Source organism: Narcine bancroftii, chromosome 4 (assembly GCF_036971445.1).
Source record: "Narcine bancroftii isolate sNarBan1 chromosome 4, sNarBan1.hap1, whole genome shotgun sequence".
Lineage (NCBI taxonomy): Eukaryota > Metazoa > Chordata > Chondrichthyes > Torpediniformes > Narcinidae > Narcine > Narcine bancroftii.
Genome location: NC_091472.1, coordinates 210,113,831 through 210,402,188, shown reverse-complemented (window position 1 = coordinate 210,402,188; position 288,358 = coordinate 210,113,831). Strand labels below are relative to the sequence as shown.

General features: G+C 44.5%; 2 protein-coding genes and 1 pseudogene across 5 annotated transcripts; 2 read left to right on the top strand and 1 right to left on the bottom strand.

Annotated features, from left to right (window-relative positions):
- The first annotated feature begins 82,216 nt into the window (after positions 1 to 82,216).
- Positions 82,217 to 94,808, top strand: LOC138761547 (zinc finger protein 436-like). 4 transcript variants are annotated; one of them, XM_069933863.1, is made up of 3 exons: positions 82,217 to 82,393; positions 89,913 to 90,543; positions 94,253 to 94,808. In XM_069933863.1, the coding sequence occupies exons 1-3, from the start codon at positions 82,385 to 82,387 to the stop codon at positions 94,360 to 94,362; spliced, it is 750 nt and encodes a 249-aa protein (XP_069789964.1). In that variant the 5' UTR covers positions 82,217 to 82,384; the 3' UTR covers positions 94,363 to 94,808. The 4 variants fall into 4 exon arrangements, with proteins under 4 accessions (XP_069789964.1, XP_069789962.1, XP_069789960.1 ...); XM_069933861.1 differs by having other exon boundaries at positions 82,217 to 82,336; positions 89,913 to 94,346; XM_069933859.1 differs by having other exon boundaries at positions 89,913 to 94,346.
- Positions 94,809 to 100,338: 5,530 nt separating this feature from the next.
- Positions 100,339 to 263,268, bottom strand: LOC138761562 (zinc finger protein 420-like; annotated as a pseudogene).
- LOC138761534 (zinc finger protein 229-like) lies at positions 199,868 to 214,604 on the top strand. The gene is made up of 2 exons (XM_069933825.1): positions 199,868 to 200,018; positions 212,761 to 214,604. The coding sequence occupies exon 2, from the start codon at positions 212,898 to 212,900 to the stop codon at positions 214,389 to 214,391; it is 1,494 nt and encodes a 497-aa protein (XP_069789926.1). The 5' UTR covers positions 199,868 to 200,018; positions 212,761 to 212,897; the 3' UTR covers positions 214,392 to 214,604.
- Positions 263,269 to 288,358: the final 25,090 nt, after the last annotated feature.

Genomic DNA, 288,358 nt, shown 5'->3' with positions numbered 1-288,358 from the left:
CAGACACGTGGGGTGAAGGGTTGATATTTCAGAGGCCACAGGTTGAAGGATCGTTGTGTCGATGGGGATTTTCCTTGTAGCCTGAGCTCCTCCCTGTTTCTCTGCCCACTATTATTTGGACTTCTGCCCTCTCTCTGCAGGGTTCAGGGTTTCTGCCGTCTATTACCTTCCGTAGATGCTGTGTGACCTTCTGAGTTGCCCCAGCATTTTGTGGCTGTTGAGATGACCGGTGGCTTTTGTGACATGATCATAAACCAGCCAGGTAAATGACGTAAATAAGTACTCTCCCGTTTTCAGAGAAGTCCTACAAAGCTACAGTCGTTGAAGGCAAAAAATATGACAGCATCTTGAGAGTGGAAGCAATTGATGTTGACTCTTCACCTCAGTATAGTCAAATCTGCAGCTATGAAATTGTTACTCCCAATGTGCCATTCACTATTGATAAAGATGGGTTTATTAAGAACACAGAAAGTGAACTACAGCAAAGATCGATAGTACAAGCTTGCAGTGACTGCATATGATTGTGGGAAGAAATGTTCAACAAGATGATCTTGTTGAGGTCAACATTAAACCTACATGTAAACCTGCTGGCAAGATTGGAGTAAGAGAATTGAATACGAGCCTGCTACTGGAGGCTCAGCACTATTTCCAAGCATGCATTTAGAGACGTGTGAAGAGCCTGTCACTTTCATTCAAGCAACAATTGAATTAGAAACAAGCCATATTGGCAATGGATGCATCATGGACCTCAAGTGTTTGAGTGGAGAAGGAAACCATCCTTTGTAATTCTGACAAGAGAAACGAATCGTCATCACGATTCCTTTATGTGCAAAACTACCGCTTGGTTTTCCTCTTCCGTCAGAATCCTTCAGAGAATGAGAAATTCAGGCCTGGAGAGTTCCATTGGAAGACGCCCTAGTCAAAGGAGAGGACTAGCTGTCCGGTGTTTTCCTTGGAATAGGAGAAACAGAAAGGAACTCTGTGGTGACCTGAAACAAGAAAAACTCTCCGAAAACTTATAACAACCCTCCTGAGTGGTAGCCATTTGTCTGTTAAGCACCAAATCCTGGTGAACTTTATTAATGCTAACTCTGTGCTCAGTACAAGAATTGCCTGCAACCAGTGAGATTGGACTGTGAACCAAAGAACTTTGCTGAACAAACGCAGACATTACACACACCTGCACTTAGAATTAGAAGGGGGTTAAGTAAGTCAATAGAGATAAGGTTTGATTCTATTTTCATATTCAAAGTTAATTAAAAGCAACATTTGTTTAAGTAACCCTTTGTTGTGGTGCATATCTATTGCTGCTGGGGTCCTCTGGACTTGTAACATTTTATGGGGGATCGTCTGGGATATGAATCTGGGACCTTGCACCCTATGCGAGATTCATAACCCTAGAGGGTTCTTGTTGGTTTTCAGAGAGAGAGTTTTCTCGTTCCAGGACAGCCACTCCAGTGTCTTGCTGACGAAACTTGCCCCCTTCAGGGTTTTCCAGATGATAACAAACCTCTTTCAGATCACCACGGAGTTCTTTTCTGTTTCCCCTGTTTCAAGGGAAACACCAGACAGCCAGTCCTCTCCTTTGACCAGGCCGTCTTCCAGACCTTGATAGCTTGTCCCTCTGGGACTGAAGTCTCTGTCTCTCCTCTCTCTCACTCCCTCCCACTCTGAGAGCAAAGCTGTTCTGCCCATGCCTGCAAAGATCACATCCTCTTCCAGACAGTAAACTGTTTTTCAGACAAAGCTGCTGCTGTATGTTGCTACATTGTTGCCCTTTGCAAATAGCACTCCATCACGAGTCTGTGTGAACAGCTCTAATAAATCTTTCCCAATTTATCTCCAAAACACCTCTATATACTCTGTCATACCTTCCCCCGTTAAAGGAATTTTAACCCTTGAGTTAAAATACAGTTATAACTAAACTGTCTTAAAAAGAACTAAAGAGATAACAATTTGTGAGAAACAGAAGTACCTTCACAGAATTTGCTCGAGACAAAAATTGAGAACAAAGAACTTTTATTATACTATTACAACAATGCAAAGTTGGGTGCTTCCCCTTACCCTGGGAATACTCACAGATACTGGGGCTGACCCAACTTTTATACATTTCATTTCAGTACAGAGATACCTTCCCCCCAACATTCTTCTGCCTCCTGGATTGGTTTAGCATTAGGTAATTCTGCCCACGTGGATTCTAACTTATCAGTTTATGTGTCTTCCTGCAAACTTGTTAGCCAGAGAAGTATCATGTCTTTGTTCTTCACTCATTAATCAATCCCTAAGACTTGCTAAAGCTATCTACTTGTTATCCTGTTTTGAAGATCCTTAGTTTATTACACTTTTACAACCCTTCCTCTCATTCCAGCATCCCTTCACCCTGATTTCACCCATAATACTTCATCTCTAATGAGCACTTGCTTGACTCCTCACATTCCAGTATCCCTTCACCTTAAGTTAACCCATAATACTTTATTCTTAATTGGCACTTGCTTCCAGTATCTCTGGACTCCTAACATTCCAGTATCCCTCACACAATACATAATATATAACATGTTACAATACAGTAACCCAATTTTTATCTATTGTACGGATTTTTTCTGTCCTACACTTTTACTTTCCCCTTTTCTACCTTTTGCTTCTGTCTCTATTTTACTTCAGTCATCCTGCAGATAAGGCCACTCTCCTGCCATAGTCGTCTTACGCTCCCCAACAGCACTGGCGAACAATCCCCCCCCCCCCCCCCCCCCGCGTCATTGATCCCAGTCCTGCCCAGGTGTCAACAATCTGGATGAGCTGGTGGAACAGACGGACACATGGAGGTGAATGCAGAGAGAGGCTGCCTGAGGAGCCCTGGCAAGGGGTTGGTGGAATGTATTTGCGCCCACTTCCCTGATCAGCATGTTACATGCTGATGGACAAGAGAGACCCGAGAGGGAGTGGAAGAAAACAAAGGTTGTGAGCTTTATGAAGAGGAACAGATCACAGCAGCAAAGGAGTCAGGATAAATGTTCCGAAGGCCGTGGTTTTACACTGGGAGTCAGTTTCGGGAACACTGTCCTGAAACATTGTGGGCCTCTCTGTTAGTGCAGCCCTCGTTCAGAGGCAACAAACCAGAATAAATCTGGCACTGTCTGTAAGCTGGGTGCTCTGGATTCCTCTCCCTCTCCAAAATGGACCGGTTCATTTGGATCTAATTGGGCAGCATATGTTGAAATGGCTGGAATCAGCACGTAGGAATTTCGATGCCTTCTGTGCCTGACAATAAGCTCTCACCGTCATCATGCAATGTGTGTGTGTGTGTGTGTGTGTGTGTGTGTGGGGAATGGGGGGTGGGTGGGGGTTGGGGACAGAGCCTGGTTGTTGGAACAGGTTTTGGACCTGGGAAAGATCCAGTATTGGGAGGTGGCTGATGTGTCCCATGTATTGTATGTGTGTGGGATGAGTTGTTGGAGGGGTTTGGGGGATGCTGGGGCCTTTTTGAAGGGGAGGCTGTGTTTCTATGGGCTGGGGGACAGTGACTGAATGTGGCTGGCTGTACCTATCTGTAGTGCCTGGGTCTGGAGAAATATTTCTAATTAAATATTTGCCACCCCACCCTTCCTCTCTTCAGAAGAAGTGTGACCTCATGCACCACTAGACCCAAGGACAGTTCATTTCCGCCCCCCCCCCCCCATCACCCTCCCGAACAAACCCCCACATTATGTTGCTGAATCAGTGGATCCTTTTGTAACCCAGCATTTTGCACACGGTTTCAGATTTATTGTCAGCGGACATACATGACGTTGAACAATACAGTACAGAACAGGCCCTTTGGCCCTCAATGTTGTGCTGAGCCATAGATGCCAATAAGGTGGTTCCTTTGGTAGGTGTATCCAGGACAACGGCATAGTGTTGGAATAAGAAACTACCCATTTAAAACAGAGAGTAGTAGAATTTTCTTAAGCCAGAGGATTGTGGATTTGTGGCAATTGTTGTCATGTGCAGCTGTGAAAACCAGATCATTGGGGGAGTTTAAAGAGGAGATTGACAGGTATCTAGTTAGGGTATCAAGGGATATGGGGAAAAGGCTGGATCCTGGAACTAAATGGGAGAACAGTTTAGCTCAGGGTGGATTTGGGGAGAAGACTTGATGGGCTGAATAGCCTACTTTTGTTCTATTTTTCTTGTGATAGATTCCTTTCTTAAAAAAAGTACTAAACCCTCCCTAACCGATAACCCTCTATTTTCCTTTCATCCACATGTCTGTCTAAGAGTCTCTTAAATGACCCCAATGTTTCAGCCTTCACCACCATCCCCAGCAAGACATTCCAGGCACCCACAAATTACCACTGCTGTCTCCCCTAAATGTTTCTCCCTTCACTTTGTAGATATGTCTCTGGTGTTTGCTGATCATGCCCTGGGAAACAGGTGCTGACTGTCCACCCTATCTATGCCTCTCATAATCTTGTTCTTTCTTTCTTCTTCTTTGGCTTGGCTTCGCGGACGAAGATTTATGGAGGGGGTAAAAAGTCCACGTCAGCTGCAGGCTCGTTTGTGGCTGACCAGTCCGATGAGGGACAGGCAGACACGATTGCAGCGGTTGCAAGGGAAAATTGGTTGGTTGGGGTTGGGTGTTGGGTTTTTCCTCCTTTGCCTTTTGTCAGTGAGGTGGGCTCTGCGGTCTTCTTCAAAGGAGGCTGCTGCCCGCCAAACTGTGAGGCGCCAAGATGCACGGTTTGAGGCGTTATCAGCCCACTGGCGGTGGTCAATGTGGCAGGCACCAAGAGATTTCTTTAGGCAGTCCTTGTACCTTTTCTTTGGTGCACCTCTGTCACGGTGGCCAGTGGAGAGCTCGCCATATAATACGATCTTGGGAAGGCGATGGTCCTCCATTCTGGAGACGTGACCCATCCAGCGCAGCTGGATCTTCAGCAGCGTGGACTCGATGCTGTCGACCTCTGCCATCTCGAGTACCTCGACGTTAGGGGTGTGAGCGCTCCAATGGATGTTGAGGATGGAGCGGAGACAACGCTGGTGGAAGCGTTCTAGGAGCCGTAGGTGGTGCCGGTAGAGGACCCATGATTCGGAGCCGAACAGGAGTGTGGGTATGACAACGGCTCTGTATACGCTTATCTTTGTGAGGTTTTTCAGTTGGTTGTTTTTCCAGACTCTTTTGTGTAGTCTTCCAAAGGCGCTATTTGCCTTGGCGAGTCTGTTGTCTATCTTATTGTCGATCCTTGCATCTGATGAAATGGTGCAGCCGAGATAGGTAAACTGGTTGACCGTTTTGAGTTTTGTGTGCCCGATGGAGATGTGGGGGGGCTGGTAGTCATGGTGGGGAGCTGGCTGATGGAGGACCTCAGTTTTCTTCAGGCTGACTTCCAGGCCAAACATTTTGGCAGTTTCCGCAAAGCAGGACGTCAAGCGCTGAAGAGCTGGCTCTGAATGGGCAACTAAAGCGGCATCATCTGCAAAGAGTAGTTCACGGACAAGTTTCTCTTGTGTCTTGGTGTGAGCTTGCAGGCGCCTCAGATTGAAGAGACTGCCATCCGTGCGGTACCGGATGTAAACAGCGTCTTCATTGTTGGGGTCTTTCATGGCTTGTCAAGTCACCTCTCATCCTTCTACGCTCCACAGTGAAAAGTCCCAGCTCTGCTAACCTTGCCTCATAAGAGTCGTTTCCCAATCCAGGCAACATCCTGGTAAATCTCTTCTGCCCCCTCTCCACAACCTCCACATTCTTCCTATAATGAGGGGTCTCTGTGGTCTTACCAGAGATTTGTAGAGTTGCAACAGAACCTCTCCATTCCTAAACTCCATACCCCATTAATGAAGCCCAGCATCTCATAGGCCTTCTTATCTATCCCATCAATCTGCGCGGTGACCTTGAGGGATGTATGGATTTGAACGCCAAGATCCCTCTGTTCATCCACACTCTTAAGTAACCGACCATTAACCCTGTCGTCAGCCTCCTGGTTTGTCCATCACGTCACACTTATCCAGAATGAAATCCATCTGCCATTTTCTGTCCAACTTTGCATCCTGTCCATATCCTCTTGGAACCTTCAATAACCTTCAGCTCCATCCACAAATTTACCAACCCATCCTTCTGCCTCTTCATCCAGTCATTTATTTTGAAAAAAATCACAAAGAGCAGGGGTCCCAGAACAGATCCACTAGTCACCAACCTCCAGGCAGATACTTTCCTTCCACTACTCTCTGCTTTCTTCCTACACAGTGAAGGGTCTACTGATCCAGTTCCTCATGACTTTCTGGATAAGTCTCTCATGGGGGACCTTATCGAATGCCTTGCTAAAATCCATGTTGACCACAGTTACCACCCTATACTCATCAATTTCTTTTGTTACCTCCTCAAATACTCAACTTGACTCACGAGGCAAGACCTTCCCTTCACAAAGTCATGCTGACTGTCCTCGAGTAGACTGTATTTCTCAAAATGCTCATCAATCATATCCTTAAGAATCCTCTCCATCACTTTGCCCCCCACAGATGTAGACTCACCGTCCATAATTCCCAGGATTCTCCACAGCACCTTTTTTAAACAGGGGACTTAATTTACTGTTCTCCAATCCTCTGGCACCTCCTCTGCGGCCAAAGGGGATTCAAAGACCACAGCTACTGCCCCAGCTATCTCTCTTCTCATTTCCCACAGCAGCCTGGGGTAAATCGTGTCTGGTCCCGGGGACTTACCAATCTTAAGAAGATCCAACAATTCTTCCTGTTGCCATTAGATCCCTGAATAACCAATAATTTTATGAGCCAATGACAGTGTCTCACTTCCTGCATGCTATTATTATTTTCTTACAGTGACGTTGTGAGATGGTACAAAATGAAGGTACAACTATGATCCTTCCACAAAACATTGAATTTCATGACTTGTTCATACCAATAAATGCTAATTCTGGTTCCCACTTCCCTAATCCCATGTTGTCCAGCGCACAGGCCTGTTTCATTTCACCACCGTGAATACTGATGCAAAGTGTTCATTTGGCACCTCCCCAACTTCCTCTGCCTCCAGGCGCATGTTGCCTCCTTTATCCTTTAGTAGCCCCATCTTCATTCTTGTCATCCTTCTGTTCTTCACATATGCATAGAACATCTTGGGGTTCTCCTTAATCCTACATGTCCAAGGGCTTCTCATGCCCCCTGCAAGCTCTCCCAACTCCTTTTATAAGCTCCTTCTTGGGTACCATATACCTCTTATGAGCCCGTCCTGTTTCCTACATCTATTGTTTGCTTCCTTCTTCCTCTTGACTTTTGCCTTTTTCATCAGCCACGGTTCCCTTTTCCTGACCATTTTTTCCTTGACCCAGTTGGACAAACTCATCAAGTACCCTGCACAATTGGTCCCTTAACTTCCTCCACATGACTTCTGTGGTTTCACCCATAAACAACTGTTTTCAATTTATTCTTGCCAGTTCCTGCCTCATCCCTTCATAATTATCCATTCCCCAGTTCAGCACTTTCCTAGTTTCACTGTTTTCATCCTTTTCCATAACTATGTTGAAGCTAAGGGAGTTGTGGTCACTCTCACCAAAGTGCTCCCCACCGTGATGTCTGCCCCCTGATCAGGTTCATCCCCTGAACCAGATCCAGTCTGGCCTCTCCTCTAGTCGGCTGGTCCACAGACTGTGTCCGGAATCCTTCTTGTACACACCTGACAAATTCAGCCCCATCTATCCCTCTTCCAGTCAGTAGGTGCCAGTTAGGGAAGTTGAAATCACCCATAACTACAACCCTGTATTTCCAGCTCCATTCCAAAATCTGCCTTCTTATCTGCTCCTCAGTGTCCTGAAGGCTGTTTGTGGGTGTATAGACCACTCCCAGCACAGTGACAGCCCCCTTCCTATTTCTGACTTCCACCCACACCAACTCAGTGGACACTCTGCAGCTTCCTCCCCTTCTCTCGCCATGATACTATCCCTGAACAGTAACGCTACTCCCCCCATTGCTATTTTTAACACACCTAAACCCCGGTCCATCCCGTGTAGCAGAGGCAATGATCCAGCGAACACCACCCTTGAGGTCTTGCTTTTTAAACATTTTTCTAACTCCCTATCTTCCCTCTTCAGGACTTCACCCCTACTCCTCTCTATGTCAATGAACAACATCCAGCCCCTTGCCCTCCCCCACCAGAAGGCTCTGTATTTTATTTGGGGCTCCGACCTGACTCTTATACTCACCGCGTTCCTACCGTATCCCTGTTTTACTGATGTCATGACCTGCATAACAAAAGTGGGTTTCCCATATGTGGGTACCTTCTTGGAAAACAATCCCCTCTTCCCCCCTCGCTGTCCCTGACTGTTGGCTGTGCAGCAATGCCAGTGCCATTTTGGAGTCATTGGCCTTTAAGCAGTCCTAGCCGTCCACCCAGCAGTTTGCTTGTTGGGGCCAGTGCCGCTGCTCGGGCTACTGGCCGTTAGATGCGCTCGCTGCCCAGAGCGCAGGCTCAATCACCATGGTGGTGTGCCGCCTCATGAACGTCCCCCAGAACTGGCAGTGGTACCTGGAGGCAGAGTCTCTGCAGGCTTCGGTGGCCTACCTCTCCGGCATGGTGCTGTTCTGACGAGGGAGTGCCAGGTCCAGGTATGTCAGCTTTAGCTTGTCTTTGGTGAAGACCTCCACCTTACCTCTGACCTCCAGGTCGAACATGGCTCCATTGTTACGGATGACCCGGAACGGACTCTCGATGTGGACCCCTGCAAATGAAAGCATACTCACGTTCCTGCAGGTCTTTGGGTCGATGGTACTCAGAGACTTGTGAGGAGCACAAACGCGCATTTATTAGCTTACAACTATCGACCAGTATTTATAGGGATCTTCAGGTCATTCTGGCGGGAAAACAGGGTTTATATCAGAGCTGATGGGGGTGGAGCCAAGAGGAGGGGTCGGCCATCTACAACACAGACAATGAATTCCACTTCACTGCATTCACCCCTTCAGAAAGAAGCCTGTAGGTGAAAACAGACCACATTCAAAAAATATTTTGTACGATTATTTGCAGGTTGAGTCTGTCAGCGGGCCTGGTTAATATGGTCGAGCGCCTTAGCATTGGTGGGCTTTACTCTTCCAGAACTTATTGTGCCTCCTGTGATTCTTGAATAGTGGGACTCGAAGTGGGACTTTGGAGTTCTGGTTGGGGTCCTGGGTCTGGTGGTAGCTCCATTGGAACCATGTCATCTGGAACCCTGCATGGGGTGTTTGGAGGTTCTAGGCCCACTGTGGGCATTGGACCTCAGTTCCTGAGGGTGCCAGGTCTCTGATTGAGACTGTCCTCCCTGAAATCCGGGTATACATTGGGTTTGCACTCTCTTGGCCAGAGGATTCATTTTGCTTCTCCTCATGTGCTTCTTTAGCAAGAACGGTCCTAGTGTCATTAGCCATGCTGGAAGAATGATCCCCGACATAGATTTCCTTATAGGTCCTCACGTGCCTGCGGAGTTGGATGGGCCCGGGGAATGTCAGCCAGGTAAGTAAGGTGGTTCCCAACGCTGATCTCCTGCGGAATGTAAACAGACTCTCATGAGGTGTCTCGCTGGAGGGACCGGATAGCGTGGAGCGCCCCTGGGAGGACCTCTTGTTAGTGGGAGATGGGGAGGCCCTTGGACCTTAAGGCCAGTAGTACTGCCTTCCAAACCGTGCCATTCTTCCGCTCTACCTGGCCGTTTCCTTTGTGGTTATAGCTGGTGGTCCGGCTAGAGGTGATACCCATGGAAAGAGAAGTTTAATATACCAAATAGTACACTTTTTGCTATTATCAAGTAGGAATCTTTTTAATTAGGTCATAATTTAACTTTACCTGGACAAAATGAATGGCAAATATTAAAAACATAATGGAGGTATTAAGTTTATTTAAGAAATGTATAGAATACTTCAGAAAAATGTTCTAAACTTGGGAATTCATATATCAAGACTAAAGTGGGCATCTAATTTGAATGTTAAAATAGATGAAAGTTATTGGAAACCAAGTATGACTAAAATTATCAATGTTAGGTATCGGTTAGTACAATGTAATTTTATACATCAATTATACTTAACACTGGAGAAGTTAAAGAAATTTAATTCAACATGATCACATTTATGTTTTAGATGTAATAAAAAAGTAGGTTCTTTTATGCACACGACTTGGTTCTGAAAGTTTAAAAATTTTGAATAAAGTATCTGGAGTTACACCCCCAATTATATTTTTGTTGGGAGATATTAAAAGTATTTGTATTACATTGTATTTCTATGTATCAAATAGAATTGTTACAAATTGCTTTAGCTGTTTCAGCTTTAGCTGAATTGCTTTAGCTGTTTCTAGTGTAGATTTAGGGTTAGAGAGAAGATGCGCAGAACTGCGTTCATGAATTCCACTTGAAAAAAGTACTTCCACTTTACACAATAAGTATCATTTTTTTTAAAATATGGAGTCCATATATAGAAAGAGTTGGTTTAAAAATGTAAAGTTCCTTCAATGTCTGGTCTGATGTGTGAACCTCTGCTCCACAATTTAGATCAATTTCTATTTGGATTATATTTTTAGATTCTCCTATACAGGTAAATGATCCTTTATCTGGACATATAAAATCCAGAAATCTCCAAAATCCATCAAGTGGGGAGAGAGGCGGCAGCACGAGTCAGGCAGGAGACTGGCAGCACGGGTCAGGAGGCCAAGTGTAGAGCGAATCGGGCAGCTGAGACAGGAAACGCAAGTAAGGCAAGCGAGGGGGAGACCGGGAGTGTGAGTCAGGTAGGCGAAAGACTGGCAGCGTGAATCGGGCGGTCGGGTGACCGGCAGCATGAGTCAGGCGGGTGGGGACCGGGAGTGCGAGTTGGGCGGGCGGGGAGGGGGAGACCGGCAGCACGAGTCCAGCGGACGAGGGAGCGACAGCATGAGTCAGGCAGGTGAGGGGGTGGAGACGGCAGGGCGACTGGAAGGGGGTGGGGTGGATACTGCAGCACAATTCGGGTGGACTTAAATCTGCTTTCCGAAATCTGGAAAAATCCAAAATTCGGAACACTCTGTCCCTCAAGGGTTCCGTATAAGGGATCGTGCACCTGTATTAGCCACACTCACACACACATTCTTTCCTTATCGATCCTTTATCTTTATTATTAGTAGGTTCTTCATTTAATCTAAAATGGTTCCACTGTGTCCCACAAAGCTGTTAGCTGACGTCACATGCACAACAGTTGGGGGCTGGTATGGAGCAGAAACATGGAAAGGAGGGGAGATACCAGGATATTCCCAATGTGGCCCCAGCTGGACTGAATGGCCGTGTCTTTGTATCTACATTGAGTGTATTACAGAGATACAAAGGGATGAGACACAGTTTTCAAACACAGCTGCTTTATTTGTGAAAAAAATCCAAGACATGAAATTCAATTCCTGTAATTGGGTGGCACAGTTAGTGAAATGTTATTATAGCACCAATGTCCCAGGTTCGAATCCAGTCCTGCCTGAAAGGGATCTGCACGATCCCCCCGTGATTGGGGGTTAATTGGGCAGGATGGGGTTCATGGCCTGGAGAACCTTCAACCGTGCTGTAATGTTAATGTTTAAAAATATATAATCAGATTCACTAACATTGAGGGAGAGAATCCATTTCCACTTCCACCTCCCACTGCCTTGGAAAAACAACTAACATATTAAAAGACTCCCCCCTCCCCAGACCCACTCCCTTTCCCCTCCTCCCCATGGAGAACGTTCACCAGTGTGGATCACCCTCCACCAGATTTAAGGACGGTTCCTTCCCCTGTTATCAGACTCCTGAATGATCCTCGTACCTGCTGCTTTTACCTTGTACCAACTAATTTGTCCCTGTAACTACACTCCTGCACTCTGACTTATTTGCTGGACTATGTACAGGATACCTAGCTGGACTGCTCCAAAACAAACTTTCTCACTGCACCTTTGTACATGTGACAATAAACTTGAACCTGAAAACAAATTGAAAATTGACCACAAGACCAAGACCTGTTTGGATTTGTTGCCTCAATAACCACAAGACTCCTTTCACCCTTGCCCTGTTTGGGAGCCTGTCTGCCCCTCCCTCCTTTCCCCTAGCAGCCTGGGTTCCAATCCAGTGCTGTCTGTAAGGAGTTTGTATGTTTTCCCTGGGACCTGGGTGGGTTCCTCCCAGCCTCCACAAAAAAATCCTCACGGGGTTTGTCCGTTAATTGGTGTATTTGTGTGGTACGGGCTCATGGGCTGGAAGGGTCTGTTATCGTGCTAGATCTCTAAAATTAAACATAAAAATAAGTTTTGTTTCAGGTTAGATTGTTGTGTCCAAGTCTCCGACTAGCACAAAAATTCAAAACTTATGACTTAACATTAACAAAGTAATGCACTGAAATCAACAGACAAAGTGGAAATACTGTCACTAACAGGATGGGTCATTTCAAAGGTCTGCTGCGCCTGCTGGAAGGAATCTCAGGGTTCTACGTATGTATCTGAAAATAAATCTAAATCTGAGTCAGCGTCAGAAGAGGTTAATCAGGGGGCATTAAGGGAACGTGGTGGTGGGGGTGGGGAAATGGGTACAATCCCTGATGGGGACCACACTCTTCCCCCTTGTCTTTGCCCCCATCAGTGTGACTGCTGCCCCCACCCATCTGTGCAGCTGGGGGGGGGGCAGGGGCTGCAGACGGACACACTCGCTGCCCACAGCGTTGTCAGGGACCCTTCTCCCTGATCCCTCCCCGTATGACTGGAGGCACGTTTTCTGCCCTCACCCCCTCCCCACCCCTTCGCTTCCCCCACTGGTGTAACTGGCGGGAAGAGGCCCCGGACAGACCCCACCCAGCTGGTGCCATTTTCCCCCTGTAGAGTGCTTCAAAAGTACAAAGATTTGTTGATCCAAACCAAGACTTTTATTAACTAAAAGACTAGAGCATATCACAAGTAGGTCGACCAGTCCAGAATGACCTGGTCTGTCTAGGAGCAATCCTTTAAGACCTGCCAGTAGCTCAGCCAATCACAGTCATCCTACACTACCATCTGTATATACACATTAGTGATAGAATCTGTACTATCACATTCATCCCTTCTTTGAGAACTGACCCCAGGGTGGATGGAGGTTAGGGGCTGTATCGGTCAGGGGGCCTGACCATCCAGCATGGCGCTGGGATTGGGGTTGCTGGAGTCATGTCACCGGCAGGCCCATGGGGTGCGGCCACTGCTTCGGTCAATTCCTCAACGGCGTTGTTGACAGTCTGGCCTGAGCTGTTGGGGTGGTGCTGGTCCCTCTGTTCAAGCAAATGACCTGGGGAAGAAGGAATAGGGGAAAGTTGGGTTAAAGCCTAGGTCCCTTACTGAGACTGTGTCCTCCCATCTGTCCGGGTACTCAAAGTAGGCATAATGCGGGCTTGCATGGAGCAGAGTCACTCGGTCAACCAAGGGGTCATTCTTTGAGTACTGGACATGGTGTCGTAAGAGGACCGGACCGGGAACCGTGAGCCATGCCGGTATGGTTGTTCCCGATTCGGATTTCATTGGGAAAGAGAACATCCTTTCATGGGGAGTGGCATTGGTTGCGGTGCATAGGAGGGAGCTGATGGAGTGTAGGGCACTAGTGAGCACATCCTGCCAGTGAGAGGTGGGGAGACCTTTGGACCGGAGGGCAAGCATAACCGCTTTTGTAGCCACATCTACTGGCAGGTCTTAAAGGATTGCTCCTAGCCAGACCAGGTCATTCTGGAGTGGTTGACCTACTTGTGATATGCTCCAGTCTTTTAGTTAATAAAAGCCTTGGTTTGGATCAACAAGTCTTTGGTTCTTTCAACGCGCCCTACAATTTTATTAACTAAAAGACTGGAGCATATCACAAGTAGGTCGACCAGTCCAGAATGACCTCGTCTGGCTAGGAGCAATCCTTTAAGACTTGCCAGTAGGTGTGGCTACACTCTCAGCCAATCACAGTCATCCTACACTACAATATACACATTGGTGATGGAATCTGTACTATCACACCCCCCTCCCCAAGGCTGCACTCACCCCCCTGGCCATCCTTATTTTTCATCTGGAACATTGACTTCACCACTTTCCACTAAACCTGGTGGCCTTTTCTTTCACCTTCCCCTTTGTCTTTCCAATTCTCTCCTCCTCCCCCCCACCCCGCTGCCATTGCTGCTGTCCCCACCCTCCCTTTTCCACCTATCATCTGCCTCTGCCAGCCACCCCCTCCACTTTTGTACAGCTGCCTGCCAACATTCTCTCATGCCTTGGTGAAGGGCTCATGCCTGAAATGTCGGTTCTATATCTTTACCTTTGCGACATGAAAGGCCCTGTTTCACCTGCTGGGTTTCTCCAGCTATGTGTGTCTTCACTTCAACCCCTGATGTTTGGGGGAGGAGTCACGTGATTGAGTAGTGGCTGGTCGGGGAACTCCAGCCCTCTCCGGAAAAGTTTAAAAAAAACACAGAAAACACAAAGGCACAAACACAAAAATTAAAATAAAGTGAAAGTAAAGGTGGGAATAAAATGGCAGCGAAGAAAGAAAAGTCGAAAGCAACGGGAAGAAGAGAAGAAGAAAAGACATCGGAAGAAGAAGGTGAAGGCCTTACCTGTCCGAGAAGGCCCACCGCGGAGAGAGAAGCCCGCTCCTTCAGGTCAGTCGAAGTCCCGAGCTTGGGACTACAAAAATGGCTCGCGGAGCCAAGCAAAAGTGCGCAACCACGCATGCGCGATGCGCAAGACAAAAAACACTGACGGAAGGGGGGACCAGCTGAGGAGTCGATCTCCACAGCTGAGAATGACAGCTACAACAACAACAAGAAGAGAACATAGAAAACAATGTGAACAAGAGAGTAAAAAGAAATCAAGGAAACAACAGATGACCAACCCAGAGGAAGAAGAAGAAGAAGAACATAGAGAAATGGAAGAAGAAGGGAAGGGCAAGACAATGGATATTTTTTTTTAAAGAATATATGGAATCAGTAAAAGAATGGCAATCACAAGAATTTAGTGAAATAAAAAGAAGAATTAAAAGTACAGAAGAAAAAATGAATAGATTAGAGATGGTCATGTCAGATATAGGAAAAAGAGTGGACAAGGTGGAAGAACGAGAAACAGCCGTAGAAATGGAAGTAGATGACTTAAAAAAGAAATTAGAAGAATCTAATAAAAAAGTTAAAGAGACACAAGAGCTGTTAGCTCAGAAGATAGATATAATGGAAAATTATAATAGAAGAAATAATATAAAGATAGTGGGCCTTAAGGAAGATGAAGAAGGCAAGAATATGAAAGAATTTATAAAAGATTGGATCCCCAGGGTCCTAGGAAGACCAGAATTACAGGAAGAAATGGAAATAGAAAGGGCACATAGAACATTAGCCCTTAAACCACAGCCACAACAAAAACCAAGATCCATTTTAGTAAAATTCCTAAGATATACAACAAGAGAAAATATATTGGAGAAAGCAATGAAGAAAATAAGAGAAGACAAAAAGCCACTGAATACAAAGGTCAAAAAATTTTTTTCTATCCAGACATAAGTTTTGAACTCCCGAAGAAGAGAAAGGAGTTTAATACAGCAAAAGCAATCCTATGGAAAAAAGGATATAAATTTATGCTAAAGTACCCAGCGGTACTTAAAATAGTTATTCCAGGGCAGCAAAACAGAGTATTCTCGGATCTGGAGGAAGCACGAAAATTTGCAGAACAACTACAAAACAGACAGAGAGATGAAGACATGTAACGAGAGCAAAAATGACCACAAACTATATGTATGTGTGTATATGGGTATATATATTATGTGTGTGTGTATATATATATATATATATATATAGATGTGTATGTATATATGTGTGTACATGAGTGTATGCGTATTTAGGGGAAAATGTGTATGTATATATGTGTGTTCATGAGTGTATGCGTATTTAGAGGAAAATGTGTATGTATATATGTGTGTACATGAGTGTATGCATATTTCAAGGAAAATATATAGAGTATAGATAAGAATTAATAAGGGAAAGAAAGGGAAGAGAGGAAGTAAGGACGGAATTAAGAGAGTGACCTTTGTTATATATGAAAATTAAAATCTTTTCTGGGGGGCTGGGTGGGGAGGAGTTACAGTCACTGCGAAATCAGTTGACGCTTGCGAGTGAATTCGCAAATCCAAATGGAGAGAGGAGATGTGGTTGCCCGACAAGGGATAAAGGGCAACTCAGGAAGGGGAGGGGATAGTGGGGTTAAAGAAATTTTAGATAGGAGAATAAGGGAAATGTTTGATGTTTAAGAAATGTTGTCTTATAAAGTGTTCAAAACAAGAAAGCAGAAATGGATAAGAGGAAAGGTGATGATGAGGAAATGGAAAGGAAAGATAAACAAAGTATGAAATGGCTATGTTGAACTATATGACTTTAAATATTAATGGAATACATAACCAAATCAAAAGGAAGAAACTGCTAAATTTACTGAAAAAAGAAAAAAATGATATAGCATTCGTGCAAGAAACACATTTAACTGAAATGGAGCACAAGAAATTAAAGAGAGATTGGATAGGACATGTAACAGCAGCGTCATATAATTCAAAAGCTAGAGGAGTAGCTATATTAATCAGTAAAAATGTACCAATTAAAATAGAAGAGGAAATAATAGATCCAACAGGGAGATATATAATGATAAAATGTCAGATATATTCGGAGATTTGGAATTTACTCAATGTATATTCACCTAACGAAGAAGATCAAAAATTTATGCAAGATATTTTTTTGAAGATAGCAGACACGCAAGGGAACATACTAATAGGAGGGGATTTCAACCTTAATTTGGATTCAAACATGGATAAAACTGGGAAAAAAATTAACAGAAAGAATAAAGTAACCAAATTTATAATTAAATCGATGCAAGAAATGCAACTTTTGGATATATGGAGGAAACGACACCCAAAGGAAAAGGAGTATTCATATTTTTCGGGTAGACATAAAACATACTCAAGAATTGACCTATTCCTGTTATCAGCTCGCATGCAAGACAGAGTAAGAAAAACAGAATATAAAGCTAGAATATTATCGGACCACTCACCCCTGATATTGACAATAGAGTTAGAGGACATCCCTCCAAGAATGTATAGATGGAGATTAAACTCCATGCTACTTAAAAGGCAGGATTTTAGAGAATTAATTGAAAGACAAATTAAAATGTACTTTGAAATAAATGCGGAATCAGTGAAAGATAAGTTTATACTATGGGGCGCAATGAAAGCGTTCATCAGAGGGCAAATAATAAGTTATGTAACCAAGATGAAGAAGGACTACAATCAGGAAACAGAGCAGTTGGAAAGGGAAATAGCAAATATAGAAAAAGAATTAGTAATGAAGGAAGACACAACTAAAAGAAGAGAATTGGCAGATAAAAAAATAAAATATGAAACACTACAAACATATAAGGTGGAGAAGAACATAATGAAGACAAAACAGAAATATTATGAACTAGGAGAAAAAACGCACAAAATTCTAGCATGGCAGCTTAAGACAGAACAAACTAAGAGAATGGTATTGGCATCAAGGAAAAAAGACAAACAAATCACATATAATCCAATGGAGATTTCTGAAAGCTTCAGAGAATTCTACGAACAATTATACCAAACTGAGAACGAAGGGAAAGAAGACAAAATAGATGAATTTTTAACTAAAATTGAACTACCATCATTCCAAATAGAGGAACAAAATAAATTAACAGAACCATTTGAAATAGTAGAAATACAAGAGATAATAAAAAACTACCAAATAATAAGACACCAGGAGAGGATGGATTCCCAATAGAATTCTATAAAACATTTAAAGATTTATTAATTCCTCCCCTCCTGGAAGTAATCAACCAGATTGATAAAACACAAAGCTTACCAGATTCATGCAAAACAGCAATAATTACAGTAATACCAAAGACAGGGAAAGATCCACTCGCACCAGCGTCATATAGACCAATATCTTTACTTAACACAGATTATAAGATAATAGCTAAACTATTAGCAAACAGATTAGCCGACTATGTACCAAAAATAGTAAATCTAGACCAAACTGGATTTATTAAAAACAGACGAACAACAGACAATATTTGTAAATTTATTAACTTAATTCATGCAGTAGAAGGAAATAAAGGAAATAAAGCGGTTGCTTTGGACGCAGAGAAGGCCTTTGACAGAGTAGAATGGAATTATTTATTCAAAGTACTACAAAAATTCAGCTTACCAGAGAAATATATTAATTGGATTAAAGCATTATATAAGGGGCCATTGGCGAAAGTGACAGTAAATGGATATATATCAAAACAATTTAACTTAAGCAGATCAACAAGGCAGGGATGCCCACTATCGCCCCTATTCTTCACGTTAGCCATAGAACCACTAGCAGAACTGATAAGAACAGAAAATAAAATAAAAGACAAGGAATATAAAATCAGTTTATTTGCAGATGACATTATAGTATACTTAACAGAACCAGAAATATCAATAAAAGAATTACATAAGAAATTGAAGGAATATGGAGAAGTGTCTGGATACAAGATTAACGCAAATAAAAGTGAAGCAATGCCAATGAATAATGTGGATTTCTCAAAATTTAAGAAAGAATCACCATTCAGATGGCAAATGCAAGCAATACGATACCTAGGTATACAAATAAATAAAAACCTCGGCCATCTATATAAACTCAATTATTATCCACTAATGAAAAAAATTACAGGACGACTTAGAGCATTGGAAAGACTTACCACTAACACTAATAGGAAGGATAAACTGTATTAAAATGAACATTTTCCCAATGATACAATACCTATTTCAGGCATTGCCAATATGCTTGACGGAGAAATTCTTCAAGGAGTTAAAGAAAATAATAAGGAAATTTTTATGGAAATGGGGAAACCGAGGATAGCACTAGATAAATTAACAGAATGGTATAAACAAGGAGGCTTACAACTGCCAAACTTTAAAAATTATTATAGAGCCGCACAATTAAGTTACCTATCAGATTTTTATCAAACAAGGGAAAAGCCAGATTGGACTAGATTAGAACTAGATAAAATAGGGGAGAAGATACCTGAACATATAATCAGCTAATCCCTTTTACAATAGATAACCTTTCCTTTAGAGAATGGGAGAAAAAAGGGATCAAAAGAATAGAAAATTGCTTTTCAGGAAATAAACTATTATCCTTTGAACAAATGAAGGATAAATATAATATAACTCACGATACAGTGTTGGCATACTACCAACTGAAATCCTAGTTGAAGGACAAATTGGGAAGCAGTCTGAGGTTACCAGAGGGAAGTAATTTTTAATATGTGATTACAGACATAATGATAATCAAAAAATTTATAACAAACATGTATATTAAACTGCAAGAAAAGGAGAATGAGGAAACAAATGGTAAAACTAAACAAAAATGGGAACAAGATCTAAACAAAGATAAAGAAGGAAATATGGGAGAAGTTATGCTCAGGAACTATGAGAAATACAATAAATACGAGGTTACGTATGATACAATATAACTGGATACACAGGCTATATATTACACCTCAAAAGTTAAATAAATGGGACCCAACAGTATCTGACAGATGTTTTTGCTGTAAAAAGGAAATGGGAACAACAATTCATGCAATCTGGACATGTGAGAAAGTGAAAAAAATTTGGGAAGATCTAAACCAGATATTACCAGATATTAAATAAAATCACAAAAAGCCATATACCAAAAAACCCAGAGATCTTCCTCCTAAGTAACCTAAAAAACAAAAAATTTGGAATTGATTTGGATGATGCACAAAAAAGATTGGTTAGGATAGCTCTAGCTGTAGCAAAAAAATGTATTATGTCAGCCTGGAAATTAGAAGATAACTTGAGAATACAACAATGGTATATAGAAATGAATAAATGTATTCCATTAGAAAAAATAACATACAATTTAAGAAATAATATTACAATATTTGAACAAATATGGGAGCCATACATGAAACACAATAGAGAAAACCTACCGAGGACATCTACCACCTAAAATGACAGAAGGAGAAGGGCATGAAAAGAATTGACTCAGTGGAATTTCTTGTTTATTTTTATTGAGTGACAACATTGTTTGAAGGGTTTAATGTATCTTAGATTCTGAACTTTAAATGAATGGGAGGGGAGGTAGGGAGGGTGGGATGGGAAGTGGGGGGGGGGGAGAAAATGACACTTTATATATTTGAAAAGGAAAATGTATGTAGCTTGATCAATGTGGTTTATAGTGTGAAAAATAAAAAATTATAATAATTATTTACAAAAAAATCCCCTAATGTTTGCAGATTTTCATAATTTATGCCTGAGCCAGGGTCAGCCATCCTGTGACAGGGCGGAGGGAACTGTCCATTAGAGGAGCGGCCCCACCCATGGAATATACCCCTGGGGGAATTAAGTGTTTCATTGGGGCTGGGAACAAGGGGGAATAAAGCAGCGAAGGTGGGGGGGGGGGAGGAATAAAGAAGGGAAATGGGAGTAGGGGGTAAAACTGGCTTGAAATGGAGGAAATAGATAGGCAGAGTTAATATTGGGGTTTTTAAAGGGGAAACTGTGCAGAAAGGGAGCAGGGAAGCTGCACTCTGTGAGGGGAGGGCGAGAGCAAGGGGTGATTGGGTGGGGGTGGCGTCTCCGGGTTCAGTGATGGACAATAAGGAGAGAGCAGATTGAGAGCTGGGTTCCCCATCATCCTGGTCCAAGGTTGGGTCGGACCCAGCTGGAGGGAGGAGTGTGCAAGACCCAGCCCGCTATAGAAAGGACATAGCTGCAGGGGACAGGGTGCAGGGGGGGGGGGGTTACCAGGAGGTTACCAGGAATGGAGCCTTGGAGGCTGGAAAGGGGGTCATTGTCTTCCTTGGAATGGAGGAGGCTGAGGTGGATGTGTCTATGAGGGTCGGCAGTGAGGAAGTTTCCCCCAGTCGGGGCAGGTGAATGGCCTCTCGCCGGAGTGGACCCGCTGGTGCCTCCTCAACTTGTGAGACTCACTGAACCTCTCACCACATTCAAAGCAGGCGAAGGACATCTACGTGCATCCGCCGGGGTATCTCAAGACTAGACACCCTCTAAGAAATGTATAGCACTTACTTGGAAAGATAGAAATATACTAACCTTAGATAAATGGTATTTAGAGATGAAGTCTTGTTTAATTATGGAAAAGATATCTTTTTCAATTCGAGATAAGATGTCTTTTTATAAGCTGAAGTGGACTCCATTTGTTAAGTACTTGCAATTAAGTTTGATTTAAATATGTTTTATGTGTGATATTTTAGATTTTCTAACTTTTTTTATTAATATTTTTACTTGTTTTTTTTTGTTTGTGAGTGTTTTTTTATATATAATATTACTAACTTTATTAATTCTTCACTCTTTATTGGGGGGAAGGGTGTTTTTTTTTTCATATATATAGATTTTTTTTAGTGGCCGTATATATGGGGGGGGGGGGTTAGATTGACTTAAGTTAGGTTATTAATGTTGTGTGGCAATAATTACTTTATTTTTAATTTTCTTTAAATGTAATTTCTTTGTTTTATTCATGTAATAAAATCTTTAAATAAAGTTTCAAAAAAAAAAAAGACGAGACACCCTGGTGAAGGCCTTCTTGCCCTCGGGACAGACGAATGGCTTTTCCCCGGTGTGGACCCTCTAGTGGTCATCAGGATGGAGGTCTAGGTGAAGTCCTTGCCACATTCAGGGCTTGTGAAGGGCCTCTCCTGGTGTGGAACTGCTGGAGCGTTGTTAACTCACTCGACCTTTTAAAGTCCTTCCCACAGTCGGAGCACTGAAACAGATTCATAACTCTGGGGTCAAGAGCCTCGATCAGGGGATTAATTAATGCAGTCCTGCCCAGGTGCGCATGCTCGTGGTCAACCCAATGGAGGCTCCCAGAGAGCTGGGCAGCAAGTTAAATCAACACTGATGGCCAGGACTCATGTGAAGTATCCTCTAGCTGGGTGTTGCAGGCCCCGTAACCATAGGAGCATTCTGTTCCAGGATCCGGTGCTGCGCTCTGCTCCTGGTGCCCGGTACTGATTCTCTTTCAGTCCCTGACAAGCGCCTTACTCAGGATGCATTGCCAACTCCCCCTAGAAGGCACATAAACCATGCTCAGAATGGTGTCTGCAGAGCCCTTTGCATAGTGAAGAGCATTGTGGTCAGAGAAGCCCCCATTACTAGGCATTTTGAGGGCAGCGAGCAAACCCCCACCCTGGAAATGCAGGTGGGGAGAATGATGGCTGGGTGCTAGGAGCTGGTTCCCTCTGACACACAGGGGCTGATTTAAAATCCAAGTGAGGAAGCCTCTCCCGATGCTGCAAAGTTCACGCACACGATGTCTGTTGCTGACTGTAATACAAGAAGATCAAAAGTGGGTTTGGTCATTTGGCTCATTGAATGCATCCTGCCATTCCATCATGCTAATTTACTATCCTTTTCAACCCCATTCTCCTGCCTTTTCTCCCAACCCTTGATTCCCTTCGTACCGCCACCTTAAATATCCCCAATGAATTGGCCTCCACAGTTGCTCGCAGTAACAAATTCCACAAATTCACCACCGTCTGCATAAAGAAATCCCTCCTCTCTGTTCTAAACGGGATGTTTTGTATTCCGAGGCTATGCCCTCTGGTCAGACTCCCCCACCACAGGAAAAGTCCTCTCCACATCCACTATATCCAAGTCTTTCAGTGTTCCATGGGTTTCAATGTGACCCTGCCCTCATTCTTCTAAACCCCATCGAGTACAATCCCAGAGTCTTTGAATTCTCCTTATATAAACATCTGTCACTCCGGGGATCATCCTTGGAAACCTCCTCTCGGCCCCTCTCCAATGGAACACACCCTTCATTTGATATGGAGGCCAAAGCAGAGCTCTCACCAATGCTTCATAAAGCCTCATCACATCCCTGCTTTTACTTAGATGTACAGCACGGTAACAGGCCCTTTCATCCCATGAACCAGTGCCGCACAATCAACCTACAAATCCTGGTAAATTTCAGATGGCGGAAGGAAACAAGAGCATCCAGAGGAAAACCCATGCAGACATGGGGAGAACATGCAAACTCCTTACAGACAGCACAGGATTCAAAGCCATTCCCTATTGCTGGCGCTGTAAGAGCATTGCACTAACCACTACGCCAACTGTGCCAACCCAATATTCTCTATATTATACTGTACAGAATATTGGGGCTGGATTATATTCTGTTGAGGGATTATATTCCATCCCTCTTGAAATAAATGCTAGCATCCATTTGCCTTGATAGGAGGAAGAAGGGGGTCAGGTGACCCAAGGAGCTCCAGTGAGAAGTTAAAAAGGGTGAGGCAGCAGCAAGAAGCTGATTGGAGGAAGAAGCCAAGTATCCCTATAAAAGTTAGGGACTGTGTCGTGGAGCAGTCATTGTCGGAGTGGACTGAGTCAGAGGGGTAAGGGTTTGGCTCAACAGGCTTCAGCGAAAACAGGTGAGAAACAAGGGATAGTAGGATTCAGCAGGTGGACACAGGTAAGGGCAGGTTTTAGATATATATTTTCTTTTTCTTGTCATAAACAGTGGGAATGGCAGCCCAGACAGGGGAAAGCTCCTCTGACAGAATGTGGGCCATCAGGGAAGCTAGCCATATCCCAGACAACTTCATCTGTGAGAAGTACATCCAGCTGCAGCTCCTGACAAACCAAGTTAAGGAATTGGAGCTGGAGGTGGATGAACTCTGGATCATTTTGGAGGCAGAGGGTGTGAAAGACATTGGAGGTATAGGGATTCTATTACACCTAGAGGCAGGAAGAGGGTAGATGGGTAGAAGTTCACACTGTGTGTAGTTCATTTTTGCACTATCAATTAGTGGTAATTCTGTCTCGCCCGCAGGAAAAAGGAATTGGATGTGATGTCATGTATGTCCTCTGACAATAAATCTGAAAAATCTCATTGGTGGCAGTCAGGAAAGGGAAAGGGAAAAGGCAGGCAGTGCAGCTGTTCCACTCAATGACAAAATGACCATTTTGGATACTGTTGGGGGGGGGTACCTACCAGGGACAAGCCAGGTTGATCAGGTCTCTGGCATGGTGTATGGTCCTGAGGCTAAGAAGGAAAGGCAGGAGAAGAGGTGAGCTGTAGAGATAGGGAATTCCATATTTCAGGCCACAGATAAGAGGTTCTGTGGAAAAGATGTAATATCCCAGGTGGAATGTTACCTCCATGGTGCCAGGATCAACGATACCTCAGATCAAGTTCACGACATTCTTGGGAGGGTGAGCAGTCCATGTTAGGACCATTGACATGGATAGGAAGGGTGAGGAGGTCCTACAAGAAGAGTTCAGAGAGTTAGGCACGAGGTTGAGGGACAGGACTTCATGGGTAGAGATCGCAGGATTGCTACCCATGTCATGTGGTGGTGAGGTCAGAAATAGGAGGAAAATGCAGCTTAACTCATGGCTAAAGACATGGTGCAGGAGGGAGGGCTTCAGGTTTCTGGATCATTGGGCTCTCTCCCAGGGAAGATGGGACCTGTTCCGACGGGACAGTTTACATCTGAACTGGAAGGGGACTAAAATCCTTATAGGAAGGTTTGCTAGTGCTGCTCTGGTGGGTTTAAACCAGATTTGCAGGGGGAGGGGAACCAACTTCGGATGGGAAAAGATTATGTTAAAATGGGTTGAACATGGTGGGAATGTTCTCAGGTCCATCTATTTCAATGCAAGGAATATTGTAGGAAAGGCAGATGAGCTTATAGTGTAGATTATGACATTGTGGCCATCAGTGAAATTTGATTACAAGAGGGGCAGGAGTAGCAGATCAATATTCCGGGCTTCAGATGCGATAGAAGGGTGGGGGGGGGGGGTGGTAAAGGGGATGAAATAGGGAGGACTGGCATTGCTCATCAGGTAAATTATTGCAACTGTGCTCAGGCAGGACAGATCAGGGGACTCGTCTATTGAGGCTATATGGATGGAGTTGAGGAACAGGAAAGATATGACACAATTGTCAATGAGAATTGGAGGGGCAAATCTGTAGACAGATAGCAGATGGCTGCAGGAAACATGAGGTTGTGATAGTGGGAGAGTTTAACTTTCCACATATTGACTGGGACTCCCATACTGTAAAAGGGCTGGATGGTTTGAAGTTTGTCAAATGTGTTCAGGAAAGTTTTCTAAATCAATATATAGAGGGTGCAATGCTGGATCTCTTATTGGGGAATGAAACAGGGCAGGTGACAGATGTACGTGTAGGGGAACATTTTGGATTCAGTGATCATAACGCCATTAGTTTCAAGTTAATTATGGAAGGACAGGTCTGGGCCTCAGGTTAATTCTATATTGGAGAAAGGCCAATTCTGATTAAATTATTTTAAAATTTAGATATATAGCACGGTAACAGGCCATTTTGGTCCACGAGTCCCTGCCGCCCAATTTACAGCCAATTAACCTGCAACCCCAGTTTGTTTTGAATGGTGGGAGAAAAATGGAGCCCCAGGGAAAACCCATGCAAACACGGGGAGAACGTACAAAGAGAGTGTGGGATTTGAATCCCGATCACTGGCACTTAACAGGGTCGCGATAACCGTGTCGCCCAATCCAGTGGGGAAATCATGAGAGACTTCTTCCCTGAGAGAGTGGTAAGGCTCACTCTCACAGAAAGTACTCATTCTGGGTTTGGGTCCGTGCCAAGGTGAACCATGTTGATTCCTGTGGGGTGGGGGGGGGGGGGTGTGTTGATTGAGTGACCTCAGCCTGTACTCACTGGAGTTTCCAAGGATGAGGAGGGATCATAGGGGGTCAATATGAAAGGAATTTATTTCTTCCAAAAATATACTATATTCACAATGTTTACAATACAAGAAACTGTTCCAGACTTTTTACATTCATAATGTCAATCATGTCGATACATTTTACATCCTTCCCTCCATACCCTGTTACCACCACTGGGCACCTTGTCATTATTCCTCCCTTTGTTAGTTGAGGGGCTTCCCTTCATTCTCAGGCCCAGTGTACTGTAATGGGAGGATTCTAGACTGTGGTCCTTCCCCACATAGGCGACACCAAGCCTCAGTGCATCCCTCAGCACCTACTCCTGCAGCCTGGATTAGCCAGTCAGGCAGCGTTCCCTCACCAACATCTCCATGTGCTGAAAGACCAACAGGTTTTGGGCCGACCACAGAACCATCTTTCACCAAGTTGAGGTCCTCCATAAGTTCTTACCGTCAGACAATGTGTGTCCCCAGGAAGAGCCTGTAGATCACAGCCCTTTGTCATGGATGAACCGTGACATAGACCCTCACATACTTTTCCACACACTCTTAGCAAATCTGCATTCAGCAAAGAGGTGGGCGACGGTCTCCCCTCCACCGCAGCCTTGTGCTAGAAGCTGTTGTTCTGGAAAAACTTCTCTTTGAAAGGAATAGATAAGATAGAAGCAGGGAGGTTGTTTCCACTGACAACTGGTACCAGAACTGTGGACAGAGCCTCAAGACACAGGGGAGTAGATTTAAGGGCAGGGATAATGAGGACAATGTCCATGGAAAGTGATCGGCTGTTAACATTCTGGGCCTGAGCCCTTCTTAATTATGTCAAAAATCAGGCAAACATGCAAATAAGGTGAGGGTGGGTGGAGGGGCACAGGTCAGTAAATGGATGCAGGGGGAAGGAGGAGCCAAGAGGTGATGGGGGAGAGATCAGAGGCTGGAAAAATATGCTCTCTGATAGGGGAAAGGAATAGGGGAGGGAGCTGGAGGAAGGAAGTCAGAGGGAGAGAGAATGACGGGGGAAGGGTGGGGGGGCGCTGTTACCGAAAATTGGAGATTGATATTGACACCATCTGCCTGGAGTTAAACATCTGCAGATCCGGGATCGAGTGTGAAACACAAACTTCCTGGAGAAACTCAGCAGGTCCCGCAGCCTCCGTAGGAAATAAAGGACCATCCGAGGCCCAAAACCTTGGTTCCCCTTTACTTCCTCCGAGGCGCGATGACCTGCTGAGCTTCTCCAACATGTTGGTGTCTCACCATCTGGGTGGGAGTGGAAATTGGCTTCTCACAGAGGGTGAATCCGTGGAATTCTCACCTAATTCAGCAGAATCAGAATTTGTTGCCATGAAATTAATTGTTTTGCAGCAGCTTCATAGTGAAAACATTCGTATAAACCACCTGACAACAATGAGTAAAAATACTGCATGAAATGTAAGGCAGCACCTATAATACATCAGGAATCTGATGGCGGAGGGGAAGAAGCTGTCCTTGTGCTGCTGAGTACTCATCTTTAGGCTCCTGTACCTTTTTCCCAATGGTAGCAGAGTGAACTGAGCATGGCCTGGGTGGTGGGGGTCCTTGAGGATAGAGGCTGCTTTTTTAAGACACCATCTCGTGTAAATGTCCTTGATGGAGTGAAGTCTGGTGTCTGTGATGTTGCAGGCCAAGTTAACACCCTCTGGAGTTTATTCTTGCCCTGAGCATTGGCATCTCTGTACCAGACAGTGATGGAACCACCCAGAATGTTTTCCACGGTTCACCTGTAGAAGTATTCAAGAGTCTTCGATGACATACCGAATCTCCTCAAACACCTCACAAAGTATAGCCACTGGTGAGCCTTCATCATGATGGCATTGACGTGGAGGATCCAGGTCAAATCCTCGGAGATGTTGACACCTCAGAATTTTAAATTCTTGACCCTTACCTCTACTGAGCCCTCGATGAGGACTGGATCATGTGGAGCAGGTGAGGGTGCTTTGTTGAGTGTTTAAGACAAAGGTGGATAGATTTTTACTGGATTGTGGAATTAATGGTTGTACGGAACATGTGGGTAGAACCATAGAATTCTACAGCACAGAAAACAGGCCATCTGTCCCTTTTATTCTGTACCAACCATCATCTCCCTCATCCCACTGACCTGCTCCCATTCCATAACCCTCCAGGCCTTTCCCATCATGTACCTACAAATTTACTCTTAAAATACACCATTCACCACATCAGATGGCAGCTCATTCCACACTCCCACCACTGAGTGAAAATGTTCTCCCTAAACCTTTCCCCTTTCACCTTAAAACTGATCTCTCGTATTTATCTCCCCCAATCTAAGTGGACAAAGCCAACTCACATCCATTCTGTCTATACCTCTCATAATATTTTTAACCTCTATCAAATCTCCCCTCATTCTTCTTTGCTCTGAGGAATAATATCCTAACCTGTTTAATCTTCCCCTGTAATTCAACCCCTTAAGACCCAGCAACATCCTAGTAAATCTTCTCTACACTCTTTCAATCTTACTGATCTCCTTCCTGTAGTTTGGCAACCAGAAGTGCACACAATATTCCAAATATAGCCTCACCAATGTCTTATATAACCTCACCATAACATTCCAACTCCTGTACTCAATACTTTGATTTATGAAGGCCAAGATGCCCAAAGCTTTCTTTACAACCCTATTCACTGGCAACACCACTTTCAGGGAACAATGTGTTTGTATTCCCAGATCTCTCTGCTCCTCTGCACTCCTCCGTTCCCTACTATTTACTGTGCATCTCCTACCTTGGTTTGCTTTTCCAAAATTCATTACTTCACACTTGTCTGCATTAAACTCCGTCTGTCATTTTTTTTGGCCTATTCTCCCAGTTGGTCTGGATCCCTCTGCAAGCTTTGAAAATCTTCCTCCCTGTCCACAATGCTTCCTAGCTTTGTGTCATCAGCAGTCTTGCTGATCCAATTCACCACATTTTCATCCAGATCATTGATATATACAACAAACATCAATGGTCCCAGCACCGATCCCTGAGGCACACCACTCATTACAGGCCTCCAGTCTGAGAAGCAACCATCCACAACCACCCTTTGTCTTCTCCCACACAGCCAATTTCTAACCCAGTTTACCACCTCTCTATGGACACCTAGTGTCTGAACCTTCTGAAGTAGCCTCCCGTGTGGGTCCTTGTCAAAGTCTTTACTAAAGTCCATGTAGACAACATTCACAGCCTTTCCTTCATCCACTTGCTTAGTAACCTCCTCAAAAAACCCTACAAGATTCGTTAAACATGACCTACCACACACAAAGCCATGCTGACTGTCCTTAATCAACCCATGACTGTCCAAATTCTTATATATCCTGTCTCTATGAACTCCTTCCAAATAACTTGCCCACTGCTGACGTTTATTTTTGAAGCCTTTTTTAAGCAACGGGACTGCATGAGCTACCTTCCAATCCTCTGGCACCTCACCCATGGTCAAGGACATTTTGAATACATCAGCTAGGACCCCTGTAATTTAAAGGTCCGAGGGAATATCATATCCAGCCCCCTTAACTTCCATCTGTTCCATGGCCCTTCTGTTTGTTTCTCTTTCTTCCTTATGCACTACGTCAGTTTTCTGAGTAAATACTGATGGGGAAAAAACACTATTTAAGATAGCCCATGGCCAGATCAGCCACGATCTTATTGACTGGCAGAGAAGGCTCGAGGGGCCGGATGGCCGGCTCCTGCTCCTGTTTCTTACCTTGAGATGAACAGTGCAGCTATTGAGAAGTGGCAGCTCAGTGAATACAGAGAGGAGAAAGAAACTGAAGAGTATTCCAACAGCGTGAGGTGGTTGGGGGTTGGTATGGAGCAGTAACACAGACAGGAGGGGAGATAGCAGGATGCTCCCAATGTGGCCCCAGCTGGACTGAATGGCCTTGTCTTTGTATCTACATTGAGTGTATTACAGGGATACAAGGGGATGAGACACCGTTGATTTGGCAAAGATCCAGGACATGAAATTCAATTCCTGTAATTGGTGACATGGTTAGTGAAACATTATTGTATCACCAATGACCCAGGATTGAATCTGGTCCTGTCTGTAAGGAGTCTGCATGATCCCCCTGTGTTTGGGAGGTTAATTGGGCAGCACAGGGTTCATGGGCTGGAGAACCTTCAACCGCGTTGTATTGTTAATTTAAAAAAAATTAATTGGAATCACTAGCTGGGTGACTGTCAGGAGAGAGAAGGGGAAGATACAGACAGTGGGCGTTCCCATCAACAAAAGGTATATAATTTTGGATATACACTGGGGGTGACCACCTACCAGGGACAAGTTGAGGTGTCATATCTCCGGCACAGAGGCTGCCACCCACCACCCCCCACCCCACCTCCGGCTCAGAAGGGCAGTGCAGTGGAGAACGATCATGATTGGGAACTCGCTGGTTAGACAAATGGATAGAGGTTTCTATGAACGAGATCGAGGCTTCTGGCTGGTATGTTGCCTCCCAGGTGCCAGGGTCAAGGATATCTCTAATTGAGTTCATAGCATTCTGGAAGGGGAGAGTGAACACCCTGATGTTGGGGTCCACATGGGGACCAATGACCTAGAGAGGAGTAGGGATGAGGTCTTGAAGAGGGAGTTCAGAGAGTTGGGAAGGAAGTTAAAAAAGCAAGGGTGGTGATCTCAGGATTGGTGCTTGCACCACGTGCCAGAGCAGGTGGGAACAGGAAGTTATGGTAGATGAATGTGTGGCTGAAGGCTTGGTGCAGGGGCAGGGGTTCAGATTTCTGGGTCATTGGGATATCTTCTGGGGAAGGTCTGACCACTACAAAAAGGATGGGCTGCACCTGAACTGGAGGGGGACCAATATCCCGGTGGGGAGATTTACTAGAGTTCCTGGGGAGAGTTTAAACTACTTTGGCAGTGGGGTGGGAATCAGAATGTGAGTGAAGAGATTAGGGCAAAAGGGAACCAGGATGTTAGGGTGAAGAAAGGAAAATAGAAAAAAGTCAAAAATAATGTGCAGCAAAGACAAAAAGGCCAGGCAGGTGGAAAGACGGGTTAATTTGCTGTCCAATAGAAAGTCAGAGAAATCGGTAACAGATACTGGTCTAAGGGACGGTATTTAAATGCATGGAGCAGTGGGAATAATGTTGTACAGCTACAGATTAAAGATATGATGTTGTGGCCATCACCGAGACATGGCTTAATGATGGATGTGATTGGGAGCTGACTGTTCAAGTGTACACTGCTTCCCATCAGGGCCACCCCATCCCCTCTACCTACCTGCCTATCTTTCCTATATACTGTGTACCCTTGGATATTAAATCACTAGAAAGAAGGGACATAGGGTAGAGTGGTCGAATCCTTATGGGTTGAGTTAAGAAATAATGAGGGTAAAAGGACCTTATTTGCAGTTGTTTACAGGCCTACAAACAGCAGACGGGGAGTGGACTACGAGTTACAGCTGGAGATAGTAAAAGCGGGTCAGAAGAAGAAGGTCAAATGATTACGGGGATCATGAAAGAGGATTGGGAAAGTAGGAAGGAACTGGATCTCAGGAGAGAGGGTTTGTAGAATGCCTCTACATTTCCCCTGGTGGCTTTTTGGAGCAGCTTGTTGATAAGCCCACCAGGGGATTGGCAGGTTTAGACTGGGTGATGTGTAATGAACCTGAGGAGATTAGGGAACTAAAGGTCATGGAACCCTTGGGGAGTAGTGATCATAACACGATAGAGTTCAGTTTCAAATTTGAAAAGGGGAAGCTGATATCAGGTGTGTCAATATTTCTGTGGAACAAAGGAAATTGCAGTGGGATGAAAGAGGAACTGCCCCAAGTTGACTGGAAAAGTAAGTTTGATGGGGAACGACAGAAGAGAATTGGGATGATATTTCTACAGGATAAAAATATTCCAAGAAAAAAGAAAATTCTGATAGGAAAAAAAGGCACAAATATGGCTATCAAGGGAGGTTAAGGCTAAAATAAAAGCAAAAAGGAGGACAAACAAGGAATTAAAAATTAATGGGAAAACAGAGGACTGGAAAACTTTAAAAAAACTTACAGAAAGAGACAAGAAAAGTCATTAGGAAAGAATAGGCTAATTATGAAAGGAAGTTGGCAAATAACATAGAAAATGATAACTAAGAGGTTTTTTTAAATATATAAAGAGTAAAAAAGACGGGTAGATATAGGACTGATTGAAAATCATACTGGAGAAATTATAATGGGTAACAGAGAGATGGCAGAGGAGTTAAATTAATATTTTGTGTCAGTCTTCACTGAGGAAGACCACAGCAATATACTTGATAGTCAGAGGTCTCAGGGGATAGAATTAAACACAGTCAGGATTACTAGAGAGATATTGGTTACTAACCTGAATGAACTGAAGATAGATAAGTCTCCTGGGCCAGATGAGGTGCATCTATGGATTCTGAAGGATGTGGCTAAGGAGATTATGGAGCCATTGGAAATGATTTTCCAGAAATCAATAGACTCTGGCATGGTTCCCGAGGACTGGAAGGTCAAAAATGTGGTTCTGCTGTTTAAGAAAGGAGGGAGGCAGAAGAAAGGAAATTATAGACCTATTAGTCTGATGTCAGTAGTTGGAACGTTATTGGAGTCAATCGTCAAGGACAAGGTTATCAAAAACACATAAAGGTCCAAGTCAGCATGGTTTCGGGAAGAGAAGATCCAGCCTGACCAACCTATTGGCATTTTTGAGGAACTCTCAAGTAGGGTGGACAAGGGAGAGGCTGTGGATGTTGTGCTTTTGGATTTTCCAAAGGCCTTCGATAAGGTGCCACATAAGAGGCTGCTAAATAAGATGAGAGCCCATGGAATTACAGGAAAAGGCAGGTAGCAAAGGGTGGGAATAAAGGGATCCTGTTCTGGTTGGTTCCTGGTTACTAAAGGTGTTCTGCAGGGGTCGGTGTTGAGACCGCTTCTTTTTACAACAAATATCGATGGTTTAGATTATGGATTGAGTGGTTTTGCGGCCAAGTTGCAGATGACACCAAGATAGGTGGTGAAGTTGGAAGTGTTGAAGAAACTGAAAGGTTGCAGAGAGACTTGGACAGTTTAGGAGAGTGAGTGAAGAAATGGCAGATGAGATCCAATGTTGAGAAATGTACAGTTGTACATTTTGAAAGAGGCAGATAATGGGGTGGGGGGGGGGGGGGGCATGCCACATGATTACATGGGGTTAGACTCTAAATTGCTACTCTCCTCGATAACATTGAAAAAAAGTGACGAAAAGGTTATGAAAGTTACATAAAATAGAAGAAAGAAGTGTTTAAATGTATACAGAACAGATCAACATGTCACCAAATAAGGATAAATCTGCTACAGTCACACAAGAAATTGAACATGACAAAGAGCAAGATAAGGAAGAGAGGCCTACCTTGAGGAAGGATCCTGGAGCCATCCAGAGGTAACATCCAAGGGAGATAGGCCAGAAGCAGGGAAGACCTTGGACACTGCTGCGCAGGGTCTCCTCTGACAAAGGCCAACTACATCGGGAGAAGTGTCTCTGCACATGCACAAGGAATTGCACATGCGCAGGACACAAAAAAATGGAGGTAATTTAAAAAAAATTTCTGAAGTCTCCAGCTCCAGTGATCAAGAAAAATGTTCAGAACAAGGAATTATGAAGAAGAGGAGGAAAATTACAGATATTTCTATGTATGCAGCGGAAATAAAAAAGTATATGGACACTTTTCAGCAGTCTATGATGACATTAGCAGATGAAGTTTAAAAAAAAAATTGAAATACAGGTGCATGATCCTTTATCCAGAACCCTTGGGAGACAGTGTATTCTGAATTTTGGATTTTTCCGGATTTCAGAAAGCACATTTAAGTCCACCCAAATTGTGCTGCAGTATCCACCCCACCCCCTTCCAGTCACCCTGCCGTCTCCCCTTCCCGCCTGCCCGACACGCTGTTGGTCCCTCGCCCGCTGGACTCGCGCTGCCAGTCTCCCCCTCCTCGCCCGCCCGACTCGCGCTGCTGGTTTCCCGGCACACAAGTCGCACAGCTGGTCTCTCACCCACCTGATTCATGCTGCCGGTCTCCCCATCCTTGCCCGCCCGATTCGCGCTGCCGGTCACCCGACCGCCCAACTCGCGCTGCCGGTCACCCGACCGCCCGACTCGCGCTGCCGGTCACCCGACCGCCCGACTCATGCTGCTGGTTTTCCCCTCGTCTGCCCGACACGCTGTTGGTCCCTCACCCGCTGGACTCGCGCTGCCAGTCTCCCCCTCCTCGCCTGCCCGACTCGCGCTGCTGGTTTCCCGGCACACAAGTCGCACAGCTGGTCTCTCACCCACCCGATTCATGCTGCCGGTCTCCCCATCCTCGCCCGCCCGACTCACGCTGCCGGTCACCCAACCGCCCGACTCGCGCTGCCGGTCACCCGACCGCCCGACTCGCGCTGCCGGTCACCCGTCCGCCTGACTCATGCTGCTGGTCTTCCCCTCGTCTGCCCGACTCACGCTGCCGGTCTATCGGCCACCCGATTCACTCAGCTGCCCGAATCACGCTGCTGGTCTCCCGCCCGACTCGTGCTGCTGCCCCTCTCCCCACTTGCCAGATTTTGGAGCTTTGCGGATTTTAGATGTCCGGATAAACAATCGTGTACCTGTAATAATGCAGCAGGTGGATTCGAGATTTGAAGTGGTCGATGGAAAAATGAGAGGGAACGAGTTTGAGATTCAAGGCTTTAAAGAACAGATGAAGAAAGTACAAGCTGAAGCTGCTGCAAAAAAGTGATCAATTAATGCAAAAAATAGACATTTTGGAAAACTTTAGTGGAAGGAAATAACATCAAAATTGTTGGACTTAAAGAAGATGATGAAGGTAATAATAGATCCAGCAGGGAGATATGTAATGATAAAATGTCAGATATATTCGGAGTTTTGGAATCTACTCAATGTATATTCACCAAACGAAGAAGATCAAAAGTTTATGCAAGATATCTTTTTGAAGATAGCAGATACACAAGGGAACATATTAATAGGAGGGGATTTCAACCTGAATTTGGATTCAAATATGGACAAAACTGGGAAAAAAATTAACAGAAAGAACAAAGTAACCAAATTTATAATTAAATTGATGGAAGAAATGCAACTTTTGGATATATGGAGGAAACAACACCCAAAGGAAAAGGAATATTCATATTACTCGGCTAGACATAAAACATACTCAAGAATAGACCTATTTTTGTTATCAGCTCGTATGCAAGATAGAGTAAAAAAAAACAGAATATAAAGCTAGAATACTATTGGACCATTCACCCTTAATATTGACAGTAAAGTTAGAGGACATCCCTCCAAGAATGTATAGATGGAGATTAAACCCCATGTTACTTAAAAGGCAGGATTTTAGAGAATTTATTGAAAAACAAATTAAAATGTATTTTGAAATAAATATGGAATCAGTGGAAGATAAGTTTATACTATGGGATGCAATGAAAGCATTCATTAGAGGGCAAATAATAAGTTATGTAACCAAGATGAAGAAGGACTATAATCAGGAAACAGAGCAGTTGGAAAGGGAAATAGTAAATATAGAAAAAGAATTAGTAATGAAGGAAGATATTACTAAAAGAAGAGAATTGGTGGATAAAAAAATAAAATATGAAACACTACAAACATATAAGGTGGAGAAAAATATAATGAAGACAAAACAGAAATATTATGAACTAGGTGAAAAAACGCACAAAATCCTAGCATGGCAGCTTAAGACAGAACAAGCTAAGAAAATGGTATTGGCATCAAGGAAAAAAGACAAACAAATTACATATAATCCAAAAGAAATTAAGGAAAACTTTAGAGAATTCTATGAACAATTATACCGAATTGAAAACGAAGGGAAAGAAGGGAAAATAGATGAATTTCTAACTAAAATTGAACTACCAAAACTACAAATAGAGGAACAAAATAAATTAACAGAGCCATTTGGAATAGTAGAAATACAAGAGATAATAAAAAATTTACCAAATAATAAGACACCAGGAGAGGATGGATTCCCAATAGAATTCTATAAAACATTTAAAGACTTATTAATTCTGCCCCTCCTGGAAGTAATCAACCAGATTGATAAAACGCAAAGCTTACCAGATTCATGTAAAACAGCAATAATTACAGTAATACTAAAGCAAGGGAAAGATCCACTCACACCAGCGTCATATAGACCAATATCTTTACTTAACACAGATTATAAGATAATAGCTAAATTATTAGCAAACAGATTAGCAGAGTATGTACCGAAAATGGTAAATCTAGACCAAACTGGATTTATCAAAAAAAGACGCACAACAGACAATATTTGTAAATTTATTAACTTAATTCATGCAGTAGAAGGGAATAAAGCACCGACAGTAGAAGTTGCTTTAGACGCAGAGAAGGCCTTTGACAGAGTAGAATGGAATTATTTGTTCAAAGTATTGCAAAAATTCAGTTTACCGGAGAAGTATATTAATTGGATTAAAGCATTATATAAGGGACCATTAGCGAAAGTGACAGTAAATGGACATGTATCAAAACAATTTAACTTAAGCAGGTCAACACGACAGGGATGCCCACTATCACCTTTATTGTTTGCGTTAGCTATAGAACCACTAGCAGAATTGATAAGAACAGATAATAATATAAAAGGAATAAAAATAAAAGACAAGGAATATAAAATCAGTTTATTTGTGGATGATGTTATAGTGTACTTAACAGAACCAGAACTATCAATAAAAGAATTATATAAGAAATTGAAGGAATATGGAGAAGTGTTGGGTTACAAGATAAACGTAAATAAAAGTGAAGCAATGCCTATGAATAATGCGGATTTCTCAAAACTTAAGAAGGAATCACCATTTAAATGGCAAATGCAAGCAATAAGATACCTAGGTGTACAAATAAACAAAAATCTCGGCCAACTATATAAACTTAATTATTATCCACTAATGAAAAAATTACAGGACGATTTAGAGCATTGGAAAGATTTACCACTAACACTAATAGGAAGGATAAACTGTATTAAAATGAACATTTTTCCAAGGATATTATACTTATTTCAGGCATTGCCAATACAACTGACAGAGAAATTCTTCAAGGAGTTAAAGAAAATAATAAGGAAATTTTTATGGAGGGGGGGAAACCGAGGATAGCACTAGATAAATTAACAGAATGGTATAAACAAGGAGGCTTACAACTGCCAAACTTTAAAAATTATTATAGAGCCGCACAATTAAGATACCTATCAGATTTTTATCAAACAAGGGAAAAGCCAGATTGGACGAGATTAGAATTAGATAAAATAGGGGAAAAGATACCTGAACACATATTATATAAATGGGATGAAAAATTGGTACAACATAGAAGTTCTCCAGTATTACATCATCCCCTCAATATTTGGAAGAAGATTCATGCAGAAAGAAATAAAACAAATTATCAATTACCAAAACTAATATTGACGCAAAAAAAGTTACTCCCTTTTACAATAGATAACCTTTCCTTTAGAGAATGGGGAAAAAAAAGGGATTAAAAGAATAGAAAATTGTTTTTCAGGAAATAGATTCTTATCCTTTGAACAAATGAAAGATAAGTACAATATAACTCGAGATACAGCGCTGGCATATTACCAATTGAGATCCTACTTGAAGGATAAATTAGGAAGCAGTTTAAGTTTGCCAGAGGGAAGTAACCTTGAATATGTGATTACAGATACAATGTTAATCAAAAGATTTATAACAAATATGTATATTAAACTGCAAGGAAAGGAGAATGAGGAAACAAATGGTAAAACTAAACAAAAATGGGAACAAGATTTAAATATAAAGATAAAAAAGGAAACATGGGAGAAGTTATGCTCCGGAACGATGATAAATACAATAAATACGAGGTTACGTATGATACAATATAACTGGATACACAGGCTATACATTACACCTCAAAAGTTAAATAAATGGGACCCAGCAGTATCTGATAGATGTTTTCGATGTAAAAGAGAAATGGGAACAACAATTCATGCAATCTGGACATGTGAGAAAGTAAAAAAATTTTGGGAAGATCTAAATCAGATATTAAATAAAATAACAGAAAACAATATACCAAAGAATCCAGAGATCTTCCTCCTAAGTAACATAAAAAATAAAGAATTTGGAATTGATTTGGAGGATGCACAAAAAAGATTTGTTAAGATAGTTCTAGCCATAGCAAAAAAATGTATTATGTCAATCTGGAAATTGGAAGATAATTTGAAAATACAACAATGGTATATAGAAATGAATAAATGTATTCCATTAGAAAAAATAACATATAGTTTAAGAAATAATATTGAAATATTCGAACAAATATGGGAGCCTTACATTAAATACAATAGCGAAAACCTACCGGGGACAATCATTACCTAAGTTAACGGAAGGAAAAGGAAATGAAAAGAATGGACTCAGTAGAATTTCTGGTGTATTTTTATTGAATGACAACATTGTGTGACTGGTTAAATGTATCCTAGATTGTATACCTTAAATGGACGGGAGGGGGGAGGTAGGAAGAGTGGGATGGGAGGAGTGGGGGGATAAAATGGCACTGTATATGTGTGAAAAGGAAAAAGTGTGTACCATGGTTAATGTGATTTATGGTGTGAAAAATAAATAAATTAATTTAAAAAAAAGATGATGAAGGTCAAGACAATAAAAGATTTTTGCAATGTTGGATACCGGAATCTTTGGGACAGGCTGAATTTCAAGGAGTCCTGGAGACTGAGAGAGCCCATCGAGCACTGAGACCAAAGCCACAGCCTGATCAAAGGTCTCTTCCAATAGTTGTTAAACTCTTTTGGTATGAAGTGAGAGAGAAGATACTTGAACTGGCAGCAGAGCAAGCGAAAGAAAGACACTACAGGAGATTTACAATGGAAGTAAGATTTTCTTTGATCCAGCCATAAGTTTTGAATTACAGTACTTGAGCTGTTTTGAAAGTTTTTGTCCCAGATGGGAGAAATAGATTTTTTACGGAACCCAATGAGGCAAAAGTGTATGCCAATTCATTGCCTGAAAGAGAAAGACAAGGAACAGAAGGAATTTTCTTGTAACTGAAAAAAAGTGTTTTGAGAGAGTTTAAATAGGGAGGGGGATTTAACTTATGTGATCTATAGAAATTGAACATTGAAATTGAACATAAAAGATCTATGACAGAATCAGAATCGGCAATAAGAATATAACAAGTGATTGAATGAGTTAGAGGGGAATACAAAGCTAACCAGCAATGTCATGTGCAAGAGTTTGATTTTGATCACATCTCAAATAGATCAGGGAAATAGAGACGATATAACATCATGTGCCTCGGGGGGTGGTGGGGGGGTTTATTTCTTAGTTCTTCTTTCTATCTTTTCTTTTACTATTTTAAGCTTGAATTGATTAGGGACATTGTAATATATGTTGTTAATATAATGGGTGTGAGAGGAGTGGGAGAGGGATGATGGACAGAGGTTTTAACATTGGTACTTAATGGGAGGAAAACTGAATTTTATTAGTATTAATATTAATGAAATTCAGAATCAAAATAAAACAAAAACAATTCCTAAGTTATATGGTAAAAAACTAAAAGTGGAAATAGCTTTTTTTGTAGGAAACTCATTTGACTGAAATTGAACATGGGAGGTTAAAAAGCAATTGGGTTGGAATGGTATTGTCTTCATTTAATTCTAAGGCCAGAGGAGTAGCAACATTAATAAATAAAAATTTCCCAATTAAAATATTAGATACAACTATAGATAAAGCAGGAAGACATATAATGATGAATTAACCATGTAACCATTTATGGAGCAGAAACAGGCCATGTCGGCCTCTCGAGTCCACTAGAACAATTCCATTAGCTCGAACCCGCTCTCCGCCAATAACCCTCCAACTCTCTCACCTTCATGTACACATCCAACCTTCTCTTAAATGACAGAAAGGACCCTGACCCAACCATCTTATTTGGAAATTCATTCCATTCTGCCACCACTCACTGAGTGAAAAAGCCATCTCTAATATCTCTCCTAAAATGTTTCCCCCTTACCCTTAACTCATGGCCTCTTGTTCCAACCTCCCCTGCCCTCAGGAGAAAGAGTCTGTTTATGTCTAGACTATCTATTCATAACATAACATATAACATAACAATTATAGCACGGAAACAGGCCATTAAGCCCTTCTAGTCCACACCGAACCAAACACCCCTTTCTAATCCCACCTCCCTGCACAATGCCCATAACCCTCCATCTTCTTCTCATCCATATACCTGTCCAACCTTTTCTTAAATAATACAATTGACTCCGCCGCCACTATTTCTCCCGGAAGATCATTCCACACAGCTACCACTCTCTGAGTAAAGAAGTTCCCCCTCATGTTACCTCTAAACCTCTGCCCCTTAATTCTTAACTCATGTCCTCTTGTTTTAAACTTTCCTCCTCTTAACGGAAATAGTCTATCCATATCCATTCTGTCTATCCCTTTCATAATCTTAAATACTTCTATCATATCCCCTCTCAATCTTCTACGCTCCAAAGAATAAAGACCCAATCTGTCCAATCTCTCCCCATACTCCAGATGCTTAAACCCAGGCAACATTCTGGTAAACCTTCTCTGCACTCTCTCCACTCTGTTTATATCCTTCCTATAATTAGGCGACCAGAACTGCACACAGAACTCCAAATTAGGCCGCACCAACGTCTTATACAATCTCAACATCACCTCCCAACTCCTATATTCCATGCAATGATTGATAAAGGCCAGCATACTAAAAGCCTTCTTCACCACCCTATTCACGTGAGTTTCTACCTTCAGGGAACGATGTACCGTCACTCCTAAATCTTTCTGCTCTTCTGTATTCCTCAATGCTCTCCCATTTACCACATATGTCCTATTCTGATTCTTCTTACCAAAATGAAGCACCTCACACTTATCAGCATTAAATTCCATCTGCCATTTTTCAGCCCACTTTTCTAAGCAGCCCAAATCCCTCTGCAATCCTTGAAAACCTTCTTCATTATCCACTATTCCACCTATCTTAGTATCGTCTGCATATTTACTAATCCAATTCACCACCCCATCGTCTAGATCATTAATGTATATAACGAACAACAATGGGCCCAATACAGATCCTTGAGGCACACCACTGGTCACCGGCCTCCAACCTGACAGACAATTATCCACTACCACTCTCTGTCCTCTCCCTTTCAGCCAATGTTCAATCCATTTGACTATCTCAAAATTTATACCTAAAGACTGCACCTTCCTAACTAACCTTCCATGTGGTACCTTATCGAAGGCCTTACTGAAGTCCATATAGACAACATCCACTGCGCTACCCTCATCCACATTCCTAGTCACCTCTTCAAAAAATTCAATCAGATTGGTCAAACATGACCTTCCTCCCACAAATCCATGTTGAGTGCTCCTGATCAGACCCTGTCTATCCAGATGTTTATAAGTACTATCTCTAAGAATTTTCTCCATTAATTTACCTACCACAGATGTCAAACTTACAGGCCGATAGTTGCCAGGCTTCCTCCTTGAACCCTTTTTAAATAACGGAACCACATGCGCAATGCGCCAATCCTCCGGCACTATCCCCATATCTAATGACATTTGAAAAATTACCGCCAGAGCCTCTGCTATTTCCTCCTTCACTTCTCTCAATGTCCTGGGGAAGATCCCGTCTGGTCCCGGAGACTTCTCCACCTTTATATTCTTCAAAAGCCTTAAAACTACACCTTTTGTAATCTCTATATTCCCCATATTTACCCAATTTGCTTTTTTTATCCCACATCTCCCAATATCCTTCTCCTTAGTGAATACCGAAGAAAAGAAACTGTTCAATATCTCCCCCATTTCTCTAGGTTCCACACACAGTTTTCCACTCTGATTTTCTAAGGGACCAATTTTGTCTCTAGCTTTCCTCTTACCATTAACATATTTGTAGAACTCTTTTGGATTAGTTTTCACCCTGCTTGCCATAGTTTTCTCGTACCTTCTTTTAGCTTTCCTAATTCCTCTCTTAAGATTCCTCTTACATTCAATGTATCTTTCAAACATCTCCTTAACTCCATGCTTCTTATATCTAATGTACGCCTCCCTTTTTCTTCGAACCAAGTTTCCAATATTCCTTGAAAACCACGGCTCTCTCAAACCTTTTGCCCCTCCTTTTAACCTAACAGGAACATAAAGCTTTTGCACTCTCAAAATTTGATCTTTAAAAGACTTCCATCTCTCTACTACATCCTGCCCATAAAACAAATTGTCCCAATGCACACCCTGCAAGTCCTTTCGCATCTCCTCAAATCTAGCTTTTCCCCAATCAAAAACCTCAATCCTTGGCCCTGATTTCTCTCTTTCCATAATGACATTGAAGCTGATGGCATTATGATCACTGGACCCGAAGTCCTTTCATAATTTTAAATACCTCTATCAAGTCACCTCTCAGTTGTTTACATTCCAATGAATAAAATCCCAGTCTCCTTAATCTCTCCCTATAATCCAGATCCTGTAAACCAGGCAACATCCTTGTAAACCTCTCTGCACCCTCTCCATCTTATCTATATCTTTTCTATTATTTGGAGACCAGAACTGAGCACAGTTCTCCAAACCTGGCCTCACCAATGCCTTAAACAGCTGCAGCATCACCTCCCAGCTCCTATACTCGATACTATGATTTATAAAGGCCAGCATACCATATGCCTTCTTAACCACCCTGTCTATATGGGAATCTACCTTTAGTGAACTCTGTACCATAACCCCCAGGTCCCTCTGCTCCTCTGCGTGCCTCAATGCCTTCCCCTTAACTGTATATGTCCTATTCTGGTTATTTTTACCAAAATGCAACACCTCACACTTGTCTACATTGAATTCCGCCATCTTTCAGCCCACTCTTCCAAACAAACCAAATCCTTCTGTATCCAAGAAAATCTACCTCACTATCCACCATTCCCCCTATTTTCGTATCATCTGCATATTTGCTTACCCAGTTAACCACACCCTCCTCTAAATCATTAATATAAATGATAAACAAGGGAGCCAGCAGCACTGATCTTTGAGGTTCCCTGCTTGTCACAGGCTTTCAACCTGACATACAGTTGTCCACTATTGTAAAATTTATTCAGAATATTGGACATTAATGAATATATATGCACCAAATATAAATGATGGGAAATTTATACAAGATATTTTTATGCAATTAGCAAATGAACAGGGAAAAATAATAATGGGTGGAGATTTTAATTTTACTTTTGATTCGAAACTAGACAGATCCGCTATTGTTAAAAATAAAACAGTTAAAGCTGTGACAACTTTTATGAAGGTGAGACTCATTGATAGTTGGAGGAAGATGCATCCTTACGATAGGGATTATTCATTTTATTCTTTTAGACACAAGACACATTCATGTAAGGATATGTTTTTAGTCTCTACACAATTACAAGCCAGAATTCAAAGTATTGAATATCAAGCAAGAATATTATCAGACCATTCATCTTTAGTTATGTCAATTATATTGAGGGAAGAACAAAATGTAGGTTATAGATGGAGATTTAATATGACGCTTTTAAAGAGGAAAGATTTTTGTGACTTTATAAGACAACATATAAAGATTTTTTAGACACTAATGAACATTGAGTGACAAATAAATTTATTATATGGGACTCTATGAAGGTGTGGCTGCGCACATCTCTATGAGCGAACCGGCCCAGTTTGTACTGACATGCTGGCAGGGCAGCTGCAGAAGATGGCGCCGTCAGGGCTTGTGCTTGCCTCGTGACTTAGGCCACAGCTCATGCCCTGAGCAACGTGATGACGTCACCGTCGCACGGGGCGGAACTCCCGTTGGACTTAAAGGGGCGCACGCGAGATTCAAATAAACAGTTCTACTGGAAACTCCACCATGTTAATGGTATGTTTCTGTGTTGTAGCAGCTGCTATATAAGCTTTTTTTTTACCTTTGACAGACCATGTGAAGCGATCCCTCTCCATACGGTCCCCATTATCATTATCATTAGTAGGTCACATTAATGCAACCAAGATGATGATTTTACCAACAGTTATGTATTTATTTCAACCAATTCAAATTTTTATTCCAAAATCATATTTTGATATTATTGATTCCAAGATATCTTCAGATATTTGGCAGAATAAAAATGCAAGGTTAAATAAAGCTCAATTACAGAAAAGTTGAAAAGGGATGGGTACTTGGCTCTACCCAACCTCAGATTTTACAATTGGGGAAATAGGTAGATCATATTCTGCATTTTTTTTATTCTGATAAACTTGAAAGTCCGTCATGGATAAATCAGGAATTGAAATTGGTTGAGAAATGTTCAATAATTTCTCTATTGGGAGCTAGTGTTCCTTTTGCACTTTCCAAGGTTAGTAAACTGATAACTAATCCTATACCCAAGCACACATTATGAATACAGTTTGGGTTCCAGAGGTTCTTTGATTTTTTTAAAAATGACTCTATCTGAGATTTTGTTCTATCTAATTTTTTTTTCAACCATCTGTGAATGACCGAGCTTTTTCTTTTTGGAAGGCTGAGGGTATTCTTTGTTTTCAGGATTTGTTCATGGAAGAAGATCTTATGTCCTTTGAGCAGCATTCAAAGCTGTCTAGAAGTGGAAGCTCAGAGAACCCAGAGAGGAGAAAGTAACTGAAGAGTATTCCAGCAGGGTGAGGGTTTTGGGGGCTGGTCTGTCTCATTCGCATCTGTTTAGATATTTTCAAATTAGACATTTTTTAATGCTATATTACCTACTATATCAGTCAGATATGGCTATCTCAGAAGGGTTTAATAGCAATTATATATGTTATTAAAATTGTGACCAATCTTTCATTTTCCTTTAAAAATATTTTTATGGAGTTTAACATAATCATCCTACATTGATAGTCTATTAATATTACAAAGAAATGTCATGTCATGTATGTGTCATAAAATTAATATAAATGTAATTCTAACAAAATTCACCCATATCTGTTAATTTTATATTAGCTGTTAATTATAAACCAATTGGGTTACATTATACTAACATTTGCCACAACTCGGCATAATATCTAACTCAATGATATACTCCAGAACAATCATAATTAAAGCATATATAATCAGTTAATCAAGAAAAAAGGAAACAATCCTAAAACTAGCTCTAATCTAACCCCTTCCTCCACTTGAGAAAAGAAACAGGTACAGAAGTGGATCAAGTAACGACCCTTCAGGGACCATCGACGGAACATCAAAATGACCTCAAACTGCCAATCGTGGTAGTGTTTTATGAAATGAAATTTTCTATCAATATTATACTTAATTTTCTCTGACATTTCATTACATTACATAATGAAGCCACTTTCAGTGAAAATTCATCTTTCCACTTAATTAAAACTGCCCGTCTGGGTATCAACGTACTAAAAGCTAAAACTTTCTCTTGAGATGCCAACAAAAGTATATTTGGTTCATGAGAAAATCCAAACAAGGCAATTAAAGGGCATGAATATATTTTAATCTTAAAAATCATTCATAAAGATTGAAAAATGCTCTCCCAAAATTGAATCAATGTGGCTTCAAACATGTTGCACTGGATCAACATCTGCATAGAAATGAGATCATTTAAGTTTAGACATATGTCTTCTAAGTACCACCTTAAATTGAATGCCTTGCACAAAATGAGGAATAATTAATCCAACTAAGAGTGAATCTGTGGAATTCTCACCCAAATTCAGCAGTGGAGGCTGCCTTGTTGAAAGTATTTAATACACGTATGGGTAGATTTTTAATGGATTGGGGAATTAAGGGTTGTAGGGAAGTGGGTGGGTAAGTGGAGCTGAGTCCACGGCAAGATTAGCCACGATCTTATTGACTGGCAGAGCAGGCTCGAGGGGCTGGATGGCTGACTCCTGCTCCTGTTTCTTACTTTGAGGTGAACAGTGCAGCTGTCTAGAAGTGGAAGCTCAGTGAAATCAGAGAGGAGAAAGAAACTGAAGAGTATTCCAGCAGGGTGAGGGGTTTGGGGGCTGGTCTGGAGCAGAAACACGGACAGGAGGGGAGATACCAGGATGCTCCCAGTGTGGCCCCAGCTGGACTGAATGGCCTTGTCTTTGTACAAGGGGATGAGACACTGTTTTCAAACACAGCTGCTTTATTTGGAACCACAACTCCCTTGGCTTCAACATAACAATGGAAATGATTAAAAAAAAACAGTCAAACTGCAAAAGTACTGAACTGGGGAAGGGCTCAATATGAAGGGATGAGGCAGGAACTTGTGAGAGTAAATTAGGGGTGAAACCACAGACGTCATGTGGAAGGAGTTTAGGGACCACTTGTGCAGGGTTCAGCATAGGTTTGTTCGACTGGGACAAGGAAAGGATGGGCGGGAAAGGGCTGATGAAACAGATCAGGCAACAAGTCATGAGGAAGAAGGAAGCAGACATTAGTTGTAGGAAGCAGGAAGGGCTCATGTGAAGTATATGGTCGCTGAAAAGGAGTTGGGAGATCTGGAAGTGGGCAGAGAAGGCCTTGGACATGTAGGATTAAGGAGAACCTCAATATGATGAAAATGAAGGAGGGACCACTAAAGGATAAAGGAGGCAACATGTGGTTGGGGAGGAGGAGGTTGGGGAGATATATTATATATATCTTTAAGAGATAGATCGTGGAGATTCAGTGTAGGTCACTTCACAGAGTAATATAACATGTCTCATTTAAAATGCAAGAGCTTTGCTGAAGCTGGACATTCAGGCCCCAGTGATTTTTGCAAAGACAATGGAACTGCTTTGGAAAGAATTTCAACAGCAGGTGCAAATGGAAAATCCAGGTCAAGTGCTGAAAAATATCTTTCAAGGATGGGGTTTGGAGCCTTGGGAGGAGGTTTGGTTTCGAGCTGGCAGCTTGTTGAAACCCCATTTTGAAGACGAGTTGTGAGCTCTGAGTACAGCCTGTTGTAAACCCTTGTGGTCCTTACAAGAGGAAAGAGCCAGCTAGTCTGTTTCTCCTGAAATAAGGGAAACAAGAGGAACTCTGTGGTGACCTGGAAGAACAGGTGATCATTTGGAAAACCCTGATGGGGAATGTTTTTTCGGCAAGACACTGAAGTGACTGATCAGAGGAAATCAGTGTTTGTGTATCCAACGAGCAAGAAATCATTTACCCGTAAGCACCAGAGCCTGGTGAAAATTCATTAATGTTGAATTCTGTGCACAGTATAAGAGTTGCCTGATACCGGTGAATTTGGAGAAGTGAGAAGTGAATGATTGGACTATTAAAGCAAAGAACTTTCCTGAACATATACACAATACATACATGTGCGCTTAGAATTAGAAGGGGGGGGGGGAGTTAAGTTAGTAGTAATAAGTTAAAGTTTGATTCTGTTTTCATGATTAAAGATAATTCAAAGCAACTTTTGATTAAGTAATCATTTGTCTTGGTGAATTTCTATTGCTGCAGGGTTTTGGGGTCCTCTGGGCTCGTAACAATATTTTGCATCAATATTCACAAAAGTACTTTGATCAGGATGAGGTTGAAATTGAACAGGCCCATGTGCTGGGCAATGTGGAAATTGAAGAAGTGGAAAAGTAGGATCTTCTTAAAAACCTCATGATTGATAAATCCCCAGGGCCGGACATGAATTCCCCAGGGACGTGAGAAAAGAGATAGCTGGGGCAGTAGCTTTGAATCCTCTTTGGCCATAGGGGAGGTGCTAGAGGATTGAAGGATGGCAAATGTAGTTCTCTGGTTTTTAAAAAGGGTAATGGGGAGAATCCTGGGAATTATAGATGGCAAGTTTTATGTCAGTGGTGGGTAAACTAATGGATCTAAGAGCATTTGGAGAAGTCCAGTCTAATCAAGGTTAGGCTGCATGGCTTTGTGAAGGGAAGATCATGCCTCACAAGTCAGAATGAGGTTTTTGAGGAGGTAGCAAAAGTAATTGATGAGGGGGAGAGTGGTAGATGTGGTCGACATGATTGTAGCAAGGCATTTGACAAGGTACCCCATGAGAGACAAATCCAGAAAGTCATGAGGCACGGGATCGGTGGACCCTTGACTGTGTGGATAAAAAATTGTCTGGTAGGTAGAAAGCAGAGAGTAGTAGTGGATGGAAAGTATCTGCCTGGAGGTCGATGACTAGAGGAGGGGCCGCAAGGATCTGTTCTGGGATCCCTGCTCTTTGTGATGTTTATAAATGGATGAAGAGGCGGAAGGGTGGGTCAGTAAGTTTGCAGATGACAGGAAGGTTGGAGGAGCTGTGGATGGTGCTGAAGGTTGTTGGAGGTTATGAGGATATGGACAGAATACAGAGTTGAGCAGAAAAGTTGCAGGTGGAGTTCACTCTGGATAAGTGTGAGGTAATGGACAAACCAGGAGGCTGACGACAGGGTTAATGGTCGGTTACTTAAGAGTGTGGATGAACAGAGGGATCTTGGGGTTCAAATCCATACATCCCTCAAGGTCACCACACAGATTGATGGGATAAATAAGAAGCCTATGGGATGCTGGGCTTCATTAATGGGATATGGAGTTTAGGAGTAGAGAGGTTTTGTTGCAACTCTACAAATCTCTGGTAAGACCACAGAGTATTGAGTTCAGTTCTGGTCACCTCATTATAGGAAGGATGTGGAGGCTGTGGAGAGGGGGCAGAGGAGATTTACCAGGATGTTGCCTGGATTGGGAAACGACTCTTATGAGGCAAGGTTAGCAGAGCTGGGACTTTTCACTGTGGAGCGTAGAAGGATGAGAGGTGACTTGATAAAGTTCTACAAGATTATGAGAGCCATAGATAGGGTGGACAGTCAGCACCTGTTTCCCAGGGCAGGATCAGCAAATGCCAGAGACAAGTCTAAAAAATGAAGGGAGAAATGTTTAGGGGAGAGTGGATCCCTGGAATGTCTTGCCGGAAGATGGTGGTGGAGACACGTGGATGAAAGGAAAATAGGTTATGGGTTAGGGAGGATTTAGTACTTTTTTTAAGAAATGAATCTATCAGCCCATCAAATCTTCACCACAAATCCATCCTGAGCTAAACTGTTCTCACATCTAATTCCAGTATCTGGCCTTTTCCCCATATCCCTTGATACCCTAATTAAGATACCTGTCAATCTCCTCTTTAAACTCCAATGATCTGGGTTCCACAGCTGTACATGGCAACAAATTCCACAAATCCACAACCCTCGAGCTTAAGAAAATTTCTTCTCCTCTCTGTTTTAAACAGATACCTTTTGTTATGAGTTCAATGAACCCCATATACCAGCAGCAATAGAAATGTGCCAAAGCAATGTTTCCTTAAACAAAATTAGTATAGACAAAGTTGTTGCCCTTTGACGGTATGTGAAAGGCATCCAAAGAGCTGGGTCTCTGACTCAGAAGCTGGGGAGACTGGCTAACGAAACAGCTAAGAGGCTCCAAACAGCTGGGAAGGTGGTGCAGTAGAGACAGTTGTCCTTCATACAGTGACAATCCAAAACCAAATCGACCCTGATTATTCTGGCAGGTCGTGGGGAGACCTGTATGTCAAGGCTACTGTATGAACAGCCCTGACAACATGACTAAGTGGGTGAACTACATGTAAAAAGAGAGACTCATGAGAAATTGATACAAAATCCCTTTATACAATGCTTTGCTACTGGATGGATCCAGTGGCTGGAGAAAAAAAGTTTATGCTCCTATCTTCACTTGTAGATTTATTGTTTCTATACTATCCAAGTCCACGTCAGCTGCAGGCTCGTTTGTGGCTGACAAGTCCGATGCGGGACAGGCAGACACGATTGTAGCGGTTGCAAGGGAAAATTTGTTGGTTGGGGTTGGGTGTTGGGTTTTTCCTCCTTTGCCTTTTGTCAGTGAGGTGGACTCTGCGGTCTTCTTCAAAGGAGGTTGCTGCCCGCCAAACTGTGAGGCGCCAAGATGCACGGTTTGAGGCGTTATCAGCCCACTGGCGGTGGTCAATGTGGCAGGCACCAAGAGAGCCTTGGTGCAACGAGCCTGCAGCTGACGTGGACTTTTTACCCCCTCCATAAATCTTCGTCCGCGAAGCCAAGCCAAAGACTATCCAAGTATCGCCCACAGTCCTTTTAGTAGTTATCGTGAAATGATAAAAGGAAGGAATGAAATAATAATGAATAAAACCCTTTGAATATTAAAACTTTAGAAGCTTGTTGGAATTCAGTGTCCAGGGAAGAGGTGAAAGGTTAAAAGTAATATCATTTCAGTGTCTCTCACAGACTGGTACTGACTGCAACAACCTTGGGGTGCCTCAGGAGAGAGTCAAAGCAGAGAGTGCAGTATCCTTATTCTTATATATCCTAATTTCCAAGTACCATCTTCCAAAGCATGAGCTGCCATATCTCAATTTAGATCTCTTTAATCCAACAAATCAAACTGTGGCTGATGCTTTATGTAGTTTTAATTTGTTGATAGAAGGGGTAAACATTTTGCATAGCTTCACATTAAGACTTTAAAAATGATGAATAACAAAGCATTTACTGTATTATATATAGATATACCAAAGGTATATAAAGGTACAAAATTTTAAATAGACACAAAAATTCAAAGAAAAATTTCTCATGCTCACGTTTCCTTTACATCTTGTAGAATGAAGATGCAAGCACTTATCCTGGGCAGAAATTACGACATATTACATCAGTCACTATGGTAACATTACAAACAATAGTTCTCTGAAAAAGACAGGCACAATGTTTACTAAGAATTACAAAAAAACACATGGGCTTACCTTTACATTCCGGCCCTTAATTATTATAATAGACATCAATGACTAATATATAATAATTACTATTACAGATGCACAAAATAATACAAGTATAAGATTAGAAATCAAAACTTTCAGCATCCTGTAAAAGAGAGATTTTAGTAATAGATCTATTTAAATAACCAGTCTTGGTTTTAATCTGCACTTGCCAAACAAATCCTTTCTTGTCTAGACCTATATATACAATTTTCTCCAGCATCCAAGAATGTCTTGGTGAAGAATCGTCCATGATAATTACAATATCTCTACATAGAAAATTGTGTTGCATAAGACCATTTTAATTGTTCTTGTAATAATGAAAGATAGTCTTTAATCCATCTTTTTCAAAATAAATCTACAATAATTTGCACTTGTTTTTCCATCTGTGTCTTGCATAAATATCTTCTTTTTGAAACTGACCTGTTTTCTCATGTATATGTCATGCAACCAAATCAGAAACATGAAATTCCTTAGCTAATATAATTGGATGTTTCACTTCTTCTGGCATTATTGCTTTTTCCAATCTTCCTCCTATTCTCAATACATCATTTACAAGAATAGGATTCAGCTTGTAAATGCGACTTGTTTTTGTAACATTCAGATTCTTCAATTTCATCTCGTTATCAAACGCATTTTTCTGACAGAAACTAATTATCCTCAATTCAGCATTCACCAACTCATCAACTGTTAAGTAACAGCTCTCTCAAGTCTTCAGATACTCTTTCTTGATAGGTTAAAAACTATGTTTTTACATCGTAAGGATCCTTGCTACTGCCTTTTTCAAATGAAGCCATGAAGAATGATAGCAAATTAATTGAGTGATTGCATCATTTTCATTAGATATTTGAATAGCATTTACATTAGTGTTTTGGATTCCATGATCCTTCAATGAAATTTCTTTTCATACTTCCGGATTTTGAGGCCACTCTTCTTGAGGTCACAAAAGAAATTGTGGACTGGACACCCATGATTTGGCTCCAAAATTTTCTAACATTTAAAGACTCTCAATCTAATATATCCAATTTTGTGTGATGGATTCTGGTACAGTTTCATCCCATCCAAATTTTCTTCTGCACAATTCTTGCAGAATTTTCTTGGCTATTAATACTACTGGAGCCAACATTCTGAAAGGATCGTATATTGAACGTACGATCGAAAGAATACCTCTTCTTGTTTAAGGCTGTTCTTTCAAAAAAATTATGAATTTGAAAACATCAGATTGAACACACCATTGCACACCTAAGATTCTTTCAACAGGTAGAACGTCACAATCAAAGTCAAGATGTTTTATCTCCTTTGCTCTTTCTGCCTCAGGAATAACAGCCAACACATCTCGACTGTTGCTAATCCAATTCATAAGGAAGAAACCTCCTTTATTACAGATCTCCTTTAACTCTTGATAAAGATCTATTGCTTCTTTTTCTGAAATAACTGAAGCATGACAATCATAGAAATTATTAGCAATGATTTCTGAAATTTGGTTGACATTCACGTTCAATGTCTAATGATCACTAATTCATTTTCCCTCCTAAAGGTCCATTAATTGTCCATCCCAGCAATGTTCTCACAGCATAAGGCCCTTCATTTTGAATCATTATTACTTCTACAAGTTTAAGGGCTTTTGGTACCTCTAATCCAATTAACATCTCAACCTTGGCATCAATCTTAGGTAAGCAAACATCTTTTAGATGAGCCCACCGGCAGATATCATCCTTATATGAAATATTCTCTTTATTTACAGGCATAGTCTTCTGAGTATATACACTTGGAAGATCTCAAAATTCATTGCTATTCAATCCAGCAATTTCTAAACCTGAAACTATATTAGTTTCAATGTTCTTTTCATCATTTATTGTCTTCAACAAAACCTATGATCTTTTGCCCTGAAGATTAACTTTATTAATTAATTCAATAGTACAAAATGATGCAATACTTCCTGGATCGAGAAATGCGAAGGTCTTCAGTACGAAACTCCCCTTTTTTGCTTCAACCTGCACAGGAACTATTGATAGGGCTCTGTCACCAGCCCCAGTAAGACTGTTTGTCTGAACTGAAGCTAAAGCATCCTCTCTGACTGTCTTGTTAGTCTTGGATTCAGATTGTTTGACTTCCTTCTCAACTTTACTTTGTTGAGTATGCCGTAACTTGGGATGCTTTAAACTGCATATATCACAACTTGAGTCCCTTATTACAAGTTTTGCTGATGTGTCCTTTACACAAGCAACCAAAACAGATTCCATTCTTCTTTAAAAAAGTTAATTTCTCATCATATGACTTTTTCTCTAATCGTGAACATCTTTCTAAAGCATGCTTACCTTTGCAATACAAACAGCTTTTCTCAACAGTCTGATCTTCCTTCACCTTGGTTTCCTTATTCTTTCCTGTGCTTGTATCTGACACAGCAATAAAAAAGGTATTTCCCTTTGGTTTCTGTTGAGACAATGCCTTCTTTACTTCTTTAGGAACTATTGAAGTATCCTTAATATTTCCAAATACTTGTAGTGTTAACAGCCACATGCCAATAAAAAAATTGTACAAAATCCTCAAAAGTGGTGGCCCTCTAGGAAGCATCTTAAACTTTGCAATTTTGTTCTCCATAAAGAATCTGTTTGCTCGAGGTTTTTACCCAATTAGACTCCTTTTTATCCATCTTTGGTTCTTCACACTGCAACCTGCCTTCTGCCCTTGCTTCTCCTAGTTCCTGGGAACTGTAAACAAATTTTGTATCTTACTTGGTCCCTTTAAGAGAGTTGCTGCTGGCAGAATTGTCTGTGTGCTTTCGCAAACAAACTTTCTTATCACAATGCTTATGTTTACAATAGCATCTTCTAGGCTTCCTGCCAATTCTGGTACCAGAGCTGTGGCTTATCTTTTTCAAGGACGCAAGTGTCAGGCTAGTCCTTTGGCTCGATTTCAAACTGTGCAACTCAAAGAAAGGTTCCCACAAATTTCTAGAATTTTTTATCATTACAGTGTGGATGTCTTTTGCTCTAAATCAAGTTGTTAATTCTTTTAGACAAATTTTACCAGGAAGACCAGGAAGTACCAAGGGGAAGTGACCCAAGAGATCTGATGCAGTTTAGATGAAAACTCCCAATGTACAGATGCAGTGGGTTGACTGGGGATTATACAAACACACAGAGAGCTGGAACCGCAAAGAAATCCCCATTGGGATAACAAGCTGGACCTCAATCGTCGATGCCACCTGCAAACTGGAGGGGCAACACCTTGTATTCCATCTCCGGAGTATCCAAATGACGGCATGAACATTGATTTCCAATTTCCGTTAACACAAGAAATATGAGCAGGAGTAGGCCATCCGGCCCGTCGAGCATGCTCTGCCAATGAATGTGAACATCGCTGACCTAATAATAGGCTCATCTCCACCTACCTGCCTTTTCCCCACATCCCTCAATTCCCTTACTATGCAGAAATCTATCCAACCTTATCTTAAATATATCCACTGGGGTCACCTCCATTGCTTCAATGGGCAGTGAATTCAAAAGGTTCTCCACCCTCTAGGAAAAGCAGTTCCTCCTCATCTCTGTCCTAAATCTACTACCCTGAATCTTGAGGCAATGTCCCCTAGTTCTGGTCTCCCCCATCAATGGAAACAACTTGGGGATCTCATTCTTATATCTGCCTTTCATAATTTTTGTGAGATCCCCACTCATTCTTCTAAGTACAAGCAAACAATTCACTCTCTCCTCAGTGGCCAACCCCTTCACCCCTGGAATCAATGTGGTGAAACTCCTCTGCACTGCCTCAAAGCTAGGATATCCTTCCTCAAGGAAGGAACCCAGAACTGCACTCAGTGCACCAGATACAGTTTCACCAGTACCCTGTACAATTGGAAGAGAACCTCCCTGTTCATAAATTAATCCCTCCAGCAATGAAGCCCAACATCCCATTTGCCTTCGCAATATCCTGCTGCACCTGCAAATCAGCCATTTGTGATTCATGCACAAGCTCTCCTAAGGCCTTCTACACGTCAGCATGTTGCAATCGCTTACCATTTACTGGTAAATAATACTCTGATCTTCCGTTCGTCCTTCCAAAGAGGAGAACCTCATATTTGGTAACATTGTCTGCTGGAGATAACGTCTGCCAGAGCCTTTCCCCGCCTCATTTTACTCTCTCTGCATAAGTTCCGTATCCTCTCCTTGATTTGCTTCTCCACTCAATTTAGTGTCATCAGCAAACTTAGATACACTACACCGTGCATCTTCCAGATGGTTCATGTGAACAGTTGCAGACCCAGCACAGATCTCTGCAGCACCCCACTCACCACTGATTTCCAACTAGAGAAACACTCCTGCACCCCAACTCTCTGCTTTCTATTGATTAACCAATCCTCAATCCACACTGATACATCTCTCCCAACTCTGTGCATCATTATCTTCTGTAAAAGACTTTTATGCAGCACCTTACTGAACACATTCCGAAAACCCAGGTAAACAACGTCCATCTGCTCCCCTGTATCAACCGCGCTCGTTAGATCCTCAAAGAACTCCAGTAAATTTGTTAAACAGGACCTGCCTTTGCTGAGTCCATGCTGCTTCTGCCTGATGGATCCATTTCCCTCCAGATACCTTGATATTTCTTCAGCATTTTCCCCAACTACAGATGTTGAACGAACTGGCCTAGAATTGCCTGCCTTTTTTGAACAGTGGCATTACATTCGCCATCTTCCAATCCACTGGGACCTGCTCAGAATCCAGAGAACTTTGGAGTATTATCTCCAAAGCCTCAACTGTAACTTCTGCCATTTCTTTCAGTGCCCTTCACTGTTCCTAATCTCTACCCAAACGAACTCAACATTTTGCTCCTCAGATCTTACATCATCTCTCACTACGACCCTGATCTCATCCTTAACTAAGAGCGCTGCTCAACCTCCCTTACCTTTCTGCACATCCTTCCTTATTACCTGATATCCTCAGATATTTAATTCCCAATCCTGTTAACCCCTTCCCTCATTCCTGTCTCCTATCCTGCACAGCCCCACCCCCCTCCCTGCCTTCTCCAGTCAGAGGGAAACCCTCTGCCATCTCCCTGTCACTTCTCAGCTTCTTTCTCTTCTCCCCTCCCACCTGTATTCACCTGGGACCTCTTACCAGTTAGGCTGTGCCCCTGCCCCACCTGCAGCTCCAGCTCTCTGCGTATTTATCTAATCCTGGTCGGCCACCTGATCTTCGGATTTTTCAACTAAACCCTCAAATCTCCCGGGTCACTTCCCCTTTGTTTGGACAGACCTTGACTGACCTGTACCTTGGTGGATATTGAATAAAAATGGCTGGGATCGGAAGATTTTGGCCTCATTCTGAAGCACCTTCTGTGTGACATTATCTCCAGACCCAACAGCATGTTGCTGCCCGAATGTCCTTTAAAATGCCTCGACCTCTGCCTCTGCCTGTGCCACTGTCATGCGAGTTTTGTTGAAAGTGGACCTGATGTTGCTCCAAAACCAATATAGCTGCATAAACAAACTTTCAATGGTTTTGTAAAGGGGCATTGTGAGTTCGTGTACCTATTCTTAGCCAGTTTGACAGGGAGCGATACTGTTTTTCTTTTTAAATTATTTTAATAATAAGCATCCAAACAAAAAAGGTATAGTTCAAGATGATATGGACAGTTACACAAACTAAATAAGACATTCTGTTTAACACTAACATACATAAATTGTAAATCATATCCATAATTCATATTCTAAATAGTTTATACCTTTGTTAGGAAAAATACTCTAATAGCAAATAAGAAAGAAGAGTAGAGGTGAAAAGCTCAAAACCCCTGACCGAACCAGATGCGATGGTAAATAATATAAAGAATATGGAAAAGATACAAATCAGACAATTTAATTACATTGAGTTAAATTATTAAGTAAGATAGTGAGTCATAACTGACCTCCATAACTTCTATTAGCTGCAGAGCTTTTAACAGATTTTGACAAAAGGGACGTTATTAATAGGAGAATCAGTATAAATGTCAACAGAATATCTTGTACTTAAAATGCATGCAAGGGTGAGTGCAAAAAGTTCCACTTTTTGAGCAGATCATGGTGAAGAGAAAAAGCACTTTCAGGACATTCAGAATCAGAAACAACAGCACAGACAAAGCACCACTGACCAGCATCACCAATAAAAGCGCTGCCATCCACATAGAGGGTGAAATCAGTCACACAGGGGGAAGCAGATGGAGGAAGGTTCTCTTTCCCCCTCTGTGAAGGAACAGGGGAAACTGAAGAGGAACCAAGAGATGTAGAAGCTGCCACTGCAGGGAAAGCAGCAGATATAAGGCAGGAAAAACCACGAGGACATTGTGGAGATCGGGCAATTCAATCATCACCAGTTTATTCCAAATCCCTTCCCTCAAACAACAACGGTAAGCCAGCACAGACCGGTTCTTCCTTTCTTGCACTTTTTTCCCGAGCCCAGTTAGTCAGCGCTGCACTTAATCTTATCTCTGTGTCTTTGTACCCTCGTCATACATTTTCTCTGGATTCTCCTGCCTGCATCATCAACTTTCTCCGAACCTGGATCTGTACCTTCTCCTCTTTAATCTAATAACTGCACCACACCAAACATTATCAACTCACTGGACTATCATCCCCACTCTGAATAGACAGTCCTCAGTCCAATTCTCCCAAAAGACTGAGTCTTGACTCACTGTCCAATTTCCCCCCTCCCCCATAGACTAAATCCCCTGACTCACTGTCTAATTCCCCACCCACCAATAGACCGAGTCCCCTGACTTGCTGGCCAATTCTCCACCCCCCAATAGATTGAATCCCCTAACTCATTGTTCAATTCCCTACCCCTCAATAGACTGAATCCCCTGACTCGCTCTCCAATCCCCCACCTTCCAATAAACAGAGTCCCTTGACTCGCTGTCCAATCCTTCCCACTGACACATCCATAGATGGATGATCCATTCATAGATGGAGTCAAGCAGCTCACTGTCCATTTATCAAATAGAATGAGTTCAATTCAACTGAATATCCAAACATGCTGCCCAATTAAAACATACTAACCTCATGCGATCAGTATTCTTTCCTGCAGGTCCTTATGTGGATCCTGTCAAGGTATTCCAGTCAACATCAGAGCAAGAGGGTAGAAAATGAACCACCAGGGCATCGATGGCGGGAGATCAAGGTAAATTTGCCTCTGGTGTCCAATCTCCCTCCAACACTGGCTCAGCCATGACCTTGATCCGTGATTCCTTCTTGGTGTGAAAGATGAGTAAAACTAATATGAAAATATGAGAAATGAATAAAGCCAGTATGAATAGGATAAGGATAGATATTAGAATGTAGGAAGTAAAGTTAGTCTGAATAAGATAAGGGTCTTCTAGCCTTAGACAGAATTAGCAAGTTCTGCATATAAGAAGTTAGTAGCCCTGAGAATCGGGAAGGTGTGAACAAGAACAAAGGCAGGTTTGTGAATAAGGACAATAAGGACAATGGCATGATGGGACACCGACAGGATACCCCCTGGTCCTCCAAGTTCACAGAAACAGCACGTAGGCAGACAGGATTGCCTAATGCCAAACTCATCCAGGAGGCAGAAGAATGTAAGGGGGAGGGTACTTCTATACTGAAATAAACTGTATAAAAGTTGGGTGAGCCCTAGTGTGTGTGTGTATTCCCAGGGTATGGGGAAAGCACCCAACTTTGCATTGTTGTATAATAAATGTTCTTTGTTCTCAATTTTTGTCTCAAGCAATTTCTGTGAAGGTACTTCTGTTTCTCACAAATGGGGGCTCGTCTGCGATCCCACTCCCTCCACTGACAGAGTGCCCGACGACGAGGGTAGGTGCACCCCGGCTGATTCAGCTGGACTCACGGACGACGGGTGACTTGTCAGTGGATGAAGCGAGTGATATCCGAGAAGAGGCATTGAGAACAAACGACGAGAGGACGTTAAGAAAGTGCGCTAGGAATAGCTACTGGATCCCGGTAAGAGGAATTTTACTTACCTGTTAGTATGGGAGGTGTGAGTAGCAAGGGAAATAGTCCTAAGGAAGGACGGACGATCAGATAACTAAGCAAAGTCCATTAGGATTAATGCGATCTGATTGGGGTGCAGGGAGAACCCGCGGGAAAGACAAACAGACCATGGTCAGGTATTGCTGTCTGGAATGGGTTAAAAAAAAACCCGATAAAAGGGAATTCGGTATATTGGCCAAAGTTTGGATCCGATGAGGACTGGATGTGTCAGGCATTGAACATCTGGCTCTATCAAAATCAAAGAGATAATATTGAGAGCAGAGAATATGCAGCCTGCTGGCTCAGTGGATCGGTTAATCAACTGGTTTTGAATGAAAAGGAATGAAAGGACAAGAAGGATGAGGAACCTTTTGTCCCTGAAACACAAGGATGGGATGTGTTACATTCCCTTCCTACACCTTATGCTGCTCCTATGCCAGCTCCTATCTTTCCCCTCTCTCCTATGCTCTACCCTTCTTCACCTTTCCCTCCTCCCCCACAGCTAAAGAAAGGAGAAGAAAGTAGGGGTGGTATGATGACCCATTCACAAAGTACTAGATTACCACTCAATTGACAAGAGAGGGAGGAGACTTTGATTCAGAACAGTGTGAGACCCTCCGGGAGGGAAGGGTAGAACCCTTTGATTCATTTCCCGGAGAGCAGGAATCTGGACATTATAAAGGAAAGGATAAGCCAGAAATTAACTGGATGAGACCTTTACGGGAAGTTTCCGTGGGAGGGGGTGTCTCGGTTTCGTAAATGTGCCCCTGACTAGTACGGAGGTGCGTAACTTTAAGAGAGAAATGACCTCCCTGATAGAGGATCCTCAGGGATGTGCCGAACAATTAGATCAATTTTTGGTACCAAATATATATACATGGGTATTAATGGGCTTCGTTACTAATTCAGCCCCAGACATCAGGAGAAAATTGCAGAAGACTGAGAATTGGCATGACACAGCTTTTACAGATTGCACAAAGGGCATACATCCAGAGTCTGAAGATAAACAGAAAGGAAAGGCTAAGATTTTGATGCAGGCAGTCAAGGAAGTTGTGGAGGAACAGCAGGGAAAAGTTAGAGGCTGTGTGGCAGCTCCTGGACGATGGGAGAAGTGCCGGGAGTGGGAGAGTAGAGACCAGAGATAATTTCATAAATCACGACTTCTCACTTCAGTCACTGACCAATATTAATTAAAATTCATGCTAAAATGTAAATGTCATAAATGATCGTTTATCAATACTGTAGAATGAGCGAATTTAACTACCAGTTAATTTCATTTTATGAAATAAATTGTATTCAAATGTGATTTTGCACAGGGAGTACGTGAGAGTTGAGCAATGGAGAGTTGAGCAGGGAGAAATGTTTGCGCAAATAGGGTGAGTTCTATACGTCTTATTTTTTTAAGTGTATATAAGATAAAGAAAGGATCTGATGTGTAAAGTGGCTGGATCAGCCAGTTGAAGGGGGAGTGTGCATGCCCCTTTAAGCGCGTTGTGGCACTAATGAATTGTATTCTGTTCACTTGAAACTGAGGCTCCAGGCTCCTGTCTTGCAGTTAGCGGAATGGAGCCCTCTCAATAGATTTAGTATATTTGTTCTACACATTGAGCAGTCAAGGTCCGTGAGCTTAAAGATGGCCCACCTCTGGAGAATAAAGAAACCTCTGGGGAATCCAATAAGTTTAATGATTGATTTCTCTGGTGCATTTTCCTCCGGAGTGAAACTCATGCCTCAGCACAATTTCTCTGTATTGCCGCTGTAATTTAGTTCATGATAACTTCCCCCATTCGTCAGGTTTATATTTAAATCCAGTCGTGCGGAAGTTACATTGTAAATGAGCGACTGGATTTAGCTTAATGGAGAAATAAACCTGCGAACAGGTCTATGGTGGTGTGTGAGTACTGCAATAGCTGGAATATGATTTAAATTAGTGGCATAGTTCAGAACAATTGGGTGCATAGGCATAACAATATCATTAATAGCTCACAGATCTTGTACCAGATGCTATTCAGTACGTCTCGGCTTAAGGACTGGAAAAATTGGCATGTTACAGAGAGATTGGCATGGCACCAATATTTCTTGATTCAGTAATGACTCCACAAGCTCCAGGATTCATGCAGCAGAACTTTAAGTGGAATATAATAGAAACTAGCCTGTACTTAAATGATTGTGTGTGCAATCTTCATAAGAACATATTTTAAATGTTTTTCGGTGCCGGTTTTACAGATTGCTTTAAATAAGGCCAGCTCCTGTGGGCTGTGGCGCAAGGCATTTAATGTTTAAATTACAATAGCGACATTAAATAATCGTCAAATTCGTTGACATGTCTTATTCCCACTCGGCTATTTTTAAAATAAATTCATTTTAGAATACAGTTAATATCACTTGCTGAATCATTATGGCTAATTGTGTACTTAAGGCAGAACTAAAGGTTGAATATGTTTCAAGTTCTCTTGCAGGGGCAATGTCTGTTATGTTTGGCCTGGAAGTCAGCCTGAAGAAAACTGAGGTCCTCCATCAGCCAGCTCCCCACCATGACTACCAGCCCCCCCACATCTCCATCGGGCACACAAAACTCAAAACGGTCAACCAGTTTACCTATCTCGGCTGCACCATTTCATCAGATGCAAGGATCGACAATGAGATAGACAACAGACTCGCCAAGGCAAATAGCGCCTTTGGAAGACTACACAAAAGAGTCTGGAAAAACAACCAACTGAAAAACCTCACAAAGATAAGCGTATACAGAGCCGTTGTCATACCCACACTCCTGTTCGGCTCCGAATCATGGGTCCTCTACCGGCACCACCTACGGCTCCTAGAACGCTTCCACCAGCGTTGTCTCCGCTCCATCCTCAACATCCATTGGAGCGCTCACACCCCTAACGTCGAGGTACTCGAGATGGCAGAGGTCGACAGCATCGAGTCCACGCTGCTGAAGATCCAGCTGCGCTGGATGGGTCACGTCTCCAGAATGGAGGACCATCGCCTTCCCAAGATCGTATTATATGGCGAGCTCTCCACTGGCCACCGTGACAGAGGTGCACCAAAGAAAAGGTACAAGGACTGCCTAAAGAAATCTCTTGGTGCCTGCCACATTGACCACCGCCAGTGGGCTGATAACGCCTCAAACCGTGCATCTTGGCGCCTCACAGTTTGGCGGGCAGCAGCCTCCTTTGAAGAAGACCGCAGAGCCCACCTCACTGACAAAAGGCAAAGGAGGAAAAACCCAACACCCAACCCCAACCAACCAATTTTCCCTTGCAACCGCTGCAATCGTGTCTGCCTGTCCCGCATCGGACTGGTCAGCCACAAACGAGCCTGCAGCTGACGTGGACTTTTTACCCCCTCCATAAATCTTCGTCCGCGAAGCCAAGCCAAAGAAAAAAAAAACTCACTCTAACAAATTGCAGGTTGGTTGCCCCATACAGACAAGCAGCTTCAACTGCGTTTTAATAAGGTCAAAACCCATGGAAATATGGTTTGTGTTTCTTTTTACAATAATTCTAAATATAACATTTACACTAACACAAAGAAAAGTCAGATTGTTATGGTAAACGGTGTCTTGCCCCACAACGATTTTGGAAACTATTGTAAAAACAGAAAAGGCATTAAATTGCAGCTATTCACTTTTAATTAGCATTTTACCAAGTAAACAGGATCGTGAACTAATAAATCCTGGGAATACATTGGCAGTTAATTAAGACAGAAGGGTTTATTAGTTCAAGACCCACCCCTGGAGCATCCTATTCATTTTATTAAATCTGGTGATTGGGTATATGTAAAAGTATGGCAAGATCACCAACTAAAACCTGTATGGGACTGCCCCTATTGTGTACTTTTGATTACAAACACTGCAGTGCGAACGAAAGAAAAGGGGTGGAATTAAACAAGCTGCTGATCCACGAACTAAAGACATTGATAATCTACCCTCCACCTGGCGTGCAGTCCTTCATCCTTCTGATCTGAAAGTTACACTACGCCGGGAAAAAGTGCTGTAATGTTGTTTTTACCATTTGCTCTTTTGTTTACTTGTTGGTTCCCAATTTTTTGGAAATCACCAAATTGCTCACAATGTATTAAGTCCTCCTGGAACAGGGGCAGCAGAGGTGACAATTATTTACCTTTAGAATGTAGACAGGGCGCAGGTATAGAGTATAGTCATAGTGGGGTATGGGTTAATATAGGATATGGGTTAATATAGGATCCCAACATGGACCAGGGGAACAGAACGGCCCTAAGGGAGTAGATTTGATTTGTATTTTGGCCTCATTGAAAAGAGGAGTTTTTAAAGGGATAGCACAAAGAAGATGGTGGGACAATGACAGACAGAATGTACATGTAGCAGAGATAGAGTGAATACAGATGCTAATGTTCACAGACAGGCTGCAACTCACGGGTTCAGTGATACTTATGCTAAGTTCGCAGACAAGCTGCAACTCACGGGTTAAGTGACAAGAAACCCACCCTCCCTAACTTGGTCTCCTGAGCACAAAATTCAAAGTTGTCTTCTTGCGTTGCTTGCAGAGAGAAGAACAACTGGCTTGGTCCAGATCTTTGTGACTGCCTTTGGAATGTTCATCCTTTTTGAAATCCCAATATTCTAAACTGTCTTCCAGACAATGACTCATGTTTTTGGGCCTTTTCCCACTTCACAGCACGCCAGTGGTGGTTTATCATCTAAGTCCAGAAATTTTTCGATAATTTTCTGCACATGGTCAGTCCATCTCCTGCAGTCCACCTTCACCTTGGCTCTCTAAGGCAAACTGTCACTTTTCAACACAAAACCACACAACATAGAACTCTGTAACACCTCCCCTGCTAAAAAATAATTGGTCCACAAGAACAAATTTTAACAATTAATGGAAGTATTACATAAATAAAATAAAATAAGCACTCAATTTTTTACAGTAACTATGTAATTAGATTCATATCTACCCAGATTAACATCTTGACAAACAATCTGCTATTACATTATCCATCCTCTTTATGTGTGTAATAATTAAATCATGCTCTTGTAACATTAAGTTCCAGTTCAATAACCATCTGTTCTTATTTTTCATTTTAGACAGAAAAACTAATGGATTTTGATCAGTTTATATTATTAACGGTTTTAAAGTAGTACAAATATACACATCAAAATGTTGCAATGCTAAAACAAGCATTAATAACTCCTTCTCAATGGTTCAATAATTTCATTGATGGTTGTTAAACTTTTTCGAGAAGTATGAAAGAGGATGTTCTACTCCATCACTATCCTTCTGTAACAGTACGGAACCAATCGCTTCATCACTGGCATCAACAGCTAAAGAGAATGGCTTTTCAATGTTAGGGGAAACAAGTACAGGCTGATTGTATAAAATGGCCTTTAACTTCAGAAATACTTCCTGGCATGCATCTGACCAGATAAATTTTTCTTTCTTTCCAAGTAGTTTTGTTAATGGGAAGTTTCTGCAAAGTTTTTTTTTACAAAATCTATGATAGTAGCCAATCATACCTAGAAATCTCCAAAGAGCTTTCTTATTACTGGGGATAGGGAACGCAGTGATAGCCAATACTTTTGCACCTGTCCCTGTCCTACCCAGATAAATTACAGTGAATATCCAAACTCACTCTTGTGCAAATTCACAGTGAGGTTTGCTTCCACCAGTCTCTGAAATAACTGCTCTAATTCAAGCATGTGTTCTTCCCATGTATCTGTACTAATTACTAAATCATCAATATAGGCTCCTGTGTGCTCTAATCCATGAATTACTGCATTAATCATTCTCTGAAATGTGCCAGGTGCATTTTTCATCCTGAAAGGCATAACATACTCATACAATCCCGAAGGTGTAACCAATGCAGAAATCTCCCTTGCCATTCTCTGTCAAAGGAACACACCAGTATTCTTTTAAGAGATCAATCTTTGTAAGAAACTTAGCCTTCCCTACATTAATCATCTATTCTGGGGATAGGGAATGCATCAGTCTTTGTCACCATGTTTACCTTTCGATAATCTGTACAAAACCTAATTGAGCCATCTGGCATAGGCACCAGAACGCAGGGTGAGCTCCAATTTGAACTTGATTTTTGGATTATGTCATTTTTGAGCATATAATCCACCTTTTGATCCAACAATCTGCTTTTTTCCTGATTAACTCGGTAAGGATGCTGCTTAATAGCCTTAGCATCACTGACCTCCACATCATGACAAGCCCCAGTAGTTCTTCTTGGAACATCTGGGAATATATCCTTAAATTTCATAAGTAATGTCTTAATTTCTTCCCTTTCTGATTTAGTCAAATGCATTAACTTGGTTTCTAAGTTTTGCAAAACTATAGAATTTTCCAACCTGGGGCTTATCACTTTCTGTGCTCCATGACCTTCCACAAAACTTATCTCCTCTTTACTTTCCTCTATAACTAGCATCTTGTTTGGAATCCTAGTCTCCTCCTCAGTCATTTTCTCAAGGTAAGGTTTAAGCATGCTCACGTGATAGACCTATGTCTCTCTTCGACGATCAGGCATCTCAATGACATAGGTGACCTGATGAATTTTTGATCTCACCTTATATGGTCCTGAAAACTAAGCTCTCAAAGGGTTTGACTGCCTTGGAAACAAAACCAATATTTTGTTGCCAGGTTTAATGTCCCTAATTTTTGCTTTTTGATCATACTGAATTTTCATTTTTCCCTGAGTAGTTTTAAAATTTTTCCTTGCCATCTCGCAACCTGATATAATCTGTTTTTAAATTTGAAAGCATAATCCAACATATTTGATTATATATCATTATATATCCACTGTTCCTTCAACAATAGTAATGGACCCCTGACTTCATGACCAAACACCAACTCAAATGGACTAAAGCCAAGAGACTCCTGAGTTGCCTCTCTCACAGCAAACAACAACAAATGGATTCCTTCATCCCAATCCTTATTAGTTTCCATGCAATAAGCCCTCATTATATTTTTCACAGTTAAATTGAACCTTTCCAAGGCCCCTTGACTTTCAGGATGATAGGCAGACGACACAATTTGATGGGCTCTCAATTGTTGAAATATTCCAGACATAAAATTACTCCCTTGGTCTGATTGAATTTCCCTTGGTAGGCCAAACAGCGTGAAAAATTTTAGCATAGCCTTCACAATTGTCTTTGCTTTAATGTTTCTCAGGGGAATAGCCTCTGGAAACCTTGAAGCTGTGCACACGAGTGTTAACAAATATTCATTTCCTGCTTTGGTTTTTGGCAATGTGCTATCATTTTTGAGAAGGGCTCCCGAAAGCAGGAATGTGTTGTAAAGGTGCCACTAATGGTCCTTGATTAGGCTTGCCCACCAGTTGACAAGTGTGACAGGTTCTACAAAAGTTCACAACATCCTTTCTTAATTTCGGCCAATAAAACTTTCCTTATCTTTTCTACCATCTTCTTCACTCCAAGATTACCTCCCAAAGGTGTACTATAAGCCAACTTTAATATTTCATTGCCTTAAGTTTTAGGAATTACAATTTACATAATTACCGCCCAGTTTTCACTGGCAGGTATAACTTGTGGTCTCCATTTTCTTATCAATATTCCATCTTGAACAAAGTAACCTTCTGGCACAGTTTCAATTTCCTGGTTGGACAGAATCTTATAAGCAAGATCAGGATCGTGCTTTTGTCTAGCTATTAATTCTTCTCTTGACAACAGCAAAGCTGGATCCTTATGTTTGTCCTCAATGCACGTCTCCACTACAGGATCATCACAGACTTTCTCTCCCTCTACCTTTTTTTCTAGACATGGCTCGAGTAATGGCACATGCAGGGTAGATTTCCAAATCCTTTTTGGACTCATAAACCAATGGCTTACTTGTGAGTTTCACCGCAGGTATGACTTTACCCTCTGCTAAATCATTTCCTAACAAAAGAGAAACTCCATCTACCGGCAGACTTGATCTTATCCCTATCGTAACCAGGCCATTAACTAAGTCTGATTTCATCACAATTCTATGCAAAGGTATAGGCTCTGCTTCACCACCAATGCCTTTAATTAAATTCACATCTCCAGTATCGGTCTCCTCACCAAAATTCAAAATGTTGCTTAATACAAGCGATTGGGCTGCTCCAATGTCCCACAGGATTTTAACTGCCACTTGATTGGATCCTTCTTTAACCGAAATGAAACCTTCAGTCATGAATGATTTAAAAATATCCATAACTTTCTCACTTTGAACACAGGCAGTTGGTATCACCCCTTTCTCTTTCTTCCTTTTCAGTACAGGACAATTTGCTATTATGTACCCTGGCTTCTTACAATAGTGGCAAATAACACTCAAAAACTTTTCCTTCACCCATTTCTCTTCCTCTCTTCCTTTAACCTCACTTCTAGATTTTCTTTCTACTCTACTTGGATTATCAGCAGTATTCCTTTGAAACGTTTTCCCTGGTTTCTACTTAGGCTTTTGGGTTAAAGTATATTCCTCTGCGAATTTAGCCAATTCTTGCCAAGTTTTTATATTTTTCTCTGCCAAGTACACTTGAATATCATCAGGAACACAATTTTTAATCTCCTCAATCAGAATGATTTTCCTCAATAAATCAAAATTATTTTCTACTTTCATTGCGGTACACCACTGATCAAAATACACAACCTTCCTTTAAGCAAAATCCAGGTAAGATTGGGTTGCTCCTTTTTTTAAACTCTTGAACTTTTGTCTATAAGCCTCTGGGACTGGTTCATAAGATTGGAGTATAGACTGCTTTACAAAATCAGCTGCTTGTTGTACCATGAGACATGAATACACCTGTTGGGCTTTCCCTTTCAGAACACTTTGTAGCAGGAGTGACCATTGGTTTGGTGGCCATTTTTAATTTACAGCTACTTTCTCAAAATTTTGAAAATACTGGTCTATTTCAGCTTCCTCAAATAGAGGAACTAACCTCACTTCTCTACTGACCAGAAACCTCTCCTCCTGACCAGCACATGGGCTTTTGGCTTCTCCCTCTCCTTGGGTTAGGGTCTGCCTCAATTTAGCTAGTTCTAGCTCATGTTTCCATTCTTTCTCTCTCTCTCCTTCCTTTCTGCCTGCCTTACTGCTTCCCAGTTGGCTTTCCTTTCTACCTCTCTTTTTTCCTCTAACTCTAGTTTTCTCAAAGCCAACTTCCTCTGAATAAGCTGCATTAGAACTCTTTCCAAAGAAGAAAACTTCAAATAACCCCTTTCCTACATCGTGCTTAACAATCTTTTGGGCAATTTTCTTCTTTTTCATCCCAGTTTTTACTGTAAGAAGTTTTAACGCCAACTATAACTATCAGTTCTGACTTTTTAGCCATTTTTAAATTAACCTATGAACTGGTTGATGGTTTTTCTGCTGGTGATTTATACACTCACCATTTATTTTCAATTTCAAGCTGGAGCTTGAGTCAAACTCAAATGACTGATAACTAAGCACAGGTCAATCACCCCTAAAGCTTCCAAATTGGTTTGATCCTGGATGATTCTCCCAAATTATGTTACAAGATCAAACCAGCAACCACAAAGAAGGCATATCACACAGGGGTAAAGATGAACAATTACTTTATTAACAAAAATTCACCTTCAAACTTTAATTCAAAATCCCCCCTTTTATAACAATGCCCACTGGTTACTATGCAAATCTCTATAACAGTGTAAAATGAATAAATTCCCCAGCCTAAACATAACATATGTAATTAAAGTCTAAGTTATATTTCCAACCAGCCCACAGAAAAACTAACACAAGACTCACAAAACTTTGATCTCAAAGATCATAAACAAAATTCAGTTTGTTTGGTAAACTGAAGCCAAAAGATCTTTGAGAGCGGGAGAGAGAGGACAAAATTGGAAGTTGTCTTCTTGTGTTGCTTGCAGAGAGAGGAACAACTTGCTGGTCCGGATCCTTCTGGCTGCCTTCGGAATGTTCATCCTTTTATGAAATCCCAACATTCTAAACTGTCCTCCAGACCATGACTCATGCTCTGAGCCTTCACCCACTCCACAGCACCACCCAGTGGTGGTTTGTCATCCAAATCCAGAAAATTCTAGATCATTTTCTGCACGTGCCCAGTCCGTCTCCCACTCTCTCAGCAGTCCACCTTCACCTTGGCTCTCTAAGGCAAACTGTCACTTTTCAACACAAAACCACACCACACAAAGGCCAATACTCAACACAGAACTCTGTAACAGGTGGGACTACCTGATGTGGCATACCTTTTGAAATGTTGCAGAGCAGCATATCTGGGCTGTTGGGTACTGGGACGTCCTTGAGGACTGAGATGGCGGTCCACAGGGCTTGCGTCTCTGCGTTGGTTCACTGGGCCTGAGCTAATTGTGCGTAGGTGAACCTGGGGGTGAGCGTGTTGATGGTGGGGCATGAGAGTGTGTCTGCCACCACATTGTCCTTGCCTGCCCTGTGGCGGATGTCAGTAGTGAACTCCAACACGTATGAGAGGTGGCAGTGTTGTCTGGCAGTCCATGGATCCTTGGCCATTGCCAGTGCCTGGGTGAGGGGCTTGTGGTCTGTGAAGACTGTGAATGGCCTGCCCTCCAGGAAGTAATGAAAATAGCGGATGGCCAAGTACAGCGCCAGGAGTTCCCAGTCGAAGGTGCTGTATTTGAGCTCTGTTGGTCGCAGCTGCTTGCTGAAAAAGGCCAACAGGTGCCATTGTCCATCAAGCCATTGTTCCAGGGACCCCCCCCCACCCCGACTGCTGTAGCTGAGGCTTCCACTGAGAGTGCCTTGTGCACCTCTGGCTGTAGGAGCACCAGCAGTGTTGCACTGGCAAGAGCCTCCTTCGTTGCCGCAAATGCCTTGTCCGCCTCTTCCAGCCAGGATAAAGTTTTTTCTTTGGTGGCCAACAGTATGAACAGTGGGCTGCCCCAGGGATGGACCACCCTGGAGATGAAATTATGGTAAAAGTTCACCATCCCCATGAACTCCTGCAGACCTTTAAGGGTGGAGGGTTTGGGGAAATGTTGGATGGCCGTCACCTTCTCTGGCACCCACAAAAATGGTATGCCCCAGGAACTGGAGGGACTCCTTGCCGAACTGGCATTTGGCCGCGTTGACGTAAGGCCGAAATCTGCAAGCCGGACAAACAGGGTGCGGAGGTGGGCTTTGTGCTCCTCGTGGTTGCGACTGGCAATCAGTATATCGTCCAGGTAGATGAACACAAAGTCCAAGTCCTTTCCCACCACATCCATGAGGCACTGGAACATCTGGGCCGCATTCTTTAAGCCAAACGCCATGCAGAAGAACTCAAAGAGGCCGAAGTGGGTGATAATGGCCGTCTTACCCATGTCGTCTGGGTGCACCAGGATTTGATATCCCTGCATGAGGTCCACTTTGGAGGAAACCTGTGTGCCGTGGAAGTTGGAGGACAAGTCCTATATGTGGGGAACTGGGTACCTGTCAGGAGTGTTTGCATAATTCAACCGATGGTAGTCCCTGCAGGGCCTCCAGCCTCCAGGTGATTTCGGGACTATGTGGAGCAGCGATGCCCAGGTACTGTCTGAGCACCGGATGATTCCCAGCTCCTATAGTCTGGAAAACTCCTCCTTCACCTGCTGGAGCTTTTTGGGTGGCAGCTGTCTGGGCCTTGCATGGCAATGTGGTGGAAGACCCTGTGCTGGGGCAGGGCGGCATTGAAGCGCGGCTCCAGGATGGTAGGGAACTCATGGAGGATGCCAGAGAACTCATCCCTGGTGGCGGCTACAGCACTGATTTCTGACTTTCAGGCGTCTGCCGTGTCCAATCATACAGACTGGAATGTGCGAGCATTGACCATCCTCTTGCCTTTCATGTTGACTAGTAGACCATGAGCCCTCAGGAAATCAGCCCCCAACAGCGCAGTGCCCACCGAGGCTAGCACAAACCTCCAGTGAAGTTTTTCCTTGCCAATGTGGATCTGTGCCCTGCAGGCACCATAGGTCTTGATGGTGGACCCATTGGCTGCCTGCAGGGTTGGACCATGAGATCAGATGCGAGTCTCTAAGGCTGTGGGGGGTAGGATGCTCAACTAGGCCCCTGTGTCCACCAAGAAGCGACGGCTGATGGATCTGTCCGTAACATGAAGGAGGCTGTTCACATAGCAGCCATCAAAGGCGACTGGCTTGGTTGTTTCCCTGAAACCCACAGGGTTGTCAGCACTTATGGGCTTGCACTCCCCAGCACTGATGGTAGAAGCACCAGGTCAACTGTCTCTCCTCCAGCTTGGTCTTGGGGGCAGCTTGCAGTCGGCTGATTCCCGGTCGTGCCACCTGGTCGAGGGCTGCCTCATTTTCCCTCTTCGTTCACCAGAGGGCATCTGCCCAGGCCACAGCTTTGTGTGAGCCCAAGAAATCCTCATTGGTGAGGAACAGCTGGATGTCCTCCGGCATCTGCTCAAGGAATATTTGGCAGAAGAGAAAACAGGGCTTGTAGTCTTCTGCCAGGGCCAGCATTTCGTCCATCAGTGCCGAGGGACTGCGGTCTCTGAGCCTGTCCAGTTGCAGGAGCCTGGAAGCCCGTTGCTGGGGGGGTGAGCCCAAATGTCCCCAGTAGCAGGTATTTGAGGGTGGTATACTTGCCCACAGCAAGATGGTGATGGATGAGGTCGTCCACCCTCACTGCCGTGTCTTGGTCCAGCGCACTCATGACGCAGTAAAACATTGTGGCATCTGCGGAGATGTTTCGAAGCTGGAAATGTGCTTCCGCTTGTCCGAACCACATCCTTAGGTGGTGGGTCTAGAAAGGGGAAGTTTGATTATGACAGCGTTAACCTCTGCCAAATCCATGTTTCAGAGTCCAGAAAAATGTCTGGGCTCATCGGGGTCACCAATGTGGCGGTGTGAACAGTGTAAGAAGCACAGCCTCCATGTTGAGGGTCGTTAACAACTGTTTTATTTGAATTTGGTGCGTGCCCCTTTAAAGGTTCAGTCACCACATGCATGATGACATCACAATTGCTGCCCGGGTGCATGCCACGCGGGAGGTGTGAGTGAGGAAGAAACCCCCAATGGCGCCATCTTCCCAGGGCTGCCCTGCCACGTGGCATTACAAGCGGGGTCAGTTCGCCCTGAGCGAGTGCGCCGCCACAGTATTGTTTACTTTTAAATTTGTAATAATTTGAAATATGTTTTTTTTTTGGCTCCCCTTGTGAGGCTGGCTGAGGGGGTTGAGGGGGGGGTGGGAGGGAGGGTTGTTTCATTGTATTGTCTATTGTATTTTTTAATGTAATGTTTTTATATAATTTTTTAAAGTTTTAAATAAAGTTTTTAAAAAATTATATTATACTCCACGTAAATTACAAATTCAACTTGTTCTGAACACTGTTTCAGATGTAAAAAAGAAGAAACTTTTCTCCATGCAGTTTGACAATATGAAAAATTTGGAAAATTTTGGGAAGATGTATTTTATTGGGACGAGTTATGAAGATGCAGGTTTTGAAAGATCCCAAAATATTTGTATTTGGAGATATTTTTGATTTGAAGTTAGATATTTATCAGAAGAAGTTTTTAAGTGTAGCAAGAGCAAAGAAATGTATAGTTATAATGTGGAAATTGGACAATAATGTGGGATTGAATAAATGGTAAACAAAATTATTAAATTTTAGACCATTAGAGAAAATAACAATTTATAGAATCAACCATAATAATTTGATAAGATTTGGAAACCTTATATGGATTTTATTGCTATAGCTTCATCTACAACTTCCACCATTCCCGCTCCAACTCACCTTAGTTAATTTAAGGTTCACCATCATTATGTAAATCTGAAATTTAACTAATCAAGAGGTTATATGATTACCTGGCAGGCTTTCTTTGCTTTTCTTTATTTTTCTTACTTTTTTGGGGAGGGAGAGGGAGAAAATATTCTTTTTGAATCGTTGTTTTTCATTATGTGGGTAAATACTGTCCTTGTATTGATGCAAATGAAAAATAAAATTTCCAAAAAAGGATGGGCTTGTGGAGCCACCTTTCTGTAATGACCAGAGCACAGCAACCCTGCAGTTCTTTCTGGAGCAGCTGCAGCCTCAGCTCATCCACATTCTTCTCCAGTGATCCTACATTTGCAAGAGAGCGAGTGTAAAGAGGCTTAATTCCCCGCCCCACCTGCCCTGCTTCTGCCTTCTCCAACAGCTCTTCTGACGGCCTAATGTCCTCTCCAAAAGCCACCCTCGGATCTTGCGGTTCACTGCGTTCTCGCTGATTCGATGGTTCATCCGGACAGGGCAGTCCCTGTCTCCACAACATTCTCAGGCAGTTCATTCCAGATTGCAACCCCCCTCTGGGTGGATCCAAAATCCTCGGTTTCCCTCAAACCTCCTCCTCCTTACCCTGAACTGAGGGACTTTAATTGAATGTGGGTGTTATGGGGGAAACTTCCTCACTGCCCACCCTGACCGAGCCCCTCACAGACACTTCCTGCGCTGTCTGTAAGGAGTTTACACGATTTCCCCGTGTCTGGGTGAGTTTTGTTCTGGATGCTCCAGTTTCCTTCCTCCCTTCGAAATGTACCGGGTGTTGTAGATCAATTGAATATAATTGGTGTAATTGGGCAGCACAGGCTCATGGGCTGAAAGGGCATGTCACCGTACTGTACGTCTAAAGCAGGGATGTGATGAGGCTTTATGGTGAGATGCTTTGGGCTCCATATCAAAGGAAGTGTGTGTTCCATTCGAGAGCAACCCAGAGGAGGTTTCCAAGGATGATCCCTGGAGTGATGGATTTTCATATAAGGAGAATTTGAAGGCTCTGAGATTGTAGTCACTGGGGTTTAGAAGAATGAAGGCAGGGTCGCATTGAAACCCGTGGAACACTGAAAGGCCTGAATATAGTGGATGTGGAGAGGACGTTTCCTGTGGTGGGGGAGTCTGACTAGAGGTCACAGCCTCAGAATACAAACCAACCCTTTAGAACAGAGAGGTGAATTTGTGGAATTTGTTGCTGCGAGCAACTGTGGAGGCCAATTCATTGGGGATATTTAAGGTGGTGGTATGAAGGGAATCAAGGGTTGGGAGAGAAGGCAGGAGAATGGGGTTGAAAAGGATAGTAAATCAGCATGATGGAATGGCAGGATGTTCAATGGGCTGAATGGCCTAACCCACGTTTGATCTTCTTGTATTACAGTCAGCAACAGACATCGTGTGTGTGAACTTTGCAGCGTCGGGAGAGGCTTCCTCACCTCTTTGGATATTGGATTAGTTCCTGAGGATTGGAGGGTGGTCAACATAACCCCACTCTTTAAGAAGGGAGGCAGAGCGAAATCCGGAAACTACAGATCAGTTAGCCTGACATTGATAGTAGGGAAGGTGTTAGAATTGGTTATTAAAGATGCAATTACAGTACTTTTGTGAAGGGGAAATCATGTCTGATAAATCTAATAGAGTTTTTTGAGGATGTAACCAGTAGAGTGGATAGGGGAGAACAAGTGGATGTGATATATCTGGACTTTAGTAAGATGTTTGATAAGATTCCGCACAGAAGACTAGAGTATAAACTTAAAAGAGCATGGTATAGGAGGTAATGGTATTAAGGTGGATAGGGAATTGGTGGAGGGACAGGAAGCAAAGAGTAGGAATAAATGGGTTCTTTTCAGAATGGTAGCCAGTGACTAGTGGGGTACCGCAGGGCTCAGTGCTGGGGCTGCAGTTGTTTACGATATATATCAACAATTTAGATGTGGGAATAGATAGCAGTATCTCAAAATTTGCAGATGATACGAAGTTGGGAGCCAGGGTGAGCTGTGTGGAGGATGGTAGGAGAGTGCAGGGTGATTTGGACAAGTTAGGCGAGTGGGCCAGGACGTGGCAGATGCAGTATAATGTGGATAAATGTCAGGTTATCCACTTTGGAGGTAAGAACAGGAAAGAGGATTATTATCAAAATGGTATCTGTTTAGGAAAAGGGGAGATGCAGCGAGACTTGGGTGTTGCTGTGCATCAGTCATTGAAAGTGGGCCTGCAGGTGCAGCAGGTGATGAGGAGAGCAAATGGTATGTTGGCAAGAGGATTTGAGTCTAGGAGTAGGGAGTTCCTGCTGCAGCTGGACAGGGCCTTGGTGAGACCACACCTGAAGTACTGTGTGCAGTTTTGAGCGCCTTATCTGAGGAAGGATATCCTTGCCTTGGAAGGGGTGCAGAGAAGGTTCACTTGGCTGATACCGGGGATGGAAGGACTCTCATATGAAGAAAGGTTGGATAGACTAGGCTTGTATTCTCTGGAATTTAGAAGATTGAGGGGGGATCTTATAAAATTCTTAAGGGTTTAGACAGACCAGACACAGGAAGGTTGTTTCCAATGCTGGAAAAAACCAGAACCAGGGGTCATAGTTTAATGATAAGGAGGATGTTTTTTAGGACTGAGCTTTGGAAAAATTTCTTCTCTCAGAGAATGGTAAATGTGTGGAACTCTTTGCCACAGGAAGTAGTTGAGGCCAGTTCCCTGTCAATATATAAATGTAGGTTAGATTTGGCCCTTGTGGCCAAGGGGATGAGGAGGTACCGATCAGCCATGATCATAATGAATGGCGGTGTAGGCTCGAAGGGGCAAATGGCCTACTCCTACACCTATTTTCTATGTTTCACCTGGATTTTAAATCGGCCCCTGTGTGTCAGAGGGAACCCCAGCTCTCAGCAATCACTCTCCCCACATGCATTTCCAAGGTGGGGGTTTGCTCGCTGCCCTCAAAATGCCTAGTAATGTTCTTCACTAAGCAAAGGGTTCTGCAGACACCATTCTGGCCCTCACCTGGCCAGGACCTCCCCCCCTCACTGGGGCAAACCTCCCCTCACTGGGCCAGGACCCCCCCCTCACTGGGCCAGGACCCCCCTCACCGGGCCAGTGCTCCCCTCCCCCTCCTCAACCCCCTTCCTTTCCCCCCTCACCCCCTCCCTCCTCTCCTCCCCTCCCCCTCCCCTCCCCTCCTCCCCTCCCCTCCCACCTCCCCTCCCCTCCCTCTGCCTCTCCCCCCCTCCCTCTTCCCTCCTCCCCCTCCCTTCTCCCCCCTCCCTCCCTCCTCCCCACCCAGCTCCAAGAACATCCCATACTCAAGAAGGGCAGGGCCTAGAATGAGAACATAAGAATACTTGTTTGCAGATGGATTTTTATATAAACTTTTACCCAATTTATAAGTGTCGGTTCAAGCCAAACTTTTCCAATACTTTATACAAAAAATTCCAATCTAACCTGTCAAAAGCCTTCTAAAGCCACTACCACAGATTAGTCACCTCTTTTCTCAGCTAAATGAATTAAACTAATCAATCTAGCAACATTATCAGCAGGTTGTGACTTTTTGACAAACCCTGTTTGATCCATAATAATTAAATTTGGTAGGTATTTTGCTAATCTATCCACTAAGATTTTAGCAATAATTTTATAATCTGCATTCAATAATGATATAGGTCCATAAGATGCAGACTTTAATTAATCTCTCTCTTTTTTTGGTATAACTGTAATTAATTACATTTTAAAAAGATTCCAGTAGAGAATGGGATTCCATAACTTGCTTCAACACCTCAGTAAAGGAGGGGGGGGGGTATTAAATGGTCCTTAAATTTCTTTAAAAATTCAGATGGAAAACCATCCTCTCCCAGTGACTTATCACTCTATAACAAACTTAATACTTCACGTCTTGTCACAAGTGGACTGAGATATATATAAATTAGAATAAAAATCTTTAAATCAATCAGTAATTTATTCTTAGAGTTCTTTCTAATAGCATTAATTGTTCGAGAAGTTTGTTCATTTTTCAACTGCCAAGCTAGAACTTTGATCCCCTTCACTTAATTCATAATACCTTTCTTTACTTCTCTCAATCTTTCTGTTCTATAAGCCTGAAACATATTTTAATGAAGTTTTTTTTGTTATTAGATTCTTCCTTTTTTATCATAACCCCTTCTTTGGGATTTTTAAGACAATCTAACAGCAAATGGCCAGTTTTACTGGGTGCAAATGATTGGACATGCCAGAAGCTAGAGTAAAAAAAAGAGTTGTTGGAGCAACTTCGCAGTTCAGGCAGTAGTTGTAATGGTCTTGATGAAGGATTTAAAAATCATAAATGTTGACTCTCCATTCCCCCCACAGACCTGTTGAGTTTCTCTAGCAACTTTTTTTCATGGGCCAAATTTATTGGTATTTACAATGGAAACAACAATACACCACTGGATTATCACCAAAGGAAATTATAGGCCAGTTAGCTGCACTCCAGTGGTTGGTAAGATGTTGGAGTAGTTTGTCAAAGATTTGCTTAAAGGGTTCTTGGAAGCACATAACAAGATAGGCCAAAGCCAGCATGGTTTCCTTAAGGGAAAATCTTGCTTAACAATCATACTGGAATCATACAGGCTAGATAAAGGAGATGCAGAGGATGTTGTCTATTTGGATTTTCAGAAGGCCTCATATGAGGCCTTCACAGAATTTGCTCGAGACAAAAATTGAGAACAAAGAACATTTATTATACAACAATGCAAAGTTGGGTGCTTCCCCTTACCCTGGGAATACACACACATACTGGGGCTCACCCAACTTTTATACAGTTCATTTCAGTGTAGAGGTACCCTCCCCCCCTAACATTCTTCTGCCTCCTGGATAAGTTTGGCATTAGGCAATCCTGTCTGCCTACGTGCTGTTTCCGTGAACTTGGAGGACCAGGGGTTATCCTGTCTGTGTCCCATCATGTCATTGTCCTTATTGTCCTTATTCACAAACCTGCCTTTGTCCTGATTCACACCTTCTCAACCCTCAGGGCTTACTAACTCTTATATGCAGAACTTGCTGACTCTATCTAAGGCTGGAAGACCCTTATCTTATTCAGACTAACTTTACTTCCTACATTCTATTATCTATTTTTATCCTATTCATACTGGCTTTATTCATTACACATATATCCATACTAGCTTTCTTCATCTTTCATATTTTCATTTTAGTTTTACTCATCTCTCACAATCCTCACTTTTCTTTTAGCTTTTAGCTACCTTTTAGCTACCACAACCCATCAGCAGTTTGACGCATTCCCTGGTCCTTCATGTAAACCTCCTCTTCCCGTGAAAAGATGGGAGTCTTTTGAACCTCATATGGGGTGGGCAGTAACAGCTGCATGTCTACTTTCACCATGAGCGCAGCCTGTTTGGCAGCTGCATCTGCCTCTCTGTTCCCCTGTGCTTCAGGACTGTCACCACTTTGGTGGCCCTGTACATGAACTACAGCTATCTCCTCAGGTAATGTAAGAGCATCTAGAGATTGGACAATTAAGTTTTCTTGGATCAACTTTTGTCCTTTCCCAGTTATCATTCCCTGCTCTTTCCAGATCTTCCCAAAGGTGTGCACTACACCAAAAGCATACTTTGAGTCTGTGTAGATCGTGCCCACCTTGTTCTCTAGACCCTGGAGAGCTCTACAGAGGGCATACAATTCACAAGATTGTGCTGACCAATGACCGGGAAGGCGACCGGCTTCAATCACTACTCCTTCCTTCCCATCCACTACACTATACCCACTATAACGAGTGCCATCAATGCAATGGGAAGATCCATCAATAAACCACCTTTCACCCTCCTGTAAAGGCTCATCACTTAAATCCTCTCTAATTTTGGTCTGTAAATCAATTACCTCTAAACATGCATGCTCTAAATTATTTATGGTATTGTCAGAATTTGGAGAAACCAAGAAAGCTGCTGGATTGTGCTCTTTATTCGTAATCAGGGTCAAATCATCCCTATCCATTAGGATCGCATCATATTTTAAAATTCTAGAGTCTGTAAGCCACCTTCCAGCACATTGTAAGAGAATATTGCGGACTGTGTGAGGGGTGTGAACTATCATCGGGGCACCAAACGTAATCTTTCATCCTTCCTCAACTAAAATAGCAGTGGCTGCGATGGCTTGCACACATTCTGCCCAACCACGACAAACAGGGTCTAAAACTTTTGACAGAAAAGCAACTGGGTGTCTACAGCCTGCCCTCTCTTGTGTTAGTACTCCAGTGGCCACACCGTCTGGTTTCTGGACAAGCAAAATTGGGGTATTAAAAGGTGACATACAAGGTTTGAGTATACTATCTTTCACCAACTGGTCAATTACTGGCTGCAGCCCCTTTTGGCCAGCCATCGGAATTGGATGCTGCTTTCGTCTAATTACTTGCTCAGGATCTTTTAAAGTAACTTGCAAGGGAGGAATATCTAACACTCCTCTATTGCCTCTTTTTGCCCATACTCCAGGATTTATTAGTTCCCGATCTTCCTCAGTTAATACATACAATTGAACCCCGATGCCTGATTCCTGTAGTCTGGTGCCGATAGCCAATTGGTCCTGTAAATCTCGTACTAACAAACAAACTCCAGCTTGGGGAACTAGTAGAATGTCCTCCGTTACTATCTTCTCTCCCATTTGTATTCTTACATCCCTTAATACAGGGACCGTAAAATCTCTTCCTCCTACTCCCGAAATCATCACTGTCCCCTCTATCTTAACACCCTCGGGTGGTTGTAAAATACTAGACCGGGCTGCCCCAGAATCTACTAAAAAAAAAGGTCATCTTGTCACTGTGGGGTCCTATGCTTAAATTTACCAATGGTTCTCTGTGCAGCCCCATGGTGTGTATTGACTGAGAACCGTGACCCCCCCCCCCCTATTCATAATCTGCTTCCATCAGTGTGTAAGATCGCGTCTCCCTGGCTCGCATTGGGCATTCTCTCTTAAAATGTCCCTCCTTTTTACAATGGTAGCAAACTAATGCTCCTGTTTCCCAATTCCTACCGGGATTACCACAAGGTCCCGGGAATGGTCGTTGTCCCCGGAATTCCCCTCTGCACTTGCTCCTGCTCTGGTCTCTACTCTCCCACTCCCGGCACTCCTCCCAATGTCCAGGAGCTGGCACACAGCCCCTACCCTTTCCTTGCTGTCCCTCCACGACTTCCTTGACTGCCTGCATCAAAATCTTAGCCTTTCCTTTCTGTTTATCCTCAGACCTCTGGACGTATGCCCTTTGTGCGATCTGTAAAAGCTGTGTTATTCCCTTTTCATGCCAATTCTCGGTCTTCTGCAATTTCCTTCTAATGTTCTAATATCTGGGGTTGAATTTGTAATGAAGCCCGTTAATACTAATAGTTCACCCGCTGGGGATTCTATATCCAGACCCCCATATTGCTCTATGGCCGTACGCAATCTATTCAGAAATGCAGAGGGGGTCTCCTCGGGACCTTGGGGAACCTCAAATGCTTTCTTAAAATTCTGTCCCTTTGGAACAGATTCCTTGATTCCTTTTATCAGATTAACCCTATATTCCTCCATTAATGTGCGACCATCATTAGTATTCTTATCCCAATTTGGTTTTGCCAGGGGGAATTTAAGTTCCCCAGGTATCGCCTCTGGTCCCCCTTGGTGTTCCATATCCCAGACTCTAATCCCTGCCTGGCGAATCATTCCACGTTCATCCAAAGTGAACAGAGCCCTAAAGATCGATGTTAACTCATCCCATGTATATATATTTGGTCCCAAAAATTGATCTAATTGTTCAGCACATCCCTGAGGATCTTCTATCAGGGAGGTCATTTCTCTCTTAAAGTTACGCACCGTAATAGTCAGGGGCACATTTACGAAACCGAGAAACCCCTCCCACGGAAACTTCCCGTAAAGGTCTCATCCAGTTAATTTCTGGCTTATCCTTTCCTTTATAATGTCCAGATTCCTGCTCTCCGGGAAATGAATCAAAGGGTTCTACCCTTCCCTCCCGGAGGGTCTCACACTGTTCTGAATCAAAGTCTCCTCCCTCTCTTGTCAATTGAGTGGTAATCTAGTACTTTGTGAATGGGTCATCATACCACCCCTACTTTCTTCTCCTTTCTTTAGCTGTGGGGGAGGAGGGGAAGGTGAAGAAGGGTAGAGCATAGGAGAGAGGGGATAGATAGGAGCTGGCATAGGAGCAGCATAAGGTGTAGGAAGGGAATGTAACACATCCCATCCTTGTGTTTCAGGGACAAAAGGTTCCTCATCCTTCTTGTCCTTTCATTCCTTTTCATTCAAAACCAGTTGATTAACCGATCCACTGAGCCAGCAGGCTGCATATTCTCTGCTCTCAATATTATCTCTTTGATTTTGATAGAGCCAGATGTTCAATGCCTGACACATCCAGTCCTCATCGGATCTGAACTTTGGCCAATATACCGAATTCCCTTTTATCAGGTTTTTAACCCATTCCAGACAGCAATACCTGACCATGGTCTGTTTGTCTTTCCTGCGGGTTCTCCCCGCACCCCAATCAGATAGCATTAATCCTAACGAACTTTGCTTAGTTATCTGACAGTCCCGTCCTTCCTTAGGACTATTTCCCTTGCTACTCACACCTCCCATACTAACAGGTAAGTAAAATTCCTCTTACCGGGATCCAGTAGCTATTCCTAGTGCGCTTCCTTAACGTCCTCCCGTCGTTTGTTCTCAATGCCTCTTCTCAGATATCACTCGCTTCATCCACTGACCAGTCACCCGTCGTCCGTGAGTCCAGCTGAATCAGCTGGGGTGCACCTACCCTGGTCGTTGGGCACTCTGTCAGTGGAGGGAGTGGTATCCCGGACGAGCCCCCATTTGTGAGAAACAGAAGTACCTTCACAAAAATTGCTTGAGACAAAAATTGAGAACAAAGAACATTTATTATACAACAATGCAAAGTTGGGTGCTTCCCCTTACCCTGGGAATATATACACACACACTGGGGCTCACCCAACTTTTATACAGTTTATTTCATTCATTCTTCTGCCTCCTGGATGAGTTTGGCATTAGGCAATCCTGTCTGCCTACATGCTGTTTCTGTGAACTTGGAGGACCAGGGGGTATCCTGTCTGTGTCCCATCATGTCATTGTCCTTATTGTCCTTATTCACACCTTTCCAACTAACTCTTATATGCAAAACTTGCTAATTCTGTCTAAGGATTACTAATTACATTTGCGGAACTTGCTGACTCTGTCTAAGGCGAGAAGACCCTTATCTTATTCAGACTAACTTTACTTCCTACATTCTATTATCTACCCTTATCCTATTCATACTGGCTTTATTCATTACACATATATCCATACTAGCTTTCTTCATCTCTCATATTTTTATATTAGTTTTACTCATCTCTCACAAGACTAACTTTACTTCCTACATTCTATTATCTATTTTTATCCTATTCATACTGGCTTTATTCATTACACATATATCCATACTAGCTTTCTTCATCTCTCATATTTTTATATTAGTTTTACTCATCTCTCACAAGACTAACTTTACTTCCTACATTCTATTATCTATTTTTATCCTATTCATATTGGCTTTATTCATTACACATATATCCATACTAGCTTTCTTCGTTTTTCATATTTTCATATTAGTTTTACTCATCTCTCACAAGGCTATTTAACAAGAGCCCATGGTATAACAGGGAACATACCAGCTTGGGTAAAGCATTGGCTGATGGTCAAGAAGCAGAGAGTCAGAATACAGGGATTATACTCTGGTTGACTGCCAGTTGCTCGTGGTGTTCCATAAGGGATGGTGTTGGGACCACTTCTTTTTACGTTGTATATCAATGATTTAGATTATGGAATGAATGGCTTTGTGGCCAATTTTGCAGATGATACTAAACTCAGAGGAGTAGCAGGTAATGTTGAGGAAACAGGAAGGCAACAGAAAGACTTAGATGGGATTATGTGATTTGGTAGAAGAAATAAGTGGACAGACTACTCTTTAAATCGGGAGAAAATTGAACATTCCCAGATGTAAAAGGATTGTAAAGGGACTAATCCAGTGGTTCTCAACCTTTTTCTTTCCATTTATGTACCACTTTAAGTAATCCATTATCCCTCCCGCCCCTCTTCCCGTCACGTGACGGTCGCCCGTCTCGGGCGTCTGCGCGCTGACATCACAGGACCTGAGGTCGTCCTTGAGCTTCGTTCCCACAGCAACGGGCCGGTTTGTGGAGGAGGCCGCGGACTGGACCCCTCGATAGAGGTGAGTCTATCCGGCCGGGAGGTCCCGCGCTGTCCTGAGGTGGAGCCGATGCTGCTGGTGGGTGAGTGCGGCCTTGGGGAGCTAGAGGAGGGGGTGGGAGGACAGGGAAGGGACCGCGCCTACTGTCACACGGGGAGGGGAGGATCAGGGAGAAGAGTCCCTGACAGCGCCGTGGGCTGCGACTCTGTCCGGCTGCAGCGCACGGATGGGTGGGGGCATCAGTCGGACCCTCTGGGGGGGGGGGGGGGGAGACGGGGCAGACTATGGCCCACACAGGGCAAGGGGGTGTGGGATGGGGCAGACAGGGTCCCACACAGGGTAAGGGGGAGGGGACAGGGGCAGACAGGGTCCAACATGGCAAGGGGGAGGGAGATAGATGGCAGACAGGTTCACACATAGTGCGAGGGAGAGGGGAACAAGGGGCAGACAAACTCCCACACAGGGCAAGGGGGAGACAAGGTCCCACACAGGCCATGGAGGAGGGGACAGGGGGCAGACAGGGTCCCACACAGTGCAAGGGAGAGGAGTACAGGGAACAGACAGTGTCCCCGGCAGGGATGGTTCTTCCCCCCCCCCCCCCCATTAGATCTGATGGCAACACTGCCAGGGAGAGGCCGATCACCCGCTCCGGGTGCAGGAAGGGCTTCACCCAGTCGAACCACTTGGTGAAACACCAGCGAGTTCACTGCTTTTCCAAGGAGGTGGAGGTGGAATGGATTCTCCCCGTCAGTGTTAGTGACTCTGATTATATATTTTTAACCATTAACAATACATCACAGTGGAAGGCTCTCTGGCCCATGAAACCTGTGCTGCCCAATTAACCTACTAATCAAGGGGATTGTGCAGAATCCTTACAGACAGGACTGGATTTGAACCTGGGTCATTGGTGATATAATAACGTTTCACTAACCGTGCCACCCAATTAAAGGAATTGAATTTTATGTCCTGGATCTTTTCCCAAATAAAGCAGCTGTTTTTGAAAACTGTGTCTCATCTCCTTGTATCTCTGTAATACATACAATGTAGATACAAAGACAAGGCCATTCAATACAGCTGGGCCCCACTGGGAGCATCCTGGTATCTCCCCTCTTGTCTTTGTTTCTGCTCCATACCAGCACCCAACCACCTCACGCTGCTGGAATACTCTTCAGTTTCTTTCTCCTCTCTGTGTTCACTGAGCTGCCACTTCTAGACAGCTGCACCTTTCACCTCAAGGTAAGAAACAGGAGTTGGCCATCCGGCCCATCGAGCCTGCTCTGCCATTCAATAAGGTCGTGGCTGATCTGTCTGTGAGCTCAGCTCCACTTACTCACCCTTTCCCTACAACCCTTAATTCCCAAATCCATTAAAAATCTACCCATACATTTGGAAAATACTTTGACCACTGTTCCACCCAGGTGGCGAGACACAAACATGCTGGAGAAATTCACCAGGTCATCAAGCATCGGGGGTTGTAGGTCCATTAAGTGTGATTGGGCAGCACAGGATTGTGGGCCAAATGGCTTGTCATCGTACTGAATGTTTAAAAGAAAATCATAAGGATTGTAAGGGAGTAGCTCAGGACCTTGACCAAATGTTTAATTTCAAGTTGTAACGAGTTAAAATCAGCAGGTTTTCCAGGATTAAGATTAATGAGGAAGAAAGAACACATCCAGGGAGTAAAAGTGTGGTAAAGTGCAGTCAGTCACATGAACGATCAACAAAACAAAATGCCCCTCTCCTCATCGTGGACTTTGGTTTGGGAAGGCTGGCTTGGAAAATCTCTGGCTTTGGAAGTGGGGCAGAGGAGGTTCACCTGGTTGATTCTGGAAAAAAGGGGTTATGTCAGGAAGTTGAGTTGCCTGGAAGACAACGCATTGGAGTTGAGAAGGATGAGGGGGCTGATATGTTAGATAAACTGATGAATGGAGGACCAGAGGCGAGATTGTTTCCACTGGCAGATGAGACTCCAACTGGGGGTCAGAGCCTCACGATTCTGGGAATTAGATTTAAGCAGAGAGGGAGGAAGTGCTTCTCCCAGAGAGGGGTGGATCTGGAAATCTCTGCCCAGTGAAGAGTGGAGGTTGCCTCATTAAATGAATTGAAGACACAGGTTGATTTTTGAATAGAAGGGGAATTAAGGAGGATGAGGGGTAACCTAATAGAGGTGCACAAGATGACGAGAGACATTAATTGTGTGGATGGCCAGAGGCTTTATCCCTTGGACTGAAATGGCTAACACAAGTGGGCCTAGTTTTAAGGGACAGAGGGTGGAGAATGTAAGAGGCAAGTTTTTCACCCACACAGTGGTGGGTGTGTGGAATGCTCTGCCATAGGCAGGTGCAGTAGGATCTTTTAAATGACTATTAGATTGGTGCATGGAGCTGAGAAAAATGGAGGGTTCTGTTGGGGGGAGATTCTAGTGTTATGTGCCCAGAAAACCCCAAAACCCAGCAGCAATAGAAATTCACCAAGACAAATATTTACTTAAACAAAAGTTGCTTTTAATTATCTTTAAACATGAAAACAGATTCAAACTTTAACTTATTGCTATTAACTTTGAATTCTAAGCACACATGTATGTAATGTGTATACAAGTTCTGAAAAAGTTATTTAATTCACAGTCCAATCTCACTTCTCAGTCCTCCAAGTTCACTGGTTGCAGGCAATTTTTATACTGTGCACAGAATGTAACATTTATGAATTTCACCAGGCTTTGGTGCTTGAAAGGTAAATGGTTATCGCTCAGGAAGGTTCTTGTTGGTTTTTAGAAAGAGATTTATTGTTCGCTGGAGACCCACAATTGATTCCTTCTGATCAGCCACTTCGGTATCTTGCCGAAGAAACTTGCTCCATCGGGCTTTTCCAGATGATAACCTCTTTCTTTCAGGTCACCACTGAGTTCCTTTTATTGTTTCCCTTTATTTCAAATATAATATACAGCCAGCCATCTCCTCTTGTATGGACCACAAGGGCTTTGACCAGGCTGAACTAAGAATTAGTTCACAACCCGTCTTCAAAATGGGTTTTTTCCACAAGCTTGCCAGTTTGTCATGTTCCAGTCCCAGCTGCTGAACTGTAGAACTGAATTCTCTCTCTCTCTCGCACTCAGAGAAAACTACATGACCCTCTTAGAACAGCATTCAGACAGACTGTAGCTCCAGACCTAATCTTCCGAGTTCGTTCATCTGTTGCTTTCCAAAACAATAATCCAAATGGGGAAAGAGAACTAGAAGAGGAAATGTGCAAGGAAATAGCTGAGATGTCTAGTAGAAATAACATAACATAACATAACAATTACAGCACGGAAACAGGCCATTAGGCCCTTCTAGTCCGAACCAAACACCCCTTTCTAGTCCCACCTCCCTGCACAATGCCCATAACCCTCCATCTTCTTCTCATCCATATACCTGTCCAACCTTTTCTTAAATAATACAATTGACTCCGCCGCCACTATTTCTCCCGGAAGTTGGTTGGGGATTTCATTTTTCCAAACTTAGATTGGGAAATCTAAGAGGGCAGAATGGCATAGTATTTATACAATGTATTCAGGACTGTTTTTTGCAGGAATATGTTGAGACGCCCACTAGAGGGGGAGGGTTGGGAACAAAATAGGGCAGGTGAAGGAGGTGAGCTTTGGGAGAACTTTCGATCCAATGATCATAGGTCCATTAGCTTTTGCTTAATTATGGAAAGGGATAGGTCGGGTTCGAAGTCGAAGGTCTTCGAGTGGGGAAATGCCAGATTTGAAGGGATTTGCAGAGAGTTGTGTAGGTTGATCTTTTTGCCGGAAAGGATGTAGAGGAAAATTGGAGGGCATTTAAGGGTGATATTTTGAGAGTACAGGATCTTTATGTTCCAGTCCGGCCAAAAGGCAAGACCAAAAGTTCAAGGGAGCCATGGTTTTCTTGAAAAATTAGGAAGTTGGTTCGGGACAAGAGGGAGGCCTATGCTAAATCGGGATTGAGGAGATGTATGATCGTTACTTAGATTGCAGGAAGAAGCTTAAGAGGGAAATTAGAAAGGCAAAAAGAAGGTATGAGGAGTCCATAGCTAATAAGGTGAAAGTGAATCCTAAGGGTTTTTACAGATATGTGAACAGTAAAAGGAGGGTTAAGGATAGATTCGGTCCACTGGATGATGGGACTGGTGGACTATGTGAGGAACCGTATGAGATAGGAGAGAATTAAACAATTTTTTTCTCGTCTATATTAAGAAGGGAAAGGGACATTGGGTTATATGAGATAAATGGCTTAGTTATGGAGAGGATAGGGATTAGTGAGGGTTTAGGAGCTTCTTGAGTCAATAAAGGTGGATGTCTCCTGGTCCTGATGGGATTTTTCCCAGGATGTTAAGGGAGGCCAGGGAGCAAATAATGGGGGCTCTGACAGTGATTTTTCAAAGATCACTGGAGGAAGGTGTTGTGTCTTGGGATTGGAGGGTTGCAAATGTAGTTCATTTCTTTAAAAAAAGCATAAGGTGCAGGCCGGCCGAGTAATTATCGGCCAGAAAGTTTGACTTTAGTGGTGGGGAAAGTTATGGAGGGCACTCTTCGAGTTAGTATATACGCATATCTGGATTGGTAGGGATTGATTAGGGGTACCCAGCATGGATTTGTTAAGGGAAAGTCATGTTTGATTGACCTTGTTTAGTTTTTTGAGGAGGTGAAAAAAAAAGTGGATGAAGGTAGGGCAGTTGATGTGATCTATTTGGATTTTAGTAAGGCTTTTGATAAGTTTCCACATGCAAGATTAGTAAAGAAGGTTCAGTCACAAGGGATTAATAGAGAAATAGTGACATGGGTTCAGAGATGACTGGAAGATAGACAGCAGAGAATTATGGTGGACAACTGTCAGATTGGAAGCCTGTGACAAGTGGGGTGCCTCTGGGATTGGTGCTGGGTGTCTTGTTTATCATTTATATTAATGATTTGGAGGAGGGTGTGGATAACTGGGTAAGCAAATATGCAGATGATACGAAAAAAGGGGGAGTGGTGGATAGAGAAGAAAATTTTCTTGGATTACAGAAGAATTTGGTTTGTTTGGAAGAGTTGGCTGAAAGATGGCAGATGGAATTTAATGTAGACAAGTGTGAGGTGCTGCATTTCGGAAAAAATAACCAAAATAGGACATATGCAGTTAAGGGGAGGTCATTGAGGTACACAGAGGGACCTGGGGGGTTATGGTACAGAGTTCATTGAGGTGGATTCCCATATAGACAGGGTGGTTAAGAAGGCGTATGGTATGCTGACCTTCATAAATCATGAGTATAGGAGCTGGGAAATGATGCTGCGGCCGTTTAAGCCATTGGTGAGACCAGGTTTGGAGTATTGTGTTCAGTTCTGGTCTCCAAATTATAGAAAGGATATAGATAAGGTGGAGAGGGTGCAGAGAAGATTTACAAGGAAGTTGTCTGGCTTACATCGTCTAGAGTACGGAGAAAGATTAAGGAGACTGGGACTTTATTCATTGGAACGTGGATGGCTGAGAGGGGATTTGATAGAGGTATTTAAAATTATGAAGGGAATAGGTAGACTAGGCATAAATAGACTCTTTCCCCTGAGGGCAGGGGAGGTTGGAACACGCGGGCATAAGTTAAGGGTAAGGGGACAAAAGTTTAGGAGAAATGTTAGAGGATGCTTCTTCACTCAGAGATTGGTGGCAGAATGGAATGATCTTCCAGAAGAGATGGTTGCGGCAGGGTCTCTTCTGTCATTTAAGAGAAGGTTGGATGTGTACATGGAGGTGAGGGGGTTGGAGGGTTATGGACAGAGAGCGGGAGGGGGGAGCTAGTGCAATTGTTCAAGTGAACCGGCGTGGACTGGAAGGGCCGACATGGCCTGTTTCTGCATTGTAAATGGTTATATTGTTATATGGTTACTCTACTTTTGAAGTACTTATAGGCACTCTTCAAAAGTTTTTACAAAGGCACTGTGGCTTGAGCAGAGCTCTGGCATTTTAAATGAGCTCTGTTTTGAAGTGTTTGTATGTGACCTACACTAAAAAAACTTGCCACAGTTTAAAATATATCTCTCTACAAAATAAAATATAACATAATCTGTCATGCTAGGCAGTTGTTCAAATTGATTATTAGGTTAGCACCGAACTGAAGGCCAAAGGGACTGTACAGTACTGTAGATTTCTGTGTTCTCTGTTGTAGGGGTTGTGGGGAATGGGCGAGTAAATGGTTCTGAGTCCACGGCACCAGGGTCTAGTGAATGGCAGAACAAGACAATTCCTGCTCCTGTTCCTTGTGTGTTGTTAGAGAGGCAGAGATGAGGTTTCCATCAGCCGATGAACTCAGCCAGATGACGGTACAGAGATGAGACTTGACAGTGCAATGATGAATTGTAGAAGTAGATTAAACAAAAACTCTGCTGCGTCCCAGGCAATGGAAGTTGAAGTTGTGCTGCATCCAAACACAATGGCAGCATCTGCCCCAGATTCACGTGTGGAAAGTTTCTGCTCATCCACGTGTTGGCTGAACAGCGTGAGCGGCCAGACTGAGTGAAGTGGACCAGAGATGATGGAAAGGTAGAGGTGAAAATGATCAATTGTTACAAGATCAAACCAGCAACCACAAAGAAGTCAAATCATACAGGGGTAAAGATGAACAATTACTTTATTAACAAAAATTCACCTTCAAACTTTAATTCAAAATCCCCCCTTTTTATAACAATGCCCACCGGTTACTATGCAAAATTCTAAAACAGTGTAAAACCAATAAATTCCCCAGCCTAAACATAACATATGTAATTAAAGTTTAAGTTATATTTCCAACAAGCCCACAGAAAAACTTAGACACAAAACACACAAGGCTCACAAAACTTCGATCTCAACTGAAGCAAAGATCATAAACAAAATTCAGTTTGGTAAACTGAAGCCAAAAGATCTTTGAGAGAGAGAGAGAGAGAGAGCACAAAATTCAAAGTTGTCTTGTGTTGTTTGCAGAGAGAGGAACAACTGGCTTGGTCCGGATCCTTCTGGCTGCCTTCGGAATGTTCATCCCTTTTAAAATGCCCAACATTCTAAACTGTCCTCCAGACAATGACTCATGTTTTTGGGCCTTCTTCCACTCCACAGCCCCCCCCAGTGGTGGTTTATCGTCCAAGTCCAGAAATTTTTAGATCATTTTCTGCGCATGCCAAGTCTGTCTCCCACTCTCTCATCAGTCCACCTTCACCTTGGCTCTTAAAGGCAAACTGTCACTTTTTAAAATAAAACCACACAACACATAGGTCAATGCACAACACAGAACTCTGTAACACAATGGACACATGAAACCTGGCCTTGTGTCTGCAAATGTGATCAATCAGGGACAGTGTTTAGATCAGAAATGGAGAGGGGACAAAGATAGGGGAGGTCCTGATGCATGAGGGGTTTTAGAATACAAAAAGGGGCTTTAGAATGTCTGGGTCAGAACTTGGCCTTTGAGATGTTAATGACAGACTTCAAACAGTATTTCCACTTTGGTAAATTCAGTGCGTTACTTTGTTAATGTTAAGTCATTTGTTTTAAATTTTAGTGCTAGTTGGAGACTTGGACACAACAATCTAACCTGAAACAAAACGTATTTTTTATTTTTAATTTTACACCAGCGAATGCATAATGGAGAGAGTCCCTTCACCTGCTCCGAGTGTGGCAAGGGCTTCACCCAGACCTCCAGCCTGCGGAGGCACCAGCTGGTCCATACCGGGAAGAGGCCCTTCACCTGCCTCGAATGCAGGAAGGGCTTCACTAATTCATTCCACCTGCGGAGACACCAGCTGATCCACACCGGGGAGAAGCCCTTCACCTGCCTCAAGTGTGGTAAGGACTTCACCCAGTTCTCCAACCTGCTGACCCACCAGCGGGTCCACACCGGGGAGAGGCCCTTCACCTGCTCTGAGTGTGGGAAGGGCTTCACCCAGACCTCCCATCTGCTGACCCACCAGCGGGCCCACACTGGAGAAAAGCCATTCATCTGCCCTGAGTGCAAGAAAGCCTTTGCCATTTTGTCCCAGCTTGAGATGCACTTGTGGGTCCACACCGACGACAGGCCCTTCACCTGCCCCGAGTGTGGCAAGGGTTTCATCAAGACTGCTGACCTTCTGGCCCACCAGCGGGGTCACACTGGCGAAAAGCCGTTCACCTGCCCTGAGTGTGAGAAGGCCTTCACAAACAGGTCCAACCTTGAGATACACCGGCGGGTCCACACCGGGGAGAGGCCCTTCACCTGCCCTGAGTGTGGTAAGGGCTTCACCCACTCCTCTAACTTGCGAAAACACCAGCGGGTCCATACTGGGGAGAGGCCCTTCACCTGCCCTGAGTGCGGCAAGAGCTTTACTCAGACATCCAACCTGCAAAAGCACCAGCGGGTCCACACTGGGGAGAGGCCTTTCACCTGCCCTGAGTGTGGGAAGGGCTTCACCTTGACGTACAACCTGCTGACACACCAGCGGGTCCACACCGGGGAAAAGCCTTTCACCTGCTTCAGCTGTGGCAAGAGCTTCACCCGGTCAACTGGCCTGTTGAAGCACCAGAGGGTCCACAAGTGAGGCAGATTCTGTTGCTGATCTGACCCCACACCCCAGTCATTCTAACCAGGGTTGGACCGTGTCCAGCTGATCTTAACGCCCCTTGTAACTGTCCTGCAGCTGAATGTACTTGGCACGTCACACAAATGACCTGGACCTTGAATATCCGTTGTGTTGTCTGTTGAACAGCAGGGACTGTTCTTGGGCATCAGTTAGAATTATTTGAATGGTCTTTCTGCTGTTGAACCACAGAACAGCACAGAAACAGGTCATTTTCCCCATCTTTTCTGTGCTGAACTATTATTCTGCCCAGTCCCATTGACTGTAAGGTAACTGAAAGCTTCTCCCACCTCTCCCTAATCTGGTGATAGAGCGGGGTGGGGGGTGGTGGTGGTGGGATTATGGTGCCTGGCCATTCGGGGAGCAGAACTTGGGGAGTTAGAGTCTGGAAGCCTTTGCCACAAGTGGGAATGGGTGTTTTGTAAACTGTCATTTGGAAACTCAAGGTGAATGAATGTTTTCTGAACCAAGGGGCATGCTTGGGCATTCGGAGTTGGGTCATGGATCAGTCGCTATGATTCATAAAGTTGTGCATCGCAGGCAGAAAACATGCCATTCAGCCCAGCTTGTTCGTGCTGGCCTCATTTAGCTGAGATCCTTGTTACACCTTTCTGATCCATGTTGCTGAATATATGTCTTCTAAGTTCACCAACCTCCACTACTTCCCCTGGCAGCTCATTCCACATGCCCACCACCATCTGTGTAAAGTTAAATAGGGGAGTCTGCAGATGCTGGGACTGCAGTGCGATACGAGAGAGGGAGGAAAGTGGAGGAGTTTACGCTAACAGGTGGATACAAGTGGGCAGGAAGAAGCTGAGGCGTGATAGGGGGTGGCTCTCTGATTGGGAAAGGAAGTGGGGAGCTGGAGAAAAGAAGATGGGGAATTGGGAAAGAGAGAGGGACTCAAGGGACGGGTCTAATGGAAATTGGAGAAGTTGATGTTAATCCCATCTGGTTGAAAAGTGTCCAGATGGAATATTAGAGGATCCTCCAAATTTGCCGTTAGCCTCATTTTAGCTGTGGATGAAGCCATGGACAGACACATGGGTGTGGGAATGGGGTCGAGAATTGAAATGGTTGTTCATTGGGAGGATCCCCGTGATTTACAGCAGACAGAGTGAGGGTGCTCAACAAAATGATCTCCCAGTCTTAACATCCAGTCTCTCTCATAGAGGAGGCCATATCGGGAACAATATTCCCCTGAGTCTTGGTGTCTCCCCTTGGGTCTGTTAAAAATCTTTACCCTCTTGCCTTAAATCCCCCCCCTCCAGTTTTAGACTCCCCTGTCCTGGGGAAAAGATGGAGACTAATGACCTTCTCTATGCCCTTGGTGATTTAAAAAATCTCCATAAGGTCCTGTCTCCCGCAGCCTATCTGCTCCAGCCTCTCCTTACAATTCACAGGAATATTGAATCTTTTTTTTGTGCCTCATTCAAGGCAATTTCTCCGCAGTCCGTGAAATTTTCCATTGCATTTCCTTTGGAAAGCAAATGGGGTGGAATAGTTAACATTGCAGTTATCACAGCTCGTCACAGCACCAGCGATTGGGACCGGGGTTCAAAACCATGCTGTCTGTAAGGAGTTTGTATGTTCTCCCCATGTCTGTGGTTTCCCCGGGTGCTCTGGTTTCCTCCCACCTTCGAAGCGTACTGGGGTTGTAGGTTAATTGGGTGTAAATTGGGCAATACGGACTCGTGAACTGAAATGGCCTGTTATCGTGCTGTATGTCTCTAAATTTTATCTTATTTTAAAATTTGAATGTGTCCACCTCCCTTTGCTACATTCTTCTCCCAGACTGATCCCATTCACTGAATGGAAGGGGTTCTCCTCATGGCAGCCCAAATCTATTTCAACGCTTGGAGTATTAGGAATAAAGGGGTTGAACGGAACATTGATTATTACGTAGATATACGATGTGGCTATTTCTGAAACTTAGCTGGAGGAAGGGCAGGATCGGCTGATGCAGGTACCTGGGTTTAGGAATAAAGGGGATGAGCTTGGAACATGGATCAGTATGTGGATCTACGATGTTGTGACTGTTACTGAAATGTGGGTGGAGGAAGGGCAGGATCGGCTGATGCAGGGACCAGGATTTAGTAATAAAGGAGATGAATGGAGCATGGATCAGTACATGGATCTACGATGTTGTGGCCATCACTGAAACATGGCTGAGGGAAGGGCAGGATCGGCTGATGCAGGTACCGGGGTTTAGGAATAAAGGGGATGAACGTGGAGCTTGGATCAGTACGTGGAACTACGATGTTGTGGCTGTTACTGAAACATGGCCAGAGGAAGGGCAGGATCGGCTGATGCAGGGACTTGGCTTTAGGTGTTTTAAAGAATAGAATGGGAGGAATAAAAGATGGGGGGTGTACAGTGGCATTACTGGTTAGGGGTTGTATCACCGCGATAGAAGGGAGGACGCTGAAGAGGGGGTGTCCACTGAGTTGGTGTGAGTGGAAGTCAAAAATAGGAAGGGAGTTGTCACTGTGCTGGAACTGGTCTAAAGGCCCCCAAATGGCCTTCGGGATATTGAGGAGCAGATAACCAATCAGATTTTGAAATGGTGTGGGAAATACAGGGTTGTAGTTATGGGTGATTTCAACTTCCCTAATATTGACTGGCACCTACTGACTGCAAGAGGGATAGATGGGGCCGAATTTGTCAGGTTTGCGCAAAAAGGATTCCGGACACAGTATGTGGATCAGCTGACTAGAGGAGAGGCTGTACTGGATCTGGTTCAGGGGATGAACCTGGCCAGGTGGTGGACCTCTTGGTGGGGAGCATTTTAGCTTCAACATAGTTGTGGAAAAGGAAGAAACTGGGAAAGTGCTGAACTGGGGAAGGGATAAGTGCATGAAAAGGCCTTGGCATGTAAAATTAAGGAGAGGCCCAGGGTGTTCTATGCATATGCGAAGAACAGAAGGATGATGATGAGAATGAAGGTGGATCAAAAACCACCAAATTTAGTTGATAATATTTTTCGATTGAATCCTTCATATAAAGAGTTAATTGGTATTACGTATGATAGATTATTGAAATTATGTCCAACACTTCACAACAACATTAAAAAGGTTTGGGAATTGGAACTTACAAGACCCTTATCGGTGGATCTAAGGGATAAGATTCTTTAACCGGTGAAGACATCTTCAATATGTGCCCGACATTCATTAATCCATTTCAAAGTGGTGCATCATGTTCACATGTCCAAAGATAAGCTGGCTTGTATCTTTTCTAATATTAACTCGACTTGTAACAGATGCAAATATGATATTGCTACATTGAGACATACGTTTTGGTTTAGTCCATCCTTAGAAATCGATTGGAAAGATAGTTTTAATATCTTTTCAACTGTATTTCAGGTGGAGCCACGACCCATTCCAGAAACTGCTCTTTTTGGGTTATTGACCCAGATATCGGGAGTTTTTCATTACCTGTGCAACGGGTTGGCCTTCTCTACATTGTTGGCTAGAAGAACCATCTTATTCAAATGGAAAGACTGTAAACCTCCAACAGTGTTTCAGTGGTTCTCTCGTATTATGTCCTGTTTAAGTTTAGAAAAAATTAGGTATCATGTATTTGATTCATGGGTGAAATTTGAAGATACATGGTGACCTCTTATGTCTTATTTTCATTTAATGTAAATGTTTTTAATGTGATTAGATGTACTCGCTCTTCCAGATGAGATATCATCTTACCTTTGTTTTTCGAATTAAAAGCTACAAAATATATGTAACCCTAAGGATAAGCTGCTCAGATGTCTTTTTCTTTGTTAGTTTTTTTGACTAGAGTAGGTTAGGTGGAGTTTTTCATATAATATTTTTGATGTCTTTGTCTTCATCTAGTGCAGTGAAGGGGGACAGAGCTTATACTGTTTGAACTTTTATCTCAATAAATATACAAACTTGTGATATTGTATTTTCATTCCCTTTTCTTCATTGTACTGAATTTATTATAAAAACCAATAAAAAAAATTGAAAAAGGAAGAAGAATGAAGGTGGGGCCGCTGAAGGATAAAGGAGGCAACATGTGTCTGGAGGCTGAGGAGGTTGGGGAGTTCATAATTGAATACTTTGCATCATATTCACAAGCGAAAAGGACCTTCATCAGGGTGAGGTTGAAATTGAACAGGCCCATGTGCTGGACAATGTGGAGATGAAAGGAATGGAAGTTGTTGGATCTTCTCAAAAACATTAAGTTTGAAAGGTTTCCGGTGCTGGACACGATTTACCCTAGGCTGCTGTGGGAAGTGAGAGTAGAGATAGCTGGGGCAGTAGCTATCATCTTTGAATCCTTTCTGGCCACAGGGGAGGAGGTGTCAGAGGATTGGCAGAGAATCCTGGGAATTATAGACTGATGAGTATTACATCAGTGGTGTGTAAACTAAAGGAGAAGATTCTTAAGGATCGGATCTATGCGCAGGAGAGTCAACATGGCTTTGTGAAGGGAAGGTCATGCCTCACAAGTCTAAATGAGTTTTTTGAGGAGATAACAGAAGAAATTGATGAGGATAGGGCAGTAGATGTAATCTACATGGATTTTAGCAAAGCATTTGGCAAGGTCCCACACAAGAGACTCATCCAGAAATTCATGAGACACGGGATCAGTGTCAATAAAATATTGGCTTGTAGGAAGAAAGCAGAGAGTAGAAGACAGAACAGGCCTTAAGGATACTCAATGCAATACAGGCTGGGAATAGCAGGACCACGCATCAACCCATAAAGATTAATGAGACCTTCAGGGAATTCTATGAGGGTTTATATGAATCAGAGTTAACAATGAGGTCCGATAAAGCCAGCAGTTCCTGTCCAAATTAGAGTTAAGAAGGTCTAGATCTTTATGGAAGAAGAAATAGGGAAAGCATTGAATTCGTTGCAGACTAAAAAGTCTCTAGGGGAGGATGGGTTTCTACCTGAGTTTTAGCAGGAGTTTAAAGATTTACTGATGCCTCTTTAATAGAAGTGGTGGACCAGGAAATGGAGACCTATTCCTTCCTGGAATCTTTTTCAACAGCAATTATTACAATGATACTTAAAAAAGACAAAGATCTGCTAAATGACCCATTTCTTTGCTAAACAATGATTATGAGATACAAATCCCTGGCAAATACATTGGCAAAACATTTGTCTAAACGAATAAATAAAGATCAACTGGGCTTTGTGCAAAAAAGACAGGCAGTGGATAACATAGGCAGACTGTTGAGTATAATGCATCTGGCACAAACCAGAAATGAGAGGTTTGGCTATGGCACTGGATGCGGAAAAGGCATTTGACAGATTGGAGTGGGACTTTTATTTAAAATGGTGGAATAGTTGGGGTTAGGGCTAAATTTTATACATTGGATAAGGGCTCTGTACAATACACCCAAGGCTAAAGTTGTAAATAATGAACAAATTTCTCCAGCTTTTCTTCTGACAAGATCAAGCAGACAAGAGTGTCCACTATCTCCAGCCCTGTTCATTCAAGACATGGAGCCACTAGCCAAACCCATTCGCCAGGATCTGGACATCATGGGTTTTAGAGCATGCCAGGTGTTATGAGCCCAAAGGACCCCAAAACCTAGCAGCCACAGAAATTCACCAAGACAAGTAGTTACTTAAACAACAGTTGTTTATAATTATCTTTAAACATGAAAGCAGAATCAAACTTTAACTTATCTCTATTAACTTAACTAACCTAATTTAACCCCCTTCTAATTCTAAGTGCATGTGTATGTAACATGTGTATAAATTTAAGAAAGGTTCTTTGGTCCACAGTTCAATCTCACTTCTCATTCTTCCAAGTTCTCTGGTTTCAGGCAATTCTTATACTGCACAGAATTTAACATGTATAAAGTTCACCAGGTTTTGGTGCTCGAAAGGTAAATGTTTATACTGAGGTACCACCATTAGACCCCTCAATGTCTTGCTGATGAAACTTGCCCCATCAGGGTTCTCCAGATGATGAGCTCTTTCTGTCGGGCTAACACAGAGTTCCTTTCTGTTCCACTTATTCCATGAGAAACACCAGACAGATAGCACTTCCAGCCATTCGCCACTCTGGAGCTTTTGTTTCAGTTCCAACAAGCTTCCCCTGCTTGTTTCAGCTGACTGTTCAGTCTCTCTCTCTCTCTCTCTTTCACTCACTCACTCACTCACTCACTCACACATACTTACTTGCTAAAACCCCCCTCCTTCTCCAACAAATGATAGGAGTTTGTCTTCTGCTCCCATCTGTTCTTAGGTCAACAAGAACACAGGTGTGACCTTTCTGTGCCCTCTGTCAAAACCCTTGCAAAGAGCTTTCAACAGCCAGAGTGTCTCCAGTCCATTCATTTCATGACATAATTTCAATTAGAACCTACTTGTGAAATTTTCTATAGTTTCTGTAAAGTCACTGAATATCAATTCTTCAGTATTTCAAATAAGATCTATTTTAAAATGTGTGTACATCTGTAACCTACTCTAATGTTACCAATTTATCTCTCAAATACATCTACAAATAATACATCACACAGGAAGAAGACTTAAATAGGTGGGCAGGATCAAATGTGTTAAAATGAATGTGTTGCCGAGACTTCAGTACCTCTTATGGACGGACACTGCCTGTGGCATTGCCCCAGGGATTCCTCCAAAATTTGCTCTCACAAATAAGAATATTTCTATGGAATGGAAAGATATCCAGGGTCTCTATGGAGATATTGACCTGGGATTACAGTCTGGGCCAATTATGAATGCCAGACTTCAAGAAATACTACTGGGCAGCCCAGTCGAGATACATCCTGGGCACATATTGACCTGCATGTGGTATCCAAGAAGGTAACAGAGGACTTTATTTATAAATGGGAAATTGTTATTTGGGAAAACAGGCAGCCCTATATACTAAAACAAGTTATCCTCATTTGGAATAGAATTAATATCTAGGAATCAAAGTTGGGCTGTCCCCCAAAACACTCCGACCCCAAATAGATTCATATGATTAATGGTGGGTAACAAAATACTGGACACCTGCCATCATAATGGCGTCAGGTGCATATGGACTGTTACGAGCAGGGGCAGCTAATGTCACTCGAACAACTCACACAAATATGATTTATCAAATAAGATGTTCCACTGCTACCTTCTGCAGGATGTTAGGTCCAACCATGGCCCTAACAGAGTGCAGTGACATGGAGACCCTGATTCGAAGTGGGAGCAATGTACTTGGGACCAAAACCAGGCCTTCATAAATTAAGGCAGAGATGGGAGTTGGACTTGGGAATAACAATTGAAGAGCATTGTGTTGGACCAGTGTGACTGCAATCATTAATGTGCAGTACAGGCTGGTGCAATACAATGTTCTCCACCAGCTGTACCTGATGCTGGAAAAAAATGAACTGATCTAAACCAGAATGATCAGACCAATGCTTTAGATGTGGCATTGAGACAGGAACCTTTGTGCATGCAGCCTGCATATGTACCAAGGTAAGGCCCTTTTTGGTGGAACCTGGTCAAGTCCTTGGAAAAATTACAGGTAAAGAATTCCTGCAGGACCCAGAGTTGTCCCTGTTGGGAAACATAACTGACAGAAGACTTACAACGAATCTGTCCAAATTCCAAATCCAATATAATGATCACTTTGGCAGTGGCCAGGAAGTGCTTAACAGTTCCCTGAAGATCTGACTCCTGCCTGAGCTTTACTCGCTGGAATACAGAAATCCAAAGCAGTGTTCCCCTGTAGAAAATCACTTATAACTTAAGAAAAAAGTATGACACTTAACAAAAATTTGGCAACCATACTTAAATTCTATAGGAGTACAAATATAGAGTGGACCATCGTGCCTCAATGCCCCACCTTCTTTGTCTATCCCTTAATCAGGTCGGGTGGGGGGGGGGTCCATCCCATCCCAACCAGGAAAAATCGAGAGAAGAATACAGCCTGAGTTCTGGCCATCGTGTCGTGACAAACCCCTAAACCCCTGATAAATGTTTCACACCTTTGTTGTGACTGTCTTCAATGTTGTGTGTAACTGAGGTTAGTTAAGTGTTAAATGTTGTGGGGGTGGGGAAGGGATAGAAAGAGCTTGAACTCTACACAAAACCTGATAACTGTAAATTGCAGTCAATGCTGTTAATGTTAACATTGACACTGCTAATGTTGATAATTGTTTGAGTTTAAGTTTGGAAAATCATCAATAAAATATTAAAAAAAGAAAACAGAATATAGTAGTGGAAGGAAAGTAGCTGCCTGTAGGTTGATGACTAGTCGAGGGGCCACAGGGACCTGTTCTGGGAACCCCGGCTCTTTGTGATGTTTATAAATGACCTGGATGAAGGGACAAAGGTTGGGTCAGTAAGTTTTTTAGTGACACGAAAGTTGGAGGAGTTGTGGATGGAGCTGAAGGTTGTTGAAGTTTACAAGAGGATACAGACAGGATGCAGAGTTGGGCTGAAAAGTAGTAGGTGAAGTTCAATCCAGATAAGTGAGAGGTGATGCATTTTGGAAGGACAAACAGAAGGCTGAGTACAGGGTTAATGGTTGCTTGCTTAAGAGTGTGGATGAACAGAGGGACCTTGGGGTTCAAATCCATACATCCCTCAAGGTCACTGCACAGGTTGATAGGGTAGATAAGAAGGCCAATGGGACGTTGGGCTTCATTAATAGGGGATTGAATTCAGGAGGAGATTTGCAACTCTACAAATCTCTGGTAAGAGTTTGTGTTCAGTTCTGGTCACCTCATTGTAGGAAGGGTGTGGAAGCTGGGGAGAGGGTGCAGAGGAGATTTACCAGAGTGTTAGCTGGATGGAAACAAGTCTTATGAGGCAAGGTTAGCAGAGCTGGGATTTTTCTCTTTGGAACATAGAAGGATGAGAGAAGACTTGATAGACAAACAAACACCAGAGGACATATGTACAGAGTTAAGGGAGAGAAGTTTAGGGGAGACATCAGGGGTAAGTATTTTCCACAGAGAGTTGTGAGTGCCTGGAATGTCTTGCTGGGGATGGTTGTGGAGGTTGCAACCATGGGAGCATTTAAGAGACTTTTAGACAGACATATGGATGATAGGAAAATAGAGGGTTATGGGGTAGGGAGGGTTTAGTACCATGTTTTGGAAGAAATATGTGGGTTGGCGCAACATCAAGGGCTGAAGGGCCTGTACTGAGCTGTATTCTAACGCAGCAAGTCACTCAGTGTCTAAAGGAAGCAAAGGGATCTCCTAAATGTTGGGCCTGTGCCCTTTGTCAAAGTCTAAGCAAAAAGCCAGCAGGAGCTGGAATGAAAATGGGGTGGGGGGGGGGAGAGAGGAGAGAAGTGAAAGGGGCAGGGGAGGAGCACAGGACAACAGGCAGGCAGTCGACATGGTGGGAGGGTGGATGTGATGAGAAGTGATGGGGTGTCGTGTTGGGGAGAGTCTTGGGTTCGGTTTGTCCACAGTGTGAAATATAAAGTGTTAACAATTACTACTCTGGAGACAGTCTTGGAGAACAGGTTCAGCTTTATTTTGAGTCTGCAGAGTCGGGTGTCCCTGATCTGGAGAGACACCGAAGGTTCAGAATCATCACTCTTTTGTACAGTCCCGCGCTCAACATCACCCCCCTTCATTTACCTTCTTCCAATCAGAATCCCAATACATTACAACATTTTCCTTTTCCCTTCCATCAATACAGGTATCACTCAGTTCCTCCCTCATACATCGCATTTTATGTTAATTAGTTCTTTCCCTCCTTAGGGCCATCTAAGTTAATATTCGTGTCTCTATTAAGCAAGCAGAGTGCTAACTATAGACTACCTTAGGTCACTGTACCAGTCTGAACCAGATCCTTGCATCCTTGGGGCTCCCGATAAGAAGAGGCCTACTAGCTAGTTTTCAAGCTCTCATCTACATTCTTTGCATTCCATCCCTTTTCACAGAATGGTACGAGTTTAGTCATCTTCAGCCATATTTCACAATTCCTCTCTTTTCTCTTTACCATGTATTTTTGATTAAACTGCATTATTGTTTACTTTTTGTTTCTTCAAATTGTTGTAACATGAGTTGAATTTATCGTTGTTCATTTGCCATGGGGTTTTTTAATACCATTTGCTTCGCTCCAGTAGCTGAGTAGATTAATCTGGTAATAACACATCATAGGATGGCCAATCCAATAAATAAACCCACTATAATCATTAAACCATATATTGCAACGTGCATTAACCATAGCCCCTAACCTCTAAAATTCCAATCTCCCCATGTCCAATCACCCCATACACCTTTTTGATATTTGTCTCCAGCCTCCCGGATTTTCTCTCTATACTTTTTAATATGGACCGCCAAATCCGAGATATTAGCTGATTCATTCAGGATGTGTGCAAAATTCAGAGCCAATTAAAGCACGTCCCCCCCTCTCTCTGCTAAAATAAAATCAAGGGCCATGCGATTTTGGAGGACTGCAAGTCAAATGGCAGCCATTTCTGTAGTTATTGCCCGGACTTGAGATTGGGCTTCCCCAAGCGCCAGGTCCGTAGCATTTACTAGTTCATCTAGGGTGGCTGCTAATTTTTGAATCTCATCCCCAGCTCATGCAGCTCCAAATGCCAGGAAAAATGTCTACATGAGACGATAGCCTTCAGTCACCCTTCTTTTGCTTTGTCCATGGGACAACACTAGTACAGGTAACTGGTTAAGAATACAGACATGGGGAAATAGTGGGTAACAACATCCAATCCAACCTTTAGGTGTACGGCTCAATTTAGACCTTTTGTCCGATTCCAACATTCCTTTTCCCTGGGTAACCATGAATAAATTCTACGTCTACACACCCAATATGTACCATTTACAGGCTGTGGAATTCGTGTGACAGTCCAATTCTGCATGCATTTGGAAACTTCTAGTTGGAATGGAGAAGATCAATTTATATTATAGAGGCAAGTTATATTCTTAAGTCCCTCCTCAAAAGGAAGCAACTCTCCAGACTGAGTAATTGCTGACCTTGTTGGTTTTGGTCATATAGACCACCCTTTGTATTTATCTTCAGTGGTTAGATCACTGTTGCTGGGCAAGGTATATATATCAAATAATTCGTGTAGGGAGAGAGGGACTACTACTAAGGAGACTCCTGACTTGCCATGGTGTATTTTTGCACATACCCAACTACCTGTTTCATTTTGGTTCTTAGCATAATTAGTACATAGAGAGATAAAAGAATTTTTAGGTTCAACATGCAAAACTATGATATGTATAAGTACAAATTGAGATAGTAAGCATAGAAGTTTCATTATTGTAGTTTTCTTTTCTGTCCATTTTACTCCTCTTTCTTTCCCTCTGCAGCTGGTGGTGGGTCCACTGGTACCTTTATTCTTGAAGCGTGTGTCCACCCCTTTTCCTTCGTTCGGACCGCTGTTTCTGTGGTGAACAGTACCAGATATGGTCCGTTGCACTGGGGCTGAAGATTTTCTTCTTTCCACGATTTGATCAGGACCAAGTCACCAGCATTCACAGAGTGGGAGGGCTCTGTGCCAGCAGACCCTTAGCTTTTAAATCTGCAAGAGAACGAGAGACTGCCAGTAAATAGTTCCTTAAAAAAACATCATTACTTTCAACTATAGGTATTGCTTCTACCCGCCTCAAATATGAGAGTCCAAATAACATCTCATAAGGGGAGATTCTAATGTCTTGTCGTGGGGCTGTCCAAATTCTGAGAAGAGCTATAGGTAAGCACTTGGTCTAGGGTTTTGTAATTGCCTTTTTAAAATGGCATTCATTCACTCCACTCTTCCCGAACTCTGTGGATGCCATGGTGTATGCAGCTTCCATTCTATCCCTAAGGCTTCACAGACCAGGCTGTGAATTTTAGAAGCGAAGTGCGTTCCCCGATCTGAATCGATGGACTCGGCTATTCCATATCAGGGTACAATTTGTTCCAGAATTATTGTTGCCACTGCTTGTGCAGTGGCATTTACGGGTGGGGAACACTTCGACCCATCTTGTGAAGTGGTCCATAGTAGAAATTTCCATCGCTGGACCTCAGGGAGTTTGGTGAAATCCACTTGTATCCGCTGAAACGGCTGGATTGCTAAAGGTTGTCCTCCTCCAGGCATAGCTTTTATAACTTTCTTATTAACCTTTAAACAGATCACACAGCGGTTCACTGTCTGTCTTGCTAGGGTATAGACTCCTCTGCAGGCGTAATTTCCCCAGTGGGAGCGTGAGTGGAGTTCCCCTAGTATCTGCTGGGTGATTTCTTTATTTAACAATTGTCTTCCATTGGGGAGCCACCATTTTCCATCTTCCTTCTCCTTTGCTCCCATCTTTTCCATTTGTTCTTCTTCATCCCTTTCTCTGTGAGGTATCAGAGTCATCATGTCCACTGTTCCTGATCGTGCCGCTTGTCGGGCCAGTTCATCAGCAATCTGATTTCCTCGGGCTTCTAGTGAGTTCGCCTTCTGATGTCCTGGTACATGTACTATGGCAATTCTTTCTGGTTTGATTAATGCTTCCAAAGTTTTTTCAATTAGTTGCTCATGAGCTCATTCTTTCCTCTTGCTGTTATCATCCCCTGTTCTTTCCAAATTTTCCCAAATATGTGTACCACTCCAAACGCACATTTCGAATCTGTATATATGGTACCTTCCTGACCTTTCAACAGTTCCAGGGCTCTCATTAGGGCATACAACTTGCAGGACTGAGCGGACCAGCTGGTGGGCAGACACCCAGTTTCCACCTCTGTTCCGGTAACTCCATCAACGATAAGTATATCCACTGTATCTCTTTCCATCTATACAGCTTGACAATCCATCTATGAAGGTCCATTGTCCTTCCGAGAGGGGCTCCTCTTCTAAGTCATCTTGACTTTTCGTTTGCAGCTCGACCACCTCGCTGCCCTGGTCCTCTTGTTCTTTATCTTCTCCTGACGAGTACAGGAACTGTGAAGGGTTCAGACTTTTATTCTTTCACTGGTACTGGCTGGAATTCCTCCTTTAGGGTTATTTTGAGTGGGGTTATTTGCAGTCCTCCCCTGTTTCCCTCTCTGGCCCAGACAATGTCCTGGATATCCTCTTCCCTCAACGCGTACAATTTCACCATTATACGTTCTTCCACTGGAGTGGTACCGACTCTTAATCTAATTTGCAGATCTCGTCCCATCAGATTCACCCCAGCTTGAGGAACCAGAATTAGGTCTTCAATTGCAACCCTGTCTTGATACTTCACACAGACCCACTTGATCAGATACCTTTAATTGTGGACTAGTGAATCTAACTTGCTATGGTATAACGTTTAATAATGATCTAGTGGCCTCTGTGTCCACCAGAAAAACGGCATCCTCTTTGTTTGGTCCCACCTGGAAGAAACCCCTGATACCTTTAATCCTCCCCAAAAGTCATCAGAGGGATAGCATCCCTTTCCCTCTTTAATTCGGGACATTCCTGTTTGAAATGTCCCACTATCCTACAATAGTAACACCCTGCCTGCTGGGGTTACCCAAAATTCAAGTACATCAACATAATAACAACTGGAACATTTCCATCGCTCAATTTCTCTATCAGAGGCGTCTCTCTGGTGGAGTCTAATCTCCTGGATGGAAGGTATAAGGCTCGTTGAGGAGGACTTGTGTTGAATTAAATCTTTGGGGTCCCAATCCTGATAACCCTTTAGATACTTTATCTGCTGCCTCATTAAGTTAAGAAATTACATCTTTATCATGGGTATGTGCTCAACTTTAAACTTGCAAACAAAATGGTATCTTGTGTGGCCCCTTTAAGAGTAGTCCTGGCTGTCTGTTCTGTGCTCTGTAGTATTCTGCACAAACTGGTTGCGTTATCGCTTCTTCTGGGCTTCCTGCCAATTTGCCTGGCTGGTATCTTATGTTTTTATGTTGAGTTCTCTCTGTCCTCACTGAGAACAGATTAATTTTTAAACTGTGCAAATGTAGACAAACATGTTTTAACAAAAGCTTCTAGAATTTTCCACAGACTTTAAATGTTAACTTCTTTGTTACAGTGGCCGGATGATTTATCATGGCTCTGGGTTTGAGCACTAACAGTATCCGAAAATACTTTGGGTATTGCTGGCTAGGGGTCTAGATACAGACAGATGATATGCTAGTGGTGGTCCTTAGGAGGTCCCTGAGGAGTACTCGGGGTCATTCGTCTCTCCCTCCTCCATCAGCGTTAGGACTCCTGTGCAGGAGGCTTATTCTTGCTTTTTTCTTTTCCTGATTTTTTCCTGTCCTGCTCCTTTCTATGTGCACATTCTTTCTGGAGGACATCCATAGGTTTACTGACCCACCTTCAGCCAGTTTTACAGCATTAGTTTGGCAACCTGCAAACCTATCTCTTTTTCTCATGTTTTTCCTGCCAGTCTGAGCTCTTCTGTCCTGCCTCCTCCAGCTCCGGGGCACAGGCCTCTACCCCTCCATCGGACTCTCTCACCTGTTGGTGTTCCTCGGGAGGGATATCACCAGCATCTGGTGATTCTCCCCTTCCCTGTGACTGTCATACGGCGGGGGCAGGATCCCAGGGAGGTACGTCTTCCTCCTCATTTTTCACAGCAACCTTAAACAATTCGGTCACCCGGATCCAACATGCTGCATAATCTGACTCCTCCAGTTCTGGAGGACTTCTTTCATTTACGAACAATTTTAATTTCTGACATATCCAATCTTCATCTGACCTAAGTCAGGGTCACCAAACCGAAGACCCCAGAATCGGAGTCTGAGGCCATTTATAATAACAGAACTTTATCATAATTTCCTTAGTCTTTCCCTGGGTCCTTCCCTGACCCCAGTTTCCTAACATCCACCCCAACGGACTATCAGGCGGAATGTCAATCCCGAGACCCCCACTCTGGATTCCCTTCTTCTCTCAGGTATTCTGAACACCCATATCCCTGTCAGATCACTCACTCCTGACAGAATCCCGTTCGCCCGAGTAGTACTTAATAGTCAATTTTTCTTACCCGGGTCTTGTACACGAGAGTTGCCCCGACCCTTCTACTGTTCCATTAGCTTCCCTAGGTCCTGTTCTCCAGAGTCTCCTGTCCAGATATCACTCGCTCAAACTGCTGAGCGATTTGAAATTAGAGACCACTGAAATCAATGGGGTGCACCTTCTCGTTCTTCGATAGCCAGTCACCAAGCGTTGAGAATTGAGGATCCCGGACGATCCCCCAAGCTTGTGAAATATAAAGTGTTCACAATCACTACTCTGGAGACAAAGTCTTGGAGAACAGGTTATTTCGAGTCTGCAGAGTCGGGTGTCCCTGATCTGGAGAGATACCGAAGGTTCAGAATCATCACTCTTTTGTACAGTCCCGCGCTCAACATCACCCCACCTTCATTTACCTTCTTCCAATTAGAATCCCAATACATTACAACATTCTCCTTTTCCCTTCCATCAATACAGGTATCACGCAGTTCCTCCCTCATCATACATCACATGTTATGTTAATTAGTTCATTTCCTCCTTAGGGCTGTCTAAGTTAATATTCATGTCTCTATTATATACTCATGTACCAGCCTGAACCAGATCCTTGCATCCTTGGGGCTCCCGATAAGAAGAGGCTTACTAGCTTCTATTGTCTTGTTTTCAAGCTCTCATCTACATTCTTTGCATTCCATCCCTTTTCACAGAATGGTGCAAGTTTAGACATCTTCAACCATATTTCACAACAGGACAACAGGCAGGAGGTGGACATGGTGGAAGGGCGGAGAGGAAGAAGAAGAAGTGTTGGGGAGAGACTCTGGTTTGGTGGGTTCACAGGACAACAGGTGGACATGGTGGGAGGGCAGAGAGGGAGAAGCAAAGATGTGATGTGGTGTCGTGTTTGGAGAGTCTCAGGTTCGGTCGGTTCCCAGACTAGTCTGGGCACAAGTGTTACAATTTGGTGACGTGTTATTACACCACTTGGTCACCAGGGGTCATCCCGGTGACCTTATATATAAAGCAGTCCCAGAGCTACAGTCTAGCCTTCCAGGTTTGTCTTGCAGAGAGCCAAGACCTCTTCGTGTACATATTAGTTTATTAAAGCTGTCTTATTAACTGCTGTTGTGGTTATTGTCAGTACAATTTAATTAACTAATATGATAGCTTCTAGGATGGAAGCTGCTTCTACTCCAACACGCATTCCCGACCACCTGGAGACTCTTCCTGAGTAATGGAATCCGGGGACGACTAGCACGCAGATGCTTCCGAGGACAGAGATGATGAGTAACCACTGTACTGGAATCATGGTGGAATGCAGGGAAGACCACAGAAGTACGATAGGGCAGGTAAAAAATGGCCAAGAGCCCTGCCTGACTGTGGGTTCGCCGGTACAGGTGCTGCCGATCCTAAACCCCGGTCCGATCAGAAAGGGGCCACTACAAGTGCAGGTGGAAGGATCTCCACAAGTCGTGCTCCATGTATGTGCAGAATTCCCAACCAGTCCAGAGCCAGGGAAAGCAGACACCGCTACCGTCACTCCCCCAGCAGCAGTTTCCCCAGTACCATGGAGACCTGATGCTACCGCTGGGATTCCCCCTAAGCCCGCTGCAAATATCCCAAAGCCAGAGACTCAGCCAACAGCCTCAAGTACCCAGGTTACTCCTCCAGCAGACACAAGCCCCACAGAGGCTCAGCCAGCAGCTCCCATTACCCCAGGGTCTACCCTTGTTACACTTAAGGGACCAGAGTCTGCGGCCAGACAGGCTGGAGCTCAACCCCAGAAATCCCGGAGCCGGCACGCACTTCGGCCGCTGGCAGAGATGCTTTCTGAATTTCATGAAGGGTGCTGAGGCATCGGATAAAGAGCTATTAATGCTGCTGTTACCCCAGCTGGGAGACCACCCTTACTCCCTTATACAGGATGCCAGATCCTACCAAGAGGTAATGAGCATTTTACAGAGGCATTACAGTAAGTGGCATAGTGAACTCCACTCCCGGTATAGACTCATGACCAGGTCACAACAAGTAGGGGAGCATGCCAGAGACTTTATTCAGAGAAAGACCTGGCGAGAGGCTGCAACTTTAAAGTAGTATCAGCTCAGGAGTATGCTGAGGACCTTATTAGGGACAGAATTGTTGCGGGCATACGGTCCACTGAGACGAGACATTGATTTCTCAAGAAAAGAATGGTGGGGCTAGATGAGGCAGAGACTATTGCAGAAGCTTTGGAAAGCACCAGGAAAGAATTGGAGGAGCACTCACAGGACCCTGGGGCTGGGACAAACGTCACACTGCTGAATTCTCTAGCCCCACGAAAAGAAAAGTATGCTGCCTCACAGGAATTCACAGCAGCAGCAGAACACCTTGAAGCATCCCAAGTGCTTTTTCTGTGGACAAAGTAATCACCCCAGAGCCCTCTGCCCTGCCAGAGAAAATGTTTGTTCCAACTGTGGAAAACGAGGGTATTATGCAAAAGTCTGCAGAAGCCCCAAGGCCACAGCCAAGGTCCATTCTCATGCTAATGAGAGGTGGGAAAGCTTTTCTTTCTCTACAGAAAAACAGAAGAAGAATGCCAATGTGCAGCCGGCCATCTTGGACAAATGCTACAAAGCAGAGGACACAGTTTTCAGGAGATGAATATGATGCCGAGTACTATCGGATGGAAGGACAAACCAGACTTGCTTCCCTACGCATGAATCATAGGAACATAGGAAGTAGGAACAGGAGTAGGCCAAAAATGGCCCATCGAGCCTGCTCCGCCATTCAATACGATCATGGCTGATCTAATTTATGACCTAACTCCACCTACCTGCCTTCTCCCCATATCCCCTAATTCCTCTATCATGTAAAAATTTATCTAACCGAATTTTAAATATGTTTAATAAGGCAGCCTCAACCACTTCCCTGGTTAGAGAATTTCAAACATTTACTACTCTCTGGTAAAAACTATTTTTCCTCATCTCCGTCCTAAATCTACTCACCCGAATCTTGAGACTGTGTCCTCTCATTTTAGTTTCCCCGGCCAGCTCAAAAAACCTTCCTACATCTATCCAATTGTTAGAAATAGAAGTACCTTAACAGAAATTGCTCGAGACAAAAATTGAGAACAAAGAACATTTATTATAACAACAATGCAAAGTTGGGTGCTTCCCCTTACCCTGGGAATACACACACACACTGGGGCTCACCCAACTTTTATACAGTGAATTTGAGTATAGTAATACTTTCCCCCTTACATTCTTCTGCCTCCTGGATGGGTTTGGCATTAGGCAATCCTACCTGCCTACGTGCTGTTTCGGTGACTTGGAGGACCGGGGGGGGGGGGGGGGGGTATCCTGTCGGTGTCCCTTCATGTTATTATCCTCATTGTCCTTATTCACAACCCTGCCCTTGTCCCCATTCACACCTTTCCGACTCTCAGAGCTACAGTCTCTTCATATGCAGAGTTCACTAATCCTGTCTAGGGTTTACTAATTTAATATATATAACTTGGTACATCCGTGTAAGGCTTACTAATTAAATATGTAGAACTTGGCACTTCTTTCTAGGGCTAGGAGACCCTTATCTCACCCAGACTACCTCTACTTCCTACATTCTATTATTCCTTGCCTCTCCTTATCTTATTCATATGGTGGGCTCACTGATCCTGTCGAAAGGACTAGAAGGTTCTTATCTTACATAGGCTGACTCTGCTTCCTGCATCCTAATTTCCATGCTTAGCCTGTTCATACTGGTTTAATCCATCACTCCATGTGTCTGTACTAGTTTCCCGATCTTTCATATTTTCATGTCAAGTTTACACATCTCTCACACTATCCATACCCTTCATAATCCTATATGTTTCCATAAGATCTCCTCTCATTCTTCTGAACTCCAGCGAATACAATCCTAGATGATTTAATCTTCCATCATAAGTCAACCCCTTCATCCCAGGGATCAACCTAGTAAACCTCCTCTGGACCATCTCCAAAGCCAATATATCCTTCCTCAAATATGGAGAACAGAACTGGACACAGTACTACAGGTGCGGTCTCACCAGTACCTTATACAGTTGCAACATTACCTCCCTACTCCTGAATTCAATTCCTCGAGCGATGAAGGCCAACATTCCATTTGCCTTCTTAATAACCTGCTGCACCTGCAACCTAACATTTTGTGATTCATGCACAAGCACTCCCAAGTCCCTCTACACAACAGCATGCTGTAGTATTTCACCCTTTAAATAATATTCAGCTCTTTTATTTTTCTTGCCAAAGTGGATAACGTCACACTTACTAACATTGTATTCCATCTGCCAGACCTTTGCCCACTCATGCAGCTTAACTATATCCTTCTGCAGACTCTCCCCATCCTCATTACAATTTGCTCTTCCACTCAGTTTGGTGTCATCCGCAAACTTGGCTACACCACATTTTGTCCCCTCCTCCAAGTCATCAATGTAAATGATGAACAGTTGTGGGCCTAACACTGACCCCTTACCACTCTCTGCCAACCTGAAAAACTCCCATTTATCCCGACTCTCTGCCTCCTGTCAGACAACCAATTTTCAATCCAGGCCAATATACTTCCCCGGATGAGAGGACACAGTCTCTTGTGCGGCACCTTATCAAACGCTTTCTGGAAATCCAAATATACATCAACCTGTTCCCCTCTATCCACTGCACCCATTATATCGTCAAAGAATCCTAACAAGTTTGTCAAACAAGATCTTCCCTTTCTAAAACCATGCTGCGTCTGCCTGATTGAACCCTTACGTTCCAAAAGTTTCACTATTTCATCTTTAATGATGGCTTCAAGCATTTTTCCAACTACAAACGTCAAGCTAATTGGCCGATAATTTCCAGTCTTCTGCCTACATCCCTTCTTAAAAAGTGGCATGACATTTGCTGTCTTCCAGTCTGCCGGGACCTGCCAAGAATCCAAGGAATTTTGGTATATGACCACCAATGCATCAACTATAACTTCTGCCATTTCCTTCAGAACCCTTGGATGCATATCATCAGGACCAGATGATTTGTCTGGCTTTAGTCCCATTAGTTTCTCCATCACTACTTCCTTTGTAACAACTATTTTATCAAAGCCCTCCCCAACATTCGCATCCTTAACACTGCACTTGGGCATGCTGGACGTGTCTTCCACTGTGAAGACTGACACAAAATATTTGTTTAATGCCTCGGCCATTTCCTCATTTTTTGCTACCAGTTTTCCTTTCTCATCCTCCAAGGGTCCTATGTTAACTCTGGCCACCCATTTTATATATTTATAAAATTTTTTGCTTTCTGTTTTTATATTTTGTGCCAATTTACTTTCATAATCCTTTTTCCCATTTCTTATTACCCGCTTTGTAACCCCTTGTTGTCTCTTAAAGTTTTCCCAATCTTCCAGTTTCCCACTGCTCTTTGCAGCTTTGTACACCTGCACCTTCAATTTTATACTCTCCTTTATTTCCTTTGTTAATCACGGTTGATTTTTCCCTCTCTTGCTGCCCTTTTTCCTGACTGGAATATATTTTTGTTGAGCATTACAAAATATTTCTTTGAAAATCTTCCACTGTTCCTCAACTGTTTCATCAATTAGCCTGCTCCCAGTCCACTCTGCCCAATTCCTCCCTCATCCTATGGTAGTCATCCCTGTTTAAGCATAACATATTAGTTTTAGATCTAACTATTTCCCCTTCCATCTGAATGAGAAATTCAATTATATTTCCCAGATGGTCTCTGACTATTACATCATTTACTCTACCTATCTCATTGCACAACACTAGATCCAGGAGAGCATTTTCTCTTGTGGGTTCCTTAACATGCTGCTCAAGAAAGCTATCGCGGATGCATTCTATGAAGTCCTCTTCTAGACTCCCATGACCAACTTGATTTTTCCAATCTATGTGGAAGTTAAAGTCCCCCATGACTACTGCCATATCATTATTAAATGCCTCACTTATCTCTATTTATTTCCTGTGCCACTAAACTATTGTTATTTGGTGGGTGATAGATAACACCCACCAATAATTTTTTCCCTTTGTTATTCTTTATCTCTACCCAAATGGACTCAACATTATGCTCTTTAGATCTCATTATGCCTGGAGCTCATCTTTGATTAAGAGTGGAACTCCACCTCCCTTACCATCCTGTCTATCTCTTTGCACCACCTGATACCCTTGAAAGTTTAATTCCCATTTAGGGTCACCTTGTAGCCATGTTTCCGCGATGGCTACCAAATCGTAGGCATGGGTACCGAGTTCACTAACCTTATTTATAATACTGCGGGCATTCAGATAAAGTGCCCTTATGCTCTTTGTCCTTTTAATATCTAGTGACTTCTGTAACCTTTTCTTTTGATTTTTCTGGCCACTATTTTTTCTTTGTAATTTTCTTAACACTATCATTAACCCGAAAACTCACTGCACCATCTGATTTTTTACTTTCTCCTCCCAACGTTACTTTTCCTATTTTACTTTTTCTGGCCATTACTTTATCTTCCCTACCCTTTTCCCTATCACTCAGGTTCCCATGCCCCTGCCAAATTAGTTTAAACCTTGCCCCACTGCTGTACCAAACATACTTGCCAAAATGTTGACACCTTTTGGATTTCGGTGCAACCCGTCCCTCTTGTAAAGATCATGCCTTCCCCAAAAGAGATCCCAATGATCCAAGAAGCCAAATCCTTGCCTTGTACACCAGCACCTCAGCCACACGTTCATTTTCCTTATCCTTACATTCTTTTCATCATTTGCATTTGGAACAGGTAGTAATCCCAAGATCACCACCCTAGCATTCCTGTCTTTCAGCTTTCGTCCCAGCTCACTATAATCCCTTTTCATTACCTCCTCCCTTTTCTTGTCAATGTCATTTGTACCCACATGTACCAAGACATCAGGCTGCTCTCCCTCTCCTCTCAGAATATTTTGGACCCGATTTGTGATATCTCATACCCTTTCACCAGAGAGGCAGCACACCACCCCTGACAATGGAGTCCCCAATAACTACTGCATTTCTCCTTTTCCTATTCTTTTGCACCACTCTGCCAGGCTCATTGCCATTGACCTGGTACCCGTGGCCATCTTCTGTCCGGTCATCTCCCTCAACAGAATCCAACACAACATAACTGTTGCTGAGTGGGATAGTCACTGGTGTACTCTCCATTTTTCTCGCTTTTTTCTTCCCCCCCCCCCCCCCCCGACGGTTTCCCACTTACCTGACACGGGTTCTAGAAAGTTGAGTCGATTAACTCCTCACTCTCCCTTACAAGCTGCAGGTCATATCCCTAATCTGCAACTCCATATCCCTAATTCGCTCCCTTGCCATTTGGGAGGGTGGAGGTCACCCATTGTTGCCACATTTGACACCCAGTACAGAGCACTAACCCTATTGGCATGACTCTGAATATGAAGGCAAATAACTCAGCTTACCTTTTCTCCTTGCCTGCTTTTGCCGAAGCCCGATAAGCCAAAGCTAGGAAGTCTCACTCCTTCGCTGCTCCACTCCTTCACTGCTCCACTCCTTCGCTGCTCCACTCCTCACTGGCCGCTCCCTCCCCTTTCACTCCTTTTATTGGCCCCTTGACAAATTAACCCTGTCACTTTCAGCAAGCTCCTCCTCCTCTGATTCACAGCCCGACTCTCTCCAACCTCCTCCTCCGACTCTCAGCCGAACAAAGTCGGCCCAAGCCCCGGTAAGCCCCCGACTTTAATAGCTTACCTTCTCCTCACTTTCAGCAAGCTCCTCCTCTGATTCACAGCCCAACTCTCTCCAAGCTCCTCCTCTGACTCCCAGCCGAACCAAGTAGGCAAATCAAGCAAGTCCACACAATTTATCTGATGCCACTGTGCATCAAAATTATTGATGTGAGGGTAAATTGCTTAATCAATAGTGGAAGCACTGAAAGATTTATTGACCAGGGATTAGTCAACCGCCTTGCTCTCCCCACATGCCCGAGTGAGCACCAGATCCTGTTAGTAGCCAGCAGGGTTACTCTAGAAATCCAGGGCACAAAATACGAAGGGTTCAAATTACTAGTACTCACTCACCTCTGTGTCCCGGTACTATTGGGGTTAGATTTTCAGTGCCAGTTAGAAAGCATTACAATAGTGCACCACGGGCCTCACCCCCCCAATATGCCTTACGAAGAAACAACACTGCAACCTGTCTGTCCTGAACATCGAACCCCCTCTGCTGTTCATACACCTGACCCCAGAATGCACACCAATAGCCACAAAGAGCAGGAGGTACAGCCCAAGGGACAGAGCCTTAATTAGGACAGAAGTCCGCAGGCTACTACAGGAGGGCATCATGGAGCAGAGCACCAGCCCCTGTAGAGCTCAGGTGGTTGTAGTAAATTCAGGAGAAAAACTGTGCATGGTAATGGATTACAGCCAGACAATCAACAAATTTACACAAATGGATGCCTACCCCCTGCCACACATAGCAGACATGGTCAACAACATTGCGCAGTATAAGGTGTTCTCCACCATAGTCCTGAAGGCAGCATCCCACCAACTGCCCATTAGAAACAGCAATCGCATTTACACGGCAATTGAGGCAGACGCAAGGCTGTATCAATTTCTGAGACTACCCTTCGGTGTCCCCAATGGAGTGTCCCTGTTTCAAAGAGAAATGGACTGAATAGTAGATGAGTTCCAACTGAAAGCGGTGTTCCCCTACTGAGACAATCTGTGGCCACACTCAGGAGGATCATGATACGAATTTAAAACACTTCTTCCAGGCAGCTGAGTAAAGGAACCTAACATACAACAGGGACAGATGCATCTTTAGTGCCAGGAAGTTGCCAATCCTGGGCTACATCGTGCAGAACGGGTAAATAAGCCCAGACCCAGCCTGTACGTGCCCTCTCCTAGACCTTCCAGTGCCACACACGCTGAAAGCACTAAAAAGGTGTTTGGGGCTGTTCACTTACTACGCCCAATGGGTCCCCAACTATGCTGACAGGGCCCACCCACTTATAAAAGCTTCAGTTTTCCCACTGTGCTCAGCAGCCACCAGAGCATTCAGGGACATTAGGGACCATATCGTTAAAGCTACCATGTGGTCCATAGATGAGTCGATCCTGTTTCAAGTAGAAACGGATGCATCCCATGTGGCTCTGGCAGCCACACTAAACCAAGACGGACGACCAGTGGCCTTTTTCTCGCGAACCCTACAGGGGTCAGAGATAAGACACTCAGCAGTAGAGAAGGAGGCCCTAGCCATTGTGGAAGCAGTAAGTCTGGCATACAAACTCTTCACCCTCGTCACGGACCAACGGTCTGTGGCTTTTATGTTCGATAACCAGAACAGGGGAGAATTAAGAACGACAAAATCCTGCACTGGCGGATAGAATTGTCTACATTTAACTACAACATTCTATACCGCCCCGGGAGACTCAACGAGCCCCCGGACGCTCTGTCCAGAGGCACTTGTGCCATCCTTAACCACACATCCCAGTTGCAGAACTTGCACAATGAGCTGGGCCACCCACACAGATGTCTACGGATCAACAAGGAGCACAGCAGCAGTCACTAGAACAGTCATCCATCGATTCACCCAAGAAGACTTTACCACCCACCCCGGAAATCAGGACCCTGGGTACGCCCACCCCATAAAATATCACGGGCATTTCACTTCATTAAAACCCAAAATCTCCCATTTTCAGTAGAGGAAGTGAGGTCAGTGAACAAGAGCTGCCCCATCTGTGCGGAATGCAAACCGTAATTTTACCGGCCAGACAAAGCCACCTTGATAAAAGCGACCAAACCTTTTGATCACCTCAGCCTCAATTTTAAAGGCCCGCTCCTATCCAATAATAGAAATGTCTATTTCCTAACCATAATAGATGAATATTCCCATTCCCGTGTTCTGATGTATCAGCAGCCACTGTTATAAAATGCCTCGGACCCATCTTCAGCATATTTGGGTACCCGAACTACATACACACAGACAGGGGTGCTGCATTTATGAGCGCAGAAGTACAGCAGTACCTGCACGAGAGAGGAATTGCTACAAGCCGCATTACAAGTTACAATCCTGGGAGAATGGACAAGTCAAAAGGGAAAATGCCACTATCTGGAAAATGGTCCTCTTGACTTTAAAAGCAAAAGACCTGCCTGTTACTCGATGGCAAGAAGTGTTGCCAGAACCCCTACACTCTATACGTTCTTTGTTGTGTACTGCTACTAACATGACCCCCACATGAACGATCTTTTCTTTCACAAGGAAAGCCACGACGGGCACAGTGCTGCCTAAATGGATGATGACACCTGGACCTGTTCTCCTACAGAAGCACTGCAGACCCCACAAAGTGGACCCACTGGTGGATCAAGTGGAGTTGAGGCACGCAAACCTTCAGTACGCCTTCGTCACATTCTCAGATGGAAGAGATGGCTTGGTGGCCACCAGGGATCTTGCGCCGGCCGGAAGTGTGAACAACATGGAGGAAACACAGATGTCTACGGATCAACAAGGAGCACAGCAGCAGTCACTAGAACAGTCGTCCATCGATTCACCCAAGAAGACTTTACCACCCACCCCGGAAATCAGGACCCTGGGTACGCCCACCCCATAAAATATCACCACTCTAGACTTGATGGCAGGACATAATCCCATACAAGAGGATCCCCAGCCCACATGGCCACATGTCCATCTAGTACTTTCCACTCCCACACCTCCACCAAGAAAGGATGAAAGGCAGACCGCACTCCCCACTCCCCAGAAGGGAACGGAAGCCACGAGAAATTTTGGACTTACAAACAAGGGAAGGAAGATGGGGGTGGGGGGGGGGGGTAGGAGGGTGAGAAATAAATTTTTAAGGGGGATGAATGTGGTGATATGTAATTACACCACTAGGTCACCAGGGGGCATCCCGATGACCTTGAATATAAAGCAGTCCAGAGCTACAGTCTAGCCTTCCAGGTTTGTCTTGCAGAGACAAGACCTCTTAGTGAACATATTAGTTTATTAAAGCTGTCTTATACTCGCACTGCTGTTGTAGTTATTGTCAGTACAACAATCACACGTAACCTTAATACACGAGAGACAAACGGGAGAAGATTAAACGGTACTCCATCACTATTTCACTTGTGCCGAGGATTCTATGATGTTGGCACGGGTGCAGCCTGCAGTGGCCTCTCCGGTATGATCGGTATAGAAACGCCCCAAGGAGGCACCATGCATATCTTTTGGTTTGACGGGGATGGATGTTGGAACATTGAGTCGGGGTCTGAAATTTGGGAATCACTGAGCAAGAGCGGACCTCCAAGAAGAGGTTGCAAAGTTGTGCAGCCTTGATGGCTGAGGGGATCGAGGCCTCTTTTGGGGTGATGTGGCCATCGGTCTTTGGCGCCAGCATTGGTGTTGCCTGTTACCAGTGGTTGAGGAGCAGCGTGGCATCGTTGGAAGAGGTGTTCTGTGCTGCCTGGAACAGCAGAGTCATATGCCCGGTTCGGGGTTTCCTGAGGACGTGTTGTCCAGGATCGTGGGGCCTCGTGGTGGAGAATGCCGAGGCTTTGCGCTCGTGAGACCAAACTGTGAGGTGGTTTCCCCTTAAAGCTGGCGGACATTTAACATTGAGTCCAGCAGATACCGGTAAACCTGGTAGCACGGCAGTAACCTGCAGGGGCCTCTCCAGACCGGGTGAACGGTTTCTTCATTTGAGCTCATGGGCATTTTAACATCTAAAGTATAATGATATTGTAACCTGTCTTTACTGTACCCATTGCCCAGCCTTTGACAATGTATTGCAGCACTGGTTTTTAAACATTTGAAGTAGTTTTGTGGAATTGTAGATTTGTGGAAGAAGCTTATTTTTAAAATATTTTATTGTCCTGCGGGGGTATAGTGGCATCTGGGGCCCAAAATGATGGCACGGCAGTCACTCGCAGCGGCCTTTTCGGACCTGCTGCTTCTGTTCTTCAGCTGTTTGTAGTGTTGTGCTGTTTTTATGTAATACTATGGTCTTGGAGAACGTTATCTCGTTTTTTTACTGTGGCATTGCTTTTCAGGATGGTTTCAAAGAGGCATGTAAAGGCTTTTACCACTACTACCTTGGATTTCAGTCTACAAACAGGGACTCTTGTACACATCCGGTTCACTGAACCAATAGGGTGTGGATCCCTGCAAGTATTGACCTATTGCAATACTATGGCTTAGCGTCAGTGTAGTTCACATTTTACCCACGACACTTCCAGTGAGGTCGACAGCGGTGATCGGGCATGGAGCAATGTCCAGGTCTTGGACCACAAGGCAGAGAGAGAGAATGTGCTGTGTTATATTCAGTGCTAATCTGTGCTTCCAGACATTAATGACCCAGTCATTAATAGCCAACGTCAAGGTGTGCACTAATGGGTGGCCAGTGATGTGACTTCTGAATACGTTCCATGTGGAGAGGACACGTGACCACCCACAATAGACACCTTCCACATTTCCTCCACACATAACACTCCACCCCTCGGACGTCACATTACTCTGTCATCACTATAATGACAATCAATGGTTCTTCGTACATTTTATGACTATAAAAGAACAATAAACTGTTAAAAAAATGATATTAATCAAGTGGATTAAAATATACACAAGTGCCTTCCAAATTCTGGTCAAAGCACATAATCAAATTCAATGACAACCATATAAAAAGCTCCATTACAAAGGCTGTAAAACAAAGGATTGGGTTGATTGGATTGGAGCTGCTCCCCAGTGTCAGAGGGGAGGGTAGAGAAAAATTTGGTCATCTACTCGTGTGCCTGGTTTCTCCCACTTGGCTGTCAAATGTGAGCACCTTTACCACCAGCGTCTGTGAACAGGCAGTGCAAGGTCATCCATCAGGTGCCAGAGGCCTCTCTTGGCTTGCACATCCTGTGCCTTGTCCTCACGCTTGGGCGAACCATAAGCACAGCTCCCGAACAGCCATCACTGTGTTATCCCGTGGTGAAGCAGGGATCAGGACAGCAGGCATTCCCGGAGTGCCCCGTTTTTCTGGGCTTTTGACCAATACCAGGATGCTGTTCCTGCTCACATTCTCTGTAAACAGGTGCCACTAGTCCCTGTGTCGGATCCCTGCGACGGGAGCCAGGAGGAGTCAGACTGAACGTTGGCCAATTTGTGATTTTAAATAAAAGCTCCTGAAGCCCCCACCCCATGAGTTATTTGTTCCTGTTAGTGGGAGGGCTGGTGGGGTTGCTGTCCTTGCCCAGTGGGAACAAAATACATACAATATTTCCTGCCAGTGTGTGATCTGTAGCATCGTAATTGCAAGCTGGAACTACAATTTCCCACGTGTGCTGAGAGACATTATGCAGAATAGATTCCACAGCTCAGGTACAAAAAAAAGCTCCATTACAAAGGCTGTAAAAAAAAAAAGGATGGGGTCGAATTGTCAATGTGGAAGGTTAGGTTTCCATGGCAACAGATCTCGCCTGCCTTGGGAAGAGTTCTTGGCTGGTTGCTGTAAAGGTGCTGATGAAATCAGTGATGGGATCGCAGCACCTGTTGGGATGAGCGTTTCGTAGATCCTCACATCGAGAAGAGCAACAACTTGAAGGGTGGTCTTCTGTAAAGTAGAGCTCAAAATATAGATGAGTCAGGGGCCACCTCCAGTGCGGGAGCACCAGTTTGGAGTGGACAGCCCATGGGAAGCTGCTCTTGTTTCTCACCTTTCTTTTAATTTTTTTAAATTTTTCACACTATAAACCATATTGATCAAGATACATACATTTTCCTTCTTAAATATATACAGTGTCGTTTTCTCCCCCCTTCCCTCCTCCCCTCCCTCCCTCCCTCACCTCCCCTCCCATTTATTTAAAGTTCAGAATATAAGATACATTAAACCCGTCAAACAATGTTGTCACTCAATAAAAATAAACAAGAAATTCCACTGAGTCAGTTCTTTTCATTCTCTTCTCCTTCTCTCATTTTAGGTGGTAGATGTCCACGGTAGGTTTTCTCTATTGTGTTTCATGTATGGCTCCCATATTTGTTCAAATATTGTAATGTTATTTCTTAAATTATAGGTTATTTTTTCTAATGGAATACATTTATTCATTTCTATATACCATTGTTGTATTCTCAAGTTATCTTCTAATTTCCAGGTTGATATAATACATTTTTTTGCTACAGCTAGAGCTATCATAACAAATCTGTTTTGTGTTCCATCCAACTCGAGTCCAAATTCTTTGTCTTTATGTTACTTAGGAGGAAGATCTCTGGGTTTTTTGGTATATTGCTTTTTGTGATTTTATTTAATATCTGGTTTAGATCTTCCCAAAATTTTTTCACTTTCTCACATGTCCAAATTACATGAATTGTTGTTCCCATTTCCTTTTTACAGCGAAAACATCTGTCAGATACTGTTGGGTCCCATTTATTTAACTTTTGATGTGTAATGTATAGCCTGTGTATCCAGTTATATTGTATCATACGTAACCTCGTGTTTATTGTATTTCTCATAGTTTCTGAGCATAACTTCTCCCATGTTTCCTTCTTTATCTTTATGTTTAGATCTTGTTCCCATTTTTGTTTAGTTTTACCATTTGTTTCCTCATTCTCCTTTTCTTGTAGTTATATTCAAAATTACTTCCCTCTGGTAACCTCAGACTGCTTCCCAATTTGTCCTTCAACTAGGATTTCAGTTGATAGTATGCCAACACTGTACCATGAGTTATATTATATTTATCCTTCATTTGTTCAAAGGATAATAATTTATTTCCCAAAAAACAATTTTCTATTCTTTTGATCCCTTTTTTCTCCCATTCTCTAAAGGAAAGGTTATCTATTGTAAAAGGGATTAGCTGATTTTGCGTCAGTATTAGTTTTGGTAGTTGGTAATTTGTTTTATTCCTTTCTACATGAATCTTCTTCCAAATGTTGAGCAGATGATGCAATACTGGAGAATTCCTATGTTGTACTAATTTTTCATCCCATTTATATATGTTCAGGTATCTTCTCCCCTATTTTATCTAGTTCTAATCTAGTCCAATCTGGATTTTCCCTTGTTTGATAAAAATCTGATAGGTATCTTAATTGTGTGGCTCTATAATAATTTTTAAAGTTTGGTAGTTGTAAGCCTCCTTGTTTATACCATTCTGTTAATTTATCTAGTGCTATCCTCGGTTTCCCCCCTTTCCATAAAAATTTCCTTATTATTTTCTTTAACTCCTTGAAGAATTTGCTGTTACATGTCCTATCCAATCTCTCTTTAATTTCTTGTGTTCCACTTCAGTTAAGTGTGTTTCTTTTACGAATGCTATATCAATTTTTTCTTTTTTCAGTAAATTTAGCAGTTTCTTCCTTTTGATTTGGTTATGTATTCCATTAATATTTAAAGTCATATAGTTCAACATAGCCATTTCATACTTTGCTTACCTTTCCTTTCCGTTTCCTCATCATCACCTTTCCTTCTTATCCATTTCTGCTTTCTTTTTTTGAACACATTATAAGACAACATTTCTAAAACATAAAATATTTCCATTATTCTCCTATCTAAAATTCCTTTAACCCCACTATCCCCTCCCCTTCCTGAGTTGCCCTTTGTCCCTTGTCGGGCAACCACATCTCCCCTCTCCATTTGGATTTGCGAATTCACTCGCAAGCGTCAACTGATTTCGCAGTGACCGTAACTCTTCCCCACCCAGCCCCCCCCCGAAAAGATTTTAATCTTCATATATAACAAAGGTCACTCTCTTAATTCCCCCCATACTTCCTTTCTTCCCTTTCTTTCCCTTCTTAGTCCTTACCTATACTCTATATATTTTTTTATATATACATACACACATACATATAGTCTGTGGTCATTTTTGTTCAGCCACAAACGAGCCTGCAGCTGACGTGGACTTTTACCCCCTCCTTAAATCTTCGTCCGCGAAGCCAAGCCAAAGACATATCTTCATCTCTCTGTCTGTTTTGTAGTTGTTCTGCAAATTTTCGTGCTTCCTCCGGATCCAAGAATAGTCTGTTTTGCTGCCCTGGAATAACTATTTTAAGTACCGCTGGATACTTTAGCATAAATTTATATCCTTTTTTCCATAGGATCATTTTTGCTGCATTAAACTCCTTCCTCTTCTTCAGGAGTTCAAAACTTATAGCTAGATAGAAAAATTTTTTTGACCTTTGTATTCCAGTGGGTTTTTTGTCTTCTCTTATTTTTTTCATTGCCTTCTCCAATATATTTTCTCTTGTTGTATATCTCAGGAATTTTACTAGAATGGAACTTGGTTTTTGTTGTGGTTGTGGTTTAGGGGCTAATGTTCTGTGTGCCCTTTCTATTGCCATTTCTTCCTGTAATTCTGGTTTTCCTAGGACCCTGGGGATCCATTCTTTTATAAATTCTCTCATATTCTTGCCTTCTTCATCTTCCTTAAGGCCCACTATCTTTATATTGTTTCTTCTATTATAATTTTCCATTATATCTATGTTCTGAGCTAACAGCTCTTGTGTCTCTTTAACTTTTTTATCAGATTCTTCTAATTTCTTTTTTAAGTCCTCTACTTCCATTTCTACGGCTGTTTCTCGTTCTTCCACCTTGTCCACTCTTTTTCCTATATCTGACATGATCATCTCTAATCTATTCATTTTTTCTTCTGTACTTTTTACTCTTCTTTTTATTTCACTGAATTCTTGTGACTGCCATTCTTTTACTGATTCCATATATTCTTTAAAAAAATATCCATCGTCTTGCCCTTCCCTTCATCTTCCATTTCTCTATGTTCTTCCTCTTCTTCTTCTGAGTCCATTCCAGGATCTGTGTCCTTTACCTCTGTCTCTTCTGGTTTTCTTGTTGGTTTGTTTGTTTTATTTTATTGATTATTTTTGGTCTTCTTATTTTTATTAGAAGTGTCTTACTGCTGGTCTTCTTCCTCTGGGTTGGTTATCTGTTGTTTCTTTGATTTCTTTTTACTCTCTTCTTTCTTGCTCTCGTTATTTTCTGTGTTTTCGTCTTGCTGCTTTGTTGTAGCTGTCAATTTCAGCTGTGGAGATCGACTCCTCAGCTGGTCCCCCCTCCCGTCAATGTTATTTTTGTCTCGCGCATGCGCGGTTGCGCACTTTTATTTGGCTCCGTGAGCCATTTTTGTAGTCCCGAGTTCGGGGCTTCAACTGACCTTAGGGAGCGGACTTCTCTCTCCGGGGCAGGCCTCCTCGGACAGGTAAGGCCTTCACCTTCTTCTTCCGACATCTTTTCTTCTTCTCTTCTTCCCGTTGCTTTTGGCTTTTCTTTCTTCGCTGCCATTTTCTCAACACCTTTACTTTCACTTTATTTTGGTTTTTGTGTTTGTGCCTTTGTTTTTTCACTGTCTTTTTTTTACTTTTCTGGAGTGGGATGGAGTTCCCTGACCAGCCACTACTCCATCACGTGACTCCTCCCCTCTTGTTTCTCACCTTGATGTGAACAGTGCAGCTGTCTAGAAGTGGCAGCTCAGAGAGGAGAAAGAAATTGAAGTGTATTCCAGCAGGGTGAGGTGGTTGGGGGCTGGACTGGAGCAGAAACACAGACAGGAGGGGAGATACCAGGATGCTCCCAGTGTGGCCCCCGCTGGACTGAATGGCCTTGTCTTTGTATCTACATTGAGTGTATTACAGAGATACAAGGGGATGAGACAGTTTTCAAAAACAGCTGCTTTATTTGGTACAGATCCAGGACATGAAATTCAATTCCTGTAATTGGGTGACATGGTTAGTGTCCGTGAACTACTCTTAGCAGACGATGCCGCTTTAGTTGCCCATTCAGAGCCAGCTCTTCAGCGCTTGACGTCCTGTTTTGCGGAAACTGCCAAAACGTTTGGCCTGGAAGTCAGCCTGAAGAAAACTGAGGTCCTCCATCAGCCAGCTCCCCACCATGACTACCAGCCCCCCCACATCTCCATCGGGCACACAAAACTCAAAACGGTCAACCAGTTTACCTATCTCGGCTGCACCATTTCATCGGATGCAAGGATCGACAACGAGATAGACAACAGACTCGCCAAGGCAAATAGCGCCTTTGGAAGACTACACAAGAGTCTGGAAAAACAACCAACTGAAAAACCTCACAAAGATAAGCGTATACAGAGCCGTTGTCATACCCACACTCCTGTTCGGCTCCAAATCATGAGTCCTCTACCGGCATCACCTACGGCTCCTTGAACGCTTCCACAAGTGTTGTCTCCGCTCCATCCTCAACATTCATTGGAGCGGCTTCATCTCCAGCATCGAAGTACTCGAGCTGACAGAGGCTGACAGCATCGAATCCACGCTGCTGAAGATCCAACTGTGCTGGGTAAGCCACGTCTCCAGAATGGAGGACCATCGCCTTCCCAAGATCGTGTTATATGGCGAGCTCTCCACTAGCCACCGTGACAGAGGTGCACCAAAGAAGAGGTACAAGGACTGCCTAAAGAAATCTCTTGGTGCCTGCCACATTGACCACCGCCAGTGGGCTGATATCGCCTCCAACCGTGCATCTTGGTGCCTCACAGTTCGGCGGGCAGCAACCTCCTTTGAAGACCGCAGAGCCCACCTCACTGACAAAAGACAAAAGAGGAAAAACCCAACAGCCAACCCCAACCAACCAATTTTCCCTTGCAACCGCTGCAACCGTGTCTGCCTGTCCCGCATCGGACTTGTCAGCCACAAACGAACCTGCAGCTGACGTGGACATTACCCGTACATAAATCTTCGTCCGCGAAGCCAAGCCAAAGAAGAAGATTATAGCACCAACGACCCAGGTTTGAATCCAGACCTGTACCATCTGTACAATCCCACCCCATGATCGGTTGGTTAATTGAAAGCACGAGTTTCATGGGCCAGAGAGCCTTCAACCGTGGTGTATTTTTAATTTTTAAAAATATATAATCCAGATTTATATCGATATATATGCTTTATTGCAGAACAAAATGCCTAAACCAGATGTTGATAAAACTAGAGTGAAATGGGAAAAAGACTTGGGAATATCTATTTCTCCAGATGATTGCACGTCGAGATGTGAGGACAGTATGGCTAAAATTGTAAATGTAAGGTATAGATTGGTTCCTTATAATTTTATTCATCAATTATACTCAACTGGAGAAATTAAAGAAATTTAAATATGTTTCTTCTGATTTATGTTTTAGATATAAGGAAGTGGGTACTTTTTTTTAAGATTCAGTTTGGTTACGTGAGACGGTTTTTGGAATAGAAATAAGGAATTTTTGGAGGTTATGTTTACATTTAAAATGTCACTTGACCCTAAGATATTTTTATTGGGTTATATCAAAACACTGAGTTTGGAATTAAAATTAGATAAATTTCAAGTTTCCTGGCAGTGGCCAGGAAATGTCTTGCAGTTACATGGAAAAATTAGACGAAATTGAGTATTCAATTAACATGAAAATAACATGATTTACAAAATAATTATTCCTTTTTTATTAAAACTTGTGGAGCCCATATATCGAGCAGACGTGACTAAATTATGAATATTTTCTTTCCCATACATTAGTGGTGTGGTCCCAACCCTTGGCAAATGACTGAATGCTATTGTTTTAGTAGATCGCCTCTTCTCTTATCTTTCTTCTTTTTGGGGTAGTTTAAAGGGGGGTTGGGAGGAGTGGGTGGGTTTTATGAGATAAAATATTATGCATTGGACTGTATTCTGATTGTATGATTCATTATTGTTCATAAATAATATTTTCAAAAAAAGCATAAATCAGCTTCACTATCATTGAGGGAGAGAATCCACTCCACCTCCACGTCCCACTGCCTTGGAAAAGGAACCAACATATTAAAGACTCTCCCCTCCCCAGACACACTCTCTTTACCCTCCTCCCCATGGAGAAGATTCACCAGTGTGGATCATACACCACCAGATTCAAGGGCAGCTCCTTTCCTGTGTAAATAACAACATTTCTTACTTAACTCTAAATTTAACTCTAACTTCACCCCATTTTGTGTGTGTGTGTGGGGGTGGGGGCATTACAGTTTAGGTACAATTGTAAAAGGCATCAATTTTTAAAGTTCATTCAGTTTTGTGTTGAAACTCAAGTTTTTACTGCTGTTCAAAAGTTGTCAAACTCACAAATTTCTTGTAGTTGTTTTCAGAGAATTGTTTCTTCATCCAAATGGTTTCCTTCTCTTGCATGGAGGTTACGGTATGTGATCTCTGCATACTGATTTCAACAAAGTCCAGGCAAAGGTTAGATGGTGGCCTTTTAAAGGGAACTGCTGAAGTGGCTCTTCCTGGTCCCTGATCTTGTGCATCTCCCATGGGAAAGAGAATATAATAAGAATAGTTCCTCTCTTTCTAGAGGCTACTGCTTTTCTGACTTCAGATGTTTCTTGGAGCAATGTTAAAGAAGTCTTTCTCAAATGTCTTTATCACCTGACATATAACCATATAACAATTACAGTATGGAAACAGGCCATCTCGGCCCCTCTAGTCCGCATAGATTTAAGTGATCTCCTCTAGTCCCACCTACCTGCTCCCTGTCCATAACATGACATCACTGCTGCCTTTTAACTTACTTCAAACCACTTTAGAAGTAATAATTCAAAAGCAAATGACTCCTCTCTGTGCTGGCCATTAAATCAAAAGTATTCTTTTGAACAGGTGTTTCTTTTAGCAAACACCAATTGTTCTTAATTTCAATGCCCAATCGCTTCTGATTCTAAAGTTGTTTATAGAATGACAATGAATTAGTAGACAGTCTCTGGTATTTTCTCCATCTGCCATCTCAAAACATTGTTTGTCTTTCCCTGTCCATCCAACAAAATCCCTTTATTAAGAAATATATATTATTTACCTAAAGATTAATATTAGCACAAATCCATCACACTGTTGCTGCTGTGAATCTTCTGGTGGGTCAATAAGTTTGATCATTGGCTGAATCCCCTTCTTGAACTCTGGGCAAGTGAACTAATTTTCACCAGAGTGGACCCGCTGGTGCCTCTGCAGATTGGAGGAGTGGCTGAACCCCTTCCCGCACTCGGGGCAGACGAACAGCTTGTTGCTCTTGTGAATCTTCTGGTGGGTAGCCAAGCTTGATTGACATCTGAAGGCCTTGTCACACTTGGGGCAGGAGAAGGGCCTCTCGCCAGTGTGGACCCGCCAGTGGATCTCAAGCTGGGACAAACTGGCGAAGGACTTCTCACACTCAGGGCAGGAGAACGGCTTTTCCCCGGTGTGAACCCGCTGGTGGGTCACCAGGTTGGAGGAATGGGTGAAGGCCTTGCCACACTTGGAGCAGGTGAAGGGCCTCTCCCCAGTGTGGACCCGCTGGTGGGACAGCAGGTGGGACCTGTTGGTGAAGGCCTTCTCACAATCAAGACAGATGAATGGCTTTTCCCCAGTGTGGGTCCGCTGGTGGGTCAACAGGTGGCAGATCTGGTTGAAGTTTTTGCCACACTCAGGGCAGGTGAAGGGCCTCTCTCCAGTGTGGCCCCGTTGGTGCCTCAGCAGATGGGAAGTCTGAGTGAAGCCCTTTCCACATTCAGGGCAGGTGAAAGGCCTCTCCCCAGTGTGGTCCCGCTGGTGCCTCCGCAGGCTAGAGATATGGGTGAAGTCCTTGCTGCACTGAGGGCAGGTGAAGGGTCTCTCTCCGGTGTGGACTCGCCGGTGTTTCGTTAACTCACTCTCCCATTTAAAGTTCTTCCCGCAGACACAGCACTGAAATGGGTTCATCGCTGTGGAGACGCGAGGATGTGACCAGGGGAAAAATCAATGCAGGTCTGCCCTCCGACACGCAGCTCGTTGCAGGCTCCCGGAGAACTGGGCAGCAGGTTAAATCAAGGGTGGAACTAGCGCCGGGACCCGGGAGAAGTTTTCTCTAGCCGGGCGTTGCAGGCCTCGGGACCCGCTGCTGAATTGATTTCTGACTTCGAAAAGCGCCGGTACCGTCACTTCCTGCGTGGTCGCGCGCTCCCTTTTGTCAATATTGACAGGGCACTTTGTTGGCCGAACAGGTTTCTGGGAAGGGGTCATCACCATGAAAGGCGTTGAGGGATTGTCTTTAAACAAAGCTGTTCTCGGGCCCGTGTCGCCTAAATCAATCTCGCATCTCCCGCCCTCGCCGGGCCCGGAACCCCCTCACGTCTGGCCCAAACCACTCCCCTCACGTCTGGCCCAAACCACTCCCCTCACGTCTGGCCCAAACCACTCCCCTCACGTCTGGCCCAAACCACTCCCCTCACGTCTGGCCCAAACCACTCCCCTCACGTCTGGCCCAAACCACTCCCCTCACGTCTGGCCCAAACCACTCCCCTCACGTCTGGCCCAAACCACTCCCCTCACGTCTGGCCCAAACCACTCCCCTCACGTCTGGCCCAAACCACTCCCCTCACGTCTGGCCCAAACCACTCCCCTCACGTCTGGCCCAAACCACTCCCCTCACTGTGCGCAGCTTCCCCGCTCCCTTTCTGCAGTTTCCCTTTTAAAAGCCCCACATTAACTCTGCTCGTCTATTTTCCCCATTTCGGGCCAGTTTTACCCACCTCCCGTTTCCCTTCTTTATTTCCCCCACCTTCATATTCAAGGCCCTCAAAAAACTCTTTTCTCCTCTGGGGAAAATTCCACCCGGAAATTTATGCACTTGACGTCACTTCCCGGAGGCGCCCTTCTGTCACACTATGATAGGGCACTTTCCTGGCCGCATGGACTGCTGGGTAAGGCTCATCACCATGATAGGCGTCGTGGGATTGTCTTTAAATAAAGTTGTCTCAGGCCCTCGTCTCCCATATCAATTCACAGAAGATGCCATTAACGATGACAACAACGGTCATTGTTTTTATGTTGATTGAGGTGTAAATATCCAGGGATTAGTTCCCAGCGCCTCCCCGGAACAGATCCTGCACCAGCTTGCTGAGCTGGTGGGAATGAGGGAGCGCGGAATCGTATTTCCATCCCCAACATCCATAGCTGAGTCCGACCCAATGATGGAGCAGGATGATGCTGAACCCCGCTCTCAATCTGCTCTCTCCTTATTGTCCCCACCGCCCCTCACTGAACGCAGCTTCTCCGCTCCCTTGCTGCACAGTTTCCCCTTTAAAAACCCGAACATGAAATCTGCCCGTCTATTTCCCCATTTCGGGCCAGTTTTACCTGCTCCTCCCGTTTCCCTTCTTTATTCCCCCTTATTCCCGGCCCCACTGAAACGATTCGCTCCCCGGGAACACATTCCAACCGAAAACGTCTCGGGGAAGCGCATGCGCCAGATCGTCTCGGGTGGGGCCGCTCCTCTGATGGTCAACTCCCTCCTCCCGGGCTGAGGTTGTCCCGTCATGAGAGCATTGTCTGCGCCGTTCCCTCAGCAACGGAGGAGATCGCAGCCTGGGCTCAGGTTCCAAGCTCGAGGATATCCAGCTTCCTGACTCCGCTCAGCCGCTGCTCTGCGACACCTCCACCGGCTCACTGCACACGGTAGTCCCACAGGAGTGGAGGGCGAGGGAGGGAGGGGGTTTGTGGGACCGGGTGGAGGTGAGACTTGGCTCGGGCGGGCGGGCGGAGCGGGAGGAATATATGGAGGAAACAACACCCAAAGGAGAAGGAATATTCATATTATTTGGGTAGACACAAAACATACTCAAGGATAGACCTATTCCTGTTGTCAGCCCACATCCAAGGGAGAGTTAGAAAAACAGAATATAAAGTTAGATTGTTATCGGATCACTCACCCCTGTTATTGGCAATAGAGCTGGAGGACATACCACCGAGAATGTATAGATGGAGATTAAACTCCATGCTACTTAAAAGACAGGATTTTAAAGAATTCATTGAGCGACAAATTAAAATGTAGTTTGAAATAAATACAGAATCAGTGAAAGATAAATTTATACTATGGGATGCAATGAAAGCATTCATCAGAGGGCAGATAATAAGTTATTTCACTAAGATGAAGGACTACAATTGGGAAATAGAACAGCTGGAAAGGGAAATAGCAAGTACAGAAAAAGAATTAGCAACAAGGGAAGATACAACAAAAAGAGAATTGGCGGACAAAAAAATAAAATAAAACACTACAAACATACAAGGTGGAGAAGAACATAATGAAGACAAAACAGAAGTATTATGAGCTAGGAGAGAAAACGCACAAAATACTAGCTTGGCAGCTTAAGACAGAACAAACTAAAAGAATGGTATTGGCATCAAGGAAATAGGACAAACAAATTACATATAACCTAATGGAGATCAATGAAAACTTCAAGGAATTCGACAAGCAATTATATCGAACTGAGAATGAAGGGAAAGAAGATAAAATAGATGAGTTTCTAGCTAAAATTGAACTACCAAAATTGCAAGAAGAGGAGCAAAATAAATCAATAAAATCATTTGAAATGGATGAAATACAGGATATGTTAAAACAACTACTGAACAATAAAACGCCGTGAGAGGATGGACTCCCAATAGAATTCTATAAAACATTTAAAGACTTATTAATTCCTCCTCTCCTGGGAGTAATGAACCAGATTGAAGAAACACAAAACATGCCGGAGCAGCATCCTGCCCCTCACATCCACTAGCAGATCGTGAGCCCTCAAGAAGTCGGCCCTAACAGCGCAGTGCCCACCGAGGCCAGGACCGATCTCCAAGTGAACTTTTCATCCCTAATCTGTATCTGTGCCCTATGGGTGCCATAGGTCTTGATTGTGGAACCATTGGCAGCCCGCAGGGTGGGACCGGGGGTCCAAATTCGAGTTTCCAACACTAGCGGGGAGGGCGCTCAGCTCGGCCCCTGTGTCCACCAGGAACTGGCAGCCCATGGACTTGTTCAGTGATGTAAAAGAGGCTGTTTACTTGGCAGCCATCAATGGCGGTTTGCCTGACAGTAGCTCTGGAAATCGCAGGGATGGCTGGAAGTCATGGCAGCAGCACTTGTGGGCTTTCACTCCCCAGCGCTGGTGATGAAGGCACCATGTTGACTGGGTTCCCTCTGGCTTATGCTTGGGGGTATCCTGTAGACGGCGGGGTCCCGGCTTGGAGATTTAGCTGAGAGCTGCCTCGTTCTCCTGTTTTGAGCACCAGATGGCACCTGCCCGGGCTGCAGCCTTGCGGGGGTCAGAAAAGTCCACTTTGGACAGATGGAGCAGAAATCTTATGGCATCTGTTCAAGGAATGTCTGGCAGAAGAGGAAACGCAGCTCATGCTCCTCCACCAGGGCCAGCATTTCGTCCATGAAGTCTGAGGGGTTGTGATCCCCCAACCCATCCAGGTGTAAGAGCCTGCAAGCACGCTGCAGGGGAGTGAGGCCATACTTCCCCAGGAGTAGATTCTTGAGGGCGGTGTACTTGCCCACTGCTGGTGGCTGGTGAATGACGTCATCTACCCTCACCGCCGTGTCCTGGTCTAGGGTTCCCACGACAAGGTAAAATTTTGTGGCGTCGGCCGAGATGTTGCAGAGGTGGAATTGTGACTCCGCCTGCTCAAGCCACGTCCATGGGTGATGGGGCCAGAAGGGGGGGGGGGGTAGTTTGAGGGCTACAGCACTCACCTCACCAGATAGAAATCTGGGCCATCGGGGTCACCACTGTGGCGCTTGCATGAGCTGAAGGAAATCACTGCGGCCACACCGAAGGTCATTAATGACTGTTTTTATTTAAGGGCAGCAGGAGCTCAGTCACTTGGTGCATTGTGACATCATAATCGCTGTTCAGGGTGCGCAGGCTGGAAGGGATGCTGGAGTCAGAGAAACTTCATGGCGATAAAAGCAGGGACGGTTCGCCAGGAGGATGTGCACCACCACAAGGGTTTTTTTTAGAATGTCTGGGTCAGAACTTGGCCTTTGAGATGACCCATCCTAAGTTAATGACAGAATTAAACAGTATTTCCACTTTGGTAAATTCAGTGCATTACATTGTTAATGTTAAGTCATAAGTTTTGAATTTTAGTGCTAGCTGGAGGACTTACACACAATAATCTCACCTGAAACAAAAACTTATTTTTAATTTTACACCAGCGGTTGTATAATGGAGAGAGGCCCTTCACTTGCCTTGAATGCAGGAAGGGCCTCTGGTTGGGAAGGGGAATGGGGAGCTGGAGGAAAGGAAATGGGGAATAGGGAAAGAGAGAGGGACCTGGGGGAGAGGTCTAGTGAAAACTGGAAAAGTCGATGTTAATCCCATCTGGTTGGAAAGTGTCCAGAGGGAATATTAGAGGTTTCTCCAGTTTGCAGGTAGCCTTGGTTTGACAGTGCATGAGGCCATGGACAGATGTGTGGGTGTGGGAATGGGGCACAGAATTTAAACGGTTGCTCACTGGGAGGGACAAGAGTGAAGGTGCTCAATGAAATGATCTACTAGTCTTGCGTCCAGTCAGGAACAATATTCCTCTGAGTCATGGTGTCTTGGGTCTATTGTAAATCTTTCCCCTCTTGCCTTAAATCTCCACCCTCCAGTTTTAGACTCCCCTGTCCTGGGGAAAAGATGGAGACTGACGACCTTCTCCACGCCCTTGGTGACTTTATAAATCTCCATTAAGTCCTGTCTCCCTCAGTTTCCTCTGCTCCAGCCCCTCCTTACAATTCACAGGAATATTGAATCCTTTTCTTGTGTGTCTCATTCATCCTCATTTGAGGCAATAGCTCCACAGCCCAGCAATTGTCCATTGCATTTCCTTTGAAAAGCAATACGGGAGGCACAGTTAGCATAGAGGTTCGCGTAATGCCGTGACAGTGCCAGCGATCAGGTCCGAGGTTCTAATCCTGAGCTGTCTGTAAGGAATTTGTATGTTCTCCCCATGTCTACGTGGTTTTTCCTGGGGGCTCTGGTTTCCTCCCACCTTCGAAACATACAAGGATTGTAGGTAAATTGGGCAACAGAGACTTGTGAGCTGAAATGGCCTGTTACCAGGCTGTCTCTAAATTTTATGTTATATTTAAAATTTGAGCCTGTATCCACTGCTTCTCCCAGACTGATCCACTCACTGCACGGAAGAGGTTCTCCTCGTGCCAGCCCCAATCATTATGCAGCCTACTCCTTTGGTTCTTTTCCCTTGCATCAAATGGGAATTTCTCTGCAAGATCCACAACCTACCACAGGATCCCACCTCTTGGGGGATGGGGAATTGGACAGTGAATCAAGACTGTCTATTGGCGAACCTCTTGGTGGGGAGCATTTTGGTGAGAGTGACCACCTGGTCACTTCACGCAGGGCCCCCCCGCTGCACACCAAGCCCAGACGATTTCCACCCGAGAAGCTGCAGCTGGCAAAGGAGGAGTTCTCCTGGCTGCAGGAGTTGGGGATCGTCCATCGCTCAGACAGCACCTGGTTATCCCCTCTCCACATAGTCCACAAATCCTCCAGGGGCTGGAGCCCCTGCGGCGATTACCAGCATTTGAACAACGCGACCACACCGGACAGGTATCCGGTTCCACACATTCAAGACTTCTCGGCCAATCTCCACTGCTCACAAGTCTTTTTCAAGTTTGATCTGCTGTGGGTGCATCATCAGATCCCGGTCCACCCCGAGGACATTGGCAAGATGGCGATCATTACCCCCTTTGGCCTCTTTGAATTCCTGTATATGCTCTTTGGCCTCAAGAATGTGGCCGAGACTTTTCAGCGCTTCATGGACGCAGTGGGTAGTGACTTTGTGTTTATCTACCTGGACGATATCCTTATCACCAGCCACAACTGCGAAGAGCACAAGGCCCACCTCCGTACCGTTTGCCCGACTGGCGGAGTTTGGCCTCACGGTCAACATGGCCGAGTGCCAGTTCGGCAAGCAGACACTGCAGTTCCTGGGCACACCATCTCGGCATCAGAGGCTGCCCCGGCGCCAGAGAAAGTCGCGGCTGTCCAGCGGTTCCCCAAGCCAAGCACCCTCAAGGTCTGCAGGAGTTCACGGGGATGGTGAATTTTTATCATCGGTTCATCCCCGGCACCGCCCACACCATGCGACTGCTGTTCGCGTTGATCGCTGCTAAAGAGAAAGTCCTGACCTGGTTGGAGGAGGCAGAGACCGCTTTTGCCGTAACAAAGGAGGCCCTCGCTAATGCAACTCTAATGGTGCACCCATGCCAGGAGGTGCACATGGCGCTCGGTGGATGCCTCAGACACGACGGTAGGGGGCGTACTCGAGCAGTGGCTCAATTGATAGTGGCACCCACTGGCCTTCTTTAGCAAACAGCTGCGTCTGCCGGAGCTCAAGTAAAGCACTTTCGACCAGGAGCTCCTGGCGCTGTACCTGGCCATCCGGCGCTTTCGATACTTTCTGGAGGGCAGGTCCTTCACGGGGTTCATGGTCCATAAGCCCCTCACACAGGCACTCGCGATGGCCAAAGATCCGTGGTCGGTTCGCCAGCAACGCCACCTCTCCTATGTGTCGGAGTTCACCGACATCCGGCACAGGGCAGGCAAAGACGACGTCGAGGCAGATCTCATCTGACGATCAATGCTCTCTCCCCCGGCCTTGACTGAACACTGTTGGCACAGGCCCAGAAGCTGGACACAGAGACGCAGGCTCTCCGGACCGCCATCTCTGGCCAACAGCCCAGACACGCTGCTCTGCAATGACTCCACAGGCTCGGCACGCCCAGTAGTCCCACCGCAGTGGAGGTTGAGAATTTTCAGCTTAGTCTGTGACCTAACCCACCCCTCAGTGAAGACTTTGGTGTGAATGGTGGCAGAGTGGTTTGTGTGGCACGGGCTCAAAAAGGAGGTGGCCGAGATGGTGAGGAACTACACCAGGTGCTAGGCCTCCAAGGTCCACTGGCATACGTAGGCCCCAATCCAGCGGTGCAGAGATTTTAGCACATCCACGTTTACGTTATAGGCCCCCTGCTGGTGTCCAGAGAAGCACGCTACCTTCTCACAATAGTCGATCGGACTACGAGATGGCCAGAGACCATTCCCATCAAAAGTGGCTTCCGCAGAGATGCGTGCCAGGAACCTAGTCAATCATTGGATCGCTAGGTTCGGAGTCCCAGCGCACATCACCAGTGACGGGTGCCCAGTTCACCTCCATGCTCTGGGATTAGCTGGCAAACCTACTGGGGGTTAAACTCCACCACACCACAGCCTACCACCCACAAGCAATTGGTTTGGTGGAGAGGTTTCATCTTTGTGTGAAATCCGCCCTCATGGCTTGCCTCACCGGCCCAGGCTGGGCAAACGAACTGCCCTGTGTTCTCCTTGGCATCCTGGAACTCATGTCACACTGACATAAGTGCTCTTCTTGTCTGCACTGGAAGAAAAGGGTCCGTGATGCTATGTTTGCGTGTGACAAGTGGGGCCAGTTCAATCATGTGCTGCGCCACAATCTTATTTACTTTTTAATAGTAATGTCATAAGATGGTTAAAACCCAGAAATTCACGACTTGTCCATGACAAGAAATCCTGATGCTGAAAAGCACAGACTTGTAGGGTGCCCAATGTTGGGTGGGTGAGAGCAGGGCCATGGTGACGTCCTCGACCCGGCAGGGACAAGGGGACGTCCTGGATGCAGCAGGGACAAGGGGACGTCGTGGATGCAGGTTTCTCATTGGTGGTTCCCACCACTACCTGCTGGCCGCCCGCTGTATTTGCAGTGCAGGCGGAGGATTCATCTGATTGGCCAGTTGGGATCACATGTCAAGGCTGCCATGTTGGGACCCTTCAGCGCTGTGCGTGTGAGGAAGGTCTTGCTTGTAAGTTGATTTCTTTTGTGAAGTTGTGTCTCTATTTTACCCATTGGTCTGCATCAGCGATAGGAGCAGCTGGTATTAGCTGCAGCTGATCATCTGTGTGGTTGTGGCGGGGTTTGTGGTCTCTGAGCCACATGGTCCCCATTGGAGCAGCTTCTTGAGTTTCTGTTCCCGTTCCCAACACTGAGAAATGGCCTGGGGCTCAGAACAGGGGTTTACAGGGAACCCGGCCCCTCTACTCTCGCCTCTTTGTAACATAATGTTCACTGTGTAAGGTGTGTGGGTGAGGACAGGATCTCACACAAGACATTTTCAGGTGGCCAATTGCCCCGCATGTAAAGCTGCATGTTTAGGCAATATGTGGATGTTTTGAGGCCACCTGAATGTGCAGGAGGTGCTCTTGAGGCGAGCTACGTAACCTCCTCCGAGAGGGTTAATCAGCTCAGCTCAGTGGCACCCTCAGCCACCTGAATGCAGCTGGCTGAAAGTGGATGTTAAAGGATCAGGCTGCTGATCACAGCTGACACTGGGGAGGAGCCGGAGTGTGCTCAGAGCCCCATCCTGTGCAGCTGTGTCCTTAAGGTGGCCAGCTTTGTGCTTTAAACGCTGCCACCTGAATGGCAATTTAAAGGGCCGCTTCTGCTTCTTCAGGCGCATTCTTAGCGTAGAATCTGCCTGAAAAAGCCTACAAAAAAATGGCCAGGGGCTCAGGACAGGGGTTTGCAGGGAACCTGGCCCCTCTACTCTCGCCTCCTTGCTGCATAATGGTTTGTGCGTGAGGACAGGATCTCACACAAGGCACTTTCAGGTGGCCAATTGCCCCGCATGTTTAGGCAATATGCGGATGTTTTGAGGCCACTTGAATGGAGACAAGGATCACTGCTGGGAGTTGTCTACAGGTCACCCCATAGACAAAGGAGATTTTCGAAGGCCAGTTTAAAATGGGCACTGGAAGGGAAAAGGAGAGGCTGCATTTGTGGGCTACAATTCTTTGTTGTTCTGCAGCTTGGGAGCTGATAAGGAGCTCCTTATTGGTGGAGTTCTGAGAGAACATTCTGGAATACCTGTTTCCAATTAAAGGGAGCAGTCCCTTAGAATGTTCTGGAAACTAGAGATAAGAAACTATAAATTCTGTAATTTTGTAAGCCACAATTTGCTCCTTTATAGTACACTAGCATCTGGTGGCTGTTTTCATACTGTGACATGAGGTTAGCACGTTTGGATACTCAGTCAATTGAACTGAACTCATTCTATTTGGGAATTGGACAGCTATTGACTCCATCTATTATCAGTGGGAAGGATTGGGAAGCGAGTCTGGTTGAACTTAGTCTATTGAGGAGTGGGGAATTGGACAGCAAGTCAGGGGATTCAGTCTATTGGTGGGTGGGGAATTGCACAGTGAGTCAGGGGCCTCAGTCTGTTGGGGGGTGGGGGATTGGACAGCGAGTCAGGGGTCTCAGTCTATTGGGGGTGGGGAAATTGGACAGCAAGTCAGTTGATTGTCTATTGGGGGGTGGGGAATTGGACAGTGAGTCAAGGGATTCAGTCTGTTGGGGGGTGGGGAATTGGACAGTGAGTCAGGGGGTTCAGACTATTGGGGGGGTGGGGAATTGTACAGTGAGTCAAATGATTCAGTCTGTTGGGGGGTGGGGAATTGGACATTGAGTCAGGGGATTCAGTCTGGATGCGTGGGGAATTGGACAGTGAGTTCGGGGTTTCTGTCTCTTGGGGGGTGGGGGATTGGACAGTGAGTCAGGTGATTCAGTCTGTTGGGGGGTGGGGATTTGTACAGTGCGTCAGGGGATTCAGTCTGTTGGTGTGTGGGGAATTGGACATTGAGTCAGGGGATTCAGTCTATTGGGGGGTGGGGAATTGGACATTGAGTCAGGGGATTCAGTCTATTGGGGGGGTGGCGAATTGGACAGTGAGTCGGGATTCATTTTATTGGGGTGGGGAATTTTACAGTGAGTCAGGTGATTCAGTCTGTTGGGGGTGGGCAATTGGACATTGAGTCAGGGGATTCAGTCTATTGGGGGTGGGTAATTGGACAGTGAGTCAGGGGATTCAGTCTATTGGGGGTGGGGAATTGGACAGTGAGTTCGGGGTTTCAGTCTCTTGAGGGGTGGGGAATTGGACAGTGAGTCAAGACTCAGTCTATTGGAAGAATTGGACTGAGGACGGTCTGTTCAGAGTGGGGATGACTGGCCTGTGAGTTGATAACGTTTGATGTGGTACAGTTATTAAAGAGGAGAAGATACAGATCCGGGTTCAGTAAAGTTGACGAGGCAGCCTGGAGAATCCAGAGAAAATGTGTGACGAGGGAACAGAGACAAGATTAAGTGCAGCGCTGACTAACTGGGCTCAGAAAAAAGTGCAAGAAAGGAAGGTGTTAGCAAGTCCGTGCTAGCAGGAAAAATCATCGTGGGACCCAACCCCATGGCTGGCTTACCGGTGTTGTTTGAGGGAAGGGGTTTGGAACAGACTGATGATAATTGAATTGCCCGATCTCCACGATGTCTCCGTGGTTTTTCCTGCTGTATCTCTTCTGCTTTCCCTGCATTGGCAGCTTCTACATCTCTTGGTTCCTCCTCAGTTTCCCCTGTTCCTTCACAGAGGGGGAGAGAGAACCTTCCTCCATCTGCTTCCCCCTGTGTGACTGACTTCACCCTCTATGTGGATGGCAGCGCTTTTATTGGTGATGCTGGTCAGAGATGCTTTGTCTGTGCTGTTGTTTCTAATTCTGAATGTCCTGAAAGTGCTTTTATCTCTTCTCCGTGATCTGCTCAAAAAGTGGAACTTTTTCACTCATTCTTGCATGTATTTTAAGTGCAGGATATTCTGTTGACATTTATACTGATTCTCCTATTAATTAACGCCCCTTTTGTCAAAATCTGTTAAAAGTTCTGCAGCTCATAATTCAGATATTAGATTCCTGAAGTTATGGGGGTCATTTATGACTCAGTATCATACTTAATAATTTAACTTAATGTAATTGTCTGACTTGTGTCTTTTCCATGTTCTTTATATTATTTACCTTTTTCTTTTAACACCAGTCGTATATCGCATCTGGTTCGGTCAGGGGTTTGAGGTTTTCTCTTCTACTATTCTTTCTTTTTGTGTTATTAGGGTTTTTTTTCCTAACACTATTTAGAATATGAATTATGAATATGATTTACAATTTATGTTAGTGTTAAACAGAATGTCCTATTTAGTTTGTGTAACTGTCCATATAATCTTGAACTATACCTTTTTTGTTTGGATGCTTTTTATTAAAATAATTTTTAAAAAAATCTGTGCTGCTCCCTGCCAAACTGGCTAAGCATAGGTATACGTACACACAATGCCCCTTTATAAAACCATTAAAAGTTTGTTTATGCAGCTATATTGGTTTTGGAGCAACTACAGGTCCACCTTCAACAAAACTCGCATTACAGTGGCACAGGCAGAGGTCGAGGCATTTTAAAGGACATTCAGGCAGCTTCAAAAGACCAGAATGAGGCCAAAATCTTCCGATCCCAGCCATTTTTATTCAATATCCACCAAGATACAAGTCAGTCAAGGTCCATCCGTACAAAGGGGAAATGACCCAGGAGATCTGAGGCAGTTTAGATGACAAATCCGATGATCAGGTGCAGCGGTCCGACCAGGATTATATAAATACGCAGACCTGGGGCTACAGGTGGGGCAGGGGTAGGGGCAGCGGCACAGCCTAACTGGTAAGAGGTCGCAGGTGAATACAGGTGGGAGGGGAGAAGAGAAAGAAGCTGAGAAGTGACAGGGAGATGGAAGAGGATTTCCCTCTGACTGGAGAAGGCAGGGAGGGGGGTGGTGTTGAGGCTCTGCAGGATAGGAGACAAAAATGAGGGAAGAGGATTGAGAATTAAATATCTTAGGATATCAGGTAATAAGGAAGGACGTGCAGAAAGGTAAGGGAGGTTGAGCAGCGCTCTTAGTTAAGGATGAGATCAGGGTCGTAGTGAGAGATGATGCAAGATCTGAGGAGCAAAATGTTGAGTCCGTTTGGGTAGCGATTAGGAACAGTGAAGGGGACTGAAAGAAATGGCAGAAGTTACAGTCAAGGCTTTGGTGATAATATTCCTAAATTCTCAGGATTCTGGGCAGTTCCCAGAATATTGGAAGATAGTGAATGTAACACCACTGTTCAAAAAAGGATGTAGGCAAATGCAGGGAATTCTAGACCAGTCATTTCAACATCTGTAGCTGGGGAAAATGCTGAACAAATGTCGAGGTATCTAGAGGGAAATGGATCCATCAGGCAGAAGCAGCATGGACTCAGCAAAGGCAGGTCCTGTTTAATAAATTTACTGGAGTTCTTTGAGGATTTACAGAGTGCAGTGGATACAGAGGAGCAGATGGATGTTGTTTACCTGGGTTTTTGGAAAGTGCATAAAAGCCTTGTACAGAAGATAATGATGCACAGAGTTGGGGGGGGAGGGATGTATCAGTGTGGATTGAGGATTGGTTAACCAATGGAAAGCAGAGAGTTGGGGTGCAGGGGTGTTTCTCTAGTTGGCAATTGGTGGTGAGCAGAGTGCTGCAGAGGTCTGTGCTGGGTCCGCAACTGTTCACATGAACCATCTGGAAGTGGCGACGGTGTAGTGTATCTAAGTTTGCTGATGACACTAAATTGAGTGGAGAAGCAAATCAAGGAGAGTATACGCAGCGTCTGCAGAGAGAGTAAAATGAGGGGGCAAGGGTCCGGCAGACGTTATCTCCAGCAGAGATAATATGAGGTTCTCCTCTTGGGAAGAAAGAACGGAAGATCAGAGTATTATTTACTGGTAAATGGTAAGCGATTGCAACATGCTGACGTGTAGAAGGCCTTAGGGGAGCTTGTGCATGAATCGCAAAAGGCTGATTTGCAGTTAGTTGCAGCAGGATATCACGAAGGCAAATGGGATGTTGTCCATTGCTGGAGGGATTGAATTTATGAACAGAGATGTTCTGTTGCAACTGTATAGGGTCCTGGTGAGACTGTATCAGGAGAACTGAATGCAGTTCTGGTCTCCTTCCTTGAGGATATCCTGGCTTTGAGTATTGTAAAAAAGGTGGATGAGCTGAAGGTGTGGATTGATACTTGGAAGTATGATGTGGTAGCGATTAGTGAGACATGGTTGCAGGAGGGATGTGATTGGCAACTGAATATCCCTGGGTTTCGTTGTTTTAGGTGTGATAGAGTCGGAGGGGCAAGAGGAGGTGGGGTTGCATTGCTTGTCAGGGAAAATATTACAGCGGTGCCTAGGAAGGATAGATTAGAGGGCACATCCACGGAGGCTATTTGGGTGGAACTGAGGAGTAGGAAAGGAGAGGTTACACTTGTAGGGGTGTATTATAGACCACCCGGAGGGGACCGAGGCCTAGAGGAGCAAATCTGTAGGGAGATAGTAGATATTTGTGATAAGCACAGGGTTGTAATTATGGGAGATTTTAATTTTCCACATATAGATTGGGAAACACATTCTGTGAAAGGAATGGATGGGTTAGAGTTTGTGAAATGTGTGCAAGATAGTTTTTTACAACAATATGTAGAGGTGCCGACCAGAGAAGGAGCAGTGTTAGATCTACTGTTGGCAAATGGGATGGGTCAAGTGACGGAGGTTAGTGTTGGCGAGCACTTCGGGTCCAGTGATCATAATGCCATCAGCTTCAATGTCATTATGGAAAGAGAGAAATCAGGGCCAAGGATTGAGGTTTTTGATTGGGGAAAAGCTAGATTTGAGGAGATGCGAAAGGACTTGCAGGGTGTGCATTGGGACAATTTGTTTTATGGGCAGGATGTAGTAGAGAGATGGAAGTCTTTTAAAGATCAGATTTTGAGAGTGCAAAAGCTTTATGTTCCTGTTAGGTTAAAAGGAGGGGCAAAAGGTTTGAGAGAGCCGTGGTTTTCAAGGAATATTGGAAACTTGGTTCGAAGAAAAAGGGAGGCGTACATTAGATATAAGAAGCATGGAGTTAAGGAGATGTTTGAAAGATACATTGAATGTAAGAGGAATCTTAAGAGAGGAATTAGGAAAGCTAAAAGAAGGTACGAGAAAACTATGGCAAGCAGGGTGAAAACAAATCCAAAAGAGTTCTACAAATATGTTAATGGTAAGAGGAAAGCTAGAGACAAAATTGGTCCCTTAGAAAATCAGAGTGGAAAACTGTGTGTGGAACCTAGAGAAATGGGGGAGATATTGAACAGTTTCTTTTCTTCGGTATTCACTAAGGAGAAGGATATTGGGAGATGTGGGATAAAAAAAGCAAATTGGGTAAATATGGGGAATATAGAGATTACAAAAGGTGTAGTTTTAAGGCTTTTGAAGAATATAAAGGTGGATAAGTCTCCAGGACCAGACGGGATCTTCCCCAGGACATTGAGAGAAGTGAAGGAGGAAATAGCAGAGGCTCTGGCGGTAATTTTTCGAATGTCATTAGATATGGGGATAGTGCCGGAGGATTGGCGCATTGCGCATGTGGTTCCGTTATTTAAAAAGGGTTCAAGGAGGAAGCCTGGCAACTATCGGCCTGTAAGTTTGACGTCTGTGGTAGGTAAATTAATGGAGAAAATTCTTAGAGATAGTACTTATAAACATCTGGATAGACAGGGTCTGATCAGGAGTACTCAACATGGATTTGTGGGAGGAAGGTCATGTTTGACCAATCTGATTGAATTTTTTGAAGAGGTGACTAGGAATGTGGATGAGGGTAGCGCAGTGGATGTTGTCTATATGGACTTCAGTAAGGCCTTCGATAAGGTTCCACATGGAAGGTTAGTTAGGAAGGTGCAGTCTTTAGGTATAAATTTTGAGATAGTCAAATGGATTGAACATTGGCTGAAAGGGAGAGGCCAGAGAGTGGTAGTGGATAATTGTCTGTCAGGTTGGAGGCCGGTGACCAGTGGTGTGCCTCAAGGATCTGTATTGGGCCCATTGTTGTTCGTTATATACATTAATGATCTAGATGATGGGGTGGTGAATTGGATTAGTAAATATGCAGACGATACTAAGATAGGTGGAATAGTGGATAATGAAGAAGGTTTTCTAGGATTGCAGAGGGATTTGGGCTGCTTAGAAAAGTGGGCTGAAAAATGGCAGATGGAATTTAATGCTGATAAGTGTGAGGTGCTTCATTTTGGTAAGAAGAATCAGAATAGGACATATGTGGTAAATGGGAGAGCATTGAGGAATACAGAAGAGCAGAAAGATTTAGGAGTGACGGTACATCGTTCCCTGAAGGTAGAAACTCACGTGAATAGGGTGGTGAAGAAGGCTTTTAGTATGCTGGCCTTTATCAATCATTGCATGGAATATAGGAGTTGGGAGGTGATGTTGAGATTGTATAAGACGTTGGTGCGGCCTAATTTGGAGTTCTGTGTGCAGTTCTGGTCGCCTAATTATAGGAAGGATATAAACAGAGTGGAGAGAGTGCAGAGAAGGTTTACCAGAATGTTGCCTGGGTTTAAGCATCTGGAGTATGGGGAGAGATTGGACAGATTGGGTCTTTATTCTTTGGAGCGTAGAAGGTTGAGAGGGGATTTGATAGAAGTATTTAAGATTATGAAAGGGATAGACAGAGTGGATGTGGATAGACTATTTCCGTTAAGAGGAGGAAAGATTAAAACAAGAGGACATGAGTTAAGAATTAAGGGGCAGAGGTTTAGAGGTAACATGAGGGGGAACTTCTTTACTCAGAGAGTGGTAGCTGTGTGGAATGATCTTCCGGGAGAAATAGTGGCGGCGGAGTCAATTGTATTATTTAAGAAAAGGTTGGACAGGTATATGGATGAGAGGAAGATGGAGGGTTATGGGCATTGTGCAGGGAGGTGGGATTAGAAAGGGGTGTTTGGTTCGGTGCGGACTAGAAGGGCCTAATGGCCTGTTTCCGTGCTGTAATTGTTATTATTATTATTATTATTATTAGTGCAGAGGAGTTTCACCACATTGATTCCAGGGGTGAAGGGGTTGGCCACTGAGGAGAGAGTGAATCTTTTGCTTGTACATAGAAAAATGAGAGGGGATCTCACAGAAACATAAAATTATGAAAGGCATAGGTAGGAATGAGATCCATAAGTTTCCATTGGTGGGGGAGACCAGAATAGGGGACATTCCCTCAAGATTCAGGGTAGTAGATTTAGGACAGAGATGAGGAGGAACTGCTTTTCCCAGAGGGCGGAGAACCTGTCAAATTCGCTGCCCATTGAAGCAATGGAGGTGACCCCAGTAAATATGTTTTGGACAAGGTTGGATAGATTTCTGCATAGTAAGGGAATTGAGGGATGTGGGGAAAAGGCAGGTAGGTGGAGATGAGCTTATTATTAGGTCAACGATGATCACATTCGTTGGCAGAGCGGGCTCGACGGGCCAGATGGCCTACTCCTGCTCATATATCTTGTGTTAATGGAAATTGGAAGTCCCTGTCCCTGCTGTCTGGTTGGAGACTGCGGAGACAGAATAAAAGATGTTGTCCCTCCAGTTTACAGGTGGAATTGACAATTGGGTCCAGATTGTTGTTCCGATGGGGATTTTCTTCCAGCTTTCTGTGTTTGTATAATCCCCACTCAACCTCCTGTATCTGTACATCAGAATTTTCATCTAAACTACATCAGATCTCCTGGGTCACTTCCCCTTGGTACTTGCTGGGCTAGCTGTAACGGATGGACCCTATCTGACCTGTACCTTGCTGGACATTGAATAAAAATGGCTGGGACCTGAAGATTTTGGCCTCGTTCATGACTTCCAAAGCACCTTCTGGGTGACGTTATCTCCAGACACAGCAGCACGTAGCTGCCTGAGGGTCCTTTAAAATGCCTCAACCTGTGCCAATGTAATGCTATAATTTGGTGACCTGTGGACCACTCCCACCAGTGATTTTTGTCCCCTTATTATTCCTAATCTCTGCCCAGTTCAATCCATCATTCTGCTCCTCAGAAACTACATCATCTCTCACTGTCACCCTGATCTCATCCTGAATCAACAGTGCTACCCCACCTCCCTTATCTTCCTGATACCCCCGGGTATTTATTTCCAAATCATCTCCAACCTGCAACCACATTTGTGTAATAGCCACTAAATCTCACCCCTTTGAATGGATTTATGTTAAAGTTTATTAATCTTGTTTGCAATGCTCTGAGCATTTAGATAAAGTGTCCTCACACTTAGCAACTTTAACATCAAGTTTGAATGTGACCTTTTTAGTCTGTTGGACCAGATTGGTCCCCTAGCAGATCAGAGAGGTTGCCTTTGTTTGGAGCCTCATGAGATGGGGGAGATCTTGAACAGTTTTTTTTCCATCAGCATTTACTCAGGAAGCTGACATGGTGTATAAAGAAGGAAGGGAAACCAGCAGCAGTGGCATGGAACATAAAGATTAAAGAGGAGGAGGGGCTTGCTGTCTTACAGCAAATAAAGGAGATAAATCCCCCCCGGGCCTGACATGATATTCCCTCGGACCTTGAGGGAGCCAAGTGTATAAATTGCAGGGAGACTGGCAGAAATATTTAAAATGTCCTTATCCACGGGTGAGATGCCGGAGGATTGGAGGTTTGCTCATGTTGTTCCGATGTTTTTAAAAAGGTCCAAAAGTAAACCACTAAATTACAGGCCAGTGGGTCTGATGTCAGTAGTAGGTAAATTATTGCTGGGTATTCTGAGAGAGGTACTTGGAGAGCCAAGGGCTGATTCAGGATAGGCAGTACACAGCATGGTAGCTCATGTTTAACAAATCTTTTTTTAGGAGGTTACCAAGAAAGTAGATGAAGGAAAAGCTGTGGATGTTGTCAACATTGACTTTAGTAAGGCCTTTGACAAGGTCCCACACGGCAGGCCAGTTCAGAAGGTTCAGACACTAGGTATCCATGGAGAGGTTGTAATCTGGGTTAGAAATTGGCTGAATGGGAGAAGACAGAGAGTGGTTCTGGATGGTTGCTTCTCAGACTGGAGGCCAGTGATGAGTGGTGTGCCTCAGGGATCGGTGCTGGGACCATTGTTTGTTGTCTATATCAATGATCTGGATGATAATGTGGTAAATTAGATCAGCAAGTTTGCTGATGACACTAAGATTGGAGGCATTGTGGGCAGCAAGAAAGGTTTTCGAAGCTTGAATTAGAGATCTGGACGAACTGGAAAAATGGACCAGAAAGCAGAAGATGGAATTTAATGCAGAAAAGTATGAGGTGCTGCATTTTGAAAGGAACAACCAAGGTAGGACATACATGGTAAATGGTAGGGGAGTGCAGATGAACAAAGGGATCTGGGAACTCAAATACATAATTCCCTGTAAGTGGCATTATAGCTAGACAGGGTTGTGAAGAAAGCTTTTGGCATCTTGGCCTTGTTATATGCTCCCATTTTTCAGTTCATTTTGTGTGCCACTTTCAGAAAACAGATGTAACAAAAACCTGCAGGTGTTGGAAAGTGACCGTGAACTTGTAGCAGGCTTCAAAGACAGCAGGTTCCTAAATTTGGTACTTTTGCAGAGTGAAGGGAAGAAGCCCTGGAGAAACCAGATGCAGGGACAATGTGACCATCTTATTGAAAAGGCAGTTTGCTCTGGAGGCCATTTTAAGAAGGCAGCACAAGAGTGAAGAGCTCTTCGACCTCCTTGTGGGAATGAGAAACCCACTTGGCCTCATTGTGTGGTTATAGACAAACTGTCAGATTTCCTCCTGCATTTATAGAGGGATGAGTGTGACGGCAGCCTCTCTGACTTCTTCCTGTTAGTATAGAGAAATGAGAAGATCACATCGTGACCAAAAAGAGTGAAGGTCATGTGAAAAACAGAAGTACCTTCACAGATTTTGCTCGAGACAAAAATTGAGAACAAAGAACATTTATTGTACAACAATGCAAAGTTGGGTGATTCCCCTTACCCTGGGAATACACATATATACTGGGGCTCACCCAACTTTTATACAGTTCATTTCAGTGTAGAGGTACCCTCCCCCCCCAACATTCTTCTGCCTCCTGGATTGGTTTTGCATTTGATAATTCTGTCTGCCTACATGCAGTTTCTGTAAACTTGAAAGACCATGGGGTATCCTGTCTGGGTCCATCATGTCATTGTCCTTATTCATGAATCTGCCTTTGTCCTTATTCACACATCTCCACCCCCAGGACTTACTAATTCTATATGCAGAACTTGCTAATTCTGTCTATCACTATAAGACCTTTATTATACTTGTGTAACCCTTCCTCACACTCTTATCGGAATTCATCCCTACTCAGCACTTACTTAACTTCCTCCAGTCTAGTCTAATATTCCTTATTTCATTCATACTGGCTTTACTTCCTATGTTGTATTATCTCACACAATCCACACTTTTTCTTTAGCTACGCTTAGTTAAATTCTCAACTGGAAGCTTGGTCTTTTTCCCAGCGAGTCAGCAAACGAACTGCAATCTCAGCATCATCAGACGGAGTTTGGGAAACATACATCCTTTGAGTTGTAGAGATCTGATGAAGGGTCCATTGAATTAAACACTGCACACAAGTCATTAGGCAGGGAAGTATCATGATGGCTAAAATAACGAGTCCAACTGCTCTAAGGGCTGTGTGTATCCACCTCCAGTCACCAGTAAAAAGTTCAACTGTCTGACCATTGTGACCATTGTCATCAATCGATCTTTCACAAATGATGCCCTCAGCAGCCAACAAGTAATCAAGAGCCAGGCGGTTTTGATAAGCTGTAGCTCGTATCTGTCATCGTTCTTCAGCCAATAAATCCAAGGCCGTCGCTGTCTGTTTGGTGATAATCTCCAAAACTGCCTGGAGTCTGATTAAACAGTTTAAATGCCAAACAGCTGTGGTATTCTGGAGCAGCTTGAGCCGTTTACAACTGGAATCCCCCTTATAGTGATGGCCTTTAGCCTTCCGAATGTATCCGTGACCCAAAGGATGATTTACAAGATGCCATGTTGGGGGGGGTGGGGGCGTTTATTGTTACCTAACCTGTGAGTAGCAGTTTGTCTGTGAGCATTAGCATATATACCCCCTTTATCCCTACTCCAGGTATAGCCCTGACTAATGTTCTGCCTATCATTTTCCCACCATCTTCTTTGTACCATACTTTTAGCACTCATCTTTTTAATATCTGTAGAGGCCGGGACGCAAACCCAATCCACTCCCCTAGGGCAGTTCTGTTTCCCTGGTCCATGTTGGGATCCTAAATTAAACCATACTAAATAAGGTACCCCACTATGAATACACTCTATACCTGTGCCCTGTCTGCATTCTAAAGGTAAACTTGTCCATTCCTCAAAGTAATTATCACCTCTGCTGCCCCTATTCCAGGAGGACTTAATACATTGTATACAATTGGGTGGTTTCCCAAAAATTGGGAACCAGCAGGAAAACAATACAGCAAATAATAAAAATAACATTACAGCTCTTTTTCTCGGCGTAGTATAACTTTCAGACCAGAAGGATGCGAGACTGCACGCCAGGTGGAGGGTATATTATCAACGTCTTTAGTCCGTGGATTAGCTTGTTTAATGCATTGTATGTGAGTCCACCCCTTTTCTTTTGTTCGCACTGCAGTGTCTGTAATCAGAAGTACACATATCGGTTTTAGTTTATGGTCTTGCCACGCATTTACATATACCCAATCACCAGGTTTATCAGAATGAATAGGATAGTCCAGGGGTGGGTTTTTAGCTAATAAACCCTTCTGTCGTAAGTCATACAGAGAAGTAGAAAGTCCCTGTAAATATTTAGATATGTACTGGTCATTAGCCTCAGGGGTAGGGGTATCAGTGTGGAATCCCATGTAAGGAAGACCAAACATCATTTCATATGGTGAGACAGCAAGGTCCTTACGAGGAGCTGTGCGAGTCCTAATTAAAGCTAAGGGTAACCATTTAATCCAGGAGAGGCCAGTTTCCTCATGAAGTCGAGTGAGTTGATTTTTCAAGGTCTGATTCATCCGTTCAACACGGCCTGAACTCTGGGGGTGCCATGGGGTATGTAACTGCCAATCTATTCCCAGGATTTTACACACACCCTGGAGTACCTGAGAGGTAAAATGTGTACCTCGATCTGAGTCAATGGTTTGAATAATGCCATAATGCGGAATAAAAGACTCTAGTAATATCCGGATAACGGTGCTAGCACGATCATTAGGGGTCGGGAAAGCCTCAACCCATCGAGTAAAATGATCCACCATCACCAGGAGGTACTTATAAGCCCCTGTCTTAGGTAATTCCGTGAAGTCAATCTGTATTCGTTGAAACGGGCGTACGGCTATATCGCGACCGCCAGGCATTACCTGGCGCATGACTTTCTTATTCACTCACTGACAGATTGGGTACCCCCGAGTACTTTGCTTGGCTATGGTGTATATTCCCGAGCAATTAAAGGACTGTACAAAAGCATCAACAAGTGCCTGTGTTCCCCAATGTGTCTGCTGGTGGAGCTGATCAATAATCTGACGAGCCAAGGCTTTGTACTTGGCGTCCCTCTGCCATCCACCACAACCCATTGGCAGTTTGACGCATTCCCTGGTCTTTCATATAAACCTCCTCTTCCCGTGAAAAGATGGGAGTCTTTTGAACCTCATGTGGGGTGGGGAGTAACAGCTGCATGTCTATTTTTTCTGTGAGTGCAGCCTGTTTGGCAGCTTCATCTGCTCATCTGTTCCCCTGTGCTTCAGGACTGTCAATAATTTGATGGCCCTGTACATGAACTACAGCTATCTCCTCAGGTAACATAAGAGCATCTAAGTATTGAACAATTAAGTTTTCATGGATCAACTTTTGTCCTTTCCCAGTTATCATTAAATACAGCTATCTCCTCAGGTAACAGAAGAGCATCTAAGGATTGAACAATTAAGTTTTCATGGATCAACTTTTGTCCTTTCCCAGTTATCATTCCCCACTCTTTCCAAATCTTTCCAAAGGTGTGCACTACACCAAAAGCATACTTTGAGTCGGTATAGATTGTGCCCACCTTTCCCTCTAAACACTGGAGAGCTCTACAGAGGGCATATAATTCACAGGATTGTGCCGACCAATGACCGGGAAGACGACCGGCTTCAATCACAACTCCTTCATTCCCATCCACTACACTATACCCGCTATACCGAATGTCGTCAATGCAGCGGGAAGATCCATCAATAAACCATCTTTCACCCTCCCGTAAAGGTTCATCACTTAAATCATCTCTAATTTTTGTCTGTAAATCTATCATTTCTAAACATACATGCTCTAAATCATTGGGGACAGTATCAGAATCTGGAGAAACCAAGAAGGCGGCTGGATTCTGTTCTTTGTTTATAATCAGTGTCAAATCATCCCTATCCATAAGAATTGCTTCATACTTTAAAATTCTAGAATCAGTAAGCCACCTTCCGGCACGTTCTAAGAGAATGGTGCGGACCGTGTGAGGGGTGTGAACTATCATTGGGGCACCAAACGTAATCTTTCGTCCTTCCTTGACTAAAATAACAGTGGCTGCAATTGCTTGGACACATTCTGCCCAACCACGACAAACAGGATCTAAAATTTTTGACAGAAAGGCACATTTACGAACCTGAGACCCCCCACATCCCCTCCCAAGGGAACCTCTCGTAAAGGTCTCATCCAGTTAATTTCTGGCTTATCCCCTCCTCTATGATGTTTAGGTTTCTGTCCTCCGGGAGACAAATCAAAGGGTTCTGCCCTTCCCTCCCGAAGGGTCTCACAATGTTCTGGATGACCCTCATAATCAAAGTCTCCTCCCTCTTGTGTCAATTGAGGCGGTAATCTGGTACTCTGTGAGCGGTCATCATACCACCCCTACTTTCTTCTTCTTTCTCTAACTGTGGAGGAGGAGGGGAAGGTAAAGAAGGGTAAAGCGTAGGTGAGAGGGGGGAGATAGGAGCCGGCACAGGGGGAACATAAGGTGGAGGAAGGGAATATAACACATCCCATCAGGGGCAGAAGGTTCCTCATCCTTCTTGTTCTTACATTCCTTTTCGCTCAAAATCATTTGATCAAATGATCCACTGAATCAACAGGCTGCATATTCTCTGCTCTCGGTATTACCTCCTTGATTTTGGTAGAGCCAGATGTTCAATGCCTGACACCTCCAGTCCTCGTCGGATCCAAAATTTGGCCAATATACCGAACTCCCTTTTATCGGACTCTTAACCCATTCCTGACAGCAATACCTGACCATGGTCTGTTTATCTTTCCCATGGGTTTTCCCCGCACCCCAATCAGATAACATTAATCCTAACAGACTATGTTTAGATATCTGATCTTCCTGCCCTTCTTTAGGACTGTTTCCCTTGCTACTTACTCCTCCCATACTAGCAGGTAAATAAAATTCCTCTTACCAGGATCCAGTAGCTATTCCTAGCGCACTTCCTTAACGTTCTCCCATCGTTTGTTCTCAATGCCTCTTCTCGGATATCACTCGCTTCATCCACTGACCAGTCACCCGTCGTCCAGGAATCCAGCTGAATCAGCCGGGGTGCATCTACCCCCGTCGTCGGGCACTCTGTCAGTGGAGGGAGTGCGATCTCGGATGAGCCCTCAATTGTGAGAAACAGAAGTACCTTCACAGATTTCGCTCGAGACAAAAATTGAGAACAAAGAACATTTATTGTACAGCAATGCAAAGTTGGGTGCTTCCCCTTACCGTGGGAATACACACACATACTGGGGCTCACCCAACTTTTAAACAGTTCATTTCAGTGTAGAGGTACCCTCCCTCCCTAACATTCTTCTACCTCCTGGATGGTTTGGCATTTGGTAATTCTGTCTGCCTACGTGCAGTTTCTGTAAACTTGGAAGACCAGGGGGTATCCTTTCGGTGTCCCATCATGTCATTGTCCTTATTCACACCTTCCTGACTCTCAGGGCTGACTAACTTTTTACATGCAGAACTTGCTAATTCTGTCTAAGGCTAGAAGACCCTTATCTTATTCAGACTAACTTTACTTCCTACATTCTATTATCTATTCTCTATCATTATCTTATTCATACTGGTGAACTTGCTGATTCTGTCTAAAAGGCTAGAAGACCCTTATCTTATTCAGATTAACTTTACTTCCTACATTCTAATATCTATTCTTATCCTATTCATACTGGCTTTATTCATTACACATATATCTATACTAGTTTCCTCATCTTCATATTTTTATATCAGTTTTACTCATCTCTCACAATCTCTAATCTTACAGGTCTCCCCACAACCAGCCAGAATAGTCAGGGTCCTTTCGGTTCTGGTTTGTCATTATATGGATGGCAACCGTTTCTGCTGACACCACCTTCCCAGCTGCTTGGAGTCTTAGTGGGAAGGGAAGGTTGAGAATCGCTGCTCTAGACCCAATTGTGACTGAAATATTTTGCTTGAGAAGAATTGTCATTGGCCCATTTCCTTTGGAGTTATGAAACTGTGCATATAATGAGTCAATTAGTACAATTAAAACAGTGGTTTTCAAACTTTTTCTTTCCACTTACATACCACTTTAAGAAATCCCTTACTAATCACAGATCATCTATGGCACACATGTCAAACTCTGGCCCACAAGATCATATTAAATATATATTAGAGTTGGCCCGCTGGCCGCCGCGCCAGTATAGCACACTGAAGGTGAAATTGAAGAAGTCGGAGGTGTGGAGGGATCTCAGAGTCCCGAATCCCGGGGATCGGAGCGCCACACTCAGCCCGCCCAGCTCCCGGACACACAGACGTGGCTGGAGTTGGGGACCATCCTCGCTGGGTCTGCGCTTCAGCGGCGACGCCGGACTGAATGTCTTGTTGGTGATGCCTTCCCCCTCGCTCCGTGGGCGGTGGACCCTGCCTCCCACTCCTTTTGTTGGAGGCGAGCCCGGCGCCGTGAGATCACAGTTTAATCCCTCTCCAACCATGGGAGGGGGGTGGGAGCAAATCGCTCTTCTCAGCCAATTCCTCCACCGCCCCGGACGCCAGCGTTTCAACGGGGGGTTCGGGTGCCTTCGTCAGGCGACCGACCTGTTGGTCCAAGACAAGGGGAGAGTGTACAAACTCCACACAGACAGCACCTGAACTCGGGTGAACGTGGAGCTGCGACCCCACATTCCACATCAGGACTGTGTGTAAGATTGGGAGCAGTGAGACGGAAGCTTATTTTGTTCCTGTGATTTAAGCCTTTCTTGGGGTGGGGGGGGGTCCTTCTCTGACCACTTGCCTAACAATTAACCTAATCAGATGTGGAGTTACCACCATACAACAGTTCTCAACCTTTTTATTTCCACTCGCATCCCTGTGCCATTGGTGCTCTGTGATTAGTAAGGTGGTCTGTGGGTGGGAAGAAAAAGTTTGAAGACCACTGCTTTAATCATCCCTCATTGACTCGTCATGTGCACAGTTTCAGAACGCTAAAGGAAATGGGCCAATGACAATTTTTCTCAAGCAAAATATTTCAGTAACAATTAGGTCTAGAGCAGTGATTCTCACCCTTTCCTTCCCACTGACATCCCACCTTAAGCAATCCCTTACTAATTACAGAGTTCTGATGGCATAGGGCAAACATGTCAAACTCTGGCCCGCGGGCCAAATTTGGCCCGCGATATAATTATATTTGGCCCGCAAGATCATTTCAAAAATGTATTAGAGGTGGTCCGCTAGCCGCCGCGCCAGTATAGCGCATGCACAGTAATACAACAAATCCCAGAATGCATTGGCGTCAGCCTGCTAATTGCCCCCACCTCCTCTGTTTACGTTGCAGGGTCTCACCGTGCATTCTGGTTTTGGGGCCTGGCTGGTGTCAGGGGAAGCCAAGGCCGCTTCCCAGCGCCCGGAACCGGAGGCCTCGGGCCTGACCTCGCCAGGACCGTTGCCCACTCCCCCTCCCTGCCACAGGCCGATCCGCGACTCACAGTGATGGGGCCGCTGATCCGTCGAGATGCCGCCCTGCAGCGAGAGCCGATGCCCCCGCACTGTCATTGTCCAACCCGATCGCCTGCAAACCCCGCCCTCCCGCACACAGGCCTGAGTAAGTATTATGAACTTTAATCTCAGGATAATACGATCTTCCAATAGTTTCATGTCACAGTGATAAATATATTCCTGGTTAAAAATGGTCCTGCACCTGGATACAAGCTCATTAGGCATAAAACTTGAGAAGTGTGTAAATCAAAGGATATCTGTACCAATGGGAAAAGGGCATGGCAAATAACCCTGCAAGAGTTCATGCCCACAATTAGTCACCCATTTGATTGTTTCAGGAATCATGTTATTCTCCCATATTCTCAATAGCCCTCAGATTTTACTATTCGACAGCACACTAGCAACATTTGACAAATCCTCTATAGAGAAATATTATTTATTGAATATTTTATTTCTCATTTGTTAATGCTTCTGGAAAGTGTTTATCCAAAACTATTATTAAACATTTATTTTAATAAGAAAAAGTTTAACATTACATATGTTGAAAGAAGAGAAAACATGCAGATGTTGTTGAAAATTTTCAATAAATATTTAGTTCGGCCCTCGACTTAGTCCAAGTTTTTAATTTTGGTCCTCCATGAATTTGAGTTTGACACCCCTGCCTTAGATACTCTGATAAGAATCTTGCAAGTTCCAATTCCCAAACCTTTTTAATGTTATCGTGAAGTGTTGGACATAATTAAAATAATCTATCATACATAATACTAATTAACTCTTGCTGAGAAGGATTCAATTGAAAAATATTGTCAACCAAATCTGGAAAGTCCAGTAATATAGTATTTACAAAATTTATACTCTGTAAATATCTAATAAAAATTAATATTAGAAAGTCACATTTACTTGCCAGCTATTCAAAAGACATTAAACAACCTTCCTTAAATAAAATTACAAAAAAAAATACCTATGATTTTCCATATGGAGAAGGATTGATCAATTATTGCTGGTCAAAACAAAATTTTGAGAGAGCACTAGATAAAACAAAGTTTTTTATCCACCTTCATTCTCGTCATCCTTCTGTTCTTCATAGGGTGTTCTCCTTAATTTTACATGTCAAGGCCTTTTCATGTACCTTCTCAATCTCCTAAGCTCGTTCCTGGTTACCATATACTTCTGAAGAGCCTGTCCTGCGTCCTGCTTCCTGCCTCCTATATTAATGCATACTTCCTCAACTAGTTGCCTGATCTGTTTTGACAGCCACGGTTCCCTTTTCCTGCCATCTTTTCCTTGTCTCAGTGCGCCAGACCTGTCTTGAACACTGCACAAGTGGTGCCTTAATTTCCTCCACATGACTTCTGTGCTTTCACCCTTAAACATCTGCTTCCAATTTATTCTCGCCAGTTCCTCCCTCATTCCTTCATAATTATCCCTTCCCCAGTTCAGCACATCCTTTTCCATAACTATGTTAAAGCTGGGGGGCGTGGCAAGATGGCGTAGAGTCTAGACGTGTAATCTCGACCTCTCTGGCCAGACTTTTAAGTACCCATTTTTTAACTCTTTGTTTTCAAGTTTAAACTTTTAAAATTTTAGTTTAAAGTATCAAGGAATTACTATGGCCACTAATGGTAAAAAAATTAAACCTCAAGAGCAGAAGTTACATTTTTGAAGTGCTGAAGATTTGGGGCCGAGACAACTTGATACAGCCCCAGGCTTAATCTCTTCAGTGTCTAAACCTCAAAGACTGCCTGTGGGAGCTGGAAAAAAATGTCTATTACTCACCAAGTGAAGGATGGCGCTGGAATTACCCATTCTCTGGAAGAAGGTGTGTGTGTTCCCAAGAAGTGGAACCTGATTTGGAAAGCCTTTTAATTTCAACGGGGGGAGCACACAGGAAGACGACTCCATTGTTGGAAATGCATCAGGTAGCACTTCAATCACTTATCTTCGTGATTTCATGAAAAAACAACGAGATGAGGGGGGAGACCAGCGGCGACCCCCTGAGGAAGTCGGGGTGCCGTCGCTGGGAGTCCAGACCCGCAGTAAAACTTTTAAAATGCCTTCTGTTGAGTTGCAGCAGGAGCTGCAGTTACCTTGTTCTGCCACTATGTCAGAGAGAGCAGAGCTGAGCTTTTCTGACCTACAGTGTATGCAATTAAATGAAGTTATTCAACCTCTAATGAATGAGATGGTTCAAATGAATGCTAGTATAAGTTCAGAATTAAATCCAGTTAAAGCATGTGTGGATGCATCTTATGAAGAATTTTTTAAAATTCAAACTGCTTTTTTGGACTGTAAACAAGTGACTTCTAACACAGAAAAAGTGTTGAAGGTTGAAAAATCAGTTATAGAATTGGGAGAATATGAGAAGGAGCTAGAAAGGAAAATAGACTACTTGGAGAATCAAAGCAGAAGGAATAATGTGAAAATTGTTGGTTTGCCAGAAGGTATAGAAAGACAAGATCCTCTTTGTTTCTTTAAAGACTGGATCCTGCAAGTATTAGGGCAAGAATTCTTTTCTAGGGGATTGGTACTGGGAAGAGCCCATAGAGCTTTAAGAAGAACACCCTTAGCTGGTCAACCACCGAGACCGGTAATAATTCGATGTTTGAGTTATTTGGACAGAGAAGCAATACTTCGACTAGCCGTGCAAAATGCGAGACAATGACAAACTCCATTATTGATTCAGAATAGCAGAGTTTTTAAAATCCTGATTTGAGTCAAGAGGTCATTCAACGTCGACATCGATTTAATCCAGTTAAAGAAGTTTTGTGGCGTAAAGGTTATAAGTCTACTTTTTGCTACCCTGCAGTGTTGAAGGTGTTTTATGGAGACTATCAATTTTGGTTTTTTGAGAATGATCATGAAGCAATGATTTTTGCTGATTCATTGCCAGATATAAGAGGACAAAGACGTAGTCCACCATTATCTCCTAAAGAAAAATCTGGTTGTTCTGGAAATGGAAGAAATGGCAGAAATGGGAAAAATGGGAATGGAAAGAGTCCAACTCCTTCTGAAATGGGATCTTTGAGATTGGAATCTTCGGGATGAAAAGAAGAATTTTCTTTTTCTTACTCTTTTGTTTTGTTATTATGATATTTTGATGTTATTGATTGTTTGGCTGGGGAGGGAGAGATTTGGTCTATGTTCTTTACTAGTCATCAGCCACTGGTGGGTGACCCACACCTAATTTTTGCTTAGGGGATTACTATCTTTTGGTAGTTTTTTATTGGAGGGGGGGGGAATTTTCTTTTTTTTTTCTTTATTTTTTTATTTTCATTTTAGTTAATTTTTAATTCATAATTTTTTTCTATTGGAGGGCTTATATACATTGATTTAAGTTTTTATATAAAGATATTATTGGTATTTAGTAATAATAGTAAGTATGTCAAAGTTTGCTACTTTTAATGTTCGAGGATTAAACAGTCTGATCAAGCATAAGCGAGTCTTGGCGTATATTAAGAAAATGAAAATTGATGTTGCTTTTTTACAAGAAACACATTTGAATGTGAAGGAAAGCATGAAATTAAAGAGGGACTGGGTTGGGCATGTATATTCTTCTTCATTTAATTCTAGGGCTAAAGGTGTAGCAATTTTGATACATAAAAATTTATCTTTTGAATTACAATCAATGGAGGAAAAGGCAGGATGTATTCTTAAATTGAATTGTAAGATTTTTAGTGAATTTTGAACTTTACTTAATATTATGCCCCAAATGCAGATGATGAAATATTTATTTCAGATGCATTTTTATGTTTGGGTCAGGCTGATGATAATATTTTAGTTGGTGGTGATTTTAATTGTGTTTTGGAACCTTTATTAGATAAATCTCCGAAGAAAGTTAAGAAATCCAAGATGGCAATTCAGGTTCAAGCGTTGATGAAAGATCTTAATTTAGTAGATATTTGGAGACATCTTAATCCAACAGAGAAAGATTTCTCCTTTTATTCATCAAGACATGAATCATTTTCAAGGATTGACTTCTTTTTAGTATCGGCACATTTACAAGGGAAAATACAAGTGGAATATAAAAGGAGGGTGATTTCAGATCACTCTTTGTTATATTTTACATATGCAACTTCTGAGAAAATTCAAGTGGCCTATGGTTGGAGGTTTAATACAATGTTGTTAAAAATATGAAATTTATTGATCTTTTAAAAAAACAAATTAATTTTTTTTGAAAGAAAATTCTAATTCTGTTCAAAGTAAATTTGTAGTATGGGACACTATGAAAGCTTATTTGAGAGGACAAATAATTAGTTATACTTCTAAAATAAAAAAAGAATCGATTAAATCAGAGTCTTGAATTAGAGAAACAGATTGATGAGTTAGAAAAGGAATTTCAGAAAGATGCTACAGAAGATCAGAAAATAGAATTATCTAGGTTGAAATTGGAATATAATACTTTGCAATCTTATCAATTTGAATGTGTGATTAATAGGACTAAACAACGGTATTATGAATCAGGAGAGAAAGCACATAAGGTACTGGCGTGGCAATTAAAGGAAGGACAGATTTTGAGGACTATTAATGCTGTTAGACAGAATTCTCTTATTACTTATAAACCTCGTGAGATTAAAAGTTATATATATCTGAAGGAAAACAAGAAACTGGATCGATTGATCTATTTTTTTATCACAGTTGAATTTACCGATATTAGAGGATACAGATATACAGGATTTAGAAGAACCATTTACTGATTCGGAAATTAAAATGGCTATGCTGGAAATGCCGAATGGTAAATCGCTTGGTGGTGATTGATTTTCGGTTGAATTTTATAAATTTTTTTATGATGATTTATCTACAGTGTTTGGGGATGTATTATGTCAAGTTGGAGAACATTATGAATTACCTGAGTCTTGTTCTAGTGCTTTAATTACAGTAATTCCAAAATAAGATAGAGATCCTTTGAAAGTATCTTCATATAGACCAATTACGTTGTTAAATGTAGATTATAAAATAATAGCTAAAATATTAGCGAACAGATTGGCTAAATTTTTACCTAAGTTGATTCATATTGATCAAACAGGTTTTATAAAGAATAGATATGTTTCAGATAAAATTTTGCAAGTGATTAGTTTGATTAATAGATTTCGACAATCTTCAGATCACCCGATGGTGATATCCCTAGATGCAGAAAAAGCATTTGATAGAGTTGAATGGAATTTTTTTGTTTAAAGTTTTGGAGAAATTTAAGTTTGATCCTTTTTTTATTGGTTGTATTAGCGCTCTATATAGTAAACTGGTAGCTAGAGTATTGATAAATGGTTTGATTTTGGAATCCTTTAAGTTAACTCAATCAACTCGTCAAGGTTATCCTTTATCACCAGCTTTGTTTGCATTAGTGATTGAACTTTCAGCACAGCTGATACGACAAAATACACAGATACAAGGTATGAAAGTTTTAGATGAGGAGTATAAAATTAATTTATTTGCTGATGATGTATTGGTGTATTTAACAAACCCAGCTCAGTCACTTTTGCACTTGAAGGAGTGTTTAATACAATATGGATGTCTTTCTGGATATAAAGTTAATTGAGATAAAAGTGAAATATTACCAGTAAGTGAAGGAGATTATTCAGTTTATAAGAATATTATTAATTTGAAATGGACTGATCGAATTAAATATCTGGGTATAAATTTAAATGTTAATTATCAATCTTTATATAAATTAAATTATGTTCCATTAATGAAAAAAATTAAAACTGATTTAATCAAATGGAAAGATTTACCTATTAATTTAATGGGTATGATAAATACAATTAAGATGAATATCTTTCTGCGTATACAATATTTGTTTAAATCTATTCCGTATTTACTTGATAATATTTATTTTTGAGATTTGAATAAAATGGTTAGGGAGTTTTTATGGAGGGGTAAATTTTCGAGAGTAGCTTTGAATAAATTAACTTGGAAATATGAGTTAGGGGGATTACATTTACCACATTTTCAAAATTATTATGAAGCAGCCCAACTTAAATATATTAGTTCATTGATGGATTTGGTACGGCCTCCTAGTTGGGCTAAAATTGAGATGGCAAGAATTTGAAATACATCAATTTTTGTTTAGATGGAATATAAATTTGTTACAACAATATAATGTGTCTATACTAAAACATTTAATGAAGTTATGGATAAAGAAAAATAAAATTACAGGCTCTAGAGGTAAATTATCGGCTTTGACTCCGTTGTATAATAATTAACAGGGTGATGATGATGGCATCACGAAGGTCCTGAGGCAGTTTTCCTTGGTCCCAACAAAGCTTGAAAAACTCATGCAGTTTGATATACAGAGTTTTGCCACCAGCCTTCCAGACCTCTGGGGGGATTCCATCCATACCTGCTGCTTTGCCACTTTTCAGTTGTTCAGTTGCCTTATATGTCTCTTCCCGGGTGAGGACCTCATCCAGCTCTAGCCTTAGGGGCTGTTGAGGGAGCTGGAGCAGGGCGAAATCTTGGACTGAGCGGTTGGCACTGAAAAGAGATTGGAAGTGTTCTGACCATCAGTTGAGGATGGAGATCTTGTCGCTGAGGAGGACTTTGCCGTCTGAGCTGCACAGCAGGCTTTGGACTTGTGGTGAGGGGCCGTACACTGCCTTTAGAGCCTCGTAAAAACCCCTGAAGTCGCCAATGTCCGCGCTGAGCGAGAAATCAGACTGCTCGAACTACAGGGGAATCACGCTGCTCTCCATTGAGGCAAAATCTTCGCTAGGATTCTCCTAAATAGAATAATACCTAGTGTCACCCAGAATGTTCTCCCAGAATCACAGTGCGGCTTTCGCGCAAACAGATGAACTACTGACATGGTCTTTGCCCTCAGACAGCTCCAAGAAAAGTGCAGAGAACAAAACAAAGGACTCTACATCACCTTTGATGACCTCACCAAAGCCTTCGATACCGTGAGCAGGAAAGGGCTTTGGCAAATACTAGAGCACATTGGATGCCCCCCAAAGCTCCTCAACATGGTTATCCAACTGCATGAAAACCAACAAGGTCGGGTCAGATACAGCAATGAGCTCTCTGAATCCTTCTCCATTAACAATGGCGTGAAGCAACGCTGCGTTCTCGCACCAACCCTCTTTTCAATCTTCTTCAGCATGATGCTGAACCAAGCCATGAAAGGCCTCAACAATGAAGACGCTGTTTACATCCGGTACCGCACGGATGGCAGTCTCTTCAATCTGAGGCGCCTGCAAGCTCACACCAAGACACAAGAGCAACTTGTCCGTGAACTACTCTTTGCAGACGATGCCGCTTTAGTTGCCCATTCAGAGCCAGCTCTTCAGCGCTTGATGTCCTGTTTTGCGGAAACTGCCAAAATGTTTGACCTGGAAGTCAGCCTGAAGAAAACTGAGGTCCTCCATCAGCCAGCTCCCCACCATGACTACCAGCCCCCCCCACATCTCCATCGGGCACACAAAACTCAAAACGGTCAACCAGTTTACCTATCTCGGCTGCACCATTTCATCAGATGCAAGGATCGACAATGAGATAGACAAAAGACTCGCCAAGGCAAATAGCGCCTTTGGAAGACTACACAAAAGAGTCTGGAAAAACAACCAACTGAAAAACCTCACAAAGATAAGCGTATACAGAGCCGTTGTCATACCCACACTCCTGTTCGGCTCCGAATCATGGGTCCTCTACCGGCATCACCTATGGCTTCTAGAACGCTTCCACCAGCGTTGTCTCCGCTCCATCCTCAACATTAATTGGAGCGACTTCATCACCAACATCGAAGTACTCGAGATGGCAGAGGCCGACAGCATCGAATCCACGCTGCTGAAGATCCAACTGCGCTGGGTAGGTCACGTCTCCAGAATGGAGGACCATCACCTTCCCAAGATCGTGTTATATGGCGAGCTCTCCACTGGCCACCGTGACAGAGGTGCACCAAAGAAGAGGTACAAGGACTGCCTAAAGAAATCTCTTGGTGCCTGCCACATTGACCACCGCCAGTGGGCTGATATCGCCTCAAACCGTGCATCTTGGCACCTCACAGTTCGGCAGGCAGCAACCTCCTTTGAACAAGACCGCAGAGCCCACCTCACTGACAAAAGACAAAGGAGGAAAAACCCAACACCCAACCACAACCAACCAATTTTCCCCTGCAACCGCTGCAACCGTGTCTGCCTGTCCCGCATCGGACTTGTCAGCCACAAATGAGCCTGCAGCTGACGTGGACATTTACCCCCTCCATAAATCTTCGTCCGCGAAGCCAAGCCAAAGAAGAAGAAGATAATAATTAACTTATTTCTTTTTCAATACATAATCGAAGTTCATTGCATTGGAGATTTAAAGGTGTGAAAAATTTGGGAGAATGTTTTAAAGAGGGTAAATTTATATCTTTTAATCAGTTGAGGGAAGGTTTTGGTATTGATAAGAACTATTTGTTTCTTTATTATCAAATTCGATCTTTGGTAAAATGTATGTTTGGTAGAGATATGATTTTACCTGAAATGACTAAATTTGAGACTTTTCTTATGAAGGTACCAGAGAAGGGTTATATTTCATCTATGTATCAAATATTACAGGATGATATGGATAAAAAGGGTTGGGAAAGATCTAAAAGTAAATGGGAAGCGGATACTGGTTTTATTTTTTCTGAAGATGATTGGTTAGATATCTGTTATGGTAGTGTAGCTAGATTGATAAATGAACATTATGCAATGATTAACTACAATTTTTTACATCAATTTTATTTAACACCTGAAAAATTTAAAAAGTATGATTTTCATGTATCAGATTTGTGTTTTAGATGTGGTGATACAGTTGGAACTTTTTTTCATGCTGTTTGGTCATGTTTACATATACAATCTTTTTGGAAGAAAATTCAATCATTTTTAGAATATCTGTATAAGATTAAAATAGTTTTAGATCCAACAGTATTTTTATTAGGTTGTTTGCAACCTCTGAAAGGCTTGGGATTAGATAAGTTTCAGCTTGCTTTTGTATATTTAGTTTTATCTGAAGTGAAAAAATGTATTGCTAGTATGTGGAAAAATACAAATATGATTGACATTAATAGATGGCATAATGAGATGAAATATTGTTTAATAATGGAAAAAATTATATTTGTTTTGTGTGATAATTATAATTTTTTTATTAATAAGTGGTTGTTATATTCAGAATATTTACATTTCAATTTTTATTGATTAGAACTTAATATGTATATTTAATTTTTCTTTAATATTCTTTCTTTTTTCTTTCTTTATGGCTCTCCTTAGGAGAGTTGGCTGAAGAGGGTTTTTTTTGTATATAATATCAAAAAAAACATTCATGTTTATGGTTAATTGCTGCTTATTGTCATATATTATTTGTTTTTGAACGAATAAATAAAGTTTAAAAAAAAAACTATGTTGAAGCTAAGGGAGTTGTGGTCACTCTTACCAAAATGCTGCCCCACCGAGAGGTCCACCACCTGACCAGGTTCATCCAGTCTGGCCTCTCCTCTAGTGGGCTGGTCCACAGACTGTGTTGGAATCCTTTTTGTACACACCTGACAAATTCAGCCCCATCTATCCCTCTTCCTGTCAGTAGGTGCCAGTCAATATTAGGGAAGTTGAAATCACCCATAACTACAACCCTATATTTCCCACACCATTCCAAAATCTGCATGCTTATCTGCTGCTCAGTATTCCGAGGGTCATTTGGCATCTCTAGAAAACTCCAAGGACAGTGACAGCTCCTTTCCTATATCTGACCTCCACCCACACAGACTCAGTGGACAATCCCTCTTCAGCATCTTCCATTTCTGTCACTGTGATACTATCCTTGACCAGTAATGCTACTGCCCCATTCCTATTCTTTTTAAAACATCTAAACCCTGGTACCTGCATCAGCTGATCCTGCCCTTCCTCCAGCCACGTTTCAGTAAAGGCCACAACATTGTAGATCCAGGTACTGATTCAAGCTCCATGTTCATCCCCTTTATTCCTAAACCCCAGTCCCTGCATCAGCCAATCTTGCCCTTCCTCCAGCCATGTTTCAGTAACAGCCACAACATTGTAGATCCAGGTACTGATCCAAGCTCTGTTCATCCCCTTTATTCCTAAACCTCGGTCCCTGCATCAGTGATCCTGCCCTTCCTCCAGCCACATTTCAGTAAAGGCCACAACATTGTAGATCCAGGTACTGATCCAAGCTCCATGTTCGTCCCCTTTATTCCTAAACCCCGGTCCCTGCATCAGCCAATCCTGCCCTTCCTCCAGCCATGTTTCAGTAACAGCCACAACATCGTAGATCCACGTACTGATCCAAGCTCCACGTTCATCCTCTTTATTCCTAAACCCCAGTCCCTGCATCAGCTGATCCTGCCCTTCCTCCAGCCACGTTTCAGTAACAGCCACAACATCGGAGATCCACGTACTGATCCAAGCTCTGTTCATCCCCTTCATTCCTAATACTCCTGGTGTTGAAATAGACACATTTCAACCCCTCTGACTGGCTACCTTTATGCTTTACCCCTGTCTGTCATTCCTCATCAACTCAGAGCACATAACTTCATGCTTTTAACCTTCTCCCCTAATCTCTGCCTTCACATTCTGATTCCCACCCCTCTGCCAAACTAGTTTAAACCCTCCCCAACAGCTTGAGCAAACCTGCCAGCCAGTTTCTCCAGCACTTTTGTGTATTGCACTTCAAATACCCTGATGGGACACTTGGGCTGAGGTTTGATGCCTTGGAGAGTCACAAGTGAAGTGTTGCTTCACTTGTAAGGACTTTGTTTGGGGGGGAGGCAGCCAGGAAATGTGGGTGTAGTATCTGGTTCAGACACAGGGATGGGCCTCAGGTGGGGGGAATTAGGAGGAAGGGATGAACGGGTGAGGGAGTTGCAGAGGGAGCGGGTCCTTGCGGAGAGGGGAGGGGAAAGGTGTGTCTGGTGGTGGGTCCTGTTGTAGGTTGTGGACCTTGCAGAGAAATTCCCATTTGATGCAAGGGAGAAGAACCAAAGGAGTCGGCTGCATAATGATTGGGGCTGGCATGAGGAGAACCCTTTCCGTGCACTGAGGGGGATCAGTCTGGGAGAAGCTGTGGGAAAGGGAGGTGGACACAGGCTCAAATTTTAAAAATAACATAAAATTTAGAGACAGCCTGGTAACAGGCCATTTCAGCTCATGAGTCTGTGTTGCCCAATTTACACCCAATTAACCTACAACCTCGGTATGTTTTGAAGGTGGGAGGAAACCAGAGCCCCCAGGAAAAACCACGTAGACATGGGGAGAACATACAAATTCCTTACAGACAGTTCGGGATTAGAACCCGGGACCTGATCGCCGGCACTGTGACAGCATTATGCGAATCTCTATGTTAACTGTGCCTCCCGTATGCTTTTCAAAGGAAATGCAATGGACCATTGCAGGGCTGTGGAGCTATTGCCTCAAACGAGGATGAATGAGACTGTTAGGTCTGCTTTGTTCATGAATGAGTGAGACAAACACCAGACTGAGTCGAAATCAGGGTTCTTTGTTCTTTATTGCCGGATTGTAACACTTGCAACTAACGATGTTAGTCGGAGAATGCATTCTGCCGTTATCAGCAAAATGGTGATTTTTTATACCCTTGGATACGTGCTTAGAACATCATCATATCATTACTTGTCCAATGACTAAAACTGTTGCTATCCTTTCCCTGCTAGCTTCCTGCCTCTCAATCCATCAATGTCTCTCTTATCTTGTAAGTACAAGGACGCATTCACATCTTGTTACAGCCCTGTACAGGGTAACTCCTTACACATTTCCATCTCATGATGTTTTACCTTACAAGACACACAAAAAAAGGATTCAATATTCCTGTGAATTGTAAGGAGGGGCTGGAGCAGAGGAAACTGAGGGAGACAGGACTTAATGGAGATTTATAAAATCACCAAGGGCATGGAGAAGGTCGTCAGTTTCCATATTTTCCCAGGACAGGGGAGTCTAAAACTGGAGGGTGGAGATTTAAGGCAAGAGGGGAAAGATTTACAATAGACTCAAGGCACCATGACTCAGAGGAATATTGTTCCTGACTGGACGCAAGACTAGTAGATCGTTTCATTGAGCACCTTCGCTCTGTCCCTCCCAGTGAGCAACCATTTAAATTCTGTGCCCTATTCCCACATCCACCCATCTGTCCACGGCCTTGTGCACTGTCAAACCAAGACTACCTGCAAATTGGAGCAACCTCTAATATTCCCTCTCGACACTTTCCAACCAGATGGGATTAACATCGACTACTCTAGTTTTCACTAGGCCTCTCCCCTGGGTCCCTCTCTCTTTCCTATTCCCCATTTCCTTTCCTCCAGCTCCCCACTCCCCTTCCCAACCAGTTACCCTCATCACGCCTCAGCCTTTTCCCCTTCTTCCCGCCCACCTGTATCCACCTATGACCTCTCTCCTGTTAGCCTGAGCTCCTCCCTCCTCTTTATTCAGGTGACTGCCTGCTTTTTGCTTAGACCTTGATGAAGGGCCCAGGCCCGAAACATTAGTTAACCTATAGACATTGAGTGATCTGCTGAGTTTCTCCAGTATCACACTATAGACCCACTCTCTTAACTTTACACAGAGTGTGGTCGGCACGTGGAATGAGGTGCCAGAGGTGGTAGTGGAGGCAGGTGAACTTAGATGGCATATTCAGGAACATAGATCAGAAGGGTGTAACAGGTATATGTGCCAAATGAGGCCAGTACGAACAAGCTGGGCTGAAGTATCTGCTTTCTGCTTGCGCTGCACAACTTTATGACCCATCGAGGCTGAATCCCAACTCCGAATGCCCACCCACTCCCCATACCCTTTGGTTCAGAAAACATTCACCTTGAGTTTCCAAATGACAGCTTGAAACACCCATTCCCACTTGTGGCAAAGGCTTCCAGACTCTAACCTCCCCCCAGGTTCTGCTCCCTAAATGGCTAGGCTCCCTCATCCCACCTCACCCCCAGCCACCTCTGTAACCAGAATAAGAAGAGGGAGAAGCGATCAGTTGCCTTACAGAATAATAGTTCAGCAGAATAGATGGGCCAAATGACCTGTTTCTGTGCAGAAAGACTATTCAAATAATCCTAACTAAAGCACAAGAACAGTCCTCGCTATTCAACAGACAACACATTGGTTGTTCAAGGCCTAGGTCATTTATGTGACATGTATGTGGTAAATCTGTGTCATGCTGTCAATCTCTCACTATTGCCAAAGCTGCGCTCTCATCCATAGACGAGGATGTCCCTTTCCAAGTGGAAACTGATGCCTCAGATCGTGCTTTAGCAGGAACTCTTAAGCAGAAAGTCAGACCAGTGGCATTTTTCTCCCGTACACTACACGGGTCTGAACTTAAATATCCTGCCATTGAAATAGAAGCCCAGGCTATTATTGACACTATATGCTACTGGAGACACTTTCTAGCTGGTAGAAAATTCACCCTGGTCACTGATCAGAAATCTGTAGCTTACATGTTCAACACTAAACACAAAGGTAAAATTAAAAATGATAAGATGGCTTGTTGGTGAATAGAACTTTCAACTTACAATTATGGGGTCAGTTACAGACCTGGCAAGTTAAACGATCTCTCCGACACACTGTCACAAGCTGGTGCCAGTGCCCAGCTTGAAGAACTAAAGGAGATACATAGCAGACTATGCCACCCAGGAATCACAGATTCTTCCACTATATAAGGGCCAACATCCTCCATACTCCCTGGAAGTAGTCAGAAAACTGACTAGAAGCTGTCCTGTTTGCGCAGATTGCAAACCACAGTATTTTAAAACTCCAGGGACCACTCTCATCAAAGCGACCCGACCTTTTGAAAGGATCAATTTAGATTTTAAAGGGGCGTTACCTTCTAACAACAAAAATGTGATTTTTCTCAACGTAATTGACGAATATTCAAGGTTTCCTTTCGTGATACCCTGTCCTGACATCTCAATGACATCTGTCATTAAGGCACTTGACCAAATCTTTAGTATTTTTGGTTTTCCCAGCTACATTCATACAGATAGAGGCTCAGCATTCATGAGCGCAGAGCTATGCTGGGCTCTGTTACACATGGGGATTGCCACCAGCCGCAACACGAGCTACAACCCCAGGGCAATGGGCAGGTCGAAAGGGCTAACGCTACAGTCTGGAAGACTGTTAACCTCATGCTAAAGACCCATGGTTACGCTGTTACTCGGTGGCAGGAGGTGCTGCCTGAGGCGCGACATTCTATTCGGTCCTTATTATGTTCAGCAACAAATCAAACACCTAATGAACATATGTTTGGTTTTCCTAGTAAATCAGGAACTGGGGCGGACTGGCCAGCCTGGTTATCTGAACCTGGAACCGTGCTGCTAAAAAGTCACACACGGCCACGCAAAACGGACCCTCTAGACCAGCCAGTTCAACTGCTGCACAATAATCCCAATTATGTCTACGTTAGATTTCCAGACAGGAGCACAGACACAAGAGATCTAGAGATCTCTAAGAGATCTAGCCCCACCTGGTTCACCCCTTTCACATGCCCCACTCAGAGTGATCTTGAGAGGTTGGACGCACCACCCAACATACCTCTTGAAAGGGATGCAGTCCTAACTGACATATTGGGTACACCTGACCCGTGTCTCCAAATTGTGACCCCTGGTAATCATTCAAATGGCCATACTGAGGCCCCCCAGTCTCACACTGGTGATTCTGGAGCGAGTCTAGAAGTCCTGCAGTCTCACACTATAGATCAGGGAACGGTAGCAACACCACCAGCTTCCAAGGTCGACACTCCTGCACAGCCTCCACCTGCTCCGATAAGATCTTCTCATGTTTGAAAAAAACCTGAGAGGCTCCACTATTCATAAACATCTCATTATATTCTGATTGTATTGATAAATGCAAGCCTTATTTTGGATATGTCAGTAAGTTCTCAGTGCCATTTATTTAACTGTGTTATCCTTGCAGTAGAATTGCTTGCTTGCTTGTTATTTTTGAAGTTGTTCTTCTCAACTTCTGCCCTGAGAGACTGTGGTAAATCTGTGTCATGCTGTCATTCTCTCACTATGCTTAGAGATATTACACGTCCAATGCCAGTAGCGCAAACTATCATCAAGGGCACTCCCCTTGACTATATATAACTGTGTACACACCCATTATCATTCATTATTGTACTACTGAGTTTCTACTAATAAAAGCCATGATATGTGTTTAACTACACTGCGTTTGAATCTCTTCATTATTTGGCATATCAATGTGCCAAGTACATTCAGCTACAGGACAGTGACAGGGGATGTTAAGATCAGTTGGATTGGGACAGGACAGTGGAAATGGTCTGACCCTGGTTAGAATGACAAGAGTGTGGGTTAAGATCAGAAACAGAACCCAGCTCACGTTTTAAAAAATTTGTTTTATTTTTCACACTATGAACCATATTAATCAAAATAAACACAAACATTTCCCTCTTGAATATAACAGTGGCATTTTCTCCCCCTTTTCCCACCCCCCTCCAAACCCATTAAACATTCAACATATACAATACAATAAACCCATTAAACAATGTCATCACACAATGAAAATAAACAAGAAAATTGTACTTTTACACACTGGATCAAGTCATTTTGTCTTATATAACCATATAACCACTTACAGCACAGAACAGGCCAGTTCGGCCCTACTAGTTCATGCCATAACAAATCCCCACCCTCCTAGTCTCACTGACCAGCACCCGGTCCATACCCCTCCAGTCCTCTCCTCTCCATGTAACTATGCAGTCTTTCCTTAAATGTAACCAATGATCCCGCCTCAACCACGTCTGCCGGAAGCTCATTCCACATCCCTACCACCCTTTGCCTAAAGAAATTTCCCCTCATGTTCCCCTTATAATTTTCCCCCTTCAATTTTAAACCATGCCCTCTAGTTTGAATCTCCCCCCACTCTTAATTGAAAAAGCCTATCCACATTTACTCTGTCTGTCCCTTTTAAAATCTTAAACACCTCTATCAAGTTCACCCTACGCTCCAGGGAAAAAACCTTTCCCTGTAACTCAAACCTTGAAATCTTATCAACATTCTCATGAACCTTCTATGCACTCTCTCTCTATTTTGTTTATATCTTTCCTATAATTTGGTGACCAAAACTGTACATAGTACTTCAAATTTGGCCTCACCAATGCCTTGTACAATTTCATCATAACCTCCCTACTCTTGAATTCAGTACTCCGATTTATGAAGGCCAACATTCCAAATGCCTTCTTCACCACACCATCTACCTGAGTATCAGCCTTGAGGGTACTATTTACCATAACTCCTAAATCCCTTTGTTGCTTTGCACATTTCAATAGCCTACCATTTAATGCATATGACCTATTTAGATTTGCCTTTCCAAAATGTAACACCTCACACTTATCTGTATTAAATTCCATCAGCCATTTCTCAGCCCACACCTCCAGCCTTCCTAAATCACCTTTTAATCTATGGTAATCTTCCTCACTGTCCACAACACCACCAATCTTTGTATCATCCGCAAACTTGCTTATCCAATTCTCCACCCCTACTTCCAGATCGTTAATATATATAACAAACAATAGTGGACCCAGGATTGATCCCTGAGGAACTCCACTAGTCACTGGCCTCCAATTGGACAAACAATTTTCTACCACTACTCTCTGACACCTCCCATCCAACCATGGCTGAATCCATTTCACTACCTCCTTATTTATACCTAATGCCTCCACCTTTTTTCATAACCTCCTGTGGGGAACTTTGTCAAAAGCTTTACTAAAGTCTAAATAGACAACATCCACAGCTTTCCCTTCATCAACATTTTTTGTAACCCCCCTCAAAAATCTCAATCAGGTTTGTCAAGCATGATCTACCCCTGACAAAACCATGCTGATTACTCCCTATCAATCCCTGTACCTCCAAATATTTGCAAAAACCATCCCTCAGAACACTTTCCATCAACTTGCCCACCACAGACGTCAGACTCACGGGCCTATAATTCCCAGGTTTACATTTGGACCCCTTCTTAAACAGCAGAACCACATGCACCACCCTCCAATCCTTTGGGACTACCCCCGTGGCCAATGACATCCTAAATATCTCTGTTAATGGCCCCACTATCTGTCCACAAGCCTCCCTGAGTGTCCTGGGGAATATTGTGTCCAGTCCCGGAGATTTATCCACCTTTATCTTTTTCAACACAGCCATCACTACTTCCTCGGTTATCCTTATATGCTTCATGACCTCCCACTATTTTTCTTTACTTCAACTGGTTCAATATTTTTTTCCCTAGTGAATACCGAGGCAAAGAAATCATTCAAAATTTCCCCCATTTCTTCTGACTTCTCACTCAGCCTACCCTCACTATCTACAAGGGGTCCAATTTTATCCTTCACTAATCTTTTACTTTTAATGTACTTATAGAAACCCTTTGGATTTATTTTTACTCTGTCTGCCAAAGCCTCTTCGTGCCTTTTTTTGGCCTTTCTAATTTCTTCCTTAAGATTCCTTCTACACTCCTTGTAGTCCTCCTTCAAATTGTCAGCTCTCTGTTCTTTATACCACTTGTACACCTCCCTTTTTCTCCTAACCAAATTTCCAATATTCCTCAAAAACCAAGCCTCCCTATGACTTCCAGCATTATTTAATCCCTGAACACTAACAGTTACAAAATTCAATTTAGACATCTTTTTAACTACTAATATATTTACACATTATAAAATAATGCACCCCGCTATAATTCTTCAAAAAAAACCTCTGAAAACTTTGATAGTCATCTGCTATCTGGGTTTACCACATCCAGATTTTTAGGGTATTACTACCTTTGAGTTTCAACACAAAACTGAATGAACTTAAAAAATTTATACTTTTTACAATTGTACCTAAACTGCAATGATTGGGACCTTCCCCCCCCCCCCCCCCACCCCCCCACACGCACACAAAATGGGGTTAAGTTAGAGTTAAATTTAGAGTTAAGTAAGAAATGTTATGTTATTAACACGGGAAATGAGCTGCCCTTGAATCTGGTGGTGTATGATCCACACTGGTAAATCTTCTCCATGGGGAGGAGGGGAAAGGGAGTGTGTCTGGGGAGGGAAGAGTCTTTAATATGTTGGTTCCTTTTCCAAGGCAGTGGGAAGTGGAGGTGGAGTGGATTCTCTCCCTCAATGATAGTGAAGCTGATTATGCTTTTTTTTTGAAAATTTTATTTATAAACAATAGTGAATCATTCAATCAGAATACAGTCCAATGCATAATATTTTATCTCATAAAACCCACCCACCCCTCCCAACCCCCCTTTAAACTACCCCAAAAAGAAGAATGATAAGAGAAGAGGCGATCTACTAAAACAATAGCATTCAGTCATTTGCCAAGGGTTGGGATCACACCACTTAAAATATTCATAATTTAGTCACATCTGCTCGATATATGGGCTCCAAGTTTTAATAAAAAAGCAATAATTATTTTGTAAATCACATGTTATTTTCTCCAAAGGAATCTCATCTCCACCTGCCATCGTTGAATACTCAATTTCGTCTCATTTTTCCATGTAACTGCAAGACATTTCCTGGCCACTGCCAGGAAATTTGAAATTTATCTAATTTTAATTCCAAACTCAGTGTTTTGATATAACCCAATAAAAATATCTTAGGGTCAAGTGAAATTTTAAATTTAAACATAACCTCCAAAAATTCCTTATTTTTATTCCAAAAACCATCTCACGTAACCAAACTGAATGTAAAAAAAAGTACCCACTTTCTTTTGACATCTAAAACATAAATCAGAAGAAACATATTTAAATTTCTTTAATTTCTCCAGAGTCAAGTATAATTGATGAATAAAATTATAAGGAACCAATCTATACCTTTCATTAAAAATTTTAGCCATACTGTCCTCACATCTTGACGTGCAATCATCTGGAGAAATAGATATTCCCAAGTCTTTTTCCCATTTCACTCTAGTTTTATCAACATCTGGTTTAGGCATTTTGTTCTGCAATAAAGCATATATATCAGATATAAATCTTGATTATATATTTTTTAAAATTAAAAAAACAGCACGGTTGAAGGCTCTCTGGCCCATGAAACCCATGCTTTCAATTAACCTACTGATCATGGGGGAAATTGTACAGATGGTACAGGTCTGGATTCGAACCTGGGTCGTTGGTGCTATAATAACGTTTTACTAACTGTGCCACCCAATTACAGGAATTGAATTTCATGTCCTGGATCTGTACCAAATAAAGCAGCTGTTTTTGAAAATTGTCTCATCCCCTTGTAATACACTCAATGTAGATACAAAGACAAGGCCATTCGGTCCAGCTGGGGCCCCACTGGGAGCATCCTGGTATCTCCCCTCCTGTCCGTGTTTCTGCTCCAGACCAGCCCCCAACCACCTCACCCTGCTAGAATACACTTCAATTTCTTTCTCCTCTCTGTGTTCACTGAGCTGCCACTTCTAGACAGCTGCATTGTTCACCTCAAGGTGAGAAACAAGAGCAGGACTGTGGGCATGGGCTGCCCACTCAAATCTGGTGCTCCTCCACTGGAGTTGGCCCCTGACTCATCTATATTTTGAGCTCTACTTTCCACCCCACCCCACTTTACAGAACCCTTTATAAGCTGTTCCTCTTCTCAATGTGAGGGTCTACGAAATGCTCATCCCAACAGGTGCTGCGATCCCATCACTGATTTCAGCAGCACCTTTACAGCAACCAGCAAGAGACAGTTTGTCACTTATTATGCCAAGAACTCTTCCCAAGGCAGGCAAGATCTGTTGCCATGGAAACCTAACCTTCCACATTGACCATTCGTCCCCATCCTTTTTTTTTACAGCCTTTGTAATGGAGCTTTTTTTTGTACCTGATCTGTGGAATCTACTCTGAATAATGTCTCTCAGCACACGCGGAAATTGTAGTTCCAGCTTGCAATTATGATGCTACAGATGACACACTGGCAGGAAATATTGTATGTATTTTGTTCCCACTGGGCAAGGACAGTGTCCCCAGAAGCCCTCCCACTAACAAGAACAAATAAATCATGGGGTGGGGGCTTCAGGAGCTTTTATTTAAAATCACAAATTTGGCCAACTTTCAGTCTGACTCCTCCTGGCTCCCATCACAGGGATCCGACACAGGGACTTGTGGCACCTATTTACAGAGAATGTGAGCAGGAACAGCATCCTGGTGTTGGATGACAGCCCAGAAGAACGGGGCACTCCGGGAATGCCTGCTGACCTGATCCCTGCTTCACCATGGGATAACACAGTGATGGCTGTTCGGGAGCTGTGCTTATGGTGCACCCAAGCGTGAGGACAAGGCACAGGATGTGCAAGCCAAGAGAGGCCTCTGGCACCTGATCGATGACCTTGCACTGCCTGTTCACAAACTCTGGTGGTAAAGGTGCTCACATTTGCCAGCCAAGCTGGAGAAACCAGGCACACGAGTCGATGACCAATTTTTTCTCTACCCTCCCCTCTGACACTGGGGAGCAGCTCTAATCCAATCAACCCAATCCTTTGTTTTACAGCCTTTGTAATGGAGCTTTTTATATGATTGTCATTGAATTTGATTATGTGCCTTGACCAGAATTTGGAAGGCACTTGTGTATATTTTAATCCACTTGATTAATATCATTTTTTAACACGTTTATTGTTCTTTTCTTTTCCTGTTTTTATAGTCATAAAATGTACGAAGAACCATTGATTGTCATTATAGTGATGACGGAGTAATGTGACGTCCGAGGGGTCCAGTGTTGTGTGTGGAGGAAATGTGGAAGGTGTCTATTGTGGGTGGTCACATGTCCTCTCCACATGGAACATATTCAGAAGTCACATCACTGGCCACCCATTAGTGCACACCTTGACGTTGGCTATTAATGACTGGGTCATTAATGACTGGAAGCACAGATTAGCACTGAATATAACACAGCACATTCTCTCTCTCTGCCTTGTGGTCCAAGACCTGGACATTGCTCCACGCCCGGTCACCGCTGTCGACCTCACTGGAAGTGTCATGGGTAAAATGTGAACTACACTGACGCTGAGCAATAGGTCAATACTTGCAGGGATTCACACCCTATTGGTACAGTGAACCGGATGTGTACAAGAGTCCCTGTTTGTAGACTGAAATCCAAGGTAGTAGTAGTAAAAGCCTTTACATGCCTTCCCCACCCCCTCAACATTTAACACTTAACTAACCTCAGTTACACACGACATTGAAGATAGTCACAACAAAGGTGTGAAACATATATCAGGGTTTTAGGGGTTTGTCACGACACGGTGGCCAGAACTCAGGCTGTATTCTTCTCTCAACTTTTCCTGGTTGGGATGGGATGGACCCCCCCCCCACCCGATTAAGGGATAGACAAGGAAGGTGGGGCATTGAGGCACAATGGTCCACTCTACATTTGTACTCCTATAGAATTTAAGTATGGTTGCCAAATTTTTGTTAAGTGTCATACTTTTTTCTTAAGTTGTTAGTGATTTTCTCCAGGGGTACACAGCTTTGGATTTCTGTGTTCCAGCGAGTAAAGCTCAGGCAGGAGTCAGACTTTCAGGGAAATGTTACGCACTTCCTGGCCACTGCCAAAGTGATAATTATGAATTGGATTTGGAATCTGGGCTGATTCATTGTAAGTCTTCTGTCAGTTATGTTTCCCAACAGGGACAACTCTGGGTCCTGCAGGAATTCTTTACCTGTAAATTTTCCTAGGACTTGACCAGGTTCCACCCAAAAGCACCTCACCTTGGTACATATGCATGCTGCATGCACAAAGGTTCCTGTCTCAATGCCACATCTAAAGCATTGGTCTGATCATTCTGGTTTAGATCAGTTCATTTTTTTCCAGCATCAGGTACAGCTGGTGGAGAACATTGTATTGCACCAGCCTGTACAGCACATTAATGATTGCAGTCACACTGGTCCAACACAATGCTCTTCAATCGTCCAATTCCCACCTCTGCCTTGATTTATGAAGGCCTGGTTTTGGTCCTTGCACTTGGAGCAAATACATTGCTCCCACTTTGAATCAGGGTCTCTATGTCACTGCACTCTGGTAGGGCCATGGTTGGACCTAACGTCCTGCAGAAGGTAGCAGTGGAACATCTTATTTGATAAATCATACTTGTGTGAGTTGTTCGAGTGACATTAGCTGCCCCTGCTCATAACAGTCCATATGCACCTGACGCCATTATGATGGCAAGTGTCCAGTATTTTGTTACCCACCATTTGGGGTTGAGTTGTTTTGGGGGACAGCCCAACTTTGATTCCTAGATATTGATTAATTTTATTCCAAATGAGGATGATTTGTTTTAGTATATAGGGCTGCCTGTTTTCCCAGATAACAATTTTCCATTTATAAATAAAGTCCTCTGCTACCTTCTCACGTACCACATGCAGGTCAATATGTGCCCATGATGTATCTCAACTGGGCTGCCCAATAGTATTTCTTGAAGTCTGGCGTTTATAATCCCAGGTCAATATCTCCATGGAGACCCTGGCTATCTTTCCATTCCATAGAAATGTTCTTATTTGTGAGAGCAAATTTTGGAGGAATCCCTGGGGCAATGCCACAGGCAATGTATTCATTTTAACACATTTGACCCTGCACACCTATTTAAGTCTTCTTCCTGTGTGATGTAATATTTGTAGTGTAGTGGTAGCTACACTGCTACTGAAAGAGCACACAACCAGATGGGTTGAGCTCAGTGAGCAGAACTCATTTATTGCTGGCTGCTGGGCTGGACTTGTACTCCCAGCCCAGTCCTGGCTGAGAACCATGCTGGGGGGCGCTGACGTCACCCGGGCATCACGTGGTCCCCCAGCGCAGGCTTCTGAGCCCTGTGCTGAGAAGAAGGGGAAACCCCTGATGGCGCCATTTTGGCTGACTGCCTCACCGCATGGATTACAAGTGGAGCTGGTTCGCTTGCCTAGTGGTGTGCCACCACACAGCCCCCCCAGAACCGACACCAATGTCCTTTTTAGCTGTGTGGTCCCGCTTCTTGGGCTGGACCATGATGACTGGTTCAGTGGGGTCGAAGTGCGCTAGTTGCAGCCTGTCCACAGAAAACAGTTCCCGCCTGCTACCAATGTGCAGCGTGAACGTAGACCCTGAATGCTGGACAACCTTGTACGGCCCCTCGTAAGGTCTCTGCAGAGGTGCCACGGGTGGGCCCTGACGAATAAAAATGTACTCTGCGGAAAGCAGCTCACTGGGGACGTGAATTGGCCATGTGCCGTGTCTGGGCGGTGGTGGAGGTGCCAAGGAGTCCAGCGGGCCCGGTGGTGGGAAAGCAGCTCGTGTGGCGACCACTGGGGGTTGTCGTCTAAGTAAATGAAGAACTCACCAGGAAGTGCCAGCGGTGCGCCGTAGACCAGCTCAGCTGATGACGTCTGCAGATTCTCCTTGGGCATGGAGCAGATGCCCAGGAGCACCCAAGGCTGTTCGTCCGCCCAGTCAGGACCAGTGAGGCGTGCCATGTGCTGACTGAAGGTGGCAGTGCAAATGCTTGACCAGCCCATTGGCCTGTGGATGATAGGCCGTGGTGTGGTGTAGCTAATTCCCCAACCTGTTGGCGAGCGGTAACCAGAGCACAGAGGTGGACTGGGTGACCCGATCGTTGGTGAGATGATTCAGAAAGCGAACCAGGTGACCCAACCGTGCAACAGCGCTCGAAAGCAGGAGTCCGTGGAGGCATCCAGAATCAGGATCACCTCGGACCAATGAGTGGTGCGGTCCACCATCGTGAACAGGTAACGGTTGCCCTGGGAAATGGGTAAGGGCCCGACTATGTCCACGTGAATGAGGCTGAACCGTTCCCGGACATGCTCGAACTCTTTCACGGGCGCCCTGGTGTGCCTGTGTACCGTGGACATTTGTCAATGGGTACATGTTCTAGCCCAAACTACGATTGGCTTCTGCAGCCCGTGCCAGGCAAACCGCTCTGCCACCATCCGGACTGTAGACCTGATGGATGGGTGCAAAAGATCGTGGATGTGATGGAAGACTTGCCTGTGCCACTGCTGGGGAACCACTGGCCACGAGGTGCCCATGGAGACATCACACAGGATGGTGCTTCCGCTGTTCGGAGTCAGGAGGTCTCGGAAATTCAGGCCCGTGATGGCAGTCCTGAAGGCTCACGTCTCCTCATTGGACTTCTGGTCCCAGCCGAGCTGGTCGAAGTCAAGGCCAGGCATCAGCGCGCAGATGGCCAGTCGCGAGAGTGCATTGACGACCACATTGTCCTTCCCTGCCTTGTGCTGAATGTCGGTGGTAAACTCCGACATGAAGGAGAGTTGACGCTACTGGCGGGCCGACCAGGGGTCACTCGCCATTGCCAGTGCCTGGGTGAGGGGTTTGTGATCAGTAAAGATGGTAAAAGCCCTCCCCTTCAAGAAATAGCAGAAATGCTGCACCGCCAGGTATATGCCCAGTAACTCACGGTCAAAAGTCTTATACTTGCGCTCTGGTGGGCAGAGAAGCCGGCTGAAGAATGCCAGCGGCTTCCATTGTTCATTCACCTGCTGCTCCAGGATGGCACCGATGGCTGTGGCAGAGCCATCGATGGAGAATGCCATATGCAGGTCAGTGTGCAGGTGGGCAAGCATAGTAGCCTTCGTGAGGGCATCCTTGGTGGCCTCGAATGCACTGCAGGCCTCTGGGGTCCAGGTGAGCGTTTTGTGCTTGGCTGCAACGAGGGCAAACAGTGGCTGCATGACACGTGCAGCTCCCAGGATGAATCGGTCGTAGAAGTTGACCATACCCGCGAACTGCTGCAGCCCCTTGAGATTGTCCGGACGTGGGACTCCTAGATAGTGGTGACCTTCGTAGCGGTGGGCGTGGCTCCCTCGGCCGTGATGGTATGGCTAGGGACTGCATGGACTCTTTCCCAAACTGGCATTTGGCTGGGTTGATGGTGAGGCCGAAGTTGGCCAACTGGGAGAAGAGGTGAGCCTTGTGTTGCGTCTGATCCCTGCTGGCAACAAGGATGTCGTCTAAGTAAATGAAGACGAAAACCAGGTCCTTGCCCACTGAATCCATGAGGTGCTGGAAGGACAGAGCGGCGTTCTTGAGCCCGAATGGCATGTGAAGGAATTCGAACAAGCTGAAGGGGGTGATGTTGGCCATCTTGGGGATGTCCTCAGGATGCACCAGGATCTGGTGATACCCGTGTACCAGGTCAACCTCGCACCATGCAAGTTGGCTGTAAAGTCCTGGATGTGAGGGATGGGATAATGGTTAGGAACTGTTGCCTCATTGAGCGTCGACAGCAGGGGCACCAGCTGGCAGACGCTTTCGGAACCAGATGGAGTGGCGAGGCCCACAGGCTGACGGAGTGCTGAATGATCCCCAGCTCTAACAGATGCAAAAACTTCTCCTTCGCCACCTGGAGCTTGTCAGGTGGGAGGCGGTGTGTCTTGGCATGAACCGGTGGGCCCTGGGTGGGGATGTGATGGAACACCCGGTGGCATGGCGAGGCAACGGAGAACTGTGGCTTGAGGAGGGCCGGAAACTCATCCAGGATTCACTGGAACTCATCTCTGGGCATGCTGATCGTGGCCATCTGCGGTGCTCTGTGCGGGAGGCGTCAAGATGAACAATCTGGAAAGTATGGGTGTCCACCAGGTGCATACCCCGAATGTCCACCAGAAGCCCATGGGCGAGGAGGAAGTCAGGACTCAGGATGGCGGTCGGAATGGACAAGACGGTGATCCTTCACAAGAATTTTCGTCGGCTGATCTGGAAGTGGACTGTCTTGTCTCCATACGTCTTGATCTCTGTTGTGTTGGCCGCATGGAGGGGAGGTCCTCGAGGTCGGTTTCTGGACTTGATGGCCATGGCTGGGATGATGCTGATCTGGGCCCCATTGTCGACAAGGAACCGCCAGCCGCTGACTGAATTCCATAGGTAGAGGAGGCTGTGTCCTTGGCCAGCTGCCGCAGCCATTAACAACGGCTGGCCTGGTCGTTTCCCTGGAACGAGCAGGGCTGACGACACTTCCGAGCCTTGGTTCCCCAGTGCTGGTGGTAGAAGCAGATGCCTGGAGCAGATGCCGTGTCCCTGGTTATGCTCTTGGTGGCCCTTGCAGGGGACAGTTTCTCTACCACAGCAGTAGGGGCAGCCTTGGCATGGTTATGCCTGTGCCTTGTGACCTGCTGGACTGCCGAACCCTCTGGGAATCCCTCGAGCCATAGCTCTTGGGCCTTCTGAGTGACCTTCCTTGGGTCGGTAAAGCTTGGGTCGGTAAAACCAGTAATGGCCGGATGTCCTCAGGTAGATGGTCAAGGAAAATGTGCTTGAAGAGTGGGCAGTTGGTGTGATCACCCATTAGCATGAGCATCTCGTCCATCAGCTCCATCGGTGACCTGTCCCCAGGGCGTCGAGGTGCAGCATCTAAGTGGCACGCTGGCGCCTGGATAGTCCGAAGGATTTGGTGAGCACTCACTTGATGGTCTCATATTTGTCTTCAGTGGGTAGGTGCTGAACGAGCTGCAGCACCCGTTTTGCGGTGGCCTGGTCCAGGGTGGTGATCACATGGTAGAATTTAGTCGTGTCAGATAAAATCTGGCGGAGGTGAAACTGAGCCTCCGCATGGCCGAACCAGGTCTCTGGCTCCTGAACCCAGAATTCAGGCAGCTTGACGGCTATAGCACTGATCCCAGGTTCGCTCATAATGGGTTCAAAGATGTTTGAACCAGTTGGGGTCACCAATTGCAGCAGCAGCTACACTGCTACTGAAAGAACACACAACCAGATGGATTGAGCACAGTGAGCAGAACTGATTTATTGCCAGCTGCTGGGCTGGACTTATACTCCCAGCCCTGACCTGGCTGAGAACCGTGCTGGGGGGCACTGACATCACCTGGGCATCACATGGTCCCCCAGCATGGGGTTCTGAGCCCTTTGCTGAGAAGGGGAAACCCCTGAAAGCGCCATTTTGGCCGGCTGCACCACTGCGTGGATTACAAGCGGGGCCAGTTCACCTACCTAGTGGTGTGCCACCACAGTAGATGTATTTGGGAGATAAATTGGTAAAATTAGAGTAGGTTACAGACATACACACATTTTAAAACAGATCTTATTTGAAATACTGAATAATTCATATTCAGTGACTTTACAGAAACTATGGAGAATGCTATGCACATTTCAACAGTAGGTGCTAATTGAATGAATGGACTGGAGACACTCTTGGTATTGAAAGCTCTTTGCAAGGGTTTTGACAGAGGGGACAGAAAGGTCACTCCTGTGTTCTTGTTGATCTAAGAACAACAGATGGGAGCAGAAGACTAACTCCTATTGATTTCTGGAGAAGGATGGGGGTTTTGGCAAGTGTGTGTGTGTGTGTGTGTGTGTGTGTGTGTGTGTGTGTGTGTGTGAGAGAGAGAGAGAGAGAGAGAGAGAGAAAGAGAGTGACTGAACAGTCAGCTGAAACAAGCAGGAGAAGCTTGTTGAAACTGAAACAAAAGCTCTGGAGCAGCGGATGGCTGGAAGTGTTATCTGTCTGATGTTTCTCATGGAACAGAAGGGAACTCTGTGTTAGCCTGACAGAAAGAGGTTATCATCTGGAGAACCCTGATGGGGCAAGTTTCATCAGCAAGACATTGTAGTGTCTAATGGTGGTACCTCAGTATAAACATTTACCTTTCGAGCACCAAAACCTGGTGAACTTTATACATGTTAAATTCTGTGCACAGTATAAGAATTGCCTGCAACCAGAGAACTTGGTCGAATGAGAAGTGAGATTGAACTGTGGACCAAAGAACTTTTCTTAAATTTACACACACGTTACATACACGTGTGCTTAGAATTAGAAGGGGGTTAAGTTGGGTTAGTCAATAGAGATATGTTAAAGTTTGATTCTACTTTCATGTTTAAAGATAATTAAAAACAACTTTTGTTTAAGTAACTACTTAACTCAGTAAATGTATATTGTTGCTAGGTTTTGGAGTCCTTTGGGCTCGTAACACCAGGCATGCTCTAAAACCCTTGATGCCCAGATCCTGGCGAATGGCTTTGGCTAGTGGCTCCATGTCTAGAATGAACAAGGCTGGAGATAATGGGCACTCTTGTCTACTTGATCTTGTCAGTAGAAAAGCTAGAGAAATTTGTTCATTGGTTACAACTTAAGCCTTGGGCTCATTGCATAGTGCCCTTGTCCAATGTATAAAATTTAGCCCTAACCCCAACTATTTCACCACTTTAATAGAAAATCCCACTCAAATCTGTCAAATGCCTTTTCTGCATCCAAGGCCACTGCCAAACCTCTCATTTCTGGTTAGTGCCAGATGCATTATACTCAACAGTCTGCCTATGTTATTCACTGCCTGTCTTTTTTGCACAAAGCCCACTTGATCTTTATTTAATTGTTCAGACAAATGTTTTGCCAATGTATTTGCCAGGACTTTGACAAGTATCTCATAATCATTGTTTAGTAATGAAATGGGTCTATAAGAAAATGGCATGAGCAGATCTTTGTCTTTTTTAAGAATCATCGTAATAATTGCTGTCAAAATAGATTCCAAGAAGGTATGGGTCTCCATTGCCTGGTCCACCACCTCCATGTAAAAAGGCATCAGTAAATCTTTAAATTCCTGCTAAAACTCAGGTGGAAACCCATCCTCCCCGAGAGACTTTTTAGTCTGCAGCTGTGAAATATAAAGTGTTCACAATCACTATTCTGGAGACAAAGTCTTGGAGAACAGGTTCAGCTTTATTTCAAGTCTGCAGAGTCGGGGGTCCCTGGTCTGGAGACACACCGGAGGTTCAGAATCATCACTCTTTTGTACAGTCCTGCACTCAACATCACCCCACCTTCATTTACCTTCTTCCACTCAGAATCCCAATACATTACAACATTCTCCTTCTCCCTTCCATCAATACAGGTATCACTCAGTTCCTCCCTCTTCATACATCGCATGTTAATTAGTTCATTTCCCCCTTATGGGCATCTAAGTTAATATTCATGTCTCTATTAAGCAAGCGCTTATAGACTACCTTAGGTCACTGTACCAGCCTGAACCAGATCCTTGCATTCTTGAGGCTCCTGATAAGAGGCCTACTAGCTAGTATTGTTTGTTTTCAAGCTCTCATCTACATTCTTTGCATTCCGTCCCTTTTCACAGAATGGTACGAGTTTAATCATCTTCAACCATATTTCACAATTCCTCCCTTTTCTCTTTACCATGTATTTTTGATTAAACTGCATTATTGTTCACTTTTTGTTTCCTCAAATTGTTGTAACATGATTTGAATTTGTCATTGTTCATCTGCCATGGTTTTTTTTTTAATGCTATCTGCTTCGCTCCAGTAGCTGAGTCGATTAATCTGGTAATAACACATCGTAGGATGGCCAATCCAATAAATAAACCCACTATAATCATTAAACCATATATTGCAAGGTGCATTAACCATGGCCCCCAACCTCCGAAATTCCAGTTTCCCCATGTCCAATCACTCCATACACCTTTTTGATATTTGTCTCTAGCCTCCTGGATTTTCTCTCTATACTTTTTAATAGCACAAGTCCCCCCTATCTCTGCTAAAATAAAATCAAGGGCCATGCAATTTGAGGACTGTAGGTCGAATGGTGGTCATTTCTGTAGTTATTGACTGGACTTGAGATTGTGCTTCCCCAAGCACCAGGTCCATAGCATTTATTAGTTTGTCGAGGGTGGCTGCCAATTCTTGAATCTCAACCCCAGCTCGTGAGGCTCCATATGCCGGGAAAAAATCCACATGAGACGATCGCCTTCAGTCACACTTCTTTTACTTTGCCCATGGGATGAGACTAGTAGAGGTAGTTATTTTGAGTGCAGTTATTTGCAGTCCTCCCATTTCCCTCTCCGGCCCAGACACAGTCCCCAATGTCCTGGATATCCTCTTCCCTCAACGGGTACAATCTCACCATTATACGTCCTTCCACTGGAGCGGTACCGACTCCTAGTCTAATTTGCAGATCTCGCCCCATCAGATTCACCACCCCAGCTTGAGGAACCAGAATCAGGTCTTCAATTGCCTCCCTGTCTTGATACTTCACACAGACCCCCTTCATCAGATATATTTAATTGTGGACTAGTGAATCTAACTTATTCGCTTGAAGAAAATAATGTTTAATGATGATCTAGTGGCCTCTGTGTCCACCAGAAAAACGGCATCCTCTTTGTTGGGTCCCACCTGGAAGAAACCCTGATACCTTTAATCCTCCCCAAAAGTCATCATCTCTTTAATTTGGGACATTCCTGTTTGAAATATCCCACTTTCCCACAATAGTAACACCCTGCCTGCTGGGGTTACCCAAAACTCAAGTACATCAACATAATAACAACTGGAACATTTCCATCACTCAATTTCTCTATCAGAGGTGTCCCTCTGGTGGAGTCTAATCTCCTGGATGGAAGGTATAAGGCTCGTTGAGGAGGATTCATGTTGAACTAAATCTTTGGGGTCCCAATCCTGATAACCCTTTAGATACTTTATCTGCTGCCTCATTAAGTTAAGAAATCATATCTTTATCATGGGTATGTGCTCAACTTTAAACTGCAAACAAATTGGTATCTTGTGTTGCCCCTTTAAGAGTATTCCTGGCAATCTTTGTTCTGTGCTCTGTAGTATTCTGCACAAACTGGCTGCATTATCTCTTCTTCTGGGCTTCCTGACAATTTGCCTGGCTGGTATCTTATGTTTTTATGCTGAGTTCTCTCTGTCCTCACTGAGAACAGCTTAATTTTTGAACTGTGCAAATGCAGACAATCGTGTTTTAACAAAAGCTTCTAGAATTTTCCACAGACTTTAAATGTTAACTTCTTTGTTACAGTGGTCGGATGATTTATCATGGCTCTGGGTTCGAGCACTAATAGTATCTGAAAATACTTTGGGTATTGCTGGCTAGGGGACTAGATACAGGCAGATGATTATGCTAGTGGTGGTCCTTAGGTGGTCCCCGAGGAGTACTCAGGGTCACTCGTCTCTCCCTCCTCCATCAGCCTTAGGACTTCCATTTGACTACGTAGTCTTTGTTTATCCTCCTGTGCAGGAGGCTTCTCCTGCCTACCCTTTGCTTTTTTCCTTTCCTGATTTTTCCTGTCCTGCTCCTTTCATTCTTTCTGGAGGACATCCATAGGTTTACTGACCCACTTTCTGACAGTTTTACAGCATTAGTTTGGCAATCTGCAAACCTATCTCTTTTCCTCATGTTTTTCCTGCCTGTCTGAGCTCTTCTGTCCTGCCTCCTCCAGCTCCGGGGCACAGGCCTCTACCCCTCCATTGGACTCTCTCACCTGTTGGTGTTCCTCGGGAGGGATATCACCAGCATCCTGATGATTCTCCCCTTCCCTCTGACTGTCATATGGCAGGGGAGGGTACTTCAAAGGATCCCAGGGAGGAACGTCTTCCTCCTCATTTTTCACAGCAACCTTAAACAATTCGGTCACCCAGATCCAACACACTGCATAATCCTCCGGGTCTGGAGGACTTCTTTCATTTACGAATAAATTTAATTTCTGACATATTGAATCTTCATCTGACCTCAGTCAGGGTCACCAAACCGAAGTCCCCAGAATTGGAGTCTGAGGCCATTTGTAATAACAAAATTTTATCATAGTCTCCTTAGTCTTTCCCTGGGTCCTTCCCCGACCCAAGTTTCCTAACATCCGCCCCAATGGACTTTCAGGCGGAATGTCAATCCCGGGACCCCCACTCTGGAGTCCCTTCTTCTCGGGTACTCTTATTACCCATATCCCTCTCAGATCACTCACTCCTGACAGAATCTCAATCGCTCGAGTAGTACTTAATAGTCAATTTTTCTTACCCAAGTGTAGTGCACGAGAGTTGCCCTGACTGAACCACTCCTCTTACCAGAGTCCCTTCTTCTGTTCCACTCACTCTACCGGAGCTTCCCTAGGTCCTGTTCTCCAGAGTCTCCTGTCCGAATATCACTCGCTCAAACCGCTGAAAGCAAGCAAGGAAATCAGAGACCACTGAAATCAGTGGGGTGCACCTTCTCGTTCTTCAATAGCCAGTCACCAAGCAGTGGGAGTTGAGGATCCCGGATGAGACCCCAAGCTTGTGAAATATAAAGTGTTCACAATCACTACTCTGGAGACAAAGTCTTGGAGAACAGGTTCAACTTTATTTCGAGTCTGCAGAGTCGGGTGTCCCTGGTCAGGAGTCACACCGAAGGTTCAGAATCATCACTCTTTTGTACAGTCCCGCACTCAACATCACCCTACCTTCATTTACCTTCAGAATCCCAATACATTACAACATTCTCCTTTTCCCTTCCATCAATACAGGTATCACTCAGTTCCTCCCTCTTCATACGTCGCATGTTATGTTAATTAGTTAATTCCCTCCTTAGGGGCATCTAAGTTAATATTCATGTCTCTATTAAGCAAGCGCAGTGCCAGCTATAGACTACCTTAGGTCACTGTACCAGCCTGAACCAGATCCTTGCATCCTTGGGGCTCCTGATAAGAAGAGGCCTATTAGCTAGTATTGTCTGTTTTCAAGCTCTCATCCACATTATTTGCATTCCATCACTTTTCACAGAATGGTGTGAGTTTAATCATCTTCAACCATATTTCACAGCAGTGAATTCAATGCTTTCCCCATCTCTTCTTCTGTAAAGAGAAGATCTAGACCTTCCTAACTCTAATTTAGACAGGAACTGCTGGCTTTATCAGACCTCACTGTTAACCCTCACAGAATTCCCTGAAGGTCTCATTAATCTCTTTGGGTTTATGCCTGGTCCTGCTATTCCCAGCCTGTATTGCACTGAGTGTGCTTGAGGCTTTTTCTGTCTTCTACTCTCTGCTTTCTTCCTACAAGCCAATATTTTACCTACACACCTATATCACCCACACTGATTCCACGTCTCATGAATTTCTGGATGAGTCTCTTGTGCCGGACCTTGCCAAATGCCTTGCTAAAACCCATGTAGACTACATCTACTGCCCTACCCTCATCAATTTCTTCTGTTACCCCCTTAAAAAACTCATTTAGATTGTGAAGCACAACCTTCCTTTCACAAAGCCATGTTTACTCTCCTGCACATACATCCTATCCTTAAGAATGAATCTTCTCCTTTAGTTTACACACCACTGATATAAGACTCATCAGTCTATAATTCCCAGGATTCTCCGCCAATCCTCTCGCACCTTCCCTGCAGTCAGAAAGGATTCAAAGATCATAGCTACTGCCCCAGCTATCTCTACTCTCACTTCCCACAGCAGCCTGGGGTAAATCGTGTCCAGAACTGGAAACCTTTCAAACTTTTTGAGAAGATCCAACAACTTTCCAGGACATGGGCCTGTTCAATTTCAACCTCACCCTGATGAAGGTCCTTTTCGCTTGTGAATACGATGCAAAGTATTCAATTATTACCTCCCCAACCTCCTCAGCCTCCAGACACATGGTGCCTCCTTTATCCTTTAGCGGCCCGACCTTCATTCTTCTTCCTCTTTCAATTTTTTAAAATTGTTTTTTATAATAAATTCAGTACAATTAAAAGGGAACAAAAATACAATATCACAAGTGTATATTGAGATACAAGTTCAAACGGTATGAGCTCAGTCCCCCTTCCACTGCACTAGATGAAGACAGAAAGACATCAAAAATATTATATAATATATACCTAACCTACTCTATTCAAAAAAACTAACCAAAAAATACATCTGAGTAGCTTATCTTTACATATATATTGTAGCTTTTGATTTGAAAAATAAAGATAAGATTATATCACATCTGGAAGAGTGAGTACATCTAATCACCTTAAAAACATTTACATTAAATGAAAATAAGACATAAAAGGTCGCCATGTATATTAAAATTTCACCCATGAATCAAATACATGATACCTAAGTTTTTCTAAAACATAATACGAGAACCACTGAAACACTGTTGGAGGTTTACAGTCTTTCCATTTGAATAGGATGGTTCTTCTAGCCAACAATGTAGAGAAGGCCAACCCATTACGCAGGTACTGAAAAACTCCCTATATCTGGGTTAATAACCCCGAAAAGAGTAGTTTCTGGAATGGGACGTAGCTCCACCTGAAATGCAGTTGTAAAGATATTAAAACTATCTTTCCAATTGATTTCTAAGGATGGACTAGACCAAAACTTATGTCTCAATGCAGCAATATCAGATTTGCATCTGTTACAAGTAGGGTTAATATTAGAAAAGATACAAGCTAGCTTATGTGAACATGATGCACCACTTTGAAATGGGTTAATGAATGTCAGCACATATTGAAGATGTCTTCACCGGTTAAAGAATTTTATCCCTTAGATCCACCGATAAGGGTCTTGTAAGTTCAGCACTTTCCCAGTTTCATCCTTTTCCATAACTATGTTGAAGCTAAGGGAGTTGTGGTCACTCTCACCAAAGTGCTCCCCACCGAGAGGTCCGCTACCTGACCAGGTCCACCACCTGAACCAGATCCAGTACGGCCTCTCCCCTAGTCGGCTGGTCCACAGACTGTGTCCAGAATCCTTTTTGCACAAACCTGACAAATTCGTCCCCATCTATCCCTCTTGCAGTGAGCAGGTGCCAGTCAATATTAGGGAAGTTGAAATCACCCATAACTACAACCCTGTATTTCCCACACCATTCCAAAATCTGATTGGTCATCTGCTCCTCAATATCCTGAGGGTCATTTGGGGTCTTTAGACCACTCCCAGCACAGTGACAGCTCCTTTCCTATTTTTGACTTCCATTCACACCAACTCAGTGGACACCGCCTCTTCAGCGTCCTCCCTTTTTATCGCGGTGATACTAACCCTGATCAGTAATGCTACTGTACACCCCCTATCTTTTATACCTCCCATTTTATTCTTTAAAACACCTAAACCCGGGTACCTGCATCAGCCGATCCTGCCCTTCCTCCAGCCACGTTTCAGAAATGGCCACAACATCATAGATCCACATGCCGATCAATGCTCTGTTCATCCCCTTTATTCCTAATGCTCCTAGCGTTGAAATATACACATTTCAACCCCTCTAACTGGCTATCTTTATGCTTTGACCCTGCCTGTCCTTCCTCATCAACTAAGAGCACATAGCTTCATGCTTTGCCTTCATAATCTGATTTCCACTCCCCTGCCAAACTAGTTTAAACCCTTCCCAGCAGCTCGAGGAAACCTGCCAGTGAGTTTCTCCAGCACTTTTGTGTATTACACTTCAAACACACTGATGGGATACTGGACTGTGCTTTGATGCCTTGCAGAGTCACAAGTGAAGTGTTGCTTCACTTGTAAGGACTGTTGGGGGGGGTGGGGGTGGGGAGCAGCCAGTAGATGTGGGTGTAGTATCTGGTGCAGACACAGGGATGGGCCTCAGGTGGGGGGAATTAGGAGGAAGGGATGAGCGGGTGAGGGAGTTGCAGAGGGAGCGAATCCCTGCAGAGAGGGGAGGGGAAAGGTGTTTCTGGTGGTGGGATCCTGTTGTAAGTTGTGAACCTTGCAGAGAAATTCCCATTTGATGCAAGGGAGAAGAACCAAAGGAGTCGGCTGCATAACGATTGGGGTTGGCACGAGGAGAACCCCTTCCGTACAGTGAGTGGATCAGTCTGGGAGAAGCTGTGGGAAAGGGAGGTGAACACAGGCTCAAATTTTTAAAATAACATAAAATTTAGAGACATACAGCCCGGGTAACAGGCCATTTCAGCTCACGAGTCTGTGTTGCCCAATTTACACCCAATTAACCTACAACCCCAGTACATTTTGAAGGTGGGAGGAAACCAGAACTCCTGGGGAAAACCACACAGACATGGGGAGAACATACAAACTCCTTACAGACAGCGTGGTTTCGCTGGTGCTGTGACGAGCTGTAACCACTATGTTAACCGTTCCACCCCATTTGCTTTCCAAACTAAATGTCTCAAATTAGGCACAAAAAAAGATTCAATATTCCTGTGAATTGTAAGGAGAGGCTGGAGCAGAGGAGGCTAAGGAAGACGGGACCTTATGGAGATTTATAAAATCACCAAGGGCATGGAGAAGGTCATCAGTCTCCATCTTTTCCCCAGGACAGGGGAGTCTAAAACTGGAGGGGGGGGGGGAATTTACAACAGACCCAAGGGGGACACCATGACTCAGGGGATTATTGTTCCTGATGTGGCCTCCTCTATGAGAGAGACTGGACGTAAGACTGGGAGATTGCTTCATTGAGCACCTTCACTCTGTCTGCTGTAAATCACGGGGATCCTCCCAATGAACAACCATTCAATTCTCGGCCCCATTCCCACACCCACGTGTCTGTCCACAGCTTCATCCACAGGTAAACTGAGGCTAACGGCAAATTTGGAGGAACCTCTAATATTCCATCTGGACACCTTTCAACCAGATGGGATTAACATCAACTTCTCCAATTTCCATTAGACCCCTTGAGTCCCTCTCTCTTTCCCAATTCCCCGTCTCCTTTTCTCCAGCTCCCCACTCCCCTTCCCAATCAGAGATCCACCCCCTATCATGCCTCAGGTTCTTCCCGCCCACTTGTATCCACCTGTTAGCATAAGCTCCTCCCTTTTCCTCCCTCTCTCATATCACACTGCAGTCCCAGCATCTGCAGACTCCCCTATTTAACTTTACACAGAGGGTAGTGGGCATGTGGAATGAGCTGCCAGGGGAAGTAGTGGAGGCGGGTGAACTTAGAAGATATATATTCAGCAACATGAATCAGAAAGGTGTAACAGGGATCTCAGCTAAATGAGGCCAGCAACAACAAGCTGGACTGAGTGGCCTGTTTTCTGCCTGTGCTGCATAACTTTATGAACCATCAAGACTAATCCGTGACCCAACTCCGAATGCTCACCCATGCCCTGTGATAGTACAGATTCTAGTGTAGGATGACTGTGATTGGCTGAGAGCGTAGCCATGCCTACTGGCAGGTCTTAAAGGGTTGCTCCTAGCCAGACCAGGTCATTCTGGACTGGTCAATCTACATGTGATACACTCCAGTCTTCTAATTAATAAAAGCCTTGGTTTGGATCAACAAGCCTTTGATTCTTCCGACGCGCTCTACATGTCCCATACCCCTTGGGTCAGAAAACATTCATTCACCTTGAGTTTCCAAATGACAGCTTACGAAACACCAATTCCCACTTGTGGCAAAGGCTTCCAGACTAACTCCCCAAGTTCTGCTCCCCAAATGGCCAGGCACCATAATCCCACCACTCCCCACCCCCAGCCCGCTCTATCACCAGATTAGGGAGAGGAGGGAAAAGCTTTCAGTTGCCTTACAGTCAATGGGACCGGGCAGAATAATAGTTCAGCACAGGATAGATGAGGCAAATGACCTGTTTCTGTGCCGCTCTGTGGTTCAACAGCAGAAAGATCATTCAAATAATTCTAACTGCTGCCCAAGAAAAGACCTCACTGTTCAAGGTCCAGGTTATTTATGTGACATGTGCCAAGTACATTCAGGTACAGGACAGTTACAGGGGCCGTTAAGATCAGATGGAAGGGGACAGGACAGTGAAAACAGTCCAACCCTGGTTAGAATAACAGGGGTGTGGGGTCAGATCAGCAAAAGAATCTGGCTCACTTGTGGACCCGCTGGTGCTTCAACAAGCCAGTTGACTGGGTGAAGCTCTTGCCGCAGCTGAAGCAGGTGAAAGGCTTTTCCCCCATGTGGACCCGCTGGTGTGTCAGCAGGTTGTATGTCAAGGTGAAGCCCTTCTCACACTCGGGGCAGGTGAACGGCCTCTCCCCAGTGTGGACCCGTTGGTGCTTTCGCAGGTTAGAGGAGTGGGTGAAGTCCTTGCCACACTCAGGGCAGGTGAAGAGCCTCTCCCCGTTGTGGACCTGCCAGTGTATCTCAAGGTTGGACCTGTTTGTGAAGGCCTTCTCACACAGGGCAGGCGAACAGCTTTTCACCAGTGTGACCCGCTGGTGGGCCAGAAGGTCAGCAGTCTTGATGAAACCCTTGCAGCACTCGGAGCAGGTGAAGGGCCTGTCATCAGTGTGGACCCACAAGTGCATCTCAAGCTGGGACAAAATGGCAAAGGCTTTCTTGCACTCGGGAGAGATGAACGGCTTTTCCCCAGTGTGAGCCCACTGGTGGGTCAGCAGATGGGAGGTCTGGGTGAAGCACTTGTAGCACTCGGAGCAGGTAAAATTTTTTTCCATGGTGTGGACCCGCTGGTGGGTCAGCAGGTTGGAGAACTGAGTGAAGTCCTTACCACACTTGGGGCAGGTGAAGGGCTTCTTCCCAGTGTGGACCAGCTGGTGCCTCCACAGGCTGGAGGTCTGGGTGAAGCCCTTGCCACACTCGGAGCAGGTGAAAGGACTCTCTCCATTATGCATCCACTGGTGTAAAATAAAAAATAAAAAATAAGTTTTGTTTCAGGTTAGGGACTCCGACTAGCACTAATATTTAAAACTTATGACTTACCAACAAATTCAAACTTCTTTTTTTCCTGGACTTCTTGAACTTTGAACACATATTCCAACGAAGCTTCATAAAAATTTTGCCGTTCCTTATCAATTTGTGTGTCAGCCTCTTGTAAATGTGCTTCCTTTTTCCTTGATGAGAGATTTAAATGTTTTTCCATTTCTCACATTACAATGTAATGTACTGAATTCACCAGACAAAGTGGAAATACTGTTTGAAGTCTGTCATTAACTTAGGATGGGTCATCTCAAAGGCCAAGTTGTGACCCAGACATTCTAAAGCTCCTATTTATTTGTATTCTAAGCCCCTCCTGCACCAGGCCCTCCTCTATCTTTGTCCCCTCTCCATTTCTGATCTAAACACTATCCCTGATTGATCACATTTGCAGACACAAGGCCAGGTTTCACGTGTCCATTAATAATGTTCACCTCTACCTTTCCACCATCTCTGGTCCACTTCACTCTGTCAGCCCACGCATGCTGTTCAGCCAACACGTGGATGAGCAAAAATTTTCCACACATGAATCTGGGGCAGATGCTGCCGTTGTGTTTTGACCCAACACAACCTCAACTTCCATTGTCTGGGACGCAGCAGAGTTTTTGTTTAATCTACATCTACAATTCTTCACTACAGTGTCAAATCTCATCTCTGTACCGTCACCTGGCTGAGTTCATCAGCTGATGGAAACCTCATCTCTGCCTCTCTTTAACAACATATAAGGAACAGGAGTAGGAATTGGCTTGTTCTGCCATTCACTAGACCCTGGTGCCATGGACTCAGCACCATTTACTCGCCCATTTCCCACAACCTCTACAACAGAGAACACAGAAATCTACAGTACTGTACAGTCCCTTTCACCTTCAGTTCGGTGCTAACCTAATAATCAACTCGAACAACTGCTTAGTATGACAGATTATGATATATTTCATAATATAAATATTATATAACCAAATGGGTTATATATAATATATATAATATTAAAGGAGATAAACTGTGGCAGGATTTTTAGTGTAGGTCACATACAAACACTTCAAAACAGATCTCATTTAAATGCCAGAGCTCTGCTCAAGCCACAATGTCTTTGTAAAAACTTTTGAAGAGTGCCTATAAGGACTTCACAAGTAGAGTAACCATATAACAATTTAACCGTTTACAAAGCAGAAACAGGCCATGTCGGCCCTTCACTTGAACAATTGCACTAGCTCCGCCCTCCTGCTCTCTGCTCATAACCCTCCAACCCCTTCACCTCCATGTATACATCCTTTCTTTGGCTTGGCTTCGCGGATGAAGATTTATGGAGGGGGTAAATGTCCACGTCAGCTGCAGGCTCGTTTGTGGCTGAAAAGTCCGATGCGGGACAGGCAGACACGGTTGCAGCGGTTGCAGGGGAAAATTGGTTGGTTGTGGTTGGGTGTTGGGTTTTTCCTCCTTTGCCTTTTGTTAGTGAGGATGTATACATCCAACCTTCTCTTAAATGACAGAATGGACCCTGCCGCAACTATCTCTTCTGGAAGATCATTCCATTCTGCCATCACTCTCTGAGTGAAGAAGCATCCTTTAACATTTCTCCTAAAGTTTTGTCCTTTACCCACTTGTTCCAACCTCTCCTGCCCTCAGGGGAAAGAGTTTATTTATGCCTAGTATATCTATTCCCTTCATAATTTTAAATACCTCTATCAAATCCCCTCTCAGCCATCCACGTTCCAATGAATAAAGTCCCAGTCTCCTTAATCTTTCTCTGTACTCTAGATGATGTAAGCCAGACAACATCCTTGTACCCTCTCCACCTTATCTATATCCTTTATAGGATATAAAGGCCAGAACTGAACACAATACTCCAAACCTGGTCTCACCAATGGCTTAAACAGCCACAGCATCACTTCCCAGCTCCTATACTCATGATTTATGAATATTAACCACCCTGTTTACATGGGAATCCACCCTCAATGAACTCTGTACCATAATTCCCAGGTCCCTCTGCATACCTTAATGCTCTCCCCTTAACTGCATATGTCCTATTTTGGTTATTTTTTCCGAAATGCAGCACCTCGCATTTGTCTACATTAAATTCCATCTGCCATCTTTCAGCCCACTCTTCCAAACATGCCCAAGATGGCCAACATAACCCCCTTTGGCTTGTTCGAATTCCTGTGCATGCCATTCGGGCTCAAGAATGCCGCTCAGACCTTAAAGCGTCTCATGGACTCTGTGAGAAGGGACTTGGATTTTGTCTTTATTTATTTGGACGAGATCCTCATCGCCAGCAAGGACTGGGTGCAACTCAAGGACCACCTGGCCTCCCAACTGGCCGACTTCGGCCTTACTATCAACCCGGCCAAGTGCCAGTTAGGGAAAAAGTCCAAGCAGTTCCTGGGCCTTACCATCATCTGCAAAGGAGCCATGACCACCGCAGCGAAGGTCACCACCATTAGGGAGTTCCCATGCCTGGACAGCCTCAAGGGGCTGCAGGAGTTCATGGGTATGGTCAACTTTTACAACCGCTTCATCCCAGGAGCTGCATGCATCATGCAGCTGCTATTCGCCCTCATTGCAGCCAAGAACAAAATGCTTGCTCGGACCCCAGAAGCCTGCACCGCATTCGAGGCCACCAAGGACGCCCTCGCGAAGGCCACCATGCTCGTCCACCCGCACACCGACCTGCATATGGGCACTCTCTATCGATGCCTCTGTCACAGCAGTTGGTGCCGTCCTTGAGCAGCAGGTGAATGGACATTGGAAGCCACTGGCATTCTTCAGCCGCCTGCTCCGCCCGCCGGAATGAAAGTATAGTGCCTTTGACTGTGGGTTACTGGGCATGTACCTGTCGGCGCTGCATTTCCACTATTTTTTGGAGGGGAGAAATTTTACCATCTTCACTGTCCACAAACCCCTCACCCAGGCGCTCATGATGGCAAAGGATCACTGGTCGGCCCACCAGCAGCGTCACACCTCCTTCGTGTTGGAATTTACCACCGACATTTGGCACAGGCGGGGAAGGACTGCCCGGCCTCGACTTTGACCAGCTCGCCTGGGACCAGAAGTCTGATGAGGAGACAAGGGCCTTCAAGACCGCCATCACGGGCCTGCAGTTCCGAGACCTCCCGACTCCGAGCGACGAAGGCACCATCCTGTGCAATATCTCCATAGGCACCCCGCGACCAATGGTTCCCCAGCAGTGGTGTAGGCAGGTCTTCCGTCACATCCACGACCTTTCACATCCATCCATCAGGTCCACAGTCCGGATGGTGGCAGAATGGCTGCGGAAGCAGATCGTGGGCTGGGCCAGACCAGGCACCCTTTGCCAGATGCCCAAGGTGCACAGGCACACCAGGGCACCCGTACAGGAGTTCGAGCACGTCTTGGAACAGTTCAGCCACATTCACGTGGACATCGTCGGGCCCTTACCAGTTTCCCGGGGTAACCGTTACCTGTATACGATGGTGGACCACACCACTCGCTGGCCCGTGGTGATCCTGATGCCAGACACCTCCTCCGACTCCTCCCAAGCACTATTGCATGGTTGGGTCGCCCGGTTTGGCGTCCTAGGTCACTTCACCAGCAATCGGGGTGCCCAGTTCACATCTGCACTCTAGGCACAGCTCGCCAACAGGTTGGGGATCCAGCTACACCGCACTACGGCCTACCACCCACAGGCCGAAGGACTGGTTGAACGCCTGCACCGCCACCTTAAGTCGACACTCATGGTCCGCCTCACTGGTCCCAACTGGTTGGACAAACTGCCTTGGGTGATCCTGGGCATCCACTCCACTCCCAAGGAAGATTTGCAGGCATCATAAGCTGAGCTGGACTATGGTGCACCACTGGCACTACCTGCTGAGTTCATCAACGCACCTCACAATCCCCAGCGGTCGTACCTCAGGGTACGCTTGGACTCGTTCAAACCCCCACATCTGCCCAGGCGTGGCACTCAACCATCTCAAGTTCCCGGTGAACTGCTTTCCATGGAGTACGTTTTTGTTCAGCGGGGCCCGACTGCGGCACCTCTGCAGTGATTGTACAAGGGGCTGTACAGCGTTTCGGCTCTACGTTCGCGCTGGACATTGGCGGCAGGTGGGAACTGTTTACCGTGGACAGCCTGAAGCCAGCGTACCTCGATCCCACGAGCCCATAGTCGTAGCCCAGTCCAAGAAGCAAGGCCGCCGGTGATAAAGGACATTGGTGCCGGTTCTGGTGGGGGGGCACTAGGCAGGCGAACCGGCCCCGCTTGTAAGCCACGCGGCGGACATCCGGCCAAAATGGTGCCGTCGGGGGTTTTCCCTTCCTCTCAGTATGAGGCTCCCATGTGATGCCCGGGTGACGTCAGCGCCCTCCAGTGCCGTTCTCAGTCAGGTCCGGTCTGGGAGTGTAAGTGCAGCCCAGCAGCCTGCAATAAACTAGTCTGCTCACTGAGCTCAACCCATTTGGTTGTGTGTGTTCTTTCACGAGCAGTGCAGCTGCCGCTACAAAGTAACCATTTGTCTTGGTGAATTTCCATTGCTTCTGGGTTTTGGGGTCCTCTGGGCACATAACACTAGAATCTCCCCCAGCAGAACCCTCCATTTTTCTCAGTTCCATGCACCAATCTAATAATCTTTTAAAAGATCCTACTGCACCTGCCTCCAGCAGAGCATTCCTTGCACCCATCACTCTCTGTGTGAACAACTTGTCTCTTACAATCTCCACCCTCTGTCCCTTAAAACTGTGTCAGCCATTTCAGACCAAGGAATAAAGCCTCTGACCATCCACACAATCAATGTCTCTCATCATCTTGTGCATGTCTATCAGGTCATCCCTCATCCTCCTTAATTCCCCTATCATTCAAAAATTAACCTGTGTCTTCAATTCATTTAATGAGGCAGCTTCCACTCTTCACTGGGCAGAGAATTCCAGATCCAACCCCTCTCTGGGAGAAGCACTTCCTCCCTCTCTGCTTAAATCTAATTCCCAAAATTGTGAGGCTCTGCCCCCCCAGTTGGAGTCTCACCTGCCAGTGGAAACAATCGCCCCTCTGGTCCTCCTTGTTTATCTAACATATCAGCCCCCTCATCCTTCTCAACTCCAATGCATTGTGTTCCAGACAACTCAACCTCCTGACATAACCCCTTTTTTTCCAGAATCAACCTGGTGAACCTCCTCTGCCCCATTTCCAAAGGCAGAGATTTTCCAAGCCAGCCTTCCCAAACCAGAGTCCACGATGAGGAGAGGGGCATTTTGTTTTGTTGATCTTTCTTGTGACTGACTGCACTTTACCACACTTTTACACCCTGGATGTGTTCTTTCTCCCTCATTGTTCTGAATCCTGGAAAACCTGCTGATTTTACCTCCTTACAACTTGAAATTAAACATTTGGTCAAGGACCTGAGCTACTCCCTTATAATCCTTAAGATTTTCTTTTAGATATTCAGCACGATAACAAACCATTTGGCCCACAAGCCTGTGCTGCCCAATCACACCTAATGGACCAGCAACCCCCGATGCTTGATGACCCGGTGAATTTCTCTAGCATGTTTGTGTTTTGCCATCTGGGTGGAACCGTAGTTTTTTGCAGTGTTGAATCTGCCCAATTAGCAGAGGAGGTTGCCTTGGTCAAAGTATTTTCCAAATGTATGGGTATATTTTTAATGGATTTGGGAATTAAGGGTTGTAGGGAAAGGGTGGGTAAGTGGAGCTGAAGTTCACAACAGATCAGCCACGATCTTATTGAATGGTAGAGCAGGCTTGATGAGCCGGATGGCCAACTCCTGTTTCTTACCTTGAGATGAACAGTGCAGCTGTCTAGAAGTGGCAGCTCAGTGAACACAGAGAAAGAAACTGAAGAGTATTCCAGCAAGGCAAGGTGATTGAGGGCTGGTCTGGAGCAGAAACACTGACAGGAGGGGAGATACCAGGAAGCTCCCAGTCCCTCTCCCCCTCGCCCTGTGTGGGGCGGGACCCTGTCGGCCCCCTGTTCCCCCTCCCCCCCTGTTTGGGACCCTGTCGGCCCCCTGTCGGGACCCTGTCGGCCCCCTGTCGGGACCCTGTCGGCCCCCTGTCGGCCCCCTGTCGGGACCCTGTCGGCCCCCTGTCGGGACCCTGTCGGCCCCCTGTCGGGACCCTGTCGGCCCCCTGTCGGGACCCTGTCGGCCCCCTGTCGGGACCCTGTCGGCCCCCTGTCGGGACCCTGTCGGCCCCCTGTCGGGACCCTGTCGGCCCCCTGTTTGGGACCCTGTCGGCCCCCTGTTTGGGACCCTGTCGGCCCCCTGTTTGGGACCTTGTCCCACCTCCCCCCTCGCCCTCCCCCCCCTCGCCCTCCCCCCCTCGCCCTCCCCCCCTCGCCCTCCCCCCCCTCGCCCTCCCCCCCCTCGCCCTCCCCCCCCTCGCCCTCCCCCCACCCCCCTCCCCCCCCACCCTCCCCTCCCACCCCCTCCCCCCCACCTCTTCCTACGTGATGTAAGTGATGTACCACTGTACAGTAGTTTATATGTGGATTTTGTCACAATGACAGTGAAATGTTTAAACTCAATGAATGGCTGAGTTTACTTCACAAGAGATTCATGACAAATCGAAGTGTCAGGTTCAATCCTGTTAATGTAAAACAGCCACCAGAAAACACTAGTAAACTGATTGTTCATGATTTCAGAGTTTGTATAAAGTACTTATGCATCTACTTTGGTCTGCCCACAGAAACCCAGAACTGTTAATGGAGTGGAAATCCACATGCATCTAATCAGAGACCAAGCTTCCCCCTTCAGGAAGTGGTTGATGAAGGGGTTCACTGACCACCTCGTACTCGATCAACAGCAGCGTAGTGACAACTTCCATTTAAGCTAGGCAAGGATGATGATTAAAAAAAAAGGCTTTCGGACATCTCAAAGGGCACTGGAGGAGCTGGGCCAAGTGACTTGATATTTGTACTACTTTTGTATTAGACGTTGTTGCTGCCTATTACACAATATATGTGAGATCAACAAAAGAGTCTGGAAAAACAACCAACTGAAAAACCTCACAAAGATAAGCGTATACAGAGACGTTGTCATACCCACACTCCTGTTCGGCTCCGAATCATGGGTCCTCTACCGGCACCACCTACGGCTCCTAGAACGCTTCCACCAGCGTTGTCTCCGCTCCATCCTCAACATCCATTGGAGCGCTTACACCCCTAACGTCGAAGTACTCGAGATGGCAGAGGTCGACAGCATCGAGTCCACGCTGCTGAAGATCCAGCTGCGCTGGATGGGTCACGTCTCCAGAATGGAGGACCATCGCCTTCCCAAGATCGTGTTATATGGCGAGCTCTCCACTGGCCACCGTGACAGAGGTGCACCAAAGAAAAGGTACAAGGACTGCCTAAAGAAATCTCTTGGTGCCTGCCACATTGACCACCGCCAGTGGGCTGATAACGCCTCAAACCGTGCATCTTGGCGCCTCACAGTTTGGCGGGCAGCAACCTCCTTTGAAGAAGACCGCAGAGCCCACCTCACTGACAAAAGGCAAAGGAGGAAAAACCCAACACCCAACCCCAACCAACCAATTTTCCCTTGCAACCGTTGCAATCGTGTCTGCCTGTCCCGCATCGGACTTGTCAGCCACAAACGAGCCTGCAGCTGACGTGGACTTTTTACCCCCTCCATAAATCTTCGTCCGCGAAGCCAAACCAAAGAAGTATCAAACGTTGTTGCTGCCTATTACACAATATATGTGAGATCAACAAGTAACACTGCTTGCCAGAGTGGAACACTGAGGAGCACTGGAACACCAGGCGACCTGTGAGGCAATGATGTCCATTCAAGTTGGTAATGACAGCTTCTGGTCAAGGTCCACTGCCCTTGTCAGTGAATTGTAGTGAACAAGAGACGTTCAACGAAAACAAAAAGATTGAATTCAACCGCATGCAACTATTTCCAACTGTGTACATCAACCAATCCCCAATAACCATGTGCAAAAGTCAGGTGGCTCCAGCAGCTGGAGGAAGGGGGAGGTGGAAATGCCCCGTCTGAGTGCGGCATGAAGTCATTGTACCGCGGTGGGGAGAATAATCCCGGCCATGGGGAGCAGGAAGGGAGTTTGTCCCAGGGCAGCGGGAGCCTGGGGCTGTCGTGCAGGAGATGCCATGAGAGTCATCACCTCCCGCAGGGGTGAGGCTTGGTTCTGCAATTCTCGTGGGGCCTTGAAACATCTCTCCTCACCGCTCACCTCTACCGGCCTCCGCACTCCCATCCCCGCCTGCTCAGCTGCACCTCACGGGCCCTCTGTACCCCCCTCTCCACGGCCTCTCGGTCCACACACGTTTCCTTCATCTCCTGGGGCACCGCCTGGGCTTTGGTCGGCCCCTGGGGGGGAGGGACGGGGACGTCACGGACAGGGCAGGGACGCAGCGGGGACACGGTGACGTCAAGGAGGAGGCAGGGACAAGGGGACGTCATTGGCGCGAGTTCTCACCGGTGGTTTCCACCACCACCTGCTGACCGGCCGCGGAATGTGCAGCACAGGCTGAGGATTCATCTGGTTGGCCAGTTGGGATCACGTGTCAGTGCCGCCATGTTGGGACCCTTCGGCGCTGTGCGTGTGAGGAAGGTTTTGCTTGTAAGTTGGTTTCTTTTGTGAAGTTTCGTCTCTATTTCACCCACTGGTCTGCATCAGCGATGGGAGCAGCTGGTATTATTTGCAGCTGATCATCTGTGTGGTTGTGGCGGGGTTTGTGGTGTCTGAGCCACATGGTCCCCATTGGAGCAGCTTCATGGGTTTCTGTCCCCGTTCCCAACATAGAGAAATGGCCCGGGGGCTCAGGACAGGGGTTTACAGGGAACCCGGCCCCTCTACTCTCCCCTCTTTGCTGCATCATGTTCACTGTGTGAGGTGTGTGGGTTTGGACAGGATCTCACTAAGAATGGGGACAAGGATCACTGCCTGGAGTTGTCCACATGTCACCCCATGAACAAAGGAGATTTTTGAAGGTCAGTTTAAAATGGGCTCTGGAAGGGAAAAGGGGAGGCTGTATTTGTGGGCTACAACACTTTATTGTTCTGCAGCTTGGAAGCTGATATGGAGCTCCCTATTGGTGGAGTTCTGAGAGAATGTTCAGGAATAGCTATTTGTACTTAAAAGGGAGCAGTCCCATCGAATGTTCCAGAAACTAGAGATAAGAAACTATAAATTCTGTGATTTTGTAAGCCACAATTCGCTCCTTTTATAGGACATTAGCAGTTTGTGGCTATTCTCGTGCTGTAACAGACATCTCACACTTTGCAAATAAGTTTGTTTGTGCAGGTTTATTCATATCTGTTTTGGAGCAACCCAAGTCCAATTTAACATATGGCACACTTGGCTGGATCCCAAGAAGGAATCCCGGATCAAGATCATGTTGAGTAAATGGCTGAGCCAGTGTTGGAGGGATGTAGGGCCCCAGAGGCACTCACACTCGCCCCCCACTCCCACACCTGCTCCACATAAGGACTTGCAGGAAGGGATACTGATTGCACAAGATTAGTGTATCTTAAATGGGCAGCACCTTCGGGATACTCAGTCAATTGAATTGAACTCATTCTGTTTCGGAATTGGGCAGTGAGCTGCTTGACTACATCTATTATCAGTGGAAATGATTGGGTAGCGAGTCTGGTTGAACTCGATGTGTTGGGGGGTGGGAATGGAACAGTGAGTCAGTGGATTCAGTCTATTGAGATGGGGAATTGGACAGTCAGGGGATTTAGTCTTTTGGGGGGGGTGGGGAATTGGACAGTGAGTCAGGGGATTCAGTCTGTTGGGGGGTGGGGAATTGGACAGTGAGTCAAGACTCAGTCTATTGGGAGAAATGGACTGAGGATGGTCTATCCAGAGTGGGGATAATGGGCCAGCTAGTTGATAACGTTTGACGTGGTGCAGTTATTAAAGAGAAGATACAGATCCGGGTTCAGTAAAGTTGGCGAAGGAGCCTGGAGAATCCAGAGAAAATGTGTGACGAGGGTACAGAGACACAGAGACAAGATTAAGTGACTAACTGGGTCAAAAATAAGTGCAAGAAAAAAGAAGACCAGTCCAAGTAGCAGGAAAAATTGCAACTCTGTGGCTGGCTTACTGGTGTTGTTTGAGGGAAGGGGTTTGGAACAGACTGGGGACAATTGAATTGCCCGATCTCCACGATGTCTCTGTGGTTTTTCCTGCTGTATCTCATCTGCTTTCCCTGCATTGGCAGCTTCTACATCTCCTGGTTCCTCTTCAGTTTCCCCTGTTCCTTCACAGAGGGGGAGAGAGAACCTTCCTCCATCTGCTTCCCCCTGTGTGACTGATTTAACCCTCTATGTGGATGGCAGCGCTTTTATTGGTGATGCTGGTCAGAGATGCTTTGTCTGTGCTGTTGTTTCTGATTCTAATGTCCTGAAAGTGCTTTTTTCTCTTCACTGTGATCTGCTCAAAAAGTGGAACTTTTTCACTCATGTGTTTTAAGTGCAGGATATTCTGTTGACATTTATACTGATTTTCCTATTAATTAACGCCCCTTTTGTCAAAATCTGTTAAAAGCTCTGCAGCTCATAATTCAGATATTGGATTCCAGATCTGTATTGGTTTTGGGGCAACCTCAGGTCCACCTTCAACAAAACTGTCACATGACAGTGGCACAGGGAGTGAACAAGACATTTTAAAGGACATTCAGGCAGTAACATGCTGTTGGGTCTGGAGATAATGTCGCACAGAAGGTGCTTCAGAAGACCAGAATAGGCCAAAATCTTTCGATCCCAGACATTTTTAAGGTATTGGTCAGTCAAGGTCCATCCGTACAAAGGGGAAGTGACCCAGGAGATCTGAATTGGTTTAGATGAAAAATCCGATGATCAGGTGCAGTGGGCTGACCAGGATTAGATAAATATGCGAGAGGTGGTCTGTGCTGAGTCCGCAACTGTTCACATGAATCATATGGAAGAGGTGACGGTGTAGTGTATCTAAGTTTGCTGATGACACTAAATTGAGTGGAGAAGCAAATCAAGGAGAGGATACGGAGCGTCTGCAGAGAGAGTAAAATGAGGGGGCAAGGGTCCTGCAGACGTTATCTCCAGCAGACATTGTTACCAAATATGAGGTTCTCCTCTTTGGAAGGAAGAACGGAAGATCAGAGTATTATTTACCGGTAAATGGTAAGCGATTGCAACATGCTGACGTGTAGAAGGCCTTAGGAGATCTTGTGCATGAATCACAAAAGGCTGATTTGCAGGCACAGCAGGATATCGCGAAGGCAAATGGGATGTTGGCCTTCATTGCTGGAGGGATTGAATTTACGAACAGGGAGGTTCTGTTGCAACTGTACAGGGTCCTGGTAAGACTGTATCTGGAGAACTGAGTGCAGTTCTCGTCTCTTTACTTCAGGAAGGATATCCTGGCTTTGAGGTAGTGCAGAGGAGTTTCACCACATTGATTCCAGGGGTGACAGGGTTGGCCACTGAGGAGAGAGTGAATCTTTTGCTTGTACTTGCTGGAATTTAGAAGAATGAGAGGGGATCTCACAAAAATTATAAAAGGCAGAGATAAGAATGAGATCCGCAAGTTGTTTCCATTGGTGGGGCAGACCAGAACTAAGGGACATTGCCGCAAGATTCAGGGTAGTAGATTTAGGACAGAGATGAGAAGGAACTGCTTTTCCCAGAGGGCTGAGAACCTGTTGAATTCGCTGCCCATTGAAGCAGTGGAGGTGGCCCCAGTAAATATATTTAGGACAAGGTTGGATAGATTTTTGCATAGTAAGGGAATTGAAGGATCTGGGGAAAAGGCACGTAAATGGAGATGAGCCTATTATTAGGTGAGCATTGATCACATTGGTTGGCACAGCAGGCTCGACGGGCTGGATGGCCTACTCCTGCTCCTATTTCTTGTATTAACGGAAATTGTAAATCAATGTTCATGCTGTCATTTGGAGACTGCAGAGATGGAATACAAGGTGTTGCCCCTCTAGTTTGCAGGTGGCATCGACAATTGGGGTCCGGATTGTTGTCCCAATGGGGATTTCTTTGCAGCTCCGGCTGTCTGTGTGTTTGTATAATCCCCAGTCAACCCACTGCATCTGTACATTGGAGTTTTCATCTAAACTGCATCAGATCTCTTGGGTCACTTCCCCTTGGTACTTGCTGGGCTGGCTGGTAAAATTTGTCTAAAAGAATTAACAACTTGATTTAAAGCCAAGAGACATCCACACTGTAATGATAGAAAATTCTAGAAATATGAGGGACCCTTTCTGTGAAATGCGCAGTTTGAAATTGAGCCAAAGGACTGGCCAGACACTTGCGTCCTTGAAAAAGATAAGCCACAGCTCTAGTAGCAGAATCGGCAGGAAGTCCAGAAGATGTTATTGTAAACATAAACATTGTGATAAGAAAGTTTGTTTGCAAAACCACAGAGACAATTCTGCCAGCAGCAACTCTCTTAAAGGGACCAAGTAAGATACAAAATTTGTTTACAGTTCCCAGGAACTAGGAGAAACAAGGGCAGAAGGCAGGTTGCAGTGTGAAGAACCAAAGATGGATAAAAAGGAGCCTCATCAGGTAAAGACCTCGAGCAAACAGATTCTCTCAAAGAACTGTTTGATCGTGAGTTGAGCCAGCAAGGTGGACCAACAACGCTTGGCAGGAGATTGGAGCCAGTAGCCAAAGAAGAAGCGGTTTCAACTAGCAAGCAAGCCTCATTCACTGGCTTAAACATTAGTGGAACTGGACCAGATGAATGCATATTGAAAAGTCCCACTGGTGATGTACCAAGCGAAATGCAGAAGATAGAGACTCAATCAGCAGTATCTGAAAGTTCAGATGTGAATCCTGATTATTGCATTTCCCAGGTTATATGTGCAGGAAGATCTTCAAAGTCTTCGAAGGCGTTTATAGCAAGTACTGCTTTGTGTGCTTCATGCGTATCAGCTCTGCATGCAAAGGCACAAGCAGACCTGGTTACTGTCCGTTCGCAACAACAGTGCTTGGAGAAAAGATGTGCTTTAGAGGATAGGGAGGTTCAAATCAAGAATCAGCAACTGAGGCAAAAAGCTGAAACCAAGAAACAGCAACTGGAGCAAAAAGAGCAACTTAAAAGGTTACAAATGGCTAGTGAAGAACAAAATAATGATTGAATATAGAAAAGTAAAGACTAGAGCTTGAGGAACGACGTGCTATGAAAATGGCCAAAGTGAAAGCATTAGCTCAGGCTTCTGCAAGATCTGTTTCTCAAAGTGACAAATCCAAAGGGCCAGCACCCATCCTTCCAGCAGAGCCATGGGTAACGTAGCCACCAGAAAAGAATATAATCAAGCAAGGAGCCACGGGTGTCGCTCCTAGTGCTCAAATGACAGAGACCAATCCTATGGAAAGAGCCAGCGATATTCCAACTCTCCAGAGCGCACAATATAAGGATCTCCCCGAAAGGAGGGTATTTGAAAAAAAAAACGTTGCGAGTTGATCATACACCGGATCCATGTCTCTTTGTTTTGCTGGAGAACCAGATACAACATAAGGATCTCCAACAGTGCTAGTACTTACAGCCCAAGGATTCCCACCAATGCCATCACTTACAACCCAAGGATTCCCACCAAAGCCATCACTTACAACCCAAGGATTCCCACGAAAGCCATCACTTACAGCCCAAGGATTCCCATCAAAGCCATCATTTACAACCCAGGGATTCCCACCAATGCCATCACTTACAAGTCAAGGTCCTACCCCTACAGCACCAGTTCAAGATTCGTTTTCTCCATTCACCTTAAGACAACCAGTCGCAAGCCAAGGTGGACAAGACAATATATCACTTGTAGCAAAACTAAATGAAATCTGTGCTATGTTACCGCAGCAACAAGGTTTATACTGTTCACTTAAGAAGGAAGTTCCAGTTTTTAATGGAGATCCATTACAATATCTGACATTCATGAAATCTTTTGAACATCACTGAAAGTAATACTAAAAAGGCTAAAGATTGTCTTTATTACGTGGAACAGTTTACTGGAGGACAGCCGAAGGAGTTGGTCAAAAGTTGCCAATATATGAATCCAGAGCAAGGTTTGAAAAGGGCAACATCATTATGGCAATAAACATAAAATCACCCAGGCCCAAATAGACAAGATTCTTTTTTAGTGGGCATAGATTCAGAGGACTTTACAAAAGTGGTTCTGAACTTTTTTATTTCCACTTCATAATACTTTAAGTATTCTGGCAGGACTGGACAGAATGGATGCGGAAGGGATGTTTCCAATGGTGGGGAGTCCAGAACCCGGGGCCATGGTTCGAGCATAATAGGCAAAGAGGGTGGTGAATCTGTGGAATTCATTGCCACAGAGAGCAGTAGAGGCAGGTTCATTGAATATATTTAAGAGGGAATTAGATATATTTCTTCAGTATAAGGAAATTAGGGGTTATGGAGAGAAGGCGAGGATGGGCTACCAAACGTTAAGATCAGCCATGATCTCATTGAATGGCGGAGCAGGCTCGAAGGGCCAAATGACCTACTCCTGCTCCAATCTTCTGTTTCTATGTTTATGCCATTGGTGCTCTCTGATTAGTAAGGGATTGATTAAGGTGGAATGTGAGTGGGAAGGAAAGGTTGAGAACCATTGTTCTAGACCCAATTGTTACTGAGATACTTTGCTTGAGAAAAATTGTCATTGGTCCATTTCCTTTGGAGTTCTGAGACCGTGCTCATAAAGAGTTAATTAGGTATGATTAAAACAGTGGTTTTCAAACATTTTCCGTCCACCCACATACCACCTTAAGCAATCTAATGGCATAGAGAATACTTAAAGTGATATGTGAGTAGAAAGAAAAAGGTTGAGAACCACTGCTTTAGGATATTGTAACGCAATGGGAAGTAATGTACATTTGCAAGAGCTGAATTTGCTTGCTAATTTGTCAATTATTATAAACAAGTTGCCTTAAAGGTGAAGGATTTATGGAGAATGAAAGTTGCAGAGTTTAAGATGCTTCCCAGAAGGGGCACCACTTTTGAGGATTTTTAACAATTTTTTAATGGCATGTGCCTGTTAACACTACCAGTAATTTGAAATATTAAGGATACTTCAATAGTTCCTAAAGATGTAATTGTTTCCACAGAAATGAAAGGGAAATACTTTTGTTATTGTTGTGTCAGATACCAGCACAGGAAAGAACAAGGAAACCTAGGAGAAGGAAGATCAGACTGTTCATGAAAGCTGTTTGTATTGCATGCTTTAGAAAGATGTTCATGATTAGAGAAAAAGTCGCAAGATGAGAAATTAACTTTTTTAAAGAAGAATGGAATCTGTTTTGGCTGCTTGTGTAAAGGACACATCAGCAAAACTTGTAATAAGGGACTCAGTTGTGATATATGCAGTTTAAAGCATTCCACGTTACGGTATACACAACAAAGTAAGGTTGAGAAGGAAGTCAAACAATCTGAATCCAAGACTAACAAGACAGTCAGAGAGGATGCTTCAGCTTTGGTTCAGACAAAGTCTTACTGGGGCTGGTGACAGAGCCCTATCAATAATTCCTGTGCAGGTTGAAGCTAAAAAGGGGAGCTTTGTGCTGAAGACCTATGCATTTTTTGATCCAGCAAGTACCGTATCATTTTGTACTGTGGAATTAATGAATAAACTTAATCTTCATGGAAAAAAATCACATCTTATTGAAGACAATGAATGATAAAAGGAACATTGAAACTAATATAGTTTCAGGTTTAGAGATTGCTGGATTGAATAGCAATGAATTTTGTGATCTTCCAAGTGTATATACTCAGAAGACTATGCCCGTAAATAAGGAAAATATTGATATTGGGGATGATATCAACCAGTTGGCTCATCTAAAAGATGTTTACTTACCTAAGATTGATGCCAAGGTTGAGATGTTAATTGGATTAGATGTACCAAAAGCTCTCAAACTTCTAGAAGTAATAATGATTCAAAGTGATGGGCCTTATGCTGTGAGAACATTGCGGGGATGGACAACTAATGGACCATTTGGAGGAAAAATGAATTAATGATCAGGAGACATTGAACGTGAATGTCAATCAAATTTCAGAAATCATTGCTAATAATTTCTAGGATTGTTATACTTCAGTTTTTTCAGAAAAAGATGCCATAATCTTTATCAAGAGTTAAAGGAGATCTGTAATAAAGGAAGTTTCTTCCTTACGAATTGGATTAGTAACAGTCGAAATGTGTTGGCTGTTATTCCTAAGGCAGAAAGAGCAAAGGAGATAAAACATCTTTTCTTGGATTGTGATGTTCTAGCTGTTGAAAGAATTCTAGAGGTGCAATGGTGTGTCCAATCTGATGTTTTCAAATTCATAATCGTTTTGCAAGAACAGCCTTAAGAAGAGGTTTTCTTTCGATTGTAAGCTCAATATACGATCCTTTGTGAATATTGGCACCGGTAGTATTAATAGCCAAGAAAATTCTGCAAGAATTGTGCAGAAGAAAATTTGGATGGGGTGAAACTGTACCAGAATCCATCACACAAGATTGGATATATTAGATTGAGAGTCTTTAAATGCTAGAAAATTGTGGAGCCAAATCATGGGTGTCCAGTCCACAATTTCTTTTGTGATCTCAAGAAGAGTGGCCTCAAAATCCGGAAGAGTGAAAAGAAATTTCATTGAAGGATCATGGAATCCAAGACACTAATGTAAATGTTATTCAAATATCTAATGAAAATGATGCAATCACTCAATTAATTTGCTATCATTCTTCATGGCTTTGTTTGAAAAAGGCAGTAGCATGGATATTTACAATGTAAAAGCATAGTTTTTAACCTATCAAGAAAGAGAATCTGAAGACTTGAGAGCTGTTATTTAACAGTTGATGAGTTGGTGAATGCTGAATTGGGGATACTTAGTTTCTGTCAGAAAAATGCGTTTGATCATGAAATATCAAAATTGAAGAAGAATCTGAATGTTACAAAAACAAGTCACACTTACAAGCTATATCCTATTCTTGTAAATGAGGATTAACAGGCTGGAGAGGAGTAGGAGGAAGATTGGAAAAAGCAATAATGCCAGAAGAAGTGAAACATTCAATTATATTAGCTAAGGAATTTCATGTTTCTGATTTAATTGTATGATATATACATGAGAAAACAGGTCAGTTTCAAAAAGAAGATATTTATGCAAGATGCTGATGGAAATAAGATGGATTAAAGAATATCGTTATTACAAGAACAACAAAAATAGTCTAAAGCTACACAATTTTGTATATAGAGATATTGTAATTATCATGGACGATTCTTCACCAAGACATTCTTGGAATCTGGAGAAAATTGTATATATAGGTCTAGACAAGAGAGGATTTGTTTGGCAAGTGCAGATTAAAACCAAGACTGGTTATTTAAATAGATCTATTACTAAAATCTCTCTTTTACAGGATGCTAAAAGTTTTGATTTCTAATCTTATACTTGTATTATTTTGTGCATCTGTAATAGTAATAGTAATCCAAGATTAGCGTATACAGAGCCGTTGTCATACCCACACTCCTGTTTGGCTCCGAATCATGGGTCCTCTACCGGCATCACCTACGGCTCCTAAAATGCTTCCACCAGCATTGTCTCTGCTCCATCCTCAACAATCATTGGAGCGACTTCATCCCTAACATCGAAGTACTCGAGATGGCAGAAGCCGACAGCATCGAATCCATGCTGCTGAAGATCCAACTGCGCTGGGTAGGTCACGTCTCCAGAATGGAGGACCATCGCCTTCCCAAGATCGTGTTATATGGTGAGCCACTGTGACAGAGGTGCACCAAAGAAGAGGTACAAGGACTGCCTAAAGAAATCTCTTGGTGCCTGCCACATTGACCACCGCCAGTGGGCTGATATCGCCTCAAACCGTGCATCTTGGCGCCTCACAGTTCGGCGGGCAGCAACCTCCTTTGAAGAAGACCGCAGAGCCCACCTCACTGACAAAAGACAAAGGAGGAAAAACTCAACACCCAACCCCAACCAACCAATTTTCCCCTGCAACCGCTGCAACCGTGTCTGCCTGTCCCGCATCGGTCTTGTCAGCCACAAACGAGCCTGCAGCTGACGTGGACATTTACCCCTCCATAAATCTTCGTCCGCGAAGCCAAGCCAAAGAAGAATAGTAATTATTATATATTAGTCGTTGATGTCTATTTTAATAATTAGGGGCCGGAATGTAAAGGTTAAAAACTCTTAGTTAATTTTTAAGAACTATTGTTTGTAATGTTACCATAGTGACTGATGTAATATTTCATAATTTCTGCCCAGGCTAAGTGCTTGCGTCTTCATTCTACAAGATGTGAAGGAAGCGTGAGCATGAGAAATTTTTCTTTGAATTTTTGTGTCTATTTAAAATTTTGTATCTTTGTATACCTTTGGTATATCTCTATATCATACAGTAACTGCTTTGTTATTCATCATTTTTGAAGTCTTAATGCGAAGCTATGCAAAATGTTTACCCATTCTATCAAACGAATTAAAATGACATAAAGTGTCAGCCACAGTTTGATTTGTTGGATTAAAGAGATCTAAATTGAGATATGGCAGTTCACACTTTGGAAGATGGTACTCAGAAATTAGGATATATTAGAATAAGGAAAGTGTCATCTATATTGCACTCTCTGCTTTGACTCCGTCCTGAGGCATCCCAAGGTTGTTGCAGTCAGTAGTAGTCTGTGAGAGACACTGAAACGATACTACTTTTAACCTTTCACCTCTTCCCGAGACACTGAATTCAAACAAGCTTCTAAAGTTTCAATATTCAGAAGGTTTTATTCATTATTATTTCATTCCTTTTATCATTTCACAACAACTACTAAAAGGACTGTGGACGATACTTGAATAGTATAGAAATAGTAAATCTACAAGCGAAGATAGGAGCGTAAACTTTTTTTCTCCAGCCACTGGATCCATCCAGTAGCAAAGCATTGTACAAAGGGATTTTGTATCAATTTCTCGTGAGTCTCTTTTTACATGTAGTTCACCCATTTAGTCATGTTGTCAGGGCTGTTCGTACAGTAGCCTTGACATACAGGTCTCCCCACGACCTGCCAGAATAATCAGGGTCCATTTGGTTCTGGATTGTCACTGTATGAAGGGCAACTGTCTCTACTCCACCACCTTCCCAGCTGTTTGGAGCCTCTTAGCTGTTTCGTTAGCCAGTCGCCCCAGCTTCTGAGTCGGTGACCCAGCTCTTTGGATGCCTTTCACATACCGTCGAAGGGCAACAGGTCCCATTTAATAAAAGATGTCACGTTGTACCCTGCTGCCCTCCACGTGTTTATATCCTTACCTTCACTTGTCTGTGATCAGTTCTGTCTCAAAATCCATTCTCTCACTTCATGTCTGGGGTAGGGTCTGGGTCTAGAGGGGATCCCTCCCGTTGAGTTGGTTAGAATATGGGAATAGATTCAACAGCTATAAACATTCATCCTCTCAACATATAAGTAAAATACATTTACAAAGCTATTATGCCTCTGTCTAAAATTCCTCTTTTCAGTCATGACGCCAGTATTCAGTTCAACTTGGTTCTGGTCTTCTGCTGGCGCTGGACCTTTTTTATTCCCATCTGCTGCTGAGACAACAAACAACACAACTTCAACACAGTGAAGTGCCCTTCCAAGCTCTCCAAACTAATACCAACCTAACCATCAAGCCTGCAACCATCGGATGGCATAGCCGGATAACGTCTCAGACACCACCTGTTACCCCTCCAACAGGACCCCATCAAAACTCCTCAAACTACTGTGTCATGCACCGTCTCGGAACTCATCACTTCAGGCCTCCAGCCTCATTGTTTCCCAACCCTGTACCTCCTATCCAAGATCCACAAACCCAATGGTCCCGGCAGACCCATTGTGTCTCCGTGCTCCTGCCCACTGAATTGGTCTCTGCTGATCTCAACTTCGTTTTCTCCTCACTGGTCCAGTCCCTCCCCACCTACATCCACGACTCTTCACACATCCTCCATCACTTCAACGACTTCCAGTTCCCTGAACTCGACTGCCTCATCTTTACCACGGATATCCAATTGCTATGCACTTCCATTCCCCATACCCAAGGACTCAAAGCCCATTGTTTCTTTTCCGACACAGTCCCCCCCCCCCCCCCCCTCACCGTTCCCCTTCTCCAGCTGGCAGAACTTGTCCTCACCCTTAATAACTTCTCCTCTGAGTCATCCCATATTTCTAGTTCAAAGTGCTAACCATGGGTACCCGCGTGGTCCCCAGCGATGTCTGGCCTTTTGTTGCCTCATGCACCCATTATGAGTTCATCGACTTTATCCGGTTTAATGCCTCAAATTCATTTGACCCATCTGGATTTCTGTCTCCTTCTCAGGAGACAAACGTTTGGCAGGATCTTCACAAATCCACCTAGTGTCACACCTACCTTGACTATTCCTCTTCACACCCTTTCCCCTGAAAACATTCCATTCCTCTCTCTCAATTCCTTGGTCTCCGATGCTTGGTGTTCTATGTCAGACTTTGGATATGTCTTCCTTCTTCAAGCAACATACCTTCCCAAGCAACGTGGTCCTCACCAGCATATCTTCCGTTAACCGCACATCTACCCTGGCCCCCTCCACCCCGAGAATAGGATTCCCACTGTCCTCATCTACCCTCCACCAGCCTGCACATCCAAGAAATGATCCTCCAGCATTTCCACCACCACCTTCCCTTCTCCTCTCCTCCCCACCTTCAGCAAGGACGACTCCCTTGTCCACTCCTCCCTTCCCACCCACCACACCCTTGGCACCTATGACTGCAGGAGATGCTCCACTTGCAGCCACACCTCCTTCTTCACCAACATTCAGGCCCCAATGAATCCTTCCAATTGAAATAACATTTCACTTGTGAATCTGCAGGGGCTACCTACTGCATCCGGTGTTCCCGTTGTGGCCACCTCCAACTTGCCAGGGGATGGGGGAATAATTGGAATCCTGGCAACTGGTGCGTGGGTGAATCACCCAAGGACTTCTCAGGGGTCTCCATCTACATGCGTGATGAAGTCCGCAGGTTTCTCAGCGTCCATAGGAGGTAAAGGTATATAACGAATGTTTCAGGCTTGAGCCCTTCGTCCATATACAGGACCCTGGATTAACAGGCTGGAGAGAAAGGCAGGGGGAAGAGTACAGACCCTCAGACAAATGGTGATCATTGACTATAGATGGCAGGACAGAAGAGGGAAATGAGGAGAATTGATTGGGGCAGAGATTTTTGGTTCTGACACCGTGTCTACTTGTCCGTACTGATCCTCCTCACAGATTAGGACACATCCATAGTTTGTCATGTTGCTGGCCGTGGCTCCGGGTGTGTCGTCTTGGAACACTGGCTGCAGAGAATGCCTTGCTCCCTCTCACTCCTCCATCTTCTCCTCACAGGGTGAAGAAAGCAGTGCGTTTCCAGACAGGAAGCATCAGAAAACGCCAACTGGATATCTCCGCTCCATAGTATCACCCAGCTTTATCATTGCAATAGGAGCACGGTAATCACCACATAGATGCCTCACACCTGGTGAATGCTTGAACTGGACTCCAGACGATTGGCCAACATGGAGGGTCAGGTGACTAGTGATACAGCAGATAAAACACTCCAGAGTCAGGCGTGTGGTGAGGAGGAACTTCCTTTGGACTTGCTGGAAACACATCAATGCGCTCATCCTGGGCAGAGACTGTTCCCTTGTTCTGAGTGTGGGGAGGGATTCACCAGCTCTGATGTCCTGCTGCAACACCAGTGTGTCCCCACTATGGGGAGCCCATTCTCCTGCTCTGACTGTGGGAAGAGCTTTCAAACCTCCAAGGAGCTGGAGGAGCATGGGTGTGTTCCCTCTGGGGAGAGTCCGTTCACCTGCAGCATGTGTGGGAAGGGGTTCACCCAGTCCTCCAGCCTCCTGCATCACCAGGTCATTCACTCTGGGGAGAGAGCCTTTAAATGTTGTGTGTGCGGGAAAGGGTTTTCTAAGCCCTCCAAACTGGAAATACACCAGCGGGTTCACACCGGAGAGAAACCATTCGACTGCTCACTGTGCGGGAAGGGGTTCTCTCAGCTCTCGGGCCTGCGGGCACACCTGCAGGTTCATACTGGGGAGAAACCATTCACCTGCTCCCTGTGTGGAAAGGGGTTCTCTCACTCCTCCAGCCTGCAAATACACCAGCGGGTTCATACCGGGGAGAGACCATTCACCTGTTCCCATTGTGAGAAGGGCTTCTCTGATCCCTCTGGCCTTCGGGCCCACCAGTGGGTTCACACTGGGGAGAAACCCTTCACCTGCGCCCTCTGCGGGAAGGGGTTCTCTCGGTCCTCTGACCTGCAGACGCACCAGAGAGTTCACACTGGGGAGAAACCATTCACCTGCTCCCTGTGTGGGAAGGGGTTCTCTCAGGCCTCCCACCTGCGGACACATCAGAGAGTTCACACCGGGGAGAAACCATTCACCTGCTCCCTGTGTGGGATTGGATTCACTGGATCCTCTAACCTGCTGAGGCACCAGAGAGTTCACACCGGGGAGAAACCATTCAACTGCTCCCTCTGCGGGAAGGGGTTCTCTCGGCCTTGTAACCTGCAGGCACACCAGAGAGTTCACACCGGGGAGAAACCATTCACCTGCTCCTTCTGCGGGAAGGGGTTCTCTTGGCCCTCTGACCTGCGTACACACCAAAGAGTTCACACTGGGGAGAAACCATTCACCTGCTCCCTGTGTGGGAAGGGGTTCTCTCAGGCTTCCCACCTGCGGACACACCAGCGGGTTCACTCCGGGGAGAAACCATTCATCTGCTCTCTCTGTGGGAAGAGGTTCTCTCATCCCTCCCACCTGCGGACACACCAGCGGGTTCACACCGGGGAGAAACCATTCACATGCTCCCTCTGCGGGAAGGGGTTCTCTCAGCGTTCCAGTCTGAGTTCACACCAGCGGGTTCACACTGGAGAGAAACCATTCACCTGCTCTTTGTGCGGGAAGGGGTTCTCTCAGCGTTACGGCTTGAGTTCACACCAGCGGGTTCACACAGGGTAGAAACCATTCACTTCCTCCCTGTGCAGGAAAGGATTCCCTGAGCCTCCAGCCTGAGTTTACACCAGCGGGAATTCTCACTCTCCTCTCGACAGGACACCAGAAAATATAGACAAGGGAGACTTTGTTCATCTGGCCCCTGTGTGGCGAGATGCTCTCTCAGCTCTCCAGTCTGTGAGGATACCAGTGAGTTCTGGGGGGGGGGGGGGGTGGAGGGGAGGGGAGGGAGTGTTCAGGCTAGACAGCCAGCATTTTCTCCCTCTGGTTTAAGCATTGTACTTTAATGGATGCTTGTTTAAGGTAGACGGAAGTGGGAAAGTTATGGGAGATGATCAGGATAAATATTTTACCCAGAGAGTGGCGAGTACCAGGAACAGGCGGAGTTGGAGTTGGCCCTTGACAGACCCATGGATATGGAGGGAGGTGGATCACGTGCGGACAGCAGTTTAGTTTTACTTGGGCATCTTGTTCAGTACAGACACGTGGGGTGAAGGGTCGATGTTTCAGAGGCCACAGATTAAAGGATTGTTGTGTTGACGGGGATTTTCCTTGTAGCCTGAGCTCCAACCTGTCTCTCTCCCCACTATTATTTGGGGAGCTAGCCATGTCACCCTACAGGGTTCAGGGTTTCTATCGCCTTCTGTGGATGCTGCCTGACGTGCTGAGTTGCTTCAGCATTTTGTGCGTGGCTGCTGAGGTGACCGGTGGCTTTTCTGACGCGATCATAAACCAGCCAGGAGACGTCAGTGTCGTTAACTGTTGGACAAGGCTTCACTGTGAAAGTTCCCTTTGGTGTTTGCAGTTGATTAAGTTTGAAAGTGGACGCTGCAACCTCTGGGTTTTCAGATGATGTGAGTGTGCAGATGCTAGGATCTAATGCAGGACACAAGTGCTGGAGAATCTCAGTGTCACGCAGCATCCTTAGGAAGTAATCGGGCATCTGTAGTGCCCTGCTCTGTGGGCTGACACAATAAACAGCTGTTGAGCACCATGATCGGGTAGTCAGCACGCGAAATGAGACACCAACTCCCATAGGCTGCAGGAATAGTGGTCGAATCGACTAATCATCGCCAGCAGGAGGTCCAATCCAGGCCCATGCATCTGGGACAGCCAATCAGCAGCTGGCCTCCCTCAAGCCACGCACCTGTGGTGACATGGCCAGCTGCCTATAAAAGGCACAGCTGCAGTCCAATAAAGCCATTGTGGATTACACTCCTGTTGTGTGTGAGTCTTTCAACCTCGAGCTATAACTAGTGGTGGCCCTGTCTGGTCCAAACGTTGTTTTGGACCCAATGTTTAAGGAACAACATACAATCAACGCAATAATGTTGAAGCTCCTGGGCTTCTGGACGTTGCGACCACGGGTGTGGTTCCAGCAGGCCGAGGAATGTTTCGCCATTTGCTGGATCTCTGCAGATGACACGCGCTACTACAATGTGGTCAGCACCCTCGATCAGGACACCACAGTATGCATGGACTTTCTCCAGCAACCCCCAGAGCAAGGAGGCATCAAAGAGGTCTTAACCTGCACTTTTGGGCTCTCGAAGACTGCTGCACCTGGACTGTTTGGGGGACAGGGCCCCTTCTGCCCTCATAAGTGACATGGTCGCTCTCTACGATGGCCACACCTCTTGCCCGCTGTTCCAGCAGATCTTCCTGGAGCAGCTGCCTGCTCATCACAGAGGAAGACTTCAACCCCAGGAGGGTGGCTGCCTGAGCAGACATGCTACAGGCAGCGAAGAGGGATGCCTGCACTCTGCTCAAACAGGTAACAGCACCTCATCAGCAACACTCGGCCAGGAAATCCGCTGACTGATGGACAGTTGAATGTCTGGCACAGCCTCCATAAAGAGGTCACGCTCTGAGCCAAAACGTGCCAGGCATCCAAGGTGCAAACCCACATTAAAGACCCTCCGCAGCTTTTTGAACCAGCATGCCGCCATTTCAGGCACGTGCGCGTAGACATCGTGGGGATCCTACCTGTACCCAGAGGTGCACGATATCTATTTACCATGGTCGACTAGATGGCCAGAGGCAGTGACACTACCTGAAATCTCTGCGGAGATGTGCATGGGCATTACTGAACACCTGGGTGTCATGTTTCGGTGTCCCCAAACATTTCACTTAAGCCTGTGGACCACTTAGCAAATGCTGTAGGGAAGTAACTCCAACACACCACTCACAGGCCAATGGGCTGGTGGAGAGAATCCACAGGCACCTGAAGATGGCCCTGATGGCCCCACTCACTGGGCCAATAAACTCCCTTGGGTCCTGCTAGGCATCCGCAATGCCCCGAAAGAGGATCTTGAGGCATCCTATGTCTGAAACTGACCCACTTGGACGTTAACCAGCCCAAACACAGGGGTAGACCACCAAAAGACAGTGTCCCAAATTGCCAGTTCTGGGGGGAGTAGGGGGGGGGAGGGTTGTCATATACAGTATTGGGAGGTGGCCTGCTCCACAGGCCAATACGGCAAACAGCCATCGAACATGATGATCAGGTGGATGGCATGTGGGATGAGAAACGCACTCCCATAGGCTGCAAGTATAGCAGTCGAATTGACCAATCACCACCAGCAATCCGAGTCCATGAATCCAGGACAGCCAATCAGCAGCCAGACTCGCTCAAGCCACGTCCTGGAGGTGACAAGGCCGGCTGCCTACAAAAGGCAGAGCTGCAGCCCTATAAAGCCAGAGTCGAGTACACTCCCTTGGTGTGCGAATCTCTTACCTTGAGCTATGACCCATTATATCTTGAGCTATAATCATAGCGACTCTGCTATCTGTCGACATTTCATGCCTGAGTCCATCCCCAGGGGGACCGAATAGAAAAAGTGAAGGGCAATTGGGGAGCAGCATATTCCAGGTGGATACTGGAGGGGGGGGGGGGGGTGGAGAGAGAAGCTGAGAAGTGATGGGGAGAGGGCTCAGAAGGGCAGCTCTCTGATGGGAGAAAGAAGTGAAGTGGATGGGGAGCTGAAGGAGAGGAAACGAGGATGGGGGGGTGGGAACAGAAACGAGGTTGATATTGATGCTCTCTCAGTGGAGAGTTCCCGGATGGAACAGAAGGTGCAATGCAAATTGGTGCTGGAGAAATTCGGCAGGACACCCAGTAGTAAGTGAGGCAGTCAACATTGGGACGGGCCCTTCATCAGGAAGGAGAAACAGACAGCTGTTCAAATGGAAGGGAGGGAGAGGCAGTGGTAGCAGCACAGAGTCACTGGTCAGTGGTTGTAGGTGGATTTGGTGGGAGGGGAGAAGAGATAGAAGCTGAGAAACGACAAGAAGAAGGATTCTCTTTGACAGGAGAAGGCAGGGACGTTTGTTCACCGTGTTCCCAATGCTCTGGGGATTCAGATAAAGTGCCCTCACACTCGGTGACTTTCAGTCATGTTCCATGTGACCTTTTTTGTCTACTGCATGGATTTTTTCTGTTCTCCACTTTGACTTCCCCCTTTCTACCTTTTGCTACTGTCTCTATTTTACTTCTGTCATCCTGCAGATGAGGCCACTCCCCTGCCATAGTCGGCTAACCCTCCACAACAGCACTGGCAAACAATCCCACCCTCCGCCCCCCCCTTCGGGACAGTGATCCCAGTCCTGTCCTGGTGCCGACAAATGGGGGATGAGACATGGAGGTGAATGCAGAGAGAGGCCGTCTGAGGAACCCTGGCAAGGGGTTGATGGAATGTAACCGCACTCACTTCCTTGATCAGCATGTTACAGAAGGACAAGGGAGACCCGAGAAGGAGTGGAAGAAAATGAAGATTGTGAGCTTTATGAAAAGGAACAGATCACAGCAGCAAAGGAGTCAGGATAAATGTTCCAAGGGCCATGGTTTTACACTGAGTCAGTTTTGGGAACACCGTCCCGAAACATTGTGGGCCTCTCTGTTAGTGCAGCCCTCATACAGAGGCAATGAACCGGAATGAATCTGGCATTGTCTGTAAGGGCCTTTCCCCGGGTGTCCTGGATTCCTCTCCCTCTCTGAAATGGACTTCGGTTCATTTGGATGTAATTGTGCAGCATGTGTGGAAATGGCTGGAATCAGCACATAGGAATTTCGGTTCCTTCTGTGTCTGATAATAAACTCTCACCGTCATCATGCAATTTGTGTGTGTGTGTGGAATGGTGGGGCGGGGGGGAGGGTTGGGGATGGAGCCTGGTTGTTGGAACAGGTTTTGGACGGGAAAGATCCAGTATTGGGAGGTGGCTGATGTGTCCCATGTATTGTATGTGTGTGGGAGGGGGTCAGGGGCTGCTGGGGCCTTTTTGAAGGGGAGGCTGTTTGTGTTTCTATGGGCTAGGGGACAGTGACTGAATGTGGCTAGCTGTACGAAGGCCTGGAGAGGTTCTGTGGTGCCTGGGTCTGGAGAAATATTTCCCACCCTGCCCTTCCTCTCTTCAGAAGAAGTGTGACCTCACGCACCACTAGACCCAAGGACAGTTTATTCCCCCGCTCCCACCCCCATCACCCTCCCTAACAAACCCACACATGTTGCCAAATCAGCGGATCCTTTTGTAACCCTGCATTTTGCACACAGTTTCAGATTTATTGTCAGACATATATGACGTAGAACAATACAGCACAGAACAGACTCTTCAGTCCTCAAAGTTGTGCTGACCCATAGATGTCAAAAAGATGGTTCCTTTGGTAGGTGTCTCCAGGATAAGAGGGCACAGTGTAAAAACAGAGAGGAGGAAAATTTTCTTAAGCCAGAGAGTTGTGGATTTGTTGAATTTGTTGCCACGTCCAGCTGTGGAACCCAGATCATTGGGGGAGTTTAATGAGGAGATTGGCAGGTATCTAATTAGTCAGGGTATCAAGGGATATGGGGAAAAGGCCAGATCCTGGAACGATGTGAGAACAGTTTATCTCAGGGTGGATTTGCAGAGAAGACTGAATGGCCTACTTCAGTTCCTTTTTCTTGCGATAGATTCCTGTCTTTAAAAAAGTACTAAACCCTCCTTAACCCATAACCCTCTATTTTCCTTACATCCACGTGTTTGTCTAAGAGTCTCTTAAATGGCCGCAATGTTTCAGCCTCTACCATCATCCCCGGCAAGACATTCCAGGCACCCACAAATTACCCCTGATGTCTCCCCTAAACATTTCTCCCTTAACTTTGTTGATATATCTCTGGTATTTCCTGATCCTACCCTGGGAAACAGGCGCTGCCTGTCCACTGTATTTATGCTTCTCATAATCTTGTGGACCTTTATCAAGTCTCCTCTCATCCTTCTATGCTCCAAAGAGAAAAGTCCCAGCTCTGCTACCTTGCCTCATGAGAGCCATTTTCCAATCCAGGCAACATCCTGGTCAATCTCCTCTGCCCCCTCTCCACAGTCTCCATATCCTTCCTATCATGAGGTGACCAGAACTGAACACAATACTTGAAGTGTGCACTTACCAGAGATTTGTAGAGTTGGAACAGGACCCCTTTACTATTATTGAAGCAGAGCATCCCATAGACCTTCTTATCTATCCCATCAACCTTGGCAACGTTGAGGGATGTATGGATTTGAACCCCAAGGTCCCTCTGTTCATCCACACTCTTAAGTAACTGTCCATTAACCCTGGACTTCTGGTTTGTCCATCTGCCACAATCTGCATTCTGTCCATATCCTCTTGTAACCTTCGACAACTTTCACCTCCATGCACAACTCTTCCAACCTTTGTGTCATCCACAAACTTACTGACCCATCCTTCCACCCCTTCATCCCGGTCATTTATATTAAAAAAAATCACCAAGAGCAGGGTTGGACCCTCCACTAGTCACTTTCCTGAAACTACTACTCTCTGCTTTCTTCCTACACAACATTCCACTTGTTACGAGACCAGAGGACCCCAAAACACAGCAGCAGTAGATATGCACCACTTAAGCAAAAGTTGCTTTTAATTATCTTTGAACATGAAAATAGAATCAAACTTTAAATTATCTCTTTTGACTCACTTAACCTACTTAACCCCCTTCTAATTCTAAGTTCAGCAAAATTCTTTGGTTCACAGTCCAATCTGACTGGTTGCAAGCAATGCTTATACTGTGCACAGAAGTTAACATTAATAAAGTCTTTGGTGCATAACAGGTAAATGGTTACCACTCAGATAGGTTCTTGTTGATTTTCAGAGAGAGTTTTTCTTATTCCAGAACAGCCACTCCTTGCTGATGAAACTTGCCCCCTTCAGGGTTCTCCAGGTGATAACCTCATTCTTTCAGGTCACCACACAGTTTCTGTCTGTTTCTGCTATTCCAGGGGAACCTTTGACCAGGCCATTTTCCAAAGCTTGCCAGCTTGTCCCTCAGGCAATCTAATCTCTCTCTCTCTCTCTCTCTCTCTCTCTCTCTCTCTCTCTCTCTCTCTCTCTCTCTCTCTCTCTCTCTCTCCCTCTCTCCCCACCTCAGAGCAAAGCCCGCTTTTTCTCCTGCTCTCTGCCTGCAAAGATCACATAATCTTATGGACAATAAATGCTCTTTTCCAGACAAACCTGCTACAATATATACATGTTATAATGCAGTAACCCAATTTTGAGAGTTTTTTTTAAATACACGATCAATTTTAACATCTTAACAATCTGCTATCACATTTTTTATACCTCTGATATCATTTGCAGATTATATTCTTTAATATTAAATTCCAGTTTAACAGTCTTCTGTTTTTATTCTTCATTTTATTCAAAAACACCAGAAGATTGTGGTCAGTGAATTGGTTCATGAGAGGTACCAAGATATACGTCCACATTCTGCAGAACAAATATGAAAGCCAGCAGTTTTTTTTCAATAGTGGAATAGTCCTTTGATGAACATTAATTTTTTTTGAAAAGTGGGCAACAGGATGGTCAATTTCATTATGTTTTTTGCAATAAAACTGCTGCTCCCTCACTGGCATCCACTGCTAAAGAAAAGGTTTGTCAAAATCAGGAGAATTTAACATAGGACAATGGCATAGCATCTCCTTTAAACTTTCTCAAGCTGCCTGACAATCTTTAGTCCACACAAATTTCTCCCCTTCATAAGTTTGGTTAAAGGAAGAGCAATTTCAGCAAAATTTCTGCAAAACTGCCTATAATAGCCTGCCATTCCTAAAAACCTTCTCACTGCTTTCTTGCCATTAGGAGTAGGAAACCCAGAAATTGCATTTACCTTAGCTTGAATAGGTGGAACTTTGCCATAGCCAAGTGCATGACCCAAGTATGTTACTGTGGCATTTGCAAATTGACTCTTTGCTAAATTAACAGTTAAGTTTGCTTTGGATGATGTTGCAAACGATTTGTCCAATTCCCTTAGATGTTCTTAACATGTGTCACTTTTTGTGACCAAGTCATCAATATAAGGTAGGTTAACCCTTGAATTACCAAATTAATCATCCTTTGAAATGTTGCAGGGGCATTGTTCATGCCAAAAGGTAACACATTATACTTTGTATAAACCGGATGGAGTTACAAAAATATTCTTTCCTTTCTCAGTTAAAGGCACACACCAGTGTGTTCAACAAATCCAACTTAGTGAGAAATTTAGCTTTGCCAATTTTATCAATACAGTCATCTATTGGAATAGGATAAGTATCTGTTTTAGTTACTGAATTAACCTTCCTATAATCCGTACAGAACCACAGTTTCATCTGGTTTCGGTACAAGAATACAAGGAGAACTTCACCTCCTGATCCATGATTTTACTCTTTTGTATGTTTATTCTATATAGATGTTGTCTTATGGGATTTACTTCTCCAAAATCTACATCATGGTAAATCACTGATGTCCTCCTTGGAACATAAGGGAACAAATTTGCGTATTTCAAAAGTAATTCTTTCATCTGCATCTGCTCTTGTAACTTAAGATGGCCCAACTTTTCTACCAAATTTTCAAAAATTGTTGTGTTCGACAGGCGCACAGGAACGATGGTTTCTTTAAGGTTACCCTCACAAGATATTTATGTGACAAACCTGAGTTTCTTCGATCTGGAGTGTTAACATCATTCAGTTTTGATTTAACTATGTACAGTCCAGAAGATTTAGCTCTCAAAGGATTGTCATGTGTTGGAAACAAAATCAAAACTTTACTTCCTGTCTTAAAATTCCTCACCTGAGCTTTCCTGTCAAATAAACACCTAATTTTACCCTGAACCATTTCCAAGTTCTCTTGAGCCAAAGTCCACACTTTTTGTAACGTATCATTTAAATTTAGAAACATAATCCAGCAAATTCAACTGCACATCCTCATTAATCCACTATTCTTTTATCAACATTAAAGGTCCAAATACAATTTCAAAAGGGCTGAAACCTAATGACCCCTGCACAGCCTTATTTGCTCAAATAACAATAAATGAATACCTTCATCCCAATCATTTCCATTCTCCAGTCAATAAACCCTCATCATATTTTTAAGAGTAGAATGAAATCTTTCCAAAGCTCCCTGAGTTTCAGGATGGTACGCAGATTTATTCCCAACTCATAAATTAACTGTTGATCAACCCAGACATCAAGTTGGATCCTTGAACACTCTGAATTTCTTTAGGTAGTCCAAACACTGTGAAAAAATTTTCCAGAGTCTCTGGAAATCTCGACGCTGCACACATAATTGTTAATAAGTACTCGTTACCAGACTTAGTTTTTGGCAGGGGACCTACACAATCTACAATAACCCTAGTGAAAGGTTCCCCCACAACAGGAATAGGTTGTAATTGAGCCACTGGAGGACCTTGGTTAGGTTTCCCCAGAACCTGAGAAGCGTGACATGTCCTGCACCAATTTACAACATCCTTCCTCAAACCAGGCCAGAAAAATTGTCTCAAAATCTTATTCATGGTTTTGTTTACACCAAGATGACCACTCAAAAGGTGTGCTGTGGGCTAGATCTAATATTTCCTTTGGTAATTTCTAGGAAAAACTACATGATGAATTACCTCCCATTCTTCTAAAGCAGGAATATCAAGAGGTCTCCATTTTCTCATCAACACTTCATCTTTTAAGTAATATCTACAAGCCATTTCTTTAATCACCTGTTCAGTTACTGCTTTCTCCCTTAGACAACCAGACCTGCATCAGTTTTCTGTTGCTGAATTTGTCAAGGAAACTTGACAAAGAGAAATCCTTACTCTCACAATGACTCTACTCTTTCAAAAGTATTTCAGAAGTACTGGCAAGGGGGTGTGGCAAGATGGCGTAGAAGAAAGACATGTGTTCCACCTTTGCCAGGCTGGATTATTAAATAACTGATTTTAAAAAAGTATAAAAATTGTTAAAAATAATATTTACAGTTTTTTGAATAACAGTGATTCATCATGGCTATCAATGTGAAGAAATCTAAAACTCAACTTCAGAAGAAATTAACATATAAAAGTATAGACGATCTGAGGCCTTCCTGCACAGCTGAATCCACAGTCATTGTTGGGAGTCTCCAAACCTCAGAGGACTCCTGCCCATTCAAGCTTGACCTTGACGCCGATCCTGCAGTTACACGATGGCACCGGCACTTCGGTGAGTTCGGTCATAGCCAACCGACAAAGGGGCCCGTGACCCCGCAACATTGTTGGGTGGCCTGGGGGTGCACAGTATTGCATCGCAGGATGCTCCTGCGCATTTGGCGGTTTTACCAGGCATGCGCGTAGCATCCTGGGTCTGTGATCTTTTGGAAAAAGTATGGGCTGTGGGGGAGCCTGAGCGCCAGTGCCCTGACAAAGTCAGGGTGCCGTCGTCGGGTGTCCAAAGGACACAGTCAAAGGACCTATGGTGACTGAAGGAGAAGAGGAACTTACCTTATTGGAATTTGCCCAGGAGGAGGAGCCTGCAGTTCAAGAAGGTAGACCTCAAGAAGTGGCTATGGAATCTGGATTGTCAAAATCAGGTGGAACACAATAAAGAAAAAGTGGAAAAAGTAGAAGGTTCTTTTGTAGATTGGGGGATTCAAAGAAGGGATTTATAGATGAAGATTGATTCATTGGAAAATCAAAGCTGGAGAAATAATGTGAAAATAGTTGGTCTTCCAGAGGACTTTCACAGTTCTGATCCAATAAAAAAATTTGGATCCCATAGATACTGGGAAAAGAGCTTTATCCTGAAGGTTTGGAAATAGAGCGTAGAGGAAAAAGCCACTTCCAGGACAAACACCGAGGACAGTATTGATTCGTTGTTTGAAATATCAAGACAGAGAAATGGTGGTGCAGAGAAACTGTCCCTTTCAATTTCCTTGTTTTGTCTTTCAGCTTCCTCTGCCTCATATTTCCTCTGTTTCTCTGCCTCTTCTTTGCCTTTCAGTTTGGTCTGCCTCATATTGTCTGTGTAACTCAAATTTACGTTTCTCTCTTCCCTGTTCCACCCTCAATTTCTCCAATTCCAATTGCAATTCAAAAGATCTATCCTCTGGAAAATTTTCTAAGTCTTCATCAACAAATTTTCCCTCACCTATATAATATTTCACTATAATCCTCTGTATTTGTATTTTCCTCATCCAATGCTTAACTTCAGTCAGTTTTAATGCCTTAGAAATAACTATCAGTTCTTCTTTTCTCTTACTATGTTGGTGATGGTTGAGACAAAAATGTTTCAACCTCCATTACTGCTGTTTTTCCACACACAAGCTTTAAAGTAACTTGGAAAAAAAGCCCAATTAACTAATAAATCACATGAACTCCAATTTTCAAATCCTGAATAGACGAGTTCCCATAAAATGTTAGAATTCCAGAGGACTCCAAAACCCAGCAGCAACAGATATGCACCACGACAAAGGGTTATTTAAACAAAAGTTGCTTTAATGATCTTTGAACATGAAAATTGTATCAAACTTTAAATTATTTCTATTGACTTACTTAACCTACTTAACCCCCCCCCCTTCTAATTCTAAGTGCAGGTGTGTGTAATGTGTGTGTGTGTAATGTGTGTGTAAGTTCAGCAAAGTTCCTTGGTTCACAGTCCAATCTCACTGGTTGCAGGCAATGCTTATACTGTGCACAGAAGTTAACATTCATAAAGTTCACCAGGCTTTGGTGCTTATTAGGTAAATGGTTACCACTCAGAAGGGTTCTTGTTGGTTTTCAGAGAGAGAGTTTTTCTTTTTTCAGGTCACCACAGAGTGCCTTTCTGTTTCACCTATTCCAAGTGAAACACCGGACAGCCAGTCGTCTCCTTTGACCAGGCCGCCTTCCAAAGCTTGCCAGCTTGTCCCTCTGGAACCGATGTCTGTGTCTCAGATCTCTCTCACTCCCTCCAACTCTGACAGCAAGGCCTCTTGCCTGCAAAGATCACATGACCTTCCTGACAGTAAATGCTCTTTTTCCAGACAAAGCTGTCCTGCATGTTACATTTGTTGCCCTTTTACCAATAACAGTCCATTATTGAAGTCTCTGAGCACTCTTGCAAAAGCTCCTGCAAAAATTCTGTTTTAAAGTGTTTGTGTGTGACCTGCTCTAACAAACCTTTCCCAATTTATCTCCCAAATGCCTCTATAAACTCTGTCACACTCTGATCCCATGCCTCATGACTTTCTGGATGAATCTCTCATGGGGGACCTTGCCAAATGCTTTGCTAAAATCAATGTAGACCAAATCTACCATCCTACCCTCATCAATTTTCTTTTGTTACCTCCTCAAATACTCAATTAGACTCACGAAGCAAGACCTTCCCTTCACAGAGACATTCTGACTGCCCTTGAGTAGACTGTATTTCTCAAAATGCTCATCGATCATATCCTTCTCTCCATCACTTTGCCCACCACGGATGTAGTCTCACTGTTCATAATTCCCAGGATTCTCCACAGTACCTTTTTTAAACAGGGGACTTAATTTACTGTTCTCCAATCCTCTGGCACCTCCTCTGCGGCCAAAGGGGATTCAAAGGCCACAGCTACTGCCCCAGCTATCTCTCTTCTCACTTCCCACAGCAGCCTGGGGTAAATTGTGTCCGGTCCCGGGGACTTATCAATTTTAAGAAGATCCAACACTTCTTCCCTGCTGCCATCAGATCCCTGAATAACCAGTAATTTTCTGAGCCAATGACAGTGTCTCACTTCCCGCATGCTATTATTATTTTCATAGAGTGACGTCGTGAGATGGTACAAAATGAAGGTACAACTATGATCCTTCCGAAAAGCACTGAATTTCATGACTTGTTCATGGCAATAAATTCTAATTCTGGTTCCCACTTCCCTAATCCCACGTTGTTCAGCACATAGGCCTGTTCCATTTCACCCACCATGAATACTGATGCAAAGTATTCATTTGGGATCTCCCCAACTTCCTCCACCTCCAGGCACATGATGCCTCCTTTATCCTTTAGTGGCCCCTCTTTCATTCTTGTCATTTTTCTGTTCTTCACATACGCATAGAACACCTTGGGGTTCTCCTTAATCCTGCATGTCCAAGGGCTTCTCATGCCCCTTGCAAGCTCTCCCAACTCCTTTTATAAGCTCCTTATTGGCTACCATATACTTCTCATGACCCGTCCTGTTTCCTATATTTAATGTCTGCCTCCTTCTTCCTCTTGACTTGTTGCCTGACCTGTTTCATCAGCCACGGTTCCCTTTTCCTGACCATCTTTTCCTTGTCCCATTCAGACAAACTCGTCATGAGCCCAGCACATAACTTCCTCCACATGACATCTGTGGTTTCACCCTTAAACCCCTGTTTCCAATTTATTCTCACCAGTTCCTGCCTCATCTCTTCATAATTAGCTCTTCCCCAGGTTCAGCACTTTCCCAGTTTCACTGTTTTCATCCTTTTCCATAACTATGTTGAAGCTAAGGGAGTTGTGGTCACTCTCACCAAAATGCTCCCCACTGAGAGGTCTGCCACTTGACCAGGTTCATCCCCTGAACCAGATCCAGTCTGGCCTCTCCTCTAGTCGGCTGGTCCACATACTGTGTCAGGATCCTTCTTGTACACACCTGACAAATTCAGCCCCATCTATCCCTCTTCCAGTCAGTAGGTGCCAGTCATTATTAGGGAAGTTGAAATCACCCATAACTACAACCCTGTATTTCCCACACCATTTCAAAATCTGCCTGCTTATCTGCTCCTCGATATCCCGAGGGCTATTTGGGGTCTATGGATGACTCCCAGCACAGTGACAGCTCCTTTCCTATTTCTGACTTCCACACACCGACTCAGTGGACACACCCTCTGCAGCCTCCTCCCGTTTTCTCACCATGATACTATCCCTGACCAATAATGCAACTCCCCCCATTGCTATTCTTTTTAAAAACACCTAAACCCCGGTCCCTGCATCAGCTGATCCTGCCCTTCCTCCAGCCACATTTCAGTAATGGCCACAACATCGTAGATCCACGTACTGATCCATGTTCCAAGCTCATCCCCTTTATTCCTAATTCTCCTAGCATTGAAATAGACACATTTCAACCCCTCTAACTGGCTGCCTTTATGTTTTGTCCCTGTCTGTCCTTCCTCAACAACTCAAGAGCACATAGCTTCATACTTTTGCCCTTCTACCCTAATCTCTACCCTTTCCCCCAGCTGGCTCCCGATGAGGCCAGCTCACATGTCCACCTCTCTCTCACTCCTCCTACCCAGTCAACCCCGAATGGCTGTGCAAAACGTAAACTGTACACAGCGTAAAACATGTCAACAAACAAAGAACTGTAAACAACGAATGTAAACAGACCAACTGCAATATGGGGAGAGCAAAGAAAATCAATAAAATGCACCAGTAAGAATCCGTAAACGAGTCCCTGATGGAGTTGGTTGTTGAGGAGTCTGATGGGGGAGGGGGTAGCAGCTGTACCTGAATCTGGTGGTGCGAATCTTGTGCCACCGACACCCCTTTCCTGGTGGCAGCAGCGAGAACAGAGCATATGCACTATAAGGACCTGTCAGTCCTTTTGAGATTCATATGAGAATAAACTTGAACAATTTGACCCCGGATTTAACTCGGGTAAACGGACGGGCAGCGTTTCAGGCCAGGAACCTTTCCTGAGTCTGAGGGACAGGGGAAGAGAGCAAGTAGGGAAAGGGCTGGGGAGGGGAAATTTTTGTGAATGGGGTGTCCTGGAAGTGGGAAACCCCAGCTCTGCTGACACATTTCCTGGGGTTACAAGACGTCTGAGCCACTGGGCCCTCCCGGAAAACTGGAGTTCTCTGCTTTCTCCCAAACATTCTGTCCAGATCCTCCCCAGATTCCCATTTGGAAGTCGGTTTAGATCCGGAAGATAAAACAAGAAATAAACTCCGCAAAGTGATCATGACTTATTTATTAACCACAGGAAAACATTTAACAAAAAGCAGAGCAACAAGCCTTTGGCCCTTCAGCCCATCGGGACGACTTGAACACTGGCTGAAAAGTGCGGGTGGGGACAAGGACAGGGATGCTGGTGCCTTTGCATAGATAGCTCTGATGGCAGGAGTTCAATCACTCTGGGAGCCGGGGGAGGTCCAGGTGGTGGGGGGAGGGGTGGGGAAGAATGAAGCACCGTACACTAACATCTCCAACTGCAAAGCCGAACCTCGCTGAGCGGGTCACACAAAGATCGAGTCACTTGGGTCAAACAGGACAATCTGCAGATGCTGTGGTCGAGTGCAGGACCACAAGAGTATGGGAGAAACTCAGCAGATCACGCAGCATACACAGGAAGTAAAAGGCAGTGGACGGTTGGGGACTGAGTCCTTCCTCAGTAGTGCTTGTTACGAGTCCAGAGGACACCAAAATCCAGCGATAATAGATATTCACCAAGACAAATGGTTATTTAAATAAAGGTTGCTTTTAATTATCTTTAAACATAAAAACAGGATCAAACTTTAACTTATTACTATTAACCCTCTTTTAATTCTAAGTGCACGTGAATGTAATGTGTATATGTTCAGGAAAATTCTTTGATTCACAGTCCAATCTGACTTCTCACTCCTCCAAGTTCACTGGTATCAGGTAATTCTTATAATGTGCACAGAATTTAACATTTATGAATTTTCACCAGGCTCTGGTGTTTACAGGTAAATGGTTACCGCTCAGGAAGGTTCTTGTTGGTTTTCAGAGAGAGATTTGTTGCTCGTTGGACACACACAAACTGATTCCTTCCAATCAGTCACTTCAGTGTCTTGCCGAAGAAACTTGCCCCATTAGGGTTTTCCAAATGATCACCTCTTCTTCCAGGTCATCACAGAGTTCCTCTTGTTTCTCTTATTTCAGGAGAAACACTTTAACCAGCCCTTTCCTCTTGTATGGATCACAAACATTTTCAACAGGCTGAACTCAGAACTCACAACCTGTCTTCAAAATGGGGTTTTAACAAGCTGCCAGCTTGTCATGTTGCTTTCTCCAACAGCCACTGCAGAACTGTTGAACTGATTTCTCCCCCTTTCTCTCAAAGAGAAATCCTCTTTGTTTTTTTCCTCTCTCCCTGCTTTTAAAACCACATGACCCCTCAGAACAGCAAACTGCAACCAGACGAATGGCCGGCACCAGAATCAGTTCCTGCCTGGGCATCTGTTGCTTTAAAGACAATCATCCATTTTCTCCTCACCATCAGTCTAGTTAACACCTACTTGTGAAGACTACACCAGCATTCTTCAAAGTGTCTGTAAAGTCACTGTGGACATGAAGTCCCTGTTTATGCACAGCTCTTACATTTCAAATGAGATCTCTTTTGTGAAATGTCTGTTTGTGAAGAGACCTACACGAAATCCCCACAATCTATCTCCTTTAAAAACATTTTTATATATAATATAGAATAATAATATAATCTCTAACACTCTCCCCCTACAAAGGAATTTTAACTCATGATTTAAAATTCTGTTAGAACTAAACTGACTTTAAAATCACTAAAGAGATAACAATACACAATATAAAACATGTTACAGCAACGTAACCCAATGTTGAGAGTATTTCTATACATGATCAATTTTAACATCTTGACAAACAATCTGCTATCACATTAATTGTCCCTCTGGTATGATTAATTTTCAGATTATATTCTTGCAATATTAAACTCCAGTTTAACAATCTTCTGTTTTTATTCCTCATTTTATTCAAAAACACCAGAGGTTTGTGGTCAGTAAATATCATAATTGGTTCATGAGAGGTACCGAGATATACAACAAATCTCTGCAGAGGTCCTTTGATGAACATCACATTTTTTGAAAAGTAGGCAACTGGATGGTCAATTTCATTATGTTTTTGTAACAAAACTGCACCTGCTGCCCCCTCACTGGCATCCTCTGCTAAAGAAAATGGTCTGTCACAATCAGGAGAATTTAAGACAGGACAATCGCATACCATCTTTAAATTTTCTAAAGCTGTCTGACAAACTTTAGACCACACAAATTTCTCCATTTTCTTTAAAAGATTGGTTAAAGGAAGAGCAACCTCAGCAAAATTTCCTACCATATCCTGCCATTCCTAAAAACCTTCTCACTGGTTTCTTGCCATTGGGAATAGGAAACTCAGAAATTACATGCACTTTAGCTTGAATAGGTGCAACTTTGCCATGGCCAAGAACATGAACTAAGTATGTCACACTAGCATGTCCAAATTCACTTTTAGTTAAAGTGACAGTTAAGTTTGTGTTGAATAATCTTGCAAACAATTTGTCCATTTCTCTCAGATATTCTTCCCATGTGTCATTTTTTTGTGACCAAGTCATCTATATAAGCATCTGTATGTGTTAACCCTTGGATAACCAAATTAATCATCTTTTGGAATGTGGTAGGGCATTTTTCATGCCATAAGGTAACACATTATATTCATATAAACTGGATGGTGTCACAAATCCTTCCTCTCTTAGATAGAACCCTTCAACAAATCCACTTTCCCTGGTGTTAAAGTTTTCTTGCTGTTGGTCGAAGTTTGAGTGAGTTATCTTGTTTAATGTGTGGGTGAGGGGATTGGCAGAGACACGGGCTTGGATATATAGTTATAATGAATATATGTAAATTTGAATGTGAACTCCCACTGTTGGCAGGACACTGTATATGGCTGGACAAGCTTGTGGGAAAATATAAATAATGTCGCTACAACAGAGAGACACACCACTGAACTTGGTGGGATTTCCACTAGAACTGTTTATTTGAATTTCGTGTGCGCCCCTTTAAAGCCAACAGGAGTTCGGTGGTGACATAATCACGTTGCCTGGGGTGCAAGCTGTGGCCTAAGCCACGAGGCAATGAGCAAGTGGGGCTGGTTCGCTCACAGAGATGTGCGCCACCACAATAAAATATTTTTAAAATTTAGCTTTCCCAATTTTATCAATACAATCATCAATTCTAGGAATAGAATAAGCATCTGTTTTAGCTACTGAATTAACCTTCCTATAATCCATACAGAACCTAACAGTTCCATCTGGTTTCAGTACAAGAATACAAGGCAAACTCCAATTTTGAGTTCGAAGATCTAATAATATCATTTCTCAACATATATTCCACCTCCTGATCCATGATTTTACTCTTTTGAATGTTTATTCTATATGGGTGGTGTTTTATGGGATTTGCTTCTCCAACATCCACATCATGGTAAAACTGATGTCCTTTTTGGAACTTCAGGGAACAAATTTGTGTATTTCAAAAGTACTTCTATCAACTGCATCTGCTCTTGTAACTTAGGATGGCCTAACTTTTCCAAAATTGTTGAGTTAGACAGGTGTATAGGAAACATGGTTTCTTTAGGGTTACCCTCACAAGATTCTGTTTCCATAATCTTATGATCCACCACTTCCTCCACTCTGTCAACAGCCAATACCTCTGATACAGATTGCTCTCCACTACCTAATAGCCAAGAAAATTTTGCAAGAATTGTGCTAAAGAAAATTTGGATGGGATGATACTATACCAGAATCCATCGCACAAAATTGAATAAATTCGATTAAGAATCTTAAAATGTTAGAAAGTTTTGAAGTCAACAAATGTTTTAAACCTACTGACCTTGGAATTGCCACATTTGTTCAGTTACACCACTTTGCTGATACAAAGCGATGGTGGTTTTGTTACTGTCGGTTATTTAGTACCACAAAATAACCAAGAGCGAGTACATTGTGGATTTGTAATGGGAAAAACCAGAGTGGCTCCATTAAAGCCAGTTGGAATTAACTGCCGCGACTATGGTGAGCAAAATGGACACTATGTTATGAAGAGAATTACAGATGGAGTTAGCAGACTCTTAAGTTTGGGGCTGATAGTACATCAGTGCTTCAATACATTAATAAGAAAACTACAAGGTTTCGTACCTTTGTTACCGACAGAGTGAATTAAATTGAAAAGGTTTCACATGCTAATCAATGGAGATATGATAAAACAGTGGATAATCCATCTGATACAGCTTGACGAGGATCAAATGTTTAATCCTTTCTGAAAAGAACCAACACATGGGTGTCCAATCCTCAATTTCTTTCGCGATCTCAAGAACAGTGGCCTCAAAATCTATAAGAGTTAAAGGAAATTCCAATGGAGGATCCTGAAATCCAAAACACGAATGTAAATACTATTCAAATATCTAATGAAAATGATCCAATCAACTAATTATTGTGCTATCACTTCATGGTTTCATTTGAAAAAGACATGGATTAAAAACTATGCTTCTAAATCATATCAAGAAAGAGAATCTGACGACTCGAAAGAGCCGTTACCTAACAATTGATGAGTTGGTGAATGCTGAATTGGAGATAATTAGTTTTTGTCAGAAAAAGGCATTTGATAACGAGATATCAAAATTGAAGAAGTATTTGAATGTTACAAAAACAAATGAAGTTGAATCCTGTTGTGGTAAATGATGCATCAAGAGTAGGAGGCAGATTGGTAAAAGCAATAATGTCAGAAGTGAAACTAGTGGCAGCTACACTGCAACTGAAAGAACACACAACCAGACGGTTGAGCTCAGTGAGCAGAACTGATTTATTTGCTGCTGGGCTGGACTTGTACTCCCAGCCTAGACCTGCCTGAGAACCGCACTTGGGGGGGGGGGGGGGGCGCTGATGTCACCCAGGTGTCATGTGATCCCCCAGGTGTCATGTGATCCCCCAGCACGGGTTTCTCAGCTCTGTGCTGAGAAGAAGGGGAAACCCCCACCGTGTGGATTACAAGCAGGGTCAGTTTGCCTGCCTAGAGGTGTGCCACCACTTAGCCCACCCCCCAGAACCGGCGCCAATGTCCTTTTTAGCTGTGCGGCCTCACTTCTTGGGCTGGGCCACAATCACTGGTACTGTGGGATCAAGGTGCACTGGCTACAGCCTGTCCACAGTAAACAGTTCCCGCCTGCCACCAATGTCCAGTGTGAACGTAGACCCTGAATGCTGGACAATTTTGTACGGCCCCTCGTAAGGTCTCTGCAGAGGTGCTGCAGGCGGGCCCCACCGAATAAAAATGTACCCTGTGGCAAGCAGCTTGCTGGGATGTGAGATGGCTGTGTGCCATGTCTGGGTGGCGGTGGGGGTGCAAAGAAGTCCAAGCGGGCCCAGAAGTGGGGAAGCAGCTTGTGCGGCGAGCGCTGGGGGTTGTGAGGCGTGTTGATGAACTCACCAGGAAGAGCCAGCGGTGTGTTGTAGACCAGCTCAGCTGATGATGCCTGCAGATCCTCCTTGGGCATGGAGCGGATGCCCAGGAGCACCCAAGGCAGTTTGTCCACCCAGTCGGGACCAGTGAGGCAGGCCATAAGTGCTGACTTAAGGTGGCGATGCAGATGCTTCACCAGCCCATTGGCCTGCGGGTGATAGGCCATGGTGCGGTGTAGCTTGATCCCCAACCTGTTGGTGAGCTGTGCCCAGAGCACAGAGGTGAACTGGCGCACCAATCACTGGTGAGATAATTCGTAACGCCGAATTGGGCAACCCAACCATGCAACAGCACTCGGGAGCAGGAGGCCGTGGAGGCGTTCACCATTGGGATCGCCTCAGGCCAACGAGTTGTGCGGTCCACCACTGTGAACAGGTAATGGCTGCCCTGCAAAACAGGTAAGGGCCCATCTATGTCCACGTGAATGTGGCTGAACCATTCCCGGATGTGCTCGAACTCTTGCACGGGTGCCCTGGTGTGCCTATGTACCTTGGACATTTGGCAGTTGGTGCATGTCTGGCCCAGCCCACTATCTGCTTCCCCAGCCCATGCCAGATGAACCACTCTGCCACCATCCGGACCATGGACCTATACTCCCAGCCAATGGACGGATGCGAAAGGTCGTGGATGTAATGGAAGACTTGCCTGCACCACTGCTGGCCGCGGGGTGCCCATGGAGACATCGCATAGGACGGTGCTTCCGCCGCTTGGAGTCGGGAGGTCTCAGAACCACATGCCAGTGATGGCAGTCCTGAAGGCTCGCGTCTCCTCATCAGAATTCAGGTCTCAGGCGAGCTGGTCGAAGTCGAGGCTGGGTGTCAGCGTGCAGATGGCCAGTTGTCCTTCCCTGCCTTGTACCGAATGTTGGTGGTAAACTCCAACACGAAGGAGAGGTGACACTACTGGTGGGCCGACCAGGTGTCCTTCGCCATCGTGAGCGCCTGGGTGAGGGGTTTGTGGTCAGTGACAATGGTAAAAGTCCTCCCCTCCAAGAAATAGTGGAAATGCCGCACCGCCAGGTACATGCCCAGTAACTCACAGTCAAAAGTGCTATACTCGCGCTCTGGTGGGTGGAGAAGCCAACTGAAGAATGCCAGCGGCTTCCATTGTCCATTCACCTACTGCTTGAGAATGGCGCCGACGGCTGTGGCAGCGGCATCGACAGAGAGTGCCATATGCGAGCATGGTAGCCTTCGCGAGGGCCTCGAATAAACTGCAGGTCTCTGGGGTCCAGGTAAGTGCTTTGTGCTTGGCTGCAATGAGGGCAAATAGCGGCTGCACGATGCGCACATCTCCCGGGATGAATCGGTTGTAGAGGTTGACCATACCCACAAACTCCTGGAGGCCTTTGAGATTGTTCGGACATGGGAACTCCTTGATAGCGGTGACCTTTGTAGCGGCACGCGTGGCTCCCTCGGCCATGATGGTATGGCCCAGGAACTGCATGGACTTTTTCCCAAACTGGCATTTGGCTGGGTTGATGGTGAGGCCGAAGTCAGCCAGCCGGGAGAAGAGGGTGCGCAGGTGGGCCTTGTGTTGTGCCCGATCCCTGCTGGCAATGAGGATGTTGTCTAAGCAAAATGAAGACGAAATCCAGGTCCCTGCCCACTGAATCCATGAGGCGCTGGAAGCTCTGAGCGGCATTCTTGAGCCCGAATGGCATGCAAAGGAATTCGAACAGGCCGAAGGTGGTGATGATGGCCACCTTGGGTATGTCCTCAGGGTGCACTGGGATTTGGTGATACCCGCGCACCCAGTCAACCTTGGAGAAAATCCTCGCACCATGCAGGTTGGCCGTAAAGTCCCAGATGTGAGGGATGGGTTAACAGTCAGGAACTGTCGCCTTGTTGAGCCGTTAATAGTCTCCGCAGGGGTGCCAGCTGCCGGACGCTTTTGGAACCAGGTGGAGTGGCGAGGCCCATGGGCTCCAACAGATGCGAAAACTCCTCCTTCGCCACCTGGAGCTTGTCAGGCGGGAGCCGGCATGCTTTGACATGAACCGATGGGCCTTAGGTGGGGATGTGGTGGAGCACGCTGTGGCACGATGAGGCAGTGAAGAACTGTGGCTTGAGGAGGGCCGGAAACTCATCCAGGATTCGCTGGAACTCATTTCTTGATGATTGTGGCCATCTGCGAATGCTCTGTGCGGAAGGTGTTGAGGCGAACGGCATGGAAAGTACCGGCATCCAGGTGTCTACCCTGAATGTCCACCAGAAGCCCATGGGGGAGGAGGAAGTTTGCACCCAGGATGGCAGTCGGAAGGGACGAGACGGTGAACCTCCACAAGAACTTTCGTCGGCAAATCTGGAAGTGGACTGTCTTGTCTCCATACATCTGGATCTCTGTTGCGTTAACCACATGGAAGGGAGGTCCTCAAGGTCAGTTCCTGGACTCAATGGCCGTGGTTGGGATGATGCTGATCTGGGCCACAGTGTCGACGAGGATCCGCCAGCTGCTGACTGAGTCCCGCAGGTAGAGGAGGCTGTGTCCTTGGCTACCCGCTGCAGCCATTAACAGCGGCCGGCCTGGTTGTTTCCCTGGAACTAGCAGGGCTGACGATACTTGCGAGCCTTGGCTCCCCAGTGCTGATGGTAGAAGCAGAGGCCTGGAGTGGATGCCGTGCCCCTGGTTATGCTCTTCGTGGCCCCTGTAGGGGCCAGATGCTCTACCGCTGTACTAGGGGTGGGCTTGGCATGGTCATGCTCGTGTCTCGTGACCCGCTGCTCTGCCAAGCCCTCTGGCAATCGCTCGAGCCATAGCTCTTCGGCCTTGTAGCGACCTTCCTCTGGTTGGTTAAACTCCTCTTGGGCCAGTAACGGCTGGATGTCCTTGGGCAGATGGTTGAGAAAAATGCACTCAAAGAGTGGGCAGTTGGTGTGATCACCATGAGCACGAGCATCTCGTCCATCAGCTCCATTGGGGACCTGTCCCCAGGTCGTCGAGGATCTGGTGAGCACTCGCTTGATGTTCTCGTATTTGTCTTTGGTGGGTGGATGTTGAACGAGGTGCAGCACGCGTCTGGCGGTGGCCTGGTGCAGGACAGCGACCACATGGTAGAATTTGGTTGTGTCGGATTAAATCTGGCAGAGGTGAAACTGAGCCTCCGTGTTTCCAAACCAGGTCTCCAACTCCTGAACCCAGAATTCAGGCAGCTTGACGGCTATAGCACTGATCCCAGCTTTGCTCATGATGGGTTCAAAGATATTTGAGCCAGTCGGGGTCACCAATTGTAGCGGCAGCTACACTGCTACTGAAAGAACACACAACCAGACGGGTTGAGCTCAGTGAGCAGAACTGATTTATTGCAGGCTGCTGGGCTGGGGGGGTGCTGACGTCACCTGGGCATCACGTGGTCCTCCAGAGTGGCCTTCTGAGCCCTGTGCTGAGAAGGGGAAATCCCTGACGGCACCATTTTGCCCGGCTGCCCCGCCGGGGCATGTAATCCACATGGATTACAGGCGATTTGCCTGCCTAGTGGTGTGCCACCACAAAACATCCAATTATATTAGCTAAGAAATTTCATATTTCTGATTTGATTGTTCAACGTATACATAAGAAAACAGACCAGGGTGGTTGTAATCAACTGCGTCAGAAATACTGGATGCTTGGTGCTTCAACACTGATCAAAAGAATTATATAAAAATATGTTAATTGTTAATGTTCAAATGCTAAACGTGGACAACAACAAACGGCAGATTTGCCACAGGACAGATTTTCAACTGATGAAGCACTATTTGCAGATACATTTTGGAAAAGGTGGATTAAAGAATATCTTTCATTATTACAAGAACGATAAATGCAACTTCCTCAACTCTGTCAACAACTAACACCTCTGATACAGATTGAATCTAACCTGATGTCCAAACACAATTTCAAAAGGGCTGAAACCTAATAACAGACTCCCTTGCTGTAAACAACAATAAATGAATACATTCGTCCCAATCTTTCCCATTCTCCAGACAATAAATTCTCATCATATTTTTAAGAGTAGAATGAAATCTTTCCCAAGCTCCCTGAGTTTCAGGATGGTACGTAGATATAGTGATCTGTTTCATTCCCAACTCATAAATCAACTACTGAAACAATCTGGACATGAAGTTAGTTCCTTGATCACTCTGGATCTCTTTAGGTAATCCACAGTTTAAAAATCTTTCCAGGGCCTTTACCACTGCTTTGTCTTTAATATTCCTTAATGGTATAGCCTCTGGAAATCTCAACACCGCACACATAATTGTTAATAAGTACTGATTTCCAGACTTAGTTTTCGGCAGGGGACCTACACAATCTACAATTATCCTAGTGAAAGGTTCCTCAACTTGACAAAGGTGACATGTCCAGCACCAATGTACAACATCCTTCCTCAAACCAGGCCAGAAAAATTGTTTCAAAATCTTATTCATGGTTTTCTTTGCACCAAGATGACCACCCAAAGGTGTACTCTGGGCTAAATTTAAAATTTCATTCTGGTAAATTCTAGGAATGACCACCTGATGAATCGCCATCCACTCTTCATTTGCAGGAACATCACGAAGTCTCCATTTCCTCATTTACAATTCACACTTCAAGTAATATCCACAGGGCATTTCCTTAATCTCCTTCTCATTCCCAGCTTTCTCCCTCAAGTCAGCAAGATCAAAATCTGTCTTCTGCTGCTCAATTAACTCTTTCCTTGACAAAGACAAATTCAGACTCTCACATTTAACCTCCTCCTTCTGGACTAATTCAGAAGCACTGGGCCAACTGGATCATCTTCTGCTCTCATCATTTTCTTCGAAAAAGACCTTGTTACAGCACATGCAGGATATATCTCACAATCTTCTTCAACCTCATCCTTACTAGGCTTATTTGTTGATCTCAAAACTGACCCAACTTTATCCTCTGCCATAGCATTCCCTAACATCCAATGCTGCTGTTTTTACACACACACAAACTTTAAATTAGCTTATAAAAACCAATTAACTAATAAATCACAAAATCTCCAAAAGTTTAAGATCCCAAAACTCAAAATATTTCAACCCAAAATGGGATGTAAATGGAAGGAAAAAGGTTGAGAACCACTGAGATACACCATTATTGAAGCTTTTGATTAATATCTGGAATAAAATGAATAATGAAATTGGTAATTTGAAGATGTGTTATAATATTTTACAGACATTATGAGAAATTAATTCAAAGATCTAAGCAAAGATATGAGTTGGGAGCGAGAGCTCATAAAGTATTAGCTTGGCAATTGAAAACAGAACAAATTTCTAGGGCAATAAATGTGGTAAGAAGAGGTTCAAGGGTTACTTATAAATCACAGGAAATTAATAATGAGAAATAAATATGGAATAACTTAAAATGTTCTTTTTTTCTTTTTTAATATTTGATTTAATATTCTATACATGCAGTAATTACAATTATTATAACTTTACAGGTGTCAAAAAAAGAAATTGATTACATACAAGATGGTTTTCACCCCCAACCTCAAAAACTTCCTCCCTCCCACCCAACCCCTTCTCCCCTTCCAAAAATTCCGCAGGACTAGAGGGGTGAAAAGGATATCACTACAAATATAATCCCATTATTTGAGTGGACAGGTGCTAAATTTGTAAAGACATTGAATATTTATTCCCTAAATTATAAGTAATTTTCTTCCAAAGGAATACAACTTTGAATTTCGGTGTGCCACCTTGACACAGTTAAAATATATCTCATTTCCAAGTAATTGCAATACATTTTGTCGCTACCTCCAATGCTATTTTAACAAATTTCAATCGATAATTCAGGATTTGTACCTTCAATATTTCCTAATAAAAATAAATTGGGATTTAAAGGTAAAAACAACCCCTGTAACTTGCTCCAAAAAGTTACTATGGACAACCAAAAGAGTCTCACATTTGGACAAAACCACGTTGAATTAATAAAAGATCCTATATCTTCACCACACTTAAAGCATTGATCTGATAAATCTGTTTTCTATCTATTCAGCTTCTGTGGGGTAATATATAATTGATGTAAAAAGTTACATTGATAGTATTAGTCATACAATCTTTACATAAATATTCCCAAATTTCTTGATATATCATAATATTTAAATCCATTTCCCATCTCTGCCTAGATCTACATAATCCTAATTTAGGAGTACCTACTTGTAATAATGAATATATCCCACTCCTAATAAGAAGTTCTACCTCAGTATATGTAGACAGGTCCCAACTTATCTCTTAAATATGCCCTTAACTGAAAATAACATAAAAGGGTATTATGTGGTATAGCATATTTCTTTCTCAATTGTTCCAATGACATTAATTGTCCTCTTTCATAGCAGTTTTCCACATTGGCAATCCCATGTATTTAAAAGATGATGATCTCTTGGAAAAACTAAAAAGAGGATTAATTAATGGCTTTTTAGGTGATAAAGGCCCTCCACTAATATCTTGATTTACTTTATTCCAACACTAAGTTAATGTTTTAATAGTGGTGTGTCTTTATCAGCAACCAATGATTTTGATTCCCACATACATATAAATTCTTCTGATTTCTTTTCTCCAATTTAGTTCAGTTCTATATTAACCCATGCTGGTTTTATATTTTCAAATAAAGAAGCAAGGAATCTCATCTGTGCTGCTCAATAATAATTCTTAAAATCAGGGAGCTGTAGTCCTCCAAATTCGAATTTCCACGCTAACTCCTCTATAGAAATTCTTGCCATTTTACCTTTCCAAAGAAATCTCCTTATTTGTTTATTTAATTCTTGAATTTTCTTTGAGGTATTAATGTTGGTAATGTCTGAAAAATATATTGCATCCTTGGAAATACAGTCATCTTTATACAATTCACCCTTCCAACTAAAAATCTTTTTCAATCTTAAGACAAATCATTCAATTTATATTAATTTTTCAAATGACTATCCGTACACATTCCTAAATATTTAATGCTTTCCTTTGGGATAACTTTTCTAATACTTTAAACAAAACAAATCCCATTCTAAACTATCAAATGCCTTTTCTGCATCTAAAGCCACCTCATATTTTTTGTGCAATCTTGCTACATTTTCCAAAGATTGTCTTTTTTTAACAAATCCTCTCTGATCCATTTTAATTAATTTATTAACGAATTATTCATTCTATTTTCCAAAACTTTTGCTACTATTTTATAATTTACATTTAATAATGAAATAGGTCTATACAATGAAGATTTTAAAGGGCCTCTATCTTTTTTAGGAAGAACAGTAATTATTGCCATTGAAAATGATTCTGGAAGAGTAGAAGTTTGTGAAGCTTGATCTAATACTTGCATAAATATAGGAATTTAATCCTTAAATAAAGAAGCAAGGAATCTCATCTGTGCCACTCAATAATAATTCTTAAAATTAGGGACTTGTGGTTCTCCTAATTCATATTTACTTCTCTATTGAAATTCTTGCCATTTTACCTTTCCAAAGAAATTTCCTTATTTGTTTATTTCATTATTGAATTTTTTTTTGAGGTATTAATATTGGTTGACAATTGTTATGATTGATCCAATACTTCTCGTGCATGTGCAGTCCACTCATGGTTTCTTCACCGACGCCATCTCTCGCACTAGTGGCTGACAGGAGTTCCCTCTGTCAACTCACCAAGTCGGGAGGCAGAACGAAGCCCAGCGCCCTGCTTCATCATCAAGGTAAGCCCAGGTTTGTTTTTCTGGTCTTCCTGTCGGGTTTCCGATGTCATCACAAACAGTTTTTCTCTTTTTGGAGGCATCATGGGGTAAAGTAAGGAAGTTTAGATACACTTTAAAAATGTATTAAACTTTAAACAGTGCCTGTTTGAAACTTTTTAAACTAAATTAATTAAAATGGAGTCAGGAGCCCACGTCGATCCTACAGCATCCCGTGATTACTTTACTTTCAATTACTTTACTGTTACTTTCAATTAAGAGCATATTTGAGGGATAAGTTAGGACTAAATATGTTGTTACCAAGTTATACTGGAGTAGAACTTCTTAATAGGACAGGAATTGTTTAAAAAGTTTACTTCTGATATATTTTTTATTACAAGTAGGAACTTTTAAACAAGTAATTCATAAGCCTAGACAAAGGTGAGAAATAGATCTGAATTTTGTAATTGATGAGCAAAGATGGGGAGATTTATGTAAATATTCTAATGACCAGATATAGATTAGTTCAATATATTTTTTTACATCAGTTGTATCTTGTACCACTGAAATTGAATAAAATAAAATCAGATCTATCAGATCAATGTTTTAGGTGTGGTGAAGATGTGCCTACATTTAACTTGCATGATCTTTCTGGGTAGATTTATGATTTTTTTTTTGGACTTGTTTTTCCGCAAAATCAGAACCTATTTTTATTAGGAAATATTGAAGGGACGATGCCAAATTTAAAACTATCAATATATCAATAGGAATTTTTAAAAGCAGTGATAGTGGTGGTGGGGAAATGTACTGCAGTCACTTGGAAATCAGATATTTCTTTAGGTAAGCCAAGATGGCTGAATAGGAAAAAATTACATAGAATTTGAGAAAGAAATGTTCTTTGCAAATTTGGTGCCCCTATACCCAAATTTTAGGCCAAAATTTGTAAGAATGTCCTTTCTGTCCCTCCAGATCTGTGAGATTTTCCTCTGAGTTGAAATGAAGATTTTTATTTATGTGTGTCAGACAACATCTCTCCACGCAATCCTGAAAAATTGTCTTTCCCTTTTTCAACATTTATATAGCTATATTGTATATTTTATATACCTTTTCTTTGGTGCACCTCTGTCACGGTGGCCAGTGGAGAGCTCGCCATATAATACGATCTTGGGAAGGCGATGGTCCGTCTCCAGAATGGAGGACCATCGCCTTCCCAAGATCGTATTATATGGCGAGCTCTCCACTGGCCACCGTGACAGAGGTGCACCAAAGAAAAGGTACAAGGACTGCCTAAAGAAATCTCTTGGTGCCTGCCACATTGACCACCGCCAGTGGGCTGATAACGCCTCAAACCGTGCATCTTGGCGCCTCACAGTTTGGCGGGCAGCAGCCTCCTTTGAAGAAGACCGCAGAGCCCACCTCACTGACAAAAGGCAAAGGAGGAAAAACCCAACACCCAACCCCAACCAACCAATTTTCCCTTGCAACCGCTGCAATCGTGTCTGCCTGTCCCGCATTGGACTGGTCAGCCACAAACGAGCCTGCAGCTGACGTGGACTTTTTACCCCCTCCATAAATCTTCGTCCGCGAAGCCAAGCCAAAGAAGAAGATATTTTATATTGACTCTGATTATTTTGTGGGATGGAGGGGTTTTGAATACCATCACGTATGTAACTTTTTTTTTGCAATTTGTATTGCCATATTTAGATTACTGCGAGAATGGAGAAAATTCTCCATTCTGAATTTGCAGCAGGGAACGTATTCACACATACAAAGCAATACAGCTCAGGGATCATCTCTGAGGGAAAAAGATCAAGTTGGCCCACGTGGTGGGCTTTTTACTACAGCCTTAAAACAGAAGGGCATCTCTCTGATCAGACAGGAGGTGAGGAGCTGGAAGGGAGCCAGAGGGATGGGAGAGTCCGGGAGAGGATGTTAAAGTAAATTGGAGAAGTCGATATTCATGCCGAGACAGAATATAAGGTGTTGTTCCTCCTATTTATGGGTAACCTCAGTTTGGAAGTAAATGATGCCATGGACCGATACATCAGTTTGGAAATGGAACATAGAACTGACATGGTCATCAACTGATAGGTCCTTGATGTTGGAGCAGACAGAGTGATCTCCCAGTTCATGTTTCATCTCCCCAATGTAGAGGGCCCAGCATAAGCACTGGATGCAGTGGATGATGCCTGGCAGAGCCAGATGTGGGTGTAGCATCTGGTGCAGTCACAGGGGTGGCTCTCAGGTGCGGGGGAAGGGTCAAGCGGGCGAGGGAGTTGAGGGAATGGTCGCTGCAGAGAGGGGAGGGGAAAGGAGTTTCTGGTGGTGGGATCCTGTTGTAGGTTGTGGACCTTGCAGAGAAATTCCCATTTGATGCAAGGGAGAAGAACCAAAGGAGTTGGCTGCATAATGATTGAGGCTGGCATGATAACCCCTTCTGTGCAGTGAGTAGGATCAGTCTGGGAGAAGCTGCAGCAAAGGGAGGTGGACACAGACTCAATTTTTTTCTTTTTAATATTTTTATTAACATTGAAATTTCACATCCAGAAATACAGAGTACATATGGATATACAGCATGTTAAAATTCAAAGGATACATTACACTTCATTCATATTACATCCAAGGTTCCATCATACAGATTATACAGGTATTGTACTGATATTATATTATTTTATTATAAAAAAGGAAAATTTAAACCCACTACCAAGAATGAAGCTTTTTGGCCAAAAAGAGACAGAATTATTCTCAGTGATAAATTACCTCGTTAGTCAACATTTTTACTTACATAACAAATCAAAGATTATAAAAGTAATTCAAAAAGGGTCTCCACAGTGATTGAAAATTTAAATTCAAATCAGAAATTGAGCATCTGATCTTCTCTAAGTTTAAACCTGACACGAGGTCACGTAGCCATTGACCATTCAGGGGAACATCCCTCCATTTGAGCAACACCGCCCAAGTCAGAAGAGAAATCAAAGTTAATACATGCAGCTCAGATGCTGTTAACGTTATGTCACTCTCTCCAACAATACCAAATAAAGCAGATGGGAATTAGATTTAAAATTAACTTTAAAAAGTGTAGAGAAAATGTGAAATACTTCAATCCAATATTTTTCAAGACTCTCACATATCCAGAACGTATGAATTGAAGAAGCATATCCATTTACTGCATTTATCACAAACAAGGAGATACATCCACATAAAAATGAGATAGTTTGACTCTGGACATGTAAGCACTATGGACTACTTTAAATTGTAGGAGAGAGTGACAGACACATAAAGAGGTATTAACCAATTTGAAAATTATATTCCAAGTTTCTTCAGGAATTAAAAGCTGTAGGTCTGTCCCCAGGCTTTTAAAAAAATTTTATCTGAGGGAGCTTCTCTTATTCCCAACAAATTATAAATGTTAGATATTGAACCATTATAAAAAGGTTGTAAATTAAAAATTACACCAATTAAATTCTTATCAGTCCTCTTAGGAAATGTATGTAATTTAAATTGTAAAAAAATCTCTGATCTGTAGATAACAAAAAAAATAATTTTTTGGTGGGCCATATTTAACTGAAAGTTGTTCAAAGGAAGCGAGACTCTCCTTGTCAAAGAAATCTTTAAATCATTTAATGTCCATTCTTTATAAGTTACATTATGGAAGGTTTAAAGAAATAATGAGAAAAAATAGGACGACAGAAAATCTCATTAAACCAAAATGTTTTCCAAATAGTATCCATATCATCAAAGTATGTTTAATCACTGGGTTATTAGTTAATTTATTGAGAGATATGGGAAGAGAGGGTCCAAGAAGAGAAATGAGAGAAAAGTTTGTAACAGCATTAGATTCTTCACGATTATTAAAATATAACCAAATGCAAGTTTTTTTCTATTCACTGCCCAATAATAAAACCTAGTTTTATGTTTTGTAGACATACAGCACGGCACAGCCCATGAATCCAGGTTGCCCAATTTACACCAAATTGAGCTACACCAGAGGCCCTGGGGGAAACCCACAAGGAGAACTCCTGACAGACAGTGCGGGATTTGAACACCGGTCCTCATCACTGGCGCTGCAACGACGTCGTGCTAACCACAGTGCCACTCATCTTGCAAAGGAAATCCAATGGAAAATTGCATCAAATGGGGCTGAATGAGGGACAAAAAAAGATTAAATATTCCTGTGAATTGTAAGGAGAAGCTGGAGCAAAGGAGGCTGAGGGAGGCAGGACCTTATGGAGATTTATAAAATTACCAAGGGCATGGAGAAGGTCATCAGTCTCCATCTTTTCCCCAGGATAGGGGAGTCTAAAACTGGAGAAGGTCATCAGTCTCCATCTTTTCCCCAGGATAGGGGAGTCTAAAACTGGAGGGGAAGGGGGAAATTTAAGGCAGGGTGAAAGATGGAGGGGGGACACCATTTCTCAGGGAAATATTGTTCCCAATGTGGCTTCCTCTATATCAGAGTCATTTTGTCTCCTGTAAATAAGAGATCCTCCCAGTGAGCAACCATTTCAATTCTAGGCCCCATTCCCACACCCACACGTCTGTCCATGGCCTCGTGCACTGACAAATCAAGGCTACCTGCAAATTGGAGCAACCTCTAACATTCCAACTGGACACTTTCCAACCAGATGGGATTAACATCAACCTCTCCAGTTTCCATTGACCATCTCCCCATTTCCTTTCCTCCAGCTCCCCACTCCCCTTCCTAATCAGTAACCCCCCCATCAGAATCTTCTTCCCGCCCACCTGTATCCACCTATGACCTCTCTCCTGTTACCCTGAGCTCCTCCCACTTTCCTCCCTCCTCTTTATTCAGGTGACTGCCTACTTTTTGCTCAGACCTCGATGAAGGGCCCAGGCCTGAAATGTTAGTTAACCTATAGACGTTGGGTTACCTGCTGAGTTTCTCCACTATCGCACTGTAGACCCAGCGTCTGCAGACTCCCCTATTTAACTTTACACAGAGGACGGTGGGGATGTGGAATGAGCTGCTGGGGAAGTAGTGGAGGCAGGTGAACTTAAAAGACACATATTCAGGAACATTGATAAGTAAGGTGTAACAGGGATGTGAGCCAAATAGGCCAGCATGAACAAGCTGGGCTGAAGGGGTGTTTTCTATGCTGCAGAACTTTATGACACTTCAGGCTGATCTATTACCCAACTCCGAATACCCACCCACACCCCATACCCCTTGGTTTGGAAAACATTCATTCACCTTGAGTTTCCAAATGACAATTTACAAAACACCCATTCCCACTTGTGGCAAAGGCTTCCAGACTCTTACCACCCCCCCCAAAGTTCTGCTCCCCAAATGGCCATAATCCTACCCCCTCCGTCACCAGAATAGGGAGAGGAGGGAGAAGCTATCAGTTGCCTTACAGTCAATGGGATGGGGAGAATAATAGTTCAGCCAGGATAGATGGGCCAAATGACCCGTTTCTGTGCTGTTCTGTGATTTAACAGCAGAAAGACCATTCAAATAATTCTAACTGATGCCCATGTACAGCCCTCACTGTTCAACAGGCAACTCACTGGATGTTCAAGATCCAGGTCATTTGTTTGGCAGGTACCAAGTACATTCAGCAGCAGCACGGTCACAGGGACTGATAGGATCAGCTGGACAGGGACGGTGGAAACGGTCCTACCTGGTTAGAATGACAGGCATGTAGGGTCAGATCAGCAACAGAATCCGGCTGAAGCAGGTGAAGGGCCTCTCACTGGTGTGGACCCATTAGTGGGTCAGTAGGTGGGAGGACTTGCTGCACTTGGGGCAGACGAATGGCCTCTATACAGTGTGGACCCGCCAGTGTTTCTCAAGGCTGGACCTGTTAGTGAAGGCCTTCTTGCACTCATGGCAGGTAAACGGCTTTTCCCCAGTGTGGATCCGCTGGTGGATCAGTAGATGGTAGGACTGGGTAAACGCCTTCTCGCACTTGAGGCAGGTGAAGGGCTTTTCCCCGGTGTGGACCCGCTGGTGTCTTCGAAGGCTGGACCGGTCATTGAAGGCCTTCTCACACACGTGGCAGACAAATGGCTTCTCCCCAGTGTGGACCCACTCATGCCTCCGAAGGTCGGAGGTCTTGGTGAACCCCTTGCCACACTCAGGGCAGGTGAAGGGCCTCTCCCCAGTGTGGACCCGCTGGTGGATCAGCAGGTCGGAGATCTTGGTGAACCCTTTGCTACACTCGGGGCAGGTGAAGGGCCTCTCCCCGGAGTGGACCCGCAGATGGGACCGCAGGTCTGAGGTCTGGATAAAGCCTTTGGCGCACTCTGGGCAGGTGAAAGGCCTCTCCCCAGTGTGGACCCGCTGGTGGGTCAGCAGCTGGGAATTCTGGATGAAGCCTTTCCCACACTCAGAGCAGATGAAAGGTCTGTCATTGCTGTGAATCTTCTGGTGGGTCAGCAAGTTTGATCGCCAGCTGAAGGCCTTGCCACACTCAGGGCAGAGGAACGGTCTCTCCCCGGTGTGGACCCGCTGGTGTTGCATTAAGTCACTTGGCCATTTAAAATTCTTCCCACAATCAGAGCATTGAAGCGGTTTCATTGCTGTGGGGATGAGAGGGTGTGACCAGGGGATAAATCAATACAGTCCTGCCCCAAGTGGTCAGCCCGATGAAGGCTCCCAAAGAGCTGGGCGGTGGGTTAAATCAACACCGAGGTTGGGACAAGGGCCAGCAATGGGTAAAGCGTCCTCTAGCCAGGCATCACAATCCCCAGATCATTGAAGCTCTCCGTTTGGGACTCAGTGCTATGCTCTGCTCCAGTGCTGAATCACCTTTGGTCCCCGACAATCGCTGGAAGTTTTGGGGCAGCTCACATGCACATGTTGTCACTTTCCATGTGTCCCTTCTTTCACATGTTGACGAGGCACTTTCTTGGCTGAAGAGATTTCTGGGTAATGGTCAACACCATGAAAGGCATTGAGCGATTGTCGTTAAACAAAGCTGTTCCTGGGCCCGTGCCTCCCAAATCAATCTCCCAGGGTCCGACTGCTACGATGGACGAAACACGGTCGCCCATCAATGCACAGAAAGATCCCATCAACGATGATGACAACGATCATTGTTTTTATGTCGATTGAGAAACAATTATTCCAGAATTATTTCCCAGCGCCTCCTCGGAACATATCAGGCCATATTTTGTATAAACGTGGAGAGGGGATGTCGGAAGGTGCTGGCCCGTAACGTTGAGGATTCTTTTTCTCTTCCACCGATGCTGCTCGACCCACTAAGTTCCTCCAGCAGAGCAGAGCGACTAGTGCAGCGCGATCACAGCGCCAGGCATGCAGGTTTCAATCCGACGCTGTCTGTAAGGAGTTTGTATGTTCTCCCCATGACCTGGGTGGGTTCCTCCCAACCTCCACAAAAAAATCCTCACAGGGTTTGTCAGTAAATTGGTGTATTTGGGTGGTACGGGCTCATGGCCCAGAAAAGTCTGTTAACGTGCTGGATCTCTAAAATTACAAATAAAAATAAATTTTGTTTCGGGTTAGATTATTGTGTCCAAGTCTCCAACTAGCACAAAATTTCAAAACTTATGACTTAACATTAACAATGTAACATACTGAATTCACCAAAGTGGTAATTCTGCTTGAAGTTCTGTCACTAAATTAAGATGGGTCATGTGACAGAATACAGATATGTTTTTGGGAGATAAATTGGGAAAGGTTTGTTGAGTAGGTCACATACAAACACTTTAAAACAGATCTTATTTAAAATACTGGAGCTCTGCTCCATGCTAGACATATTGGGGCCACAGCCTTTGCAAAAGCTTTGGAGAGTGCCCAAGAGACTTCACTAATGGATTGCAGTTTACAAAAAGGCAACAGATGAAAGAGCTTGTCGGAGCCGCATTCTGTCCAGAGGGGAACTTGCTGTTCTAGGAGGGTCATGTGGTTTTGCAAGCAAAGAGAGTCAAACAGGCTTTTTCTCAGAGAGAGAGAGAGAGAGACACACACACAGATCAGTTCTACAGTTTTACAGTCAGCAACAGCAGCTGGGATTGGAACAGGACAAGCTGGAAAACTTGTAGAAAACTCCATTTGGAAGATGGACTGTGAGTGCTTGGTTCAGCCTAGTCAAAGCCCTTGTGGTTCATGCAAGAGGAGAGGACTGGCTGCCTAATGTTTCCCTTGAAATAAGTGAAACAAAAAGGAACTCTGTGGTGACCTGAAAGAAAGAGGTTATCATCTGGAGAACCCTGAGGGGGTAAATTTCTTTGGCAAGACACTGGAGTGGCTGATTAAAAAGGAATCAGTTGTGGGTGTCCATTGTACAACAAATCTCTCTCTGAAAACCGACAAGAACCTTCCTGAGCAGTAACCATTTACCTTTCCAGCACCAAAGCCTGGTGAACTTCATAAATGTTAAATTCTGTGCACTGTATAAGAATTGCCTGCAACCAGTGAACTTGGAGGAATGAGAAGTGAGATTGGACTGTGAATTAAAGAACTTTTCTGAACTTGCACACACATTACATGCACATGCACTTGGAATTAGAAGGGTGTTAAGTTTGGTTAGTTAAGTCAATAGTGAAAAGTTAAAGCGTGATTCTGCTTTCATGTTTAAAGATAATCAAAAGCAACTTTTGTTTAAGTAACCAATTGTCTTGGTGAATATCTATTATTGCTGGGCTCGTAACAGTCATCTCAAAGGCCAAGTTCTGACCCAGACATTCTAAAGCCCCTTTTTATTTGTGTTCTAAAACCCCTCCTGCATCAGGCCCTCCCCTATCTTTGTCCCCTCTCCATTTCTGATCCAAACGCTGCCTCTGATTGATCACATTTGCAGACGCAAGGCCAGGTTTCACATGTCCATTGATAATTTTCACCTCTACCTTTCCACCATCCCTGGTCCATTTCACTCTATCAGGCCATTCACGTTGTTCAGCCAACACGTGGACGAGCAGAAACTTTCCACACGTGAATCTGGGGCAGATGCTGCCATTGTGTTTGGACCCAGAACAACCTCAACTTCCATTGTCTGGGACGCAGCAGAATATTTGTTTAATTTACATCTACAATTCATCACTGCACTGTCAAGTCTCATCACTGTACCGTCACCTGGCTGAGTTCATCGGCTGATGGAAAACTCATCTCTGCCTCTCTTTAACAACACACAAGGAACAGGAATTGGCTTGTTCTGCCGTTCACTAGACCCTGGCTGATGCAGCCGTGGACTCAGCCCGTGGACTCACCCGTTCCCCACAACCCCTGGAACAGAGAACACAGAAATCTACAGTACAGCATATTTTTCAACAGTGGTGCCTTTTCACCTTTTCACTGACGTGTCTGTTCCAGGAAGCAAGACACAGGATCCGGAAACATCTTTAACTGAAGAAGATAAACGCTCCGAACTCTATCTTGTATCATTACTGTGCCTTACACATGGTACAGCATGCAACGGGAACACAAGCTCAGCACAAAAACCCAAGTCGCCTGTCAGAGACAGACAGCACCTGGTCCAGAGACAGCACCGATCCGCAGCTCAGGCCACGAGGACCCTTGCGCGGGGACAGGTGCTTGGATCCGAACAAGAACTGGACACTGAAGTTTGAGCCAGGCATTTTTGGAATTGTCACTACAAGAAGGAAGCGGCCTGGTGCTATCCTCGTTTCTGGAGGATCTTTTTCTTTGGGGAGTTGGGTGAGGGGTTCTGTCACTCGGACCACGCCGCTGCCCGGCCGGTGGGGTGGCAGAAGGGCTCACAGTGCACGATTCCGGACCACACTGTCCCCCTGGCATGGGGAGCTGTGCACTGTCCTCTGAGTTCCCAATCTCCCCACCTGCCCCTTACAAACCGGCGCTGCAGGTCCAAAGGCGAGATCGTTGCCAGCGGCAGAAAGTAAAGAGGGAGAGTTCCAAGCTGAACGGGTCCAAAGGATGGGAGATGGGGAGGGAGACAGATGAGGAGGATGGATGGAGAGAGGTTAAAACAGTGGGATGATAGTGGGATCATGGGTAACATAGGTGGGGGTGAATGGGGAGGGGAGAGAGGAGGGGTGGGAAAGGTGAGAGGGATTGGTGATGGGGCAGAGGGAATGGTTACAGAGGGAAAGGGGGTGTAAGTAGGTGGGGAAGGGGAGGGAAATGGGTGAGATGAGCAGCGGAAGTGGAGGGAGGATATGAAAAGGGAAGGGAAAGAGCAAAGGGTCTGGAATGAGAGAAGGAAGGGGTGAAGGAGGGGGTGGGTGGGTCAGGGAAGGGTGGAGGAGGGGCAGGCAGGTTGGGGAGGGAGAGAGGAGGGAGTGGGTGGGTTGGGGAGAAAGGAGAGTAGGTCTTTGTGTATCTCAGACCAATTGGCCGAATTTAGAACGATGGGTGGGTTCAGCAATGCAGGTCAATGAGAAACCGTAATGCAAGTGTCTGGGCGAACACAAGGAAAAGTTGCATGGAGTGAGATAATTTCCCCTCAAGAAATGAGCGACCACCTGCTGAAAGTGGTTGCCCTGCCCTCTCGCCAGCTGTGAAGAGTAAAAAGTGAACACTGATGCAGTCACAATTTCTCTGGTGATTCACTGAGTAATGAACTATTCGTTGTTCAGAACCGAGATGCATTAAAATATGAATGTCATATTCTGTAGCTTTAACACTAACATCTTTGCAGCAAACCCGGCGAATTTGGACATTGAGAAAAGAAGACAAAGAACAAATGCAGTCAATGGCGCTGGGAAATGTAGAAGCTGCGGAAAGAGGGGTGACAGGGAGCTCAACCAGATTGGGGAGAGGAGAACTTAATAAATTGAAGCTGCGGGAAAATAATGGGAGGAGGGAACATGGAAATCGTATTCCATCGCCAACGTGTGAAGTTAGATTGTGAATACAAGACTACTCACAGTGAGTCCGGTGCCAGGATCTGGAGGGTGAAGAGGTTGGAAACGGGACATTAGGATGGTCGTAACTTTGAAGTCACTGTCTGGCTGTGATGTAATTACTTGGTCCCTAGAATTTCAAGGCGGTCAACAAATTTGGGTAGTGCAGGAAGGACCCGTTTGAATGGTGGAGAAGGCACACATTGCCAATGCACCCTGTATCCATTTATTCTGGCTCATTTATCTATTAATGCTGATGGGAGTGTCATCGAGAGGTCATCAAACTGCAAATAGTGGGGCTGGATTGGAGATGTATGAATGCGCTGGATTGTAAAATTGAATGAACAAGTGTTAAGAATAATAATGCCATCAACAGCACCAATCCCTGCCTGATATGTAACCCACAATCTCTCGGCATCCATCATTAAATTGAAAATCAGTTTGTGTCTGCTGGATGCGATCGTGATTTCAGAGTTTTCTGGAAATGGCCCTCCTAACTTCCCTCTGTTTACATCATGTCAGGGAAGTGTACTTCATGTTGGCGGAACGAACAGTGCACCCACTTCACATTTTCCCATGGGAGAGTGGTACGGGGATGTGTTTGAATGGGTTTCTGATGCTAAAAGCTCATCCAGCATTGCCCAACATCCTCCAGCTGTGTCAGAACCAATGGGCGCCCTCATTCTTTTAAACCCCAGTGAATACAATCCCAAACCCTTTGAATTCTCCTTATATGAAAATCTGTCACTCCAGGGCCCTCTCCAATGCCAACACATCCTTCCTTTGATATGGACCCAAAACTGTGCTCTCACTAATGCTTCATAAAGCCTCATCACACCCCTGATTTCTGATTCTATCCCTCTGGAAATAAACCCTTAGATTCCATGTGCCTTCCTTACCACTAACTCTACGTGCAAGTAGAGTCTTCCACGAGAACTCCCAAGTCCCTCTGATTTCTAAACGTCCATGCCTTTATTCCTTCCAGCAAAGTGCATGATCATACACTTCTCTACACTGCATCCATCTGCCCAATCTTCCAACCTGACTAAGGCTTTCTGCAGACTTCCTCGACACTTCCTGCCCCCCATGATCCCACCACTAGGCTCATATTCCCCTCTCCTCCCTCACCCCCTTCCACAGGGACTGCTTCTTTCATGACTCCCTTGTCCACTTCTCCTTTCCCTCCAATCATCCTTTTGGGACTGCAGGAGATGCTCCACTTGTGCCCACACCTCCTCTCTTACCACTATTTGGGGCCCCAAACTGTCCTTCCACGTGAAGCAACATTTCATTTGTGAATCGCAGGGGTCGTCTACTGTTTCCGGTGCTCCCATTGTGGTTTCCTCTACATCGGAAAGACTGGACATTGACTGGGACACTGCATTGTAACCACCTTGGCTCTATCTGCCGCAATAGCATGGATCTCCCAGTGGGCACCATTTCAATTCCCCATCCCATTCCCTTGTGGACATGTCTGTCCATGGTCTCATGCACGGCCAGACTGAGACCACATGCAAATACAAGGAACAACACTTCATCTTCCCTCTGGCTACCCTCCAACTGGATGGTATTAATATCGACTTACCTGGGTTTTGCTAACCCTCCCCCCCCACCCCGCCCTGTGGCCTTTCCTTCTCTGTCTCTACATTCCCTGTCTCCTTTCACACAAACATGATAAATTCTGACCTCATCTGTTATCATATCCAATTAACACCTTTTGTTGGTCTGGATTCTCCCCCTTTGAATTCTGAGATATATCTTTGTCTCCAATAGACACTGAAAAGACCAGCTGAGAACCTCCAGTATTTTGGTTTGATTTTAACTACCTGCCCCTCCTACCATCTTTGTATCGTCCACAAAGGGTGGGCATTCCTTGAAGAGACTTCACTGTGGAGCAACTAAATGGAGTTAAAGAAGAAAGTCTGCAGTTGCTGGGAGCAGACGATTCCAGAGGGGGAACAGTAAGAGGGACTCTCACAGAACTCGCTTCAAAGAGAGACGTGTATGTTAGTTTTTGAGTATGTATACTCGATCGACAATTTTCCCCTCTTATCCACTGTGACAGAGTATTTAAGAGGTGGTTTGGGAGGAATTTTTAGAGCAGGTTTCACGCAAACATTTTAAAACACAGAATCTTTGCAGGACTTTTGCAGAATGCTTTTTGCAGAAAGCAACAAAGTTGTAGAATACAGCTTGCCTGGGAGAACATGTGATCTTTGTAAACAGGGGAGAACAGTTTTGAATCAGGAAGGGAGAGAGTAAAACAGAGAGGAGAGACACAGAAATCAGTTCCAGAGGGACAAGCTGGCAAACTCTGGAAGGCTGCCTGGTCAAAGGAGAAGACTGGCGGTGTAAAAGGTGACCTGAAAGAAAGAGGATCATCTGGAGAACCCTGAACCTTGATTGAGAAAGAATCAGTTGTGGATGTCCTGGAAAAGGAATCTCTCTCTGAAAACCAGCAAGAATCCTCCTGAGTGGTAACCATTTGCCTGTAAACACCAAAGCCTGGTGAACTTTGTCACTGCTAACTTCTGTGCACAGTACAGGAATTGTCTGCAACCAGTGAGATTGGACTGTGATCCAAATAACTTTTCTAATCTTAAATATACATTATACATACCTGTGCTTAGTGTTGGGGGGAGGGGGGGGGGTGGGCGTGGGGATTAAGTAATTCGGTAGGTTAAGTAATAGGTTAAAGTTTGATTCTATTTTCATGTTTAAAGTTAATAATAAACAACTTTTGTTTAAGTAACCATTGGTCGTGGTGAATATCTATTGCTGCTGGGTTTTGGGGTCCTTTGGGCTCGAAACACCACTGATGTGAAGAGCAATGGGAAAGAACTGATCATGGAGTTTGTAAAGATCGGCCAATACTAAAGAGTCTGGAGAGAGTATTACATTCAGTTCTGGTCACCTCATTACAGGAGGGATGTAGATGCTTTGGAGTGAGTGAAGAGACTGATGTGGCTATTACAGAGCCAGCAATCGGGACCATCTTCCAAATCCCGCGCTGTCTATAAGGAGTTTTTACGTTCTCTCCGTGTATGTATGGGTTTTCTCTGGGGACTCCGCTTTCCTCCCACCGCTTGAAACATACCAGGGGTTGTAGGTCAATCGAGTGAAATTAGGTGGGATGTAGTCGTGGGCTGAAAGGGCCTGTTACCATGCTGTACGTCCAAAAACAAATTTAACCTACAAACCCCTTACATTTTTAAAAGGCAGGAGGAACCCGCAGCATCCAGAGAAAATGCACACAGGCACAAACCTCTTACAGACAGCGTCAGATTTGAACCCGTGTTTTTGGCACTGCAATACCATTGTGCTAACCACAAATTGTGGTCACCATTGGGGATGGTATCTTTCATAAAAATCTTTAAGCATGTCTTTGGATACCAGAATGATTCATGGGAGAGGGCCTTCCTTTAACTGGTTTGTCTTATTCAATAACCCTCCAGACCTCTCAGATCCATGTATCTATCCAATGTATTATTAAAACTTGAGTGAGCCCATGTTCACCGTATCAGATGGCAGCCCATTCCACACTCCCACCACTCTCTGAGTAAAGAATATTCCCCTAACGTTCCCCCTAAACCTTTCCCCATTCAGCTTAAAACTGTGAACTTCTTGTATTTATCTCCCCCAATCTAAGTGGAAAAAGCTAACTCGCATCTGTCTATAGCTCTCATAATCTTGGAAACCTCAATCAAACCTCCAAAGAATAATGTTCTAACCTGTTTGATCTTTCACTGCAACTCAACCCCTGAAGACCCGGTAACATCCTAGTAAATCTTCTCTGCATTTATTCAATCTTACTGATATCCTTCCTGTAGCTAGGCGACCAGAACTGCACACAATATTCCAAATTTGGTCTCACCAGTGTCTTAAACAACTTCAACGTAGCATCCCAACCCCTATACACAATACTTTGCTTGAAAAGGCTAAGATGCCAAAAGCTTTCTTTACAACCCTGTCCACCTACAATGCCACCTCAAGGGAACAATGTATCTGTATTCCCAGATCTCTGCTCTTCCACACTCCTCAGTACCCGACCATTAACTGTGTATGTCTTACCTTGGTTTGCCATTCCAAAATGCAATACCTCACACTTGTCTGCATTAAACTCCATCTGTCATTTTTTTTGGCCTATTCTCCCAGTTGGTCCAGATCCCTCTGCAAGCTTTGAAAATCTTCCTCCCTGTCCACAACACCTCCAATCTTAGTGTCATCAGCAAACCTGCTAATCCAATTCACCACATTATCATCCAGAGGATTGATATAGACAACAAACATTAATGGTCCCAGCTCCGATCCCTGAGGCACTCCTCCAGTTGCAGGCCTCCATTCTGAGAAACAATCATCCACTACTACACAGCCAATTTCAAAACCAGTTTACAACCTCTCTATAGAAACCTCTTAACCTTCTGAACTAACCTTTCATGTGGGATCTTGTCAAAGGCTTTACTAAACTCCAAGTAGACAACATCCACAGCCTATCCTTCATCTACCTTCCTGGTAACCTCCTTAAAAAACTCTACAAGATTCATTAATCACGACCTACTGTCCTTAATCAGCCCAAGGCTGTCCAGAACTCCTTCCAATAATTTACTTACTACTGATGTCAGGCTCACAGGCCTATAATTACCCGGTTTATTTTTGGAGCCTTTTTTTAAACAACAGAACAACTTGAGCTACCCTTCAATCCTCTGGCACGTCACCATGGCCGATGACATTTTGAATATATCTGCCAGGGTCCCTGCAGCTTCTTATTTTTGGAAAGATGCTGGAAATCGAATCAGAACAAAAGCAGGAAATAGCTTACATTTTAGTTCTGCCGTTAATCAAAAAGGACCAGACCTGAAATGCTGGTGACGTTAGGGTCCAGGTTCAAGAGATGGCAAATTCCAGAATCTGAAGCAAAATCCGATCTGCTGGAGGAGGTCAACAGCTCGAAGGGCTTCAGTGGGGGGAAGAGAATTGTCAACATATGGAGTCCGAGCTCTTAGACCAGTGGGTCTCAACCTTCTCCCCCCCCACCCCACCCATATAAACCACTAAGTCATCCCTAAGAGCACCTATCGCATCCTGTGTAAGGGATACTTCAAGTGGTTTATGAGTGGAATAAAGGTTGGGAACCACTGCCTCAGACGCTGCCTGAATGTTCCAGTGTTTTCTGTTTTTATATATTCCTTATTTGTACTTTATGTCTGTTCCAACTGTAGCCGTTACCTACCAGGGTTTGGATCCCGACAAGGTCTGCAGAACTGAATGGCCACAGTTCGCCTGTTTGTCTTCCCGGACTCCGTTTGCTGAACAACAGAAAAAGAAAGCAATGGTCAAAGCGGGATCAATGGCCGTCTTCTTTACCCAATACCCTCACACAGATGGAACCGCTCTGCCAGTACCAGGCACAGGGAAAAGTGCAGGCCTGTCACCCACAATGTGACTAACTGTATATATATGCACACACACACATTTCTCCAGACCACAGTGCACATACAAACACTGAACTCGTGACTTATTGTGGACTCTCAACATCTCCTCACTTGTCAGGAAGGCACGACAGTGACTGCATTTCCTGAACAGACTGATGTGGGCAAGGCGACCGCCCCCCATCACATCCACCTTCTACAGGAGCTCCGTCGAGAGTGGCTGCATCACAGTGAGGGTACAGTTGCTGGAGGGAAATGTATCAGAGGTGAATCCACAGGCCCACAAGATTGGCAGAGAGGATCACTGGGGTCTGCCTCTCTCATCCATCGACATTATCTACCAGGCTCAATGTCTGAAGAGAATGTGCAAAACTATTGAGGACCCTTTCCACCCTGCACACAGCATCTTTCAGCTGCTCCTGTTGGGAAAAAGATGCAGGAGGATCAGAGCCAGCACCACCAGGCTGAGTTATAACTTCTTCCCATGGGCAGTGAGAATGTTGAACGACATTGCTCCCAATAACTTCCTGAGATTTTAATTTTGAAAATTTTTATTTTATTTTGACATACATCCCTGATGCTTCAGAAAATATGACCCATCTAAATTTAAACATACAAGCACGGTAACAGGCTATTTCAGCACACGAGTCCTTGCTGCCTTATTACACCCAGTTAACCTTCAACTTTTGGTTTGTTGTTGAAGGGTGAGAGGAAACTGGAGCCCTCGGAGAAAACCCACGCAGATACAGGGAGAACATACTAACTCATTACAGACAGCGCAGGATTCGAACCTCATTGCTGGCACTGTAAAGGCATTGTGCAAATCGCTGAGCCAACTGTTCCGAGACCCTCACTTGTACAAACCAATATATTTATTTATTTGTACAGATGAAATACATAGTTTGTCTGTGAGTGTGTGAGATGTTTGGTTGTGTGTCTGCATATTTTGCACTGAGGACTGGAGAACACTGTTTCATCAGGTTGTCCTTGTAAAATCAGATGACAAAAAACTTGACTTGGAAAAAAAAGTCGAGAAACTAGAGACGGCTGGAGTCTGCAGCTAAATTCCATCTGCTGAATGGGCATCAAAATGAGGGCTGCCAGGCTGGGAAATAGCTTCTTCACACAGGCTCTGAGATTAATGTGCCTGTTACTGTGTAAATCATTCGAAAATATTTAGATGGAAATATTCCTACCTGGACAGCATGGTTAGTGCAGCGGTCAGCGCAACGCTGTTACAGTGCCAACAACTGGGGTTCGAATCCCACTGACTGCAAGGAGATTGTACATTCTCCCCATTCCTTTTTCCTGGGGGCTCTAGCTTCCTCCCACTGTTCGGAAAGTACCAGGGTTGGGTGTAATTGGGCAGGACAGGCTCGTGGGCTGAATATTGAAGAAAAATTTAAACCTACAAACCCCATACATTTTTGAAAGGCCGGAGGAATTCGTAGCACCCAGAGGAAATGCACACAGACACGGGGAGAAGATGCAAACTCCTTCAGATAGGGCCGGATTTGTACCTGTGTTGACACGATAATACCATTGCACGAGCCACTAAGTGAACTGCACCCGCTGATGGGGGTGGTATCTATCACAGGAATCTTTAAGCATGAACCCCGATCACTGGTGCTTAATAGGGTGGTGTTAACCATGCCACCCAATCCAGTGGGGATTTCACTAGAGACGTCTTCCCTCAAAGAGTGACAACGTGAAGTCATTCTCACAGAGAGTGGTAATTCTGGCTTTGAAGATTGTGCCAAGAAGGTGAACCAGGTTGATTCCGGGAGGGGGGGGGGGGGGAGGTGGGGGGCAGATTTCATTGAATAACCTCAGTCTGTACTCATTGGATTGTAACAGATCATTTCAGCCCAAAATTATTTATAATATAAGAAAACAGTTCCAGACTGTTTCCATTCCTAGTGATATATTCTTATCACTGTACATTTTACATTCTTCTCTCCATACCCCGTTACCACCAACGAGGCACTTTGTTGTTACTCCTCGCAGCCCCCTCGAATTGGCTACTCCTAGCCTCAGAGCATTCCTCAGTACGTTCTCCTACAGCCTGGAATGAGCCAGTCGGCAACGTTCCCTCACCGACATCCCCATGTGCTGAAAGACCAACAGGGTTCAAAGTGCATCTATTGCTGAATTGATGGTCTTCCAGCAGATCTGGATGTCAGACAGAGTGTGTCCTGGCGAATAGCCCGTAGATCACAGCCCTCTGTCACACTGCTGCTGGGGACAAACCGTGACCAAAACCCTTGCATCCTTCTCCATACACTCTTAATGAATCTGCATTTAGCAAAGAGATGGGCGACTGTCTCCCCTCCACTGCAGTCGTCCCAAGTACAACGTGCTTGGAGGGTGATGTTCCAGTTGTACAAGAAGGATCTGATTGGGAGGATTCCTCTCATCGCCAGCCAGGCCAATTCCCGGTACTTGTATGCGAGCCCTGGCAAAGACGGTCGGCTCAGGAAATCATCCCACCAGATCCATCGAGTCCTTATCTCTCAGTATCTGCAGGACGTTCCGTGCTGACCACTGCCTGATGGCCTTGTGCTGGAAGGTGTTCTGGAAAAAAACTTCTCTATGAAAGGAATAGATAAGATAGAAGCAGGGAGGTTGTTTCCACTGGCAACTGGCGCCAGAACTGGGGACAGAGCCTCAAGACACAGGGGAGTAGATTGAAAACAAGGATAATGAGGACAATATATAGAAGTACTGGAGGAACCCAGCAGGTCCCGTCCTGTCCATGGAAAGTGATCAGCTGTTTACGTTCTTAATTATGCCAAAAATCAGAAAAACATGCAAATAACATGAGGGTGGGGGAGGGGCACAGATCAGTAAATGGATACAGGGGGAAGGAAGAGCAGAGAGATGATGGGGGAAGGGTCAGAGGCTGGAAAAAATGCTCCCTGATAGGGGAGGGAGCTGGAGGAAGGAAGTCAGAGGGATGGGAGAGACTTGGGGGGAAGTTTGATATTGATGCCATCTGCCTGAAGTTAAAAAAGAACACCTGCAGATCCGGGGTTGAGTGCAAAACACAAACTTATGGAAAAAACTCAGCAGGTCCCGCAGCTTCTGCAGGAAGTAAAGGACCATCCGAGGCCCAAAACTTTGGTTTCCATTTACTTCCTCCAATGATAAATGACCTGCTGAGTTTCTCCAGCACGTTGGTGTCTCGCCATCTGGGTGGAACTGGAAATTGGCTTTTCAGAGGGTGAATCTGTGGAATTCTCTGCCCAATTAAGCAGTGGAGGTTGCCTTGTTGAAAGTATTTAAGACGTAGATTTTTAATAGATTGGGGAAATTAAGAATTTTAGAGAACTGGTGGGTGAGTGAAGCTGAGTCCACGGCTAGATCAGCCATGACCTTAATGACAGACAGAGTAGGCTTGAGGGGCTGGATGGCTGAAAATTTGAGGTGAACAGTGCAGCTGTCTAGAAGTGGAAGCTCAGTGAACACAGAGAGGAGAAAGAAACTGAAGCGTATTCCAGCAGGGTGAGGGGTTTGGGGGCTGGTACGGAGCAGAAACATGGACAGGAGGTGAGATACCAGGATGCCTCCAGTGAGGTGTCAGCTGGACTGAATGGCCTTGTCTTTGTATCTACATTGAGTGTATTACAGAGATACAAAGGGATGAGACACTGTTTTCAAACACAGCTGTTTTAATTGGGAAAAGATCCAGGACATGAAATTCAATTACTGTAATTGGATGGCACGGTTAGTGAAACGTTATTATATCACCAACAACCCAGAATCGAATCCAGTTCTGTCTGTAAGGAGTCTGCACGATTCCCCCCGTGATTGGTAGGTTAATTGGACAGCAATGGGTTTCATGGGCTGGAGAACCTTCAACCTCACTGTATTGTTAAATGTTTAAAAATATACAATCAGAGTCACTAACATTGAGGGAGAGAATCTATTCCACCTCCACCTCCCACTGCCTTGGAAAAGCAAACTATATTAAAGACTCCCCCCTCCCCAGACCCACTCCCTTTCCCCTCCTCCCCATGGAGAAGATTCACCAGTGTGGGTCACCCTCCACCAGATTCAAGGACAGTTCCTTCCCCGTTATCAGACTCCTGAATGATCCTCGAACCTGCTGCTTTTACCTTATCCCAACTGATCCCTGTAACTACACTCTTGCACTATGACTTTTTTTGCTGGACTATGTATGGGATCGCCAGCTAGACTGCTCCAAAATAAACTTCCTCACTGGACCTATGTACATGTGACAATAAACTTGAACCTGAAAACAAATTGCAAATTGACCACAAGACCAAGACCTGTTTGGATTTGTGCCTCAATAACCACAAGACTCCAGTCCCTCCTGGTTTTTGAGTGAGTGATGTTTAAATATTCCACACTGCAAACTTTCTGTGTGGACTTGCTTGTGTTTCACCAGGCTGTTCAACTGGGTGAAGCCTTCCTGCACCCAGAGCAGGTGACCGGCCTCTCCCCGACAGAGTCACCGTCAGAAGAGAACTGATCGGGGATATGATGGGGAACAGGATGGGGGGGGGGGGGAGGAGGGACCCTCTGCCCCCCACCCTCCACCTTGCCCTATGTGATACACTGTCCCCCTCCACCTTGCCCTATGTGATACACTGTCCCCCTCCCCCTTGTCCTGTGTGGGACCCTGTCCCCCTCCCCCTTGCCCTGTGTGGGACCCTGTCCCCCTCCCCCTTGCCCTGTGTGGGACCCTGTCCCCCTCCCCCTTGCCCTGTGTGGGACCCTGTCCCCCTCCCCCTTGCCCTGTGTGGGACCCTGTCCCCCTCCCCCTTGCCCTGTGTGGGACCCTGTCCCCCTCCCCCTTGCCCTGTGTGGGACCCTGTCCCCCTCCCCCTTGCCCTGTGTGGGACCCTGTCCCCCTCCCCCTTGCCCTGTGTGGGACCCTGTCCCCCTCCCCCTTGCCCTGTGTGGGACCCTGTCCCCCTCCCCCTTGCCCTGTGTGGGACCCTGTCCCCCTCCCCCTTGCCCTGTGTGGGACCCTGTCCCCCTCCCCCTTGCCCTGTGTGGGACCCTGTCCCCCTTCCCCCATGCCCAGTGTGGGACCCTGTCCCCCTCCCCCTTGCCCTGTGTGGGACCCTGTCCCCCTCCCCCCTTGCCCAGTGTGGGACCCTGTCCCCCTCCCCCCTTGCCCAGTGTGGGACCCTGTCCCCCTCCCCCTTGCCCTGTGTGGGACCCTTTCTGCCCCCTCTCACCCGCCCCGTCTCCCTCCCCCTTGCCCTGTGTGGGACCCTTTCTGCCCCCTCTCCGCCCCGTGTGACAGGAGGCGCGGTCGCTGCCCTCACCCACCTTCCCCCACCAGCCCGACTGTCGGAGGACGAGTCACCTTCCCAAAGCCGCATTCACCGCCGTCCACTCCCCTGCTGCTCTGCCCGCCTGGAGTAAGTCTCACCTCCACCCCCACAGGCCCAGGGCGCGGCCTCCTCCGTGGAGCGGCGCGTTACTGAAGGAACGATGCTCAGGGACACCTGCGGGCCCTGTGACGTCAGCGCGCACATACCGGGGGCGGGTGTGCCGTCACGTGACGGCTGCTGCCCCAGAGGCAGGGCGGAGGGAGTTGCCCATCAGAGGAGCGGCGGTCGCGGCGCATGCGCACAGGGGCTTCCACGGGCCGTGTCCAGGTGGATTCTGTCACTCAAGTAATGGCCACGTTGCGTGTTTGAAAGGTGCGCGTCGGCCGGAAGAGGAGCCCGATTCGATCCCGAGCCCTGTGGCGTAGGCCTCCTGCTGCAGATCCCCGTTTTTCATGAACGAGCAGCAGAAAGGCCCCCACAGGCCTCCCTTCCCCACTCTGGGCTTTTGCCACCCTGGCCACTGATAGTGAAGCCCCGTGGATCAAGTTTTGGCAGGAGCTTCACTGTCGGCTTCTGGACGAGCTGCTGGAGGCAGGGTCTTTCAAACTAGAAACTGGAAATTTTTTGAATGGCCAAACCAGTCCCTGTGTGCTGAAGGGGACCAGCCCCCGAAGCCAGCAGGCGCTGAAGATGGGGGCAGAAGAGACCTGGCAGAGCATCACCAGAAAAGATTCTCAGCACTTGGTGATGTCGATGAATCACAGGCTTCAAGCAGTCATTGCCTGCAAGGGTTCCGAACAAAGAACTAAACATGACAACTTTAATATAGATACCATTGTGATGTTCCCAATATTTTGGTGCCCTGAGATGGGGGAAATTTCTACTTGGTCAAAGCAAAATATGTGCACTTTAATCACATGTGAATTGTTTGATTACAAATCTAAACTCTGGTGTATGGGGTAGATAAAGGAAAAACGTGTTGTGACCCCCCCCTCCCATTTTTCATTTCATTTTATTAAAGAGACCCTTTAAACGTACAGAATTAACAAACTGCCTGCAGGATTTGAGGTTTTAGAAACAGAAGTACCTTCACAGAAATTGCTGGAGACAAAACTTGAGAACAAAGAACATTTATTATACAACAATGCAAAGTTGGGTGCTTCCCCTTACCCTGGGAATACACACATACACTGGGACTCACCCAACTTTTATACAGTTTATTTCAGTATAGGAATACCCTCCCCCTTACATTCTTCTGCCTCCTGGATAGGTTTGGCATTAGGCAATCCTGCCTGCCTATGTGCTGTTTCTGTGAACTTGGAGGACCAGGGGGTATCCTGTCGGTGTCTCATCATGTCATTATCCTCATTGTCCTTATTCACAACCCTGTCTTTGTTCTAATTTACACCTTCCCAACTCTCAGGTCTACAACCTCTTCATATGTAGAACTGGCTAATACTGTCTAGGGCTTACTAATTACATATGCAAAACCTGCTAATTCTATCTAGGGCTAGAAGACCCTTATCTTATTCAGACTAACTCTACTTCTTATATTCTAATATCCATTTCTTATCCTGTTCATACTGGCTTTATTCATTTACCCATATATTTATATTAATTTCCTCATTTTCATATTTTTATATCAGTTTTACTCATCTCTCACAATCCTCACTTTTCTTTTAGATCAGTGATACTGATCTCTCACAATGATCAGTGTTACTGATCTCTTACAGAGGTGACTGTGAAATGAGGAGTAAACTTCGAATATCATGTTCCATTTACAGGATGCATTTGCAGAAAAAAACTCAGAAGACCTGGAGACGCCAGGTTGAAAGATCATGTGACCAGCTTCTTAAAAAAGACAGTGCATCGTTTGTTGAAGAGGCCATTTTAAGGAAGCAGCACAAGAATGAACAGCTCTTTGACCTTGTGGAAATGAGAAACCCACTTGGTCTCATTGTGTGGTTATAGACAGAATTGTCAGATCTCCTCCTTTTGCTTATGGAGGGATGAGAGACCACTTTGACTGGCCCATGAAAAAGGTTTTAAAGTTGCAGAAGAAACCCTGCACTCTACTCGAATGGCCCACAAAAATGGTTCTAACTGTGGAGGAAGGCACTCATCTAAAGAGGACATTTTTCCAAAGCACCTCAACAAAGGTGTCATGGGTGATCAACATTCTGTCACCACCCCCCCACCCCCCCACGGTCAGGAACTGCTATCTTCATCTTAAGGTCTGCGTGTCTCACCATTCTACAGTCTGTGTGCCTTCTCTTTTGAATATTTTATTTAAAATGTTCTTCATACATGTAGTAAACAGAAATTAATATAATAATACAAGTTCCAGAAAAAAGCAAACTAAAAATTATATACATGATAGTGCTTACTCCACCCAAACCCTCCCCCAACCTCCTTCCTTCAAAGTAACTAATATAAACGTAAGTTACATAAAATAAACGAAAAGGAAACTTTCAGGATTGCACAGAGGGATGTCGTCTAACACACATACTTAGAGAATTCTTTAATATAGTTCAGTGGAGATTCTGGCAGATTCAGTGACATGGGAAGGACAATTTTACGTTTAAACCTAATATTTGGGTGTAGCACACCAAATTTTTAAAAACATAGCATCTTTATTTCTCAAACTCTATGTAATTTTTTCCAAAGTGTTAGAAATTAAAGTACCTTTAAAGAAATTGCTCGAGACAAAAATTGAGAACAAAGAACATTTATTACAACAACAATGCAAAGTTGGGTGCTTCCCCTTACCCTGGGAATATACACATATACTGGGGCTCACCCAAATTTTATACAGTCAAGTTCAGTATCAGAGTGCCCTCCCCCTTACATTCTTCTGCCCCCTGGATGGGTTTGGCATAGGTAATCCTTCCTGCCTACGTGCAGTTTCAGTACACTTGGAGGACCAGGGGGTATCCTGTGGGTGTCCCATCATGTCATTGTCCTTATTCACACCTTCCTGATTCTTGGTATGCAGAGTTGACTCATTCTATCTAGGGTTGGCTAATTTCATATGTATAAATCTGTATATGTTTAGCTAATTAGATATGTAGGACTTGGTACTTCTGTCCAGGGCTAGGAGACCTTTATCTGATCCAGACTACCTCAACTTCCTACATTCTATTGTACCTTACCATTCCTTTTCTTAGTCTTATGGTGGCTCTTGTCACACAGAAGATTCTTATGTTAATCGTGCTGACTCTGCTTTCCTGCATCCTAATCCCCAAGCTTATCCTGTTTGTACTGGTTACAGCCATTAACTGATGAATTTTAGTTTCTTCCATGTTCATAATTTTAGATCAATTTTCCCATCTCTCACAATCCTCACTTTTCTTTTAGATCAGTAATACTGATCTTTCACCATGATCAGTGTTACTGATCTTTGGTTACTAGTGCCAGTGTGACTGATCCCCCCCCCCTCACTTTTCTTTTAGATCAGTAATACTGATCTTTCAAGTGTAAGGTGTTGTTTTACCCAGTTGGTCAATAACCGAATTGTAATACCTGCCTAAAGTCTTTAGGTAGGGGAGCACCATGAAGGTCAGAGTAGCGAGTCCAGCTGCTTATTAGGGTTGCGAGTATCAGGCTCCAGTTCTCAATAAAGAGTCTAGTCCATCCCACATCAGTCCGAAGTTGCCATGTCTGAATATGGGCATGGGCAGATTCACGTTGAAACATTGAAGCAGTGTCTTTTAACCACCCGACTTTTGTAAGCATTGTCCTGACAAAGTCTGTGAGAGACGCTGCCTTCAGCAGCGAACGAGTAGCAGTCTGTGAGAAACGCTGCCTTTAGCAGCGAACGAGTAGCAGTCTGTGAGAAACGCTGCCTTTAGCAGCGAACGAGTAGCAAGAGTCAGGCGGTTCTGTTGAATTGTGGCTAGTATCTGATGTCCTCTTCAGCCCCGAACCCTAGGGCCACCGATCTCCGAAGGCTGTCTGGAGTCTGATATTAAAGTGTCAAGCAGCTCACGTTGTTGGTAACTGGTGCTCCCCTTCACGGGGTGATGAAAAGAGACCAAGCTGGGGGGGGATTGTTTCTCGTGAATTTCAGGTTGCCTGTGAGTCTCTCCCTGTGTGTGGAATGTACATCGATTAATCACTATGTAGGCTGTTAACTGACTATCGCTACTGTGTTCCCCTGGACCGTATTAAAATTGTCCTAAATCTATGCCTTGTCTACACTGTAAAGTATCACAATTGTAACCTCTGCTGCCCCTATTCCAGGAGGACTTAAAACATAGCGAGTACTGAAGTGACATATCCATTTAACGAACAATACTCCAATAAATGAATAAACAGTTAAAATACAACAATAAATGTATAAACCATTAAAAAAACGACAATAAATGTATAAACCGTTAAAAATACAACAATAAAAAATACAACAATAACTATAAACCGTTAAAATACGACAATAAAAAATACAACAATAACTGTATAAACCGTTAAAATATGACAATAAATGTAACATTACGGCACTCTGTCACGGCGCAGTGTAAGTTTCAGGTCTGAAGGATGAGGAACTGCACGCCAGGTTGAGGAAAGTACACAGAAGGGACCATCCCAGGCAGGTTTTAGTTGATCCTCTTGCCATGCTTTTACATAAACCCAATCACCAGGTTTAATAGAATGTATAGGAAAGTCTAAGGGTGGTGTTTGGGCTAATAGTCCCTTTTGTTTCAAATCTTGGATGGAAGTAGAAAGCCCTCGTAAAAATTTGGAAATGTATTGGTCATTAGCCTCAGGAATGGGAGAATCATTGTGGAACAACATAAATGGGAGCCCAAACATCATCTCGTACGGTGAGACTGCAAGATCTTTACGAGGTGCTGTCCGAATTCTAATCAGGGCTAATGGTAACGATTTAATCCAGGAAAGACCAGTCTCTTCATTAAATCGGGTGAGTTGGAGTTTCAATGTTTGATTCATACGTTCGACTCGACCCGAACTTTGGGGATCCCATGGGGTATGTAGTTGCCAGTCTATTCCTAGGTTCTTGCAGACACCCTGGAGAATCTGAGAGGTGAAATGCGTACCTCTATCTGAATCAATGGTCTGCATCATACCGTATCGTGGAATGACACATTCAATGAGTATTCTGATGACAGTGCTGGCACGATCATTCGGGGTAGGAAAAGCTTCAACCCATCTTGTAAAATGATCGACCATGACAAGGAGAAATTTGTAAATACCAATCTTAGGAAGTTCAGTAAAGTCTATTTGTATGCGCTGGAACGGGCGAACGGCAATGTCGCGACCGCCAGGTATTACTTGGCGCATCGATTTCTTATTAACTCTCTGACAAATGGGACAAGATCTAGTAGCAAGTTTAGTAATATTGTATATGGCAGGGCAGTGAAGGAAACGTCCAAAGGTATCAACAACGGACTGGGTTCCCCGCAAGGCTTTACAGAATCGCCCAATTTATTTGGTCAAGTCCTAGAGCAGGTATTAGATGAAGCTCCTCGGAGAGAAAATTGCCAACTCATACAGTACGTGGATGACTTGCTAATTACAGCAAGAACTTATGAATTAGCTAAAGATTTTACGGTAGCACTTTTAAATTTTTTGGAGAATAAAGGTCTGAGAGTCAGCGAGTCCAAACTACAATTTGTGCAATCCGAGGTCAAATACTTAGGACATCTAGTCAGTCAAGGAACCAGGAAAATAAGCCCAGAGAGAATAACTGGTATTATACAGATCCCCCCTCCCAAAAATGCCCAGGAACTCAGGAAATTCCTTGGGTTAGTGGGATTCTGTAGAATCTGGATAGAAAATTATTCGAACCTGGTCAAATTCCTTTATGATAAGATTCCCAGTATAGGAACCCAAACCCTTGACTGGACGGATGAAGAGATTGAAAATTTTAACTTTGTTAAACAGTGCCTTACGCGTGCCCCAGTTTTAGCGCTACCCGACCTAAACAAACCTTTTGATTTATACACAAATACCAAAGCTGGGGCAGCCACCAGAGTGCTCACCCAAAGCAGGGCTGGCTATAGACAACCAGTGGCTTTCCTGTCAAAGCTTTTAGACCCCGTTTGTCGCGGCTGGCCAGAGTGTATACAAGCCATAGCAGCCACTGCAATTTTGGTTGAAGAAGGACGAAAGATTACTTTTGGCGCCCCTATGATAGTTCATACCCCTCATACAGTCCGCAATATTCTATTGCAGCGGGCTGGAAGGTGGCTCACGGATTCGAGAATCTTAAAATATGAAACGATACTAATGGACAGCAATGAATTGACCTTACTCACGACCAAAACTCTCAACCCAGCAGCCTTCCTCATCTCTCCAACTAATGACCAGTCCTCAAACGATTTAGAACATGTGTGCTCAGAGGTTATCGACTTACAAACAAAAATTAGGGAAGACCTAACCGATGTCCCTTTAACTGAAGGAGAAAGATTGTTTATTGACGGTTCTTCACGTTGTATTGCAGGAACCCGCTATAGTGGGTATAGTATAGTGGACGGTAAACAGGAACTGGTGATCGAAGCTGGTCGCCTCCCTGGTCATTGGTCAGCACAATCCTGAGAGCTATATGCCCTCTGTAGAGCACTCCACGAACTAGAGAACAAGGTAGGAACGATCTACACTGATTCTAAATATGCTTTTGGTGTAGTCCATACCTTCGGTAAGATATGGAAAGAAAGAGGGATGATAACTGGCAAAGGACAAAAGTTAGCCCATGAACAGTCAATTACCCAATCCCTAGAGGCTTTAACACTCCCGTCCGAAATTGCCATTGTACATGTGCGGGGACACCAGACTGGTAACAGTCCTGAAGCTAGAGGAAACAGGCAGGCTGATGCAGCTGCCAAACAGGCAGCATTAGCAGAAAAGATTCACATGTACCAGCTACTGCCCACGCCGATAGAGATTAAAGAGAACCCCATCTTTTCACGGGAAGAGGAGGTCTTAATGAGAGATAAGGGATTTTGCCAGACGGCCGACGGGTTGTGGTGGACAGTAGACGGACGGCAAGTCCTTAACAAAGCCATAGCCCGCCAAGTCATAGATCAGTTACATCAACAAACGGTCGCTGCTGCGGGGGGAAGGAGAGGTGGGGCCGCTGCCATGTGGAGAGGGAGAGGTGGGGGCCGCTGCCACATGGGGGAGAGAGGGGAGAGGTCGCTGCCGCAGGGTTGTCATACAACTAGATGACGATAAACTTGAACTGGAAAAAAAAGGTAAGATACGAGAGACGGCTGGAGTCTGGAGTTAAACTCCATCTGTTGAACGGGCTGTACTGACAATAACCACACCAGCAGTGCGAGTATAAGACAGCTTTAATAAACTAATATATTGACTAAGAGTCTTGTCTCTCTGCAAGACAAACTTGGAAGGCTTGACTGTAGCTCTGGACTGCTTTATATACAAGGTCACCAGGATGACCCCTGGTGACCTAGTGGTGTAATTACATATCACCACACGGGCAATGTTTTGAGCCAAACCACTTTATCGAGTCTCGATGAGGGGTCCTGGCCTGATACACTAGCCGTTTAAGTGAACTGTGCTACTCTTGGGAATGGCATTTTTCACAGGAATCTTTAAGCATGAACCCCAATCGCTGGCACGTAACAGATTAGTGCTAACTAGTAGGGAATTCACAAGAGATGTCTTCCCTCAGATAGTAGTAACAATATGAAGTCGCTCTCACAGAGAGTGGTCATTCTAGCTTTGGAGACGGTGCCAAGAAGGTGAACCAGGTTGATTCCAGTGGGGGCTTTGATTGAGTAGCCTCAATCTGTACTCATTGGAGTTTCGAAGGATGAGGAGGGATCACATGGGGACAAGATGATAGAATTATTTTTCCAAAAATATACTTTATTCACAATAAATTATTTACAATAAAAGATAACAGTTCCAGACTTTTTACGTTCATAGTGTCAATCCCATCTGATACATTCCCATCACTGTACATTACACATCCTTCTCTCCATCCCCATTATCACCACTGGGAACCTGGTCCTTACTCACCCCTCTGTTGGTTCAGGGGCTTCCCCTCAGTCTCAGCCCCTGAGTGCCTGGTAATGGAAGGATTCTAAACTGTGATCTTTCCCCCACAGCCCCCTCGTGTTGGCTGCAATGAGCCTCAGTGCGTCCCTCAGTACGTTCTCCCACAGCCTGGAATGAGCCAGTTGGCAATGCTCCCCTCGTGCGCTGGAAGACCAACAGATTACAAGATGACCAAGGGCACCCTCACCATGTAGATGGTCCTCCAACAGTTCTGGATGTTGGACTCAGTGTGTCCCTGGAAACAGTCCATAGATCAGAGCTGTTGCTGGGGATGAACCATGACAAGGGCCCTTGCACCCTTCTCCACACACTCTTTGTGAATCTGTATTCAGCAAAGAGGTGGGCAACCGTCTCCCTTCCACCGCAGCCATCCCAAGGACAACGTGCACAGAGAATGATGTTCCAGTTGTACAGGAAGGATTTCATTGGGGGGGCTCATCTCACCACCAGCCAGGCCAAGTCCTGGTCCTTGTTTGTGAGCCCTGGTGATGAGACATTCCATCGAGTCCTCATCCCTCAGTATCTGGAGGACGTTCCATGCTGACCACTGCCTGATAGCCTTGTGCTGGAAGGTGTTGTTCTAGAAAAACTTCTCCATGAAAGGAATAGATAAGATAGAAGCAGGGAGGTTGTTTCCACTGGCAACTGGTGCCAGAACTGGAGACAGAGCCTCAGGACACATGGGAGTAGATTTAAGGCAGGGATAATGAGGACAATGTATAGAAGTACTGGAGGAACCCAGCAGGTCCCATCCTGGCCATGGAAAGTAATCAGCTGTTTACGTTCCGGGCCTCAGCCCTTCTTAATTAGGCCAAAAATCAGACAAATGTGTAAATAACGTGAGGTTGGGGGGAGGGGCACAGATCAGCAAATGGATACAGGGGGAAGGAGGAGCCAAGAGGTGATGGGGGAGGGGTCAGAGACTGGAAAAGATGCTCCCTGATAAAGGAAAGGAATGGGGGAGGGAGCTGGAAGAAGGAAATCAGAGGGATGGGAGAAAAAGACAGATGGGGGAAGGGGTAACCAGAAATTGGAGGTCGATATTGACACCATCTGCCTGGAGTTAAACAAGAACACCTGCAGATCCGGGGTCGAGTGCAAAACACAAACTTCCTGGAGAAACTCAGCAGGTCCCGCAGCATCCGCAGGAAGTAAAGGACCATCCGAGGCCCAAAACCTTGATTTCCCTTTACTTCCTCCAATGCTCAATGACCTGCTGAGTTTCTCCAGCATGTTGGTGTCTCACCATCTGGGTGGAACCAGAAATTGGCTTCGGGTTAAAAGAGAGAGAATCATTTTGGGTTGAATTCAGAAATGTCAAGGGTAAAAAGATTATATTAGCAGTTATATACAGGCCCCCAAACAGCAGTCAGGAAGAGAACTATGAGGTACAGACAGAAATACAAAGGGCATGTGACAAAGATAATATCAAATTAGTTATGGGAGATTTTAACTTGACAGGGGATTGGGAAGGACAGGAATTTACTGGATCCCAGGAGAGAGAGTTTGTAGAAAACCTAAGAGATGGCTTTTTTGAACAGCTTGTTGAGAAGACCACCAGGGGATTCGCAGTTCTCGATTGGGTCATGTGCAATGAACCTGAGGTCATTAGGAAGTTAAAGGTCGTAGAACCTCTCGGTGGCAGTGATCATAACATGGTTGAATTCAATTTCATATTTGAAAAGGAAAGAATGTTAACGAATCTATCAGTTTTTCAGTGGAATAAAGGACATTACAGTGGTATGAGAAAGGAACGGCTCAAGTCGACTGGAAAAGCAAACTAGTCAGAGGAACAGAGCAGGATTGGAAGATATTTTTGAAGTAATTAAAAGCATTCAAAATGGATATATTCCAAGGAAAAGGAAATTGGTCAAAGTAAAAATGGTACCAATTGTGATGCACGGCTGCAGCAGGAAGCAGACACAAAACTCGAGAAAGACTGTACAACAGGCTTTATTCAGTTAAAAGTCTCTGCTACAGAGGTAGATGTACTGGTGACTCCTAAGTGACTGGTTCGGGAGGGGCTGGCTCAGGATTATATCCCGGGCGGTTGATTGGCAGCTGGCCAGGTGTGGTCTGTCCTCAAGTGAACTTCCTGCAGGTACAGAGATCGCCCCCTGCAGTAGGCTAGTGGTGTATCACCACATTCACCTCCTTCTTTAAAATTATCCCGGTGGGGGGGTTTTAGCAACATTCTTAGGTGGTATATGTGTATTTACAGGTTTAGACGGTCTAGTGGCTGTCAGAGTCTCTGTGACCGTCGCAGGGTTGGCTCCTGGTCAAAGGTCGGCGAGGGCATGCTGGGAGGGCTAGACGGGGCAGCTAGGGCGGGCCCCGGGGTGGGTGGCATGGCACAGTGCTGTGGGGTGGCCGGGACAGCCTGGATTGGCAAGCCTGTGAGGCGTTAGAGGGGCTGGGGAGAAAGGTCGTCACCTGCAGTGTGACTGTGCAATGAGTGTTCCAGATGGGGAAGACGCATCGGGCCAACGTGGTCCTGGGGCAGTGGAGGCTGCTGTGTTGAGGTGGGTGCTCCCGCTGAGGCCAGATCCCTGGTTGGGACAGTGTCCTCCCGGTCATTGAGGTACCTGATGTAGCATAGTTGTGATTGGTATGTAGGAGGAACACCTGGTCGACAAGGGTGTCGGCCTTATGGGCCCGTGTGTGTTTACGCAGGAGCACCGGTCCCAGAGACATGAGCCACCCTGGAAGAAAGATTCCAGTCACTGATTTTCTGTGGAATTAAAACAGGCGTTCGTGGAGGGTCTCATTGGTAGTCATGCATAGGAATGACCTGATGACATGGAGCACCTCGGGGAGGGCATCCTGCCAGTAGTCCACGGACCAGCCTTTCGACTTAAGGGCCAGGAGGACTGTCTTCCAGATCACCCTGTTTTCATGCTCCACCTGCCCATTGCCCCTCAGGTTGTAACTAGTCGTGCGACTAGTTGCGATGCCCCTTGCTGGCACAGCTCCTCACTCATGAAGCTAGACCCCTGGTCGCTGTGGATGAACGAGGGGTAGCCGAACAGAGTGAAGATCTGTGTCAGTGCCCTGATGATGGTGGCTGTGAAGGTCTCTGGGCACAAGATGGCGAAGGGAAAACGGGAGTACTTATCTATCACTGTGAGGAAGTAGACGTTCCGGTTTGTGGAAGGCAGGGGGCCCTTAAAGTCAATACTGAGGCATTCAAAGGGCTGGGTGGCCTTCATGATGTAGGACTGGGGTAGGCGGAAGAAGCAGGGCTTACATTCAACACAGACCTGGCATGTCTCAGTCATGATCTGGACTTCCTGGAGGTTCCAGGACTTGATGAAATGGTAGAGGCGTGTGACGCCCAGGTGGTAGATGGATTTGTGGAGTGCCTGCAGTCGGTCAGCCTGGGCCGACGTGTAGGTCTGGGATAGGTCATCGGGGGAGTCATTGAACTTCCCCGGTTAATACTCAATGTCGTAGCTCAACTCTCCAGCGCAAGATCTTGTCATTTTTGATCTTGCCTTCGTGGGTGGTGCTGAACATGAACGCCACTGCACGCTGGTCGGTGAGGAGGGTGAATCTCCTGCCTGCCAGGTAATGACGCCAGTGTCAGACTGCTTCCACGATCGCTTGGGCCTCCTTTTCAATGGCGGAGTGCCTGAGCTCAGAACCATGGAGGGACCTTGAGAAAAAGGCAACAGTTCCCCCCTCCTGGTTGAGGGTGGCAGCAAGGGCTACATCAAAGGATTCACACTTTACTTGGAATGGGGAGTCCTCATCCATTGGATGCATCATGGCATCTGCGATGTCCTGCCTGATGCGAGTAAAGGCTGCCTGCGCCTTGGGTGGGAGGGGAAAGGTGGTGGCCTGGGCCAGTGGGCAGACCTTGTCCGACAAATGGGGGACCCACTGAGGGTAGTAGAAAAAGAGGCACCTGTGGAGGGGCTTGAGTGTGTGGGGGAGGGGTAGCTTCATTAATGGGTGCATGCACTCTGGATCAGGGACGATGACACCATGTGACATGATGTACCCCGGGATGGTGAGGCAGGTGGTGCTGAATACACACTTCTCCTTGTTATAAGTGAGGTTCAGCTCCTCGGCCATCTGGAGGTATCTCTCCAGGTTGGCATCGTGGTCCTGCTGGTCATGGCTGCAGATGCAGAAGGTCGCTCTCAGCTTGTGCTGGTCTACCATCCAGTCCATTTTGCGCTGGAAGACAGAGACCTCGTTAGTGACCCCGAACAGAACTCGGCGGAACTGGTAGAGACGCCTGTCTGCCTTGAAGGCGGGTAGGGCTTGTCCCGCGCGTGGATCGGGAGCTGATGATAGGCCGACTTCAGGTCGATTATGGAGAAGACACTGTAGCAGGCTATCTCATTGACCATGTCGACTATCCTGGGTAAGGGGTAGGCATCCAGCTGGGTGTACCGGTTAATGGTCTGACTGTCGTCTATGACCATTCTCGGTTTGCTGCCCCCTTTGACCACCAGGACTTGGGCTCTCCATGGGCTGGTGCTGGATTCTATGACACCCTCTGCCAGGAGCCCCTTTACCTCTGCTTTAATAAATTCCCTATCGGCTGTGCAATAGCGCCTGTTTCTGGCCGCTATCAGTTTGCAGACTGGCGTGAGGTAGGAAAAGAGGGCGGGTGGGGTGAGGCTGCAGGTAGGCTGAGGCTGGTCAGATGGCGCACTGTGAAGCGTGAGTGGGGGTAGGGGCTCAATGAAAACGAGGCTGATCCTCTGTAGGTGGCACTGGAAATCTAAGCCTAGGAGGCACAGAGTTTGGGCATGACCAAGAGATTGAACCCATTTTGTCTCACCCCCCACCCCCCCCCCCCACCCCACAGTCAGGTCAACAGAGCCCGAAAGGTTTTATGGAGTGGTCCTGGGCAGTGGAAGTGATAGCAAAGCTTGTAGGGTAGACTTTAAGTCTCAAAGTTCAGGCCACATTCAGTTATGAAGCTCTCAGAGCTGCCACTGTTGAATAGGCATTTTGTTACCTGACCATTAATAGCCACGTCCATCATGGAGCGCCTGAGGCCTTGTGGGAAGTCTCTCGTTAGTGTAGTGGCTGCAAAGACCATCTCGGAGACTGAGTCGCTGTTCCCCGATGGTTGAGGCAAGTGGTGGCCGGTGGTGTCCTTCTCAGGCGTGGGGTATGTCAATGGAGGTGAGTGGTGGTCGGTGGCATCCGCAGGCTTGGGGTGCATCGGGAGGGCGGTCTGGGCAGCGCCCGTATTGATTACATCATCATCGTTGTTGCCGTATTCACACTGTTCTGGGTGGGAGGTAGGGTTGTGCGCTGGGTTGGGCCAATAGGCCCAAGATGGCAGTGGTGCCATGTGTTGGCTGTTATTCCTGAGGCAGAAAGAGCAAAGGAGATAAAACCTTGACTTGGATTGTAACGTTCGATCTGTCGAAAGAATTCTAGGGGTGCAATGGTGTATTCAATCTGATGTTTTCAAATTCAAAATTGTTTAGAAAGAATGACCTTTAACAAGAAGAGGTATTCTTTTGAACGTAAGATCCTTTGGGAATACTGGCACTGGGGTCCATAGGACCCCAAAAACCAGCAGCAATAGATATGCACCACAACACAGGGGTACTTAAACAAAAGTAGTTTTTAATTATAATTTAACAAAAAAAAAACAGAATTAAACTCTAATTTATTACTTAACCTACCTAATTACTTAATCCCCCTTCTAATATTAAGCGTGGGTGTGTGTAATGTATATTTAAGATTAGAAAAATTCTTTGGTTCACAGTCCAAACTCACTGGTTGCAGGCAATTCTTGTACTGTGCACAGAAGTTAACATTAACAAAGTTCACCAGTCTTTGGTGCTTAACAGGCATATGGTTACCACTCAGGAGGGTTCTTGCTGGTTTTCAGAGAGAGATTACTTTTCCAGGACATCCGTAATTGATTCCTTCTCAAACAGTCTTGCTGACAAAACTTGCCCCCTTCAGGGTTTTCCAGATAATTCTCTTTCTTTCTGGTCACCTTTCAGACAGTCAGTCCTCTCCTTTGACCAGGCAGCCTTCCAAAGTTTGCCAGCTTGTCCTTCTTGAACTGATTTCTGTCTCCTCTCTCTCTATTTCACACCCTCCCTCTCTGAGAGCAAAACTGTTCTCCTCTGCTTGCAAAGATCACATGCTCTCCCAGACAAGCTGCTGTTGATACTTTGTTGCCTCCTGCAAAAAGCATTCTGCAAAAGTCCTGCAAATATTCTGTGTTTTAAAATGTGTGTGTGCAAGCTGCTTTAACAATGCCTCCCAAACCACCTCTAAATACTCTGTCACACCTTCCCCCTTTAAAGGGAATTTTAACTCGAGTTAAAATTCAGTTATAACTAAATTGTCTTAAAATTACTAAAGAGATAACAATACAATATCTTTTCTTTGGCTTGGCTTCGCGGACGAAGATTTATGGAGGGGGTAAAAGTCCACGTCAGCTGCAGGCTCGTTTGTGGCTGACAAGTCCGATGCGGGACAGGCAGACACGGTTGCAGCGGCTGCAGGGGAAAATTGGTTGGTTGGGGTTGGGTGTTGGGGATTTTCCTCCTTTGCCTTTTGTCAGTGAGGTGGGCTCTGCGGTCTTCTTCAAAGGAGGTTGCTGCCTGCCAAACTGTGAGGTGCCAAGATGCACGATATCAGCCCACTGTGATTGTGATATAGAGAATTTAGGTTAAAAAGACTTAAGTTAAAATGTGATGATTAATCATAAACAGGGAAGCCAGAACGGACAGAGAGTTTACTAGCAGTCAAGGACAGAAGGAGCTGCTGAATATGTTTTTTTAAACCTATCTTTTCATGGTCATAGTGAGAGACATGCAGGAGACAAAGGATTGATAAGAAGTGTGAGAAACAGAATTCAGTGAATGTAGAGTTCACAGCGTACGTAACGAACGTGATAATTAATAATGCAGTTATACTTAGAATGTTTTTGTAATACTAACCAATTAAAACAGTATTAATAAGAAGGGGAAGGGCAAATAATAAAGGTATAAAAATCAATGCACTGTATGTATCGGGGCTTAACTGGTGAGAAACCAGTTGAGTCCAACTCTGCAGACTTGTAAATAAAGCTTGTCGTGTCATCAGTTTTAAAGAGACTCATGTGTGAGAAGTTTTATTTCTGACAAATGGGGGCTCGTCCGGGATCTACACTCCGGCCGTGAGGGGAGGCGAGAAGAGGGACATCGGAGGCGGTGCACCCCGCTGAGTTCAGCGGCTCCTAGTCCCTTGCTCGTCGCTTCGGGCGGCTTGAGCGAGTGGTATCCGGACAGGGTGACACGACAAGACGGAGAGGAGAAGGGTGACGGTTCAATCCCCGGGAAGACACCGGTAAGTGACGACTTACGATTGTGGTGTGGGGATTGGGTAACATGTGTAACGGGATACACCTGTTTGGATAAAAACCTAACGGAATAGATTAAGTATAGATCTTTTGTCGTTGTGTGAGGACCCTGTCGCGGGACTCTAGGATAGACCCCAGGGAAACCTCGGCGGTAACCGAAGGAGGGACAGCACCTCCGACGAAGTGCCGAGAAGAGAGGGGTCAACCCCAGGAAAACCTCAGCGGTAACCGAAGGAGGGACAGCACCTCCGACGAGGCGTCTGAGAGGAAGGGAGTAGGGTCCAGAGCGAGAGGGTCCTCAGCAACGATAAACAGATCTAGGTGGGAAAATGGGAGGATCAAAATCTAAGGGCTCGTCTGAAAATTCAGGACAATTCCTGGGAGTACCCCTTGACAGCCCTTTGGGGAGAATGTTTGAAAATTGGGATAGTAATAGATATCGGGACAAAAACAAGAAAAAGATGGTCCAATATTGTCTCCTTTGGTCAAAACAACCTATTAAAGGTTCCTCGGTCTGGTGGCCGAAATTTGGATCTGATGAGGATTGGGTTAGACAAACATTAAACATATATGTAAATTCGAGACCAAAGGTGAATCAAGAAGAGTCAGCATATGCATTTTGTTGGGTTCCCTGGCCAGGATCCTTAACAGAATGTTTTAAATTGAGAGTGGCAGGAGAAAAGAAATGGGAACCTCTGGACAACCTTCCCCCTCCTTATATTCCCCCGGTGCCTACTGCGCCCGAGGAAAGCTTATTACCGGAGGGGAAAGGTGATGAATCTGATTGCCCCGAAGGGGGCCGGGATAAAAAGGATGAATTAAGGGAGTCGGACCCTAAACTTCCACCGGTAAACCGACCCTGGACAAGATCCCAGACTGGTCCAGGACCATCAAAGTTTTCAATAAACCTAAATCCCCTGAGAGAAGTTCCTATGGGAGGACCGGGAGGGGGAACGGGATATGTGAATGTTCCCCTAACTAGTACAGAGGTGCGGGGATTTAAGAAAGAAATGAAAAAGTTATTGGAAGATCCTATAGGACTGGCTGAACAGCTTGACCAATTCTTGGGACCAAACACATATACGTGGGAAGAGATGCAGGCAATAATGGGAACATTATTTTCACCCCAGGAGAGGCAGATGATTCGACGGGCTGCCCTCCTCATGTGGGAATATGAACAACCTGGGGACCCTAGACCCCATGAACAAAAATATCCCCTAAATGAACCCAGGTGGGACAAACGAACACCCGAGGGATTGGCAAGTATGAGACAATATAGAGAGTGGACAATTAAAGGGATACGGGAGGCTGTGCCAAAGGGTCACAATTTTACCAAGGCATTTGGGAACCACCAGGGGAAAGACGAGTCCCCTACTGATTTTTTGGAGAGGGTGAGAAAGAATGTCCAACAGTATGCTGGTGTGGACCCTAGTACACCAATGGGTGAACAGCTTATTCGAATTGAATTTGTTTCCAAATCATGGCAAGACATTAGAAAGAAACTAGAAAAGGAGGAGGACTGGAGTGAAAAACCCCTAAGTGAACTGTTAAAAAAGGCACAAAAAGTATATGTGCAGAGAGAAGAAGAAGATCAAAAGAAGGCGACAAAGGTTATGGTACAGACTATCCGACAGATGAATGCTGAATCCAGAGGGGAAAGAAAACAAAACCTTCCTCTAAACAATCCAAAATATCCAAGAGAGGGAAGACCCCGGAGATTCGTTAAGTGCTATTACTGCAATGAGGAAGGACACTTTAAGAGGGAATGCCCCCGATACAAGAGGGAATTGCGTGCCCTCGAACTTATGGAAGAAGATTAGGGGTGTCAGGGGTTCCAAATGTTAGGGACCAAATATAAGAGGGAACCCCTGGTAAAACTAAAAATTGGTCCCAAGGGAGAAGAGGTGGTGTTTATGGTGGACACAGGAGCGGAACGAAGTAGTGTAATAACTGTGCCAATCGGAACTGAGCCTATAAAAAGTAATTTGACAATTTCTGGGATAGAAGGAGCTCCCAGAATGGTATCAATAATTCCCCAAGTAACAGTGAAACTGGAAGAAAGAGAAGGGGTACAAGACCTCTTGTTATTACCTTCGGCTGGATTTAACCTCCTAGGAAGGGACTTACAGGCTCTCCTAGGTTTGGGTGCTCTCCCTGTGGACGGAGAAGTGCGAGTCCACCTCTGCGCTTTAAAGGAAGAGGATGAACGGCAGATTGACGAGAGAGTCTGGTATAAGGAGGGAAATCGAGGAGGTCTGGACATCCCACCTTTACATGTCACATTAATACCAGGTCATCAGCCGGTAAGGAAACGTCAGTATCCTATTTCTTTGGAAGGGAGAAAAGGGCTACAGCCGGTAATTGAGACTTTAATACGAGACGGACTATTAGAAGAATGCATGTCACCTTATAACACCCCTATACTCCCAGTAAAAAAGTCAGATGGATCCTATCGCCTAGTTCAGGATCTAAGAAGTTTGAATGCTATTGTTCAGACCCGCCACCCAGTGGTGCCTAATCCCTATACTATTATGAGTTGGATTCCCCCAGACCATGAGTGGTTTAGTGTTATCGACTTGAAGGATGCCTTCTGGACTTGTCCGTTAGAAGAGGAAAGTAGAGATATGTTTGCGTTTGAATGGGAAAATCCATGGACAGGTAGACAGAGACAGTTTCGGTGGACTGTATTGCCCCAAGGGTTCACTGAATCTCCAAACCTGTTTGGACAAATGCTAGAACAAATCCTGATGGACTATCCACAATCTGATGATTCCCAACTAATGCAGTATGTGGATGATTTACTATTATCAGGACCCAAGGAACAAGAAATGAGGAGAGAGACCATTAGACTCTTGAATTATCTGGGGAAAAAGGGTCTACGAGTGTCCAGAAACAAGTTACAGTTTGTTGAGAAAACTGTGATATATCTGGGACACCAGATAAGTAAAGGACAGAAATGGATTACCCCTGAACGAATTGCGGGAATCACTAGAATGCCTTTACCCCGTAATAAGAAGGAAATAAGACAATTCCTGGGACTCTTAGGATACTGTAGGTTATGGATAGAGGACTACTCAGTTTTGGTGAAGTTTATGTATGATAAACTGACAAATGAAAATGACTATCCATTGAAATGGACCCAGGAGGAGGAGGGATGGTTCGAGGACTTGAAACATCGCCTAACACGAGCCCCAGTGCTCACTCTGCCCTCTTTAAAACAGCCCTTCCAGCTATTTGTCACTTATAACCAAGGAACAGCTGTGGGAGTTTTAACACAAGAAAAAGGCGGTCAGCGACACCCAGTAGCTTTCCTTTCCAAAATGATGGACCCAGTGTCTCGCGGATGGCCGACGTGTATCCAGGGAGTAGCGGCTGCTGCTCTGTTGGTAGAGGAAGCACGTAAACTTACTTTTGGAGGAAAGATGACTGTGTACACCTCCCATTCTGTGAGTGTTTTATTAACACAAACTGCCCATCGATGGCTGACTGATTCTCGCATATTAAAGTATGAAACCATTTTAATGGTTGGAGAAGATTTACAGTTTGCAAAAATTAATAGCTGCAACCCAGCTCAATTTTTATACGGCAGTGAAACAGAGAAAGAGGTGGAGCATGACTGTGTCGAGTTGACAGATCTTCAGACCAAGACCCGAGAAGACCTTTGCGATACTCCGCTGGGAGAAGGATATGAATTCTACATTGATGGCTCCGCCAGATGTGTTGACGGAATGAGAAGAAATGGGTATGCTATAATAGAAGGAAATACTTGGAAAGTAGTAGAATCCACGAGACTACCCGGAAGCTGGTCAGCACAATCCTGTGAACTATATGCCTTGCAGAGAGCCCTCAAAATACTGGCAAAGAAAATTGGAACGATTTACACAGATTCCAAATACGCATACGGAGTAGTGCATACCTTTGGTAAGATCTGGAAGGAGCGTGGTCTAATTACATCAAGAGGAAAGGAATTGGCACACGAACAGATGATTACTCTGACTCTAGAAGCCTTAACATTACCCCAAGAAATAGCAGTGGTCTACATACCAAGCCATCAAAGGGGAGATAACCCGACAGCAATTGGAAACAGACTGGCTGATGAAGAAGCCAAAAGAGCAGCCATGCAACAAGAAGTCCGTTTGCTGACTTTAATCCCAATAAGGCAAGGCATAAAGACAGCTCCCATTTTCATTGCTAAAGAAGAAAAGAACATGGATCAGCTGGGCGCAAGCCAGTTACCTGATGGAACATGGAAAACACCAGATGGAAGAATTGTTCTAAATAAAGAAATAACTCGCAATATTTTAAAACACCTGCATCAACAGAGCCACTGGGGCACCCAAGCCTTATGTGACACAGTGCTTCGAGAATATGTGGGTAAGGGAATCTACACCTTGGCCCAACAAGAGGTGCAAAATTGTTACCTATGCACAAAAATTAATAAGAAGATAATGAGGACAGGGACCATGGGAGGTCAACCATTAGCCATACGCCCTTTTCAACGTATCCAGATCGACTTCACAGAGTTACCTCAAGTTCAAAGATGGAAATATCTGTTGGTGATAATAGATCACTTTACCCGATGGGTAGAAGCCTTCCCAACAATAAATACTACAGCCTCTACAGTAGCTCGCCTCCTCCTAGAGCAGATAATCCCCAGATATGGTATAATGGATTCTATAGACTCAGACAGGGGTCCACATTTTTCTTCAAAAATCCAGCAATTGATTTGTGATGCATTACAGGTCTCTTGGAAATTACATACCCCTTGGCATCCACAAAGCTCAGGGAAGGTCGAGCGTATGAATGGAACACTAAAAATCCAATTGACAAAGTTAATGGTGGAAACTAAAATGCCTTGGATAAAGTGTCTGCCCCTAGCCTTATTGAGAATTCGTACTGCCCCACGAAAAGATGTAGGGCTGTCCCCTTATGAAATGATGTTTGGGCTTCCCTTCTGGAGTACAGTTGAGGGGTGTCCCACCTTGGGGGAAGGGGATATATTTGTTAGGAACTATTTACAGGCACTGTCACGCTCTCTTACAGATTTACAAAAGAGAGGACTATTGGCACAAACACCGCCTCTAGACTTTTCTTTACACAAAGTGGAACCAGGAGACTGGATTCTTATCAAGACCTGGAAGACTGAAAAACTCCAGCCCCAGTGGGAAGGTCCATACCAAGTTCTCTTAACTACAGAAGCTGCAGCACGAACAAGAGAGAAGGGGTGGACACACGCATCCAGATTTAAGGGACCTGTAGAGGCGCCACAGGACCCTGATACGAACTCAGATTGGACTTGTATTCCTGGAGAAAAACCTCTTACCTTACGATTTCGCAAAAAGACTTAATTCACAATGTTATTGTTATGTTCTTTGATTTTTCTTAGTTTGCCTATGTCTTTATCAGGTGTGAAATGTAAGAAATGCAGAGATACAGTGGTCCTGTTTCAGGACCACATTTGGGGAAGAAAGGAAGGTAATTTCATTTCCCATACCTCAGTTCCTGAGAAATGTTGGGCAGAAAATACCACCCAACATCCATATACCCCTTGTGTGGAAAAAGAAGGAAATAATATGGGTCATTATATACAGATTCCTAATACCACTCCTTTCCCTCTTAACGGTTGGAAAGGTGACTCAAGCCCACCATGCCCTGATGGACTCTGGTTTTGCATACACCAACGTACTGTTCCAATGAGAAGTTACACTCCACACTCGAAATTGCCTGTCCCTTTAAGACAGCCGGACTTAGTTCGAGTCCATCCAAATAACCATGTAAGTTTCGGTAATGTAATTGGGGGAGATAACCTTTTTGTAGATCTGGCAACTAAAATTGCAGGAACTTTTAATGTAACTAATTGTTGGGTCTGCGGGGTTCCACGGATGTCAGAACAATGGCCTTGGTGGGGAGAACCTCTCAATTCATTGACCATGATTTCCCGCATTTGGACAACTAACCGAACGAGATCAAGAGAAACCTGGTCTCTCTCTAATGTCCCCTCTGGTTTTTATTGTCTCTCACGAGCCGGCAAATACCCAGTAGGAGAAAGTCCCTGCAAGGCTGTATGGATTCGCATTTCGCCTGGTGTTTTCACTTGGTTTCCTAAACCTCAGACTTGGTTCTTATCCACTGTTTTTAAAACTAATTGCCTACCCCTGTCTAATAGCAGTATTCAGTTTTGGAATTGTACCACTTCCACCATCACAGGACCATACCAATCAAATCCTGTTCTTAAAAGAGTTTGGGAAAGGGGGTATGGAGTATCCCCAAATGGATTATTCTGGGTATGTGGTAATAAAGCTTATACTCGTCTTCCCTCACAGTGGAGTGGAACTTGTTTCCTAGGAATAATCCGCCCAGAATTTTTCCTTCTACCCCACGATCACGGTCATAAATTAGGCGTGAAGGTCTTTGATACATTACATCGCGAACCCCGCTCTACCACGGTACATTTGGGAGAATGGAGAGATGATTGGCCTCCAGAGCGCATAATTCAATATTATGGTCCCGCTACATGGGCTCAAGATGGATCTTGGGGTTATCGTACTCCTATATATATGTTAAATCGCACAATTCGCTTACAAGCAGTGCTTGAAATTGTTACAAATCAAACAGCTATAGCCCTGCAATTACTTGCATCCCAGCAAGGTCAAATGCGCTCTGCTATATATCAGAACCGTCTAGCCCTAGACTATCTCCTAGCCACGGAAGGAGGTGTATGTGGCAAACTTAATTTGACTAACTGCTGCTTACAGATTGATGATAATGGAAAAGCCATTCGTAAAATCGCTGATAATATTCGTACATTGTCACATGTACCGGTTCAAACCTGGCATCCTTTCCCACAATTTAATTGGATGGACAAATGGTTTGGAGGAACCTGGTGGCGTACCTTCTTGTGGGTCATCGGAGGTATTTTATTCCTCCTACTTATTTTGCCCTGTATTATTCCCTGTCTACGCAGCCTGGTGATTTCCATGGTCGAACAAGCTATGCAACCAGGGGGGATGGGAGACCCTGTAAGACTTTTATTTCAGCGTGAGATTAATGTATCATAAAACATTTCTCTTCCCTAGCTTAGAATCCCCATTCATATCTATACATATATTCAACACATTTTAAAGAGAGAAAGGGGTGGATTGTGATATAGAGAATTTAGGTTAAAAAGACTTAAGTTAAAATGTGATGATTAATCATAAACAGGGAAGCCAGAACGGACAGAGAGTTTACTAGCAGTCAAGGACAGAAGGAGCTGCTGAATATGTTTTTTTAAACCTATCTTTTCATGGTCATAGTGAGAGACATGCAGGAGACAAAGGATTGATAAGAAGTGTGAGAAACAGAATTCAGTGAATGTAGAGTTCACAGCGTACGTAACGAACGTGATAATTAATAATGCAGTTATACTTAGAATGTTTTTGTAATACTAACCAATTAAAACAGTATTAATAAGAAGGGGAAGGGCAAATAATAAAGGTATAAAAATCAATGCACTGTATGTATCGGGGCTTAACTGGTGAGAAACCAGTTGAGTCCAACTCTGCAGACTTGTAAATAAAGCTTGTCGTGTCATCAGTTTTAAAGAGACTCATGTGTGAGAAGTTTTATTTCTGACACACGATATCAGCCCACTGGCGGTGGTCAATGTGGCAGGCACCAAGAGATTTCTTTAGGCAGTCCTTGTACCTTTTCTTTGGTGCACCTCTGTCACGGTGGCCAGTGGAGAGCTCGCCATATAACACGATCTTGGGAAGGCAATGGTCCTCCATTCTGGAGACGTGACCCATCCAGCGCAGCTGGATCTTCAGCAGCGTGGACTCGATGCTGTCGACCTCTGCCATCTCGAGTACTTCGACGTTAGGGATGAAAGCGCTCCAATGGATGTTGAGGATGGAGCGGAGACAACGCTGGTGGAAGCGTTCTAGGAGCCGTAGGTGATGCCGGTAGAGGACCCATGATTCGGAGCCGAACAGGAGTGTGGGTATGACAACGGCTCTGTATACGCTTATCTTTGTGAGGTTTTTCAGTTGGTTGTTTTTCCAGACTCTTTTGTGTAGTCTTCCAAAGGCGCTATTTGCCTTGGCGAGTCTGTTGTCTATCTCATTGTCGATCCTTGCATCTGATGAAATGGTGCAGCCGAGATAGATAAACTGGTTGACCGTTTTGAGTTTTGTGTGCCCGATGGACATGTGGGGGGGCTGGTAGTCATGGTGGGGAGCTGGCTGATGGAGGACCTCAGTTTTCTTCAGGCTGACTTCCAGGCCAAACATTTTGGCAGTTTCCGCAAAGCAGGACGTCAAGCGCTGAAGAGCTGGCTCTGAATGGGCAACTAAAGCGGCATCGTCTGCAAAGAGTAGTTCATGGACAAGTTTCTCTTGTGTCTTGGTGTGAGCTTGCAGGCGCCTCAGATTGAAGAGACTGCCATCCGTGTGGTACCAGATGTAAACATCGTCTTCATTGTTGGGGTCTTTCATGGCTTGGTTCAGCATCATGCTGAAGAAGATTGAAAAGAGGGTTGGTGCGAGAACACAGCCTGAAACAATACAATATATAACATATATACGTTAATTCAACTTTCAAAGTATTTTTATACACGAACAATTTTAACATCTTGACAATCAGCAATCACATTATTTACACCTTTGATATGGTTAATTTGCAGATCATATTCTTGTAATATCAAACTCCAGTTAAACAATCTTCTGTTTTTATTCTTCATTTTATTCAAAAACACCAGAGGATTGTGGTCAGTGAATATAACAATTGGTTCATGAGAGGTACCAAGATACACATCAACATTCTGCAGAGCAAATATGATAGCTGACAGTTCTTTTTCAATAGTGGAATATTTCTTTTGATGAATATTGAATTTTTTTTGAAAAGTAGGCAACTAGAGGTCAATTTCATTATGGTTTTGCAATAAAATTGCACCTGCTGCTCCCTCACTGGCATCCACTGCTACAGCAAATGGTCTGTCAAAATCAGGAGATTTTAACACAGGACAATGGCATAGCATCTCCTTTAAATTTTCGAAAGCTGTCCACACAAATTTTTCCCCTTTCTTTAAAAGATTGGTTAAAGGAAGAGCAACCTCAGCAAAATTTCCTGTAATATCCTGCCATTCCTAAAAACCTTCTCACTGCTTTCTTGCCATTTGGGAATAGGAAACTCAGAAATTGCATTCACCTTAGCTTGAATAGGTTCAACTTTGCCATGGCCATCTACATGACCCAAGTATGTTACCATGGCATTTGCAAATTGACTCTTTGGTAAATTAAGTTTGCTTTAGATAATCGTGCAAACAATTTGTTAATTTGCCTTAGATGTTCTTCCCATGTGTCACTTTTTGTGACCAAGTCATCAATATAAGCATCTGTATGAGTTAACCCTTGGATAACTGAATTAATCATCCTCTGGAATGTTGCAGGGGCATTTTTCATGCCAAAAGATAACACATTATACTTGTATAAACTGCATGAAGTTACAAAAGCTGAAATATTTTTTCCTCTCTCAGTTAAAGGCCTTACCCCCCCCCAGCAACGTGCTTCCAGGCTCTTACAGCTGGACGGGTTAGGTGACCGCAGCCCTTCAGCCCTGATGGACGAGATGCTGGCTCTAACGGAGGATCATGACCCGTGTTTCCTCTTCCGCCAGATTTTCCTGTAACAAATGCTGAACGATATCCAGCTACATTTGTCTGAAGAGGACTTAATTGATCCCCCATAAGGCCACAGCCCAGGCAGCTGCCCTCTGGCCCACAAAGCAGGAAAATGAGGCGACCCTCAGCTAGCTTTCCAAACCAGAACCCCGTCGACCGCAAGCTTCCCCCAAGCACAAGCCAGAGGAAACCCAGTCAACATGGTGCTTTTACCACTAGCGCTGTGGAGCACAAGCCTGTAAATGCCACCAACCTGCAATTTTCAGGGAAATGACCGGGCCAGCCGCCATTGATGGC

Coding starts and splice junctions, on each gene's coding strand:
- LOC138761534 (XM_069933825.1), top strand. CDS start 212,898: ATGCTTGAACTGGACTCCAGACGATTGGCCAACATGGAGGGTCAGGTG.